This window comes from Schistocerca cancellata, chromosome 10 (genome assembly GCF_023864275.1).
Source record: "Schistocerca cancellata isolate TAMUIC-IGC-003103 chromosome 10, iqSchCanc2.1, whole genome shotgun sequence".
NCBI classification, from domain to species: Eukaryota; Metazoa; Arthropoda; class Insecta; order Orthoptera; family Acrididae; genus Schistocerca; species Schistocerca cancellata.
In genome coordinates this window covers 141,746,968-142,025,168 of record NC_064635.1, presented here as the reverse complement: position 1 = coordinate 142,025,168, position 278,201 = coordinate 141,746,968, and the positions used below count along the sequence as shown (strand labels likewise).

Sequence of the window (278,201 nt, the reverse complement as noted above, 5' to 3'; positions counted from 1 at the left end):
CAAGTGTCAAACATACAAAATTGGTAGAGACTTGGCTGCTCCTACTGCTGATTTTCCCACCCATGCTGGGAGATTTTCCCACTTGCACGTCGACATTGCTGGGCCCCTCCCCATTCTGAAGCATGGTCGGCCAATTTATTAGTTGGCCAGAGGCTGTACCCGTTCAGGATATTTTTGCAGCATCTATTACTCGCATTTTGATACCTGTATCGTTCGCCGGTTTTGGTATTCCACAGGTCATTACGTCAGATAGGGGACGCCAACCTGAATGCCAGTTACTCACAGAACTATTGCATATTTGTGGTGGCGAGGACATTTGTACTATGAGCTGCCATCCCTCCAGTAGTGGGATGGTAGAGGGTTTGCTTTGGACCTTAAAGACAGTGTTGGCATTCCGTCCAGAATCTAGGGTTTTGTCATTGCCTTTAGTTTTATTGGGATTACGTACTAGTATTAAGGAGGACATCCAGTGCTCCTATGTAAGGTTTATGGTGACCTGCTCATTTTTCTCGCCATCCAAATTTTCTCCGTGGCAGTCTGGGGAGTTTGATTTCTTAAACAAACTACAAAAGCGTGTGCAAAGCCTGGTTTCCAGAAACCTCACTAGAAGTGGGACCAAACTTGTTTTCGTACATAATGACTTGAAGACACGCCACTATTTTTGGTTACGTGGTGACTGTAAGACTTCTCCGTACCCATTACTAGTCTGGGTCTTTCACGGTCCAAAAGCGTGACGACAAGGTATTTACGATTGACAGGAATGGTAAACAAGATGTGTTCTCGATCGATCGCTTAAAGTTCCGATAGCAACTTATGAACTGTTCCATGTTAAACAATGACGGGAGTAGTGCCCTTCAAAGTCCTTCAAACGTAAGTCTACTACAGGTTATCCAAATTCGGTCACGTAAAAATGTTGTACGTCAGTACCCAGAAGTACCAGGGGCTCCTGATTCTACAAAGATTTCTAGAAACTTGTAATTTTCATTCCGCATTCTGTTCCTATGTATGCTGTTGGACGAGCCACAGCTTCTGCTACAATTTGGAGGGGGGTGGGGGTGGGGGTGGGGTGGGAGGGGTGGCTACTAATGTGGCGGAATCGATTTGAATCAGATTATGAACGTAGAACAGCATATGGTACCTATGTATAAAGATTGAGTTATTTGGGATATTGTTTCGTAATATATGCTACTTTGTGTTCTGAAGAAGGTAAGTACAAAACAGAAGGAAGTTGAGTATATTTATTAGTGTTTACTCAGTGGTATTAGATACCTACAATAACGCAGGTAAAGTGTGTGGATAGAAAATGCACAGATGTTTGCACGCTGTTCTACACCGCCACAGGGCAAACTGATTCTTAGTCATTCTGTACAGCAGCTGTAGCATTGTTCGGGGAAAGGCAACTCGCCCACTAGGAACGCTGCTCGCTTCTTGGTTTACTGACAGACTATCTCTTTCCCCGGCATTTCCTTTCCAGGTCTCTTATGTGAGTGGACAAAATAACTTCGCTGAACTCGTGTCTATATAGTGAACTTATTTTCACTTTATTAGATTGTTACCTACCTAAAGTTGATATGTGAGCGTTTATGTAAAATACAATGTTCAGAGAAATGGCTCTGAGCACTATGCTTCTTAACTTCTGAGGTCATCAGTCCAATGTTCAGAGAAAAACAGAACACCTTGAACGACTACAGATGGGACGTTCACTACAGATGGGACGTTCACATTCAAAGGACATGTACATGAGTATCTTCTGCAGAAGTGATCAGGATTTGTACCATGACGGCCTGCGGATTCACGGTGAACATCGACATCACAGTGCAATACACCCTACCGTAAAATGTCCCTGCGGCTCCTGTTGTCGCAATAAAGTGAAGGTAACGGATCAGTATCACTTGAATATAAGTGCAGGATGCCTCGTAGACGTATGTACGAACCGTACCGTAACTTTTTACATGTATTTGGCAACTTATGTCTATTCCTGGGTTTAAGTCCTGTTTATAATGGTATAAATTGTTGAAGTTTTTTATTAATGAATTGATCCTGCTCAAGTTCTTTAAATTACTGTGAGCATTGTTATTCACTTTTGACAAGGTTTTTTATTTGTAATCATAATAATTGTTGTTAGACAATTAAGTGTATTCCATGACATGACAAATGAAGAAATATGTGGGTCCACCTCCATGGGTTTTCTTTAAATTATCCCATCCTTGTTGTGAGATATCAGGATAGGAAACATTCCATTGGTACTTTTAAAATCATTGGCGAAACGGCTGATCACGTTGGTTTGTAGAATGTACGAGTCTGGCGATATACCGTCTGACTTTTGGAGACATGCCATTCACACAATTCTGAGGATTTGCAACAGCCAGCAAGTGCGAGAATTATCACGGAATCAGCTTAACAGCTCATACATCAAAGTTGCTGACAAGAATAATACATAGTAGAATAGAAAAGAAAGCTGGGGTTGTTTTAGATGACGATCATTTCGGCTTTACGAAAGGTAAAGGCACCAGAGAGGTAATTCTGACACTGTGGTTGATAATGAAAGCAAAACTAAAAGAAATTGAGACACGTTCATAGGATCTGTCGACCTGGAGAAAGCCTTCAACAATGTAAAATGTCGAAAATTCTGAGCAAAATAGGGGTGAGCCATAGGGAAAGACGAGTAATATACAACATGGACAAGAGTCAAGAGAGAACAATAATAATAGAAGATGTAGAACAAAGTGCTCTGATAAACAAAGGAGTAAGGCAGGGATGTAGTCTTTCGCCCCTACTGTTCAATCCATATAAGGAAGAAGCAATGACAGAAATAAAAGAAAGGTTCAAGAGTGGAACTAAAAGTCAAGGTGGATGGATATCAATGATAAGATTCACGGATAACATTGCTGTCCTTAGTTAAAGTGAAGATGAATTACAGGATGTGTTGAATGGAATGAAGACTGCTGAATACAGTGTATGGATTGAGAGTAGATTGAGAAACGTGAGAGTAATGCGATATAGCAGAAGTGAGAAAAGCGAGAAACTTAACATCATAACTGGTGATCTCGAAGTAGATAAAGTTAAGGAATTCTGCTACCTAGGTAGCAAAATAACCAATGATGGGCGAAACAAGGAGGACATAAAAAGCAGGCTAGCATTCCTGGCCAAGATAAGTCTACTAGTATCAGACACATGCCTCAATTTGAGGAAGAAATTTCTGAGAATGTACTTTGGATCACAGCATTGTATGGTGGTGAAACATGGACTGCGGGAAAACGGAACATATTAGAATCGAGGCATTTGAGTTGTGGTGCTACAAAAGAATATGGAAAATTACTTGGACTTATAACGTAAGGAGTGAAGAGGTTCTCCAGAGAAATAGTGAAGAAAGAAATATATGGAAAACACTGACAAGATGAAGGGATAGGATGTTGGGACATCTGCTAAGACATCACGGAATAACTTCCATGGTACTCGAGTAACCTGTAGGTGGTCAGAACTGTAGAGAAAGACAGAGATTGGAATTCGTCCAGCAAATAATCGAGGACATAGTTTGCAAGTGGTACTCTGAGATGAAGAGTGTGGCACAGAACAGGAATTCTTGGCAGGCACATCAGTCAAAAGACTGATGACTCAAACAACAGCGTTGTAAGGGCTGCATGAGCCGATGAGCACCGCTAGAGACTGCTTGAGATACAAAGAGGTGGGGTGGTCAGGGTGAATGTGAGGAGGGAACGGACCGAGAGTGTTGGTGAGGGGGAGATGCATGAGGCAAGGAGAAGGTGCAGACAGCTCGTTGGTAGGTGGAAAAGGCAGAGGGTAAGGCAGAGGTGGAAAGAGAAAGAGGGAGTAGAATATGATCAGAAGGAGGGGTAGAACGACATGATCAGAAAGAGGAGTTGGAGAAAATGGACAAGGAGGAGGAAGAGAAGGAGGAGGAGAAAATGAAGGGATAGAAAGAGTGAGGAGGAGGAGATAAATAGATAGGGGTGCGAGGATAGATGGGTAAAGCCATCAGGAAAAGGCTAGTTAGTCAATAATGGCATGCTACACATGAAACAGCTGGAAGGCACTACAGTGCTTGCGTATGAAACAACGAAAAGAGTATCAAACGAATTTTGAAGATAAATTCAAGAAAATGTTTTGAAAGACATTTTAATTTTCACCGACGTATTCTTGAAACATAAGCAGATATGTACAGGCGCGAGATGTCTATACGCAGATCCATAAAGTATTCATTGAATTGTAAATTTCTTTTACTGTAGCTATAAATTATTTGTGAATACACTATATCATGGACGTTACAAGCACTGTTGCACACTCAGTTTAATATTTGGTGCTGTCAATGTTATTGTTTACTACAGTACATAAAACGTACTTTATATGTATGTTTAAGTACAGACATTATTATTTAGTGCTTTGAGCCAAATTTAAAGTAAGTCACCACACTGGAAGTAGAATATGTACTTTACGTAACGTCATGTAAGTTTTCCATATTATCTCAGTTTGTATCTTTTACAGTGTATATTCTGACGATGCTCTTGTTCATTTGAAATGAATCAGTAAACAAAAATTCTACGTGCGACTTTGACTGTTCCCAAGAAGTTACCTTTTTTCTTAAAAACTAAAATATATTAAAATCAAACAATTTATAAATGTTCAGAATGTAACTATATGAACAAATTAATTTGCAATGTGAATGTAAACTGACTCGTTCCACGTCATTATGATCTATCATGTAAAATGATCCATGGAACGTGTAGCTAACTAACTAACCGTGAACTGGGATGTTTAGGAACGTAGATCCAGAAAGGTGAGCATAAACGGTTACAAGTTTGTTTCACCTCTTGGAAGCCATTACGGAGATGCTAAAATGTAAATGTCGTGTGACTAGGGCCTGCCATCGGGTAAACAGTTCGCCAGGTGCAAGTCTTTGGATTTGACGCCATTTCGGCGACTTCCGCGTCGATGGGGATGAAACTATTATGATTAGGACAACACAACACCCAGTCCCTGAGCGGAGAAAATCTCCGACCCAGCCGGGAATCGAACCTGGGCTCTTAGGATTGACATGCTGTCGCACTGACCACTTAGCTACCGGGGACGGACGCAGAGATGCTGGAAAACTTGAACTGACATACGCTTGAAGGTAAAAGCAGAACTGTTCCTTGGAAGTCTACCCACATGACGAGGAAAGAGACTCACGAAGAGTGGACGCTGATGACAGTTCCAGACATGGAATGCTGAAGACATAGGTGGTTTTCGGCGCACACTCTTAGGGATGTGACCAGTGTCTGTCAGCAGAGAGCTGCAAGAGTGTGTGATGCAGAATGTGGTCAGCGCCATGCAGTTGTTATTCGCAGCGCACAGTTTTAATGCGCGCCGACGCGAGCCAGAGCAAGCTAACTAGCCTTCCGCAACCACTGGACAGCAAAAAAGTCTCACCTAGCGCGCAGTCTCCAAGCGAGAGAGCGGCGCGTGTTCCAGGAATTCCCAGGAGGTGGAATAAAAAACGTTTATCAGTTTTTGGTGCGCTTTCTGCATTTTATTGATTACTCGAAGTTTATAATGATTGGACCCAAATGAAGATTAAGCATCTTTCGTAAAATACATGAGACAATTTATTTAAGACTACATAACAAGTCTGAAATCATACCTTCTGAGAATTTTTAAAACTATTTTGGGAGTGATAAGAATATTTCAATTATTTACACAAGAACATCCTTTAGGATTCGTTGAAGCTTTGAAATAACAATTGAACAGTTCTTCTGAAGTGTTAATGGCAAACCGACGCCCAAACTGAATGTAATTTAACACGGATTGTTAAGCAGCTTTTTCACTTGACTGGAAACGTAACGAACTTTACTAATCAGAAATCCTAAAGGGGAAAGATCATGTGCTCACGTACGAAAGTTAACGTAAAATTTTACCAACAAGCGGAGTTACATAATAACGGCGGTGTCATAAATACAGCAACATAAGAATTAATACAAACCACCTTAGCCGCCCAGGCGGGAGTACACTACCACGTCTGTCGCGCGGGCACTGACCTCTAGGCCAAGAGTGGGAGCAGAAGATCAAAATCAGTTAGAGACTTCGATTGCATTATTGGATGTGGGTTCAGCTTTGGAAAGATCGATGGGACAAAGTCTTCAGGTGAGTGAGCTAAGAACGCAACGAATAATTAGCATTCCCTTCCCCAGGAACAGTAAACGACTCGCGAGGAACTCCAGAAAGAGGTCAGGACAAACCGGTGAGAAAATTCAGCACGTGAGAAGAGAATTAGCAGAAAGTGCTAGAAAATTTACGTACGTTTGCTCACACTGCTTTTAATTTTAAACAAGCACACCCCAGAACGAAAGCAGTACTATTCTGTCAACTACTTTGCATTTTAACCTTCCCCGCGAAAAGGAAGTAGGTTACACAACAGCGCTCGGTTTCACAGTTTAAGATTCACAAACACAGCAGTAAAATCAATATCCACAGCACTAAAGTCTTACACGCAAAATAATCATCAATTTTGATACGACAGGGACTTGTAGGTTAACGGTCAGGTAGGCACTGGAATCATGATCTATGTTTAATAGAATACATATGGGTGGATACTGGCATCATGATCTATCTGTCGTTAATAGAATACATCAGGCTGGAAACTAGTACCGGTAAACCGGCAACAGTTGCAATAGAGCGATGCTGAGCTCACTACAGAACTCGGTCGTATTTCGGCTACCGACAGTACGACTAACGACCATCATGACTCTGGTGGGAACGGAAACTGCGGACCTGCGAACTAACCATCCAATTAACATTAGAACAGCGGAAGGGGTCAAAATGGCCCCTGTCTTACGATTTTCGTTCATTGTCATATCCAATGTATTTACTTCGTTAATGAAATTATATGAACTTTTCTCATTTTTCCACCTATTTCTGAAGATCTTTTAGTATTTACAAAATATTTTAATTTTCTTCACCATTTCATTCAGTATACCTAGAACGGCGGAAGGGGTCAATTTGACACCACTGTAATATCTCTTCCAAATATAAGTAAAATATCTAACAATAGAGTGGCAACACTGATCAGTAACACAGAGCAGTTGCTCCTCATTGTTGCAACTTGGAACGTGTACATTCCAGTCCGCCACCGCATATTGTGTCACTCAGGCAGTCTTTGTCCTTAAAACATGTTTTCGAACATGTACCATCAGTGTGGACTTTCTGATGAAGAAGTGTCTCATCTCTCAGAGAATTCCGAAGTTGAATCGGAAATTGACTTCACTAATGAAGATGATGATTATGTACCTGACACAAGTGAAGATGAAGACGTGAACGAGGGGCGATTAGTGGAAGAGGATTCAGATTCTGATATACGGCAATCAACACCTCTTTCACCAGGGACAGTTGGAAGCGTCTACTAAGATGATTGCAAGGGATGGAACCGTGTGGGAGATTGGAAATTATTCATCTTCTGGAAGTTGGTCAGCTGTGAATGTTCTGAAGGAGAGAGGAGGTCCCACTGCTAATGCTTGCCAAAGAGTAGACAGCTCTGTCCATCACTGCCTTCTGTCTTATTCTTGATGAAGCAATGCTGCATCTCATGAAGAAATACACAGAGTCAAATGCTCGAAAAGTACTAGAAAACAGTGACTGTACAGTGTCACATGAAGAACTGGAGATACTGATAGCCATAATCTATGTTCAGGGTGTATTGCGCACAAAAGGTATGTCTGTAGATGATCTCAGATTCTCAGATTTCTCCGTTTTGATGAAAAATCAACCTGGGCTGAACGCCTGGTAGCCAAAAAATTCGCTCTTTTACCTGAAATTTGGGGAAAGTTCTTTGAAAACATTATTCGCACTTACTGCCGTGGAGAAAATATAACCATTGACGAGCCACTGTTACCATCATGTCGAACAAACCAGACAAATGTGGTCCTACATTTTGGTTGACTGTTGATGAAATGACATAGTATATATGTAATACTTTCCCATATCGCGGAAAGAGGATATACATAGAGAGAAACAACTACTTGGAGAGGACGACGTTCTGCATCTCGTGGAACCATTTGTAAATCAAGGAAGGAATGTGACTACAGACTCTTCAGCTTGCTAAAAAACTCAAAGAAGAGAAATCTTCAATAGTTGGAACAATGAACAAGATCTGTGAATAAATCCCCAATGAAATAAGCAAGTTGAATGCTGAAATACGCTCCACCAGGATACTGCACGACAGTGGCAACACATACTGCGCCTTGACTCTTTACCAAGGAGAGAAGAATAAAAATGTCACTCTTCTGAGTACGCTGCATGCTGAAGTAGCAATAAGCAAGGAAGGAAAGAAAAAAATCCTGAAACTGTAACGTTCTACAATGCTGTAAAGTATGGGGTGGACGTGGTTGATCAAATGACCAGTAAATAAACAACGAAGGTTGCATGTAGGAGATGGCCAATGCATGTCTTCTACATCATATTTGGCATGGCAGCAATAAATGCATGGGGCATCTTAAACATAGTAACGATCAAGAAAATGGAAAGGAGGAGGTTGATACATCCATTGGTAGATGAACTCAAGGCAACGAAAGAGCAAGAACATCAGGCAAAACAAGAGGATATGGGTCTGAAATCACCTAGAATGCGGGAGAAGTGCCAAATCAGCCTCTGAAAAGGCAACAAGACCAGCGAAAACTGTGTAAAGTGCCACAAAGCCGAGTGCGGAAAATGTATGGGTAAAATAGAAATCACCTGTGCTAAGTGCGTCTATCAACTTCAAATGACTTGAGTGAAAAGTAATACAGAGCTGTTTGTAAAACACATGTGAGAGTAAAATGGACCAAATATACTAAATGTGTCTACAAGGTTGTATGAACAGTTAATACACTGAAATCTATAGTTAAGAAACTTGTTAGATGTAGCAACAATAAATTTGAACGATACATTGTTGTTAAAATAAATTAGTAATTATTATTTATAATTGTAAATAATTGTTGTGATTACTAGAAGTAAAGTATGAATTAACAAATACTAAAAAAGTACTTGTTTAAGTCAAATAAGAAAATATTTTATTTGGGGTCAAAATGACCCCTTTTCGCCGTTTCAGGAACGTCGGAAACTCCGCCGCTCTAGTGTTAACCAGTACCGGTCACCACTTAAATGCAGAGCAGAAACGGAGCCGTAGTTCGAATATTACGACACAAAGTGTGTTCTCAGCTGGTTCTCAGTCATTGTTGAAGACAGGTAATCTGTGTGGCGGCAGCAGGAACGTCAGCAGACGTATCTCCAACAGGCCACACCTCCAACAGCCGATCCTACTGCAGACAGACCAGAGTCTCAAGTGGTGTCACGACCTTGATACGACGCGTCTCGCGCAACCGCAACGCCTTCTAATAGACCGGGCAGCCTCGGGAGCCAGAAGGCGTCACAGCAACTCTTCAGTCCGCAACCGCGTCGCCTCGCGCTGTGTTGTCAAATCGCCCTCCACCTACACTTGCAACTCGCTAATCGTTCCGCACACCAGAATCTACCCCTCAAAGATGTGATACGGTTTATCGATAGGTCGTGGCGCATCTACTGTCGTAGGACAATCGCAAGATATTGAAGAAAGACTGGTACAAATTTTCGGCTAGCTGTAATGGGTTTAAGCTCTTGTTTGAGGTGGACAAGTCCGAGATAATCGCCCGTAACAATAAGAGACCCCTTACTGCGCAATTATAATGTCATCTGAGAACCTCAACGTTTTAATTTCTTCTCTCCCAACGTTAATCCCCTTTCCTAATCTCACTTGGATTTAAGCAGGGAGTGCTCACTGTGTTAGCTCCCCACGTTTCTATATGCAATTTAGCCCAAATTTACCTCCCACTCTATCAAAATTCTTTGTATTACCAAAACTAGGTATCCACAAACTATTATACAACTTAAACTCGTATGCTAACCTTTGACTAAGCAGAACCTGATTTGAACTGAACTGCAACTGTCTGTATATTGTTGTGACTTGGCAAGACAGCCAAGCCACTATGATTGGTAGCCGAAAGGCACGCGTTAAGCTCACACAGGCTGGTGTGAGGTCTGGAACAGGTAAAGTAATTATACTTTAACAAAAAAGGTCGTAGCTGTTAGAATACTTAACTTAAATCCATAATTGGTGAACATCGGTCTGACGGTATATGCATCACAAGATAAATAGCAAATGATAATGGCGCCTTGCTAGGTCGTAGCAAATGACGTAGCTGAAGGCTATGCTAACTATCGTCTCGGCGAATGAGAGCGTAATTTGTCAGTGAACCATCGCTAGCAAAGTCGGCTGTACAACTGGGGCGAGTGCTAGGAAGTGTCTCTAGACCTGCCGTGTGGCGGCGCTCGGTCTGCAATCACTGACAGTGGCGACACGCGGGTCCGTCGTATACTAGCGGATCGCGGCCGATTTAAAGGCTACCACCTAGCAAGTGTGGTGTCTGGCGGTGACACCACATATATAACTTGTCTTTATATTAAATGCGCAATTGAAGTAAAACAGTTATCACGCACTGTTGTAGACTTCTCGGAAGCACAACAGCAAACAGCAAGCAGGCAATGGCTATCATCGATTTCTGTTTTCAAAATAAAATATCTAAACAATATTCAAACTGTTTCATATCATATAGTGCAAAGTGGTATTGTGTACTGATAAACGTTTCTTAAACTATGGCGCGAGGAGGGTAATTACTCCCATGATTGATATAGGAAGACACTGATTTTAGAATCAAGTGTGTATTCAAAAAGGCAGAGTAAAACTTCGTGTAATCTTCATACACAACATTACTCTGGACAATACTATGCTTGACAAAGTGAACAATACTTTAAAATATTCTGTACATGGTTGGATCTGCTAAATATGACGTCTGAACCGTTTTAATTTTCACAACACTGTCATGTACCATTCTACGAATCTTATAAGGTCTCTTACATACAAGTAAGAACTAATGACTAAGATGCTTGCTTTTAAAAGATAAAGGATGAGATTGAACCGAATTATGTGTCCATCCTGTAGCTTTCTGATGTTAACCTGTCCTCACTGAAATTTCTTACATCTTTTTGCGGCTTTCTTCATCTTGTTCAGCGCTATATCTACCGCTTCATTATGATGTAATTTTCTCGAGCCTGGAAGTATTAGTGAAATCCAAAGTTTCGGCAGTGGCGTGTTTTGTGTAATCCACAGTACTGTTTGCTGGCGGCTCGCGAGTTATTGTCTTGTATTGCTTCCTCATCATTGATTAACTCGTGGATCTGGTGACCTGAATTCAATTATTTCAATCTGCTACATTGGGCTTACACTTCCAGAATTTTCCCACTACAGATTATAATATTGTTTACAGTGACTGTGTTGGTTTTGACTGTGTTGGTTGCTATTTGTATAACTGTTGTTGTGCCATGTACTTAGCGGATTTGATCCAACTTATTTTAGCCCATCGGAATTTGCATGATTACTATCTGGTTTAGAGTACTGTCTGTGATTATTTTGAATGTTACAGTAATTATGATTGTGCCTGTTCTCATTACTCTAGTTCCTTTGATTTTTGTTGTTATGCCCATAGAGTTCCAGAAGTTGCTTCTATCACAATAATCATTACTGAAATGCGGGAATTGCTCGTCATATGGACGATGTCGGTTATTCCATCTCTAATTGTTTTGGTGCTCGTGTTTGTTGTTCGAGATCCCGTAGTTTTTGTTCACACGCGGTACAAAATCATTTTGCGTGTCATAGTTTCTCTTGTGATTATCAGTATATTTTCTCGTTAGGCTGTTGTCACTGTCCAGTTCCAGTTCCTGAGGTAATGCTTGAAAAGCTTCTAAATCGACTTTACATCTGCCGGCCAAAATTACGTGTCTCAAATGTGTAGGTAACTTTGTTAAACAAATGTGGTTTAGCTCTGACGGACTGCACACGTCTGATAAGTACTGACTTGTGCGTACCATGTCTTCAAAGTATTTTGCTGGGCTAGAGAAGTCAGACTGATCAAAGTTCCGTAACACTGAAACGCTATGTTCTACTTGATCTTGTGTGGCCCTCCCATCAGTAGGCTGACAAAAATCCTCGATAGGAATCATTTACGCTTTGTCAACCTCTCGCTATTGAGTGCATTCTTGCTGCAGGTTCATTTTCTGAACAACCGCAGAGAAATTCTAATTTCTGTTCAAGAATCCAGTTTGGTGGTAAAGAATACAGGAACTGACCAATCAGAGCCTAAGGGTGAATTTCGTTAGTGTAATTCCTGAAAACTTCTTATTTATGTACTGTCAAAAAGTGTTGTAATCAGAGGTACCATTTTTGTGTGAACCAGACTGTTCTCTGTTGCATCACCTAAACGCCATATACCTTTATCTGCATGGTCACAAAAGTTTTCTGAATATGAATACAAACGGTCGAATTCGTCCAGTTCGGCTTCGCAGTTAAGATTTCTTTCAACATGCTCCACGTTTTCATTTATAATGTTCCTGTACCGCTTATTTTCCCGATTAATTTCCCCCTAAATGTCTTTAAAATTTGTTAATGACTGTTCTTCTGCTGTGTCTGGAAATCTTACTGACTTTGAGCCATTTCAGTCTCTATCTTCACTGGTTGACATATTTGCCGTTTTCGATATAAGGGCATCAACTCTTTCTGTAATTGTGCTTATCTGTCCTTTTTGTTCTTTAGAATTTAATTTCTAACTTTTTTGTACATGGCTGCACGTTCAGAGACCGTGAATAGCTACAATTAAATGAAAACAGCCCTCGGTCACTAATTTTTAACGAACTAACCGGGTTTCGACACTGCTAGGAGTGTCTTCCTCAGAATTTAAACCGGAGAACGCTCTATAACATGGTCACAGAATTATGACTAAGAACGTATGATACAAATTATAAGCACGGAATTATCGTGGAAGACTGGCAGTACTTATATGTCATTTATAAAATAATAAATACGCCAATAATGGAATGTAGTCAAATTAAGTCGGGTGATGCTGAGGGAATTAGATTAGGAAATGAGACACTTAAAGTGGCAAAGGAGTTTTGCTATTTAGGGAGTAAAATAACCGATGATGGTCGAAGTAGAGAGGATATAAAATGTAGACTGGCAATGGCAAGGAAAGCGTTTCTCCAGAAGAGAAATTTGTTAACATCGAATTTAGATTTAGGTGTCAGGAAGTCGTTTCTGAAAGTATTTGTATGGAGTGTAGCCATGTATGGAAGTGAGACATGGACGATAACTAGTTTGGACAAGAAGAGAATAGAAGCTTTCGAAATGTGGTGCTACAGAAGAATGCTGAAGATAAGGTGGGTAGATCACGTAACTAATGAGGAGGTATTGAATAGGATTGGGGAGAAGAGAAGTTTGTGGCACAACTTGACTAGAAGAAGGGATCGGTTGGTAGGACATGTTCTGAGGCATCGAGGGATCACAAATTTAGCATTGGAGGGCAGCGTGGAGGGTAAAAATCGTAGAGGGAGACCAAGAGATGAATACACTAAGCAGATTCAGAAGGATGTAGGTTGCAGTCGGTACTGGGAGATGAAGAAGCTTGCACAGGATAGAGTAGCATGGAGAGTTGCATCAAACCAGTCTCAGGACTGAAGACCACAACAATAACAACAACAAAATACGCCAAAAGGGCATTAGTGACAAAGATATTTAGATAAAAGATAACTGTGATGGCGAGCCACTAAGACTGCTCGTTACTTGCGTGGTGCAGGTTGTAAACGGACTGAGGTGCCCGTGTTAACAAATGCGGCCAGGGGAACATGGCACTGCAACTAGCGCGCCATCTAGTAGCCGTAGATACAATTAGGCTACTTCACTTTGAAATACAGGCAGAAATGATTATAAATAAACAGTTATTGGTACATAATGGAGAGCAATGTTTGTTTGATAATAGCATACAACATAACATTTTGTCTACATCAAAGCTTATAACAGTAAGATAAAGCATGATAACATTATTATGAAAATGTAGATAGGACTGAATGACAACTTTTAGAAAGCAAAATTGACGTAAAATACAGCCAAGAAACGTTTGATAATTAGAAAACATAGGACTACCTTAGAAAGAAAAGAACATTTCGGCAACCTGCACAAGGAGACCCGAAGTCAGATATCGAGTAACGGCTTTATAACGTCGAAAAAAATTTTTGTTACGTAGCTGTAGCTGTTCGTTAAGGATGAGGCTATCCTTTCGAGCTACATGCTTGAAAATCTCTAATTCTTCTAGAATGTCTAGTCTACGTCGTTTCTTTTCGATGTGCAACATGTTGCTTTCGCAGATGGCTTTAGGTGAATGACCTGTAATTAGAATATGGTCGGCAAAAGATGAATTTTGGGGGCTAGTGCCACTTTTTCTTAGCAAGTGTTCTTTATATCTGGTAGTGAAAGCACGTCCAGTTTGTCGTATATATTCATGAGAAAATCTCTTTCACTATCGAATTTGAAAATGTCGTCCGTCAATTAAACTTCCTTGACTTGACGCTTACCATAGACACAAATAAAATTTCTTTCAGCAGTTTTCGTAGAATAACGCATACCGACCAGATTGTTCCTTCATCTTCTACTCATCCAGAATCGCACAATAAAGCCTTCTTTCATTCTGCTGTTCACCGTGCCATTTCCATCCCACTTTCTAAAGAAAAGTTCTACGACGAAATCTATTTACTTTAAACAATAACAGTTAACAATGAGTATAAACCAAACATAGTAGATGACGTCTTTAAAAAGAAAACTGCTAAAAGAATTACTACGCTAGGCACTTCTGTCATCGAGTCTAACTAAAAAAAATATTTCTCTATTCCTTTCGTGGGGCCTATCCCTTATCAGATCCAACGCATTCTTCGAAAGAAATACGATTGCAATGTTGCTTTTTCTACAAATAACAATGTGAAAAAACACATCATTCATAATTTACATTCTATTCGTTCCCCTTTAGAAAATTCTGGTGTCTACAAAATTGTCTGCGATACTTGCACCTCTTACTATATATGACAAACTGGACGTGCCTTCATTACCAGATATAAAGAACACTTGCTAAGTAAAAATGGCACTGGCCCCCAGAATTCATCTTTTGCTGACCATCTTCAAATTGCAGGTCATTCGCCTAAAGCCATCTGCGAAAGCAACATTTTGCACATCGAAAAGAAACGGCGAAGACTAGACGTTCTAGAAGAATTAGAGATTTTCAAGCATCTCTCTCGAATGGATAGCCTCGTTCTTAACGAACAGCTACAGCTACGTAACAAAAATTTTTTTCGACGTTATAAAGCCGTTACTCGATATCTGACTTCGGGTCTCCTTGTGCAGGTTGCCGAAATGTTCTTATCTTTCTAAGGTAGTCCGATGTTTTCTAATTATCAAACGTTTCTTGGCTGTATTTTACGTCAATTTTGCTTTCTAAAAGTTGTCATTCAGTCCTATCTACATTTTCATAATGATGTTATCATGTTTTATCTTACTGTTATAAGCTTTGATGTAGACAAAATGTTATGTTGTATGCTATTATCAAACAAACATTGCTCTCCATTATGTACCAATAACTGTTTATTTATAATCATTTCAGCCTATATTTCAATGTGAAGTAGCCTAATTGTATCTACGGCTACTAGATGGCGCGCTCGTTGCAGTGCCATGTTCCCCTGGCCGCATTTGTTAACGCGGGCACCTCAGTCCGTTTTGCTACCTGCATCACGCAAGTAACGAGCAGCCCTTAGTGGCTCGCCATAACTGCTTTCTTTTATCTTAAATATCTTTGTGACTAATGCCCTTTTGGCGTATTTATTATTTTATAAATGACATATAAGTACTGCCAGTCTTCCACGATAATTCCGTGCTTATAATTTGTATCATACGTTCTTAGTCATAATTCTGTGACCATGTTATAGAGCGTTCTCCGGTTTAAATTCTGAGGAAGACACTCCTAGCAGTGTCGAAACCCGGTTAGTTCGTTAAAAATTAGTGACCGAAGGCTGTTTTCTTTTTATTGTTTAATTTCAAAGTTTCCAGTTATTCGCTTATTTCTTTTACCGTTGTGTTAAGCTGTTCGTTCTGTTGTCTTATCTGTGTAGCTATTGCACTCTGAATTACAGTGTTTATTCTGGCTAACAACTCGTCTTTGTAATTACGCTAGATTGTTTGAAAATTTTATAGTTCTATTTCAAGGTTCTGCGATCTATTCTAGTTGCAAAAGTCCTAATTTTTGGTTGAAGGTATTTTTCATTTGTTCCCTTTTATATTATCAATTTAGTTTCTTCCTGTGATTTTCTATGGTTCTCCTGTGATGTTCTATTCTCCTCCTGTGATTTTCTTATCTCTTCCCTGGATGATTTACTGTTGTCTACCTGTAATTTGTGTTTCTTTAAGCATCTGACGAACTCATTGTAGAAAATTTGTTGGAATTGCGCGATGTGGTTCTACATTATTGTTCACTGAAGGTCATGTGGCGTGTGTTCATTCAAACAACATTGACGCAAAACCTGATTCTGTTGTGTCTGTTACCAGTTGTTGTAAAATTTCGCTCGATGTGCCGCAGACTGTGGCAGTTCATCTACAACAGGCTCATCCTCAGAATTAGCATGTTCATTACCCATTGCTTCTTCGGTTTCATTATCATTCGCTAAGTTGGTTAATAATTGTGGATTCGGGGAACTTCCTGCAGTCTTGTGTAAACAATTGGTGGCTGCTAATTGCACAAGATGCTTTAACCTCTAACTGCTAGTTATTCTGTAACACCCTCTGTTGTCATGCACTATGAAGCACTTTCATATTGTTTTGTGTAGTGCCAAACATGATCAAATATTACTTCTTGGAAAAACAAAGTTACTACAATGACTAACAAATAAAAAACTGTACTATTGGACACCCAAATATTCAACAATGAGTGAAATCCACACAGAACAGGCACTCTTATGCCAACTGTTCACATTACAAAGTAATCAATAATCGGAACATCACACAGAATTTCATAAAATGAACAGAAAATTTTACATGAGTTGCCTGAAAAAGAACTACATTAGTGAAATTACCGCAGTGGTATTTTCTTGCTTTCAAGAAATTTAAACCTAGCTGACTGCATATTACCAAAAGGTCCAACAAACTATAATGGCAGAAAAGGTCAACATATGTAAGTTCCCCAGTATGTGTTTCTGTATGACATTTAGACCAAATCTACCTCCCACTGTATCAAAATTTTTTGTATTACCAAAACTGTGTACCCACAAACAATTACCCAACTTAAACTCGTATGCTAACCTTTGACAAAACAGAATTTGATTTGAACTGAACTGTAACTAGTCTAATTATATCTTGTCTTTATATTAAATGCGCAACTGAAGTGAAACAATATTCTGTTCCTAATCAAAATTTTCACTTACGTCGCGTTCTGACATTGTTGTAGATTTCTCGAAAGCACAACAGCAAGCGGGCAGCGGCTAAGATCGATTTCCATATTTAAAATCAAATTTCCAAACGATATTCAAACTGTTACATACCATATGGTGCAATGTGGTAATGCGTAATGAGCAAATTTCTTAAACACTGGGGTGGGAAGAGTAATTGTTCCTATGAAATGATGTTCCAAGAAAATTTAGGATCAAGTATGTTTTGAAAAAGACAGAGTAAAACTTCGCATGATTTCGCACATAACATTGATCTGATCGATACTGTTGTTTAAGAAAGTGAACAATATAAAGATACAATATTAACAGATAATTTCTACCAAAACCTAACAGTTGAATCAGTTATTATGTTAATGCGTAACTCAGGGAACGAGGGTGGTCGTTATTTCAGCTCTAAGCGAATGAGCAAAACTAAATATCTGCCAATAATCACTTTTGCAAATTATGTGGGCAGTGCTGTAGTCTTACCTCAGACTTCTTCTATTCAAAAAAGTAACATTAGTCAGAATTTATATTCCTTTCCCCTTTCAATACATGCATCATATTCATCCTTGCTTTCCTTTAGAATAATCTTTCTTCATCTAAGAAATACAATCACATGTCAACTCAGCACTTTTAAATACGTCCATCACCAACCACACTTAAACCAAGATTGTATCAAATTGTACGGAGGCAAAAACTGTGCCACAGCAAGACCGAAGATTGTTTACAGTAACATAATTTGCTCTCTCTCTGTTGTGCACATCGATAATTTACAAAAATGACATGCCCACCTTAGGGCTGTACAGACTGAATAACTTTCCCCTCCCCAAAACTAACCAACTAGCCAACTGAATAACTTGAGGGAGAGGCTACAGCTCCGCTTTGTAGCCGCCCTGTTAAATTATTAAAAACTTAGTCAGCCCGAAAATGATACATCAGTAGCGATACAGAAGTCTTGGCTCATGTCTGAGTGGCCAAGAATTTTAGAGCTTACCAGATCATGTAATATGTCCCCGAAGTCGGCTTGGCACTGTTGTGTCCAAATCCACTGCCTGTCCTCCTTTAACAACCCTAACAAGGCGGTACTATTTAGCGTTTGATCAGGTACAAAACAGCGGAAGAAAGAAAACAAACCCATGAACGCTTTTAGCTGCCGTTTTGTGCAAGGTAGAGGAAAATTGCAATCGCCAGCAATTTTTCGGGGTCAGACTATATTCTAGCAGGTAAAATTATGTGACCTAAATATTTAATGTTTTTCCTAACAAACTTTGATTTCTTAAGATTCGCCGTTACCTCAGCTGCTGGCAATCTCCGTGCCATTCTCTCTAATAGTTTTAAAGGCTCATCCCAGGTAGATGTTTCGAATAATATGTCATTAATGTACACAGTGAGCTTGTCTAAGAGATCGGGGCCCTATTACAGAGTCAAGCGCAGTTATAAAGACTCCAGCAGTAACGTTCAACCCAAAGAGTAAAACGCAGTATTGATAGGATCTACTTGCAAAAGTAAAGGCTGTGAACTCTCTTATTTCAGGTAAAAGTGCGATCTGCCAATAAGAATCCCGGAGGTCAGCACCGGACCGATACTGCACACCATGAAACTGTTGTAATTGTTCGTGTAAATTTTTCGGCCGGGTGGTTACTGGGACAATAATTTTGTTCATTTCCTACGTGTTGAGAACTAGCCTCACTGTGTTATCTGCCTTTTTCAGCACGAGTAGCGGGCTGCAGTATGATGGTAACGAGGTCTCAATAATATTCCAAGACAACATCCATTTTATATTCTGAGCTACCGCCTCTCTTTGCGACCATGTTACGGAATATCTGTTTTTATAACACGTGTCTTGGGGTTGAATATCCATGTGATACTGAAGCGTTCTAATAACTCCGGGTCTTTCATCGAACACACGTGCGTCTCCAAACAACAAGCTTCTAAGTTCTTCTTTTCGTTGCGGAGAAATCTCTGTGCACAGTTCTATCGTATTTCTGTTTTCATCACGCTCTGCTTGTTGGCACCACTGCTCTGTCGAATCATGGCAGTGAAACGCGTTGACCTTCAAAATCTGAACGTGTATGTTTTTACAAAGCTTACCAATCCTACCTTTAACCTTTATTTAATCTGTTACACCGTTTTGACCATTGATAAACAGATGGAATTATTCAGATCCTAAATAAATTTTAGCACACTTTTCCCTCAGGACATTCACTCCGAAAATACTTCGTCTTGTCAACCCATCGACCACCTGTAAAATCGACTGGCACACGATCTTCTCAATCTGTACTTCGATCATTGTTATCACTTTAATCAGTATGGATTTACCACCTAAGGCACCTAGTATTCGACAGTTTTGTACTGGGTAGGTTGGTAAGGCCTTGTGACTGTCAATCTCTTTGGAAAGGGCTTTTGATATCCCACTAATTTTGGCACCGGTCTCCAGTCATATACTGGTCGGTACTTTACTTGATTGAACTATACCATTATCCTCCTACAAACAGGTAATTTCATCGTTTGTCAACACATAATGTATGTCGGCTTCGTCTTGGTACCTCGGTAAATTGTTATGGTGATTGCATGGATCCCCCTCCCCCCCTCCCAATTGACCGCGGCCAACATTGGAAAGCATAATATGGCCACGTTTAGTTTAACGCCACATTGTTGTCGGTTGGTGTCTCATTCCTCGTTTCGAAAAGGTTTACGGCCGGTGCGTTATTTATACGTTGCGCATCTCGGTCGTTATTTGGTCATGAGTTCACAGGCGTAATATTATTTTATGCCCGAAACTGAACCGGTTGGTTCGTTTGAGCATACTGACATTGCGTATTTGTGGGATCCGCTAAGTTGTTATTGCTGTTGTGCTGTGGTTGACACTGGTTCTAAGCGTTTCCCCACTGATTTCTACCATCCTGCCTATTCCAGTTTCGATTTCCGTTGCCAGAATAATTTCTATCGCCATTATTCCTCTTTCTTTTAAAGCTTTGGTTGTAATTAGAATTGTAGAATGCGGGTTTTGCAGCTGCGCTGCAGACGCCAGATCGACAAAAGCCGTTCTAGGCTCAGCCGCGCGCTCGGCATTGTTGACGCCGTATTCCGCTTGGTGCACCGGAGACTGATTTCCGCCACCGTTACGATAACTATTTTGGCTGTTACTGCTGTGCCTCGCGTCTTCATGAATCAAATCTATGGAATCTAAGATCCATAAGACGCACTCCAAATTGCTCTCAGGTACGTGTACAAGTTTTTCTGTAATGTTAATGTGCAGATTGGCTTTCAAAATACGTATAACATCAGTATGTGAAACTGGTTCATCCCAGAAAGGCATTTTTTTTTTTTTAGTATTTTCGCAAAGATCCAAACTTTGGATTGTATTGTTCAGGAGCGAAAACCGATTTCCTCAATCGTTCCTGTACACAACGCGACCAGTGCTTAGAAAGGAAACCATTTTCGGATTGCTCTAATGTTTGGCAAGTTTCAGACATTTCGGTCGCCCACAGCGCACCATCGCCTTGAATGTATCCGGTAACATACTGAATCTCTTGCTGTTCGGGATATGCCTTAGGCAACACATTCCTGAATGACTTGTTAAAAAAACAACAGGATGTACTGACTTGCGTTCAGAGATAAACGCCTGAATCTGCCGATATCTTATAAGACTTTCTTCGTCCAGTACAGTCGAAAAAGTTGGTTCTACTGTTGTCTGTTTCCTATCCACATTCTGGTGTCGTTGATTGCCATACCCTCGTAGTTAGGTGAATATATATTAACATTGGTACTGAGACAGTCACTATGTGCACTATTGTTTTCAAGTTCTTCCTCTTCTTCTGCGTCTCTGCGTTGAGCTTTATTGTCATGAAGTTGCCAGTCAAGTTGCTCTATGTCTGTGTGTAATTATGTAACAGATGTGTTCTGTGTAACATCCACGAGATAAATTTTAGCTACAGTGCGACGAGAGGAAATTATGCCTCTAACAATAATAAACTTTATCTATTCAACATATGAAAAAACAATGAAAACGATGATAAATATTAATTATTTATCTAATATTTTATGATGTAATTGGACATATCGATGTGTATCATACAAAGACAATGATAATTGTAAATTCCTTTTATGATCTGCGTTTGTCTTCCTTTGTTTTTACCTTTTGTTGGTTGGCTTTTGTAGGTTACGGACGCATATCAAACTGAGATTTGTTAAGTAATTGTAATTATTTGTCAATTGTTACTTGAGAATAGAGTTTATTATAATTATAAATATGAGTGAATAATTATTTGTAAATTTAATTCCTCTCTCAGTGAGCGTTATCTCTGTTAATTATTTCTTTCCGCTGCAAGGATAGCGATTTGTATCGCGATTTTATCTGTTTTCCTGAGGAAAAAATCAAATGTTTGCTTGATGAAGTCTAAATAGTGCACAATACGAAAGTAAAGTTTAATAAGCAATTCAAATACTTATCATACCTGCTCTATCGATAGAAAGTCTCTATCAATTGTCTGCCGCCATCTTAACAATTATCTCAGCGGCAAATTCAAATTACGCAACTCTGCAGACATAAATGCCGAACGTAATACAAATGTGTAAAAATAAATGTGCACCGGTGGTCCCGACCTCATTTTAATGAAAATAATTATAAATCAGATTGGTTTTTTAAAAACAGTGCTCATAGCACTATCGTTATAACAAACTTTTCTAGCTGATGTATGGAGCCGAAATTAATTAAGCACGAGTTACGGAGAATGTTGTTTCAGGTAACATATGTCGGTGTTGTGCACGGCTGATATTCGGTGGTTTTAATGATCATTTTGCTGAAGATAACTGTTTCCATCATAATCAATAGTTGTATAGAATCTGTTGTATGAACTGTGATTTAATGACACTTACACAACTTACAGACAACACTTTAACACGACGTTAACTTGGAGTTCTTTAGCAACTTGACCAAATTTTTAGCCGGGAGAAAAAATATTTAGTAATTACTCAATGTAATAAAAAAAGATTATCATTTTCATTTACAAATGAGTTAAATACCAAACCACTGAATAACACAGCGAACGATACACTGGCGCCCTGCGTGGGGACACCAAAGCACATTAATTCACTTTAATAATTGGAATTGTGATCTATTACAGGTTATGGGATACCAAAATCGAATTATTACTCATTGTATATTTACAAGGTGAATTCAAGTTCTAAGGCCTCTGATTTTTTTTTCTCCGGACTGGAAAGAGATAGAAACATGCGCATTGTTTTAAAATGAGGCCGCGTTCACTGTCAATACGTCCCAGAGATAGCAGCACCGTACGACAGATGGAATTTTACCACCAGCGGCGAGAATGAGAACTGTTTTAAATACCTAAAATGGCGACGTTTTCCGTACTTGAACAGCGTGCAATCATTCGTTTTCTGAATTTGCTTGGGGTGAAACCAATTGAAATTCATCGACAGTTGAAGGAGACATGTGGTGATGGAGTTATGGATGTGTCGAAAGTGCGTTCGTGCGTGTGACAGTTTAATGAAGGCAGAACATCGTGTGACAACAAACCGAAACAATCTCTGGCTCACACAATCCGGTCTGATGACATGATCCAGAAAGTGGAGAGAATTGTTTTGGGGGTTCGCCGAATGACTGTTGAACAGATCGCCTCCAGAGTTGGCACTTCTGTGGGTTCTGTGCACACAATCCTGCATGACGACCTGAAAATGCGAAAAGTGTCATCCAGGTGGGTGCCACAAATGCTGACAGACGACCACACGGCTGCCCGTGTGGCATGTTGCCAAGCAATGTTGACGCGCAACAACAGCATGAATGGGACTTCCTTTTCGTCGGTTGTGACAATGGATGAGACGTGGATGCCATTTTTCAATCCAGAAACAAAGCGCCAGTCAGCTCAATGGAAGCACATAGATTCACCGCCACCAAAAAAATTTTGGGTAACCGCCAGTGATGAAAAAAATAATGGTGTCCATGTTCTGGGACAGCGACGGCGCAATCCTTACCCATTGCGTTCCAAAGGGCACTACGGTAACAGGTGCATCCTACGAAAATGTTTTGAAGAACAAATTCCTTCCTGCACTGCAACAAAAACTTCTGGGAAGGGCTGTGCGTGTGCTGTTTCACCAAGAAAACGCACCCGCACATCAAGCTAACGTTACGCAACAGTTTCTTCGTGATAACAACTTTGAAGTGATTCCTCATGCTCCCTACTCACCTGACCTGGCTCCTAGTGGCTTTTGGGTTTTTCCAACAATGAAAGACACTCTCCGTGGCCGCACATTCACCAGCCGTGCTACTATTGCCTCAGCGATTTTCCAGTGGTCAAAACAGACTCCTAAAGAAGCCTTCGCCGCTGCCATGGAATCATGGCGTCAGCGTTGTGAAAAATGTGTACGTCTGCAGGGCGATTACGTCGATAAGTAAGTTTCATCGATTTCGGGTGAGTAGTTAATTAGAAAAAAAATCGGAGGCCTTAGAACTTGAATGCACCTCGTACTTGTTTCATGAGCATTGACGTCTTCCTACCAAACTGCTGTACAAATCTGTATCTGCGCTAGTACGAGACACAGGAGTAACTTCAGTTAGCAGTGCAGTCCACCACCCTCACAGAGGTAGGAGAAGTTGTTCATGTTCAGAAATTATACAGCAGCACACTATCAACAAGCGCTGTGTGTATCATTTTAAAACAAAATCAGTACCTGCAGACATAAGTAGTAATAATTGAATATTTTGGCTGCGAGAATAATATTTTTTAAGTGTTAGTTATAAGATCATTTTGTGTCAATTGATGCTTGGCAGTGATTTATATATTTGTTGTGCTATATTGGTGACAGAATGGTTAAACAAAACAAACAAAATAAACCGAATGAGCATACTGATGCAGAGATGATATCAGAGTCTCGGGTAGAACAATCTACCCATATTTATGTCGAATTATTAGCAAATTTAATTATTAATGATAATTTAGTAACTGTTGTCCAGAGTGATAGTAAAACTGAGGAGTTGCCAAAACAAACTGACACTCCTGCATTCAACCAGTTAGGAATTAATGACAACATTTCTTCTGGGCAAGGGGCAGAAGTTAGCAATGCTCAAGCTATGTCCATACAGAATATGCTAACAGCATTATTTGAAAATTTTACTATTAAAGAGCAGTAGCGTGAAAAACAACGTGAGCTTAAAGCGCAGGAGCGTGAAAGACAACGTCAACAGGAAAAGGAAAAACGTAGTCAGGAAAAGCTTATAGAAAAACAGCAACAGGAGGAAAAGGAATTTATGAAAATATAAACAATATTTTTCTCAAAAGAGATAAAGAAATTGTCCGTAGGATAAATCAAGTGTTGGTCGAGCGTGATAATGCTATTACTACACATTTTAAGCAGGAGATCGATGCAGTAAAAAGCACTATTGAACCGTTAACAAACATTCCAGTTGAGGTCAATAGTCTTCAAACTGAAGTACATAGACTAGAGAACCAATTCAAAGCTTTGGCTACCGCTGTGGACACTATGCAGGAGGACATTCCCTTGAAAATCTGAAAGCAAGTCCGAACAGATGTAGCCAGGGTGCTGAGCACTGAAAATCAAAACTTTTATAATCTGACAGTATGCAGTAATGACAACACTGGTACTGACAGGCAAAAGATCGCATATAATCTAACAGAAGGAAGACCAAATTTTAGTAATCAACCGATATTACCAGAGCAATATATAATAGTGGAATAGAATGAACTTATAATAAAGTAACCACACCACCTGCGAATGATAACAATTCCATGCACTTAACTACTTTGATGCATGAAGAAACCCTGATGAAGCATAGACAGTGTTAAATATTTAACGAAGAAAGCAAAAAAAAAAAAAAAAAAAAACATACATCCAGTAGTTTTCATTCAAAACTTCAAAAGTGTTCGTCCAAAATCATGGTCGGAAGAACTTAAAACACACTTTGTGGTTTCACGTATTTCTGGTGATACGTCGCTCTGGGCATTAAATGCAGCAGAAACTTGCAAGACTTTCCACGACTTTCAGAAGGCGTTCCTTGATCAATTCTGGTCAGCATCTACTTAAGAGCGACTCCGTAAAGTTGTTTGCAATGCAGAAATGTACAATCAGAAATCAGGTTCCTTAAGGAAGTACTTAGAAAAATACATTAACATGAGCCACTACTGGGATGAGCCGGTTGAAACGTCCCCTTAGAAAAATTTATTAATTGTTGTGCTGATAAACCTCTTACATTATATGCTTTTCAAACAGCTGAGCAAAACTGAACGTACTCAAACATTCACTAAAGTGACACACAATATTTTTAGCGCAACGCAATCTGACTTTCAAAAATCCCTACAAAAGAGTGGCCCTGACTAGCAATAACCTATACCTTTCACAAATCACTTACCTCACAAAAATCTTTGTTACTCGAACTACTGCAATACAGCGAGCGCCACTACTGCCAGCTAAATAAAAGATTCAAACTACGGAAGGCACTAACTACTGATAGGCATAGTTAGCAAATGAAAGATTTTGATAGAGAACAAAAAATGTATTTACCTCAATAGTGTTCAAAAGTCATAATGTATATAGCAGTTCATGACATCCATTCTGTGCTCAAAAATCCGCCATCTCTCTCCCCACATCCACCACTGCTGGCGGCTCACCTCCAACTGCGCAACGCTATGCGCTGTTAACATCCAGCTGCCCAACACTACAATGGCTGACAACAATGCAAACTGGCCACAGACTGCACACAGCACAGCCAGTGATTTTCATACAGAGCGCTACGTAACGTTGCCAATAAGAAAACATAAACAGACTACTTACATAGCCCCCATGCTCCCCACAAAAAATTTTACAAATTGTTTTGGGCAGTGGCCAATAATGATTTGATAAAATTTTTTCATAATTACAGTAAGAAAAATATTAAATGCACACACTTATTAATACAAAGTTGGTCGAAAGCTAAAATTTTCTCACAGTCTATAAAGACAGTCCTGATCATTCTTCATAATAGTAATTACAGTTTTTTTTCACAAAGTCTCATTAGTAAAAGAAATTGCACACAGAAGTAGTGGATTTACATGCAGTCTTGAAGAAGTAGTGTAGTAAAAGAAATTGCCCACAGAAGTAGTGGATTTCCATGCAGTCTTGAAGAAGTAGTGTTGTCCTTCCAACGGAAAGACAGTGCTGACTCTTGACATGCAGACAGGTAATGGGCCACAACTGTTTTACTGTACAACAATGAAAAACTACAACTACAAAAGAAATTCTCTCTATAATTATGCGCTAGCAATAAACAAAAGCTACACTAATTACACAAACTACAAGAAAAAAATCAGAAGATTCCAGTGAGGTATCCTGGCAGGGTCGCCATATGAAACGTCCCCTTAGAAAAATTAATTAATTGTTGTGCTGATAAACCTCTTACATTATATGCTTTTCAAACAGCTGAGCAAAACTGAACGTACTCAAACATTCACTAAAGTGACACACAATATTTTTAGCGCAACACAATCTGACTTTCAAAAATCCCTACAAAAGAATGGTCCTGACTAGCAATAACCTATACCTTTCACAAAATCATTTACCTCACAAAAATCTTCGTTACTCGAACTACTGCAATACAGCGAGCGCCACTACTGCCAGCTAAATAAAAGATACAAACTATGGAAAGCACTAACTACTGATAGGCATAGTTAGCAAAGGAAAGATTTTGATAGAGAACAAACAATGTATTTACCTCAATAGTGTTCAAAAGTCATAATGTATATAGCAGTTCATGACATCCATTCTGTACTCAAAAATCCGCCATCTCTCTCCCCACATCCATCACTGCTGGCAGCTCACCTCCAACTGCGCAACGCTATGCGCTGTTAACATCCAGCTGCCCAACACTACAATGGCTGACAACAATGCAAACTGGCCACAGACTGCACACAGCACAGCCAGTGGTTTTCATACAGAGCGCTACGTAACGTTGCCAATAAGAAAACATAAACAGCCTACTTACACAGTAACCACCAGATACTTATTGCGAGTGTTAAAAGCTATATTACACACACATATTAGAGAAAAATCATTTAATGTCACAGACACCGATCTGAACGAATTTCTGTCTGTAATTGATTCTCTGGATCTAGTGCAAGAAGACGCCAGAAAAAATTCTGAAGTGATCAGCAATACCAGTAGTCCTAATAGAAAAAATTCTTGGAATGGAAATAATGGAAATAGGGGCGAAGGCAGTCCAAAGAAAAATAAAAGTAAAGCTTATAGGAACGTAAAATACAATCATAATAATAGTAGTAGGAATCCATACAACCAAAATTTTGGTTATCCTAATAATAATAACATTAATTATCAAAAGGCCGAAGAACACCAACAACCGAATGGTAATCAGAGGCAGTACCACAATGAAAACGCAAACAATAACAATAGCAACCGAAAGAGACGGAATGACAACAGGTCAGACAGTATAGCTTCGGAAGCAAAACAAAACATTCAGAAGCCAACAAACTGATTTCGGTCCCTGTAGTCCTTCGCCAGGTGACCAAGGCAACCAATGAAGGCAATAGGTCGACGGAACAAAAAATAAACATGATACGGTATCAGGACGGCAACGGGATCGAAGATGATCTATATCAGGAACCTGCTGTCTCTGATAAGCCACAAAGGGAAAATATCCAAGCAAGTGTCACCGCAGCTTAAATGGTGTAACAACTACTATTCTGATGGACACAAGTGCGAATGTATCAGTTATGAACACGCAGTTTTTCAAGAAGGTATCGGAGATAAGAAGATTGCCGATTTTGCTGGTTGCAAATTGTAAGGTTATAGGGGCATTGGGAAAAAAGGCACAGAGTATAAAATACCAGACACAGGTGGAAGTTTCCTTGGGAAATGATCGCTTATTATGCATGTTCCTACTAATGGATAACTTGTCAGTACCGGTGCTTCTGGGTCTTGAGGTCCTTCGGGAAAGGGAAGCTGTAATTGATCTCGCCCGTGGGACATGCGCGGTTAAGTACCAACAGCGAACCATAACATTAATGCTGAATCGGGAGTTCGGTGCGAACCTTCCGCTGATGAGAAAAATGAATCTTTCTGTCAGGAAACAGAAGTTGTTAGTGTTGGATCATAAGCACCCACAGATGTGTCACAAAAATCGAAATAACGATGCACCCAGCTATATGAGTGACATCGTCACAACAATAGAATAGAAAGTACAGGAGGCAACTTGCATTAATGCTTCAGAGGCTAGACAATTAACAGAATTATTATCCGGATACCTCAAATCATAAAAGATTACCAGTATAATATGAAAGTATATCCGCACAAGACCTATTGCAGAGCATCTTACTCGGTCCCCTGGACTAAGAAAAACGAAGTGATGAAAGAAATCCGAAAAATGGTGGATTGGGGCATTATTGAAACATCTAATTCGCCATATAGCAGTCCCTATTAGCAATAAACAAAGCAGAAAAAAGTATACGCTTAGTTGTCGACGCACATCAATAAGATTATAGTGCCAGTGCGAACGAGACCTGAAAATTTAGACGAACAAATCTAGAAGCTTTTTGGCTAGAAATATGTAACCTCACTCGATTTGCGTTCTTCATTTTGGCAAATCCTCTTATCAGAAGAATCCAGGCAATATACCGCCTTTGTGTTTGGAGGTCGAAGCTAACAATTTCGTGTTCTTCCCTTTGGATTAAATATTAGTGCTGGTGTGTTCATAGCAGCGTTGGATCACGTACTAGGGCCCCAGTTATTAGATCGAGTCACAGCATATGTTGATAATCTATAGCTAGCAACAGATACCTGGGAAGAACACCTTGATTTAATATAAAATGTGCTAGACAAGTTTCTAACAAGAGGAGTAACAGTAAATTTGAAAAAAATCCAAGTTTGCTAGGGAGGAAATAAAATTCCTTGGTCATGTAATATCGCCACAAGGTATAAAACCAGACTCTAGCAAAATGGAGGCAACTGAAAATTTTCCGTACCCACGCACGAAGAAACAACTTAAAAGTTTCATTGGCTTAGCATCTGTCTTCAGAAGATTTTTAAAACAGCTCAATAGCTTAACAGTGAAGCGTTATTGAGTTTGCTAAATAAAAACGCACAATGGTGCTGGACATCGAAATGCAATGAAGACTTTGACCGTATCAAAGAGGCACTTACCAATGCACCAATTTTACATCAGCTGGATATGTCAAGGATTTCTTTATTGCAACAGATGCATCAAATTATGGGATCGGAGCATGCCTGTTTCAAACAGAAAACATCAACAACAAGCTAGAAGTCAAGATGATTGGATTTGCAAGTAGGATCCTAACCAAATGTGAACCATCCTACACCGTGACCGAACTTGAGACACTTGCCGTAGTATTTGCCTTTAAAAGATTTAGATACTATATTCACGGGAGACATATCAATGTTCTATGTGACCACCAAGCTCTGAGTTTCATGTTAACATGCAAATTACTGCACGGGCGCTTAGCTCGATGGACTCTCGCCTTGCAAGAGTATGACTTTGAAATTAGCCGTGTCCATGGACCAGATAATGTAATTGCCGACGCATTTTCTAGGCTACCACGAGGATTACCAGCGTTTGCAGCTCTAGTAGAAAGTTCTACAGAATATAAAATTCTTCTTATAAAGGACAAAGCTAATAGACAAAAATATTTAGCGTTGTGGAAAAGGGTAAAACAATGTCAAGAAAAGGATCCGGTATGGAAGAACATCAGGGACGCATTGTGTCAGCAAGATGATAGTGCTTTCCACCAATATTACCAGTTGAACAATGACATTTTATTTTACAAATCTGACAATCCTAATAGTAGATGGCGAGTGTGCATTCCATCAGACCTGCTTGATGATTTAATTTGGTTAACGCATTGGGCATGGGGGCACTTCGGCATTATTAAGTGTACTATGAAGATAAGTCAGTATTGTTATTACCCAAATTTAAAAAGAAGAGTTCAAGAACTTATCAGAACCTGTAAAATATGCCAAAAGGTCAAACCGAGCAATATTTGCAGAGATATTGAACTACACCCTATTATTGCAAAATGTTCGCGGCAGATTGCAGCCATCGACGTTCCAGGACCCCTACCAACTGCCAGAGGAGGAGTAAAATACGTGCTTGCAGTGTATGATTTATTTTCAAAATACGTGAAAATGTACCCACTTAGGGCATCGACTGCCAGTAGTATTGCAAAAAGATTGACAAACGATTACGTCAAATCTGTCGGGTGCCCATCGATTGTCATAACAGATAATGCCACGTATTTTACTGGAGAGAGGTGGTTTTCACCGAGCAGTAACCCGGTTGAAGGAACATTCAGGGAAGTCAACCGCTTCATCCGAACGTACGCCCACAATAGGCACACTATGTGGATGGAATACCTAAATAGTTTCATGGAAACGTATAATAATTAACCACATATGACAACTGGTTTCACGTCCAGTGAACTAATGAATGAACAGAAGAATGAAGTGGACGAATGGGTTAATCCAATACCGAAGATCGAAGAGGAACAATTAACATATCAGAAGAAACTAGATACAGCTCTACAGAATATAAATCGCCAAGCAGAGCTCCGCAAGGCGAAGTTTGACAAAAAACTTACTAAGACACAACAATATTGTATCGATGAGTTAGTATTGTTGAGGACGTATCCCAAGGCATCGATAATCAAGAAAAAAATAAAAAATGGCAATTACTGAATAGAGGACCATATAAAATAGCTAATGTCGCACATGAGGGGTGCTATATACTAGAGGATGTCAATACAGGAAAAAGGAAAGGACTGTATTGTCATAAAGACATAAAAAAATATTTGCAATAGGAAAACCAATTTAATGTTGGAATATACAAAGGGTCAATCAGAAGTGCAAGTGCACTACCCCATAACTGTAAATATAATGTTGATGGTAAAATAATTAGCAGTAATAATGTGATAATATTATGTATGTATTAGTTTATAAGCTTTTATGTCAAGTATTACACTGTAATGTTCTTGAGTTATTTGAACAAGGAGTAGAGAATCTCCAAAATAAATGCATTTTTACTCTAAAAGGGATCAATAACTTGATAAACACTTGAGTGTTATTGCATTAAATGTGAGGAATTTTACCTTTTTATACGTAGGACAGAAATGATTAAAATGCTTAAATAATATATTTGTTTGTGTATAAGAATGAATATAACAAAAATATTTTCGTAAGATTGAGTCATGTAGTCCCACTCACGTAGCGAGCGTTGGTGGTGTTTGAGCTGTGTGACTGAGGAAAAAAAAAAATAAACTGCTTTCACCACTAGTGAAGCGAAATCTGAATGTGTACTGATTTACGTACATGGTTTCATTACGAAGTCATTTAAAATGCTCTTATGAGCAACATTCCGGTTAGATAAACCTAACATGGACATCTGTCCCAAAATCATGGTAAATAACAATCCCAATAAAAAAATAAAAAATAGAAATGTATAAATATATGTATCTGTAATAAAAATGGAAATGTACGGTTATCTGGACAGTTCAGTAATGATCTCATGGCTAAGATAATGTAGCAGATTCTGAAAGTTTTATATTGTCTCATGTTTATATGACATTGCAAAATTTTAAATTTTGTAATTCAGTGATGGTAATATGAACTTATGTGCAAGTGTACCAGACCTCATTACTTGAAAAGTGTCATTTGCATAGAGATTTTCTGTTAAGTACTGCGGAAAACTACTGACAGCAATCAGAACAGTGAAACGTGTTCCGCGGGAACTAGTGGACGCGTGAAGAACTGTGATTTATATTGTGAATAATGATGAACAGTGATAAAAACTGTGATAACGTAACCTTGTGAACGCTCTCGGAGTATCAAAGTTAGCAGCAACGCTATGAACGTTGAGAACTGTTGACTGTATTAATAATTAACTTGAACTGATGACCTTTAGTAGTTTGATACGAAGCGTCTTCGCGTGCCAAATTTAATGTGACACACTGTACAGCCAGCCGCGCGGCGAAACAATAATGCAACATTAGCTACGCAGCGCGTCGCGAAAATATTTACATTCCGCTTAAGTAAACGAAGCACACTACGGACACTTGTATGATTAACGGTGCAGTGTTCAAAATGTGCATATTGTGATAAACTTAAATGTGAATCACTACATTGTTTTGAACAGTGTCAAAATACAGAACATACTCCAAAAACAGTGTAATTCCATCCGTGTGAATGCGAGTGAAATGGACACTAATAGACCATTCCACAGGATGAGAATAGTAATTATCTTGTCACTGATGCTTGTATTTTGACATTTCATGTACACATCTTAAACTGAGGGACGTGGGTAAGGAGAAGCAAGACCTGCTGCAGCGCGACTTGTAGCCAGCAGCAGATCCAAACGACGATGCAGCCAACGGCAGCCGACGGCAGCCGACGCCCCACCGACTCGGCCGGGGGCGGTCCAGCAGCAGCCACTACCTGTCTGCGTTCCAACGGCTCGACACGTGGGCGGTCTTACGACGTCAGTGGCAAATGTTATGACATTAACTTTCGAAATTGTTATGATAAACCACCATGAAAAAACATTCATTATCCCAGATGATTACAACAGTCATAAATTTGCATTTTCTAGCATATTTTATTACATTCCTGTCAAGCCTGACTGTTAAAAGTAGGTTTCTGTAAGTCACTGAAGTCATTTAAAGTAATCAATTCAACTATAATTTCATCATCTCTAAAACAAAATTGAAACTAAACATTTCCATCTTGAGAGTAGCAAATCTACATGGATTACATGGACTGATAAAAAAAATATACAATAGAAAAACTAATTTTTTTTCTCAGCCCAAGGGGCGTTGTAACATGCACGAGAGGAAATTATGCCTCTAATAATTATAAACAATATCTATTCAACATATAAAGAAACAGTGAAAACGATGATAAATATTAATTATTTATGTAATATTTTATGATGTAATTGGACATATCGATGTGTATCATACAAAGACAATGATAATTGTAAATTCTTTTTATGATCTGCGTTTGTGGTCCTTTGTTTTTACCTTTTGTTGGTTGGCTTTTGTAGGTTGCGGACGCATATCAAACTGAGATCTGTTAAGAAACTGTAATTATTTGTCAATTATTACTTGAAAATAGAATTTATTATAATTATAAATATGAGTGAATAATTATTTGTAACTTTAATTCCTCTCTCAGTAGGCATTATCTGTGTTACTTATTTCTTTCCGCTGCAAGGAGCGCAGCCATTGACGATAGCGATTTGTATCACGTTTTTATCTGTTTGCCTTAGAAAAAAATCAAATGTTTGCTTGATGAAGTCTAAATAGCGCACAATACGAAAGTATAGTTTCATAAGCATTTCAAATACTTATCCTACTTGCTTTAACAATAGAAAGTCTCTATCAATTGTCTGCCGCCATCTTAACAATTATCTCAGCGGCAAATTCAAATTACGCAACTCTGCAGACATAAATGCCGAACGTAATACAAATGTGTAAAAATAAATGTGCACCTGTTGTCCCGAACTCATTTTAATGAAAATAATTCCAATCAGATTGGTTCTTTAAAAACAGTGCTCATAGCACGATTGTTATAACAAACTTTTCTAGCTGATGTATGGAGCCGAAATTAATTAAGCACGAGTTACGGAGAATATTGTTTCAGGTAACATACGTCAGTGTTGTGCGCGGCTGGTAATCGGTGGTTTTAATGATCATTTTGCTGAAGATAACTGTTTCCATTATAATCAGTAGTTGTATAGAATCTGCTGTATGAACTGTGATTTAATGACACTTATACAACTTACAGACAACACTTTAACACGACGTTAACTTGGAGTTCTTTAGCAACTTGACCAAATTTTTAGCCGCGAGAAAAATTATTTAGTAATTACTGAATGTAATAAAAAAGATTATCGTTTTCATTTACGAATGAGTTAAATACCAAACTACTGAATAACACAGCGAACGCCACACTGTTCAGTGCAAACTTGTTCCATTGAGTTATTTATAGCTTTCTGTGCGGTTGATACGAATATCTTCATCCTGCAAAAATTCATCAAATTGCCGCTCCTGTGTTTCTGTTACTTCATCAACTTGAGCGACAGCTTGCTGAATTTTTACGTTAAGTATTGTTTGTTGTAAGTGTATAGCATTAAAGTTTTCAGTTACTTTTATCTGGTCAGGTACATCTTTTAGCGTTGTTTTTAATTTGTCAGTGTTCTGATTCACATTATTAATATCTTCCCCTATTACTTCACCACCCGTTCAGCTACTTCCGTTTTAACTGTGTTATCTGTGCTGTCAGTTTGTGTTGCATTTCTGTATGATACTTTACATCAGTTTCTAAACTGCTAGTCTGTGTAGTCATTTGTGTGGTTAATTGATTTGTGAACTGTGTCAACACGTCAGTTTGCGTAACTTTGAACAGGTGGAATAAGTTTGGCTCTGCTGGAACCTGCGTAAAGAAAGAGTCCGGTATGGTTTCTAGTGCAGGCGCCTGCCGCTTGCGCCACAGTACCATTAGTGCCTGCGACCGTGCTATTCTGTACATTTTCTACCTCAGGGTTTATTAAAGGCTGAGTAACCGATTTGTCGGCCGATCAACTATTCATTGTGTTAGTTTGAGACCTAAGTTTAACCATCGCTATCTGTACTCGTTAGTCAATGTGTAGCATAGTTTCACTATTGCAGTAATTCGTATCACACGTAAACAAATCACAAAAATGGTTCAAATGGCTCTGAGCACTATGGGACTTAACATCTGAGATCATCAGACTCCTAGACCGTAGAACTACTTAAACCTAACTAACCTAACGACATCACACACATCCATGCCCGAGGCAGGATTCGAACCTGCGACCGTAGCGGTCGCGCGGTTCCAGACTGAAGCGCCTAGAACCGCTCGGCCACACAGGCCGGCCATACAAATCACAGATGACGTAGCGCTGTTCGTTTAAATTAGTAAAATATCTCTCTGCTCAAACAGTAGACTGACGATCAAGAATCCCGCGCGCAACTAATAACTTTTCCGCCATCTTGTGACACATTGACGTACAAAAATATCCTAAAAAGAAGTTTTGAAAATAAAAAAAATGCGTACTACGCAGCGGGTGCAGCAAAAACGCAATTCTATCCCACATTTACGATCACCCAAAAGCGTAGTAGTGCTGTTCCTCTTCCCTTAAGTATTTTCTTTGGCCGGTCGGTATTCTTTTGAGCTGGTTTAATGTTCCAGAACTTCCTTTTTTTCAGAATTCTTAGGATAAATATTTGCCAGTTTTATGGACTGATTTCAGTAATACTAACATGTAACAGAAACAGTTAGATGTAGTCACAATAATGCTTGGGATAAATTAGTTAAGTATTTCAAGTTAAAATTAGTATTAATTTTTTCTGAAACAAAAGCGATGGTACTGGGTCGCCATTGTAACTGCCCAGTTAAATTGTGAAAAACGTAGTCAGCCGGTGTCGTAAATTTGAAATAAGAGTTACTATGAACGTCGCGTGATAAATATTTCGCGTGAAGCGACAGAGGCAAAGGTCAACTGTGGAAACTAAGCCACTGAACATTACAAGTAACGTTATTAACCAATATATCCGACTGACTAGACAAAGTAAGAGGGCACGTACTATCGCGAGTGACTGGTTCAAAATAAGAATTAAGACTGTAAGGGAAATGGGTCATAAGTGTAGTTACGTCGGTGCTCACTCAGTTGTATGCAAACTTCGTTCCATGTACTATCATTCCCCGTGGTCTGGATGAAAAGAATTGTGGTGAAAATCCATTTATTCATCTGAGAAAGAAAATAATCGAACTTCATAATTAAAAGAAAGGAAACATTGCTGGTTCTGAATTTCGCGGCAAATTTGACCTAAATATTGAATCTGACATTGGCGGCCATGAAGGGAAAGAGATGAACATATTCACGTACCTCTACTGTTGAGCAGCGCCGTCGTGAAGATCGTCCCCTCCGTCTAAATTCTGCACACAAAATTAAAATAATAATAATGTTCCAGAGTTACAGGAGCTGGGATTCATGATATCATAAATGAGAAAATCGTATTGTTTCAGAAGTTGCTTCCATTATATAGCACAATTTCACTTGAAATTAGCGAGAACTTCGTTTATACGTGTTATTACCAGGACATGAGAAAACGAAAGGTAACTATTAAGAAAACTAATAAACGAAGAGCGTAAATCTACGTTTGTTCGTCATTGTTAAATACCTTTCAAAGAATCTTTGGTATGAAAGTCGAATAATTATCTACACTCCTGGAAATTGAAATAAGAACACCGTGAATTCATTGTCCCAGAAACGGGAAACTTTATTGACACATTCCTGGGGTCAGATACATCACATGATCACACTGACAGAACCACAGGCACATAGACACAGGCAACAGAGCATGCACAATGTCGGCACTAGTACAGTGTATATCCACCTTTCGCAGCAATGCAGGCTGCTATTCTCCCATGGAAACGATCGTAGAGATGCTGGATGTAGTCCTGTGGAACGGCTTACCATGCCATTTCCACCTGGCGCCTCAGTTGGACCAGCGTTCGTGCTGGACGTGCAGACCGCGTGAGACGACGCTTCATCCAGTCCCAAACATGCTCAATGGGGGACAGATCCGGAGATCTTGCTGGCCAGGGTAGTTGACTTACACCTTCTAGAGCACGTTGGGTGGCACGGCATACATGCGGACGTGCATTGTCCTGTTGGAACAGCAAGTTCCCTTGCCGGTCTAGGAATGGTAGAACGATGGGTTCGATGACGGTTTGGATGTACCGTGCACTATTCAGTGTCCCCTCGACGATCACCAGTGGTGTACGGCCAATGTAGGAGATCGCTCCCCACACCATGATGCCGGGTGTTGGCCCTGTGTGCCTCGGTCGTATGCAGTCCTGATTGTGGCGCTCACCTGCACGGCGCCAAACACGCATACGACCATCATTGGCACCAAGGCAGAAGCGACTCTCATCGCTGAAGACGACACGTCTCCATTCGTCCCTCCATTCACGCCTGTCACGACACCACTGGAGGCGGGCTGCACGACGTTGGGGTGTGAGCGGAAGACGGCCTAACGGTGTGCGGGACCGTAGCCCAGCTTCATGGAGACGGTTGCGAATGGTCCTCGCCGATACCCCAGGAGCAACAGTGTCCCTAATTTGCTGGGAAGTGGCGGTGCGGTCCCCTACGGCACTGCGTAGGATCCTACGGTCTTGGCGTGCATCCGTGCGTCGCTGCGGTCCGGTCCCAGGTCGACGGGCACGTGCACCTTCCGCCGACCACTGGCGACAACATCGATGTACTGTGGAGACCTCACGCCCCACGTGTTGAGCAATTCGGCGGTACGTCCACCCGGCCTCCCGAATGCCCACTATACGCTCTCGCTCAAAGTCCGTCAACTGCACATACGGTTCACGTCCACGCTGTCGCGGCATGCTACCAGTGTTAAAGACTGCGATGGAGCTCCGTATGCCACGGCAAACTGGCTGACACTGACGGCGGCGGTGCACAAATGCTGCGCAGCTAGCGCCATTCGACGGCCAACACCGCGGTTCCTGGTGTGTCCGCTGTGCCGTGCGTGTGATCATTGCTTGTACAGCCCTCTCGCAGTGTCCGGAGCAAGTATGGTGGGTCTGACACACCGGTGTCAATGTGTTCTTTTTTCCATTTCCAGGAGTGTATATATTTATCAATAAGAAAGAATTATTAAGTTTCTTTACAGTCTGAAGATAAAGATATTGATGTGTTGCGTGGGCCTGCACGTAGCCAGGATGCGAACACCTTGGAAAACCTTGAGGGAATACTAGCAAGGCATGTTTATCACAGTGGAAAGCAGTATGAGGCTGTATGAATATGTGAGCTGAAAAGAGCAATACAAGAAAAGCAGGCGACAATTTCACTTCAGGAACTACAAACCCTAACAAAATCTACATCTACATCTTCATCCGTACTCCGCAAGCCACCTGACGGTGTGTGGGGGAGGCTGTACCTTGAGTACCTCTATCGTTTCTCCCTTCTATCCCAGTCTCGTATTGTTCGTGGAAAGAAGGATTGTCGGTATGCCTCTGTGTGGGCTCCAATCTCTCTGATTTTATCTTCATGGTCTCTACGCGTGATATACGTAGGAGGGAGGAATATGTTGCTTGACTCCTCGGTGAACGTATGTTCTCGAAACTTCAACAAAAGCCCGTACCCAGCTACTGAGAGTCTCTCTTGCAGAGTCTTCCACTTGAGTCTATCTATCATCTCCGTAATGCTTTCACGATTACTAAATGGTCCTGTAATGAAGCACGTTGTTCTCCGTTGGATCTTCTCTATCTCTTCTATCAACTCCGTCTGGTACGGATCCCAATCAATGCCGAAGAGAGTTTTTGAGGTAATTTGGAAGAATGGAGTTTGGAAAAAGTACTAATAATGCAATGATACAACAGGGCACTGAATGCTTTAGTATCAATTTCCACGCACGAAATGCAAATGCCTTATTTTGTTATGTTATGAAAGAAACGACGTAATTCCGTGAGGATTGTTTGTCTTATATGTATCTACTACTTTCATAATAAATCCAATGCATGTAGTCTGATCAGCCAGGACATTATGCCCCTCCGAACTACAACCTATATAAACCCGTCCAGGTGATAACAGCGTCACCTGACGAGGAATGACTGCTACTCAGTCACATGTACGGTGCATGAAGTATCACTGAGTGTGCTGTCAGTGTGTAGAATGGGGAAGCCACGCGATTTATCTGAGTTTGACCGAAGGCAGATTGTGATGGCGCGGAGGCCCAGCATGACAATTTCGCAAACAGCACGACTTGTCAGGTGTTCGAGAAGTGCTGCGGTGAGTGTCTTCAACACGTGGCGAAACCAAGGTGACATCATGTCCAGAGATCGTGGGATTGGGTGGCCACCCCTCATTACAGATATCGGACGTCATAGGCTGGCCAGACGGAAAATAGGACAGGCAACGAACTGTGGCAGAACTAACATCAGGCTTTAATGCTGGACAGAGTAGAAGTGTGTCGAACACACAGTGCAGCGAACATTCCTAACGATGTACCTCCGCATCCGATGACCCACGGATGTGCCAATATTAACAGCACGACATCGGCAGCTACATCTGAAATGAGACCCGCCCACGGTAGCTGAGTGGTCAGCGCGACAGACTGTCAATCCTAAGGGCCCGGGTTCGATTCCCGGCTGAGTCGGAGATTTTCTCCGCTCAGGGACTGGGTGTTGTGTTGTCCTGATCGTCGTCATTTCATCCCCATCGACGCGCAAGTCGCCGAAGTGGCGTCAAATCGAAAGACTTGCACCAAGCGAGCGGTCTACCCGACGGGAGGCCCTCGTCACACGCCATTATTATTATTATCTGAAATGAGCACATGGCCATCGGGACGGGACGTTGGTGCAGTAGCAGAGCGTTGCATGGCCGAATGAATCCCGATACCTTCTTCATCATGCCCGTAGGAGGGCGCGAAACCGTCGTCATCTAGTCGAACAGCTCCTTGACACCTGTACTGCAGGATGGAGGCAAGTTGGCGGCGGCTCCGTTACGGTCTGGGGAACATTCTCGTGGGCATTCATAGTATATTACACTTGCTGCAGACCATGAACCCTTCTTGACAATCATGTTCCCTGATGGCTGTGACAATTTTCAACAAGATAATGCGCCATTTCACAAGGCCATGAGTGTACTGGTGTAGTTCGAGGAACACAGTGGCGAATTCCAATTGATGGGCTGACCCCCAAACTTGCCAGGTAGAACCAGATCGAACACATCTGGCATGTTATTGAGCATGGCGTCAGAGCTCATTGCCCCCCTACCCGGAATTTACGGGAGTTGGGTAACTTGTGCATGCAAATGTGATGCCAACTCCCTCTAACGACCTACTAAGGCCTCATTGCTTCCTCCCCACGACGCGTCGTAGCTGTTATCCGTTGCATAAGGTGGACATATCGCCTCTTAGATTATAATGTTCTGGCCGATTAGTGTAGTCTGCGAGACTCCGGTCGCACTCGCACAGACCTGTTTGCTAGGATCATCACGGCCCCGGAAGCAGTGCGCCAAACACATGCAATTGTTGAGCGCATAAGGCAGTCCATGATGCGTCACAGTACACTCTGTTGTGAGCATGGCGGTCGGAATTTTTAACAGTACCTGTACGGGAACCGTTCTGCGTTTATTATGTACTGTGCTGGACGCTGGCAGAAGTGATTGAGCACTGTATGATAAAAAGGTACGAGTTTCCTCTGAGTTCTTGCATTATTCTGAGTTATGTGTTGTGCGTCATAGTTATTGCATACTACAGACGTCTTCACTGTTGTGAAGGCATTTTCGCAGAAACAAGAGAGATTGCGGCAGCAAACCAAATAAATCACAGTTACATTATTGCTCATTAATGGCGGGGGGATGGGTGGAGGAGTACGCGAAAAAGTGACCAAAATAGTGCAAAATTTTAGTTTTGGTTCTTCATTTACTACATTGGCATTGAAATTTCAACTGCTGAATATCACGTTCCAATTCCAGTCCTAAGTAATAATTAACAAAAGTTCGCATGGGGCCACGCCCCTTTGTTGTTCTATATTTCCTCATATTATTTATTCCTGTGGTGTTTTCTCGCAGTTTTATGCCGTCACAGTGTGGGGAATATTTCGGTGTTTAGCAGACCCAAAACTTCTACAAAAGTGTGTGCACTGAAAAAACAAAAATTCTAATTAAAGTTACAAGTCTCTGACAGGAAAACCATTCCCCAAGGTATTTTTTACCACAACTCCTGATGAAGTTGCAGCGTTTGATACTTGTTTAGTTTTTAACTGTGCTAATCTTGGCCGACTACGGACTCTACAGAGTCTAGGAGTTGACTCAGGGGCTTTCTACATCTACATCTACATCTACATTTATACTCCGCAAGCCACCCAACGGTGTGTGGCGGAGGGCACTTTACGTGCCACTGTCATTATCTCCCTTTCCTGTTCCAGTCGCGTATGGTTCGCGGGAAGAACGACTGTCTGAAAGCCTCTGTGCGCGCTCTAATCTCTCTAATTTTACATTCGTGATCTCCTCGGGAGGTATAAGTAGGGGGAAGCAATATATTCGATACCTCATCCAGAAACGCACCCTCTCGAAACCTGGCGAGCAAGCTACACCGCGATGCAGAGCGCCTCTCTTGCAGAGTCTGCCACTTGAGTTTGTTAAACATCTCCGTAACGCTATCACGGTTACCAAATAACCCTGTGACGAAACGCGCCGCTCTTCTTTGGATCTTCTCTATCTCCTCCGTCAACCCGATCTGGTACGGATCCCACACTGATGAGCAATACTCAAGTATAGGTCGAACGAGTGTTTTGTAAGCCACCTCCTTTGTTGATGGACTACATTTTCTAAGGACTCTCCCAATGAATCTCGACCTGGTACCCGCCTTACCAACAATTAATTTTATATGATCATTCCACTTCAAATCGTTCCGCACGCATACTCCCAGATATTTTACAGAAGTAACTGCTACCAGTGTTTGTTCCGCTATCATATAATCATACAATAAAGGATCCTTCTTTCTATGTATTCGCAATACATTACATTTGTCTATGTTAAGGGTCAGTTGCCACTCCCTGCACCAAGTGCCTATCCGCTGCAGATCTTCCTGCATTTCGCTACAATTTTCTAATGCTGCAACTTCTCTGTATACTACAGCATCATCCGCGAAAAGCCGCATGGAACTTCCGACACTATCTACTAGGTCATTTATATATATTGTGAAAAGCAATGGTCCCATAACACTCCCCTGTGGCACGCCAGAGGTTACTTTAACGTCTGTAGATGTCTCTCCATTGAGAACAACATGCTGTGTTCTGTTTGCTAAAAACTCTTCAATCCAGCCACACAGCTGGTCTGATATTCCGTAGGCTCTTATTTTGTTTATCAGGCGACAGTGCGGAACTGTATCGAACGCCTTCCGGAAGTCAAGGAAAATGGCATCTACCTGGGAGCCTGTATCTAATATTTTCTGGGTTTCATGAACAAATAATGCGAGTTGGGTTTCACACGATCGCTGTTTCCGGAATCCATGTTGATTCCTACATAGTAGATTCTGAGTTTCCAAAAACGACATGATACTCGAGCAAAAGACATGTTCTAAAATTCTACAACAGATCGACGTCAGAGAGATAGGTCTATAGTTTTGCGCATCTGCTCGACGACCCTTCTTGAAGACTGGGACTACCTGTGCTCTTTTCCAATCATTTGGAACCTTCTGTTCCTCTAGAGACTTGCGGTACACGGCTGTTAGAAGGGGGGCAAGTTCTTTCGCGTACTCTGTGTAGAATCGAATTGGTATCCCGTCAGGTCCAGTGGACTTTCCTCTGTTGAGTGATTCCAGTTGCTTTTCTATTCCTTGGACACTTATTTCGATGTCAGCCATTTTTTCGTTGGTGCGAGGATTTAGAGAAGGAACTGCAGTGCGGTCTTCCTCTGTGAAACAGCTTTGGAAAAAGGTGTTTAGTATTTCAGCTTTACGCTTGTCATCCTCTGTTTCAATGCCATCATCATCCCGGAGTGTCTGGACATGATGTTTCGAGCCACTTACTGATTTAACGTAAGACCAGAACTTCCTAGGATTTTCTGTCAAGTCGGTACCTAGTATTTTACTTTCGAATTCACTGAACGCTTCACGCATAGCCCTCCTTACGCTAACTTTGACATCGTTTAGCTTCTGTTTGTCTGAGAGGTTTTGGCTGCGTTTAAACTTGGAGTGAAGCTCTCTTTGCTTTCGCAGTAGTTTCCTAACTTTGTTGTTGTACCACGGTGGGTTTTTCCCGTCCTTTACACTGTCGACGATGAAGGAAATCGATAACAAAGGAGTTGATGCAGCTGACATTGTTGTTACTCAGTCTGAAAATAAGGTTAACCAAAGAGGACAAACAAAGAGAAGACTGGTTGAAGATGAAGAGGATAACACATATGGATTGCTCTAGTTCACCCAGATAAGGTGAGGCGTAATATGAACATTGTCAACTCCTTGATTCAGGATTCCCGAAACTTACATTTTGCCAACTGTATGTACCTTTTCCTAACAAACCAATGACATTTTAGCAGTCAAACTTGGCAAGCAATTAATCAATACTATAGTGAAATTTTCTATGGAAGAAGTTTCTATTTACTACAATACTAAGCCATTTATGGAAGAGAATGGCCCTAAGACTTGATACTGATTTTTTTCACAGAAATTTGGAGAGCTGTGAAATCTAGTAAAAGAGTATAACAATATTCTATGCCACAGATAGTTGTAATAATGGTATATCAGACTCAGTAGCAAAATACGTTAATTTCGTTCCGACAGATTTTTCAAAAAAGGTGAACTCACCTTTTTCAAAAATTACAATTCTTTATAATTAAAAACATATAATTTCAATCAACAAAAAACGTATGTGTGTATTTGTATAACATTGCTTGACAACTATACCAAATTTAGTTACACTGACTTGAAAACTTTGGACTTAATAATGTGTCTTTTAAAAAGTATTGCAACTTCACATACATGCCCCATTAACAGGCCGCTGGAGACTATGGGTGTCTTGTACCAACATACTCAGGAGATACCCCAAAACAAACCTCCGAAAGTTCGGTGGAGGAACTATAGTTCATCCCTTATGTTCCTTCTACCTTTCAGCTTTCCCTTCTTTGGTTACCACTGGCTTCCTATATGAGCTCTTGATATTCATACAGTCTCTTCTTTTTTTCTCCAAAAGCCTTTTTACTTTTCCTACCTACGGTATCTATCATTCTCCCTAGTTATGCATGCTTCTACAGTTTTGCGTTTGATATCTAGCAGCTCCTACTTAGCCATTTTGCAACTTTCTGTGAATGGGGTTGGGTTGGATTGTTTGGGGGAGGTTACCAAAAAGCGAGGTCATCGGTCTCAGCGGATTAGGGAAGGACAGGGAAGGAAGTTGGCCATGCCCTTTCGAAGGAACCGTCCCGTCATTTGCCTGGAGAGGTTTAGGGAAATCACGGAAAACCTTAATCAGGATGCCCGGACGTGGGACAAACCGTCGTTCTCCCGAATGCGAGTCCAGTGTGCTAGCCACTGCGCCACCTCGCTCGGTTTTCTGTAAATCTTATTCTTTGCACGTACATCTGTATTCCACTCTACCTGCTTCATTTCATGCATTGTGATGATTCCGTGCCTCAATCGGTAAAACCGGACTCGTTATAGGATTGCATTGTTGTCCACCTGTTGTAACCTCACCACAAAATATTGAATAAATAATAATATGAATATGATTCTAATTTTAGTGTAACCTCAGAACAAAATTGGTTCCCATTTATAACCTCCCTACAGAAATTCATTCACATTTAACTTCCACACAAAATTTGTTTCCCATTTCATGTACCCATAAAATTCTTTTCTCATTTAGTGTAAGGTCGAAACATAAAAATTCCTAAACCTCGTAATAAAAAATAAATTCAGTAACCTGGTAAATTTTGGACGACAGCAGTGCTGCGTCACGGCCCTGTAAGATCATTCTGAATAAAAAAAGGAAAAATTCTTACCTCAATAGAATTGCCGAATATATCTGCTCTTACAATAAATTTTTTCGGCACAGCTCTGTGCAATGCTGGCCGATAGATTTGTCATTTATGAAAGGAAGTAACTGATTTTTCTTTTTCAACAATCGGAATGATCATGGATTGGAGAAATTAGTAAATTGTTTAAATTGAAATGAATGCTTGTAAAAAAATTACTTTATATGACAAAGATTATTTTTAGGACATTTTTAAAACATTTGCATGGGAGTTCAGATAACATTACTAGATATGCGTGAGGCTGCTTTTTACCTTATACAATAATACTCAGGCTCTGGCATCGCTGCACCGCGACCGGCCCAGCCAACACTATACCAGACCAGAGCAGACTGCACACTAGCGCAGACTAGCAACAACTTACTGCTACAGCTACACAGTTCCTACTGCAGTCAACACTGCTCTCTGGTCAGCGATTCTCTTATACCTTGCATATCGCAGGCAGCACATGAGCAATACATCGAAATTACTTCTGCTTGGACCTCTTAAATAAAATTACATCTGCTCGGACCTCTTACATAAAATTACACCTGCTCGGACCTCTTACATAACCCCCCACTGGGGGCAAAAATTTGGCAGTGATGGTGAGTCAATTGGACTTGCCATGAGCAACAAATTTTTCTTAATTAACTAAGTTTACAGTCACAGAGTATATACATATATATAAGTGCAGAACATGAAATGAAATAGAGTGCACTTGCACTGAGTACAGAACATATCAAGAAATCACAAAATGTATACGCAATGAGTACAAAAATATTAACAAATGACATAAAGTGCACATGCACTGTATATATTTTTTACCCTTTTACTAGAACTAGGATAGGAAAGGGAAGGATTGCATCATGGTTGTAGCACAGTAGGTTGCACGTAGCTGCACTGAAAAGTCCATATCTTTCTACAGAAGCACAACACCAAGTGAGACAATCTGAAGTTCTCTTCCCTGAAGTATTAATCAGTGTAGCCAAGACACTGAAATGTCATATTATTATTCAATGTTATCATTTTGGTAGTACATTAGGTACACCAAACAGTGGGACCATAATAACATCTCCATCGTTCAAGGTGGTGGACAGCATGACGTGTCAACTCCACACTCTTGCAGAATCCACACTCTTTCACCAACGTAGAATTAGTGCAAAAACCAAGTATAGTGCTCCATGATCATGAGGATGGACGAGACAAACGGATATTGCAGTAATTTCTGGTAATTAGGTCAGAAGGTGAAGGACATTAAGTCTTATGCTAGTCATAATTGAGAATTACACTAGTCTTCAACCGATTTCAGTAATTGGTGGCACTCATTGCCTAGTTACTAAACATTTCTGTACTATGTATGAAGTATTACAGAATATTATTCATAAGTCATCTGATTACAGTGAACATTGGCACTCATTGGCCAGTTACAAACTATTTTTATGCATTATTCAAAAGTGATCATTCAAAGCAAGAGTTAATTAATGGCATACCATTTACATAATTCATCTAGTTAGAGTAATCATTGGCACTCATTGGCCAGTTACAAACCATCAGAAGTCATCATTCAAAACAGGAGCTAATGAGTGTAGCATCAAGCTACTGGTATTCATATATAATAGCATGTAAGTGAGATGAGACAAATTTAAAATATAAGAAACAGTGGCATTCATTGGCCAGTTACAAAGTATTCATATAGTTTTATAAAACATTATTCTGTATTATTCAGAAGTCATCATTCAAAATAAGAGTTAATTATTGGCATAGCATTTATGGATTACAACAAAGATATTATTTACAGAAATTATTGGCATAGCATTTATACATTTTCACAAAATATCATTCAGTATTAATCAGAACTCATCATTCAAGTCACATAGGACATATTTAAAATGTAACACACTGTAACTATTACTCAAGGTCTGTGGTTAGAAAATATCATTCAGTATTACTCAGAACTCTCATTCAAGTGACATAGGACATATTTAAAATGTAACACACTGCAACTATTACTCAAGGTCTGTGATTAGAAAACATCATTCAGTATCACTCAGAACTCTCTTAAACTGGTAGCATTATTTGGGACTGGTAATACATTTTTTTGTGCTAGCAATGCATTGCGTTGGGATCGATAAATAATTGCTGGAGCATGAAAATATTTGCTTTTGACTTATTGCTGCAAATAAGGATTAGTAATGTCATTAGTCATGAGTCAGCTGTAGCAAGGTATGAAACAAGTAGAGTATATGTGATCACATTCATGAATGACATACACAAATGGGTAAAAAATGCAACTACTAGAACAGGTTTAATGACTAACTGCTTATAGCACATTAATTTCCTGAATAGCTTCTCCTAGAGAAAATACAAAATGGATTATTGAGCCGAAAGAAGAAACACATATTATGCTGAAAAGTAGTGAACTTCGAATTAACAGGTAATGACACGTGTACTCAATATGTATGTACTCTAGCTGTCCTTTCCAAAACATTCAGTCATTATACCATGCGACATAAGACATAGTGTCAAAACGAACTGCAACAAATACTTAAATAGCTACATAGCATCTCTTACCTAATAGTAAATATATAAACTTCATCATTATTCTCATCTGCAAGGAAAAACTTCATTATTCATATTAGCATATTCTTCATATAACTATTCATCACCATTGATTATCATCTGCAAAAAAGACATTTCATTATTCATTATTCATATTGCCATTTACTTCATACAACTATTCATAGTATACAGTTTCTTATTTCTAGCATATTTTATCACTAAAACTAAGATGTGTAGTTCTGTCAGACAACCTGCATCAATCGCCTCGTATTCTGAAAGAAAAAATTAGTTAAGACATCTATCATACGATGTGTATAGTGTATTCTTGTTAATGTTTGTTAATTCTGATCCATTTACTCTTCGTGACGAGGTATTGCATCTTCTTTCGTTCATTCCGAAGGTGAAATTCCCATTTCATAGTAATCCACTGTGGTTTGTTTAATTTATTTCTTTTAAACATTATTGCTTTCTGAAAATGATGAATAAGAATTAATATCTTGCATTTAAATCATATACCCATTAAATAAAAACTAGTGTCTAGTGATATAATTAAGCATACAGCATAGCATGACAGAAAACGTATTATGTCAAAAACATAGACAGGGTTCAGGTGCAAAAATGTACACAGAGTATCATAATGTAGTAGCAAAAAAATGTAAAATAGTCACGATGTTGAGATATCATAAGGCAAAAAGTCAAAGTCAACTGGTGTTTGTTATATCTTAAAGATTTCGTAGTGCATACAAACAAAACACGAAAACAGTCATCCATACATGAAAAATGGAAAATGTGCACGGTCTGATATATAACGACAAGAAATGACTTTCTTTGTGTTCAGCTTGTATGTTGTGTAGTTGATAGAGACGAGAGTTGAAGACTTTAATGGAGAAAGAATTTGATAAAATTAATATGTCACTAGATAGAATTGCATAATTGGTCATAAAATATGTAAGTTTTTCTGAAAAAATGTGCACGGTCTGATGTGTAACGACAAGAAAAGCGACTTGCTAACCTTACCTTGCCAGGCACTTGCCAAGAAAAAATATGATAATCATCAGTAAGTAGTCACATAAATATATTTGCATCATTGGTCATATAAAAATCAGAAAATGGCATTACAGTGTGATAAATCATAAAGAATGTTCATTCAATAAGGGGTTTTGAAACGTCCCCTTAGAACAAATTATACATGACTGTGCTTAAACTGACACACAATATTTTTAGCGCAACGCAATCTGACTTTCGAAAATCCCTGCAAAAGAATGGCCCTGACTAACATTAATCTATTCTTTTCACAAATCACTTACCTCACAAAAAATCTCCGTTATTCGAACTACTGCAATACAGCGAGCGCCACTATTGCCAGCTAAATAAAAGATTCAAACTACAGAAGGCACTAACTACTGATAGGGATAGTTAGCAAATGAAAGATATTAATAGAGAACAAACAATGTATTTACCTTAATAGTCATAATATATATAGCAGTTCATGACAAATTACAAAACTCCGCCATCTCTCTCCCCACATCCACCACTGCTGGCGGCTCACCTCCAACTGTGCAACGCTACGTGCTGTTCACATCCAGCTGCCGCTGCCCAACACTACAATGGCAGACAACAATGCAAACTAGCCACAGACTGCACACAGCACAGCCAGTGATTTTCATATAGAGCGCTACGTAACTTTGCCAATAAGAAAACATAAATAGCCTAACAAAGATATCAAATGCACACACTTATTGATACAATGTTGGTCAAAAGCTAAAATTTTCTCACAGTCCATATTGTTCATCACTGTAAAATTGCAGTGTTTTACTCAAAGCCTGAGCAGTAAAAGAAAATGCACACGGAAGTAGTGGATTTCCATGGAGTCTTGAAGAAGTAGTGTTGTCCTTCCAACGGAAAGACAGTGCTGACACTTGACATGCTGACAGGTAACGGGCCACAATGGAGCAAACCCACAGCAGAGTCAGTCGAAGTTGATGAATATTGATAGGTAGGTCATTACAGAGCAGACCCACTGTAGTCCTGGTAGAGAGTATGGTATTGGTGGGCCACCAGAGGTGCAGACCCACTGCAGTCCTTGTAGAAAGTGTGGACAGGCCCACTGTAGTCCTGGTAGAGATGACCAGCAGCCATCTGTTGCGACTGTGCGGGTTCACAATCACCAGTGAAAAGTCTTGCAGTTAATATAGCAAGTCCATAAACCACCACTTGTGCACGCACAAAGTTTTTTGGAATTGTTCTTAGAACGAGCAATGCTGTTATCCAGTCCCTTGCTGAATTATCAACACATGTGCAAACACTAACAGTCCCTACTTCTCACATATTGTCCATATACTATGACCAACAGAAATGTGTGCAGTGAAATGGAACTTACAAGTTACTTAATTTGATTAACTGGTGTCAATTACAATATTACAACATGAGAATACAATTACAAAGGTACAAAATACATCATTAAAAACATAACAATACAGATAACATTTGTAGTACAGGCTTTACAACAGAATAGAAATAAACATATACATCAGTGTTACAGGAATTATGACATGAGTACAAAAATAAAAGATCAGAATCACTTTCGAAACATCAACTTCACACATGAGCATTAAAACAAAACAGAATAAATAATGTCTAAGCATATTTACGAAGTAAATAACATTATTAATGCCAATTATATTTGAGGATAACAGTATTCCTCATCATTGTGAATGTAGCTTACTATTAGAAGAAAAAAATTCTATGAAACCACACAGAGACAGGAAGAAAACAAATACACAAGGGTACACAAACACATAGTGGTATAACACAAAAGGAAAGGACAGGGTTTGTTTTACTGCAGTATTTTGCATGGAGATCTCCCTTCGTTCATCATTATTCCCAAAAAGTCCTATCTAAGCCTGCTTTCTGTATTCTGTTCACATCCTCTGTCAAAAATAGTTTTTCTCCACTGTACAGTATCCTTTTTTTGCCCAAACCATTTTCATATAGCTTCTCAATACATTTCTTCCAAGTCATCATAGTTAGTTTCTTATATAGTCTACCCCTCTTAAGCTAACTTAAATCTACTGAGCTCAGATATATATATACCAAGGGACGAGGCAATGCAGCATCACATAAAACTATTAATATAAACGGCAATGAAAAAAAACGCAGATTTGCGAAGCAAGCAGCATTAAGAAATTAGCAAAGCAATTGTAATATTACAACTAATCTAAGGCAATGTGCAGCAAACAATAAAAATAAATCATTAGTAAAACTGGCTTAACAGAATAATACAAAGTCAAATTCAATAACACTATGCCTGGCAAACAGCAGCAACTTATACCTAAACATGACATAGCTCAAGCAGAAAAAAATATTACAGTAAAAACAACAATGCAGAAAAGGCAAATGTCTATTCACATCTTAATGTCTATGTAATTAAAGTGGTGCACCACAAAAACTAATTCTACAAAAAATTACCAAGTACTCGAAAAGAAAATTATATATGCAGTTACTGTTATTAGTCCCTTCTTATTGTTCTTTCCATTCCAAAAGCTCCTTTTTCGAAGAATGTGGATCATAAAATAATTATTTAATAGATCTGTTGACAGAAAGTGTTCACATTAGCAAATGCATCTAAGTTTATTTTATAAAACTAATGCTGCAACACAGCTGGAAACCAGATATCAAATGAAATAAGCAACTACGAAAAGCAAAGCATAACAATATCATTCAATAGTCATGTGACATTTCATAAGTTAGTAGAAATTCTCTCAACTCTTGTAGAAAGACGCTTGTCATAATCAGGAGTGCAGATGTAAAAATATTTCTCGTCATTTCATTAGGCATTTCAGTAAATATCATAAATTACGAGCTCCACAGTATGCTTTCAACAAGGAAATGTCAATAGTGAGGATAATGGCCTCCCTTTTTTTTTTCTACCTGTGCTTCCGGAAAGGCACACCCTAATGGCTTGTTCTCCAGGTGTCTGACACAGCTGTGTGCCGACGACGCACGTGCAGGTGGTCACTTAACTTTCTTACGGAAATATTTACGACAGCAGTTTCCGCTACAGTGACAGTCTCATATAAAAATTTCACAGGTCGAGAATTTACGTTGCAAATGTGTAGAAACAAAATCCTATGAATATAACAGTGTCCAAAAAAATTTTCGCCGGCATTGTGATACATTCACGCATTTACACACATTTCATAACTCTTAAAGTACGATTCTTGGTTTCCAACATCCTTTTTCACAAGTCCAGAGTCCCTAACTTCTATTCATTATTCATATACATATAAACACGTAATCACATTCCTCATATATGGTAGCATCATCTTATTGACATAAACATACCTCAACAGCATAATACACAGCGTCATCATAAAAATAACATCACACCACCTCAGTCAAATCTCAAGAAAGTCGTAGCTTTCTGCAATAATTTCAAACCATAAAAAATATTCTCTGCTCATTTCAATAGTGTCATCTGCCTCAAACGTACTTTAAAAATCATGATCTCATACCAAATACATCATTCAAAGCTCTCATAGTATCACAATGGTTCCAAAAAATATGAACAGTTCACACAGTACAGACAAAATACAATTTCGTAAGTGTGAAGTAATCCAACGGTGTAATTACGTAAACATGTGTCACTGACATAGTAAAAAACATGTTTACCTCTCAGTTAAATGATCAGATAGCTGTGTAATTTATGTTTTAGAGAAATATGGTACCGATGTGTAAAGTTGTATAAGCAAATACCATATTAGCTAGGGTTCCTTGTGCTTGCCAAACACATGGTACACAAAGTAAGCATGTACCCCCCTGAGGATTAATGTAATTATACTCTCAGGTGTTACAGATTACAGCAATGGAATGAAATGTATCACGGAAAACTTTCTTTGTAATTCAAAAATCTTTAAAAATAAATGTTTTAAGTACAAAATTAATCACTGAAATGCGTGTCCTGTAGCGCTAAATGTGCATTTTGTTGTAAGATAATCTCTGTGGAAGTGTCGTAGTTATTTTCCTCCGAAAGCTAAGTTCTGCAGAAACCAATGTACTTACCTCATGATAAACAAAAGTGAAATGCCTTGTGTATAGATATCGTAGTTATTACCCTTATTGTTGTGATGAAGAAAGAACTGTGCTGTAACATATTGTTGTGCTACAGAAAAGCCTGTCTCCTTGTAGCTATACCACAAAAGTTACTACTAAAACATGTTTTACTTTACAGAAGAATTCAGAAAAACTGTGCAGATATAAAACAGATACACCGCAAAAGCAACAATGTAAATTATGTCACACATTAGTAGTGTCGTAATATAACTGTGTAACTGCCAAAGAAACCAAATACTAAGTCATTTTTAATCTGACAGAAGGTACTTTAAATCCCAAATGTATTTTCAAGTAAACCAAAATGTTGCATTAAAAATCTCATTAGCAGTACTGGTAAATGTTCTAATCGTGCAACTAACAAGCAAGAATGTACACACTCAATTACACTGTGTAGTCTGTTCGCAATAACAATGCATTTGTAATTTCTGTTTAAATAAGTTCTCTTGGATCTTGACTGGATATTTAACTTCAAACATTGTTGCATGGTAACAGTTTCTAAAGCATACTAGTAACGTGAAGTGAAACGTTTTATGGCAAAGACAAACTTAAAAAGCGGATTATCTTTCAATAAAGGGTTTTACATGTGAAATGTCGTGTAAACCTTTACTCTTCCTAGTACGCAGAGTTTCAACTTCAACGCATTAATCATGTGGTATACGTCGGATTCTGTAAGGTCCATTGTAAACTAGAAAGAATTTGTGACTCAAGTGTTTCTTCTTATGTGACAATGAATGAGCTTTAATGAGAACTTTCTGACCAATATACAATTTCTTTGCATTTGCGTTACTGTGTAGTTTTCTCCTTTTGTCTGCTGCAGATTTTATATTTTTAAGAGCCAAATCAATTATGTCTTTGTGTCGAAGTTTACGTGTATTCGGGAAAGGTACAAGCTCTCTGATTCTGTTCGGAGGTTCTACATTCTTCAGTACAAGAGTAGGTGGTAAAGCAGTGGAATCATGAGGCATTTCATTCAGCACGTTTTGAAATAAGTGTAAATATCTGTCCCAATGCTGATGCTTTCTGTGACAATAAAGTCTGCAAAGCTTATTTATTTCTGTCATAATCCGTTCGGAGGGGTTACAATGTGGTGAGTACAATGAAATAAAAACAGGTTTGATTTTATGATTCCGAAGCATGCGTGACCAAATAGCAGATCTGAATTGCGGTCCGTTATCTGAAATGACTTTACTAACGTGTCCAGCTTCACGTAAGAAATTTTTAACAAAGGCGTTGGATACAGACCGTCCAGTGGCTTTACGTAACGGAGTGAAAGAAACAAATTTTGAAGTAAGTTCAACAGCGACTAGAACGTACGAAAATCCATTCGATGTTCTGACAAGGGGTCCCAAGAGATCAACAGCAGCAAATTCTTTTAATTTAGAAGGAATAATAGGAAACAATGGAGCACGATGTAAGATAGTAGATGGTTTCGCCTTTTGACAAAGTTTACAAATAGACAAGACTCCTCGAATTCTCTTTTCCATATTGTTAAAATAACAAGTCGTTCGAAGAATATGATAACATTTTCGTGGACCAAAATGTGCGTAGCTGAAATGAATGTACCAAATGAGCTTATTAACAAAATCGTCTGGAATGCAAAGTACCCATAGCTTGTCATCAACAGTGCAGCGTTTGAAGAGTATGTTGTTTCTAACCAGGTAATAATGCCGAATCTGAGTGTGTGTCTTTTCATGTCATTTACTTTTGATGTCTTTCCAAATCGGATCTTTATCTTGTTCATGAGCAATGTCCTTTAAAGCTGTGGTGATGAAGTTTTCAAAGGCGACTTTCTGAATGTAAAGAATACTGAAATTTTTATCGAGGTTGCGTTCTGTGTTACTTTTCTCAAGCCCAGCCGGTGCGCGTGAAAGCGCGTCCACAACAATGTTCTCCTTGCCGGGAATGTAGACTATTGTAAAGTGGAATTTAATTTTGAAGACATAAGAAATCGTAATGCACGATGATCACTGTATACTTTTACGTGCTTACCAGAAAGAAAGAAACGGAATTTGTTAAATGCCCAAACGATAGCTAAAGCTTCTAATTCAGTAACGGAATAATTCTTTTCAGATTTTGTTAGCACTCGGCTAGCAAAAGCAATGGTTTTCTGAACAGTAATGTCATCTTCTATGGCTTCTTGAAATAAATGGGCACCAAGACCGGCTTTGGAAGAATCCGTGCTAAGGCAGAAATCTTGTGACAGATCTGGATGAGCTAGTATTGGCGCGTGAAGTAACGCTTCTTTCAAAGAATTGAATTCCAACTGTGCTTGTTCGTCCCAGTTCCAAATAGTATTTTTTCCAGTGAGAGAACAAAGTTTTGGTGTAACAAGAATTTGCATATTCAGAAAACGACGGTAAACATTTACGAGACCTAGAAAACTGCGGACTTGTTTTTTTTTGTGGATGGAACTGGAATGGCTCTGATTGCTTCTAACTTTTCAGGATCCGGCTGAATGCCTTTAGAAGAAATAATATGTCCCAAAAACTTCACCTTTGTCCTACCGAATTCAGACTTTTCCAAGTTAACTGTAATTCCAGATTCTGCAAAAATACGTAACAAACTGTTGAGGATGCGATTATGTTGTTGCCATGAAGCTTCTACTATTAGAATATCGTCCACATATAAGGTGATGTGACGTTTTAAGAACTCAGGTAATATGGAATTTAACCCGCGAATGAATGCTGCTGAAGAAATGTTCAAACCAAAAGGAAGTTTCCGAAACTGATAACAAACGCCGAAACAAAGGAAAGCTGTGTATTTTCTACATTCTGGATGAAGTTCGATCTGATAAAAGCTGGATCTGAGATCAATGGAAGACAACACTTTTACACCATTAAAATTTTGAAGTAGTTCTTCCATCGTCTGCGACCTGTCTGTTTCAGGAATGATGGTTGTATTGATTTGTCTCGAATCTAAAACAAGCCTGATCGATCCATTTTTCTTCTCAACAACATGTAATGGGTTGTTGTATGAGCTTACTGCAGGCTCAATAATGCCCTCATTGAGCATAGATTGTATTTCTGTTCTAACATGGTCCCTATAATGCGCCGGAATTACGTATGGTCTAACACAAAATTTAGTATGTTCACGAACACGAAATTGGCATTGAAATCCCTTGATTGTTCCTGTTTTGTGAGTAAAAACTGTTGAATGTGCTTGTAAAATCTCAAAAAGGTCCTGCCTATCAGTGTCATTACAATTCTCAATTGTTTGAATTTTATTCTGAATTAACTCATTAATTTCAAATATGCCGTCGATGTCATCCCTGTCAGTACTTGCAGAGTGATTGTTAGTGTCTAGTTCCGTAGAAAATTCCGAACTGTTGTCTAACAGAACGTAAAGCCGATTAATTTCCTCATCATGGTTTGAGAGCCAGTCTTCAAATTTCAAAGCTATTGACTTACCTTCTTTCTCTAAACTTATTTCAGCATCGTGAAAGCTTAAGACTGCTTTGTATTCATTCAAAAAGTCTACTCCCAGTATAATTTCCGTCGACAATAATGAAACAATAAGGAAGTTCATAGAGAAGCTGTGGCTTTGAGAAAAGAATTCTAAGTTGGTTTGTTGGTGTACATCTACACTTTTTCCAAAGATTGCAACTTGTAATTTAATCTTACGTAACGGAAGTGTGGGACAAATGTTCGATTTGTTGCATTTGCTAAAAGCTGTTTCACTAATTACTGAAATGGGACTGCCAGAGTCAAGTACTGCCGTAAATTTTACGTCATTTACTGTAATGTGAATCACAGGATATGCAATGTTGTTATGTTTTACGTCGTGTTCCTGGAGTAAGATGTCTCTAATGTCTTCCATTCTTACGTAATTACTAGCTACGGCAGCTGTGTCGCCAGTTTCATAAGTACGTTTTGTGGCTGCCAGCGGTGTGAGTCATTGCCTATTGTCTCTTTGTTGGCGCGCGTCGTTATTGGGATTTGGAGACCTAACTTCTACAAATTCACTGTGACGAGAATCCCGCCAGTTCTGATGCAGTTCAGGTCTGTCGTTACGATCATATCGTCTGTCGTCATGTCGGTAGATTCCATAGTTTCTTTCTTGTCGGTCACGTGGTGGAGAATTTCTCCCTGAGTCGTAACTGCGCGCTGGACTGTTGCGTCTAAAGTTATTCTGTCTCCCTTGATAATAATGGTTTTGGTTCCCATATTGTCTGTTTCTCTGATTGTCTCTGTGATAGTCATTACTGCAGAGAGGTGATCTTTCCCTGTAATTATTATTGCTCTGCCAACGATTGTCATACGGGTGGTGTCTGTTTTGGTCACGATTTGTGTTGTGAGAATAGCTTTGTCGTGTCCAGTTATTATTTCTTTCATCGCGGAATTGCGACGGATGTGACCTGTAGTTGTTGTGTTCCTGTTTTCGTGTTACGCGATTGTCAGTGTCAATTTCTAGTTCTTGTAACAGTCCCTGAAAAGCTTCAATGTCGTCTTTGCAACGTCCTGCCAAAATAATATGCCGTAAATGTTCAGGTAATATGATTAAGCAAATGCGGATGAGTTCTGAGGGGCTGTATGGGTGTGACAGGTACTGATTCTTGTGCAACATGTCTTCAAAATATTTGACAAGACTGGAAAATTCAGATTGTTCAAAGTGTTTCATCATCATGATGCTATGTTTTACTCGGTCTTGTGTAGCTTGTGACCAATATGCTGAGAGGAATGCATGGTAAAATTCTCTTTCACTGTGACAATCGTGAATGACCGATCGCATTCTTACAGCTGGTTCATTCTCCAAGTAGCCACACATAAATTCTAACCTGTGCTCCAATGACCAGTTGGGAGGAGAACAATGAGAGAATTGATGGAGCCACGCTTGTGGATGAATGTCGTTGGCAGAATTCTTAAATGTTTTGAATTTACGTGTAGTTATGAACAGCTTATAGTCAAAGTCATCGTGTCGGCGAGTAGCATATCGGTCATTGTTACGTCGTGTCGGCGGTTCCATCTCAAAATTCGGTCCACCTTGCCAATTCCTTTCATAATTACCGAAATGCCCTGTGTTATTATTTTGTGGCTTTTCCGTATTTCTAAGTTCCTCTTCCCTTGTTGGAGCGCGAGTGTCCTCTGAAATATGTAATTCTTGTATCACCTGCGTCAACTGATCTTGTATTTCACGGATTTCTCATTTGTACTGTGTATTGATTTGATTTTGATTTTGTTTGAATTTTCTTATTTGTTCATACTCTTCTGTGTCAGTGAAGGCTACGGGTCTTGTGTCATTCAGATCATCATCTACCTTTGTAGATAAGTTAGTGACCTGATCCGAAAGTTCGGCTACTTTCTCCGATAGTGAACACATTTCCTCAGTGTGTTTTTCTGAACCAAGTTTCAGAGTGTCCATTTGTGTTGAAATCGAATCTACTGTGTCCTTTAAGTTTTCCTGAGTTTTTGCAAGTTGCGTAACCGAATCGGTAGATGCAACTGAGTCAATTTTAGCCCACAAGGTCTCATGATTTTCATGAACAATGGTTTGCAGTTCTTTTATGGCTGCTTCGTGATTCTGTAATGCATTTTCATGCCGCAAAAAAATAGGTTGAAAATGCTCACAAATTTGTGTTTTTACGTCATTACAGACTTTTTGACATTTCGATTCAATGTTATGTAACTCAGTAGTTAAATCTTCACGTGTTTGTTCAAGCGTGGTGTGAAGATTTTGTTCCATTGCGTCTAACTGTTGCTGTGTTTGTCTCTGGTGTTGTACCATTGTGTCTAACTTTTGAAGCTTTTGCTGTGTTTGTCTCTGATTTTGTTCCATTTGTTTCTGATTTTGTTCAAATGTTGTGTCTAACTTTTGTAGCCTTTGGCCCATTTGTTGCATTAACTGTAATAACAGTGCACTGGTGTCTGAAACATGTTCCTCAGTGCTATTCGGCAACGCATTTGAACCGGCAATATTGGCAGTTTGAATAGCAGAAAATGTGTCTTGACTTATTTGAGAAAAGGGTGAGGACGCAAAACCTGAATCTACAGTATTTGCAAGATTGTGTCCTGTCATTTCGGATTCCTGAGGCGAGCTGTTGCCGACCGATCGATCGATAATGCTTCCCTGTTCACTAATTATTTCACTGCCTACGCCATTGTTTGCCGCCCGCTCCATTTCCCTATGCACAATTACCAAATTACTATGTTGAACATTAGTTAATTCATTACATGGTGGCGCTAACACACTACTTTCGTCTTCACTGTCATTTCTCAGTTTACTTTGGAGCCTAGTGTTAAGTTTTTCACACGCTATTATTGTCACAATATTTTACACGATAACACAGAAAAGCACAATTTGAAGAGCAAAAATAGGAGAACACATTAACATAGAACTGAAAATAATATCTAGTTAATTGCAGCTGCGAAATACTTGGTGCAAATCTACATGCATGCCACAACTGTTTTACTGTACAACAATGAAAGACTGCAACTACAAAGGAGATTCTCTCTACAATTACGCAATAGCAATAAACAAAATCTACACTAATTACACAAACTACAAGAAAAAATCAGAAGATTCCAGTGAGTTATCCTAGGCTAAGGGTCGACATATGAAACGTCCCCTTAGAACAAATTATACATGACTGTGCTTAAACTGACACACAATATTTTTAGCGCAACGCAATCTGACTTTCGAAAATCCCTGCAAAAGAATGGCCCTGACTAACATTAATCTATACTTTTCACAAATCACTTACCTCACCAAAAATCTCCGTTACTCGAACTACTGCAATACAGCGAGCGCCACTATTGCCAGCTAAATAAAAGATTCAAACTACAGAAGGCACTAACTACCAATAGGGATAGTTAGCAAATGAAAGATATTAATAGAGAATAAACACTGTATTTACCTTAATATCATCATATATATAGCAGTTCATGACAAATTACAAAACTCCGCCATCTCTCTCCCCACATCCACCACTGCTGGCGGCTCACCTCCAACTGCGCAACGCTACGCGCTGTTCACATCCAGCTGCCGCTGCCCAACACTACAATGGCAGACAACAATGCAGACTAGCCACAGACTGCACACAGCACAGCCAGTGATTTTCATATAGAGCGCTACGTAACTTTGCCAATAAGAAAACATAAACAGCCTACTTACAGTTTAATATTGGACACATGGTGATTGCCTTTACTTTTTCTGGTTCTCAGAGTTTCGACGTGAACTACATTGGGGTGAGAAATGCTGCGAATTCGATATGGACCTGCGTATAGAAGCTCAAATTTACTACATCTATTCTTTCCTCTGTTGGATAAATAGTGTGTGCGTACTAATATCTTCTGTCACAGCGTGTACATACCTGTTTTTGCTGTCTTCTCCGGCGCTCTGCGGCATGTTTGATGTTGTTGAGTGCAATGTCAATTATTTCATGGTGTCGTAGTCGACGAGATGTAGGAAAGGATACTAATTCTTTAATTTTGTTAGGTGGTTCAACATTTTTCATTACAACAGTCGGAGATAGCATAGTAGATTCATTTGGGATGGAATTAATTATATCCTGGAATGAGAGTATGTTTGTGTCCCAATCAATATGTCTTTTATGGCAGTATATTCTACATAGTTTACCAATTTCTTTCATTAGTCGTTCACAAGGGTTCGAAGAAGCATGATACTTGGATATATATATCGGAGAAGTGTTTCTTCCTCGTAACATACGTGTCCATATAGCAGATTGAAACTGTGGTCTATTGTCGGAAATTACTTTTAACACATGCCCTACATGGAATAAAAAAGTTTTACAAATGCTTTCGAAACAGATTTAGCAGTAGCTTTGCGTAACGGAGTGAAGGTAATAAATTTCGAAGTGAGTTCAACTGCGACAAAGATGTAGCAAAAACCTCTATTAGTTCTGGGAATCGGACCAAAAATGTCTACAGCGGCCATGTGTCTCGATTTAACAGGTACAATGGGATGTCATGGAGGAATATGTGAAGTTGTATCTGCCTTAGCTTTCTGGCAGATTTTACATGACGCTAAAACTCGTCGTATACGTTTCTCCATATCGGCAAAATAACAGATTTGTCTCAGTATAAGAAAACATTTTCTGGCTCCATAATGTGCGTAACTTAAATGAGTATACCAAATTAATTTGTTAACCAGTTCGTCAGGAATGCATAATAACCAATTGTTGCTGTCAGGGTGAGAGCTGCGAAACAGAATGTTAATGCGTACAGTGTAATGGTTTCTGATGGTAGCATTATTCCTATCTTGCCAAAGGTGTTTTATTTTTATTTCTTTCCATACGTTGTCTTTACTCTGCTCTTGTACTATGTCTCGTAATGACGCCGAAATGAAATTTTCAAATGCAACTTGAATATACATGACGCTGAAATTTGCTTTGCAGAAGTTGGTTGCGATGTCTTGCTGATTGTTGCTGAGAGAACGGGATAGTGCGTCTGCTACAACGTTTCGTGTGCCGGGAATGTGAATAATTGTAAAATTAAATTCCTGTAAATAAAGTTTCCATCTACTTAACCTGTCGTGTGTAAATTTTGCGGAAAATAAAAACTGGATAGCTCTATGATCTGTGTAAACGGTGGTGTGTCTTCCATAAAGAAAATGCCGAAATCTCGTAAATGCCCATACAACACATAATGTTTCAAGTTCTGTGACAGAATAATTGTGTTCAGCAGGTGGCAGAATGCGACTCGCAAAGGCAATGTTTTTAATTACTGTAGAACCATCTTCTTCAATTTCCTGAAAAATGTGTACGCCTAAAGCGGTATTAGAACTGTCGGTGGCAATGGAAAAATTTCTAGTAAGTTCTGGGTGTGATAAAAGAGGTGCGTTCAACAAAGCATGTTTCAGATTGACAAATTCAGACGATTGGTTTTTCATGTAAAAGTGTGTCTCAGATGTCGTCAAAAGTAATAACATTTTCGTGAACAAGATTCTGTGTGTTAAAAGTATTGCTTACGTTTCTGGAAGACGCAACCTGTACTGTATCTAGTCAAATTCTTTCTGACGTGCTATTATTTGCGGGAGGATGCTGTGGCATTTCAAATATTTCTACTGTTCTGTTATTTCTTCCTGACGTATTACGTTGGGAATGATATCTACTGTCTGGTTCATTCATAATAATCTGTTGTTGTGGATGATTTTGTTGCTGGTAAGACCGACTGTTATTAAACGTACGCTGAAAATTGTGCTCATTACTTTTACGTCTGTCATGATAGTCATTTCTATACGGTGCATTGCGATACGAGTTGAAATGGTGTGTTTTCTGTACGCAGTGATTTCCTTGTTGCTGTGCGTTACTATTTGGTGTGGCCGACACTATACGTGTAGGCGGCGAAACATTAAAGCTTGGTTGTCCTTGCAGACTACATTGTTGGTTAGGTATGCTAACCGGCTGGTTTTGTTGCTGTTGTAGGGAAAAGCCTCTATTGTTACCAAAACGTGGTTGCTGATAATTTTGACGATTGCTCAAAATGTTGTACATACTGATGATTACAATTTTGTCTGTTATTAAAATTACGCCGATAGTTGTCATTTCGGGAGTGTCTAAAGAAAAACCGTCACTTTCGGTAAAATTTTTCGTATCAGGTTTTCTTTACTCATCCTTAATCCTAGATAGATCGATAGTTGAAGAGCTGTTCTGATAGATATGAAGGATAGTAGAAGAGAAGTCAGCAGTGCAGAAAACTAAAGATGAAACAGCACTACTACGGCCCGGGGCCCTGTGCACGCTACGGCACATATTCATCAAAGTGTAATGAATCCCCTGAGGTCACTTACGCGCTGCAAATAAATTTTAATTTCTGCGTTACACGCAATGCCGGTAAAAATTCAAAAGCAAATTGTTGTATCCAGTCCAATTCTAGTTTCTGCATTACAGGCCAAGCTGATGAAAATACAAAAGCAAATTGTCGTATCCAGTCAAAAGGATGTATTTGTGTTCTGTTATTTTTAAATACCTTAGATTTTTTTACGGATAAAAATTGCTTATAATCAACGTTATCGTCTCTGAATGTGTGAACTGGTTCAGGATTGTATGATAATCCGTTTGTCTGTGTCTGCCGGGAATCCAAGTCACGTACACTCTGTAAATGGCCTAATTTATATTGGCTGTGTGAGTCTGACAAAATTTCGGAAAGTGGCGTATGCTGTGATGTGTTAAAGGCTTAAATATTTTTCATCTCCGTCACTTCGTGCTGTAAAGATGACAATTTTTTACGTAATGTATTATTAGACGAACCTATCTCACAGATCGTCTGCTGTAAATTTTGGAATTCGGGTGTTTGATTAAACGAAACTGGTGACGTATCGTCTGATTTGGTGTCATTATTACTTTCGATAACATCAATACGACTGGCCAATTCATCATATTTTTCAGTCAGTACTTTTACCTGATCATCGTTTTTAGTATCGCAAGCATTAATTTGTTTTTGTATTTTACGTGCGGTTTTGTTCTAATTTTTAACGTCTGCTTTGATGGCATCGGGATCCTGTATTAGTTCCAACTTTTCAAGTCTGTTGGTCATTGTCTGAAAGTCTACTGTGTGTGTGTCTGTTTTTGTTTTAAGATCAGAGATTTCATCATGTAATTCGGTGTTCAACTGTATGATAGTATTAATTTCGTCTGATACTGTAGCAATATTGTTGTCTACGTATGTTTTTGCTTTCGTAAACAATTTACGCTTATCTTCCTGTCTCTGTGCAGTAATTGTTTCCATGACTTGTTGCTTTACTTTATTCTGTTCCTGTATAAATTTACGGTAACGCGTTTCACTGTTTTGTAGGTGGTGATTAAAACGTTCGTCAATTTGGCTGTTCTGTTGGTCAAATTTCGCGTCTACTTTTGCATCCAGTGTGCGTGAAAGTTCTGCTGACATTAATTTAAACTCGTCGCGTAACTGTGTTGCGTTTTCAGAGCATTGTTTAGCGACTGCACTAATTTCATCTGTAAGTAATTTCGTTGTAGCTGCTTGCGTATTCCTTAATTCTTGAGCCACAGATCTAATTTCTTCACTACTGCTCCTAGCACAAGCCTTAATTTCCTCACGTAATTGTCCTTTAGTATCATGACATTGCACGGCAACGGCTGTAATCTGTTCACTAAGTTGTTTGTTCTGTTCATTTAGGTTGTCGTCTTTTTCATTCAACTGTTTAAGATTTTCATTCAACTGTTTGGAATTGTTATCTTGTTTTTCATTATGTTCATTAATTTGTTGTTTGAGATTTTCATTAAGTTGTAGCATTAATCCTATAACTCGATCCATGCAAAAATTAGCTATTGTATTCTCTGTGCTGTGCGATGATGTATCTGTATGTGCATTTGTCACGTTTTGTGTAACCATTAGGTCATTCTCTGATTCACAAAAAGGTTTGCCAATCGCATGTGCACTGTTGGTCACTACACCGGAATCAAATAAATCTGACGTGTTTTGTGAATATTGTTCACCTTCGTTAGAAACAATTATCTGTTCACTACGCAAATTTTGCAAATTAGGCGTGTCAAACTGGGCAGCGTTCATTGTATCAGAACGTGCCGCGTCATCAATTGTCGTTAAATTAACAGAGGACACAACTGAATTTGTTTGCTCATCATTAGCATTAAAATCATTATTAGTGGTCGGTATGCACTGATTGTCTGTAAATGGAGGATTATCGCTATTACACTGAGTGTTGCAAGTATTATCGGTCAAATTAATCGAGTCAGCTTTTTCACTCATTACACATCGCGATGTACTGTTTTTCGCGGCATTTTTTTACAAATCAAAGTTAAGCACAAAAAGAAACAAAGACAAAGCAAAAATGGAGCAAATACAGTTACAACAAAGAGCAATAAATTGTCGATGATCTGTGTAAGAAAGAGTGAAAAAATTAGTAAATGCGTTGCGCCAGATGCAAACTACATTTAAGTAAATAAGAGCAGATATATGACTACTTCTCAGAGATTCACAAAGAAATACGATCCTGGCCGGTTGTCGCCAAGTGTAACCTCCTCACAAAATATTGAATAAATAATAATATGAATATGATTCTAATTTTAGTGTAACCTCAGAACAAAATTGGTTCCCATTTATAACCTCCCTACAGAAATTCATTCAAATTTTTACCTCCACACAAAATTTGTTTCCCATTTAATGTACCCACAAAATTCTTTTCTCATTTAGTGTAAGGTCGAAACATAAAAATTCCTAAACCTCGTAATAAAAAATAAATTCAGTAACCTGGTAAATTTTGGACGACAGCAGTGCTGCGTCATGGCCCTGTAAGATCATTCTGAATAAAAAAGGAAAAATTCTTACCTCAATAGAATTGCCGAATATATCTGCTCTTACAATAAATTTTTTCGGCACAGCTCTGTGCAATGCTGGCCGATAGATTTGTCATTTATGAAAGGAAGCAACTGATTTTTCTTTTTCAACAATCGGAATGATCATGGATTGGAGAAATTAGTAAATTGTTTAAATTGAAATGAATGCTTGTAAAAAAATTACTTTATATGACAAAGATTATTATTAGGACATTTTTAAAACATTTGCATGGGAGTTCAGATAACATTACTAGATATGCGCGAGGCTGCTTTTTACCTTATACAATAATACTCAGGCTCCGGCATCTCTGCACCGCGACCGGCCCAGCCAACACTATACCAGACCAGAGCAGACTGCACACTAGCGCAGACTAGCAACAACTTACTGCTACAGCTACACAGTTCCTACTGCAGTCAACACTGCTCTCTGGTCAGCGATTCTCTTATACCTTTACATCTGCTCGGACCTCTTACATAAAATTACATCTGCTCGGACCTCTTACACTGTCTGTCCGACCGTTGAAAACCCTTTTTCTCAGGAAAGGACAGACGTATCAAGTTGAAGTTTATGCAGGTACTAAGGCATACGGTCGCTCAGTGGTGTAAAAGGGGAAGCTTCTAAGTGAATGAAGTGAAAATTTATGGCCGTGTGAGTCACAATTTTTTAAACTCGCAGACCCACTGATCAAAACATATAGGTTACTTTCCGTTGGCCTAGAATCATGAAATTTGGCAAGAAGCAACGCCTCACAGCACAAATAAAAGAAAAAATACAAAAACTTTAAAGTTATAATTGTATCAATGTCGATAATAGGAAAAAATGGTCGAGATTCTCACATACTGGAATGTGTGGACTTCCTGTATACGCAATTTTGTTTGTGCGGAACCTTTAGTACGCAAGTCCTAGTTGCACTTGGCCACATTTACTTGTCTTTCCGCCACTTGATTTCAGTATCTCCTGTGTTATCCATGGATTTCTTAATATTACCCCGAAATTCTTATAGGATGTGTAGTGTCCAAGAAGTTTGCCACTGTCCTCAAGACCTGTTCACATACGTATTACGGTGAACCGTTCGAGTAAACAAGACGTTATAAAAAACTTAACACACCACTGATTTTGTCTCTCGTGTATTAGTACAATGTTTCACATGTTGTGACGTGGTCGGAGGTTAAAACAGTGATCCAGGAAATATACAATGAATTTCTTTTATTTTCGCCAATGATCACTAAACTTTTGGTCGTTGCTCCAGCAATGAGCATCTTCACATCTGCAGAAAAATACGGGAAATGAAATACAACAAGTGAACAGATTATTTCTCAGAAGCCGGCCGCGCTGGCCGAACGTTTCTAGGCGCTTCAGTCCGAAACCGCGCGACTGCTTCGGTCGCAGGTTCGAATCCTGCCTCGGGCATGGATGTGTGTGATGTCCTTAGGTTAGTTAGGTTTAAGTAGTTCTAAGTTCTAGGGGATTGATGACCTCACACGTTAAGTCCCATAGTGCTCAGAGCCATTTGAACCACTTTTTTTAACTTCTCAGAACAATATTTTATGTGTATTTTTGTTAAGATGTCGCTTTGCCTTTATTATATTAGGACATGCCATGAAACAGGTACACTTCGTCATATTTTAAGCTCTTATTTTCGTACCCATGAAAGTAATAATTTTTCATTATGGCTTATTCTATTGTTCTAAGATATTATCAGTTCACTAGCTTCAATTCGTTTCCCATGCTTTGCTGCAGATCTGAAGATGGTCTTCACTGACAGAAATCGGTAGTCTAAGGACCAAAAGTTTTGTGATCACTGGAGGAAATTAAAGAAATTCATCGTTGTACACAGTGCATGTACCGGGGGTAACGTAATTCGTCCACTTGCTGGAGATGACAGCAACACAAGGCTAATGCTCACAGAGCATTCGGTATACCATCTTCAATTGAAGGTCTGTGTGAGAAAATTGTACAAGAACGTAAATGCTTCCGTAGTATACGTTCCACTCACACAAGTTCACTACGAACTACTGGGATTCAGTATCTCGTTGTACGAGTATCTTTATCAAACTCAGTATTCTGACGTCGCTCTTCCCATGAATTAATAAGAGTAGATCGGTCGTCAGGTAGTACAACAGAACCTACTGAATCCATGGTAGCTCTGATACATTGACAAAATAAAAGTCCCTGACAGGTACGAATGGATACGTGATCTGGGGCTTCCGTACAAATGTAATTAATTATGTATATGGGCAGTCCGTCTATAGGTCTTGATGAGTGAGTTTGCGATTATCAAAATATGTTATCTTCGTGGCTGTATCTCTTGATTGCACTCACCTAGAAGCTTAAATTGTTACATCGTCAAGGGAACGCACACCTTAGTATTTGCCATAAATGTCAACCTGATGCCTCTTCATTGCTGAGAAAGCAGGGTATTAAGATATGGACAACAAATGGCAAAAGATATATTTCTATGTGATATAATTACAAATTAACAATTTTCGGATTTTTTCCTTTACTCGTTCTGTGACACCTTGGTTCTTGCCAAACTTCATGATTCTAGGTCAACGGAAAGTACGGTCCAATCACAAGGTTGACATACAAATTTACATTCTGGGTGCGAGGGATAGCCACGAGAGTGGTCACGCTGCCATAGGAAATCGTAACTCTAGGTGTTGGTCCACTGTGCCTAGAACGCAGGTAGGTTGGTTGCAGAGGTTGGTCGCAGACTCTCAATTGGTCACATTCTAACAAATAGACGGCTAAAAATGACACCAAGGCAGAATAATCTTTCATAAGAAATCACAACAGACTGCTACCCTGTCCTCCAATCAACTCTCGCTTGCCGCCACTGAAGTCGCAAATGGTGGTGGTCGGGGATTAGTGGACTGCACATAACACGGCACCTGGCTCGGAGCTGTCCTTGACGTAAACGATCTGTAACAGTTCGTTGCCCACTGTGGTGCCAACTGCAGTTCCAATTGCTGCTGCAAATGCAGTACTATGCTTCAGAGCCATAAGCCAAATGCCAAATACGACGGTCTTCCCTCTGGGTAGTGTCATGCGGCCGTTCGGAGCTCTGTTTTCTTGTGACCGTACATTCCCGTGACCACCGCTGCCAGCAATCATGTACAGTGGCTACATTCCTGCTAAGTCCTTGTTCATTTTCCTAGAAGGAACGTCCAGTTTCTCGTAGCTTTATTACACGGCCTCGTTCAAACTTAGTGACGTGCTGACAATGGCCCCTTTGTCACCTTAATGGCACTCTTGACCAACATCAACTTAGGATGTCCAATCTCGGAGGTAACTATCCCTCAAGACTGTGAAAAAGTGTATTTAAAACAAACCTGATTTGAATTCTCATAGTGGCGCTTCTAGCGTTACTCTTACGTGACCGGTGCGAAATCTGGATATAACTTTTAGGTGTAGAAACACACTTACCAAATTTCGTTTATGTCGCACAACTCTTTCTTGGTGGTGCGAATTTTTTTTCCGACACTGCATTTCGATGACTTCTCTGTACAGCCATGGATAACAGTTCACAAGGACGTAGCCAAAGGGGAATGTGCTCCGGAGCTCAATCCTCCTAGCCCTAATCACCAAAACGAAATTACGTATGACGAAGATGTGATGTAGTGAAATAGAACGATACGAGGGCGACCAGAGGGTTTCCACTTGAAGGCATTGCTGCAGCGTGTATGCGACGTAGCGCTACTCCGGAATGCGTTTATAAGCACTGACATTTGGGCAAAGTATTAGGGTTGTGGAAACGTGAACCATGGCGACGTTATTGTGAAATACGTCCAAACAGGACCTACGTGCTATTATCCTTCTCTTGGCTGCCGGAGCACAGACACCGGTAGGCATCCATCAGAGAACAAAGAATGTGTACTGTGCAGTATGCCCGTCGAATACTACTGTACGTTGGGGTGCTGCTGCTTCACGGTAGCGCACGCCCCTGTACCACAAATGTCGTAACGGACAAATTACTCCAACTCTCGTGGGAGACACTCGAACACCCGCCCTGTAGTCCCGATCTTTCCCCATGCTTTTATCACGCCTTTGGTCTCTAAAAAAGTACTTGAGGGGTCGACGGTTCCTGTCGGATACGCAGCAGGCGGTTGTGCACATGTTCACGCAGCAGGACACGGCGGTTCACCAAATAGGTATTTCAAACTGGTGCGTCGGTGGCATCACTGCACCAATGCCTGAGCGGCATACCAGTTCTGGACTGTAGGGCCTTCGAACAGGAACTTGTTGATCACCTCTTATAATTTGCTCTCAGTCATTGACGGAAAAGGGGATATGCACTATTGATAGCCAACAAGACCATCGATATATTTAAACTATCGATATCTCGATGGCACTATCGCTTTCCCTACTGCATGCAAGTACAATACTTTGTTGGTCTTACTTAGGTTCAGTTGCTATTTTTTTTAATAATTTCAGATCTTACTTTTAGTTGAATTTAATGTAAGTGCTGCCGTTTATTGTTTTTGTGTTGTGTGCTGTTCTGATAATTTCCAACTTTGTATAGATTTGTAACAAGAAAGACGGGCAAAAAACGACTGTGATTCATCCACTCATTTTATACTAGGTTAAAGATATGTATGCACTTCTATAATAGCTTAATTACCAACCTATATCAGTTTAATGTTAGCACTGGAGTCGTTGTAACTCTTCAATCTTACCCGGCGGATGTGTTGTAAATATTCTTCACGGGTTTGCCGCCGGATCATGCTGTGCAAATTCCACAATATTTTCTCGGAGCAACTGTCTGACATCTTCAGGTGGTTCAACCTTGCCGATGTCCGGGAACGACTGCCACTAGCATGGTTGAACCACCTGAAGATGTTGGACAGTTGCTACGAGTAAATATTGTGGAATTTGCACAGTGTGATCCGGCGACAAAGCCATGAAGAATATTTACTGCATCCCCCCCCCCCTCCCCCACATCCCCCTATCATCCAAATTTTATTTATGCTCTTGTAATACTATAATAACTGAAGCCAAGAATTCCCTGAACTATTAAATCTTAAAATAGGCATGCATTCATCCACTATAAATGACGAAACATGCACAATTAAAGGAAAAATATGCAATGTCAGAATTCCACCTTTTCTTGTGAAAACTATATACAACAACCAGTTTTTCCCAATTATCCACCGGCTGGAATAGCTCTGCGTCTTGAAACACTGAGTTAGCAGTCCCTTGATTCCGGAGATGAGATAGTTCGACTGCATGCGCCGGGAACCTTGAACATGGTTTTCTGTGGTTACTAATTTTCAGTTAAGGCAAATTCTGGTATTGGTCCCTTACTATAGGCCACAGTTAGTTCCTTTCAAATTCCTTTCTCCTGAAAGATTCCAGTTCCTTAAAGACGCAACCCCTCTGTTTAAATGAAAAGAGCTTTGTTGCAGGTGATCCAAACATCTCATTGGAAGCTCCAGCCATTAAAAGCCGCATTTACACTGGAAGGCGGCTAGCAGTCGACATTTCGTACTATGTATTTGTGCATAAAGATGCCTCACTTGTGGAACGGCGATGTATCCTGTTTTGAAGTTTTACAGCAAGAAGGATATTCTATTGCGGAATGTCTTATTCTCGATATCCTCGGAAAAGTGAGTCCAACCGTCACAACTATAACATATTTGTAAAGAAACGTTATATAAATGACAATGCATGTGGTAGATCGTAGAAGAGCTTATTAGCATCAAAGACTGTGTAACTAATGGTTCAAATGGCTCTGAACACTATGGCACTTAACTTCTGAGGTCATCAGTCGCCTAGAACTTAGAACTACTTAAACCTAACTAACCTAAGGACATCATACACATCCATGCCCGATGCAGGATTCGAACCTGCGACCGTAGCGGTCGCTCGGTACAACAATTAGTTTATGGTCAACTTACGCTAACTATTCAGCGTGTTGTCGGAATATTTTATTTCGAAGTAAATTTTCAATTTGTGTTATGAGAAACACAGGTAAACCTGAAAACATGGATTCCAGAAATGACAGTACTTCTGAAAATAGCGTCGATGGCGGTAACAGTATTACAGATCCAACGGTAACAGAATCCGATACTCAAAATGTGGAGGCAGAAGCTAATACGCAGGCAAAAGCAATAGAAAGTGAGGAGCAAATACCTCCTCCCGTCGTAGATCCCATTTCTATGTTACTCAATAAAACTGCTCAGGTGATTAACGCACGCGATGAAACGCTTGCTTCAAGCATAAACAACACCCTTTCTAAAAGGGATAAACAGTTGGCTTTGCAAATCTCTACGCATGTCAATACTACTCTTGCTGAAAGAGATGTAGCGCTAACGTCTCAAATAATACCTTGGCTGAAGATGAAAAACAGTTGGTCACTCATATTTCCACTCAGGTAAATGAGGAATTAGAGAAAAAATTAAACACTGGCTTAGGAACAATAGCTTTCGAAATAACCAGCCTAAAGGAGGGATATAAGGATTTACCAGAAACCAACTATCAAAGAGGTGGAAACAATACAATCAGCACAGAAGATACGATGCGTGAATTAACACAACGTACCCATAGAAACAGCTATGTATGTGATTTTTCCCTTTCATGTATAGTCACGAAATTTGGAAAAAAGGATGGCTTCACAGTACAACCACAGGAAAATAATCAGAAAAATTCTTAATATGTGCTTATGTTATACGAAATGATTATTTCTTTTCTTATTTGTTATCGATTTCCAAATTGAAATTAAAACATTCTCGAAAGTCTTGGAATCCCTGGGACCGATGTCTTACCAAAGTCAATGTCGATAACAGGCAAAAATCACTGAAATTCACGATTCCTGGTGAAATGTTGCTTTTTGAATAATAAATAGAATGTTTTCCAGTCGTTTAATTAAGGCTAAAACACATTAAGAATAAATTTCCTCTGTGTAAATAAATCTGTACAGTAAGGAGAAAAGGTCACTTTTTCCTTTTTTTTCTTTTTTTGTTTTTTTGCTGTTCCGATGAATAAGGTACCAGAGAAATATTTATGTGTGGAAACTGTAAAGCAAGTTGAAGGCAGTCATCGTAATTTGTTTTTGGATTATATAAAAGCAGGAGCTGTCAGCTCTCTCTTTCTCTCGTTTGTTTTCGAGGGCTGCTTCACAAAATATAAGAGTCGCTCTCTTATAACTTTTCATTAAATAATTACGCTAATTTAATAGCCGTGTTTGAATTACGTATCAACTTTATTTTTCCATTAGTTCCACATCTCAAATCATTATGCTGTATTTTGGAGCTTTTTCAGGCTGCAGCGAAGGAGAGTTGCCAACGAATTGTTTGGTGGCCACGGCCGAACGCTACTATTGTTCAATCAGCTATTACTTTATCAAACTTTGATTTCAGCGTCCCTGACATCTCTTTTACCGGTCTTTAAAATGCTGAAAATTAAGTGATGAGGAGATACTGAAACGAAGAGGGAAAAAAGTAAATTTATGTCACAACCTCACTAAAAATCTTAAAGCATCAAAGGACTGTCAGTTACGTAACCGAGGGAAGTATCAACAGTAAAAACTGTAGAGGGAGACCACAGATAGATTACAGTAAGTTGTAATAGATAGGTTGAGAGGAAGAGGCTTGGTTTGGACAGAACAGCCTAGAGAGTTGCAGCTGAAATCCTCAACAAGAATAACAGGTCAACAAGAATAACAGGTCAAAGCCCAGTATTGCATCTTCACCGTCAGACATCACACTGACCACTCCAGATAGCACCAACCAATAAATGAATGGTTTATGCATGAGTTATTCTCAACAAAAGCATTAGATTAAATGTTTTTATACCCCTGATGTAGCCTCCTACTAAATTTCCGGTGCCTATACCAACTCCACTTTCATGGAAGTGATAGTAATATCAAAATATATGTGTACTGAATACCAGGTAAGCTTCATGACTGTTTTGAAGAATTCCTAGGAAATTGTTCATTACAATAGGTGTCATTACATGATTAAAATTAGTGCTAAAACAAATCTTCATACAATCTGATATACAAAATCAGAATTAAATCGATCTTTTATGCAACTAATTAACTGTGAAATAATCTCAGTCGCGACAACCGCATTCCTGTAGAAACAACCTGAGTCGACGTATTTTCTTTTTCATTCTTATGTGCACGTCCTGTGTCCTTATTTCCGTTTTTTGTCTTCCTTCCTTAAGGTGTGTGGTCATGTGTGAATGATTTGACTGTAGTAGCAGACGAACCAGAGAAATGGTGGGTTTCTTAATCTTCTGCCAACCTAAACGGTGTCAGTGGAAGGCACAGAGCAGGAACAGGAGGGTTTGGCCAAAGATGTGTAAAGCTAAACGTTTTCGTAGCAGAGGTTGGTCATGGGCCTCTCCCACCACCAGACTGCTCAGGGAGAGTTCTGCGCGATGGTTGGTCCGAAAAAAAATGGTTCAAATGGCTCTGAGTACTATGCGACTTAACATCTATGGTCATCAGTCCCCTAGAACTTAGAACTACTTAAACCTAACTAACCCAAGGACATCACACAACACCCAATCATCACGAGGCAGAGAAAATCCCTGACCCCTCCGGGAATCGAACCCAGGAACCCGGGCGTGGGAAGCGAGAACGCTACCGCACGACCACGAGCTGCGGACATGGTTGGTCCGGGGACTGTGTTTAAAAACAGGTAAGCGACTAGACGTTGCCTCAGAGCGGCTACAGCGAACACGGGATAAAAGGTATTTGAAAATGGTATTTATTTCTAAAACTCAGCAGATTGTCTCGTAGGTATTTTTGCAATGATCACTTAGGTACCGGTTGTAGTTTTTAGTTCAATTAATCGGGTCCAGAATAATGTGATTTCCGTTAGGCGCTACCATGCGGTCTATAGTCTCATCCCCAACCATAAAGGTTACAGTTTTCCTTCTTATTTTTATTTGTGGTGAACATTTTTAAACTGTATCGAGTGTGCATTTTTGCAAGATGAGTCGATTTGTTTCCAAGCGCTTCATGCTAAAAAATATGCTGCCAACAAATGCTGCTCGATGCCAGCCACGAAGTGTATACAATTCTTCTGACTAAAAATGCTGTCGAAATTCGCCTACCCGTGTGGATTTAGTGCATGTCAATGTCTGTGTTTTAAAATAGAGCAGTGACCACGTGCTCGCCAGATCTTCCGATCCCCACAGGACTATGTAGAGTAAAGGCAATGCGACTTCTATTCCTCAAGTGAGAAATGTAATGAACGTTTGTCCATCTGTTAAATACAAAAAGAGTACTGTTAAAAATGCAAGAGATTAATCCAAAATAAAGATTACGTCATTTGAAGCCAATTTCCGCTACCACTAATTTGTTTCTCAACATACTCGAAAAGAGTGTCATATTAATAGCATTTGATGAATACACTCCCCAAATCTAAGGTTCTTGGCACAAGATTAGTTCACAGCACGTACTTTTCTCTGTCTGCCCCCCGAAATATTGTTACGTCATCCATTGCGACCTTATAACATACGTAGGTGAAAAGATACATGCGGAAAAAATAAATTCAGTCGGTATAAAGATTGTTCTGAAAACTTAGGTGGGCCTAAACGTTAATCAAATAACGGGCAAAATAATCAGACAAGGTTACGTCGCCAAAAAATAAGAATGTGCCAAGATGTTCTACCACAGCAGGCTGGAACAAAAAGAATAAAATAAATTCCTGCTAGCCAAAATAAGGAACCCCATCATAGCCTGCCAATATAGATTCAATAATATTCAATACAGGTTTGTTGCATGTGGTCGACACTGTATCAGGATATTCCGAATTCCAGTAACCTTCTACTAAAGTAGCCAGATCTTAGATGCTTACGATGTACTAATCTAACTTTTCTTTCAACCACGTCTATTTCTGTTCGTGCCCAGCGTTGATGAGATACGGCGTTTTTCTTGTTGTTTGTGTTTATTGTTCAATTTTGGAAGGGTCATAGTTTAGGTAATTTCAAATTGTTAGTTGTATTGTTATTCAGTGTCTGAGGGAACGTCTGGTCGCTTACCTGTCTTCAAACAAACTCCCCATCCCCAGAGTAACCGTCGCGCAGAACTCTCCCCGAGCAACCCGAGGTGGTGGGAGAGGCCCATGACCAACCTCTGCTAGGAAACGTTTAGCCTTACACATCTTTGGCCAAACCCTCCTGTTCCTGCTCTCTGCCTTCCACCGTTTAGGTTGGCAGAAGATTAAGAAACCCACCACATCTCTGGTTCGTCTGCTACTACAGTCAAATCACTCACACATGACCACACACTTTAAGGAAGGGAGACAAAAACCGGAAATAAGGACACAGGACGTGCACATAAGAATGAAAAAGAAAATGCGTCGACTCAGATTGTTTCTACAGGAATGCGGTTGTCGGGTCTGAGATTATTTCACAGTTAATTAGTTGCATAAAAGATCGATTTAATTCTGATTTTGTATATCAGATAGTATGAAGATTTGTTTTAGCACTAATTTTAATCATGTAATGACACCTATTGTAACGAACAATTTCCTAAGAATTCTTCAAAACAGTCACGAAGCTTATCTGGTATTCAGTACACATATATTTTGATATTACAATCACTTCCATGAAAGTGGAGTTCGATACAGGCACAGGAAATGTAGTAGGACGCTACATCAGGGGTATAAAAGCATTTAATTTAATGCTTTTTCTTGAGAATAACTTATGCATAAACCATTCATTTATTGGTTGGTGCTATCTGGAGCGGTCAGTGTGATGTCTGACGATGAAGATGCAATACTGGGCTTTGACCTGTTATTCTTGTTGAGGATTGCAGTTGCAACTCTCTAGGCTGTTATGTCCAAACCAAGCCTCTTCCTCTCAACTTATCTATTACAACTTACTGTATTCTATCTGTGGTTTCCCTCTACAGTTTTTACCGTTGATACTTCCCTCAATTACGTAACTGACAGTCCTTTGATGCTTCAAGATTTGTTATAACAACTGGTTCCTGTTTTCAGTGACGTGACATAAATTTACTTTTTTCCCTCTTCGTTTCAGTATCTCCTCATCACTTAATTTTCAGCATTATTCTGTGGTAACTCATTTTAAAACATCCCTTCTGTTCTTGTGTGAACTGTTTAGTACCCTTGTTTTGCTTTCGTACAAGATCATACTCCATAACAACACATTCAGAATCGACCATCTGGTACTGAAATTGAAATTCGTTGTTAAAAATTACTCATATGCAGAAAACATTTTCATATTAATGGCAATCTGCATATATCTCTTTACTTTAGTTACCGTCATATACTTTACTGCCAAAACAATTATACTTAACTCATTCTTTTAGTGTGCACTTCTCAAATCTAATCTCGTCAGTTACGGTTTGTTCCCACCGGGTTATGGGCATTACTAGGGTACGAGCGCGAAATGTTGCGAAAATATAAGGTGTAGAATTCTTTACACAGGAAACTTTCGGAAGTTAACTGCTGGCGAGTGGCACTCAGAGAACGAACCGGAAACGCGAGTGGATGCAGACTCGAACTCACCAGTAGAGAAGGGGGATCCGCTCTTGAACTGATTCATATAGTTGAATCTTTAAAAGGAGTGAACAATTAGTGATTCAGAAAAAAAGAACGGTAGCTGCCCATGGCAGAGAGAGAGAGAGAGAGAGAGAGAGAGAGAGAGGGAGAGAGAGAGACGGAGCATATCAGCAGCGCCTCTGCTGGTCACAGCACAGTGCACGCCACACAACACAGCCAGCGCCGGCCTCTGCCCTGTTTTTTGTGTTTCACATATACCATGCCGTCTCTGTGCGTCGTCTGCCGCGTGCAGTGTCTGGCGCAGCTTAACTTCGCATCGCACTCTGTCGGTGATCGTTTCAGTCGCACGTCCTGCCCTCTGGGCAGTTGATGCGAGCAACAGGACAGAGAGCCACCTAGCGGATAACATAGGAACTACTTGCAACAACCTGCTCGCAAGGGAACGGACGATTTGTCTCGGAGCGGGTGAGTGGTGGCCGTTCACCGCTCCTCCCACTCTCGGAACTCGCCCGCTCAATGCTCACCCCACCGTTCTCGACTCTAGCCAGAGCGTTGAGCAAAGCAACTCAGGTGTCACTCTGGTCTCTGCGGTCTTAGCTCATGCAGTAATACAGCTCGCGGCTCGACCTGCTCGACTCAGTGCTTCTGCATCGGAGTTCGTCTCTACTGGATATTGTTCTTTGTAGTAATACCGCTATGTATATTACATTATTATGTTATGTTTACATCATTTGTTTTTATTTTATTTTTATTTGTTTAAACTGATCAGATTAGGTTCCTGACGACTCCTCTTAGTATAGGATTTTTATTACGGACACTCGAATTTACACTTTAATTACGAGCGAACCGATAAATGTATCGCAAAATGTGATACACCAATATTTTCCTTGTTTTATTCTGCGTAAGGCTATATGCAGCACTTTCGTTTTACAGTCAAATTTATATTTTTTTTTCTTATTCTGGTACGGATTTTGCGGTTTTAAGCGTCTTCGGAAGGAAGCGTTCACTTTAAAAATATATGGCTTGCGATGTATTTGTATGAGGTTAATGAAATTTTAATACATTATAGCCAAATATATTGTTAATGTAAATCTCAAGTTACAACATTTTCCGATCACCCAAAAAACCACGATAGTGCAAAATAAATCAATAATCAAAAACTTTGTCATATCGTGGAAATTCCAATAAACAATACAAAATTCTTACTCATTATCTGTGTTACTTCAAAATAGGATCAAATAAGATCAAAATACAGGTATAGTATTGGAATAAACCAAGTTTAAAGGGCAATGTGCCTTCCATTTATTTTCTATTGTAAATGAGTGGTGAGTCATGAAAAAGAGCTAATTCATTTCAGGGAGTGAACAGTTCTGATCTGATCTCTGAAAAGAACAGTTTTGCCCATCTCTACTCACCAGGCGACAGGGCGAGCGCCGCACAAAGGGCGGCCCATGCCGGACCGTTACAGCCGGTGCGCGATCCGCAAGGTCAGCCGCAGCATGGAGATCACGAGCACACAGCAGCGTCTGAAAGTAGTGAAGAGACTCGACACATCTCTGCATCCGCTCCCACTACGCCAGACGAAATGTTTGCAGCACTTTTCAAACTGGTGCAAGAACAAAGTAGGAAAACTGATGAACAGAGTAGGAAAATTGATGAAGAGAGTAGGAAAACTGAGGAACAATCGGAAAAGTTAAATCGAAAACTTCAAACTTCCTGGCACATTAAAACTGTGTGCTGGACCGAGACTCGAACTCAGAAGGTAGGAGACGAGATAATGACAGAAGTAAAGCTGTGGGGGCGGGCCGTGAGTCGTGCTTGGGTAGCTCAGTCGGTAGAGCACTTGCCCACGAAAGGCAAAGGTCCAGAGTTCGAGTCTCCATCCGGCACACAGTTTTAATCTGCCAGGAAGTTTCATATCAACGCACACCCCGCTGCAGAGTGAAAATCTCATTCTGGAAACATCCCCCAGGCTGTGGCTAAGCCATGTCTCCGCAATATCCTTTCTTTCAGGAGTGCTAGTTCTGCAGGTTTCGCAGGAGAGCTTCTGTAAAGTTTGGAAGGTAGGTGACGAGATACTGGCAGGAGTAAAGCTGTGGGGGCGGGCCGTGAGTCGTGCTTGGGTATCTCAGTCGGTAGAGCACTTCCCCGCGAAAGGCAAGGTCCCGAGTTCGAGTCTCGGTCCGGCACACAGTTTTAATCTGCCAGGAAGTTTCATATCAGCGCACACTCCGCTGAAGAGTGAAAATCTCATTCTCGAAAACTTGTCAGTGTAGATGAGGACGTAAGAAGGTTAAATAAACGTTTTGACGCACAGGAACAGAAATTACAAGGGCAGACACTTAAGTTAGAACAACTAGTAACACGCGTAGGTACGTTAGCGACAGAAAGTAAAAAGAGCAACGAAGATGTGCAGACCGAAATTCGCCAGATACGTAAATATTAGGACACAGTCACAGGGCGTGTCGATAATCTGATCGATGACATTGAGAACAATTTATGGGACCGTTCGGAACTAGCACTAGACACCGACAAAGAGAAAGAGGCAGTACAGCGTGCATGCGAGGAACAGCAGGAGACACTAAACAGTGTCTGCCAACAGGTCACCTGCCTGAAGGCTGCGTTACAAGCCCAGGCAGGAGACATGGAAAAGGTGAACAAAAGATTGGATGCGTTAACATTGGCGGTCGAAAACTCTCGACAAGATCAGAGCGATTCTAGTGGAAGAATCCCTAAGACAATGCGCGACAGCGGAGAGGTTCGGTCGTTGTTACAGTTCAAATACGCACAAACTGAAATAAATTGGCACAACCGCGATACGCTCCGTGAGCTTTTGCGAACAAACGAGAACCACAATTTTGGACGGCAGTATAGCAGTGACAAAGATAGCCAGAACAGGGAACAGGATGAACTGAGACAGATAGAAATGCGCCTGCAGAATCTGAGGAGGTCAGACGACGTGATAGGTTCGAGTGGCAGGACCACTATCATATCTCCAGACGAGGAGGACTCCAGGAAGAATTTTACATCTGCAGTGATGTATTCAGTGTATCCAGATCCTACCAATCTGCAACATCCGCGCATTTGGATTTCCCAGTTCGATGGAGCCTTACCCATATCATGGTGAGAAGAACTGAGAATAAAGTTTGTATACAACCTCCTCCGTGATGAGGCGGGGGCTAGATTGCAGCCGCTGATGCAACAATTCAATTCATATTCGGAGTTTCGCGTGGCCATCATTAGAGAATTTTGGTCAGAGACAGAAAAAGAGAGAACAGAGTTTGGAATATGAATGTTTGCTGACTACAATGAGTGCGACCACCCAGACCCAGCCGCGTACTTCCGATATTTGACAAGGCGAAATCAGAACCTAGACTCACCGTATTTGCCTGTGGAATTAATCAGAGTCTGTCTCACCAAATTGCCACAATAGCTTAGAAGGGAGATCACAATAGCAGGAAGAGGTTTGCATGATATAGTTTCATTCCAACACCTCTTACAATGACTTGGCCAGGCGAAGTGTGCAAAACAATTCAAGCACCCCAAGGAATAGAATAGAAAGCGCGCCGCCACGTAACGAAAACCAACGAAATTGGCCTCAAAACTCTGAACTCTGGACCACAGCGAAACTATGATCAACGAAATTGGCCGCAAAACTCCGGGCAGTGGGGAAACAATGATCGATTTGATCGAAATCGCTGGATAGGTTATTATAGAAACAGACAGTATGATAACCATAGGGGGCACAACGGGCACCGTGGACCCCCTGAAAGCAATCGCGAACGGGTGCAAATAGTAGAAATGCGACACCCAGATCCACGCCACAATGACAATGACCACAGTGATGACGGGACTCCCCCAACAATGACGGGATCACAGAGCAAAGGGTATTAATGAGCATAAACTGCTGTCGAACGAAGTGGGAATCTTCTTCATTGATTTTGACAAAATTCGAGAAGAATTACTGGAAGAAGGTGATGTGGTCATATCAGAAAAATGTCCTATTGTAAACATAGCAATTAATGGGCAGATAACACCTTCTGTGCTAGACTCGAGTAGTGAGGAATCAGTAATTAGAGAGGATGTACTAAGTCGCTGTAGTACGACTTGTACATGGTCAACTTCATCGCTACACAAGACGAACGTCTGACGCGCAGTAAACAGTAAGGGCGTGGAAGTGTGGGAGCAAGTGCAAGTGGAATTCACATGCCAATTACATTCATTCACTAAAATGTTTCTGATAATGCCCTTCCTCGCAATTGAAGTAATTCTGGGACGTGATTTTCTGATCGCATAACAAGTAGTGCTCGATTTTAAAGAGGGCTGCATCTTGTTAAATCTAGCAGATCAAACAGTGCAAATTAATTTTGTTAACGGGACCCACTCAGAACACGCATCCGAACTGTTTGCCGTTCGATGGGAGACGGGCAAATGCGTTAGAAGCAAAGGGTCGCACCCACACCTCAGCAACAAATACATCCCTCGGACAAAAGTTTTGATACTTCGGTTAGAGAGAAAACAATATAAGTGACGTCGGAACATGACAGAAGCGAGCTGCAGAGGATTCTGCATCGGCATGTAGCGACATTTTCGGAATCCACAGGGACAATAAAGGACTTTGTCTATCAGTTTCGCTTGAAGCCCCACCAGCCGTTTTCGTCCTTCCATATGCCATACCATACTTACAGAGCAAGAGTAGAAGAAGAAATTCAAGCGATGCTGGCTCAGCGGTCAGCAAGTACAATAGTCCACTACACTGTGTGGGGAAGAAAGACTGGTCCAACGGGCTCGTCCCCGATTCGAGGCAGATAAACACGGTCATCGAACCGGAGACGGACCGCCCTGAAACTCTGGACGAGCTCTTGCAGCGTTTCCACGGTGTGACTGTGCACACTTCCGTTGACCTCCACCATAGTTTCTGGCAGGTTACTCTTTGCTCTGACTTGCAGAAAGTACACGGCCTTCTTGTATTATGGCAGGTGCTTTCAGTTCCGTAAGCTACCCTTTGGGCTGAATGTCTCATTGGCAGCTTTTAAACGGGCGCTGGATACAGTTTTACCAGCGCCCTATATGAAGACGACGTGCTCATTGCTGCGAAGTCATGGACTGAGCATAACAAAGTACTCGACAGTCATCTTGCGGCGTTTGGAAACAAAGGCGTCACAATAAACATATACAAATCTGAATTTGGAGAGCGGGAATTGAAATTTCTAGGACACATTATATCGTCGGAAGGGATACGACCCGACCCAGACAAACTGCGCGCGCTTCAGGAATTCTCGATACCTAAAACAAAGCGTTAATTACGAAATTTTTTTGGGGTAATTAATTTTTACAAGAGATTCGTAGACATGCCATGCAGGACAACACCCCATCTCTATTGTTTGACAGGCAAGATGACGGTGTGGAGTTAGAATGAGGAGGCGCAGCATGAATTCCACGAACTGAAGAAGGCGCTTTTTGCTGGGCCCTTCCTCGCACATCCCGACCTCACGAAGGAATTCTGTCTGTCGAGCCTTGGATCCCGGGTAGGAATAGGAGTTACGCCCTATTAAGAGGTCGAACAGGAAGGGATGGTTATCGAAAAGTACGGTACTAAAGAAAAATCAAAGGAATTACACAGTCACAGTACTGGAGGCGTTAGCGATTGTATGGGGTTTCACAAAATTCCGATACTATTTGTTCGGTCGAAGGACGAACATGTACACTAATCATAAAGTCCCCCAGTTCCTGATGACAGCAATTCTGAACCACGGAAGACTTAGATGGTGGGCTGTTTATATGCAACAACTTGAATTCAAAATACACTATGTTCCCGGCCCACAAAACATTATAGCCGATGCCTTATCACGTAATCCAGTAGGGCTCGAGGAAGCAGTTGACGTTGAACAAAAGGAGGGGCTTTTCGAATTGCTTTACATGTCAAAAGACCCGTTTGAGAACTTTGTTACTACAACACTGAGTGCAATAGCAAGAGAACAAGATAAAGATCCCACTTGGTCTCTTCTAAAGGAAGAACTGAAGGAAGGACATACCTCACTGACGAAATATAACACTCTTAAGAAAGATGTGCCGAGAATACAAACTGGCACCTGTGCACAGCTGACGAGCTTATTAATAAGTTAACCTGGCATTTCCACCGAGGCTGTGGACACTTCAGTGCCCAAAAATGTTGTAAGAAATGACAAGAATCTGTATATATCAGCAACATGGCAAGACGGATTAGGCAGGTACTTAGCACCTGCAAGATCTGAAAAAAGGCGAAACCACAGACCACTTCATTCACAGTACCACTATACCCTATAATTCCACAAAGGTTAAAGGAGTTAGCAGCGACTGGTCCCTTTGGTCGCCTGCCGAATACTAAACGTGTACCGATACGTTTTAGTGGTAGTTGAACTCATTTCAAAACACATCAGTTCTCTCAGCTAGGGATCGCGGCAGCAAAAACTGTCGGCGAACCTTATGTGCGAGATTTTCTCACTGTGGTCGAACATATTAACAAAGTAACTTCCGATAGCAGGCCACAATTTTGGTCCAGATAGTGGACATCACTCCTACGTAGGTGAGGGATTACAACTATTTTTGTATCAAAATATAGTGCTCACGCAAATCCTGCAGTACAGGCCATTAAAGAACTGGGGATGCTCTGTAGGATTTATTGCCATAAAAGACACAGAAATCACGTTGTTTACCTTCAGCAATTCCAAGATGTACTCAACACTATAGTATTGGGGCAAGGCGAGTTCAGAATCAAATCAGTACACATACAAAAGAGAAATACGGGAAGTACAAGATCAGTTGACACAGGTAATACAAGAATTACATATTTAAGAGGAGACTCGCACTCCAACGTGGGAAGAGGGACGTATAAATATGGAAAAGCCACAAAATAATAACTTGGGGCATTTCGAAAATTATGAAAGAAATTGGCATGGTGCACCGAATTTTGAGGTGGAACTGCCGACACTACGTAACAATGACCGATATGCGACTCGCCAACACGAAGACTTTGACTATAAGCTGTTCATTACTACAAGTAAATTCAAAACATTTAAGAATCCCGGCAACAACATTCATCCATAAGCATGGCTTCATCAATTTTCTCATTGTTTTTCTCTCAAATGGTCATTAGAGCACAGACTGGAATTTTTGTGTGGCTACTTAGAGAATGAAGCAGCTGTAAGAAGGCGATTGGTCATTCGCGATTGTCACAATGAAGGAGAATTTTATCATGCCTTCCTCTCAGCATATTGGTCACAAGCTACTCGAGTCTGAGTAAAACATAGCATCGTAATGATGAAACACTTTGAAAAATCTGAATTCTCCAGTCTTGTCAAATATTTTGAAGACATGTTGCACAAGAATCAGTACCTGTCAAACCCATACAACCCCTCAGAACTCACCCACACACATTGCAAGGTGTTACGTAAGATTAAATTACAAGGTTTAATCTTTGGAAAAAGTGTAGATGTATGCCAACAAACTAACATAAAATTCTATTGTCAAAACCACAGTTTCTCTATGAAATTTCTTATTGTTCCATTATTGTCGACAGATATTATATTGGGAGTATACTTTTTGAATGAATACGAAGCTATCTCCAACTTTCACGATGCTGAAATGAGTTTAGAGGAAGAAGGTAAGTCAATAGCTTTGAAATTTGAAGATTGGCTCTCAAACCATGATGAGGAAATTATTCGGCTTTACCTCTTTTTAGACAACAGTTTGGAACTTTCGACGCAACTTGACACTAACAATCACTCTGCAAGTATTGACAGAGATGATATCGATGGCATATTTGACACTAATGAGATAACTCAGGATAAAATTCAAACAATTGAGACTGGTAATGTCGCTGATAGGCAGAACCTTTTCGTGATTTTACAAGCACATTACACAGCTTTTACTCACAAAACAGAACAATGAAGGGATTTCAATACCAATTTCATGCTCATGAGCATACTAAATTTTGTGTTAGACCATACGTAATTCTGGCATATTATAAGGAACATGTTACAACAGAAATACAATCTATGCTTGACGATGGCATTGTTGAGCCTGCAGTAAGTTCATACAACAATCCATTACATGTTGTTGAGAAGAAAAATGGATCTATCACCCTTGTCTTATATTCAAGACAAATCAGTACTATCATCATTCCTGAAACAGAGATATTGCAAACATTGGAAGAACTTCTTCGAAAAAATTAACAATAAAAATCAAATTTTTGGTGTGGAATCATGTTACAGAATAATATAATAGAGTACAATTAAAATGAATTCCAAGTGTAGAACATTCAGAAATATTATTATCATTGGAAAACAATAAAAATTATGTCTTTAGCTGATGTAAATTCAATAAATTTAAAAATAGTCCAGAAATTAAAGCCTTAAACTGGTTTTATAAGAATGAAACAACTAGAGGTAACTATTCAAATAAATGTAAAAAAATGCATCCCAGATATAACAAAAACAAAAAATAATTATTTATAAATGGGACTCTATAATGTGTTGGAAGTATTAAAAAATTATAATGTAAAATATATTTGAAAAGAAACATCAAAAGTGTTACTTGAGAAATTTATAAAAATGTCAATTGTCATGTACACATTTTATATTGAGGATAACGATTAAAATGTTCCAAATTTTACTGGTGTTATGAGTTTAAGACATTTTTATGAGATGTACAGAATTAAATAAAGATTACTGATTTATTTTTTGTAGGAAAATATAAGTATATTTAATGTAAATATTACAAAAATTAAAATTAAAAAATTGAAAATTGTTTGACAATTTAATTCAATGTGCTCACACAGTAATGAATCTGTTCCATTTTCTAAAACATAAGTTTCATTATCATGAGGACTTAACGATTTTTTAATAATTTAAATTGAGTAAGTTTCATGTTTAAACCTTTCTGTTACATTTGCAATCACGTATTGTAGTTTACCGTTAAATAAGTAATCTTTATAATCTTACAAATGTATCTTATTTTTGCAAAACATTTCTTTAGTCTTTAGAAGATTTCTCTTCCTTATCATCTACTTTATAAGCAAACATTTTCTCCCTTAACTCAGAAACTTTTTCTTATATTTTTCCTTTCCATTCATGTTTTATTTTTCCTAATATCTCCATACACTTTGAGGTAAATTATATTTATTATATCCTGGGTATTTATTGTATCAAAACAGTCAATTATTGATTTCATGCACTCATAAAACTTCAGTTTTTTGTATTATAGCTATAACAACAGTAACTTGATAACAAAGTTCGATACTTTCTTTAGATTTTGGTTTCACCACATCATAATGAAAATCATCCATAACTTCTTTCAATATATCAGCAAATGATATTGTATTTTTAAAATTCATTGTAGCTATTATTTTATATTTTTCACCATTTGAGACTAGTTATGTATCTATTTTACACCACCTTTCCAAATGCAGCACTAATTATCAGTTCATAGAAATTATTTTCAAAATCTTTTTTTTGGCTTTCATTCTCAATTTTGTAATTAAATATCTATACTTTTTTAACCTGTCAGATCCATCACCTTCCCAAATTCAGCACTATTCATCAGTTTATAGAAATTATTTTCAAAATCTTTTCTTTTGCTTCATTCTCATTTCTGTATTTAATAGTATGTATTTTTTTAACCTCTCAGATTGCTGAAATTCAGAAACTTTGTAATTTTTTAACAGTAATTTATAGAGACAATTAGATTTCTATAATGAACAGAATAATTATATTGAGAATTTACAGTAGTTGATAACATTTCTAATTTGTTCCTGATAAAATTTTCTTCTAGCAAAACTTATAAATTTTTTGGATGTTCTGAATCTGTTTCAAAATTACAAGTTGTTTTAGAACTGTTCAACATTTTTCATCTTTTATTGTAATCAAATCCCATTTAAATCCACTACATGTTAAATACTGATGCTCAGCATAACAATATAATTTTTTTGCATCTAATTGTGACAAATAGTCTGATACCACATTTTTATCAAACTTTGTCATATACCAATTATTTGCTTTAACATATCTTTGCAACATTTGGATATAACAGCTGTTATTCCTTTTTCAATCATTAAAATCACTTCATAATCATGTAATAATTGAAATGGTTGATTAGCTATTATTAACATAGTGTCAAAAGAAAAGCAGAGGCTTTGTAATACCAAGGTAGAAATAATCATAAAATTTTATAGAACCTTTTCTAAAATTTTATCAGATATCAGCTAATTATAAAATATCGGTTTTAATATATAATTCATCATATTCTCCACGATTTTTGGTATAAAATTTGTCCTAAACTAATTGGGCATGTTTATAACCTTCTTCAGGAATAGCAGATTCATATAACTTATTGTAAAATTCTTCTTTTGCTATAAGATTTTTTCTTTAAATTTTTCCCAATTCTCCATTTGAATCATTAGGAAGAACTCCTTTTTTAATGACTAAATATATTCATACTTCTGGAAAAATACTTTGTAAATTGAATCACCTCATACATTTTTAAATTAGAAGAAAATATACCAAGGATAAAAAGCATAAATCTAAATGTATCACTGAATCTAATTATCAAATTTTTTCATTTCTTAAAACTAATATAGTCAGTTCAATTATTTAGTATAAATAACCTTCTTTTTCATCATAACAAAGTTCTTTTACAAATTAAAGAGAATAATTTTCTGGTAAATTATGTAAGTAAACTTGACTAAAACACGGATTTTTTTGTTGATTACAGATATTATGTAAAAGATTTACATATTTCCAGTCAAATGATAATGATGTTGAAGTGTTTCTTTCTTGTGTAATATTTTCAAATTTATCATGTCTACATTGTTCATTGCTTATTAGTGGTTTCATTTCTACACTTACAGAGTAACTTTTACCAGTTTTTTCAACAACTTTTCTATTTGAATTTGGTCCTCTAAGGTTCTTTGCAGGAACCATTTACATATTCAATATAATAACAAAAACCACACATTTCAGGTGTACTTCATACCAAAGCCATCATCGTTTAATTGCAATTCTATTGTATTTGTTTTCATTCCTAAGTTTGAATCAATTTTTTTATATTTCTTTGTACAACCTATTGTGAAAATAATTCTCTGTTAATAATGGATATTTTTGTATTTATTTCAATATTTTTATAATTTTTGGATTGTGTTGACAGTTATCCATCTTTAATAACAAACATTCTGAATTAGTATAAATAACAATAGGAACTTTCTGACTATACATTTTCTGGTTGTCTGGCTTTTACTGTATTATTAATTAAACAACAATTTACATATTTATCTTATTCTTTTTTATTACTGGAATATGATGAACACATATTACAAATAAATGTTGGTTTTTTCTGTTTTGAGATTTCAGGTGAAACAGGTCTAGATAAATAATTTATCCAACACTTGGGTGAAATATTTCCTTCTATAAACTATAAAAAATTAATATGTTTTTGTCTTCTTTTTAAAATTTTGTTTAATGAAAAGGATGTACGTGATATTTATTAACAAAAGAAGACCAGATTTATTAATTATGGTACGAATTTTTATAAACCATCAACCTTAATTCGAAATTCATAATCTTTAAGTTTATGGTTAATATTGAGTTCTACATTTTTATATTCCATAACTCTCTGTGGATTATTCTTTATAGGAATAATGCAGTTTTTATAACCCACAGAAGACTTTTTAATCATAATTTTTCACATTAATAGAAGCTTTTACTTCTTGACTTTTATTTTTTCTTGTAAGTTGATGTTACCTAACCTTCTTAATAGAGCACAACTTTAACACTAAATTGTATTCCATTAAATCTGTTAAATGTCCAGCTGGAACAACAAGGTTGAAAAGTATCAACCTGTAAACATTTCTTTTTTACATTATAAAATTTATTGATTATATCTTTTTCTGTAGTAAACCTATTACTTAGGGTTTGATCTCTGTATTCCCTGACATCATTATTTGTTTGTATTTTGTATTCTCAAGATCAACTGAATTTTATTTTTATCCTTTAAATAATTTTAATATTTCTTGAACCCATTTCATAATGTAGGTTTTGCCATATTTATGTATGACTTGGCTCAATTTGGTTTATATTATTTTTGGAAAATAGAGTTTGTAACTTTTCTTTAAATGCTATTCTGGATAAATAGTAATTAACTGTTGTTCTAAATATTTATTTTCAAAAATTATATCATTGTGTTCAGTATTTGAGAAAGGCAATGGATTCTCGATTTTTCTGTTTCTTATTAAGTATTTCATAGAAGGTTGATTCAGTTACGTTCATTAGTTTATAGTAGTCTTTTAATTTTCTAATATTCAAAAATCATTAAGTTCATCTATAGTGAAGTTAATTTTAAGAAATTCACAAGCTTCAATCGTGATGGATATATTAGTGAATTCTAGATTGACAAACTTATTACTTTCAATTCCTTTATATTCAGTTTAGAAATCCCTTCTTCAATAAATTGAAACATGTATCATCAACTACAGTCTAAACATAGCTATCGATGAAACCATATATAAATTTCAATTTAGGGATCAAACAGCCCACTGGTTGCAAATGACTGTTTCATACATTGAACTATATTTCGACATGTCTAAGGATATCTTTATCAGAATGAAATTATATGTGTGTGTGTGTGTATGTATATAATACAGAGAAAACAAAGTTTTCACAAAATTATTAACCAACATGACAATTTTCAAGGCACACAAAGCTCTCTTTCGTCAAATTACATTGCGAGAAAGCAGTGATCAAAGTTTTGAGCAGATATACTCAAGTCAGTATTAAAATTAAATATGTTTGCCTTACTATAGACATCACAGAGCAATTGGCCCAGTGGCTTACATTGCTGACACTCACACAAAAAAATTCTAGTAGACAGTGACATGTCCCCATTTGAGACATAGTTGGGAAACTGGCTAAAATACAGTGTCTGGCCCAAAATGTTGTAGAAAATATGAGTGCGAATCTGAAAATAGGCCTTGATAACATCAAATTAGATGCTTCTTGGCATACATCGTATTTCTGAGAAACATCCAGTTAAAAGCTGCTGTCACAGTAATTGTGATAAAAATTGATAAAAAATATTAATTTCAGAATAAAAGAGGTTTGAAAAAGTGAATGCTGTAATCATTGCTACACAGAACTAATAGGAATCTAAGGCTTTACATCTTTTGGAGAGAGTAATGTTCTGGTGCTAGATAAGTATCCAACCTTATGATATAAAAAGAAATTAACCTTGCCATTAAGAGCACTATGCATTTGCTTAAACCATTTAATTAAAAATAGCTTAGAAATATGAATCCACAGCCAGAATCTGTGCTCCCAGTTTAATGTTTATAAAATTCACCATCCAGTATGTCCATTTGTAAAGAGTATGTATAGGTTTCACCATGAAAAAAATAAAAGAATCATTTGTTTTCGAAATAATTATTGTGTCATCAACAATCAAAACCTAGCCAGTAAAATCAAAGATCTGCAGCATGATCAAAATCCTAAATTGTTATCACTAGATATTACGAATCTATATACTAACATACCTGTTCAAACAACAATCAACACCATTGAGAAAGACCTATGTACTTCTAAGAACAGTAGTAAAATACAGCAGTTTTTTTTTTCAGTGCAAAGCTATACCATCAGCCTGACAGCCTTCCAGTGAGTAATTAAATGTCTCAAATGGACACGTCACCTTCCATGGCCAATAGGTGATGCAGCTTGTGTTGTTTATACGACAGTAATTTAAGCCATTATGCTGAATATTCTGATGTTGTTCCTAGCAAGACATACACTCCAAAGGCTTGAACGTGATTAACTATAATTTTTGACTTGACCATATCTGCTCAAAACTTTGACCATTGCTTTCTCGGCTGGCCGCAGTGGTCTAGCGGTTCTAGGCGCTCAGTCCGGTGGTGGTGGTGGTAGTGTGTTGGGGCTTATGGGCGCTCAACATCGAGGTCATCAGCGCCCTGACACACATTAAAAGGAACGAATCTGGACAGACCTAAGAAAACTAAAGCAAACACTCAAAGAAAGCAGGAACAGAAGGAAAATGCTACATAAGAAAGTAAAACCTAAGGAAAGGGGAAACATAGCAACAAGAATGTCACAGGAAATTGTTATTGGCTGGCCACTTACATAAAATATGGGCGAGCTTGTCACACAGTGAGCAAATTAAAATCCTCTCCCTAAAATCTTTGTAAAAACATTTGACAGGGCACAGAACTTTAAAACTTTAACCACATTCGTCCGAGTGTTGCCTAAAAGAGATGGCAGGTCCGCTGGCAAGTCAGCCGCAACCCGCTGGTCAGAAAATAAAACGCAATCCAATAAAACGTGGCGCACAGTGACCTGGACGCCGGAAGCACCACACATTGGAGGGTCCTCTCGCCGAAGAAGGAAGCCATGCGTCATAGGGCTGTGGCCTATTCGAAGCCGAGTGAGGAGAACCTCGTCCCGTCGATGTGGCTGAAAGGAAGTACACCACACACACGTTGTGGGCTTTACTATACGGAGCTTATTGTCAGTCACTTCCAGCCACTCATCCTCCCACCGATGCATGACCCGTGTGCTCAACAGTGAGGTGAGTGCGTGCAAGGGGATAGCACACTGAACTACTTGTGGGGCGAGACACGCCTTCTTGGCTGCGAGATCTGCCCTTTCTTTCCCAGCAATGCCGACATGCCCCGGAACCCAGCAGAAAGCTACAACCTTCCCCAGTCGCTGTAGTCGGAAGAGGGCATCCTGGATGGTCTGGAAAATTTTGTCTGCCGGATACAAACGTTGCAATGAGTGAAGGGCACTGAGTGAATCGGAACAGACAAGAAATTTAGGAGAGGAAGAATGTCTCGTGTGCTCCAGTGCCCGCAAGATCGCAAACAATTCTGCATCAAAGACAGTAAAAATCTGAGGCAGTCGGACCTTGAGGACACGATATGGAAAAACAACTGAGCAACCAACGGAGTCCCCTTGTTTCGACCCATCCGTAAAACCAGCTACACAGTCGTGGTGCTCAGATAAAATGGCAGAAAATGCTGCATTAAAAACGGTGGCAGGAGTGCAATCTCTCGTGCACTGCAATAAATCTAAAATCACTCTGGGCCTCTTCAGTAACCAGGGCGGTAGGCGGTTAAAACCTTGGATTTGGAGTTGTACAGACTCCACACCGAGGGACTCTAGTACACGTTGCACACGGATCCCAAACGGCAACGTAGCCCGGGGACGGCGGGAAAAAAGGCGGTCCAGAGGTGGATGGGCAACAAGACGGTGAGCAGGCGAGCTGGGAGCTGCAAGAAACTTACAAGCCTGGCGCACCAGCAGGAGCTGCCGCCGGATGGTAAGTGGCGGTTCGCCAGACTCAGCACAGAGGCTGGGTATGGGACTGGTCCAAAAAGCACCTGTGGCCAGTCGAATCCCAGCATGGTGGACAGCGTCAAGGATCCGCAAATAAGATGGCCTCGCTGACCCACATACTGTGCAGCCATAGTCCAGCCGTGAACGCACAAAAGCTCCATAAAACTGAAGGAGGCGCGCCCTGTCCGCGCCCCAAGACTTGTGGCTGAGGCACTTGAGAATGTTCAGTGCCTTCAGCGTTCTGGCTTTCAAGTCACGTAGGTGTGGCAGCCATGACAACCTGGAGTCAAAAATTAGGCCCAGAAACCACACTGTGTCTCTAAAATGTAGGACAGTATTGTAGCGGGACTTTGAATTTCGCCACGCTACACTCGTTCCCTCAGGTAAAAAATATCCCGTCGCAGCGGCATGAGCGCTCGATGGCAGAGAAACTACTAATATTGTATTGAATGACGTAAGAATGAATGATCAGTATGAACGAGTTAATATTTAAGTTAATATAAGAAGGTAAGTTACTGTGAAGTAGTTGATGGAGACAGATTATTTGAGGAAAATATTAGTGGAGTTTTATGAGAATGGAAGTGCCAAATTGCCCCACGTATGTGATATACTAATGTTTGATGAGGAATATGTTTAATGTTTAAGAATATATATATATATATATATATATATATATATATATATATATATATATATATATATATTATGATGAATATGTGAGTAAGGAATGAGTGAGAATGTTTTGGTAATATTGTGCTACATAGGGAAGTGAGTAAACAGTCTACATCTTTAAGATTACATAAGAATTTCAGGTTGAAAGAAAACATTTGTGCTGAGTTAGAACACGTGAGTACAAGACGTTAAATGTGAATCTATTTTCAGTGCTCTTGAAAATGAACGAATGCAAGAAAAGCAGAGTGAACATAATGATGATTTCAGCTGTGGAAAGAAGTGTAATAAGAATGTAACTTGGAAACACATTAGCCTTAATTTATTTCAGAAGTGTAACTTAGTAACCTTTCGTTAAGTCTTGTTAAGCCATTGTGTGGAAGAAAACATTTATATTTCGTGTTCAGACAGGAGAATGATATTTTAAGGAACTGAAGGTGAAATATAGTTTTTACACAGCCCTCATCTGAATACATTTGTATAAATTTTTTTTTACGAAAGTGAAACTAGTGCCATGTTAGCCTTTATTATACTTACACACAACAGAAAACCATGAGGAGACAAAAGATAGGAGACTTATTAAGGCCGTTTTGCGATTCGTACAACACCTCCACTTAAGCGAACAGATGACAAAATTACACCTATGTTGAAGACATTTGACTTTTCAGGCTAAGCAAGGTAAGTGCAAAGGAGCAGTGACCATCCGTGCAGCCGACATCGAGCAACGGACACTGAGAAAGAGACATTTTACTGTCAATTATAATACTATGTTCTTTATTTATGATTTATAGAAAGAGATGATATATATATATACCACATACATGATGTTTAACCTTCACTAAAGTAGAAGAAAGTTCATGTTTAAACTCTTGAGAGGAAATTTGATATGTTATCATATAATACACATTATGAGAGAGACAATCTCTGAGATACATTTTCCATTTGTATAGACAGTATCCACAAGTAGTGGAGATATTGAGGAAGTACTGAGCAGATATGCGATTCACTCATGCAAGGATTTGTTAAGGTATAATACACTAAGTCATATGAACAATCACAACACAAACAGAGAATCTGTCATGATGTTACACTACACAGACCTGATGTAAGGACACTTAAATTTACCCATGATTTGGTAAATTGTAAGCACCTCCTTTCACACACCCCTTGAAGGTGATGAAACATTATAACGTATTGTGTACTCTTTTCATGTATTAGCTGTAGGATTTGGCAGTTTTTAGGTAGTGAATAGTTTCTTCCAGTCTATCTTTCTTTCTTTCTCCATTATCCTACCACCTCCTGCAGCTGGGTATTGTTTGTTTATGGAATGTAAGAATATATTGCGTGACAGTAAACTTTCAGGTATGAATAAAAAGACATGAATATTGATGGCATTACAAGCCTGGTCAACCACTAGCCAAGATATGGAATCAAAAGAAAGAAAGAAATAATAAGTGAAGGAAAGCCCGTGCTTTTAAACATTAAGTCTTATATCCCTTGGCACGCCCAAACCTGAATAAAAAATTAATACCCCAATAAAAGAAAGCCAATGGGACTTAGTATAATTTTTTTAGTGTAAATATTTCACATGCATATTCTTGTAAATTTATATGTATTTGTATGTGTGTTAAAACTTTGCATATTGTCAACACATTCTGAAATGTGACCACGAAGTGTAAGCTTTCATAATTAACGATGTAAACATGCTGGGACACAGTGAACTTTGTTAAAATGGAAATATGGCAAAAAAGTGTTGCAAACTGTGTTAAACAGTGAACGTTATAAACGACGAATTTTGTGTTGTTTGTGAAACTTATGGTGCATAAACCAAATAACTGTTTGTAAATCGATATAAACTGCAATTTACTTCGACGATAATGAGGATTTTCACACTACAAATGAACGTTTGTTGGCAAGTGTAAACAATGTGGTGAAACACTTATCTTTGCGAACATCGACGCCGTTGTTCCTGGCCGGCCTTCAGATGCTTTGGAGACAATAAACTCAGCACCTGTCGTAGGCGATGTGAAGGCTAAAAAACTACATCGACCATATATGCCCCGGGAACATAGTCATGAAAACGAACAAGGACCTGGAGTGTTGTGTCATAACAGAAGACATGGACATCGCTTCAGATCACGCACACGCTCAATCTTATGGTGTCCCCGGGCTTAACACGCGATTTATGCTGGTATAACGACTTGTAATGAACACTATGTGAAAGTGAATACTGTTCAAGACTGTCATAACACAGCGATTTTGAAACTGCCGCACGCGAAATTCAGTGATGCTACTGCGCGTGCGCAAAGACTACGTGCTGCCAGAGATGCATTGGGAAACCAACGCTGGGAGCACACAACATTAACTGCGCTGGCGAGCAGCTTTTTTAAACAAACTGTATGTAAATATATATATATATAAATTGTGTACAAAGGATCCAAACTGTAATAATTGTATTTAGTATATAGGTTTAGAAAGTAAGTGTTGGGAAAGATTATCCCCTATGGATGCACGTAGCCTTTCCAATGAAAATATGCATGTATTGACTTTTAGGTTTGCTAGCCTGCCACGCTAAATGTTTTAGCGTGACAGTCGAGGGGCCGATGTAGCGGGACTTTGAATTTCGCCGCGCTACACTCGTTCCCTCAGATAAAAAATATCCCGTCGCAGCGGTATGAGCGCTCGATGGCAGAGAAACTACTAATATTGTAGCTTTTTTTTGTTTTCTATCCGTTTTCGATTGTCTCTTGATAGCCGAAGCTTAAGGCAGACGTGATCTGATGAAGACGTAAAAAAAAAATTATTAGCTAGTCTTGATCTGATTTTAATGTGTAGACATATTGTGGAAGTTGTTAAGAAATTCGGAGGATGGAAGTAGCAAAGTAAATTAAATTGCATACAGTATCAAGATGATTTTAATTGATATAAATTAGTGATACCTGGATTATTGCAAAATTTCGGAGCAGACTTTTCACGCAGAATTGAAGGAGATTTTTGAAGGCCTGGACGCCGCACGAAAGAAGACAAGTTAACCTGGTAAAGGATGATTTATCTACGCCACTTCCCCCTGTCAGTTACATTTTGTTATTCTCTGTTTTCTTTTCAAAAATTTTTGTAGTGGAAATTGGTTTAACTTTTGCTCAAAAACGCCACAAGGACCACCCCTAACAATAGCTTTTCTGTAATACGAAGTCCGATTTGCTTTTCATTCTTTCCCTTTTTCCACGGTCATTAACGATTAAAAAAAAAACCATTTTCACTTACGATTTCTTCCCACATTTTCAACCTCTTTTTTTCTTTTTCTTTTTCTTTTATTCTCTCTTTTCTTTTTTTATTAACCACTACAGTATTCCCCACATGCAAGGCAGGCAAAGTAAAAGATGACGAGAACGATTAAAGTGAACACAAACACACTTATCGGCAGAAAACCGAAAACCCGTCTTTGCAGCCCACTCCTCTAACCGCCGCACTGTTAGCTGCAACTGACGGCTCACGGTTGCAACACTGGAGGAGGAACAGAAAACAGCAAAGTCGTCCACAAATAAGGAGCACTGTACTGGACTCCTCACTGTAGACGTTATACTGTTGATGGCTATGGCAAGGAGGGTAACGCTTGAAACACTGCCCTGGGGGACACCGTTCTCTTGCTCAAAGCGATCAGACAGTGTGTTACCAACGCGGGTCCGAAAAAACCGCTGAGACAGGAAAGACCGAATGAAAATGGGGAGGTGGCTACGAAAGTCCCATTGTTGCATTTGTGCAAGAATACAGTGTCTCCAAGTAGTTTCATATGCCTTACTGATATCAAAGAAGATACCGATACAGTGATGCTGACGGAGAAAAGCCTGCTGAATAGCCGTCTCTAGGAGGGTCAGGTTGTCGACCGTGGACCGAAATTTTCGGAATCCACACTGAAAGCGGCTAAGGAGCTGTCTGGTCTCTAACAGCCAGACCAGACGCCGGTTAACCATCCGTTCCAGGGTCTTTCCGACACAGCTTGTCAAGGCGATACTACGATAACTACCGGGACATGTGCGGTCCTTTCCAGGTTTGAGGAGAGGGATGAGGATTGCCTCCCTCCACGAGGTGGGGAACACTCCTGTCTGCCATATGAGATTAAAACATTCGAGGAGGATTTCCTTTGACGCCGCTGGCAGATGTCGAAGCATGGAGTACCGGATGCGGTCGTAACCTTGTGCAGTGTCAGAAGTCTCAGTAAGTGCCGATTCCAGTTCCCACATGGAGAAAGGGGAATTGTAGGCCTCAGAACTGTTCGACCGAAAGTCCAAGGTCGCTCTTTCGACAGTCGCACGGTAGCGACGAAACGCTCGATCCTGATTTGCAGTGGCAGTACTTTGTGCAAAATGCTCTGCCAGCGTCTGAGCAATGGCTCTGGGTGTTGTTTGGGGGCATCCCTGGTTCAGGACAGCAGCTATTGGTAAACGGCTATGTTTACCGGAAACCCTCCGGATGGCTTCCCATACTCTTGTGGAACAAGTGGAACGACTGATGGAGTCCAGGAACTCCTGCCGTGACCTTTTCTTGCTCTCTTTACTGACTCGGCGTGCCCTGGCTCTCGCGATTCGAAAGGCGGTAAGATTGACCGCTGTTGGGCGGCATTTAAATCGGTGAAGAGCCGCACGCCTGTCCCGGATGGCTGAACGGCACTCTTTTGTCCACCAAGGCACAAGGCGCCGCTTAAGAGTGCCAGAAGACTGTGGTATGGACAGGTCAGCAGCATGATGGACCACAAGCGTGATGTGATCCACCCATTCCTGTACGTTATTGTGGCGGTCAAAGACTGCCAACCGAGTGAACAGTGGCCAATTAGCCCTGCCAATCATCCACGATGGTGGCCGCTGCTCCAGCAATACACCATCCAGGAGATGAATGCAGATAGAGAAGTGATCGCTGGAATGAAGGTCGTCAATGACCTCCCAGTGAACAGAGTCGGTGAGGGTTGGAGAGCAGAAAGATAGTCAATGGCTGAGAATGACCCTGTAGCAGTAGAGAAATGAGTCGGAGTACCTGTGTTGAGGATGCACAACACTTGAGATGCTAGGAGGCTCTCCAAAATTCGACCTCGAGCGCAAAGAGAAGTGGAGCCCCACAGGACATGATGGGCATTGAAGTCTCCCAGGAGGAGAAATGGGCGGGGGAGTTGGTCGATAAGATCTGTGAGAGCGTCTAAGGTCATTGCATCCAGAGGGGGTAAATAAAGGGAGCAAACGGTAAGCCTCCGAGGTGAATGAATTTCATCTGCAACTGCTTGCAGGTCAGTATCCAGGGGGAGAGCAGATGAGTGGTAGTCATTATTGACAAACACAGCGACTCCGCCTTTGGCCCTTTCTCCAGTCGGGTCATCTTTGCGATATGACGTATAGCCCCTTAGTACAGGAGCATCAGATGGTTTTAAATGCGTTTCCTGTAAACGCAAGCACAGGGGGCGTTGCCGTGCTAGGAGGTTCAGTTCCTCCACATGTGCCCGGAATCCATTCATGTTCCACTGTATAATGGGAGTCATCTATCAGGGTGGGAGTACCTTCATCCTCACTTTCTGTCGGAGAGGAGAGCCCATAACAGGTGGAGGCTCAGTTTTGGGGCGAGATGATTGCCCCAGTCTGACATCAACCACCATCGCCTCAGAAGAGGAGTCGAGAGAGACGTCAGAGAGACTGACATCCACATCAGGAGACTGTATACTGCAGTCTCCTTTAGTGGGCGAGTCTTCACCTTTGTCTTTGGCTTCGATGTTCTGGCCTGAGGTGGCATTGGAGCCAAAACCTCAGAAGCAGTAGAGGGTGTAGCAGCGCTGGGCAGTGCACGAGACTGGACCCGGGAAGGGGCAGGAAGTTCCATGATGTCAGCTACCACGGCCTGGTCAGAAGGCCGGGGGGGGGGGGGGGGGGGGAGCAGCAGGCTTCACAGGAACGGCAGCAGCACACGTACATTGACAAGCGCAGTTGCTAGTGCTAACAGTAGCAACCTCCGTTTGTGTAGCGGCATCGGTTTTCAAGACTGGTTGTCTGAGAACGGAAGAAAAGGAAGCAGCGAACGTGGGCAGCTGCACGGACTTGTAAATTTTCTTCGCCTCACCATACAGTTTTGTAGTTTTGTAGTTTTGTAGTTTTTAGTTCCTGGATCTTCCGTTCCTCAAGGAAAACTCTGCATTCCCTACTCCATACAGGGTGATCCCCAGAGCAGTTGACACACTTGGGAGGAGAGGAGCAACCAACTCCCTCATGGGCGGCTTTACCACAATTCCCGCAAGTGGCTTCCCCTTTACAGCCGAGAGTAGTGTGTCCAAAGTGTTGGCATTTAAAACACCGCATGGGGTTGGGGTAATAAGGCCGTACACTGAGACGTAGGAAACCTGCCTTCACATGCTCTGGCAATTTGGTGCTGTTAAATGTAAGGATAAATGAGTCAGTCTTTATGAGAGCACCATCCACCAGTTTCATAATGTGTTGCACGTCGACAATTCCTTCCCGGGACCATTCAGCCTTCAGTTCGTCTTGGGGAATGTCAATGAGATCTCTGCAAGTCACAACACCCTTGCTGTAGTTCAAGGTGTTGTGAAATTCAGTCTCTATCGCAAACTCCCCAAGAAATTGTGCCTTCTGAAGGTTCTGGACTTGCTGGAAGCTAGATGTTTCAACCAACAAGGTGCCATTTCGCAAGCGCTTTACAGATTTTAATGTGCCAGCAATACCTTCTAAGCTCTTCTGTATATAAAATGACGAAACTTTTTCAAAACTCCCATCTTTTAATTATGAAAAACACATTCTGCGAATCAGTATGCATTCTGTTACTACTACCTGAATCAGGAGGACTGGCTACACGAGCCCTCTTGTTGGATTGGGTGTTAGAACCCACCAGCGGTCCACCCTTTCCGCTGGCAGGAGAAGAATAAAAGTTCGAGGGTTCCATCTCGTCCCACGAGCAGCTAGGGAACTAGAAGTCCACCTAGACAGAGCCCCGCGTGCCTAGGTAAGCCTTATACAACTGGGGTGCGGCAGGTGCCCCAGAAGTTGCCCGCTTGCGACTGTTCCACCCCAACAGCCATGCATCTTATAGGCGCGCAGCACACCGTAAGATTGAGGGGTTTTTATAGAGGTTTACCTTCCTCGCAATCCAGGCGGTCAAGCCAAGATTACCATTCCCCGCACCACACAACATTCCACCGCCGCGCAGGTTCGAATCCTGCCTCGGGCATGGATGTGTGTGATGTCCTTAGGTTAGTTAGGTTTAAGTAGTTCTAAGTTCTAGGGGACTGATGACCACAGATGTTAAGTCCCATAGTGCTCAGAGCCATTTGAATCATTGCTTTCTCACAATGTAATTTTTGGTAAGTAACCTTTGTATGCCATGGCAATTGCCATCTTGGTTAATTATTTTTTCAACATTTATTTTCTATATATTATTTTATACTGTTTCTTAAAATTTCATTGTGATGAAGATGTACTTAGATGTATGACAATGTGGTGTCAGATGTAGTCGCCCCCATTCCAGAATTTACAGGAATTAAGTGACATATGTGTGCAGTTGTGGTGTTAACTCCATCCAGCGACCTACCAAGCCCTGACTCCTTCCATGCCGTGACGCTTCGTCTCTGTTATCTATGCCAAAACTGGACATACCGGTTATTAGGTCGTTGGTCATAATGTCCTGGCTGATCATTGTACATACAAATGCCCTTTGATAGACTCTGTGTTATGTACTCACCCATAAGTTCACAAAAGACAGAAAAATACTACCATATTCAAACATGCAGCTGTAAAATTATCTAATTCGTAGGAAGATAATGACGTAAGTGGCATGTAAGCTCACATAACTGAAGCTAAATTACATATCAATCCATACATGTTACAACATAGACACGCCCAATGAACTAGCATTGCTCATGTGAAATACAATTTCAAACCATCCTATGTAACATATAATTATACAAATACAGCTTGAGTCTGCAACCAGATTCCTTGACAGTGCAGCATCAGCGTCCACATCTCAGTGTCACTGTGGCTGGCAGAAGACAAGGCCGTGAGTTTTTGTGCAGTCCGGCACGCTGGCGCAGTGAACTCATGTATCCACACCAAGCCATATGATTGGCTTGCAGTCTCCATCCACGACAGTGGCAGCAAGGAAACAGAGGGAGATAGCACCGACAAGAGCTAACACGATGTGTTATACCAAGAACTGTAAAGCTGTAATTTTTCTGATGGTATACATAGATATTACAGCTATGCTGTGCTAATTGTAAGTTTTATGAATTGAAACAGTAGTAATATGTTAAGTTTTTAACTTGTGTTTGAAAAATTTAAGCTAGTGACTGAACAACATTCTCAATGTCAGTATTTGTGTCAATGGCAAGTTTTATGTTGTCACGTCCTAGGTAGGAAAAGTTTTTATGTGTTAAATGCAACTAACAACTGAACAACCATATACATATGATATCTATTTATGTTAAGTTTTATATTCACATAATCAAATATTGGTAAAGTTTCAATGGTCGTAATAGAAGTAGCAAATTAATATGAACACGAAATAAGTCTGTCTCAATTTAAAGTCTGCACTCTTGATAAATGAACTGTAAGTGTAAGCATAGTTAACTTAAACGAAAATTTCATCAATGAACTCTTGCATGTTTAAGACATAAATATTTAATCATTATTAACTTTGTACAATATCTCATCTTAAAACTAACTTTAAACTCTAGAGTTATAATTTTGTCAAATCTTTGTATATTCATTTTTCAATAAGTATTTATGGCTGCAAATCAATACTCAGATAGAGGGCGTAGTGGTCCACCTCCACGTTGGTGGGGCATGGGCAGCGACACTCGGAGTATGGTCGTAGCACTCTGTGTGTCGACTAAGAGACCAGCCCATAGGCTAGAGAGGTCCGATCTTATGGATAAAGATGGCGGGTTATTACAAAGAGTAGCGGCAGTGAAATAAAAGGTCTCCATCCAGATATAAGTATACTCTGACAAAAGGAAACATAAGCTATAGGTTCTTTGATTCATACAAGTGCTTAGCAGCATGTATACGAATACATGACTTGAAAGTCGTTTACAGCAGACGGCTTTCAAGCTACAGGAAAACACGAATAAGACACAATATGTACCAGAACGGAAGGGAATCAATAAGACTGTAATACCGAGAACGAAGTGTTCGGACCAAAAGGGTGTAAGAAATGGATACAGTCTTTCGCCCTTACTGTTCAGTGACACATCGAAGAAGCAATGACGGAAATAAAATAAAACATTCATGAGTGGGATTAAAATTCGTGGTGAAAGGATATCAGTGAAAAAATTCGCAGATGACCTAACTCTCCCTATTGAAAGTTAAGAAGAATTACAGGATCTATTTAATGGGTTGAACAGTCTAATGAGTTCAGAATATGGGTACAAAATAAACTGAAGAGACATAAAAGTAATCAGGAGTAAGGGAAATGAGATTAGCAATAATCTTAAGATCAGAAGTGGTGACCACCAAGTAAATGAAGTCAAGGAAGGCTGCTAGCTGGGAAGCAAAGGAGCAAATGACCGACAAGCAAGGAGGACAGAAGAGTCTGTCTTGCAATGGCAAGTAGGTCATTGTTGATTAAACAGATCTTAATTTTAGGCCGAAACATTTGAGAACATACATTTGGAGCACAGGTTTCCGTGGCAGTAAATAAAAGACCGTAGAAAAACTTGAAAAAATAAGAGTTAAAGCATTATAAATGTGTTACCATAGAAGGGATTAGAAAATTAAGTGAACCACTAACGTAAGGAGTGAAGAGATTCTCTGTAGAATCGCCAAAAAAAGGAACATATTGGAAAAAGTGACATAATGATACAATATCAGGAACAACTTCCATGATACTAGAGAGTTCGGCAAAAGGTGGAAACTGTAGGGGAATACAAAGTTTGCTATACATCCAACAAATAATTAAGGGTGCAGATGCTACTTTCAGATGAAGAGGTTGGCCCAAGAGAGGAATCTGTGGGAGTTCGTAGCAAACCAGTATGAAGACTGATGACTAAAAAAAAGTCGTGTATATATACGTGCGTGTGTGTAAAATAAACATATCAACAAAAAATAAAATAACATAAAAGTAAATGATTCAGATATCATTAGAAAATTGTGTAGAGCATTTAGAGCCTTTGAAGATGGTCATACAAATATCACAATGAGGAACAATAACATGGTGCAGAGAAATCGGGATGACAGACGCTACACGTTTCATCATTGTCTCATACCATTCCTCAGTTTCGAACGGAACATGATTTTAAGCCGCATTGTCACCGCTGACGAATCATGGTTACGCATATTGCAATGGAATCAAAATAACAGCGCTTTAAATGGAGGTATTCGATATCCCCCAAGGAACTGAAGTTGCGACAGACAACTTTAATCAGAAATGCAGTGGTTTTTGGAAGAGACAGTGTTTTTTTTTAGTCATTAGACTTTCTAAGGCTGCTAGCTTTTCGTCAGAGAGTCTTCTGCAATCTACATCCTCGATTTTTGCTGGATCTATTTCCATCTGTCTTGCTCTCCAGCTTTTACGCTCTACACAGGTCAACCAGAACATTATGACCCCTTACATAATAGGCAGTATGTCCACCTTCGGCACGGATAACAGCAGGATCGCGTCGTGACGTGGAAGCAATGAGGCCTTGGTAGGTCGCTGGAATGGGTGGGCGCCACAAGTGCACTCAGAAGTCACCAAATTCCTGTAAATGTCGTGGAGGGGTGTGATGAGCTCTGACGCCACGTTAGATCACGTCTCAGATGTGTTCGATTGGGTTCAGATCTGGCGAGTTGGGGGGGCCATTACATCAATTGCAAATCGCCATTGTGCTGCTCGAACCACTTCATCATACTCCACATCTTGTGACATGGCGCATTATCTTGCTGAAAAATCTGCCGTCGTCATGAGGGTGTGTACGCGATCTGCAACCAGTGTACGATACTCTTTGGCCGTCATAATGCCTTGCAGGATATCCACTGAACTCAATTATGCCCAGGTGAGTGTTCTGCAGAGCATACGGGAGCCATCGCCACCTTGTCTCCATCCCACAGTGTGGGTGCCAAGGTGATCTAGAAGAAGATGGATTCGCACCCTCATGTCGGCTGGTTTCATTTCCACTGCTTCTCATTTCTTTTGTCTATTTCCGATCTACTTTGAGTCCACGTTCTTTACTCATTAAACCATTCATTTCGTTCAAACTGATCCTGCAACTGTTCTACACTTTCAGTAAGGACAGGAATGTCATCAGCGAATCTTATCATTGATATCATTTCACCTTCAATTTTATTCCCACTTTTGAATCTTTGTTTTATTTCCAACATTGCTGCTTCGATGTACATATTGAACAATAGGAGCAAGAGGCTAAACCCCTGTCTCACATTCTTTTTAATTTGAGAACTTCGTTCTTGGTCTTACAGTCATAACATTCTCTGTAAGTCCTTGTAGATATAGTATACTCCTCGTCTTTCCCTACAGCATACCCTGACTTTTCTTAAGATATCAAACGTCTAGCACCATTTTACATTATCTAACTCTTTTTCCAGGTCGATAAATCCTATGTATATGTACTAATTTTTCTTTAGTCTTGCTTTCGCTATCAACTGCAACTTCAGAACTGCTCTGGTGCCTTTACCTATCCTAAAGGCAAACTGATCGTCATCTAACAGGTTCTCATTTTTCCCCCATTCTTCTGTATATTATTCTTGTCAGCAACTTGGATGTGTGAGCTGTTAAGCTGATCGTCCAATAGTTCTAGCTCTTGTGAGCTCTTACTATCTTTGGGAATGAGTGGATGATGTTTTTCCGAAACTCTGATGGTATATCGTCAATCCCACACGTTCTACACTCCAATGCGAACAATCATTGTGTTGCTGCTTCCCTCACACGATTTTAGAAATTCCTGTGGAATTTTAATTAGTGTTTTGTTAATCGATTCTTTTCCCTGTGGTAGCACAGTCAACACAGACATCTGTTGTGAAGTCTTACAGAAAATGCACCTTGCCATCCAAACAAATGGTGAGGCATGCTCACAAAAATGGTCATTAGTGATAAGCGGGTATGTTTTGCACGCTTGGCATGTTTTAAATGCATAATATTTTTATGAATTAAATTATTTGGAGTATATAATAAGAAAGTTTGTATAAGATAATGTGATATAATATAATTAATTTGTAAAAAAGGATTCTGCATGAAAGTCACGCCAAGTGCGCTCTCAAATTCTTCCCACAATATCATATCTCCCATTTTATCTTCATCTACATCCTCTTCCATCTCCATAATATTGCTGTCAAGTACATCATCCTTGTAGAGAGCACATATATACACCTGCTTTCCCTTCTTTGCTTAGGACTAGTTTATCAACCGAGTTCTTGGTTTTCATGCAGGTGGTTCTTTTTTCTCCAAAGGTCTCTCTAATTTTCCTGTAGACAGTATCTATCTTACCCCTAGTGATATAGGCTACTACATTCTTACATTTGTTCTCTAGCCATCCATGTTAGCCATTTTGCGCTTCCTGTCGATCTCATTTTTGAGACATTTGTACTCCATTTCACCTACTTCATTTACTGCATATTTATAGTTCCTCCTTTCATCAATTACATTCACCTGTCTCTGAAACTGCTGCCTTCACTATTTATTCTCTCAAAACTACCCATTTTTCTTCTACTGTATTTCTTTCCCTCATTATTGTCAATCGTTCCATAATGCTCTCTCTGAAACTCTCTTCAACCTCTCGTTCTTTCAGTTTGTCCAGATCCCATCTCATTAAATTCCCATCTATTTGCAGTTTCTTCAGTTTTACTCTGTAGTTCATTACCAATAAATTGTAGTCAGAGTCCACATCTACCCCTGAAAATGTCTTACAATTTAAAACCTGGTTCCTAAATCTCTGTATCACCATTATATAATCTATCTGAAACCTTCTAATGTCTGGAGGCCTCTTCCATGTATACAACATTCTTTCCTGATTTTTAAGCCAAGTGTTAGCTAGACTAAATTATGCTCTGCGCAAAATTCTACCAGGTGGCTGCCTCTTTCATTCCTTACTCCAGTCCATGGTCACCTACTATTTTACCTTCTCTTCCTTTTACTACTATCGAATTGCAGTCTCCCACTACAGAGAGTGATTCCATATGCTGAAACCTTGCAGAGGCCAAAATTCTGGATGGTGTGTGGCTGATAGAGATTGCACTGCTTTCCAGGTTCTCACAGCAACAATTTGCGGAAAAAGCGGAAGCAGTGCAGCAAAATGTTGAGGAAGATCTGCAGGAGTGTGGTATGTGGTTATATGTCCTGGGATCCAGCAGAGGCCCTTGGCTTTTGTTAAGATCAATGCAATCCTTTTAATTAAATATCTCTTTATTGACTGCAAACAACATTACAACTCTGAACAAAAATTTTTATAGGCAGCCAGCATTCATCTCTAAACCACCTAAGTACTACCTACAAAAATTGAACATAGAAAAACAGAAAAATCAAAATGTTCGCAAGTTAGCAGAGCTTTGCAAAGCCAAGAAGACAAACATGTCGTCGACCATCCTTCACTGTATGCACGATCTTGGAAGCAGTTAGGACTAAAGTTACTGGAGCGCCCAATAAACAGTAAGTTATTACAGGTCCCAATGTATTTAGATTATTATTTTGATTTTAATGTTATTGTATGTTCAGTTTCTGGAGGTGGATTACGGTGATAGATGTAGCTGTGCAACAGGAAGGTAAAGCGTCTCAGGATAATGGCCTGGAAGATCTTAATTTTCAGCAATGACGAGGGTGGCCAAATGGGCTGGAACCATGCTGAGGCTTGCTGGAGACCATCCTCCTCTTGACGGTGTGTTCACTGACAGAGTGAGTGTTGTCATTGTCAGGAGCTTTATGACAGGAATGAAAACTGTCTCAGGACATTGGTCAATATGATGATCAGTAATGTTGAGAGCGGTCCTATGCCTTAGGGCCATCCACGGGCACGCACGACACTCTGACTGGCTTGATGGGGCTTAGGCTGAAGGAGAGCGCACTGTCCTCCAGGTCCTCGCGTCGGCCACATGGCAGGAAACGGAAGCGCCTCAGTATGTCAGCCAGGTAGACTTTGAGTTGCAGGCGGCCGTACTGAGAGCCCACGCAGTTGCGCGCGCCCAACCCAAATGGCAGGTAGCTGCAAGCATGTTCCTTGCCGACACGGTCCTCCAAGAAGCGCGAAGGGTCGAACCGCTGTGGGTCCTGGAAGAACTGCGGCAGGCGGTGTGTGAGGAAGGGTAGCACAAAAAGCAGGGTACCCTTAGGAACTGACACCCGCTCTGCAGAGCCTCCAGACAGCCAGATGTCTTCTGTGGCCACCCGAGGAAGCATCGGGACGGTTGGGAACAATCGCAGTGTCTCCTGTGGGTCACACCAGAAGAGAGTGAAGATACACTGACCGAAAAAAGTCGCAACACCAGAAAAATAATTAATGTAGGGTAATGAAACTTCAGGAATACATTTATTGGTCTAGTTAACACGTTTAAATGATTAACATTGCAAGATAACAGCTTAATCTAAGCGCGAGATAACCCATTGCGAATGTGAAATGTTGATATGTTAATAATAGACTTAATGATCTGTAGCGTGATGGAGAGCACATTGTCCTCTGAGACCGCCAGAATGTTGAATGCAAGTATGCAAACGTGCACGCATTGTATTACAGACGCCACATCTTTATTTTTGGGATGGAGTTTCGTGCTTGAGCAGTTGGTCCGTCAATACAGGAACGGTTAATACAGGTTGTGGATAATGCTGAATACATTGTCCAATGATATATGTGTTCGATCGCAGACATATATTGTGAGTGAGCAGACCAAGGCAACATGCCGACATTACGTAGAGAATGCTGGATTACAACAGCGATATGAAGGTGAGTGTTATCCAGTTGGAAAACGCCTCTTGGAATGCTTCTCATGAATGGCAGCACAACAGGTTAAATTATAAGAATGACACGCACATTTGGAGTCAGGGTGCGCAGGATAACCTCGAGAGTGCTCCTGCTGTCGTACGAAAACGCACTGCAGACCATAACTCCAAGTATAGGTCCAGTGTGTCTAACACACTGACAGACTGGCTGCAGACCCTCAACTAACCTCCTTCTAACCAATACACGGCCATCAATGGCATCGAAGCAGAACCAGCTTTCAGCAGAAAACGCCGCTAGACCTCCAGTATGCTGTTCAATGAACTCTCACTTGTAACCAGTGGAATGCGTTCTACAGGGCGTCTGGGTCAGAGCTGTCCTTGAAGTAGAAGATTTCTAATAGTTTGTTGTGACAAACTGGTGTCAATTGCTTTTCAAGTTGCTGTTTGCTGATGCAGTATGATACGACAGAGCCGTACGCCGAACATGATGGCCTTTCCTCTCAACAGTGCAACATGGCCTTCCGGAGGCCCGTCTTCTTGCGACAGTACGTTCTCGTGACGACCTCTGCTAGTAATCACGTACAGTGGCTACATTCACGCCCAGCGTTTAAGCAATATCGCAGAAGGAATAGCGACCTTCTCGTAGCCTATTACTCGACCACAATCATAGTCAGTGAGCTGTTGACAATGCCATCTTTGGCATATTTGAGCAGCATCATCTCACCGCGTCCAGTCTTAACGGTAACTAGCTCTCACGACCCTTTCAGCGTTTATTTAAAGTGAACCTTAGTTGCAGCCTCATAGTGACGGTACTGGTGCCACACTGATGCGAGTGGAGCATGATTTTAATAGACATCATGTTTCAGATGTAGAGACACGCCTACCAACTTTCGTTTATGTCGCATAACTCCTTCTTCGAGCTGCAACTTTTTTCCATCATTGTAGAGTATCACGTCTTACACCGTGTTCCCACCATCAGATAGACAGGTAAGGAAAGTCCTTAATTTTGGATGGAATACATGTCTTAACTACAAGTGCGTTACATACGAGTCTATAGTTAGTCGCTAGATTACGTCGTGCAATTACGACGATGTTCCGTTGGCACAAATGCCCCGGCGCTGCCGACCACTGGGCAAAAGCTTACTATTGCAGTTGCTGAGACGATTGCCTGTGAGCAGTGCGATGCGATGGGGGAGGGGTGGGGGTGCACTGTCCTTCCCCTCTATCCCTGCTCACTTCTGCCACAGAGCTACTCATGGTTTTTGTTGTTGGCCATCCGAATCAGTTCCCTCCTAGTACAATTCTGTGCCACGCTGTGTGTGTGTGATTGCCAGTCTCCTTTTGTCTTTTGTTTACAACATCAGTGCCAAAGCGGGAAATTCTTGTGAAACACGTATTCAGACATTATGTCTCGTTAATAAACATGAAAAAATCAGGAAACACATGCCACCAACGATACTTTAAATAAAAAATAACAATAAACGCATTTCAGGAATTTCACAAAAGGTGTCAGTAGTAACAGTCCATACGTATGGCAGATACTGAAACCAATGTCACATAAATGATGGATATCATCAATGTTATTCCTGATGAGTCAATCCGCTGAGAAACTGTGATAATTTCGTATACTTACATTACTCGAATCTCATCAACTGTTTCGAGAAAACGTTGTCGACGATGTCACCGAAAACCGTGAAGAGGAAGTTCAGCCAGTTGTGAAATCAGCTCAACCATCAAAGGGTTCGTAACTCCAAACCTCCTAATACCGATGGTGTTAGGCCACTTCAACACTAAAATCTTCCATTCTTAGCAGTCGTTTACCTTACCTCCATCTACAACTCCTGTCTAGATTGCATTATTCTCCTACAGCCTGGAAGACAGCCAAAGTCATCACCCCTCCGAAACGAAACAAAAATCCCCTCTTTCCACAAAACCACAGACCCATATATCTTTTAAGCTTTCTTAGTAAAATCGTGGAACGCATAATTATCACATTATTGAAAACCTTCCTCAACGACAGGCAAATCATCATCCCCCTAACAATCTGACTTTGGTGCGGGGCATGGCACAACTACCCAGAGCAACTGGATGGTCAAGGAAATCTGCAAGGTCATGGTAAAAGGGCACAGCATGGGAGTTGCCTTCTTGGGTATCGAGAAGGCCTTCGACCATGTTTAGCACCAGGGCTTACTACACGAACTTACTGCAATCAAGTATCTGCTCCACATAATCAATTCTGGCATCTTTCTTAAGCAATATAAATTTTTTTATTAGCTTAGACAAGTGCAAAAGCAACATAAAATCATAGATGCAGGAATACCCCAGGGTTCTGTCCTGGGTCCCATACCACATGGTGTCTGTATTAACGACATCCTCAAACAAGGCAAAAGTCATTTGCACTCTTTGCAGATGATACAGTTGTCTATGCCAGTCACGCAAACACCAATTACATCGTGATGCACCTGCAGCGGCACCTTGAGCAAATTACTTAATCGTGCAATTTCTAGAGGATCAAAATTAATCTCCAAAGAAAGCTGCATAATGTTCACAACCAGGATTAGAGCACCCAGTCATCAGCTGTCTCTAGAGAAGCGAGATTTCCCATGGTGTGAATCGGTAAAATATTGACAACAAACTACTTTGGAGTTACACATTACTGATGGATGTAATTGGGGTTTTGGGCAGGTTTTATCAGTTCCTGAACTGTACGGCTGTGAGGTCTGGGGTACGGCTGCTGATACTCATCTGTGCAAACTACAAGTGCTTTAAAATCATTACAGATGAACCCAAGTTCGTTCCACATACACAGATACACAAAGGCACAAACATGCCATCCATCACATCTATCGTCCAAAAACACATGCAATGACTCTAAAACAGAATAGGCACATCATGATGTCATCTCATCTCATCATTAGGTACAGACCCAAATCACACTAACTATAAAGCATCCTAAGAATGAAGTACTAAACGCAAAATTTGGGATACACAAAACAAAAGAAACATTTAACAAAAGCCTCATTCTCAACCTTTACTTTAGACAGAATGTGCTATATACAGACATACTACCAGTCAGACGGTGAACCCATTGTATGGCACTGACTTCATATTTTTTGTTTCAGGATGTATGTCGTCATCTGTTGTTACACAGGGGAAACTACACGAAATAGCATATTTAACACTCTCATGTAGGCAAGAAAAGGAAATTGCTATCTGTTCAAAGTCACCCAATATTATAATGATTCTGTGCTAGGGTATTAATTTTATCCTCCGTTACAAAACCTTACGCTGATAATGCTAAGCAGAAAAGGCAGTGATAGTTAACACAAACAAATAGGCATTCTGAACTGACATAGTATTCTAAAGACTGACTACCATTAGCCCAGGTAAGTTCCTAAATGCTCTATGTACTTCTAACTACTTCTGTTCCAACAAGTCACATTGTCACACTGGAGCAAAATTCTGAGTGACTGCAATTCCATCATATTTTATTGCGTGGGGGCAATGATGATCAATTGACAAAGTGACTGGTATTACACCCTAGAAGGTATTAGGTACGGCAGTGATGGTCAGCTGCCAAGGTGACTGTTATCACCTTGCATATGCATGTATCTTTGCTTTTCGAAATATGACATACTGGAAGATTGCATCAGTGTACATATGCAGATGTCAGCAAGTCTAATCATGATATCAATTAAACAAGTTCAGTCTTGTTCTGGAAAGTTGTGAGTTTTTTCAAGATGGAAGAGTCACGAATGTCGCTCACTAAGATTAAGCTCATTCTGTACACATGACATCATGCATTTCCTGGTATCCAATGAGGGCTCGGTAGTGTCTTGAACACTCTGCTGGGAATGTCATACCCAGTGTAAGCATTAAACCTCACTGCAGCAAGTTACTTCTGAATTTTTATTGCAATTGTGGTGAGCTGAGATGACTGATGGCTGTGGTAAGCCTCCATGCACAATAAGCGAGGAATTCATCATAAGCGACAGAGAGAGAGACATGATTTGCAGGACATACATTTCTTGAAGTGCAAAGCCTCTTTATGCATGCATGACAACTCTCACTTTGAGCTGGCAATACTGCATTCCTCGTACATTACTCGACCTGTCTGTACTGACATTGTTCGTAAATCATACTGTAGAGACTGTTGAGACTTATCAAAGTCAAGACTTGTTCCCACAGTGCAGCGGGAGTCAGCTATAAGAGGTGTGGGCTAGTTGGAACACTTGTATCCCTTTCAATCCCTCAGTAATATATTGCAATGTTTCTGCCTCATTAAAGACAGAAAGAGAGTGAGGGGAAATGTACTTTTATGCACAAATCAAGAGATGAAACTTACTGATTATGATGAGATAGATGTGTCAATATTGTACAGAACTGTTCAGCAGCGGAATCAGCAAGCGGTGTGCGAGCGTGTGTGTGTGTGTGTGTGTGTGTGTGTGTGTGTGTGTGTGTGTGTGTGTGTGTGTGGATGTTGGAGTAATTTAGATGAAGAATTACTGCAAGATACATTATTTATGTAATTTTTTGGACAAATACGTTTGGACATGGTACAAAAATTCTGTTAGTGCTGACACTTTTGAGAACAGCCAAGATGCCTACTTTGGGTGCATAGTGCCATTCCATTTTAATGCCCTCTGACGTACTACACACTAATTGGCTGCTTCACTTTAATAGTATTCTGGTATTAGCTGGAAAGGGGAGGGGAATAACAGAGGAGGAGGGAAACGAAGTGGTGTGTCACGTGCTTGATAATGACAGTTTGATTTGTCATGAGAGAGAGAGGAGATGGGCATTGTTGTCATCGTCTTGGAATTTTGAATTGCCAGCCAATGTCAGCGACTGCAGTGCCCAGCAGTACTGTGACTATAGCACCGACAAGTGGCGGAAACTTGACCTGTGGCCTGGAGTCTCATAGATATAGTACTCCTTGTGGTGTGCGTACTGTAAGACCTTCGGCACACACACCATCAGATTGTTTGACTTGTCGCTGTAACGAAGTAGGCGAGTGTCAGCAATATGTCTCGTGGTCTTATCATGGCGTGTTTATCTTCTGCCGTTAGGTCAGACGATAGAAATGCCACTTGCATGCTTAGAGCAGCAGATTGACGGTGACCAACTTTAAACAGAACTTGATTAATTTTCACAAACATTTATTAAAATAATAAAAATCATAGACATTACGTAAATTGATTCTGGATGCTGTTTACAATTGACAATCTGTAGTTACTTTGGTCTTGGTACGTTAATCTTATTCTCAAATATCTCTGATACTTGACAAAGTGTCTAAACATTTCTCTTCATGGCTATGTACAGGAATATGATAATCGTATTAGGCGCAGTATGAAACTTGACTACAGACTAATGCAGACTAATGCAGACTGACTAATCGGAGGTCTGTACACTCGTTATAATACCTCGAGCGTTCAGGTATCACTGCACGAGTATGATCCACGAGGAGAAAAGGTTCTACGTTAGCAGCAATCTCATTGGCTGCGTTACATATTAATACGCAGATCGGCGGAAGCAGAATTTGGTCTGTCTCTAAGACAGCGCCATCTCGTAGTGCGGAGATGGACGAGCGCTGCGCCTGCACTGTTGGACTTAGCGAGGCGCCCTCTAATGGGAAAGTTGTGTACGCGCTGACTACGCGGAACTATGAACACAACACTTCTCATACTGCAATTTTCAGTTCATCGAACTACAAGATTGGCTTCGGACCTCAGTTACTTTTCTGTTCCAAAGAAGGTTATCGTCACTCAGCCTGTTTGAGTGAAAACCATGATTCATTGAAGTTAAATAAAATTTATCTATCCAGTTAAAAGTCCTTAAAAAGTTGCCTATAAGTAACGTTAATTGTCATTAGATATTTTGGTGCAGTGTTATATGTTTCTAGAAGATTTCAACGGGAGAGCGTTGTGGAACCATTGTAGTTCGTTGCACACATGTAAACGATTTTTTAGATAGTGTTGGAAGCCCCATGACGTTGTGGATGATGGTGCTCTATATAGAAAAGTCGCTATGCTAGAAAACTGTAGCGAACAGCAAGAAGACCTGCAGAGGATCGAACAGTGCAAGGACATGAGATTCCCCCCACATGAACCATGGACCTTGCCATTGGTGGGGAGACTTGCGTGCTTTAGCGATAGAGGTAACCATAAGGTAGGTGTATCTACACTCCTGGAAATGGAAAAAAGAACACATTGACACCGGTGTGTCAGACCCACCATACTTGCTCCGGACACTGCGAGAGGGCTGTACAAGCAATGATCACACGCACGGCACAGCGGACACACCAGGAACCGCGGTGTTGGCCGTCGAATGGCGCTACCTGCGCAGCATTTGTGCACCGCCGCCGTCAGTGTCAGCCAGTTTGCCGTGGCATACGGAGCTCCATCGCAGTCTTTAACACTGGTAGCATGCCGCGACAGCGTGGACGTGAACCGTATGTGCAGTTGACGGACTTTGAGCGAAGGCGTATAGTGGGCATGCGGGAGGCCGGGTGGACGTACCGCCGAATTGCTCAACACGTGGAGCGTGAGGTCTCCACAGTACATCGATGTTGTCGCCAGTGGTCGGCGGAAGGTGCACGTGCCCGTCGACCTGGGACCGGACCGCAGCGACGCACGGATGCACGCCAAGACCGTAGGATCCTACGCAGTGCCGTAGGGGACCGCACCGCCACTTCCCAGCAAGTTAGGGACACTGTTGCTCCTGGGGTATCGGCGAGGACCATTCGCAACCGTCTCCATGAAGCTGGGCTACGGTCCCGCACACCGTTAGGCCGTCTTCCGCTCACGCCCCAACATCGTGCAGCCCGCCTCCAGTGGTGTCGCGACAGGCGTGAATGGAGGGACGAATGGAGACGTGTCGTCTTCAGCGATGACAGTCGCTTCTGCCTTGGTGCCAATGATGGTCGTATGCGTGTTTGGCGCCGTGCAGGTGAGCGCCACAATCAGGACTGCATACGACCGAGGCACACAGGGCCAACACCCGGCATCATGGTGTGGGGAGCGATCTCCTACACTGGCCGTACACCACTGGTGATCGTCGAGGGCACACTGAATAGTGCACGGTACATCCAAACCGTCATCGAACCCATCGTTCTACCATTCCTAGACCGGCAAGGGAACTTGCTGTTCCAACAGGACAATGCACGTCCGCATATATCCCGTGCCACCCAACGTGCCCTAGAAGGTGTAAGTCAACTACCCTGGCCAGCAAGATCTCCGGATCTGTCCCCCATTGAGCATGTTTGGGACTGGATGAAGCGTCGTCTCACGCGGTCTGCACGTCCAGCACGAACGCTGGTCCAACTGAGGCGCCAGGTGGAAATGGCATGGCAAGCCGTTCCACAGGACTACATCCAGCATCTCTACGATCGTCTCCATGGGAGAATAGCAGCCTGCATTGCTGCGAAAGGTGGATATACACTGTACTAGTGCCGACATTGTGCATGCTCTGTTGCCTGTGTCTATGTGCCTGTGGTTCTGTCAGTGTGATCATGCGATGTATGTGACCCCAGGAATGTGCCAATAAAGTTTCCCCTTCCTGGGACAATGAATTCACGGTGTTCCTATTTCAATTTCCAGGAGTGTACAATGGAGGAGTATCTGTTGAGATGCCAGACAAATGTGTGGTTCCTGAGGGGGGCAGCAGCCTATTCAGTAGTTGCGGGGGCAACTGGATGATTGACTGATCTGGTCTTGAAAGATCAACCAAAACGGCGTTGCTGTGCTGGTACTGCGAAAGGCTGAAAGCAAGCAGAAACTTTAGCCGTCGTTTTTCCAGAGGGCATGCAACTTCACTGTATAATTAAATGATGATAGAATCTTCTTGGGTAAAATATTTTGGAGGTAAAATAGTACGCCATTCAGATCTCAAGGCGGGGACTACTCAGGAGGATGTCGTTATGAGGAGAAACAAAACGGCCGTTCTGCCGATCAGAACGTGACATGCCAGATCCCTTAATTGGGCAGGTAGATTAGAAAATTTAAGAAGATAAATGGATAGGTTAAAGTTAGATATAGTGGGAACAGAGAAGTTCGGTGGCAAGAATAATAAGACTTCTGGTCAGGTGAATATAGGGTTATACACAGTACTAAGTGTGGATAATGTAGGAGCAGGTATAATAATTAATAAAAATATAGGAATTCAGATAAGCTACTATGAACAGTATAGTGAACGCATTATTGTAGCCAAGATAGACCCGAAGCCTACACCTACTGAGACATGCATGGCTCGTGTTAATGCCATGTGTTGTTTGTCATCTTATACACTCCTGGAAATTGAAATAAGAACACCGTGAATTCATTGTCCCAGGAAGGGGAAACTTTATTGACACATTCCTGGGGTCAGATACATCACATGATCACACTGACAGAACCACAGGCACATAGACACAGGCAACAGAGCATGCACAATGTCGGCACTAGTACAGTGTATATCCACCTTTCGCAGCAATGCAGGCTGCTATTCTCCCATGGAGACGATCGTAGAGATGCTGGATGTAGTCCTGTGGAACGGCCTGCCATGCCATTTCCACCTGGCGCCTCAGTTGGACCAGCGTTCGTGCTGGACGTGCAGACCGCGTGAGACGACGCTTCATCCAGTCCCAAACATGCTCAATGGGGGACAGATCCGGAGATCTTGCTGGCCAGGGTAGTTGACTTACACCTTCTAGAGCACGTTGGGTGGCACGGGATACATGCGGATGTGCATTGTCCTGTTGGAACAGCAAGTTCCCTTGCCGGTCTAGGAATGGTAGAACGATGGGTTCGGGACGGTTTGGATGTACCGTGCACTATTCAGTGTCCCCTCGACGATCACCAGTGGTGTACGGCCAGTGTAGGAGATCACTCCCCACACCATGATGCCGGGTGTTGGTCCTGTGTGCCTCGGTCGTATGCAGTCCTGATTGTGGCGCTCACCTGCACGGCGCCAAACACGCATACGACCATCATTGGCACCAAGGCAGAAGCGACTGTCATCGCTGAAGACGACACGTCTCCATTCGTCCCTCCATTCACGCCTGTCGCGACACCACTGGAGGCGGGCTGCACGATGTTGGGGCGTGAGCGGAAGACGGCCTAACGGTGTGCGGGACCGTAGCCCAGCTTCATGGAGACGGTTGCGAATGGTCCTCGCCGATACACCAGGAGCAATAGTGTCCCTAATTTGCTGGAAAGTGGCGGTGCGGTCCCCTACGGCACTGCGTAGGATCCTACGGTCTTGGCGGGCATCCGTGCGTCGCTGCGGTCCGGTCCCAGGTCGACGGGCACGTGCACCTTCCGCCGACCACTGGCGACAACATCGATGTACTGTGGAGACCTCACGCCCCACGTGTTGAGCAATTCGGCGGTACGTCCACCCGGCCTCCCGCATGCCCACTATACGCCCTCGCTCAAAGTCCGTCAACTGCACATACGGTTCACGTCCACGCTGTCGCGGCATGCTACCAGTGTTAAAGACTGCGATGGAGCTCCGTATGCCACGGCAAACTGGCTGACACTGACGGCGGCGGTGCACAAATGCTGCGCAGCTAGCGCCATTCGACGGCCAACACCGCGGTTCCTGGTGTGTCCACTGTGCCGTGCGTGTGATCATTGCTTGTACAGCCCTCTCGCAGTGTCCGGAGCAAGTATGGTGGGTCTGACACACCGGTGTCAATGTGTTCTTTTTTCCATTTCCAGGAGTGTATTACCGTACTGACGCCTCGTTTTCTTATTCCATTTACTGGCGTCGGTAATTTCCTGCCTCCCTTGCCCGAGAGTGGCAGCAGCAGCGCGTATCGATAAGTGCACTGTCGTATCATCTCTGGAACGACCGATAGCATTTCCGGGTCTTCGTGTGTCCGGAAGTGAGTTGGAGACGGACCACGAGTGCAGTCGGGACGCAGCAGCAGTGGAGTCGGGGACGGAGCGCTGGTGAGGCGCCGACAGCCAGTGCTCGCCGACAGCTGGCGACACACATGGACTGTCTGCCGGAGGGAGATTGGAGCGGGACGACCGTAGGTTGGTCGTTCGGTTGGTTGTCTCATCGGCCGACGTGTATTTGGTCCTTTCACCGTTTCCGAGGCTGGCAGTTTTGACTTAATCTAGTCACGGCTGTTCACCTTGTGTCGTTTGGATTTCGTTTTGGCTGTTGGGACATTTCCACGAGCAACAACGTGTGTTTTCAAATTGGGAAATTTTAGCCACTCTCCGGTGGAGTTTAACTGTACTTGGTTATTTTGAATTAAACTGCACCAGCGGAGTCTTCTGCATTGTGGCCGTTAACGTTCTGGTTACCTGCCCTGGCCGTTGACGTAAATTCAGGCAGTGTATTTTTCACATTGTGTTGTCGCTGTCCAGCTCAATGTATAACTGGTTGTGGGCGTCAATACCTTCTATGTTGTTCCACTGAACCCCGTGTTGTGTGCTGGTCGGCTGGAGCGGAAGTTATCTTGTCGGTAGGTCTGTTGACTGTCTGTCAGTTGGGCTATCGTCGGATCGAGAATGGTTGGGCCGACTGCCTGTTTCACCTAAGCGAGCGCTAGTTTTTGAATTCGAGTCCGACCCGCGGAAACGTCTGAGCGCCGTTGAGTGTACTGCCTTTTCTTATTTTTTCTTCTTGTTTGTATTGTATGGCATGTAGCAGATTTTTAAATTAAGGTTGTTTGCCCTTAAGGCGTAAAATTGTTTGGCCTTTGTAGGTTCAAATGGCTCTGAGCACTATGGGGCTTAACATCTGTGGTCATCAGTCCCCTTGTTTGGCCTTCAGCCTAGTTTAAAGATCCGTTTTAAGGTAAGGCCTTTGACCTTTTAAGAACCTATTTTGGTTTGGGTCTTAAGTGATGGGCCTTCTGCCGATTTTTAAATTAAAGTGGTTTTGCTCTTAAGGTGTGAGATTTTTTGGGCCTTCAGCCTAATTAAAGAACTGTTTTAAGATAAGGCCTTTTGCCTTTAAAAAATTTAATTTTGGTTTGAGTCTTAAGAGATGGGCCTTCAGCCAACTTTAAAAAAAATTAAAGTTGTTTTGCTCTTAAGGTGTGAGATTGTTTGGGCCTTCTGCCAAATTGAAAGAACTGATTTAAGATGAGGCCTTTTGCCTTTTAAATTTCTGATTTTGGTTTGAGTCTTAAGTTATTGGCTTTCAGCCAGTTTTAAATGAAAGTGGTCTTGACGTTAAGTCATGAGATTGTATAGCGCATTCAACTGGTAATTAAGTTCAAAAAATTAATTTTGTGTTTTTTTTTTTTTTTAAATTTTCCTGGCTCTTGTAATGTTTGATGAAATAAATAAAGTTGTATGTTTGAACGTAGCTGACAGCCGCTAATTCTGGCCCTTTTCCACAATATAAACTACCTGTCGTGGGCTGTGGGTTTAGCGTCTCACCTATAAACTATAAACCAGATGTGGACCGACCACAATTTATTGGTTATGAACTGTAGATTAAAAGTGAAGAAGCTGCCAAAAGGTAGGAATTAGCGGAGATGGGACCTGCATAAACTGAAAGAACTAGAGGTCGTAGAGCATCAGGGAACGATTGACAAGAACAGGGAAAAGAAATACAGTACAAGAAGAATGGGTAGCTTTGAGAGATGAAGACAACAGAGCATCAAGTAGATAAAAAGACGAAGGGTAGTAGAAACCATTGAGTAACAGAAGAGATATTGGATTTCATTGAAGAAACGAGAAATTATAAAAATGCAGTAAACGGAGTAGGCGAAAAGGAATACTCAAAAATGAGATCGACAGAAAGTGCAAAATGGCTGAGCAGGGATGACTAGAGGGCAAATGTAAGGATGTAGAAGCTTATTTCACTAGAGTAAGATGGATACTGCCCACAGGAAAATTAAGGAGACCTTTGGAGGAAAAAGAACTATTTGTATGAATATCAAGAGCTCAGACGGAAAACCAGTCCTAAACAAAAACTTGAAATCGGAAAGGTGGAAGGAATATATGGAGCGTCTATACAAAGGTGATGTACTCGAGGTCAATATTGTGGAAATGGAAGAGGACGTAGATGAAAATGAAATGGAAGATACAATGCAGTGTGAAGAATTTGACAGCCCACTGAAAGATCTAAGTCGAAACAAGGGCCTAGGAATAGACGACATTCCTTCAGAACTGCTGATAGCCTTGGGAGAGCCAGCCATGACAAAACTCTTCCATCTGGTGACCAAGATGAATGAGAGAAGCGAAATATCCTAAGACTTTAAGAATGATATAATAATTTCTACCCCAAAGAAAGCAACTATTGGCAGGAGTGAAAATTACCGAACTATCAGTTTAAAGAGTCATAGTTGCAAAATACTAATACGAATTCTTCACAGACGAATGGAAAAACTGGTAGAAGCCGACCTTGGGGAAGATCAGTTTCGATTCCGTATAAGTGTTCTAACACGTGAGGCAATACTGACCCTACGGCTTATCTTAGAACACAGGTTAAGGAAAGGCAAATCTACGTTTCTAGAATTTGTAGACTTAGAGAAAGCTTTTGACAGTGATGACTGGACACTCTTTGAAATTAGTAGGTGGCAGGAGCAGAGGAGCAAAAGGCTATCTACAATTTGTACAGAAACCAGATGGCAGTTATAAGAATCGAGGGGCATGGAAGCAGTGATTGAGAAGGGAGTCAGACAGGGTTGTAGCCTATCTCTGATGTTATTCAATCTGTATATTGAGCAAGCAGCAAGGGAAACAAAAGTATTTGTATGGAGTGTAGACATGTATGGAAATGAAACACAGGCGATAAATAGTTTAGATAAGGCGAGATTAGAATTTTTAGAAATGTGGTGCTACAGAAATATGGTGAAGATTAAATGGGTAGGTCAGGTAACTAATAAGATGGAACTGAATACATCTGAAGAGAAACGAATTTTGTGTGCAAAACTTGACTACAAGAAGAGATGGGTTGGTAGGACACATTCAGTAGCATCAAGGGATCACCAGTTTAGTACTGGAGGGAAGTGTGGAGGGTAAAAACCGTAGAGGGAGACCAAGAGGTGAACAGACTGAGCTGAGTCAGAAGGATGTAGATTGCAGTAGTTACACGGGAATGGAGAGGCCTGCACAGGATAGGGTAGCATGGCGAGCTCCAGTAAATCAGACTCTGGAATGAAGCTCACAGCAACAACGCATGAGTGTCAGAAGGCGGGAGATACTACAGCTCAGGCAACGCCATGTACTACCACTTCCAGATGGTGTGCTATACTGTTCGGTAGCATTCTTTAATGAACTGAAACCTGGTTGGTAGGTACTCAGAGAGCGCACAAGATAAGGCTACGATCGTGGATGGGGCCGCAAACAGCTACTGAGAGTTGCACAAGAAAACGCACAACTTCATTATTCTTTGAAAGCAATTATTTACACATTGCCTTAAAAGATCACAATTAGACAATATATCTGAAGGCCTAGTTAAAGAAAACTTGAGACGCTTTCTGGGCTGAAGGCCCAAAACCACAATGAAACAAGAACAGCTGAAGGCCTGGCTTAGAAATCAAAAGCAATTAAAAATAGAAGGTAAAATTAAAAGAAAACATGCAATTGAAAACAGTTAGCGACTGAAGGCCTACACTACACTACTGAAGGACATCTATAATTAAAACACACTAATAAAGAATTTTTTCGAACCAAGAAGTTTCTTTTCAAACTTACAACAGAACGGCCAAAGGCCTAACTAAAGAAATATTAATTTATTGCCTGGCTAAAGGTCAAAAAGAACACATAAACAACTAACGGCTTAGGACCAGGATTACAAACAATTTCAGATAGAACAAATTTGAAGGAAAAAATATTTTTAAAATAAAATCAATCTTCAAAATTTTAATTTAACACGGCTGAAGGCCTTTATGTCAAATTTAAAAATAACTGAATTAACAGATGGCCAAAGGCCTCTCACAAAACTTCAAACTGAAAAGAAAATCACAATCTAAAACAAACAGAACAAGTGGTGCTCAGAAGTGTTTCAAGGGTCGGCCTGAGAAGGTAGCTCAAACATAAGGTGAGGTGAGACTGGCAGCCAAGAGCTGAAGTTAAATAATCGGATGGCAAACCAAATTAGGGATGGCCCAAGGACCTCCCAACAATTTAACCAGTTCTCTTCCGTCCGACCAACGGCACAGCGATGGAAAATATCGGCCGAGGACGAAGATACGAACAGCACTACATCTTTAGAAATTGACGTCTAAAAACAGCCACGGGAACAATAAGCACTCTAAGCATAATATGAAGCAAACAACTTAAAAGGCTGTCGAACTACACGCCGTGCCAGACAGCACCAACACGACGAGGAAGGCACACTGCCGAAAAACTAAGCTAACGACTGGTGCTGGTAACTGGGGCGTTAACGGCCACAGGACAGAAAATACCGCTGGTGCACCCCACTGGCAAGTAACAGCTAATTTCATAGTTAATCACAAAATAGGAAGATGGCTCCAAGATTTCTCCAGCTCCAGCACATCACACGTTGCTGCTAGCCCAGATGGCCCAGGGAGCAACAACCCACAAATGAACGAAGAGATGTCACAATAGTTGAGGTTTCATAACAGGTTAACTGATCACTCAACTTCAGCGTCCAGGTCGCTCTCGGAGCTAGCACCTCACGATCCGACAGCGCGTGCACGCTGCCAGCGGCCCCGGCCTGGCCTCGAGCTGTGGACACTTCCTGGCTGCTCCGTCCCAACCGACTGACCACCACACACACTACTTGGAAATACTAGTGGTCACACCAAAGATAGTACGGCAGTATTAGTGTCGATACGCAATGCTGCTGCCACTCATGGAGGCAAGCTAGCAACTTCGTTACACCAGTAAGTAAAGAAGTAACAAGACGGCACTCGATGTGACAAAATGCCAAAGAACAAACGGCATGAACTCGAGTCACACACCGCTCATGAACAAAATACGATTGTAGAGAATAACAGGCGCTCTTTCTCATTATCTAAAAAATTACTAGCAAACAGAACACAGTATGTTATTCTCAACAGAGAGAAACCTAGAGACGTGAAAGAAACTTCTGGCTCGCCACAAGAGCGCATTATAAAACCGGTACTGTTTGCAGCACATATAAACGATTTTGTAGATAGTGTTGGAACCTCATGACGTTGTGGATGCTGCTGCTTTATATAGAGACGTCACTATACTAGAAAACTCTAGCGAACAGCAAGAAGATGTGCAAAGGGTTGACATTTGGTGCAAGGATTGACAGCAGACAGTCAACCCTAGGCATATATATAAAAACAGAAAAAAATACAATATTTCATTAAATAGTTGGGAGGATGCATATGGAGCAATTTAGAGTGCAACGAATAGATAAGACTTGTTAGGGGAGAGTCAGATGCCAAACTCAGATTCACTGAAAGAACCCTAGGAACTGTAACCTACACATGAACATAATAGGTTAGGCTGATACTCAGCTGGGCTAATATGCCCAGGAAGGTCCTCCAACAACAAAAAGTTCACTGAACTCTCTAAAACATGGTCCACATGTAGGACCACAGGGACATTCTTTCATAGCCCGCCTTCTGAGAGCAGTCTTGGGAAACAGTAGCTTAAGTGCGTGATAGGTGGATGTCGCTACATAGCACTACCGTCACTACTATCACCATCAACATCACCACCAGCATCAATGACACCACCATCACCACTATCACCACCACCAACAACAGCACCACAACACACAGAAATACAAGTGCATGCTCTAAAGGCAATCTTTATGACTGTAACCTTGGTACGCAGTAGATTGTGGGTGACTGCTCATGTAGGTGCTGTTATCCAATACAACCACCAGCACCACCCTCACCATTACCACTAACAACAAGAACAACCTAAACTGTAATGGAAAAGATGCAGTCTTCACATGGAACCTTGGTGATTTCCTATTATACACACTATTACAGCAATCTCGGCACACGGAAGTTCGTGATAGAATCCTCACTTAGAAGTTGTTATCCATTACAACTAACATGCCCTACAACAACAACCCAAATTGTAGTTCAAAATTTGTGGTCATCATACGGATTGTTGTCAGTAGCCTTGAAGTTTGCCTGGTGCCTGCTCTTGTTGGACACAGTAGATATTAACAGACATTTTAGTTTGCTGGTGCTTTACTGTCCAGCATCAACACCACAACAAAAATCGAAACAGGTCCTGCTATACAAGTAATATTTGTATTAGTCTACAGTCACACTTTTAATTTCGGCTACTGGCTACTGGTTTCCTTACACAGTACCTCCCCTGGGCATTCTCTGGGGTACAGTCATCAGCATCACTTTCCAAGTGTATATGCTGAGGTGAACGAAAGTCACAGGATATCTCCCAACATCGTGCTGGTCCTCCTTTCACCCATTGTAGTGCAGCTACTCGACTTGTCACATGAACTCAAAAGGCTGTTGGAAGTCCCCTGCAAAAATAATGAGGCATGCTGCCTCTATAGCCATTCATAATTGCGAAGACGTAGTCAGTGCAGGATTTTCAGCATGAACTTTCAATTATGTTCCAGTAATGTTCGACAGGATTCCTTTTGGGTGATCTGGGTAACAAAATCATTCAGTTGAAGTGTTCAGGATGTTCGTCAAACCAATTATCAAAAATTGTGATCTGGTGAAACGGCGCATTGTCATGCATAAAAATTCCATCATTGTTTGGGGACAAGTAGCCATTCATAGCCATTTCCAGTCAATTATCGATTCCGTTGGAGCAGTGGAGCCAGTTCATTAGATGTTAACACAGCCAACACCATTCAGGAGCCACCACCATCTTGCACAGTGTCATGTTGACAACCTGGGTCCATTACTTCGTGGGATCTATGCCACACTCTTACCAACTGAAATCGGGAATCATCTAACAAGGCCACTGTTTTGCTGTAGTCTTGGGTCCAACTTATAATAATACTAGCCCAGGAGAGGCATTCCAGGCAATGACATGCTGCCAGTAAAGGCACGTGCGTCGGTCGTCTGCTGCCACAGCCCGTTAACGCCAAGTTTCGCCCGACTTTCTTAGAGGATGCATTCATCGTACGTCCCATATTGATTTTTGCGGTTATTTCACACATCATTGCTCGTCTGTTAGCACTGACTATGCAAACGTCGCCGCTTTCGGTTGTTGAGTGAAGGCTGTTGGGCACTGTTTTGTCTGTGGTGAGAGCTAATGCCTGAAATTTGGTATTCTCAGCACACTCCTGACACTGTGGATCTCATGATATAGAATTCCCTAACGACTTCCGAAATGGAATGTCCATTGCGTCTAACTCCCGTCAAAGTCTGTTAATTTCCGTCGGGTGTACGTGATACTACTATTGTTTGTATGTGTACATGTAGATAAATTATCAGTTTTGTCACCCCATTGTATCGCAGTATTTGATGCATCTGACTGGGCTGACTGCATGCCAGGGAGTGGCCTGAGGATGATACATTTTATGGAAACTTGTAGCCAGTCGGCAAAATTAAAAATTGCTGTTCTAGACTGAAACATACGAGGGTTATTCCAAAAGTAAGGTCCGATTGATTGCCAAATTGAAACCACAGTGAACATCGGAAATGTTTTACTTGTAACAATTAGCTACACCTTTCAGCTACTTCTCTACGTAGTCGCCGTTCTGACTTAGACTTTTGTCATAGCGTTGTACCAACTTTTCAATAGCCTCATCATAGAAGGCAGCCGCCAGTGCTTTCCGCCAATTCTCCACGCTGGCCTACACCTCGTTGTCTGTGTCAAAATGTTGTCTTCAAAGACAGCGGTTCATGTGACCAGAGATGAAACTCAGGGGGAGACAATTGCGGACTGTATTGTGGGTAATCTAACATTTCCATTTGAAAACGATGCAGGAGCATCTTCATTGCCCCTGCAGAATGCGGCTGAGAATTGTCGTGAAGACGAAACAGCACGACAGTTATGTAATGTTGGCTGCATAGCTTCAGGCGAAATTTCTCACCAGGCCCTCGTACTTGGCGGCAGACACTATTTTCTAGACATCTTTACGCACTCACTGCGAGCTCAGAAATGAGAAGAGCGACGTGATGCTAACTGGGGTTATACTAGAGACACTACCCAACACATCTGTGCAAAGCTTTATCGGATTTTCATAGTCGTTTCCATTTCGCGACCGATCGGACCTTACTTTTGGAATAACCCTCGTATATTATTTCTAAAGTGTACTGGCCGGTTTTCCAACCGCTAGTACGTATAGAATATGGGGTTCTACTACGTTGGTCGACATATGGAAAAGTGGCATATGTTGCGACCACACGGGCAGCCAGTGGACAGTGGCTCACCTTGATGATGCTTTCCAGCACCCTGAGTCTGCCTAGGTCTGCAAGGCTGGGGGCCCGCAGGTAGTCGTCACCCTCGCCGAAGACGTCCTTCAGCTCCTGGTGGGCTGCATCCTGCCACTCAGGGTGGAGGGCCAGCAGTGGCAGAACATAGCTGACAGTCACAGCCGTCGTCTCCGTGCCGGCCATCAGCAGATTCTTGAACTGTGAGGCATTTGAATTAGATTAGCTTGTTGGAGTGTTCATTCTGTAGGCCAACAGGAAGAAATGTTCATGAGGGTGGGAAATCCTGAACACATTATTAGCCGAAAGCTACCGCACACAGGAACAGAGGAATATTGTCAGATGATCGAACAGTCCACGGGTACACTGCCAGTTCATAATGTTCTACTGGTACAGCGTATCGGCGCTCAGACACATCGCCGTCGTCAGGTGCGGTGGCTACTTGAGCTCCTCGAGAGCCAACCAGCATCCCCTGCCGCCGCCGCAGCTCCGTCTGCAGTCGCGGAGGCGCTAGCGTCGGCGTCAGTGGCAGCGTAGATGTAAGTTCTCTGTCCGCCCCGGTCGCCAGATCGTTTTGTTTGGCGAGTCTTCTTAATTAAACTCATTGCTTCCTAAGATTATACCCCCAATCTTGGTTGATGAGGTCGCCCCTGGTGTGAATTTCTATGGCCTCAGTCCCAGTACTTGGAAGTCTGTGCCAACATCCTGCTATGTTGATACTCCTCGCATGAATCTCGAACGAACAGTGCTCTGCGGCCGCTGACTAGTTGGGATACATTAGGCGAATGTGCCTGTGGTGTTCTCGGCAAGTATCTCCGACATTGTACACCCGTGTACTGTTAGACCAAAAAATATCCTGGGACAAACTGAACAGTCGCAATAAATCAGATGTTCAAAATTTATTTGCAAGCTATGAGTCTGGAACTGCTAATGTACAAGTGTTGTTCATTAAATAACCTTCGAAATTTTTTTTACAGCTTTTAACATATCGGGTTCATCTGTAAGCTCATAGCATTTCTCCGTAGGTTTAATAAACACAACAGATACACATAACCGAGACTTTAATCATCAATAATATATTCTCCTTCTGCCATCCCTCCACTGAACTCAAACAGAAGAATATGTCCCAAGTGTTCCGATTTTTCCACTTGGCACTCCATTTTTTACCATACACAGCCCCATTCACTACCTCCAAATGACAAAATGACAATATGTAAACCCCGACAGCAACAGTCAGTACAAATAAAAAATTACATTCGATAAATAAACCCACAGCAACCGGAATAACAACGTATAATATAGAAGAAGATACTTTACACGGTTCAAATTTGATGTTCCGTTTCTGCACGTGTGCGACGTGGTGAATCAGGCAGATCCCATCATTCGCGCAGACTGGCGCATCATAACTCGACAATACGCTGTACGGCTGTCAGTGAGAATTACCTAAGTATGTGCGCAGAGAATGAGACTCTTGGATATTCAAAGTTCTCCTCCATAAATGCTCACAAGAAACCACAAGATAAAAAATGCCTCTTCATCTGAATTATTGGAGCAGTCTGAGGGCAATGGAAGAGGCCTTCCTGTCATGGATCATTACAGATTATGCAACTTCGGTGCATCTCGTCTAGCCAGAAACGAATATGCAGTCACTATAGTGGCATCTAGTGCATACACGAAAGAAGACAAAATCAACCCAGCTCCTTCTGCTGACAAAAATCATGACACTCTTCTTGGAGAGTGTTGATGTCATTCACGTGGATGTGCTGGCAAAGCATCAACTATCAAACCTAAAAAACACAAAGTTCGATAACTGTCTTTCAGGTGAAAATATTAATTGAAGAGAATAAATATTTTCCTCAAAGTTTTAAAGTGTATATTATGTGAAAAATCCCCCCCCCCCCAGTCCTCCTTGTGTTACTATGCTTAATTCAGAAGTCTGTGAGGAGACACTAAAAAACTCAAGATCGGTTTTTAGGTCTGACAGGAATCCAAAGTAAACTTATTCCAATACTATAGTGCATACCCATATCCGAGTGTAATAAACTGTGAACATATGCCCAAATACTTTTTGTCTTGTACACCATCTAGCTCAGAGTTATTGCCGTGGGACTTCCCTCTCTCTCAGCCACTTAGGAATTCTCTACAAGTGATACACTTTGAAGATGGTAGGAGCGTAATTCACGCAGTGGAATCATGAGTTTGAGCACAAGGCAATGCCCTCTCTTAACAAATATTCCCTATCAAATACTCCTCTATTAAGTGTACTCCAATATCGACACTAGCACTGGTCCTCAGTAAGTTGATGCATCTCAGCTTCATTGTTAGATCTGATTGGGGCATTAGGCAGACTGTGTAAGAGGTTTGCCAGACGAATTTCTACACCCACTCCCGGACCACCCGCACTGTTTCTAGCAGCCCTGACGTTGCTTGGTCGGTAATCATTCCGGCGCTGGTCATGACTACCGTTCCCTGGTATGCCATAGTTACGCGTAAATCGCTGCTCATTTCCATATCTCTCTACCTCTCCGGGGTGTCTCCGACTCCCTCTTGGCGACCGGTGTCCATTAGCATCGTTCGCTCTACCCGAGTTCCGCGAATTGTAGCGACGCACCCAACTATCGCTCACTCTGTGACTCCCGGGTGACCCGTTGCGCCGTGAGTGCATTCTGCCTCTACGGCTGCGGCTCCGCTCTCGCGGCCACTGCTCGTAGGCGCTCCAGCCATAATAATAGGCGTTGCCGTTCGCATCACACACAAGCTCTAGGAGAAGGCTATGGCAACCCTCTATGTCTTCCTTACACCGTCCTTCAACGATAACACGCTGCAATTGCATGCAATTGTGTGCAATTGACCTCATACATGCCGTTGGCTCACCTTCGAGGCAACTGCACATTTTTTCAATTTTGTGCGCACTTGGCCACGTCGGAGGAAGAAGGAATTCGAGTTGTTGCAACCAGGCCTGCGGGTGAATTTCCGTGGCCGAATTACAGAACACTTCAGACTTCCTCACCATCAAAAAGTGTTTGCAATCAAATTCATGATTTCCACTCCTTGGCGAACGTTCCTACGTTCCTGAAGGGACCCGTGTCGTTCCCACCTTGTATGGGAACCATGATCGTAACGATAATGAAACTCGCCGTCGTTACCGGAATCACTGTCGGAGTAATTACCCTTGTGCTCATAATGTTTTAGCTTCATGGACCGTTACACGTTTAATGTGTAATTCTATATGGGCCATGTGCCCACACAGCACTTGGGTAACCCCGTCTTTTTGCGTATTTATCTCACACTGTCCGTGTTGAAATTTCATTAGCGACCGGATTTCATCTGTGTCTGCTAATGACGATGTAATCGTCTCCTAATTACAGTCAGAGTTGCCTGCTATTGTGACCGAGATTTTGGATGTCTCTTCCAGCATATTTTGGGGGGCCATGTCCTGCTGTAATTGCATTCCCTCTTGACCTCGCTCGCAGACCGTTAGCCACTGAACATGGGTTTCTACCTGGGACCTGATGTAGTCATGGCATTTAAAAGCAGCACTTCCTGTTCCGGACACAAGAGCTGCGTGGTCACTCTGGTATTGTTCCTCTAACGTGTGGAGATTCCCAGCGACCCTTTTTTTGTGCTCCACAACACGCTTGGTAATGACCAGCTACCCCTCCTCTAAAGCGCTAATGCATTGGTCCATCTCCAGTCTGTCTCCGACACCCTGTACTATATCGTTACTTAATTTTGTAATAACTTCCTCGATATGCCTCTTATTCCCTTCTGCTTGACTTTTATTACCCTCTACTAACTGTTGTAGGATAGCCTGTAACGAATTTACAATTACCAATTGGTTCGAATTTACTAAAATGGGCTCAGAACGGACAACGCTCGGACCTGCGTGTCCTTGTTTTCCTCCTGGGCGGCCTCCACGTTTTAAATTCGTCCCTGTTCAGCATTATTGTCTGCCCAGTTCTCCCGACTGCGGCTCCCTGAATGAGTACATATCTCCATCGTAGACTTAGTTACTCTGTGTTCAAAACAAAACAAAATTTAGAAATCGTTTACCTAATTTTGATATAGAAAAACTTGTTAAGGAATTAAAAATTAATTACTTTAGAGGTGTTTTTATGATTTATGAATTACCTAAACAATCAAACAATAATGAATGTGGAATTGTAAATTTAGATACATCTAATCATCCTTTTACTCACTGAATTTATTACAAAAATTAAGATACAATATTTGTTTTTGATTTATTTTGCAGGATATATACCAAAACAACTAGTTAAGTATTTGGTACAAATGATCTGTACTACAGTGTCGAGAGAATACAAAAATTCAATGAATCAATTTGTGGACATCTGTGTTTGTTTCTTTTAAAACCATTATTAGATAATTATAAATTTAATTATATTTTGAATCAAATAAATGGATATGTTTGGAGATAAGGTGAAGTGTAAATGACAGAGAATTAATAGTCAGACCAATTTAGAAAACATAAAAATTGAATTAGCAGTAAAAATTGATCCAAAAATTGAGAGTTTAATTAAACAATTCCATAAAGAATTACATGCCATTTTGAAAGCAATTGAAGTATATATTTATTCTAAAGGTACATGAATAGCAGATTTGAAGGACCCAGGAAATGGTTATGACGTAGCTAGAGAGTATTCTAACGCAACTCGGTAAATATGACAACCTAAACAATCATCAACCTAAACAACTTACTGAAAAATTAATTAACATAAAATGTTCTACCCCTCCATGAACCATAGACCTTGGCATTGGTGGGGAGGATTGCGTGCCTCAGCGACGCAGATATTGTTCCTGAAGAGGGCAGCAGGCTTTTCAGTAGTTGTAGGGGAAACAGTCTGGATGATTGACTGATGTGGCCTTGTAACATTAACCAAAACAGCCTTGCTGTGCTGGTACTGCAAACGGCTGAAAGCAAGGTGAAACTACGGCCATAATTTTTCCCGGGGGCATGCAGCTTTACTGTATGGATAAATGATGATGGCGTCCTCTTGGGTAAAATATTCCGGAGGTAAAATAGTACCCCATTCGGATCTCTGGGCAGGGACTACTCAGGAGGCCGTCGTTATCAGGAGAAAGAAAACTGGCGTTCTACGGATCGGAGCGTGGAATGTCAGATCCCTTAATCGGGCAGACAGATTAGAAAATTTAAAAAGGGAAATGGATAGGTTAAAGTTAGATATAGTGGGAATCAGCGAAGTTCGGTGGCAGGAGGAACAAGACTTTTGGTCAGGTGAATACAGGGTTATAAATACAACATCAAATAGGGGTAATGCAAGAGTAGGTTTAATAATGAATAAAAAAAATAGGGGTTCGGGTAAGCTACTACAAACAACATAGTGAACACATTATTGTGGCCAAGATAGACACGAAGCCCATGGCTGTGGCAGTAGTACTAGTCTATATGCCAATTAGCTCTGCAGATGACGAAGAAATTGAAGAAATGTATGATGAGATAAAAGAAATTATTCAGATACTGAAGGGAGACGAAAATTTAATAGTCATGGGTGACTGGAATTCGATAGTAGGAAAAGGAAGAGAAGTAAACGTAGTAGGTGAATATGGATTGGGGCTACGAAATGAAAGAGGAAGCCGCCTGGTAGAATTTCGCACAGAGCACAACTTAATCATAGCTAACACTTGGTTCAAGAACCACAAAAGGAGGTTCTATACATGGAAGAAGCCTGGAGACACTGACAGGTTTCAGATAGATTATATGATGGTAAGACAGAGATTTAGGAACCAGGTTTTAAATTGTAAGTCATTTCCAGGGGCAGATGCGGACTCTGACCACAATCTATTGGTTATGAACTGTAGATTAAAACTGAAGAAACTGCAAAAAGGCGGGAATTTGTGGAGATGAGACCTGGCTAAACTGAAAGAACCAGAGGTTGTAGAGAGTTTCAGGAAGAGCATTAAGGAACAATTGACAAGAATAGGGGAAAGAAATACAGTAGAAGAAGAATGGATGGCTTTGAGGGATGAAGTGGTGAAGGCAGCAGAGGATCAAGTAGGTAAAAAGACGAGGGCTAGTAGAAATCCTTAGGTGACAGAAGAAATACTGAATTTAATTGGTGGCAGGAGAAAATATAAAAATGCAGTAAATGAAGGAGGTAAGAAGGAACACAAACATCTCAAAAATGAGATCGACAATAAGTGGAAAATGGCTAAGCAGGGATGGGTAGAGAACAAATGTAAGGATGTAGAGGCTTGCCTCACTAGGGGTAATATAGATACTGCCTACAGGAAAATTAAAGAGACCTTTTGAGGAAAGAGAACCACTTGTACGAATATCAATGACTCAGATGGAAACCCAGTTGGAAACCCAGTACTAAGCAAAGAAGGGAAAGCAGAAAGGTAGAAGGAGTATATAGAGGGGCTATAGAAGGGCGATGTTCTTGAGGACAATGTTATGGAAATACATTATTACCAAAAATCTCAAAATGTACCCTCTTATTTACTTCAAACGTTCACATGGTACTGTGATAAACATTCAGAAACATGTAAACTATATATATATTGCGTTAATACAAGTATGCATCTAACCTAGGGGACCACGTCTATCCCTACATGTAGTTTGTTTTTCGTTGGTACGATGGTGTCTACCAGAAGAAAAATGAAGATGAAGATGAAATGGGAGATATGATACTGCGTGAAGAATTTGATAGAGCACTGAAAGACCTAAGTCGAATCAAGGCCCCGGGAGTAGACAACATTCCATTAGAACTACTGACAGCCGTGGGAGAGCCAGTCCTGACAAAACTTTACCATCTGGTGAGCAAAATGTATGAGACAGCCGAAATACCTTCAGACTTTAAGAAGAATATAATAATTCCAATTCCAAAGAAAGCAGGCGTTGACAGATGTGAAAATTACCGAACTATCAGTTTAATAAGTCACGGCTGCAAAATACTAACGCGAAATCTGCACAGATGAATGGAAAAACTGGTAGAAGCCGACCTCGGGGAAGATCAGCTTGGATTCCGTAGATATATGGGAACACGTGAGGCAATACAGACCCTACGACTTATCTTAGAAGCTAGATTAAGAAAAGGCAAACCTACGTTTCTAGCATTTGTAGAGAAAGCTTTTGACAATGTTGACTGGAATACTCTCTTTCAAATTCTGAAGGTGGCAGGGGTAAAATACAGGGAGCGAAAGGCTATTTACAATTTGTATAGAAACCAGATGGCAGTTATAAGAGTCGAGGGGTATGAAAGGGAAGCAGGGGTTGGGAAGGGAGTGGGAAAGGGTTGTAGCCTATCCCTGATGCTATTCAAATTGTGTATTGAGCAAGCGATAAAGGAAACATAACAAAAGTTCGGAATAGGTATTAAAATCCATGGAGAAGAAATAAAAACATTTAGGTTCGCCGATGACATTGTAATTCCGTCAGAGACAGCAAAGGACTTGGAAGAGCTGTTGAACGGAATGGAGAGTGTCTTGAAGGAAGGATATAAGATGAACATCAACAAAAGCAAAACGAGGATAATGGAATGTAATCGAATTAAGTCGGGCGAGGCTGAGGGAAGTAGATTAGGAAAAGAGACACTTAAAGTAGTAAAGGAGTTTTGCTATTTGGGGAGCAAAGTAACTGATGATGGTCGAAGTAGAGAGGATATAAAATGTAGACTGGCAAGGGCAAGGAAAGCGTTTCTGAAGAAGAGAAATTTGTTAACATCGAGTATAGATTTAAATGTCAGGAAGACGTTTCTGAAAGTATTTGTATGGAGTGTAGCTATGTATGGAAGTGAAACATGGACGATAAATAGTTTGGACAAGAAGTGAAAAGAGGCCTTTAAAATGAGATGCTATAGAAGAATGCTGAAGATTAGATGGGTAGATCACGTAACTAATGAGGAAGTATTGAATAGCATTTGGGGCGAAGGGGAGTTTGTGGCACAACTTGACAAGAAGAAGGGATCGGTTGGTAGGACATGTTCTGAGGCATCAAGGGATCACCAGTTTAATATTGGAGGGCAGCGTGGAGGGTGAAAATCGTAGAGGGAGACCAAGAGATGAATACACTAAACAGATTCAGAAGGATGTAGGCTGCAGTACGTATTGGGATATGTAGAAGCCTGCACAGGATAGAGTAGCATGGAGAGCTGCATCAAACCAGTTTCACGACTGAAAATCACAACAACAAGCAGTAGGTCAAGAAAAATTGAAGTTGGTCATGAATTATCTTAAAATAAATTTTCACAAAGGTTATCTGGTTGTAATAGTTGAAGACCTGAACAAGATAAAGCATTTTGTATTACAAAGTATGAAAGTACAACTTACAAATTAGTGAAACATATGCTTAATGTTTATTTTGGTGTACACAGAGTAGATGAAAAAGTAAACAAGCTTCGATGCATGAGGTGTTAAGCTTATAGTGCGATAATTCTCGCACTTATCAGCTCTTGCCGTCTTCGGAATTGTGTGGATGATGCTTTTCCGAAAGTCAGATGGTATGTCGCCATACTCATATATTCTACACACCAACATGAATAGTCGTTTTGTTGCCACTTCCCGCAATGCTTTTAGAAGCTCTGATGGAATGTTATCTATCCCTTCTGCCTTATTTGACCATAAGTCCTCCAAAGCTCTTTTAAATTCCGATTCTAATACTGGATCCCCTAAATCGACTCCTGTTTCTTCTTCTATCACATCAGACAAATCTTCACCCTCATAGAGGCTTTCAATGTATTCTTTCGACCTATCTGCTCTCTCCTCTGCATTTAACAGTGGAATTCCCGTTGCACTCTTAATGTTATTACCGTTGCTTTTAATGTCACCAAAGGTTGTTTTGACTTTCCTGTATGCTGAGTCTGTCCTTCCGACAATCATATCTTTTTCGATGTCTTCACATTTCTCCTGCAGCCATTTCATCTTAGCTTCCCTGCACATCTTATTTATTTCATTCCTCAGCGACTTGTATTTCTGTATTCCTTATTTTCCCTGAACATGTTTGTACTTCCTCCTTTCATCAATCAACTGAAGTATTTCTTCTGTTACCCATGGTTTCTTCGCAGCTACCTTCTTTGTACCTATATTTTCCTTCTCAACTTCTGTGATGGCCCTTTTTAGAGATGTCCATTCCTCTTCAACCGTACTGCCTACTGCGCTATTCCTTATTGCTGTATCTATAGCGTTAGAGAACTTCAAATGTATCTCGTCATTCCTTAGTACTTTCATATCCCACTTCTTTGCGTATTGATTCTTCCTGACTAATGTCTTGAACTTTAGCCTACTCTTCATCACTACTATATTGTGATCAGAGTCTATATCTGCTTCTGGGTACGCCTTACAGTCCAGTATCTGATTTCGGAATCTCTGTGTGACCATGGTGTAATCTAATTGAAATCTTCCCGCATCTCCCGGCCTTTTCCAAGTATACCTCCTCCTCTTGTGATTCTTGAACAGGGTATTCGCTAATATTTGCTAAAACTTGTTACATAACTCAATTAGTCTTTCACCTCTTTCATTGCTTGTTACAAGCCCATATTCTCCTGTAACCTTTTCTTCTACTCCTTCCCCTACAACTGCATTCCAGTCGCCCATGACTATTAGTTTTTCGTCCCCTTTTACGTACTGGATTACCCTTTCAGTATCCTCATACACTTTCTCTATCTGTTCATCTTCAGCTTGCGACGTCGGCGTGTATACCTGAACTATCGTTGTCGGTGTTGGTCTGCTGTGGATTCTGATTAGAACAACCCGGTCACTGAACTGTTCACAGTAACACACCCTCTACCCTACCTTCCTATTCATAACGAATCCTACACCTGTTATACCATTTTCTGCTGCTGTTGATATTACCCGATACTCATTTGACCAGAAATCCTTGTCTTCCTTCCACTTCACTTCACTGACCCCTACTATATCTAGATTGAGCCTTAGCATTTCCATTTTCAGATTTTCTAGTTTCCCTACCACGTTCAAGCTTCTGACATTCCCACGCTCCGACTCGTAGAACGTTATCCTTTCGATGATTATTCAGTCTTTTTCTCATGGTAACCTACCCCTTGGCAGTCCCCTCCCGGAGATCCGAATGGGGGACTAATCCGGAATATTTTGCCAATGGAGACATCATCATGACACTTCTTCAATTACAGGCCACATGTCCTGTGAATACACGTTACGTGTCTTTAATGCAGTGGTTTCCATTGCCTTCTGCATCCTCATGTCGTTAATCATTGCTCATTCTTCCACCTTTAGGGGCAATTTCCCACCCCTAGGAGAAGAGAGTGTCCTGAACCTCTATCCCCTCCGCCCTCTTTGACAAGGTCGTTGGCAGAATGAGGCTGACTTCTTATACCGGAAGTCTTCGGCCGCCAATGCTGATTACTTATCAAAATTTAGGCAGTGGCGGGGATCGAACCCGGGACCAAAGACGTTTTAATTATGAATCAAAGACGCTACCCCTAGACCACGGGTACATTAAAACTTCCAATTACGGTGTGTGAATGTCATTATTCACAGAAAAATAAAAAGGTTCGTCAACATGATCGTTACACTGGAAAATTTATAAATCAATTATGTAATAACTGCAATTTACAACTGAGACATCCTAGTTTTGTAAAAATTTATTTATCTAATTTATCAGAATAAGATTTACATCTGTTTGTGAAAGAACTTGGTTATGATGAAAAAGACATAGCTTTATACCAAATAATGATGACAGCTTTGGTACGAGTGCAAAAAGGTTGAAAATGAGGTTTATTAATACATTTAAATTTATGAATTTGTCATTTGTCAAACTTTCAAAAACATTGGATAAGGACCAAATGATAAATATTAAAAAGATTTTCTTAGAAGAGTTATTCAATCTAGTGACCATCAAAGGATTATATTCGTATGATTACATGGATTCTTGGAGAAAATTTGAAGAGGCACTCTTACCAGCAAATGAGGTATTTTATAATAAAGTGGAAGACATTGAAATAAGTGATGGTGATTATGAAGATGCAAAAATAGTTTTGGAAAAATTTAATATTAAAATATTGTTGAACACCATGATCTATATCATAAAACTGATGTTTTGTTATTGGCTGATGTATTTGAAAAGTTTTGAAAAACTTGTATTAAAGTTTCCTAAAGTGTTTAGATCCATCCGGTATTACACAGCACCAGGTTTATCTTGGGTTGCAGTGTTGAAAATAACTAAAAACCACCCTGATTTATTAAATGATTATGATGTGATTTCTGAGGGACAATGACTGTTAGCATCAAAAGTTCTCGGTTTACTTGCCATGTCAAATGTGGATAAAATCCCAAGCTTTCGATGACTACTTCCGTCATCTTCATGAGGGGTAAGAAATTTGGCACAGCAAGTAAACTGAGAACTTTTTATGCAAGGATTCCGTCAAGAAGGACTTCATAGTCATTATGACTGCGTCCATGACATACCCTAAGTGGGGCTGAAGGACAGTCACTTCAAGGCAAATATCTAAAGCCAAGAAACAGAGGCAGCCATATAATCTCAAAGATCTTCTGGCTAAAATAAGTCTGTCACAAGACATAGAGTCACGCAGTTGTTCTCAGGATATGTCAAATCAACATTAAAGACATAAGTAAATCTAGTGCCCAAATCTTACAGAAGATTATATCAAAATATAACAATCATGTTGTTGTTGTTCAGGAACCTTGTGCCAAAAATGAAGAGCAAACGAATCAGAGAGGAAAAACTCACTTTGAATTACTAGGAGCTATATACCACTGAGCTTGCGGAATGAAAACAAACACACGATCGTCAATGAAAAATGCGCATTATTGCTCTCTATCTGATCTCAGTGACATTCACAAACTTATAGTAAAAATAGGAGAACTGCCAGAAATTAATGTATACAAACCCCTGGCTGCCTCTTGGCCTCTACAGGTCATCCTGGTATCACAACAACCCACCATATACCTTGCAGTTTATATATAAGTTCCTTGAAAGAATTATATGCAGTCGGTTTAGTCCAGTAATCTTTCAGAACCTTCCTCTTGAGCAAGCTTGATTCCATCATGGACAGAGCTACACTGATCAAGTCTTATCATTAACAACATTTATTGAAGTAGGATGCCAAATGAAGCAGAAAAAGTCAGTTGCTTTCCTCAATGTAAGTGCAGCATATGATACAGTTTGGAGGAATGAACTCCTTTATAAATTATTGCAACTTGTCCCATGCAAACAGACCATGAAAGTAACTGAAACATGTTGATGGCAATGATACTTCTTGCAACTACAGAAAAAGACGCTAGCTATTGAATAATATGTTGCCACAGGGATCTGGCCCTGCTCCTCTCTTATATATATATATATATATATATATATATATATATATATATATATATATATGTGTGTGTGTGTGTGTGTGTGTGTGTGTGTGTATGATATCACTTCAAGTTGGGCTAGCAGATGACTGGGCAATAGATATACAAATACAAATCACACAAAACTTTTAAAAGAACTGAAGAAATCCTAACTTATGATTTATGTATCTGAAGCCACTATTTCCGCAAATGGAGGTTCCAACCAAACTGAAATAAAACAAAAGTTTCATATTCTGTCCAAAAGATTGGCACACAATGCCCTCAATGTCAATTTTGAAGGAGACATACTTCATCATAATATGCACCCAAAGTACCTTGGCGTCACATTAGATAGGACACTTTCTTTTAAGGATCACTGGCCAAACCCAGAAACATTACTCTCCATAAACTCTGCAGCTCCAGTTGGGGATCGTTAGAAGACAGTCTCCAGGTATCAGCAGTTGGTTTGGTATATCCAACAGCAGAGTACTGTGCACCTGTCTGCCTTAATAGTCCTTAGTAAAAGAGATTGATGTACAACATAATGAGATCATGAGCGTTGTTAGTGGGTCAATAGGATCTACCCCAACATACTGAATACCTATCTTGAGCCACATTCCACCTTCTGATATCAGACAGAAGAATGTGGTGAGGAATGACAGTTGCTCGTGTTGCATTAACATGTCATGAATGTGTGTACATGGGTCATTTAGAAGATTTCCTCACAGCGACGAGTGCTGTTATAAAATACGTAAAAGACCATGATGTCTAACTAATGCTGTTCTTATTTGTGATATTTTGTGCTGGAGAGCTGCGCTTAAATGTTAACATGTAGTTATTTGTAATCTTTATGTATGTATTGCCACATGATAAATAAACAAATAATGGTTGAAAACCAACCCGCTTCTTCAACGTTATTCCAGCAGTGCTGTGTTTGACTCTGCGAGCTATGTGAACAGTTTCAGGGTAATTACTCCAGGCGAGCAGTGAGCAGAGAGGCTTCAGCGTAGATGTAAAAAGCTTTCTGGGCAGCAGCGAGGTGTGATATGTCTGAGGTACCAGCAGCAAGGCTGCCCTTATATAGAGATAGGTGTGAATCAAGAAATGAGAGCCTCCAAATCGCAATTTCTTATGAGTGGGATCGAAGAACTTGAGGTATGGAAACTCGAGATTTCACGATTTGCTCCTTGCACAATCTTAACATCCACAATCCATTCCATATCTAACGATTCATATTTTTGTTACTATTATTGTAATGTAATAGATGAAACAATCACTGACCAGCAGTAAGAGAGAGTAATTATTTGTGAGTAGGTTTGTGTAATCATTGTTAAAAGAGAGAAGCTGTCTGGTAATTAATTTATAGTAAATATACGAGACGACAGGCTGCAAAGAATTATAAAAGAACGCATTTCTATATTTGTCTTAAGCAATGTGACAGTGTTCAGAGTAGGTGCACTCTTTGCATCATCTCCAATCAATGCTACAGCCGAAGACGTGATTACATGGACTGTATATGAGCTAGAAGTTTCACACGGGCATTCTAAGTGAAAATGTACTCCTCAGCCACACTTCACTAATGTTTTGTCCACTCGTGAGTCATGTACAGCTCTGTCCCTTACTCAAAATATATCGTTCGGTCGTAGGTCTGTCCACTGATAACACTGACCTTTACTGCAGCGAGGGTCACAATGATTTTAACAGTCTGTTGACGTACTGGCAATGCGTATTTTTGAAGGATGCCATAATACTTGTCATCGCTTGCCACTGTGAAATGTGTACCAAGGCTTATTACAAGCCACATGAAAATATTTCCACACAACCGAAACAGGATATAAGGCACTCTCATGCACCTCAGACTGACACCAACCTTTGTGTCAGGCTGTCTGGGGGCTCTGTCCTCGAATGCTACCCAATAAGAGGCCATAAAAGGCATTATGTCCCTGTATGGGCATGCTCTGGAAAAACGAATTTCACATGATCGTCAATGCACCCAGTCTTGCATGAGTTTATACCACATTCTGCGATATTACGTTTTCCATATACTTCGTTAGTATGCCTTCCGATGATTGTCTCACAATGAACTAAGGTCATATCTGAAATCTTTTAGATAGCAAAAGGCCAATTAGCTATAAATATTACACATTTAATCAAGGAGAGACACGTAGTCAGCATTTCAGTTGGAGGTGTCCACATGTATGGACTATATGGGTGTCGAGAATCTTCCAGAACTTTCTGAGTAGTTATGATTCTGGTCTAAAGAATTGTTAAGATGCAGTAAATCAACGAAGACACCCCTCAGGCAAGTGGATGGACTCATGCTTTTGACTTGGATGGGAGTTGAATAAAATATAGTGCAGTAGAAAATTCAACATAACAGGGAACTGTGACATTTTAGAAATGTGTTAGAGGTATTTAAAACTGTGTCAGATGCGAAAGTAAGGAACGACGAAAGAAGCTGCAGGTTATGCCTCAGTGTAACGTTGACAGGGTGACGAAATTGGTGGTGAAGGTATCAGCAACAGGTGCCGGCAGACACTGCAGAGGTCTTCCAGGCGGCTGAGCCTATCATACTTCAGGTATTTAAGTGTGCACACTCTCTAATAGCCAAAGTTCAAAGGACAAACTGTTCCTACCATTCACATTTACTTCACAGGTTTAGTTTAAGTTCTATTCTGAAACGACGAGTAATGTGATTAGGAATAGAGCTTGGTCCCACCTGAACAATTAAGTATGTCGATGTTATGTGCAGGATGTGTGTCGTTAACTTCCTCACTATGATTTTATTGCTGATGACGAACTTATCATGGCAGAGAGCGCCGTGTGTGGTTAGTATTACCCTCATGCCGTCAAACTGTTCAGTGAACCATTTTCTGGGACACTCAGAAAATGGCACAGAAAATATCTCTTAAAGAGTGTTATTAGTGTGAGTAAGTTTAGGCTCTTGCTTTATATCAAGATAAAATTTCCATAAGCTCCAAATCTAAACCTAGAACGGTTAGGGAAGGCATGTTCTGATTGTGTGGTTTTCCATGTTGGTTCTTTTCGATATGGTATCGTAATACCATTTTTCAAGAAAAATTTGTCAGTGAATACCCAGAGTAAATTGTTTTATTACATATTTGATTTTGTTCTCGTCAGTGGCTTAACAGTTTGTGTCACAGATTTAAATTCTCTGCATCATTTTGATGTAATGAAAATGCCAGAAGAGAAAGCCAGCAGTCTGGATGTTGCAAGGAATTGATCAATAGCTCATTTTTGTTATGTTTTGTACTTGACGATGCACACAAACAACTGGAGCACTCAATATGTACAAATACTCGAAGTACAAAGCGCACTAAGATAGCCAGATTACATGATACAGACTTTTTTCGTTTTATAGTAATTATATTGTTCTAAATTGTAGAAGGATAGTTAAAATTAATAAATGTTATTTCTACTATTGTTATTTCTATAATTTAGCGTGGCTAATCATTTCAAAACATTTGTAAAGTAGATTATGTCCTATGTCTGACTTTCTATGACTCTAAAAAGCCGATAGGCAAACAACACCTCAGTTTACTGTAAAGTTAGTGTCTTTGTTCTTTATTACCAAAAATGTTTTGGTGTGCGTTAATAATTCGAGTCTGATCTGTGCTGTTGTAAACTGATTGCTGGAATTTGTTGTAGAGTCTGTTCTGATATGTCAGAAGTGATGTGGTTGAAGTTGTTGCATATTCCTAAACACTTTTAATGTGAATATTTTGTACTAAAAATAATTTAAATAATATGAATATATCAACAGAAGCATACTAAGAGAATCGGAAATAGTCGAACCTTGTTCATACTTCATGGACGCAAAGTACTCATACAATGAGCCATATTTCTCAGTGAGACACATTTTCAGTGAGGAGTCACAAGAAACAGATAAGAAAAATATAATATATCATAACACTATCTACGTTCTCAGTGATTTATTAGCTGCACTTTAGTAAGGTTTCAATAGCTAAAAAAGTGAATTTCATTAGATATGCTTGAAATTCGAACAATTTAAATGGTTTTTCGTAGTAATAGAGGAGAGGGTCATCACAGAGTGTTCCTGTAACAGGGTAAGCAGGTAAATCTACAAGAAGACTACCATCTACATTAAAATTGAGTTGAAGCGCTGCCTGCATGAGCTGGTTCTTCAGCCTAACCTCAAGTACCAACAGGACAGAATGCGAAAAACAGGAAGTGTTCAGTATTCATTACCACGACTAATCTTCTGGCCAAAACTGAAGGTTTTGACCCATCTCACAGAGAGTATACCATGTTAATGCCAACAATTCAGAACTAGTATGCTAACAATACAACTATTAACTACGTTGTAGTTGTGGAAAAGATTTTCCATTTAGCAATATCTTCTTTCTTAAACATGCATCTTTGGTTTGAGAACTTTTGTGAATGAGCGAGGTGGCGCAGTGGTTAGACACTGGTCTCGCATTCGGGAGGACGACGGTTCAATCCCGCGTCCGGCCATCCTGATTTAGGTTTTCCGTGATTTCCCTAAATCACTCCAGGCAAATGCCAGGATGGTTCCTCTGAAAGGGCACGGCCGACTTCCTTCCCCATCCTTCCCTAATCCGATGAGACCGATGACCACGCTGTCTGGTCTCCTTCCCCAAACCAACCAACCAACCAACCAACTTTTGTGATTATGTATTTTGGATATGCATGAAGACTGCATGTTTACTGATTGCTTTTTTTCTATTTTCGTAATTACATTTTGTTGAAGAAACAGCTAGTTGTTTAGTTGCTCATACATATTTAGATCATTTAAAAGTTGTATCAAATACGTCTTGCTGGCTGAGATAGGAAACCACTTTTTGAAAAATTATCTCTTTCATGAAAACAGTATCATTGTCTTATGTAGGCCTGGATGAAGTATTGCTAATGCATTAGTTTGGATTTTAATTTGCGCATTCTACATGATAAACATTTGTTCATATGCAACTAAATGACACTGAAACAAATGATAGCTGTGTGAAATCATAGATATCGTATTAACGTGCATAAACTGGGCAAATGTCAAGCACTGGAAGGACGTGAACTTTTGTGAGCTATGCTTCGTAATATTTTCAGTAATGTAGAAGAACTGACAACCAACAAGTACTAGAGGGTACTCTTTTTCTGTACCTTCCAGTAAATAAACATTTTATAATCAGTAACAAGTTACAGATAATTTAATGTGTACTAAGGTAAACACCTATGTTCACAAAAGAAAGAGTCTTTCTGCCTTTATGTTGGTTGTTCTTATCCTAAGTGTTTCATTAATAAGGTCTTTGTTGCTAGATCAAAGTGAAAATGTCTCATGGTGCAGGAAAGGTGTTGGTGAAAGCATGAAGATGGTTTCCTATATAGACTGTAACAAATTACAATTTATTAATTGAATGTATGAGTAAAATAATTGTGAGCAACATAAAAAGAAATGTTTTTTACTTTAAAAACAAACTATCATACATTGTCAAATGGTTCAAATGGCTCTGAGCACTATGGGACTTAACATCTGAGGTCATCAGCCCCCTAGAACTTAGAACTACTTAAACCTAACTAACCTAAGGACATCACACACATCCATGCCCGAGGCAGGATTCGAACCTGCGACCGTAGCGGTCACGTGGTTCCAAACTGAAGCGCTTAGAACCGCACGACCACATTGGCCGGCTCATACATTGTCAAGCAGAGAAATTTTCAACCTGCCCATTTAGTTTGAAAGAGCATATTTTTTGTATATGAAAAATGGAGAAGAATGGCAAGATGAAGGGCTATCAGGGAGAAGAGTAGGGATGAAAAGAAGGATGCAGCAAATGATTAGAACAACAAACAGAAAAGGGCTAGGAGAGGGGAATGAAAGATAAGACGAAAAACCAGGAGAAGTGTAAAGATACAGGGAGAGGGAATGTGGATGATGACATCAAGGTATAAATGTTATAGAATAAGAACAGCAGGACAAGATGAAGAAAAGAGACAAAAAATAAGTGGGAGAAGAAAGTATAATAAAATGGGTAACAGACAGTAGAGAAATATAACTATGGGAATGAAGGGAAAGAGGCGTATGAAAAAAGTGAGAAAGGGAAGAAACAGAGAATAAGAGGAAAGAGACTGTGGGTAAAGGACGAAAATGAAGCAAAAAAGGATGAGAAAAAACTCGAGGAAGGCAGTATTGTTTGAAAGCTGACTGAAAGAAAATACAGAAAGAGAGATAAATAAAGATGGTACTCAACCAAAGATTAAAAAGAATGGGAAGAAGAAACAAAGGAGCAAATGAGGGACACAGGATGGAAAAAGAAGTGAAAGAAGGAGAAGGATCAATATGAGGAAGAAGCTGAGGGGATTAAGGTAGAGGTGGGTGGACAAGGTGGAGGAAAATTTGGATGAAATGTCTGAGGAAATATGAGCAGAAGTAGGAGCTGAAGAACTGGCATGAGACAATGAAAGATGAAGAGAAAGAGGAGGAGTTGGAGGAAGTGGTGGAGAGAAAAGGAAGAAGAACAGGAAATATGAGTTGGATAACGTGATGGAAGAGAAAGAGTAATGTGGATGAGGGAAAGGGAATGAAAAAGGAGTAGGATCTCAGATGTGGGGAAAGTACACTAGACTCTCGCTAATCCGATCCTCAGTAATCCAGCCTCTCTGTAGTCTGGCACACATCCCAAAACACGTGCACAATGAATTATCGTGCGCAACAATACTTAAACAATGCTTTATATACTGTATTTGAAATTGTAGCTTTCTTTACAGCTCGGAATCATGTCTTCTAAAATGAAACAAGTTACGCTAGACCTCAAGCAGAAACTCGTGATTTTAGATAAGTTAAAGCGAGGTTCTTCGCAGAAAGGGATTGCTGCTGAGTTCAGTGTTGGACGAGCAACTATTTTTGACATCAAAAAGAAAGAAGATGTTATTCGACAGTACTTATCAATGGATAGTGAGTTGGAAAAACGGATGGTAATGCGAAAGAGTGAGAATGAAGATGTGGACGTAGCTGTTTATAGATGGTTCATACAACAACGTTGTAAAGGAATTCCAGTCAGTCGCCGGATTATAAAGTAAAAAGCAGCTGCATTTAACAAATAACTTGGAGGTAGTAACTTGTTTGCAGCGGGTGAAGGTTGGCTATGAAAATGGAAAAAAACGACATGGCATTCGGCAGCTGGCAGTCATCAGGGAAAGTCGCTCGGCTAACGTTAAGGTTGCTGTTGAGTTTGTAAGCAATATACGGAAGATAACAGAGGAAGCAGATTTAGCTGCTGATGCCTTGTATCACGCTGATGAAACAGGACTCCTTTACAAGATGCTTCCTTCAAAAACATAGCTGCCAAGAACGAGAAGGAAGCTCGTGGTTACAAGCAACAGAAACAGCAAGCAACATTAATGGCTTGTAATGCAAATGGAAGTCATAAACTACCGCTTATGGTGACTAGAAAATCCCAGTATTCACGTTGTTTTCAACACACTTACATAAATACTCTACCAGTGACGTACTGCGCTCAGAAAAAAGCGTGGATGGACAGACAAATATTCTCTCGGTGGTCCCATGAAACATTTGTCAGAAAAGAGCTAAAGAAGAAAAACTTCCACTGATAGTTACCCTTAAAACCGACAACGCTCCCAGTCATCCTTCAGATGTTTCTCTAAAGTCCGATGGTACACATGTACAAGAACTCTTTCTCCCAATCACTGTGACAGCACTAATTCGGCCCATGGACCAGGGAATTTTGGAATCAATTAAACGTCATTATCGACATTCACTTCTCGTCTCCTTGCTGAATGAAAGTGGAAACGACTCTATAGAGACTACGCAGAAGTCGTGGAAGGCAATTAACACACGTGATGTTGTTTTCCAACCAGCTGAAGCATGGGATAAGGTGGAGAGCGCTACCGTAATGAAGATCTGGAGAAAATTGTGCCCATCAATTGATGAGGAGTTGGATCCAGTAGTGAGTGACAGCGATGAGCCAGTCAGTTCGGAATTATTAATTACTTTGTACACTGACATATTCCACGACATTCCAGGAGGAGACAAAATTCATGCTGAAAATGTTACTAAGTGACTGAACGAGGAAAATTGTGATACAAACCAAACTTTAACAGATGAAGAAATAATCAAAAGCGTGCAAGAAAGTAATGATGAAAGTGATGAAAAAGAGAGCACAGCAGGAGAGCGCATGAAGATTTCTCACAGCGCTGATGCTGAAGCTGCCGAGGTCTTCCTGGAGTACATTATGAAACAACCAGATACATGCAATACCGATGTAATGTTTGTAAAGCGGTTGCGTGATAAAACATGATACCGTCGCGTATCGTCATTGCGACAGTTAAAAATTAGGGACATGTTTCATAGTGAGTGATACGACTGTATAATTATGTACAGTGTACACTCAAGGACTAAGTATTCTTTCAAAATTAATGTATTTTTGGATTTAATAAAGTATATCCTCTATGTTTTAAAACTGTATCCTTCGGTTTAATAAAATACAGTCACTATATCGTCTATGTTTTCAAAAAAATAAAAAACAAAATAAATGAACAAAATAAATTTCAGACACTCAATAATACGGCACTTCCGCTAATCCGGCACCCATATGTGCCAGGAATGGCCGGATTAGCGAGAGTCTAGTGTAATGGGGAATAAAGTAGTGGATGATGACCAGGAGGAAGAAGAATTGGATGAAGTGGTGGAGCAAGAATGAAAGCAAAGTAGAAATGATGCAGTGATGAGTGTAACGTGAGAGAGGAAGAAGAGAAGTGCAAATGAGGAGAAGGAGGTGGAAGTATAGAAGGAGAAACTGAAGAAACAGAAGGAAAGAAGTGGGAAAAATAGGGAGAAAGAAGAAAAAAAAAGAGGAATGGCGATGAAGAGGCGGAGGAAACTACAGACATGGGTGAAGTAGAAAGGGGCAATGTAGTATAGAATTAGCTGGAAGAGGAAAACAATCAGAATCTGGAGGACAGATCTCTGCCTCAGGCTGTAACTCACTTCGCCCTGAACCTCGTCGAGTGGTATCGCAGTCTGCCCGCCTGGCTTGATCAGAGCTTCCAGCAGGCGCTGCCGTGTCTTGGTAGGTCCGTCCTCTGTGGCTGCCGACCTGATGGCGATGCACTTCAGCGCCCGGTTGTGCAGCATTTTCGCGGACCTGAGCAGACCACGTCCTTTGGAGGTCAGCTGCAGTAGGAACTTGCTCTGCATCCATGGCCGGAATATCATCTTCTGCAAAAACAATGTGGCTCTCGTCAATGCTGGTCTCCATATGCGGGGGACCGGTGCCACGTGGGGGGGGGGGGGGGAGGGCGTGAGGGGGGTGGGTGGACAGTAGGCCATCAAACACTGGTCTCTGTTAATCAAAGCAATTCGCACAAATTACAGGTACTGGTGAAACTGCTTATGTAACACCAAGTATATAAGAGTGAAAATTTAATTCATAGTAAAAATTGAAAAATTGATTTAACTTATAAACTACTACATATCTGTTCCTGGCTGCTCCTATCGGTTAGTGGTGGTCGCTATTGCGAGCGCCAATGTCAGTAATCCAGCTTCCGGGAAACAGATAGTTTTCTCCAGCCTGGAGATGACGGATCAGCCTTTCCTTTATCTAGCTAACAGTGACTTCACTGGCCCACTCCTCCTGTTTGCAGAGGCGAATGATTCCCGAAGGAACGCCAATTTTTTCCAGCACGCTTTTGGAAAAGAAACTTCTCAGAGGACTGACAGAAACAAGCACCTTTCGGTAAGTACTATAAGCATTACCAGGACATAGCTGAACGCAGTGCCTTACTGATGAGGCAAAACTCTTATGAGCACCTGCTTAGTACCTTGTTTATCCCTCTTTGAAAATAAAAACATTTCTGATTCTGTGTATCATGGATACGACAGTTAGTTGACAGGTTTGTAGAAGTATCTGACATTAGATTTCTACGCATAAGTCATAGACTTCTCGTAAAAACCGAGCCGCTGATATGGATACGCCGTAATTGCACATGATAGTAATCAAGGTGAGTTCAATAGGATTTACATCAGGTGAATTTCGTCGCCGAGACATCAATGTGGGTTCACTGTAATGGTCCTCAAACCACTGTAGCAGGATTCTAGTTCGAGACACGGACAATTATACTGCTGTAAGATGACATCGCCTTCGTCGAAGACATCAAATATGAAGGAATGCAGGTAGTTTGCAGCTGTCAGTGTGTCTTCCATTACTATCACAAGTCAAATTCAAGAACAAAAGAATATCTCCCATAGCATAATACTGCTCCCACTATCCTGCGTAAGCGGCGCGCTGCATGTTTCGAGCCGCCGCTCCCTTCGATGACGGCTTTTTTGGAGATGACCCTCAAACCTAGTGTAGAAAGAATGTGATTCACCCAGAGAGCCGACACGTGTCCATTGATCGACGGTCGAAGTCTGATGGTCCCCAGCTCACTGCAATCATAGTTGACGATGTCATTTGGTCAACACGTGAACCCGTAGGTGTGGTCTGCTGCGGAGCTCCTCGTTCAACAATGTATGATAAGCGGTGTGCTTCGAAACACTTGTGCGTGCACCAGTTTTGTTCTCTTTCGGCAGACGTTCTACAGTTCACCATCTATCCTATATTATGTAGTAGAAAACTCTCCGAACCCCACGTTCTTTGAAGAGTCGCGTAGGTCCAACCATTTAGCGTCCAGTGGTAGTTTCACTGTCCTACGTCTTTCCATAGATCCTCACGGTTGTAGCACGTGAACATTCGACCAACTTCGCCGTTTTTGAGGTACTAGTTCACAGGATTTGCGTAATACTAATCTGCCGTTTATCATTTCGCGTATATCAATGGTTTTCCCGATTTGCAGCCCATATCTTCGCTAGCGTGATCCCCTGTCGGTGTGTGCTCCACTTCCGTACTTCTGTTAGCGCATCACGCCACTAGGTGGCACCGAATGTTGCGGTGGGAAGTGGTCAGATTGTTTTGGCTTATCAGTGTATATTCTGCTGTGGAAAGTGATTAATACAAAGGTCGGCATATTAAAATACACTCCTGGAAATGGAAAAAAGAACACATTGACACCGGTGTGTCAGACCCACCATACTTGCTCCGGACACTGCGAGAGGGCTGTACAAGCAATGATCACACGCACGGCACAGCGGACACACCAGGAACCGCGGTGTTGGCCGTCGAATGGCGCTAGCTGCGCAGCATTTGTGCACCGCCGCCGTCAGTGTCAGCCAGTTTGCCGTGGCATACGGAGCTCCATCGCAGTCTTTAACACTGGTAGCATGCCGCGACAGCGTGGACGTGAACCGTATGTGCAGTTGACGGACTTTGAGCGAGGGCGTATAGTGGGCATGCGGGAGGCCGGGTGGACGTACCGCCGAATTGCTCAACACGTGGGGCGTGAGGTCTCCACAGTACATCGATGTTGTCGCCAGTGGTCGGCGGAAGGTGCACGTGCCCGTCGACCTGGGACCGGACCGCAGCGACGCACGGATGCACGCCAAGACCGTAGGATCCTACGCAGTGCCGTAGGGGACCGCACCGCCACTTCCCAGCAAATTAGGGACACTGTTGCTCCTGGGGTATCGGCGAGGACCATTCGCAACCGTCTCCATGAAGCTGGGCTACGGTCCCGCACACCGTTAGGCCGTCTTCCGCTCACGCCCCAACATCGTGCAGCCCGCCTCCAGTGGTGTCGCGACAGGCGTGAATGGAGGGACGAATGGAGACGTGTCGTCTTCAGCGATGAGAGTCGCTTCTGCCTTGGTGCCAATGATGGTCGTATGCGTGTTTGGCGCCGTGCAGGTGAGCGCCACAATCAGGACTGCATACGACCGAGGCACACAGGGCCAACACCCGGCATCATGGTGTGGGGAGCGATCTCCTACACTGGCCGTACACCACTGGTGATCGTCGAGGGGACACTGAATAGTGCACGGTACATCCAAACCGTCATCGAACCCATCGTTCTACCATTCCTAGACCGGCAAGGGAACTTGCTGTTACAACTGGACAATGCACGTCCGCATGTATCCCGTGCCACCCAACGTGCTCTAGAAGGTGTAAGTCAACTACCCTGGCCAGCAAGATCTCCGGATCTGTCCCCCATTGAGCATGTTTGGGACTGGATGAAGCGTCGTCTCACGCGGTCTGCACGTCCAGCACGAACGCTGGTCCAACTGAGGCGCCAGGTGGAATTGGCATGGCAAGCCGTTCCACAGGACTACATCCAGCATCTCTACGATCGTCTCCATGGGAGAATAGCAGCCTACATTGCTGCGAAAGGTGGGTATACACTGTACTAGTGCCGACATTGTGCATGCTCTGTTGCCTGTGTCTATGTGCCTGTGTTTCTGTCAGTGTGATCATGTGATGTATCTGACCCCAGGTATGTGTCAATAAAGTTTCCCCTTCCTGGGACAATGAATTCACGGTGTTCTTATTTCAATTTCCAGGAGTGTAATTTCGTGCAGCAATGTTACTTGCTGACAAAGTACGACTGTCTGCTTGAAGCTCTTGCAAAGCTAGCTCGAAAGTCGTAGGCCCTATGAGGCAGAGCTGTGGTTAAAAATTGCAGGGTGTATGAAGACGGGAGTGAGCGGTTATCATCAGTGTAGTGGTTTTCCGCTTTTTGTAAGAAACAGAGCGAGGTAATAAGTTAGCATTTGATAGATAGAGCTTTCATATTGGAACGTGTAGAAAACAGCAAGGCAGACTTGGTGAGGTCTTTAGAAGACAGTAAATTCAGTTTGCTCCAGTGGAAACTTGTAGCGTTTTAGAGTGTGCAGTTCTCTCTTATAACCATAGATTGTCATTCTAAGGACAATGACTGAAAAAAATCCCACCAGCAGAAAAATAGTTAATGTACAATTATTAAATTTTGGGAATACGTCAGTCCAGGAAACGTATTTAAGTAATTAACACTGCAAAAGACTTGGCGATACAGTTTACGAAAACGTCTGCAAGGCATCATGCACGTCTACTCAAGCCGCACTTTTCCAGGCACATATTAGCAAGTAGGTGGTGCTGCACACCGATATCGATGTTGACCTTGAACCGGTGGGCCGACATGGTTCAAATGCAAATCATTTGTGCAGAATATTTTAATACACATGTCCTGTGAATATTAAAGTCGTCGCTCAAGTCTTTCGTTCTCTGTTCTTTATGAACATAAGTGTAGTTTATTTGGAGAAAAATAGTATGCTCATCTGCTCAGATCAACAAAACATAATTAACACTCAAAATGACTGATCGGCTGAAGGCCTTTGTTTGTCAACTCGAACTTCGTCGAGTTTTCCACAAATTAATATTTACAATCCAGAATGAGATTTTCCCTCTGCAGCGGAGTGTGCGCTGATATGAAACTTCCTGGCAGATTAAAACTGTGTGCCGGACCGAGTCTCGAACTCGCGACCTTTGCTTTTCGCAGGCAAGTGCTCTACCAACTGAGCTATCCAAGCACGACCCACGCCCCCTCCTCACAGCTTTACTTCTGCTAGTACCTCGTCTCCTACCTTCCAAACTTTACAGAAGCTCCTTTCTTTCAGGAGTACTAGTTCTGCTAGGTTCGCAGTTCTGTAAGGTCTGGAACGTAGGAAAAGAGGTACTGGCAGAAGGAAAGCTGTGAGGACGGGGCGTGAGTCGTGATTCGGTAGCCCAGTTGGTAGAGCACTTGCCCGCGAAAGGCAAAGGTCCCGAGTTCCAGTCTCGGTCCGGCACACAGTTTTAATCTGCCAGGAAGTTTAATATTTACAATGTTGTTCTACTCCATTGGACACTAAGTTCCACAAGAGTTTACTTTGCGGTCCTGCACAGTGATATAGATCACTGGAAAAACAAAATACAGTCAATGATCCACCAAAGTTCGTCAACTAGTTATAGCATGCAAACACAGAGACTGGACCGCCGGCGAAGCTGCAGAGGCCGGGTGGTGTCCGTCGAGGAAGCAGTTGGTGGATGGAGGGCAGCGGCGTCGCAGTGGAGCGGATGACTGTGTGTAGCTCTTGCTCGACGTGAACTGTCCCTGTACAGCTGTGTGCGGGTCTAAATACTGTCTCGCGGCAGCATATTGCAGGCGCTATTTTAGGTCACGTGGGTCGCAGATGCAAAGAGGTTCCCCCTTCTCCAGTTCGCGACTCCTTGTGGCGCTGCTAAGGTCACCCAGTGGAACGGCTGCAAAACTGTTTCCTGGTGCAGAGCGGTTGTGCCAAATGGTCGCCGACTGTCAGTGTCTCCAGTCCCGTAATGCCCTAGGAATTCCTCATAGTCCTTCTCAAACATGCACCTAAGCGCATCAGCTAATTGATAGCCTAAACACTTAATGTGCTCCACAGGGAAACGAAATGCGTCCATCGCAATGTGCCACTGTCCCGATTTTTCTGGGATGTGTCAGGACCGTACTTAGGGCCCGATTGTCGGTCTGAAGAGTAAGTTGGCGGGCTCTAAATAGAATTTAAAATTTTCGAGGGGGAACGTCATCGCCAGGGCATTCCATTCGTCGACTGAGTACGTTAGCTCAGCTGTGGAAAGGGCCCTCGAGGCATACGATACAGCCGACGATTCACAGCTTTCTCTCCCAAAAGGAGATCAGCAACTCCAGAATTCAGTTTGGATCAATAAGGGGCACTCGAAATTTTGAATGGACAAGACTGGTGGACTACTAACGACGTCAGAGGCGAACTGGATCGCCGACTCTCTCCCCACTGGAAAATTTCTCCCTCCTTACGTGATTTGTTCAACGAGCCGATCTATTGGACAAAATTAGCCACGAACTTCCTAAAGAGTTTTGCCATGCTGACGAAATGGGTGACTCCCTTCTTATTCCTTGGAGAGGAAAATTTATGCAAGTTGCGTGTTCTTTGCAGAACGAATACCATAATGTGATGCCACATAAAGGAAATTTGTTTGCCATCAAGACTGATCTCGGTTGGCTTAATAGTCAAACCGGCCTCATGGAGGTGGATCAGGACCTGTTTCAGATGTTGGATTTCTCTTTGAAGATCGAGTTGTTTGCAGCAACATCATCCGAAAAATTGTATGTGATTTTGAACTTTAGATCATACAATACCACATCTGAAACTCACTACAACAAGGCTGCCCCTGCGGATAACTCTATTAAAATCATAGAGATTTTATATGGTGCAAAATGCGGCTACATTATTTGCAATATTTGGTGAGGGGACTTGACAATACACCTGGATTTTATCCAAGACAGTGGACCAGCGTTTCCCCCACAAACCAAGCAATACAGTTGTGTCAGTCTGGTAGCGGCACTGACTCTCAAATAACCTTATCATTATGTACTGTGTAGTTCAGTACTAGACGATAACTAGCCCACCTGTCTTCTGAGACTAAAACATCGTCGAGGCGTATGGGGAGGTAGATGATGTTGCAGTGGCACTACAGAGCTTGTTATCCATGACTTACCACAAGGCTTTCGTCGTGGTGGCTGAAAGCCTGTACTGGCGTTTTCAGACAGCAATATCGCCAGTCAACCATATTTTATATTTATCCTTATTCGTGACCCCCAATTTGCCGAGTGGGACATCAAGAAATCGGTCGAGCACCTGTAACTGTTAACTAGCTTAAGTATGCCCCAAGTGACTTACCTCATACACCATTAATTGAGCCACAGCACAGTTGATCCCCTGAACCGACTGACAAGAACACAAGAGAAATTTCCATTATATTTCGGGCATGTACTTCCAGCCAAATACTTCTTATTCAACTGGTATTTCGGCCGCGTATCGTCCGGCCATCCTCAGAGTCGCAAGACTGACGGCAATGTGCCAAACGCGGGTTGTATCCACCACTGTGGCGGTAGTGCTCATGCGTGTCAAAGAGGTTGATCGGTGGGAGAAACGTCAACTTACGCAGACGCCACCCGTTGTTCAGACATTCGATTCGCTTGTCGATGTACATTCGGCGGTAGGACCACCTTGAAGACTCCTCTGCAATTTAATTACTCTAAGAACCGGATCCCTTGCCCATGCAAATTAAAACCATTAGCTCAGTTCCCAAGAACCCTTCCTACAAACCGAAGTCTAGCGTTCACCTTACCTACATACGACCTTACGAGACTGTTGCACATCATATCGCTTTCGAAAGGCATGTCTAGATATTTAGTTGCGTGACCATGTCAAGCAGGGCACATTATTCGAACATTACTGAATTTCTTTCCCTACTCGTCTGCATTAACTAAGACTTACCCACAGGAAGTCCTGCTGTATCCTCCTACAGTCACATAAAAGACGACGTTTGCTCACACAGGCACATAAAGACGAGTACAGCAAAGTCCACTGGGCTGCGAGAATATGCGGCTGGTTTCCTGGTCACTCCCCCAACGCTACTACATCCCGAGTAGTCCACAAAATCACCAAAAATGAAACCCATAGAAAATCTGTGGCAAAGGCTGGAGTAGCAGGTGAAATGCTGACTTCAGCATCAACGCAATTTCGAACTACCAGATGGAGTCCTCATTGGGTGGCTTAACCTGGAGGTGACATGCCTGCCCGAACTTGTGGAGTGACCGAATCCAGGCGCTCATCAAGTTCATAAGCGGAATTACATGCAATTAAATGACGGTTGTATTGATATCTCTAGCAGTAACTAATATTTTGTCCGATGAGATTACACACTGAGGTGGCAAAAGTCTAGTATTATATTTGGCCTCCCTTCAATCGCCGTGGCGCAGCAGCTCGACGTGGCTGGTACTCAACGAAATATTGAGCCATTCTGCCGCTTTAGCTGTCCATAACTGCGCAAGAGTTGCCAGGGCAGAATTCCATGAACGAACTGGCCTCTCGATGATGTCCCGTAAATGATCGATGGGATTCATGCTTGGTGATGAGGGTTGCCGGACGTATCATTTCAACTGACCAGAATGTTCTTCAGGCCAGTCTCGAACTACTGTGGCTCAGTGCTATGGCACATTGTCATCCATAAAAATTCCATTGCTGTTTTCGAACGTGAAGTCTACAAACGGCTGAAAATGGACTCCAAGTAGCAGAAGATTAACATTTCGAGTCGATAATCGCTTCAGTTGGACAAGAGGACCCATTCTATTCCATGTAAGCACAGCCCATACCATTATGGAGCGACCACCAGTCGCCTTGTCGACAAATTGCGTCAATGGCTTTATGGGGTCTGCGCCACACTCGAGCCCTGCTATCAGCTCTACCCAACTCAGATCGGTACTAATCTGACCAGGCCACGATTTTTCAGTCATCTACAATCCATCCGCAAAGGTCATGAAGCCAGAAGAGGCACTGCAGGCGATGTTGTGCCATTAGCAATGGCGCTCGTGTCGATTATCTGCTGCCGTACCACTTAACACAAAAGTTCGCCGCAGTGTCCTAAAGCATACCTTCGCCGTACGTCCCACGTCGTAGATTAATGCGGTTATTTCATGCGATCTTGCTTGTCTGCTAACACTGGCAACTCTACGCAAACGCCGCTGCTCTCGGCCGTCTGACACTGTGTTGCCTACAGTGAGAGGTGATGCCCAAAATCTGGCATTCTCGGCACACTCTTGACACTGCTGATCTCGGAATATTGAATTCCCTAACGATTTCCGAAGTGGAATGTCCCATACGTGTAGCTCCAACTACCACTCAACATTCAGAGTATGGTAATTCCCATCGTGCGGCCATAATCACATGACTCACCAAAGTGCAAATGACAGCCCTACCAACATACTTTGAGAAGACAGTTACTCAGTTGTCATATAGATGTGGCAGCCCATGCAGTAGGTCGTGAGTGGACGATGGTATTTACTAATGCAGAAAAACCGACATGTTCATCATCTATGAATAGTGTAGGAAGAATGCAGTTCGTTCTTGTATGGTGTATGCAGCAAGATATCCCAATAGACGTAAATCATCTCGGTAGTTATTTATCAACCTCTTCAACCAGTTACATGAAGGAGGTAGACAACGTAACTGGAGGAAACAAGAGATGGAAGAAGAGGGGGAAATTAATGTTCTTGCTGCTGTTGCAGTTAAACTGCACATAAGTGTCAGTAACGTGTCCTAAGTAACATACCTACCACATCAGTTTCCATCAGGAGCTACACGGAGACGATTATGATGTGGTGTCACCGCCAGACACCACACTTGCTAGGTGGTAGCCTTTAAATCGGCCGCGGTCCGTTAGTATCCGTCGGACCCGCGTGTCGCCACTATCAGTGATTGCAGACCGAGCGCCGCCACACGGCAGGTCTAGTCTAGAGAGACTCACTAGCACTCGCCCCAGTTGTACAGCCGACTTTGCTAGCGATGGTTCACTGTCTACATACGCTCTCATTTGCAGAGACGACAGTTTAGCATAGCCTTCAGCTACGTCATTTGCTACGACCTAGCTTTTGTGGCGGCGTTCGTAGCGACAAACAAGTCGCTGTAGAAACGGCTTACGAAGTCACCGCCACACTTTTAATAGCGGGCCGACCGGTCCGCTGGAACAGTGAACAGAAAGATGAAAACCCAAACACTCTGATTAAATAAAAGTCGGTACTTATCTTTATTAATGAAGATACAGAAACACAGTAGTGAACTCCGTGTCTACAGAAATCTGTCTAGTTCGAGTCGGAGCGGCTAGGTCAGCGTCGGCTGACGACAAACAACAACTCTGCTGCGATGAACACACAACTGACTAGCAAGTACACAAATCGGTGGCGAGTATACAACTGAGCGGTGAATACAGAACTGTCCTAGCGCTCGCGACTCCAGCGCTTAAGAAGCCAGAAGCCAGCGGTGGCGCGCGCAGACTTGCGGCGATTTCCTGTATCGCTGGCGCTGCTTATGCGGACGGCGTCCGGACTTTGATGCTGCCAACCTTTTGGCAGCGGGCTCGGTTGGCATGACTGGCTAGGATATAACACTAGCAAGGTGTCATAATCAGTTATTATAATCTGAACAGATAATATTGTGAGTCATGTACCGTCAAGAGCGACGTTCATCATTAATGGATTAAAGTTAAATATCAAACTAATTATGTCCGCTTTCTGAATTCTCATTCCTTGCCATGTTCCAGACCTGACGTCAGTATAGTTCTTCCCTCTTCGCGCCAGCCTGCGTGAGCTAAAACGCGTGTATTTCGGCCTCCACCAGTAACACAGTGTTGGCTCTTCTGCCAACACAACATATGGGAATCGTGTTTAGCTTCTGTACATGGGAATTAAGACAGGGCACTCCTAATTACGTTGAAGCCACATTTACCAATCATGACCAGGTAAACCACCGAAGCATTCACTATTGGTCTATTGTTAATACCCATTAGCTTTGTCATGTTTGTTTCCTGTGACGAGCAAAACGTTCTCAAAAGCGGAATTCTACGTGCCCTTCCGATAGAGCGGTCCTAAATTAGTCTAACGCGATATTCGATATGTATTAACATGAACGGTACAACACGAAGAACAAACCCGTATTCCCGCACTGACAACACCATGCTAGCTGCTAACGCCGAACAGCGCTGCTCAGTCGCCACTGGAGTACAAGTTTGTTCTTGTGTTTTACTGTCCCTGTTAATACATATCGATAACACAAACATCACATTAAACCAACTTGGGACCGGTCTGCACAGACTGATTTATTTCATCACATGCAAACTCTTATGTTGCTTGTATACTAAGTGGTCAGTTACAAGTGTTAATCCCAATAGCGCTATAATCACCGCAGAATGGATATGCCTGCTGTTTATACTTAAGCTATAACAGTTTTACAGGGTTGGTGGCATTGTGCTGTTTATTCTAATACAGTTTAATCAATCTAGATGTTGTGTAATGTTGTCTGCAGTACGCTTTGGTGAAAATATTTGCTGTTTGAGCAAATGTGTGTTTCGGTACTGCTGTGTGTGTTGGTGTTCAATTTGAAACTCCTGTCTTATGTGCTCCATGTGTATTGCAGTGTTCTGTCATAGGGCTGTATCTGTCTGTATTCATCATCTAATGCCCTTGAGACATCATCATCGATTATATTTACCATCTCCCACTCGCCTTTACTTCTTTACATTGCAGCCCGAAATCGAATGGTTATGTCTCTAAGGAAGGTTTCAAAAAAATGGCTCTGAGCACTATGGGACTCAACATCTTAGGTCATAAGTCCCCTAGAACTTAGAACTACTTCAACATAACTAACCTAAGGACATCACACACACCCATGCCCGAGGCAGGATTCGAACCTGCGACCGTAGCAGTCCGGCGGTTCCGGACTGCAGCGCCAGAACCGCTAGACCACCGCGGCCGGCAAGGAAGGTTTCAAGCACCACGCACAGTGTTTCCACTGATGTGATGTTGAAAACTCCTCATACAATTACCAAGATACTTCTCTGCCCTCGCCACATGATGTTCCTATTTGTCACCAGATATACTCGGTGGGACCACGCACTGGCTGCAAAACAGACCACAGACTCAAGTATCGCACAATGTTAAGTTCCCCTAAAGTGTATTACATTGAGTTTGGCCAGCTTGTGCATGATTATGGCAGCCCTATCAGTCGTTGTTCTGATTTTTTCGTCAAAGGATAGTCGTTCGTCGAGTTGTACACCAAGATATCGTATTTTTCGTTGTCTGTGCATGCTAATGTCGTGTAGTTTTATGGTCGGATTACTTTGTAGTGTTCCTTTGAGTAGTATATAAACTGTTTTGTGTAAAGCCATTTATAGTTTATTATGTTTGGCACTGGCTGATGCTTGTGCCTAGCTGTGTTGACCAGTGTTTGAGTTGCGCTCTTGAGTCCGCCCTGTTGGCACTGGTCCGCAGCTCGTGGTCGTGCGGTAGCGTCCTCGCTTCCCACGCCCGGGTTCCCGGGTTCGATTCCCGGCGGCGTCAGGGATTTTCTCTGCCTCGTGATGACTGGGTGTTGTGTGCTGTCCTTAGGTTAGTTAGGTTTAAGTAGTTCTAAGTTCTAGGGGACTGATGACCATAGATGTTAAGTCCCATAGTGCTCAGAGCCATTTGAACCATTTTTTTGTTGACACTGCTGTACCCATCCAATTAATGTAGGAGGGGTTAAAGGCGATATCCCAAAAGATGGGGCACAGATTAACCCTTGTGGGCCACCTTTGGTGATTCTTTTAACCACTTCCTGACTTCCCGTGTACCATTCAACCACCCTGTTTCTACAGTACTCCGAGAGGATACGGTAGATGAGGTACCTGCATCTGACTCTCACAAACTATGCAGGCAACCAGTGATTATATAAGGCGCCCGAAATGTCTATAGGAATGGCAGCTGCGTATTTGTTTTCTATGTTATGAACAGCGGTTAGTGCCTTGTTTGGTGCGCCAGATACAGATTTTACCGCCCTGAAAGCGAATTCATGCGGACTAAGGCCAAGCAGATCCTTGTGCTATTGCAAGCAAATTGTTCCTGGTCCTTGGCCAAGGTGTTAATTATGCGTATAGGTTTTTACGTTTTTTGGATCTGAGGCATTCTTGTTCTCTAATTTTTTAATTATTACGACATTTGCTGTTTTCCAGACCGTAGGTACAACCAACCCGTAGCGTTCCGGCAGGTATGGAACAGTCTGTGGGACGACAATTTTCAGTGTCTCTGAGTGGATACCATCTGGCACGGCGGCTTTTCTGTTCTCTGGTTTGGGAATCACAACCGCAGTCTCCTCACATGCAAAGGGAATAATGACGATACCATTCTCATAGCAAGAATTCATTAACGTTCACTGTGCGGTATGACTCTGTTCATCTGACCGTTGCTCGTCATCGGGAAGGAGTTTGTTTAGCAGGAACTGTACGTAGGGGGAAGGCCTCAATCATCTGTCATAGTTTCACCCAGTCAGCCTCATGAAATATCAATCGCTGATGTCTGTCCTGTGTAGATGTGTGTATCTGTATGTCCATGTTCATGATGATAGCGCAGCACTGTGGTCGCTGTGAGTAGCGTTATCCACGACCTCCCTCCCCATTATAAGTGGCAGTACATTGCAATTGTTGTGTCAATCCTGCTGCTGGTTCCCCATGGCGCGATGTAGGTGGTTGGCTAATTCGGACTGTTGACGATGTAGAGGTTGTGTTCATTTAGCACCTCATCGACTTGGTGCCCCTAGTCTTCCGTTGTGTCAGAGCGCTGTATCGTCGACCTAGCATTTATGTCTAAAGCTATTAGCAATTTTCTGTTATTGGTGTATTCGACACCGTCTTTGATGTAACGTAGATACGGTTCAATGTCGTGCGAGTACTACGCGTATAACGACGCAATAATACACTTCTTGACTTCGTGCACTATTTCCACTGTTGCGAGGTGTTGGATACATAAACGAACTATCTGTGTAACTGTAAAGTTTCGATTTGTGACAACGATAGCAACGCATTGGATGTACCTGTTACGAAGGTCTGTTTGTGGTCAAAACCTACTAGTTTGCTATTCTTGGTGGAGGGTTCCTGCAAGCAGACCACGTCCTTGTGCGCTTCATCTACCGGTTTCAATGACTCCATACTAACTAGTATCTGGTTCCAGAATGAGATTTTCATTCTGCAGCGGAGTGAGCGCTGATATGAAACTTCCTGGCAGATTAAAACTGTGTGCTCGACCGAGACTCGAACTCGCGACCTTTGCCTTTCGCGGGCAAGTGCTCTACCAACTGAGCTACCGAAGCACGACTCACGCCCGGCCTCACAGCTTTACTTCTCTCAGTATCTCGTCTCCTACCTTCCAAACTTTACAGAAGCTCTCCTGCGAACCTTGCAGAACTAGCACTCCTGAAAGAAAGGATACTGCGGAGACATGGCTTAGCCACAGCCTGGGGGATGTTTCCAGAATGAGATTTTCACTCTGCAGCGGAGTGTGCGCTGATATGAAACTTCCTGGCAGATTAAAACTGTGTGCCCGACCGAGACTCGAACTCGGGACCTTTGCCTTTCGCGGGCAAGTGCTCTACCATCTGAGCTACCGAAGCACGACTCACGCCCGCTCTCACAGCTTTACTTCTCCCAGTATCTCGTCTCCTACCTTCCAAACTTTACAGAAGCTCTCCTGCGAACCTGGTTGTTTGCATTCAAATGTAAGAGTTTCATCGATGTCGGGTATATCAAGACATTTAGATCTCTCTTCACTGAGACGTGGGACTTAGGGAAGGCAGGAAAGGTGTGGACAGGGCCTAATCAGTCCCCATTCGTTGCACAGAAAACACATACTCTTCATTAAAAAGAAACCTCTCAACAATCATTTTTAAAAGAATTTATTACACTGGCGGCTGAAAGCCCTATTAGAAGATCTGCAAGTTAGTGTGTGTGTTGGGGTTTATGGGCGCTCAACATCGAGGTCATCAGCGCCTGCAAGTTATTGTCGGAATAAGGCCACAAGCAATGTTACACACAATCAACGGCTGGGGCTGATTAAGAAGGATGAAAGTTATTCGTCGTCTGAAGGCCAGAAGCAATTTAAAAAATACACAACTGCTGAAGGAATGAATTACCAATAAGGTGGACAATTACACGTTAAAAATACCCCAAACCCTTTTAAAAAAAATGGTTCAAATGGCTCTGAGCACTATGGGACTTAACTTCTGTGGTCATCAGTCCCCTAGAACTTAGAACTACTTAAACCTAACTAACCTAAGGACATCACACACGTCCATGCCCGAGGCAGGATTCGAACCTGCGACCGTAGCAGTCCCGCGGTTCCGGACTGCGCGCCTAGAACCACTAGACCACCGCGGCCGGCTAAACCCTTTTAACCATCTTGATAACTGTAAGAAGTTATAATGATGTCTGAAAGCCTTATCAAGACAGAACTGGAACTATTTGTCGGCTGAAAGCCACAAGCAATGTTACAAACAATTAACAGCTGAAGGCCAACAGCAATTTCAGAATACACAACAGCTGAAGATCTCAATTACAAGTGAGCAAGGCAGTTACACATCAACAAATATCAAGAATTTTCTTCTTAACAATCAAAATGGTAACAATCTATAGTAACGGTTGAAGGCAAATTCTTTATCAGCTGAAGGCAACAAACAATGTTACACACAATCAACAGCTGAAGACCTGATTAAGGATGTTGAAAATTATTCGTGGGCTGAAGGCCAGAAGCAATTTCAGAATACACAAGGGCTGGTGGCCTGAATTAGCAATAAGGTGGACAATTACACTTCAAAAATTTAAAACCCTTTCTGATAATCTTAAAAACTTGTAACAAGCTATAGTGACGGCTAAAGGCCTCACTAAAACACAATTGAAAATTATTTGTCGGCTGAAGGCCACAAGCAATGTTACAAACAATTATCGGCTGAAGGCCTGATTAAGATTGGGGTCTGAAGGCCACAAGCAATGTTAGAAACAATTAATGACTGAAAGCGGGAATTACAAGAGGAGAAGGCAATAACATGTTAAAACATAAGAGTAAATTTTAAACAATTATGAGCACTTGTCGAAATAAGACAGATTGATCCACAGACAGTGCCCCTTGGATCGACTACAGCTGTGTAAGCGGTGGGACACGCAGCCAAGAGTAGGACTCACGTAACACGATGGAAACTCACATGAGGGGTAGCGTAAACGCTGACCGACCCACTAACCAATCCGCCTAACGTCTGATCACCAGTACAGCGATGGAGTATTTTTAGGCAAGGGCGAAGAGATGGACTGCACCACGTCTTCAGAAACACACACAAGGCCGAAGGAAACATTAGAACGAACGTATACCTCCCAAAACATATCCACAGTACAACTCAAGGCGCTGTCGAACTACACGCCATGTCGGACAGCATCAACACGCCGAGGAAAAGTACACTGCCGGGAAAGTACGCCAACCTCCAGGTCAGGTAACTGGAGCGTTAGCGGCCACAAGGCAGAAAATACCGCTGGTTGCACTTCAGTAATTAGAACAATACTGAATCCAAACTAACATCAACGAGTAGAAGGCAGCTAATATAGTCTGTCTGTAAACTGAAGAGCGAGCAGCGCTTTTGGTGGGGGAAGTGGCATTTCCCGGAAGAACGCTGCCACCGGACTACAGGGGCACCCAAAATGTGTCGCCCGTTACCTGTGTAGCGGTGCAGATCGGCGTGCAGTGATATACGTCATTTCTATTCGTGGGATTTTAGTTGCTAGTGTCAGTTAACTTTGTATACTTACTGATATACTTCGATATCCGGAATTGATGGATAATCATCTAGCATTGTAAGAAAATGTGCAGAATACGAAGAAGATATTTGCGGAGTAACAAGCGTTCGATCGTCTCTAATGTTAGTACAGCGTATGTTAAAGAGGCGACGCAAAAAGAACTGTTAGCTAATATGACTACTCCCAACCAAACGGCTGTAATTTAGGCAAACGTCAGCCTCGCCCAATAGGACGCATAAAGAAGAAACGCGGAAATAAGCCGCATGGTTTACTGGAATCGCCAGGAAGGAAATTAATAATTTTGTGAGGAAACCCATCCTTATAGACAGTTTCAAAATCACGTAAAACCTTTGATGCTGATGGAACACTAAATCTCTGTCTCGGTCACTATTCGCCCGATTCCAAGACATACTGTTTAAGACATGTGCACAATAGCTATCGTAAACACTTCGAAACACATACCCCGATTCTGGACTTCCAAGCAGAAAGCTTGACATACGAGGTGCGCTTACATATTAACTTTTATTTTTTGGTAAGAACTTTATTTGTCAGTCTTCAGCAATGTTATACTCTTCAAAATATTCCACATTACATACTACACACTTATGCCAGTGCTTTTTCCAATTCCCGAAACACTTTAGGAACTGTTTCTTCGGGATAGTTTATAGGTCTTCTAACTGCATATTTTTAATCTCATCCATACTTGTTAAAACTGCTGCCCTTTAAGACCCACTTTGAAATGTTTATACCACTTGTATGCCCTTGGTTTACTCATAACAAGTTCACCAAAAGCAATATTCAATATTTCTAAAAATTTCATACATTTTATTCCATTCTTACAACAAAATTTGATACAGATTATCTGATCTATTTTTATACAAAACAAATAATCGTTGATGCTACCAAAACACATGTAATCTTTTTGACAACTGACGACAGAGTAAATAGCCAATATGCATAACATTGTACACATACTTTAGAGACATGTTCACGAAGACAGTGACAAAAAAGTAGTGCAAATCGGACTAACACATAAAATTATAAATTTCTGCTTACTTTTTTAACACTCTTCATGTTGCAAGAATTGTTAAGTTTCAACACAGTCCTTCAATGAAAACTTCTACCTTTCAGTAGAAACACAAAGTAAGAACAAGCCATAAATTCTACAGATTTATTGAATTATGTGCGGTTCGTTTTACGAATAGCAGTGGAGGAACATATAGCATATTCACATGAACAGGGATTCGGTTCTATGCTTGTAGTAGAATCCTGACTTCAGTTCTTATGTTAATATTATTTACTCTATTGTTGTATTTCGAAAGAAGCTATCGTCTTTTGTATTCGTTATGGTCTTAATGCATTTGTCTGAAAATAAACGCAGCCGAGACGTATCTGTGTACGGCGTCGCCACAGATTTAAAGCGCGCGCCGCGGCAGGGCCGGTACTACGTTGTGAAACAGCCTGTAGAAGCGCCTTGTGACGTAGCTGGGTTGGCAGAGTGGGGACTCGCTCGCTCGCTCTTCAGTTTACAGACAGACTATAGCTTCCGCCAACCAAACAGGCACCACTTGTTTCGGTTGGTCTGGGAGCAGCAACACACAAACAACAGTGAGACCTCGAGCAGTGGAGGTTTCAGTACTGGACGTGGTTCACTCAACGTCAGACGCCCTGGGTGCTGTCGCCGGCTGCAGCCCCTCGGTCCGACAGTGCCTGCACGCCGCGAGCAGTCCCAGCCAGCCTGCCCTCGCGCTGCGCTGTGGACCTCCGCGCTGCTCTGTCCGAAGCCGAGCTGCCGGACACACACGACGACCTGGAATACTGGCTGTGGCGCCGAAGATAGTACCACAGGACTGGCTATCGATAACCACTGCTGCTGCCACTCGCGGACTAACAATACTAGCAACTCAGTGGCACCATTAACACAAGAAGGAATGAAGACACCACTACGGCTATTACACGACATCAAGTTATGAACGGCAAGAACGCCAGCCGCACGCGGCTCATTCACTGTAATCGAATTATACTCGTCCGTGGGCCCTCGTAAAGTCTTTGCATACATATTCTAGAGTGAACTTTTCTCCCCTTCTCGTGCAGATTTTGTATAGTAACGCAGTTAGTTGTTTAATGTCTGTCGGTATATTGTCTGATTTCAGCTAAATACTTTCAGCCTGCTCGGTCGTTGCATAGGAGATTGTGGCACCTTCTGAGTTTCCAATGCTAATCAAAAGTTGCAATGCTGTTTGGAAGGCGTCTCTGTTTTCTATTCTCGAAAGACGTATATTTTCTTCCAAATTCTAAATTTCGTCTGTTCCCCATGTTCCGTGTTCTTTTTCTGGGTCTGATCATTCTTTTGCAGTCTGCTAGGGCTGGATTGGATTGGATTGTTTGGGGGAAGAGACCAAACAGCGAGGTCATCGGTCTCATCGGATTAGGGGAGGATGGGGAAGGAAGTCGGCCGTGCCCTTTCAAAGGAACCATCCCAGCATTGGCCTGGAGCTATTTAGGGAAATCACGGAAAACCTAAATCAAGATGGCCGGATGCGGGATTGAACCGTCGTCCTCCCGAATGCTGCTAGGGCTGTGATTGTGTTATGGGTAGCTGTATTTCGTGTTTTGTGTTGCACTCTTGTTTACGTTCGAGCTTTGTAGCTGAAGTTGTGTTGGGTTGTCTGTCTGTATTCCTCTGGAATCTTCGCTTCCAAGCAGTTTACGTGTTGTGATATTGTGCGCTGTATTATTTGTGTTTGACAACCATCCTGAGATGAACGTCACTGGTTTGATGTGGTCTTGATATTTTTGCGTTGTATACCCTGTTGTGTTTCAGTGTGTCACGTTTGTGTTGTCTGACGGTGCTTGTTCAAATGTCTGTGTTTCGTGTGTATCGCTGAGGCTCTGCAAGTTTCGTGAGCTGTGTAGTTGTTGGTGTACATGTCGTCATCTACATCTACATCTACATCTATACTCCGCGAGCCACCTTACGGTGTGTGGCGGAGGGTACTTATTGTACCACTATCTGATCCCCCCTTCCCTGTTCCATTCACGAATTGTGCGTGGGAAGATCGACTGCTTGTAAGTCTCCGTATTTGCTCTAATTTCTCGGATCTTTTCGTTGTGATCATTACGCGAGATATATGTGGGCGGTAGTAATATGTTGCCCATCTCTTCCCGGAATGTGCTCTCTCGTAATTTCGATAATAAACCTCTCCGTATTGCGTAACGCCTTTCTTGAAGTGTCCGCCACTGGAGCTTGTTCAGCATCTCCGTAACGCTCTCGCGCTGACTAAATGTCCCCATGACGAATCGCGCTGCTTTTCGCTGGATCATGTCTATCTCTTCTATTAATCCAACCTGGTAAGGGTCCCATACTGATGAGCAATACTCAAGAATCGGACGAACAAGCGTTTTGTAAGCTACTTCTTTCGTCGATGAGTCACATTTTCTTAGAATTCTTCCTATGAATCTCAACCTGGCGCCTGCTTTTCCCACTATTTGTTTTATGTGATCATTCCACTTCAGATCGCTCCGGATAGTAACTCCTAAGTATTTTACGGTCGTTACCGCTTCCAATGATTTACCACCTATGGCATAATCGTACTGGAATGGATTTCTGCCCCTATGTATGCGCATTATATTACATTTATCTACGTTTAGGGAAAGCTGCCAGCTGTCGCACCATGCATTAATCCTCTGCAGGTCTTCCTGGAGTACGTACGAGTCTTCTGATGTTGCTACTTTCTTGTAGACAACCGTGTCATCTGCAAATAGCCTCACGGAGCTACCGATGTTGTCAACTAAGTCATTTATGTATATTGTAAACAATAAAGGTCCTATCACGCTTCCTTGCGGTACTCCCGAAATTACCTCTACATCTGCAGATTTTGAACCGTTAAGAATGACATGTTGTGTTCTTTCTTCTAGGAAATCCTGAATCCAATCACAAACCTGGTCCGATATTCCGTAAGCTCGTATTTTTTTCATTAAACGTAAGTGCGGAACCGTATCAAATGCCTTCCTGAAGTCCAGGAATACGGCATCAATCTGCTCGCCAGTGTCTACGGCACTGTGAATTTCTTGGGCAAATAGGGCGAGCTGAGTTTCACATGATCTCTGTTTGCGGAATCCATGTTGGTTATGATGAAGGGGATTTGTTTTATCTAAGAACGTCATAATACGAGAACACAAAACATGTTCCATTATTCTACAACAGATTGACGTAAGCGAAATAGGCCTATAATTATTCGCATCTGATTTATGACCCTTCATTAATTTCGTATTGTTCTTGTTTGTCATATCTACGCTTTCCACTACCATTACAAACTAATTCTAGTTCCAGTTCTTCTGTTCTTAAGAATGAGGATATCTGCGGGGTACCTCATTGGTACATTTCACGTTTTAGGTGCCTTGCTACCCCATAGTCCATGGCACCTTGCATTCACAGTAGGTCGATGTGTTCGTTGTCTGTCATGTCGCTGAACCGCGTCGTTGGCAACCAATGACGGTAGGATTTCATTGTCATAGAACGTCTCCTGGAGGAAGCCCATTTGTTGCCGCCATGCCATGCGCGCGCCCTAGTAACTGGAGGGTTATGTTTCCGGCGATGAATGTCTTCGTACGCGCTGTCAAGATACGTGGAATGGAGGTCCTCTTGGCATGATGTGGTCTTAGTAAGCACAGTTTTGATATATCGTGGCCTGTGTTAGAGATCAGTTTTTCATGTAACTGTTTGTGTGTAGGGTTTCAGGATCGCGTGCTTTGTTGGAAGTGCGGTTTCTGTACACACATGGTACGCTATCAACCGCCTTATCAGTGCAGTCGGTATGAATGTGTCCAAGTTGGGAGCACTTGCAGTGCCCGCATCTCGTGGTCGTGCGGTAGCGTTCTCGGTTCCCACGCCCGGGTTCCCGGGTTCGATTCCCGGCGGGGTCAGGGATTTTCTCTGCCTCGTGATGGCTGGGTGTTGTGTGCTGTCCTTAGGTTAGTTAGGTTTAAGTAGTTCTAAGTTCTAGGGGACTGATGACCATAGATGTTAAGTCCCATAGTGCTCAGAGCCATCTGAACCATTTGAACCAGCACTTGCAGTGGACTGCACCGTCTAGCCCACGGCACTTAACTGGGTGCCCTGAGTCATAGCAGGTGTACCAGTTCTGGACTCATGTGTTTATTCTAATCGCCCACAAATCGATGAATACCCGTTCTCTTTGCTTAACGAAGAAGTGGGCTGAAGCACCATCATGTAAGAGCCACACAACCCTTCGAACCATCAATAAAATGATTCAAATGGCTCTGAGCACTATGCGACTTAACTTCTTAGGTCATCAGTCGCCTAGAACTTAGAACTAATTAAACCTAACTAACCTAAGGACGTCACACACATCCATGCCCGAGGCAGGATTCGAACCTGCGACCGTAGCGGCCGCTCGGCTCCAGACTGTAGCGCCTAGAACCTCACGGCCACTCAGGCCGGCCGAACCGTCAATAGCACTTCTTTCAGCAGGTGAGACAAAGTCACCCGCGGGAAACGCCGATAGTTGCGTCCTGTTAGGGGACGTGGAAAGAAGACTGGTCTCAAAATATGGTCGCCAGTTATCCCAGCCCACACATTACAGCTGCACCGATGCTGATGACTCGCTGTCACCATACCATGGAGGCGGTGCATACTATCCCACAGGTGAAAATTATGAATGTCGAACGTACCACTCCATGTAAAGCTGGCCTCGTCTGTGAATAGGATGGATGACAAAAGTTTTAGATTCGTGGTTGCCTGATCAAGAAACCAGTGAGAAAACTGCTCCAAATGTGGAAATCTGTCGCTATTAAACCCTGCACACGCTGTAAGAATCGAGGGTAGTAACATTTGTCGTGGAGACTGTGCCACAGTACCCTGTACAGGAGGACCCATTACCTGCTATTGACGCGGAAGTTGCCTCCCACAGTGTTAAACACATTTCCCCCCAAAGTCAGGTGGCCGGACATTTCGGTTACTTCCTTCATGAATTCCTGTTTCCTGAAATGATGCTGTCTCAGACAAACGTCGAAACACTGTTCCAAGCGTTGAATACGGTGACTGTTATCGGCGGGGGTAATTTTTCCGATACAACCTTGTTGCCCACCGCCCGTTGCCATTTGCCTTTATGTAAATAAACACCACGTCAAGCAAGCTTTCGATTCGAATACTGAACCATATGTACAATGCTTTATCACACCCTGTACAAGATGAGTCAGCAAGAGAAGTGAATCGGATACAACATTAGCCATTACTATGGAAGGAGAGGGCACTACGGAATGATGTATGATGAACAATACTACCCTATAAAACAGAACGATCCGTACTGTAACTGTGGCTGGATGGTCCCGCGCGAGGTAGATCACATTCTCTATAACAGTTTATGATTGAATAAAATGTCTCCAACATGGAAATCATGCAATTCCGGATATAAGTTCATTAGATCTTTTTTCTTCCGTACCCTCCCATCGATTAGTCTCTAGAATTTGTGCACTGTGGGAAAAATTGTCCTGTAGTATGAGTACATAAAATTCCGCTTTAAAGGTCGTTTTGTTTTGTATAGGGAAACAAAGCTTCGCTGGAGACCCCTGAAGATATCTGTATGACCGATTAACACGCTCCATGCGATACAATGTACTGTATTTCCTACGATACAAATCACAAGGTGGTTCAAGAGGTACATAAAGAGCTTCGACAGCAGACAGATCCGTTCTTGGAATGCGAGTCGGTAAACTCACTATTTCAATCCATCTTACCTGCACAATGCTCACACCATAGCTCACTGAAGCAGAGACCTCCTCCTCTGGAAAGGTGTCTGCTATGAAAAGTTCAGGGTTCATGCCGATGACAGTGCTGAAGAAGTTGCGGATGGCTGCCAACAACACTGGAGGGTGAACCTCAGTGGCTGCACCTCTGGTCCTGGCGAACCGCTCGCACACGAAGAGACCGCCATCGTGGAAAGCATCCAGAAATCCCTGCAGAATCTGTAACACCAGCAGTTGTCTATCCCATAGCATGCACTGCAAACTGCAAGGAAATAGGAATTGTGTACCACAGTGTGCTACCTTGCGTCCTTTGTACTTTCTAATATACACTTCCAGAAAAAATAGATTATTACAGTCTTTTAGAGGTTTCTAATTCACGCAAGGTTTATTGTTGCAACAGTGCATACGCAGCATACGAAAGGACTGCAATTAAAGATAAATAGAACAAGCAGTTATGAGGTACCACATATTGACCTATACTGAAACACCGAATCAGTATGTGGTGTAGCTGCCACGAGCCCCGATGCAGTCACTGACTCCGGCATCCAGCCGACAGTACAGATGGCCAGTTCCGTCCTGAGATACGTTACGCTTGCTCGGCCTGCTCACTTAGCTGTGAAACAGTTGTTAGCTGACCCATCACGCAAGTCACCTCTCGTCCCATCATATCCCACACATGCCTCATTCGAGAAACGTCCAAGGATATTGCTCTCCAGAGAAGTTCCTGCACATTTTACAGAGCACATTGCAGTTCATGGGCAGTATGTGGGGAAGGACTATCCTGCTGGGACAACGCATCACCTTTGTATTGCAAAAATAGCAAAACACCATTAGTAACAATATTATGCACACACCGAGCGCTGGTTAGCATCCTATAGCGATTCACAATCAAAAGTGAAAGAGGTTGTAGCTGATCACATCCCAGACCATAAGGCCGGCAGTGGGACCAGTGTGTCTGGGACGAATGCATTCTCAGAGGCAGCGCTCACCAGGTGCACATCGTAGCGCAAGCGACCATCATTTGCATGCAGACACAATCTGTTTTCATTGCTGAAGGCCACTGCGCGTCATTCCATCTCGAATGCGATTCTCTGACGCCACCAGTCAAGCCGTGCACTTCCGTGCTGTCGCGTGAGAGGAAGAGATGCTGGAGGTGTGTGTGCCTGTGGTCTCACTGCCAATAACCGACTTGACATGGTTCATATTACCATCGTTTAGCCCCCAAGCCCTCTTATCTGTGCTGTGGTAGCTGTACAATGTGTTACTACTGTTCTTACAGTACAATGATCATGGTGGACGTCTGTGCTACATGGATGTCAAGAACATCATCTGCAGTGCGATTATGATCATATGACAACTGACACCAAAATCGCTGCACAACCTTAGAAGCAAAGGATCATCCCGAAACTCGAAAGACCACAATTTTTCAAGCACGCTCAGTTGGCTGTGCAAACACGAGTGCATCTCTGTGGCATGGGTGCCTGCTTGTATCACACTTTTGCACCACAGATATGCATAACAGAGTCACCAATAATGTATTTTCCTATATTACTTACAAGAGCCTACAAACGTTGGGGTAACTTTTCTATTCCGCGACTGTGGAAAGCACTTGGTTTTGAGGTGAAGAACATGTCAAGCCATGTTCGCAGCGCATTTTCATCCTGAAAAGTCCTTGAAGCATATTTGATAAAGAACGAAAAATCCCAGAGCGCAACATCAGGTGAATAGGATGAGTAAGGATTGACTTCCCTGCCCAGCTCCTGCACAGTGTTTTTCTGTCTGTCTACAAGGATGCGGGCAGACGTTGTTATGGAGTACCATCACTTCACGCAGTCTTCTTGGTTGACGTTCTTGGATTACGTCTGTAAGACGCCTCAGTTGTTGACAGTGAATGTCAGCAGTGATGGTTACACATCGCCAAAGCAATTCGTGGTACACCACACAGTTGCTGTTCCATCAGGTGCACAACAACATTTTTTTTTTTTTTTTTTTGTGGATGCATGCAGATCATTGTATGGGGAGTTTCTAATTTGTTTGGGCTCAGCCATTCATGTCTTTTCTTTATTTTAGCATTATCCCCAGTACCAATAAATGACAGGAATGCTCACTGTTGTTCACAAGCCAATTGACGACAAGCAAGCAAAAATGCACAAATGGTCAATTGCTTATTTTTGTGATGCTGCCTAAGAGCAAGCAGTAATCATATACTCAGTTTCTGAACCTTCGCCATTGCATGCAAATATGGCACGATGGCGGACTGATCAAAGTTCATGACTTTTTCCACTTCTCGCATACACTGATGTGGATTAATACGTTTAAACGAACTTTATAAAGCCCCAAAGATCTTCCTAAACGTGGAGAGTCACTAACGTCAAAACGATATTACTTAAAACGAGAAAACCATTATCTTGTCGTCGTCTGTCCAATGGTATTTTTCCCCATACACCCTGAAAATATTTCTGGGTTCCTCCCTAGCTGTCACCCCTCTATTGAAATTAAACAAAAATAATAAGTCGTAAATGTTCCTAATCCTCTGTTCATCCAATCACTACCTCCAAACGACAAAATGATCACATGTAAACTCAAAAAGCGACAGTGAACTACAGATAAAAAATGACAATCGAAAAATAAGCCCATAGCAATTGGAATACCAAAATTAAAAACAAAAACTCTTACGAACTTAAGCCCCAACCTAGTATTTTTCATCTCGACCAGAGTGACTATGTTTTTGTAGTAAGAAATATAACTTGTTTATTTTGGATTCCTAGCTTACGTGTTATGCTTATAATATGATGAATATGACAATAACAGTATAGTTGAAGGGTATCAGTCCTCTGAAATATGATCTTGAGATTTTGATCTTAAACAATCTTCAATCTCTGTAGGGTGTGAATAAAAGTTTCTTCACGAGCTCCGATTTTTTTCATTTCTGTCTTGTGTATTTTGCCTATCCTTGCAAATCCTTACAAATAACGGAAGATTACTAGCTCCAACAACGAAAGTTAGACTGGTTCACCACCGAGCTGCCTGTGGGCTTCCTGTGAACCCGTTAGGTCTTCCAGCTGCTTACCTAGGCTGGTTAACTTACCTCAGAGTGGAACGTCGGGTTTATGAGTTTTCGGTGCACCTTCCACCGGCTGGCATCGATGGTGACTAACCCGTCGCCGAGAAACATCCGCATGGCATTGGTGCAGATGGTGCCACGGTCTACCAGCTTTGACGTCAGCAGTATGTGCTGCACATCGTCTGGATGCGCCACCAATACCAGCAACATTGGGCCCACATAAAGCCTGCCACAGGACATCAAGCGCACTCACATGTTCATTTGTTCACATGGCAGACAAAATAGCTGTACATATATAACAACTACAACGAGTGTGACACAGCAGTTCAGGAACACGACAATACACCAGTGAGAAGATCTACAGGACTGTATAAGATGTGTACAATGCACTAAGAATTCATTATGATATAACTTCTTCAAATTCTGTAATAAAAGTTCCTAAACAACTTGGCACCGAGTCAAGGACGGAATGCCTCTGTTCTTGGAGATCTCAATAAATAATTCATGTGTCTTTGACCACAAACGTTCATTAGCAGCAATGGAGGTTGGGAATGAGCAAGTGCTACCAAACAAGCTACATCTACATCTATATGGATATTGTCTGTTAGTGTGTATGGGGCGAGCTTTGCTTTAAACTTCCGTTTCCTAAATCTTCACGATTCAAATTAAGTTCTTCTGAAGTCGCACACACAGGTACTTGATAGTGTTCTTACAAGAACTGCCTTACACTTTCCACGTTTTCATCGGTACGTGCTGTACACGGGCGAACAGCTCTGGAATCGTCTTGTAGTGAATCTTTGCCTTCACTAAACCTTTTGTGCCACTCGAAATCATGACTTCTGGAACGTGCCACGCGTGCATATGCTTGCTGAATCATTGTTCACGTTTCACTAGGGGTTTTCCCGAGCTTAAAGTATAACTTAATGTTCATTCTTTGCTCATAATCAGCATCCATTGTGTCACCGTAACTAATACGTCAATAACGCAAACAGTGCGTTGCTAATCACAGCCCTGTCAGTTCGTTAGTTTTCGGAGAAACATGGCCAAGGTCATCTCAAAGATGCACACATATCAGGAAATATAAAAACAGCATTTCTTTCTTTCTAGTACTGCAAACGCACAAATAAAATATCTCTCCTGGAAATTTTCTGACAATGGAGCATGTGGCGTTAAATATCCATGTGGATTATTCTGACAATAATCCAAGATATTGCCATTTGTTATTGGTCATGTAAGATTTTTCACACGCTATATGAAGATGCATAGGAATAGTTCTGATTTGAGTCGCCATGCACCGTTGGCTGTAGTTGCGTGCGTGGATGCTAAATGAGACAAGTTACATCAGCTGTCTTGTTCTCGCTGAGAAAACCAAAAGGTGACAGTCGCAGGCAGGATAGCGTAGCGTGTGGATGTAGCTGTGTCATGACTGCCGATGGTAATATTTTTTTAGTACTGAATCTGTGCATATTCGAGTGAAAATTAGTGTGGCGGAGTTATATGTGTCATACAGTTATCTCCAGATATTGCGCGGTTTGGAAAGCATGGTTATCGAACATTAGTGTAAGACGGAATTTGCAGCCAACTTAGTAATAAGTTAATTCTATCTCAAAGGAGACGCAAAGGCCCGGACAATTATCGTTGTGCACTCTCCAACTACAGCACTGTAGCATCTACAATAAAACACTCTATATATGCAATGATGCAGGTTTTTTTTCTTTATTGTTATTTTCAAACCTGGGTACAGGTAGGCCAGCAGCAGCAAGCTACGCCGCTCTTTGGAATCAGAGAAACACACAAGAGATAAATGAAGACATCGAGAGAAAAAACATTGTGGACACAGAAACGGAGACAACCACTTTTTAAAATACATGGAGCCGTTCACGGGCGTACAGTCCAAGATAAAATTTGTTCAGACACTTTGACAGAGACGAATATTGTCACACGGGATAGATCTCCGGCGCGCGAATGTTCACTAACCGTGTACGAGTGTGGGGACCTGCCAAGAAATGAGGAGGGGGGGTGGGAGAGGGAGAGGAAGAGGGGAGAGCAGATGCCAAGGGCAGGGGAGATAGGGGGAAGGGAGGAAGGGTGAGGGGAAGCCCGGGGGAAGAGGGGAGGAGGGAGGAGATGGGGGAAAAGGAAAGAGAAGGGAAGGGAAGGGAGGGAGGGTGTTGAAAGGAAAGGACACAGGAAGTGGGGGGAGGATCAAAGTTGGTAGGAGGGGTAGATGGAGGGGAGGAGGACATCATCAGGGAGGGGAAGCCACCTTGGGAGAGGGTAAGGAGGGTGGAGAGATCGAGACCGGGTGGGACGTGGGAATGCAGGCGCAGCAGCAGGTGGGGGTGGGAGAGGATGGGGGAGACTAGCGGGTGAGGAGGATCGAGTTTGCGTGAGGTGTAGAGGATCTGTATCCTTTCAAGGAAAAGGAGGAGGTGGGGGAAGGGGAGGAGATCGTACAGGATCCGCGTGGGGGAGGGTAGACGGATGCGATAGGCGAGGCGGAGAGCATGGCGTTCAAGGATTTGGAGGTATTTATAAAAGGTAGGGGGGGGGGGGCGGAGATCCAAGCCGGATGGGCGTAACGAAGGATAGGGCGGATGAGGGATTTATAGGTGTGGAGTATGGTGGAGGGGTCCAGACCCCACGTACGGCCGGAAAGGAGCTTGAGGAGACGGAGTCGGGAGCGTGCCTTGGCTTGGATTGTCCGGAGATTGGGAGTCCAGGAGAGGCGACGGTCGAGGGTGACGTCAAGGTACTTAAGGGTGGGAGTAAGGGCGATAGGACGGCCATAGATGATGAGATAGAAATCAAGGAGGCGGAAGGAAGGGGTGGTTTTGCCTACAATGGTTGCCTGGGTTTTGGTATGTTGCAGTTTTTTTTTTTTTTTGTTTATTGGGTTTCGATTCCCCCTAAGGGGGCGGGCTGGCAGCAGCTTATTACGCCGCTCTTCAGCCTACAGAAGTTGTTTTAAAAAGATGTAGATAATAAAAAATAATAACAGTTCGCGATAAAATCGGTGACTTAAAGGTAAAAATGGCAGAAAATTCTGGAGCATAAAACATAAAACACAGGGTCGATGAAGCTAATAGAACACACAGGAAGCAGAAAAACAACAGACAGACAATTAAAAAAAAAACACGGCGACAGTCTGGGTTCTGTTCGCAAGAGATATAAAAAGCACACCCAGCGACAGCATGGTTTCCATTCGCAACACTGTGGAAGGACGCACAACACTGAACACTCACTTAAACACTGCGCTAAAAGTTGGCACAAAGACAACATACCACACCCGACAGCAGGTGGGGGGAAACTGGTCAGATGACGGGAAAAAGGGGGGAGGAAGGAGAGGAAAAGTGAAGGGGGAGGGGGGAAAGGAGCCAATGGAAGAGGAGGACCCATAAGAGGGGTGGGGGGTGCTGAGCAGACGGGCCAGGGAGTGGGGAAGGCAGAGGAGGGGAGTACAAAAGGACTCGGGGGGGGGGGAGAAAGGAGATGAGAGGCGGGCAGAAATCACAGGATGGAAGGGGGGAGGAAGAGGGAGCCCAGGGAAAGGACGGAGGAAAGGAGGGGGGGTTGAGGATCAGAGTTGATAGGAAGGATAAATGGAGGGAAAGAGGGCATCATCTGGGAGGGGGAGCTGATGGAAGCCACCTTGGGAAAGGAGATGTAGGGTGTAGAGATGGAGGGTAGGGGGGACACAACGGTGATGACGTGGCAGGGGGCGGGGATGGGAGAGGAGAGGAGCAATCAGGGGGTGAGGGGGTTCAAGACGGCGGGAGGTGTAGAGGATGCGGATATGTTCGAGGAATAGGAGCAGATGGGGGAAAGGAATGAGATCATAGAGGATCCGCGTGGGGGATGGGAGGCGTATACGGAAGGCGAGGCGGAGTGCATGATGCTCAAGGATTTGGAGGGACTTATAGAATTTGGGGGGGGGGGGCAGATATCCAGGCAGGACTGGCATAACAGAGGATGGGACGGATTAAGGATTTGTAGGTGTGGAGGATGGTAGAGGGGTGCAACCCCCATGTCCAGCCAGAGAGGAGTTTGAGGAGTCGGAGGCGGTTGTGGGCTTTGGATTGGATGGAGCGGAGATGAGGTATCCAGGTGAGGTGACGGTCAATGGTGAGGCCAAGGTAGGTGAGGGTGGGGGTGAGACGGACAGGACGTGCGCAGACAGTAAGGGAGAAATCCAGGAGCCGGAAGAAGCGAGTGGAACGACCTACGATGATTGCCTGGGTCTTGGAAGGATTGAGTTTCAGGAGCCATTGGTTACACCATGCAGCAAAAAGGTCAAGGTGATTCTGGAGAAGGCGTTGGGACCGTTGGAGGGTAGGAGCGAGGGCGAGGAATGTGGTGTCATCAGCATATTGCAAGAGGTGTACTGGAGGGGGGGGGGGTTGGGGCATATCTGCCGTGTACAGGAGGTAGAGGAGAGGGGAGAGAACAGAGCCCTGGGGCACACCGGCAGAGGGGTAGAAGGTGTGGGAATTTTCATGATGGATGGTAACATAGGAGGGGCGGTGGGAGAGGAAGGAGGCCACCAGACGGATGTAGTTGATAGGAAGGGCATAGGTTTGGAGTTTAAACAGGAGACCAGGATGCCAGACACGGTCGTAGGCCTTTTCGAGGTCAAGTGAGACAAAAATGGCGGAGCGACGGGAGTTAAGCTGGAGGGAGAGGAGATGAGTGAGGTGGAGGAGTTGGTCATCAGCAGAGAAGGAAGGTCGAAAGCCACATTGGGTGTTTGGGAGGAGGTGGTTTTGGTGGAGGTGGAGATGGATGCGCCGGGAAAGGATGGATTCCAAGAGCTTGCTGAACACCGATGTGAGACAGATAGGACGATAGGAAGAGGCATCAGATGGAGGCTTATTGGGTTTGGAGAACATCAGGATACGGGAGGTTTTCCACAGGTCGGGATAGAAGCCAGTGACAAGGATGACATTGTAGAGGGTGGCAAGGAGGGAAAGGAAGGAGGTGGCGATAGGTAACGCAGTCGTGGCCGGGAGCAATGTTGCGTTTAGTGCAGAGTGTGAGGCTGATGTCCTGTGTAGTGATGGGATTGTTAAGTGCAGATGGTGGGATGTGGCCCAAGTACTGGAAGCTAGGAGCAAGGGGAGGAACAGAGGTATTCGTACGGTCCATGACATCAGGGAAGAGGGAATAATCAAAGTGGGGATCATCGGGGATGGAAAAAACATCAGAGAGGTGGGAGGCAAAGTGGTTGGGGCCGGACAGGGAGGTGCTTGAGGTGGCCTATAGCAACTCCACCACGTGCCAGAGGGTACGGGTTATCGGTGCGATGTAGGCTGTAAGGGGCAGTGGAGACGGAGATACGGGGTTGAAGGAAGGTTTCATTTAGGACAAAGGCATCCACGCGGTGCTGACGTAGGGTGTGGAGGAAGAGGAGTTTGTGGGTGGGCAGGGAGCGAATGTTGTGGTACAGGATACGGTACGGTTGTTGTACCATGGGAGTGGAGAGTTAGATGAGGGTGGTGAGGGGGGTGAAGGTGAAGTGGGCCTGGTTGTGGGAGTATGTGGCATAGGTGGTAAGATGGAAGATGGAGCGGGCAGCGAGGGCGATTTGGGAAAGAGTGTGTGAGCGCTGGAAGGGGTGGATGTTTTGGAGCACAATGGTGGTGAAACGGATGATGTCCTCAGCAGTAGGGGGAGGGCGGAGCGAGTTGTTGGGGTGGATGGGATCATCAACAGGACGGACAGGGACGACGAGCTCAGGGGTTACTGGTGGAGGTTTTGCTTTACACTTCGAGGAGTAGGTAGGATGTGGTTCATTGCAAGTGTTGCAGGAGGGGGGAGAGGTGAGGTTGGGGCAATGCTTGAGGAAGTGTGAAGCTTTGCAGTGGGGACAAGTAGGGGGGTTCTTGCAGGCAGAGGTAACGTGGTCGTTGTAGGTGAGACAGCGTTGGCAGCGGTAGGATTGGACTGGGGAACGGGAGGGGTCCACCTTATGGCGCTGATTGTAGATGAGGGCTCCCTCGGTGAGGAGGCGGTCAATGGAGGAAGAGGATTCAGTGAATATCCGCATGAGAAAAGTCGGCCCGGCATCATTGAAGATGCGATGGGCCGAGCGGATTTCAATGTTGGGCCGGGAGTTGAGTTCCGCCAACACCTCAGCCTCCGTGTTCACGGGGCTAAGCTTCGTGATCACAGCGGTGAAGGTTGGCGGACGTCGGGGAGGTTCAGGCTGATGGGGAGAGGACGAGGTGTGGTAGGGGGTGAGGGTTGCACGTTGGCCAAATTGGATACGGGGGATGCGAGAGAGGAGGTCGGTGTGGAAGGAAGCATTGGGGGACTTTATGAGGACCGAGTCCTTGCGAGGAATCAGTTGGAGATGGGAGCATTGGGGTAGTATTTCCGGATGGCGAGGGTGAGGGAGCGGGCATCAAGGAATTGAGGGTCAGGATTGGAGAGGACAAAGGTGTGGGTGGCAGGCGTGGCGGGGCGGGGGTCGGGGCCGCGTTCATGGGAGTGGGTGGGTCACGGGGATTGGGGTTTTTTTTGGAGGAGACGTCGGGGGAAGGGTCAGCATTCGGGCGCTTTGAAGGTTTCGTGGTCACCACTGGGTGGGGAGGAGGCAGGGGGACGGGTTGCAGGGGGAGATGGCGGGGGGCAGGACCACCCTGAGCAGCGGATGACGCAGACGGTGGGGGCGTGGGTGTCACTGAGACTGTGGAACGTCGAGCGGAGATCCGTGCTGTTCTTGGAGCCTGTCGGAGGTGGTGCGGGGAGTGGCGGAAAGTCAGTAGCTGTTGATGGGGCGACAGTGATAGGGGAGGAGGAGTTGGGGGTGGTTACAGCCGAAAGCGGCGCAGGGGTGGGGTGGACAGGGAGAGAAGGAAGGGCGATATTTTACAACTGTTTAAGTGTTGTTTGACGACCACATACTTCAAGTGGGATGAACAGTCTTATGAGCAAACGGATGGCGTGGCTATTGGAAGCCCCCTAAGTCCCGTAATTGAAAACTTCTTTATGGAGAAATTCGAAGAACAGGCCTTAGGTACTGCCAGCAAAAAACCAAATGTATGGTTCCGATACGTGGATGACACGTTTGTGCTGTGGAGACATGGTAGGGAGGAACTAAGCCGGTTCCACGAACATCTAAACAGCATAAACTCGAGAATTCAGTTTACAATGGAGGAGAAGGTAGACGGCAAATTACATTTCCTCGATGTGCTTGTTTTTAGAAACGAAAATGGTAGTTTGGGCCACTCAGTATACCGCAAACCCACGCACACGGACCGTTATTTGCACCGGGATTCGAACCACCACCCACAACAGAAGCGGGGAGTTATCAAGACGTTAGCGGACAGAGCTAGAAATATTTGTGAACCTGAGTTGCTCGTCGCTGAGATGGAACATCTCCACAATGCACTAATGAAGAACGGATATTCGTCCGCCGAAATAAAACGTGCGTTGAGGCAGCCACGCAGAAATCACACTGACGTAGAGGCTACTGCAAAATCAAAGGTTTTCATGCCGTTTGTTAGAAATGTAACGGAAAGAATAGGGAGGATCTTGACGAAGCGGAATATTACCGTAATTTATAAGCCCACGAGGAAGATACAGGAATACCTTAAACCTGCCAAGGACGCTCGCAAACCTTTGGAAAAAGCTGGAGTGTATAGGATCCCATGCAGCTGTGGTGATGTTTATGTGGGTACAACTAAAAGAACTGTTCCTAAACGTTTGGAAGAGCACAAGGGAAATTGTAGAAGAGGAGAAACGGAACGATCAGCTGTTGCGGAGCATGCTTTTCAGCCAGGGAACCACAATATTCGTTTCGAGAAGACGCAAGTACTAGCGGCCATAAACGGATACTACGAAAGGCTCTACGGGGAGGCAATCGAAATCGCTAAACACCCAAATAATTTCAACCGAAAGGAGAAGGGCGTGAAATAAAACGGTATATGGATGCCGGTGCTAAAGAAGATGTGTACCACCCGTCCACTACTGGGTGATGGCAACGGCGATCGACGGCGACGGACAGCGGCCAATTGCACTGACGTTTTCAAAACACGTGACGTCACACCGCGGCGCGGGAGCGCGCGGACACGGAATTTAGCGGCAGTCAGTAGCGAGCCAGTGGGTGTGTTGGACCTTCCATTGAGCTACGGACCCCCTTCAAGATGTCTCCCGCAGTCGGAGACGAAACGTTGGGAATTGAGACAAAATTCATCAACCGACCACGGCATAACAGCCCGGATAATTATAATGGACATGAAACCATGTATTGCCGAATATAAGTTCATGAGACCTTTTTTGTTCCGCATCCTGTCAGTAGTCAATTCCTGGAATTTGTATACGGTAAACAGATTATCCTGTACGCATTTGTATATTATTTCAGCCCGTGCAAAAAAAAAACAGAACCATCGATATATTTGGAGTGAATATGATATAAGAACTTTCTCAAATGCTATAGATGCATGCGATAGACATTTTATCGTGAAAATTTGCGGCTCTCGAGATAAAAAAATAAAATACCGTAGGAGATGTGAAGCTGTTCCGCCTCTGTAACGAAAAAGTCGTCGCTGCTGAATTTGCGTTGTGTTGGACCGTGTGCAAAATTCCAGAGGCAAAGTTGTTAATAAAACTATGAAATTAGTTTTGCTAACATCTGAGACATCAGTATTGTATCGTGTCAGGTAAGAACGCATTTTATTTACGACAAACTCCGAGCGCGAGAGTGCTGATTTGGTGGCGCCAGTATTTCAGTTACGACGGCTCGCCTCAATAAGATCGAGAACATTCCCCACACTACACAAAAGTAAACGTAGGTACAGCCATTACTTGCGCTGAAGTCTAGTAAAATATGTTTTTGATTTTGTGAAAGCCATACTTTATCGACGTATAGGCCTACTACAAGATAACTGTCCTCTGCATAGAGTAAATGATTTTTACACAAATCTTCGTTCTTGCTGCTGCAATCACTCTTCATTCCATTAAAATTTTTATTCTGGTTCATGAAGCTCTGCAACGTGTGAATGGAGGATATTGCCAAACCGTCGATACTCTCACGTCAATGCGAACAATCAGACTGTCAATATATGGACAGTTTGACAATATTATTATTACTGAACGTGTGAGGGCCCATTCAGTGCAGATGGAAAAGAGAGCTTCAGATCTGTGCGTATTTATCTGAAATTTAGTAGCTTCATCGCTAACTTAAATTTTACTGATCGCATTGCTAACTTATTTGCTGATATTGATCATGAGAGTAATTTCTCTTATTCTCCAGTAATTTAATTTTCATTAATTCGCAACTGCAACTTAATGGTGGTAGCCATTGGGTTACATGGTAAATATCACAGCATGAATCCTTCTGGTGTCCAAGCAGCACACTGATAAACAAAACTCGTTTCAATAAAAGTTAAATGGGTTCTCAAAGACTACAATTACATTGGTCTTTCTGAGTTGGCGAACGCGAAACTTCGTAGAATTAGTATTTTTTACAAAAGGTCTGTAGTGCGGTAAGATTATACCCGCCTACAGCCCATTCGCAAGTAAGATGAGTATAAAACTACAAGATACACAGTGAAGTGATTATCATTTTGTTGTGCGCCGAAGTTATTGAATATAAAGCCCTGTTATCTTTTCCGAGATTTGGAGAGACGTCCAAAATTAGATTGCGGAAATCAATGTGTGACGTACTATCAGTTAGGACAGTGTGGCGAAATTTGTTGTTATTGGGCAATGGTAGAGATGACGGGCACGAATTCCTTTGCTAACGGCACGACATGGCCTTGTGATCACATCGCCTGGAGCCTAGATGCCTGGAAAACCGTTGCTCGGTATTACGAGTTCCGATCTCCGTTGGTCGCACGGTTCAAGTGCGGTGCAGACCCCTCGACGCCGTGGACCCAAGTTCTCAACAAAGCACTCTGCAGGGCGGCGGTGGCTCCAGAATGGTGTGAGCTGGGTTTACGCGGAATGGACTGCGTCCTCTGATTCGGCTACTTGGAGACAATTTGTAGCCATTCATGGACTTCATGTACCCAAACAACGTTGAACCTCTTATGGAAATAGTGGATCATGTCACTGGGCCACAATCGTCCGTGATTCGAAGATCATTCTGGACAGTTCGAGTAAGTGACATTATTCCCATCGAACAATCATGGGTCATAGTCGAGAGGGCAGCTCGTGCGCAAAATCCTGCATCCGCAAAACACTTTCAATTATTGACCGCTATACAGGCAGCGTGGCTCAATATTTCTTCCAACGACTTCTAGAGTCCATGCCATGTCGAGTAGGTGCACTACGTCAAGCAAAAGGAGACTACACGTCATTAGGAGGTAGTCCATGACATTTTTCACCTCATTGTATATCGTCATGCTGAGTATGCTGGAGAGACTGCCATCTTCCAAGACGGCAACAGCCAAGGGATGGCGACTTCCACTGTCACAACTGGTTTCCGGGCCTATAGGTTTTCCTTCACGCCAGATTCACGTGATGTTAAAACCGTTCAACATAATCGATTTCTGAAAAATCTCTTTTTAGTCTTCATTCTTATTATTTTCTGTAACAAACGTAGAAATAAAAAAAAATTAAAAATGTTGACTCTCTCAGTTTCAAGATGCACGCAATCACGTATTTAATTAAATACAGAAGTGAAAGAAATCTCAGTTCGTTTACCTTTCGATGCTTTTCTCGAAAATTGCCTAAATACGGTAAAAAATTCACCAGCATTCCCCTACTGATTCTAATTTTTGAAACTGTTCAAAAATAATGTTCTAATGGGTTATCATACCACTGTTGTAGCATTACGAATAATCACAGCTAATTGGTAAAAAGTGACGTTAGAGAAGTCTGTTTTTCGTGTTAATTTGTCCGATTTTAAGGGCTTCAAGCAGATAAAGGCATTTTATGCAGACACAGACATCAGATTACCTACTTTCAATTTTCGTTGTTTAATATGAATTAATTGTTGTTTTTCTTCTTCTTTTTCTTGTGCCTTTGTCCGGCATTTACGCATGGTCGGCATGGTTACCGTCGAATTTGGCAGGGTTAATTTTAAGGGGTGGCCCCATGTTCTTCCTGTCGCCCCCCCGGTGGATGAGATGATGATGATGATGATGATGATGAAGACAACACAACACCCAGTCCCTAAGTGCAGAAAATCTCTGACCCAGCCGGGGATCAAACCCGGGCCCCTATGCATGGCATTCCATCACGCTGACCTCTCAGCTATCGAAGTTGACACGAATCAATTGTTGTTAATTTTTTAATTTATTACTGTTCCCTTAACTTCCTCCCTCGTTTTCATTATTTCATAGAAACGGCATACAAATATTTAATGTTTCGAAGCAAATGGAGCACTGCACTTCATTCCTATGTCACTTTGTAGAAATGTTTCCCAACTAGTGTCGGTTCCAGTCTGCAGTACAACTGTTGTCCCACGTCGACAGCGAGAAACTGCCGTGTAGACCAGGTGGGGGACAAGTTCTGCACACTACACGCACACGTGGATCATAAGCCGCGCTACACGAGAGCAGGGACTCGTCTCAACAGTGCTGTACCAGTTCTTGTGCTAAATTCTTGTTTCGTAAATAAAACATCCTTTTCCTGCTGCTAGTTACTCCATTTATCCCATACACGTTTCGCCTTCTCCTGTTCTAAGATATCAACAGTGGGATCTATAATGATAGTTTTGTTAGTTTTAGATTATTAAACAGTTCGCTTCGCGATTTCTTTGTGAAAATAGTAATTACTTACGATTTTCTGATCTGCGTTTCCTCACATCTGGTCTGATGGAGGTGCTTTTTTTTTTGTCGTTGATTCTAATTCTTTTCGTGTCATAAAAACTTCCTAACCCTGCAAGAAAATTACCACATACGAAAAAAAAAGCAGAGGGGAAAATCCTGTTGAATGACCAAGTACATATGCCAAGCCGTTCATTATTTAAACTAATAGAAAAAATAATAGAATATTCGCAAAAAGATTTAATATCATAATAACGTTCACTACAGTAATAATAATAGAACCCAACATTTTTAAACTCACCCATCGATGAACCCCTCCACAGAATATTAAAACGAAATGTCAAATCAGCTGTCACCAAAAGCATGCACAGACCTTCCAAGCGTAACTGCCGTGGAGAAAAATCAGCATGGTGCTTGTTGTATTCAACAAAGATGCAATTTCTGTATTTCATCGTCAATGTGAAGGTCCAAGGGTTACAGAAAATCTGCCGCTGTCCATCGGAAACTACTACGTGACACCCAGGAATGAATCAAAGCATAGACCGTTTGAAGCGTTACTACCCTTGACAGAAATCAGCATGGTTCCTGTTGTATGCAATCCCGATGCTATTTCTGTGTTCCATCATCAATGTGAAGGTCCATGGGTTACAGTTTACCTGCAGCTGTCCATCGGAAACTACTACTGGACACTCAAGAGAGATACCAAGCAAAGAACGTTTGAAACGTTACACGCCTGGACAGAAGTCGGAATGGTGACTGCTGAATTCAATCCCGAATCAATTTCTGTGTTTCATCGTCAGTGTGAAGAAGCACGGGCTACAGTATGCCTGCTTCAGACCATCGCAAACTACTACTGGATTCCCAGGAACGGATCAAAGCACAGACCGTTTGAAGCGATAATCCCTTGGACAGATATCAGAATAATGACTGTTGTATTCAATCCCCATGCTATTTCTGTGTTTCTCCGTAAATGTGAAAGTCCACGGATTACAGTAAATCTCCAGCTGTCCATCGGAAACAACTACTGGTCTACCAGGAATCGATCAAAGCACAGACCGTTTGAAACGTTATTCTCCTGGACACAGGTCGGTATGGTAACTTCTGTATTCAATCCTGATGCAATATCTGTGATTCAGCGTCAATGTTATGGCCCATGGGATAACCTGCAGTTGTGCATCGGAAACAACTACTGGACTCCCAGGGAAGATTCCAAACAGATACCGTTCCACCGTGGACTTGGCCGTTGGTGGGGAGGCTAGCGTGCCTAAACGATTCAGATAGCCGTACCGTAGGTGCAACCACAACTGAGGGGTATGTGTTGAGAGGGCAGACAAACGTGTGGTTCCTGAAGACTGGCAGCAGCTTTTTCAGTAGTTGCAGGGGCAGCAGTCTGGATGATTGACTGATCTGACCTTGTAACACTAACCAAAATGGCCTTGCTGTTCTGGTACTGTGGACGGCTAAAAGCAAGGGGAAACTACAGCCGTAATTTTTCTCGAGGGCATGCAGCTTTACTGTATGATTAAATGATGATGGCGCCCTCTTGGGTAAAATATTCCGGAGGTAAAATAGTCCCCCATTCGGATTTCCGGGCGGGGACTACTCAAGAGGACGTCATTATCAGGAGAAAGAAAACTGGCGTTCTACAGACCGGAGCGTGGAATGTCATATCCCTTAATCGGCAGGTAGGTCAGACAATTTAAAAAGGGAAATGGATAGGTTAAAGTTAGATATAGTAGGAATTAGTGAAGTTCGGTGGCAGGAGGAACACAGGTGAATACAGGGTTATAAATACAAAATCAAATAGGGGTAATGCAGGAGTAGGTTTAATAATGAATAAAAAAATAGGAGTACGGGTAAGCTACTACAAACAGCATAGTTAACGCATTATTGTGGCCAAGATAGACACGAAGCCCATGGCTGTGGCAGTAGTACAAGTCTATATGCCAATTAGCTCTGCAGATGACGAAGAAATTGAAGAAATGTATGATGAGATAAAAGAAATTATTCAGGTAGCGAAGGGAGACGAAAATTTAATAGTCATGGGTGACTGGAATTCGAGAGTAGGAAAAGGGAGAGAAGGAAACATAGTAGGTGAATATGGATTGGGGCTAAGAAATGAAAGAGGAAGCCGCCTGGTAGAACTATGCGCAGAGCATAACTTAATCATAGCTAACACTTGGTTCAAGAATCATGGCAGAAGGTTGTATACATGGAAGAACCCTGGTAAAAGGTATCTGATAGATTATGTAATGGTAAGACAAAGATTTTGAAACCAGTTTTTAAATTGTAAGACATTTCCAAGGGCAGATGTGGACTCTGACCATAATCTATTGGTTATGAACTGTAGATTAAAACTGAAGAAACTGCAAAAAGGTGGGAATTTAAGGAGATGGGACCTGGATAAACTGAAAGAACCAGAGGTTCTACAGAGTATCAGAGAGAGCATAAGGAAACAATTGACAGGAATAGGGGAAAGAAATACAGTAGAAGAAGAATGGATGTCTCTGAGGGATGAAGTGGTGAAGGCAGCAGAGGATCAAGTAGGTAAAAAGAAGGGCTAGTACAAACCCTTGGCTAACAGAAGAAATATTGAATTAAATTGATGAAAGGAGAAAATATAGAAATGCAGTAAATGAAGCAGGCAAAAAGGAATAGAATCGTCTCAAAAATGAGATCGACAGGAAGTGCAAAATGGCTAAGCAGGGATGGCTAAAGGACAAATGTAAGGATGTAGAGGCTTATTTCACTAGGGGTAACATAGATACTGCCTACAGGAAAATTAAGAAACCTTTGGAGAAAGGAGAACCACTTGCATGAATGTCAAGAGCTTTGATGGAAACCCAGTTCTAAGCAAAGAAGGGAAAGCAGAAAGGTGGAAGGAGTATATAGAGGGTCTATACAAGGGCGATGTACTTGAGGACAATATTATGGAAATGGAAGAGGATGTAGATGAAGATGAACTGGGAGATATGATACTGCGTGAAGAGTTTGACGTAGCACTGGAAGACCTGAGTCTTAATAAGGCCCCCGGAGTAGACAACATTCCATTAGAACTACTGACAGTCTTGGGAGAGCCAGTTCTGACAAACCTCTACCTTCTGGTGAGCAAGATGTACGAGACAGGCGAAATACCCTCAGACTTCAACTAGAATATAATAATTCCAATCCCAAAGAAATCAGGTGTTGACAGATGTGAAAATTACCGAACTATCAGTTTAATAAGTCACAGCTGCAAAATACACTCCTGGAAATGGAAAAAAGAACACATTGACACCGGTGTGTCAGACCCACCATACTTGCTCCGGACACTGCGAGAGGGCTGTACAAGCAATGATCACACGCACGGCACAGCGGACACACCAGGAGCCGCGGTGTTGGCCGTCGAATGGCGCTAGCTGCGCAGCATTTGTGCACCGCCGCCGTCAGTGTCAGCCAGTTTGCCGTGGCATACGGAGCTCCATCGCAGTCTTTAACACTGGTAGCATGCCGCGACAGCGTGGACGTGAACCGTATGTGCAGTTGACGGACTTTGAGCGAGGGCATATAGTGGGCATGCGGGAGGCCGGGTGGACGTACCGCCGAATTGCTCAACACGTGGGGCGTGAGGTCTCCACAGTACATCGATGTTGTCGCCAGTGGTCGGCGGAAGGTGCACGTGCCTGTCGACCTGGGACCAGACCGCAGCGACGCACGGATGCACGCCAAGACCGTAGGATCCTACGCAGTGCCGTAGGGGACCGCACCGCCACTTCCCAGCAAATTAGGGACACTGTTGCTCCTGGGGTATCGGCGAGGACAATTCGCAACCGTCTCCATGAAGCTGGGCTACGGTCCCGCACACCGTTAGGCCGTCTTCCGCTCACGCCCCAACATCGTGCAGCCCGCCTCCAGTGGTGTCGCGACAGGCGTGAATGGAGGGACGAATGGAGACGTGTCGTCTTCAGCGATGAGAGTCGCTTTTGCCTTGGTGCCAATGATGGTCGTATGCATGTTTGGCGCCGTGCAGGTGAGCGCCACAATTAGGACTGCATACGACCGAGGCACACAGGGCCAACACCCGGCATCATGGTGTGGGGAGCGATCTCCTACACTGGCCGTACACCACTGGTGATCGTCGAGGGGACACTGAATAGTGCACGGTACATCCAAACCGTCATCGAACCCATCGTTCTACCATTCCTAGACCGGCAAGGGAACTTGCTGTTCCAACAGGACAATGCACGTCCGCATGTATCCCGTGCCACCCAACGTGCTCTAGAAGGTGTAAGTCAACTACCCTGGCCAGCAAGATCTCCGGATCTGTCCCCCATTGAGCATGTTTGGGATTGGATGAAGCGTCGTCTCACGCGGTCTGCACGTCCAGCACGAACGCTGGTCCAACTGAGGCGCCAGGTGGAAATGGCATGGCAAGCCGTTCCACAGCACTACATCCAGCATCTCTACGATCGTCTCCATGGGAGAATAGCAGTATGCATTGCTGCGAAAGTTGGATATACACTGTACTAGTGCCGACATTGTGCATGCTCTGTTGCCTGTGTCTATGTGCCTGTGGTTCTGTCAGTGTGATCATGTGATGTATCTGACCCCAGGAATGTGTCAATAAAGTTTCCCCTTCCTGGGACAATGAATTCACGGTGTTCTTATTTCAATTTCCAGGAGTGTACTAACGCGAATTCTTTACAGACGATTGGAAAAACCGATAGAAGCCGACCTCGGGGAAGATCAGTTTGGATTCAGTAGAAATGTTGGAACACGTGAGGCAATACTGACCCTACGACTTATCTTAGAAGAAAGATTAAAGAAAGGCAAACCTACTTTTCTAGCATTTGTAGACTTAGAGAAAGCTTTTGACAATGTTGATTGGAATACTCTTTTTCAAATTCTGAAGGTGGCTATGGTAAAATACAGGGAGCGAAAGGCCATTTATAAATTGTACAGAAAGCAGATGGCAGTTATAAGAGTCGAGGGGTATGAAAGGGAATCAGGGGTTGGGAAGGGAGTGGGACAGGGTTGTAGCCTCTCCCCGATGCTATTCAATCTGTATATTGAGCAATCAATAAAGGAAAAAAAGAAAAGTTCCGAGTAGGTATTAAAATCCATGGAGAAGAAATAAAAACTGTGAGGTTCGCCGATGACATTGTAATGCCGTCAGAGAAGCAAAGGACTTGGAAGAGCAGTTGAACGGAATGGACAGTGTCTTCAAAGAAGGATATAAGATGAACATCAACAAAAGCAAAACGAGGATAATGGAATGTAGTCGAATTAAGTCGGGTGATGCTGAGGGAATTAGATTAGGAAATGAGACACATAAAGTAGCAAAGGAGTTTAGCTATTTGGGTGGCAAAATAACTGATGACGGTCGATGTAGAGAGGATATAAACTGTAGACTGGCAATGGCGAGAAAAGCGTTTCTGAGGAAGAAAAATTTGTTAACATCGAATATAGATTTAAGTGTCAGGAAGTCGTTTCTGAAAGTATTTGTATGGAGTGCAGCCACGTATGGAAGTGAAACGTGGACGATAAATGGTTTAGAGAAGAAGAGAATAGAAGCTTTAGAAATGTGGTGCTACAGAAGAATGCTGAAGATTTGATGGGTAGATCACATAACTAATGAGGAGGTATTGAATAGAATTGGGGCGAAGAGGAGCATGTGGCACAACTTGCCTAGATGAAGGGATCGGTTGGTAGGACACGTTCTGGGACATCGAGGGATCACCAATTTAGTATTGGCAGGCAGCGTGCAGGGTAAAAATCGTAGAGGGAGACCAAGAGAAGAATACACTAAGCAGATTCAGAAGGGTGTAGAATACAGTAGGTACTGGGAGATGAAGAAGCTTGCACAGGATAGAGAAGCATGGAGGGCTGCATCGAACCAGTCTCAGGAATAAAGACCACAATAACATCAACAACCGTTGAAATGTTATTCGCCTGGACAGAAGTCGGTACGGTGCGTGCTGTATTCACTCCCGACGGAATGTAAGTGTTTCATCGTCAATGTGAAGTTCCACAGTTTACAGCATACCTGCAGCTCTATATCAGAACCTACTACTGGACTCCCAGGAACGGATCCAAACACAGACTGGAAAAAAATCAGCATGGTGCCAATTCTAATCAATCCCGATGCAATTTCTGTATTTCATCGTCAAGGAGAATGTACGAGGGTTATAGTAATCCACCAGGTGTGCATCGGAAGCAACTACTGGACTCCCGGGAATGGATCAAATCACAGACCGTTTGAAACGTTACTGCCGATTACAGAATTCAGCATGGCGCCTGTTGATTCAATCCCGATGCAATTTCTGTGTTTCATCGTGAATATGAAGGTCCTAGGGTTACAGTAAACATGCAGCTGTGCATCGGAAACAACTACTAGACTCCCAGGAATGATTCCAACAGATATTGTTTGAAAAGTTCTACGAATGGACAGAGATCATTATGGTGCCTGCTGTATTAAATCCTGATGCCATTTCTTTGTTTCATCGTCAATGTGAAGGTCCACGGATTACAGGAAATGTGCAGCTTTCCATCGGAAACTACGTCTGGACTACCAGGAATGGATCAAAGCGCAGACCGTTTGAATCAATACTTCCCTGGACAGTCAGCATAGCGCCTTTTGTATTCAATCACGATGCTATTCATGTGTTTCATCGTCAATGTGAAGATCCAAGCGCTACAGTATTTCCGCAGTTGTGCATCAGAAACTACTTCTGGACTCGTAGGAATGGATCAAATCACAGACTTTCTGAAGCGTTACTCTCTCGACACAAATGAGCGTGGTGCCTGCTGTATTCAATCCTGATGCAAATCCTGTGTTTAATCGCCAATGTGAATGTCCCAGGGTTACAGTACACCAGCAGCTGCCTATCGGAAATTACTACTGGTCTCTCAGTAATGGATCAAGGCATATACCGTTTGAAGCGTTACTCCCCTTAACCGAAATCAGAATGGTGGCTGCTGTATTCAATCGCGATGCTATATCTGTGTTTCATCGTCAATGTTGAGGTCCAAGGGTTACAGTAAACCTGCAGTTGTGCATCAGAAACATCTACTGGAATCACTGCTGGAAAGACTGCAAGCAGAGACCGTTTGAAACGTTTTCGCCTGCACTGAAGTCGGTATGGTACCTGTTTTATTCAATCCGTACGCAATTAGTGGTTCAATCGTCAATGTGAAAGTCCATGGGTTACAGATAACCTGCAGCTACTCATAAAAAACTACTACTGGACTCCAGGAATGGCTCCAAGCAAAGACCGTTTGAAGCGTTACTCCAGTGCAGAGAAATCAGCATAGTGCCTATTGTATTCAATCCGGTAACAATTTCTGTGTTTCATCATGTGAAGGTCCAAGAGTTACGGTAAACCTACAGTCGTGTATTGAAAGCAATTACTGGACTCTCAGGAAAGATTGCAAGCAGAGATCGTTTGAAGCGTTACTCCCCTGGATAGAAATCAGCATGACGACTGTTGTATTCAATCCCGATCCAATATCTGTGTTCCATTGTCAACGGGAAGGTCCTAGCTTTACAGTAAACCTGCAGTTGTGCATCGAAAACAACTACTGGACACCCAGGAAAGACACCAGGCTTAGATTGTTTGAAACGTTACTCGGCTGGATAGAAGTACATATGTTGCCTGCTGTACTTAATCCCGACACAATTTTTGTGTTTCATAGTCAATGTGAAGGCCCAAGGGTTACGGTAAACCTGCAGCTGTCCATCAGAAACTACAACTGGAATCCCCCAAGAATGATCAAAGTAAGAGACTGTTACAAGCGTTACTCCCATATACAGAAATCAACATGGTGCCTGTTGTATTCAGTCACGATGGAATTTCTGTGTTTCATTGTCAATATGAAGGTACAAGCGTTACAGTAAACCTGAAGTTGGGCAACTGAAACAACTACTGGACTCCCAGGAATGGATCAAAAACAGGCCCTTTGATTCGTTACTTCCCTGGACAGAAATCTGCATAGTGCGTGTTGTATTCAGTCCCGATTCCATTTCTCTGCTTCATCGTCTATGTGAAGGCCCAAGGGTTACAGTAAACCTGCAGTTGTGGATCGGCAACAACTACTGGACTCTCAGGAATGGTTCCAAGCGCGGACCGTTTCAAGCGTTCTACCATCGGACAAAATTCAGCATGGTGCCTGTTGTATTCAATCTCGATGTCATTTCTGTGTTTCATCGTCAACGGGAAGGTCCTAGGGTTACAGTAAACCTGCATCTGTGTATCGGAAGCAATTACTTAACTCCGAGGAAAGAATCGAACTACACTCCTGGAAATGGAAAAAAGAACACATTGACACCGGTGTGTCAGACCCACCATACTTGCTCCGGACACTGCGAGAGGGCTGTACAAGCAATGATCACACGCACGGCACAGCGGACACACCAGGAACCGCGGTGTTGGCCGTCGAATGGCGCTAGCTGCGCAGCATTTGTGCACCGCCGCCGTCAGTGTCAGCCAGTTTGCCGTGGCATACGGAGCTCCATCGCAGTCTTTAACACTGGTAGCATGCCGCGACAGCGTGGACGTGAACCGTATGTGCAGTTGACGGACTTTGAGCGAGGGCGTATAGTGGGCATGCGGGAGGCCGGGTGGACGTACCGCCGAATTGCTCAATACGTGGGGCGTGAGGTCTCCACAGTACATCGATGTTGTCGCCAGTGGTCGGCGGAAGGTGCACGTGCCCGTCGACCTGGGACCGGACCGCAGCGACGCACGGATGCACGCCAAGACCGTAGGATCCTACGCAGTGCCGTAGGGGACCGCACCGCCACTTCCCAGCAAATTAGGGACACTGTTGCTCCTGCGGTATCGGCGAGGACCATTCGCAACCGTCTCCATGAAGCTGGGCTACGGTCCCGCACACCGTTAGGCCGTCTTCCGCTCACGCCCCAACATCGTGCAGCCGGCCTCCAGTGGTGTCGCGACAGGCGTGAATGGAGGGACGAATGGAGACGTGTCGTCTTCAGTGATGAGAGTCGCTTCTGCCTTGGTGCCAATGATGGTCGTATGCGTGTTTGGCGCCGTGCAGGTGAGCGCCACAATCAGGACTGCATACGACCGAGGCACACAGGGCCAACACCCGGCATCATGGTGTGGGGAGCGATCTCCTACACTGGCCGTACACCACTGGTGACCGTCGAGGGGACACTGAATAGTGCACGGTACATCCAAACCGTCATCGAACCCATCGTTCTACCATTCCTAGACCGGCAAGGGAACTTGCTGTTCCAACAGGACAATGCACGTCCGCATGTATCCCGTGCCACCCAACGTGCTCTAGAAGGTGTAAGTCAACTACCCTGGCCAGCAAGATCTCCGGATCTGTCCCCCATTGAGCATGTTTGGGATTGGATGAAGCGTCGTCTCACGCGGTCTGCACGTCCAGCACGAACGCTGGTCCAACTGAGGCGCCAGGTGGAAATGGCGTGGCAAGCCGTTCCACAGGACTACATCCAGGATCTCTACGATCGTCTCCATGGGAGAATAGCAGCCTGCATTGCTGCGAAAGGTGGATATACACTGTACTAGTGCCGACATTGTGCATGCTCTGTTGCCTGTGTCTATGTGCCTGTGGTTCTGTCAGTGTGATCATGTGATGTATCTGACCCCAGGAATGTGTCAATAAAGTTTCCCCTTCCTGGGACAATGAATTCACGGTGTTCTTATTTCAATTTCCAGGAGTGTAGATACCGTTTGAAAACTTGCTGTCCTGGACAGAAGTCGGTATGGTCCCTGCTGAACTCAATCCATACGCAAATTCTGTGTTTCATCGTCAATGTGAAGGTCCACGGTTTACAGTAAACCAGCAGCTGTCCATCGGAAACTACTCTTGGACTCCCAGGAACGGTTCCAACCAGAAACCGTTTCAAGCGTTATTCCCCTGGACAGTAACCAGCATTGTGCCTGTTGTTTTCAATGCCGATGCAATTTCCGTGTTTCATCGTCAATGTGAAGTCCATGGGTTAAAGTAAACCTGTAGTTTCCATTGTAATCTACGTCTGGACTGCCAGTAATGGATCAAAGCACAAACCGTTTGAAGCATTACTGCCCTGGACAGATTAAGCATAGCGCCTGTTGTATTCAATCCCGATGCTATTTCTGTGTTTCATCGTCAATGTGAAGGTCATATGGATACAGTAAACCTGGACAGAAATCTGTATGGTTCCATTTGTATTCCATCGCGATGCAATTTCTGTGTTCCATCTTCAATGTGAACGCCCAAGGGTTACAGCAAACCTGCAGTTGTGCATCAGAAACAACTACTGGACTCTCAGGAATGGTCCCAAGCACGGACCGTATCAAGCGTTACTCCCGTGGACAGAAATGAGCATGGTGACTGTTGTATTCAATCCCGCGCTATATCTGTGATTCATTTTCAATGTGGATTCCCAAGATTTACAGTAAACCTGCCGCTGTCCATCGGAAACAACTTCAGGAATCCCAGGAGTGGATCACAGCACAGCCCGTTTGAAGCGTTACTGCCCGGGACAGAAATGAACATGGTGACTCTTGAAATCAACCCCGATACAATTTCTGTGTTTCATCGTCAATGAGAAGGTCCAAGGCTTACAATAAACCTGCAGTTGTCCATCGGAAGCAACTACTGGACTCCGAGGAATCTTTCCAAGCACAGACAGCTTCAAGCGTAACTCCCCTGCACAAAAATCAGCATGCTGCCTGTTGCATTCAATCACGACGAAATTTCTGTGTTTCATTGTCACTGTGAAGACCTAAGGATTACGGTAAACCTGCGATTGTGCATCGGAAACAACTACTGGACTCCCAGGAAAAATGCCAAGCAGAGACCGTTATAAACGTTACTCGCCTAGACATAAGTCGGCATGGTGCCTGATGTATTCAATCCCGGTGCAATGTGTGTGTTTCATCGTCAACGTGAAGGTCCTGGGGTTACACTAAACCTGCAGCTGTCCATCGGAAACTACTGCTGGACTCCCAGGAATGGATCAAAGCACAGACCGTTTGAAGCGTTACTCCCCTGGACACAAATCATCATGGTGCCTGTTCTATTCAATCCCGATCCGATTTCTTTGTTTCGTACTCAATGTGAAGCTCCAAGGGGTACACTAAACCTACAGCTGTCCATCGTAAACTACTTCTGGGCTCCCAAGAATGCTTCCAATCACAGGCGGTTTGTAGGGTTACTTCCCTGGACAGAAACCAGCATAGTGCCTGTTGTATTCAATCCCGATGCAATTTCTCTGTTTCATCGTCAATATGAAGGTCGAAGGGTTACAGTAAACCTACAGTTGTACAACGGATACAACTACTGGATTCCAAGGAAGGATTCCAAGCAAATACCGTTCGAAACGTTACTCGCCTGGACACATGTCGGTATGGATTCAACTGTATTCAATCCCGTGCAATTTACGTGTATCATCGTCAATGTGAAGGCCCAAGTTATACAGTAAACCTGTAGCTGTCCATCGGAAACTACCATTCGACTCCCAGGAATGGATCAAAGTACAGACCGTTAGAAGCGATACTCTCCTAGACAGAAATCAGCATGGTGCCTGTTGTATTCAATCCCGATGCAATTTATGTGTTTCATCGTAAATGTGAAAGTCCATGGGTTACAGTAAACCTGAGGTTGTGCAACGGAAACAACTACTGGATTCCCAGGAAGGATTCCAAGCAGATACCGTTTGAAAAGTTACTCGACTGGACAGAAGTCGGTATGGTGCCTGCTATATTCAATCCCGACGCAATGTCATTGTTTCATCGTCAATGTGAAGGTCCAATGATTATAGTAAACCAGCAGCTGCTTAACGGAAATTACTACTGGTCTCCCAGGTATGGATCAAAACACAGACCATTTGAAGCGTTACTCCCCCGGGCAGAAGGTTCCTGTTGTATTGAATACCGATGAAATTTCAGGTTTCATCATCAATATGAAGGCCCAAGGGTTACAGTAAACCTGCAGTTGTTCATCGGAAACAGCTATTGGACTCCCAGGAATGGTTCCAAGCGTTACAGACCGTTTGAAGCGTTCGCCCACTGGACAGAATGCAGAATGGTGCTTCTTGTATTCAATCCCGATCCAGTTTCTGTGTTCTTCGTCAAAGAGAAGCTACAAGGGTTAATGTAAACCAGCAACATTCCATTGGAATCTACCACTTGACTCCCAGGAATGGATCAAAGGTGAGACCAATTGAAGCATTACTCCCATGGACATAAATCAGGAGGGTGCCTTTTGTATTCTATCCCGATGCAATTTCTGTGTTTCATCGTCAATGTGACTGTCAAGAGTAACAGTAATCCTGCAGTTGTGCATCGGAAACAACTACTGGACTCCCACGAAAGATTCCAAGCAGAGATTGTTTGAAACGTTATACGAATTGACAGGAGTCATTATGGTGCTTGCTGTATTCAACCCCGATGCAATTTCTGTGGTGCATCGTCAATGTGAAGGTCCAAGGGTTACAGTAAACCTGCAGTAGTGCACCTAAAATAATAACTTGACTCCCAGGAAAGGTTCCAAGCAGATACAGTTCCAAACGTTACACGCCTCGACAGAAGTCGGTATGGTGCCCGCTGTATTCAATCCCGACGCAATTTCTGTGTTTCATCGTTAATGTGAAGGCCCAATTGCTACAGTAAACCTAGATGTTGTGCATCGGAAACAGCTACTGGACTCACAGGAATAGTTCCAAACACATATCGTTTCACGCGTTTCTCCCCTGGATATAAATCAGCATAGTGCCTGTTGCATTAAATCCCGACGCAGTTTCGGTGTTTCATCGTCAATGTGAAATCCAAGTGCTACAGTAAACCTTCAGTTGTGCATCGGAAACAACTACTGGACCCCCAGCAAATATTCCAAGCACGTACTGTTTGAAACGTTACTCGCCTAAACAGAAGTCAGTATGGTCACTGCTGTATTCAATCCCCATGCAATTTCTGTGTTTCATCGTCAATGTGAAGGTCCATGGTTTACAGTAAACCGACAGCTTTCCAACGGAACTTTCGTCTGGACTTCCAGGACTGGATCAAATCACAGACCGTTGGAGGCATTACTTCCCTGGACAGAAATCAGCTTAAAGCTCGTTGTATTCAATCCCGATGCTATTTCTATGTTTCATCGTCAATGTGATGGGCCAAGGGTTACAGTAAAACAGGAGTTGTGCAAGGAAACAACTACCGTACTCCCAGGAACGATATCAAGAAGAGACCGTTTGGATCGTTACTCGGCTGGATGATGTCGGTATGGTGCCTGCGGTATTCAATCATGACGCAATTTCTGTGTTTCATCGTCAATGTGAAGGTCCACTGGTTAAGGTATACCTGCAACTTTCCATCCGAGACTACTACTAGATTCCGAGGAATGGAACAAACACTCACTGTTTGTAGCGTTACTGTCCTGGGTAGAAATCTATATGATGCCTGTTGTATTCAATCCCGATAGAATTTCTGTGTTTCATCGTCAATGTGAAATTCAAGTGTTACAGGAAACCGGCAGTTGTGCATCGCAAACAACTACTCGACTCCCAGCAAAGATTCCAAGCAGGTACCGTTTGAAACGTTATTTGCCTGGACAGCAGTCGGTATTGTTCCAGCTGTATTCAATGCCGACGCAATTTCTGTAATTCATCGTCAATGTGAAAGTCCACTGATTACAGTAAACCGGCAGCTGCTTTACGGAAATTACTAGTGGACTCCCAGGAATGGACCAAATCACAGACCGTTTGAAGCGTTGCTCCCCTGGACAGAAATCTGCATGGTTCCTGTAGTATTCAATCCCGATACAATTTCTGTGTTCCATCATCAATAAGAAGGCCCAAGGGGTACAGTAAACTTGCAGTTGTGCATCGCAAACAACTACTCGACTCCCAGGAATGGCTCCAAGTGGAGACCGTTTGAAGCGTTACTCCCCTGCGCAGAAATCAGTAAGCAGCTTGTTGTATTGAATCCCGATGAAATCTGTTTCATCGTCAACGTGAAGGTGTTAGGGTTACAGTAGAAATGCAGTTATTCAGCGAAATCAACTACTGTACTACCAGGATAGATTCAAAGCTGATACCGTTTGAAACGTTACTATCATGGACATAAATTAGCATGGTGTCTGTTGAATTCAATCTCGATGCAATTACTGTGTTTCATCGTCAATGTGAAGGTCCACGGGTTAAAGTAAACCCTCAACTTTCGATCAGAAAAAGCCACTGGACTCCCAGGAATAGATAAAGACACAATCGTTTGAAGCGTTACTACCCTGGACAGAAATCAGCATGATCCCTGTTGTATTCACTCCTGATGCCATTTCTATGTTTCATCGTCAATGGCCAGGGCCAAGGGTTAGAGTAAACCTGCAGTTATTTATCGGAAACAACTAATGGAATCCCAGGAAAGATTCAAAACAGACTCTGGTTGAGACGTTACACGTCTGGAGAGAAGTCGGTATGGTTCCAGCTGTGTTCAATCCCGACACAATTTCTGTGTGTCATCGTCAATGTGAAGGTCCTCAGTTTACAGTAAACCAGCAGCGGGCCATCAGAAACTACTATTGGACTCCCATTAATGGATCGAAGCACATCCCGTTTGAAGCGTTAATCCCCTGGACAGAAATGAGCATAGTGCCTGTTGTGTTCAATCCCAATGCCATTTCTGTGTTTCATTGTCAATTTGAAGGTCCGTGAGTACAGTAATCCTGAAGTTGTGCATCGGAAACAACTACTGGACTCCCACGAATGTTTCAGAGAAAATACCAATTGAAACGTCACTCGGCTGGATAGAAATCGGTGTGGTGCTTACACTATTCAATCCCGACGCAATTTCGGGTTTCATCATCAGTGTGAATGCCCTATGGTTACAATAAAGCTGCAGTTGTTCATCGGAACAACTATTGGACTCCCAGGAATGGTTCCAAGCAGATGCTGTCTGAAGCGTTACTCCCCTGGACAGAATTCAGCAATGTGAATATTATTTTCAATCCCGTTGCAAATTCTGTGTTTCATCATCAACGTGAAGGTCCACGGTTTACAGTAAACCTGCAGCTGTCCACCGTAAACTACTACTGGACCCCCAGGAATGGATCAAAGCATGGACCGTTTAAAACGTTAATGTCCTGCACACAAATCAGCATGATGCCTGTTGTATTCAATCCCGATACAGTTTCTCTGTTTCATCGTCAATGTGAAGGACCAAGTTTACCGTAAACATGCAGTTGTGCTTCGGAAACAAATACTTGACTCCCAAAGAAGATTCCAAACAGATACCGGTTGAAACGTTACCCGCCTGGACAGAAGTCGGTGTGATTCCAGCTACGTAATTTCTCTGTTTCATCGTCAGTGTGAAGGTGCACGCTTTACAGCAAACCAGCAGCTGTCCATCAGAAACTACTACTGGACTCCCATTAATGGATCGAAGTACATCCCGTTTAAATCGTTAATGACCTGGACAAAAATTAGCATAGTGCCTGAAGTATTCAATTCCGATGCAATATCTGTGTTTCATCGTCAATGTCAAGGCCCAAGTGTTACAGTAAACTTGCAGTGTTCCATCGGAAACTACTACTGGAATACAACGAATGGATCAAAGCACAGATCGTTTCAAGCGCTACTCCGCTGGACAGAAACCAGCATCTTGCCTGTTGTATTCAGATCCCGATGCAATTTCTGTGTTTCATCGTTAACGTGAAGGTCCTAGAGTTAAAGTAAACCTGCAGTTGTGCATCTAAATCAACCACGGGACCCCCAGCAAAGTTTCCAAGCAGGTACCGTTTGAAACATTACTAGCGTAGACAGAAGTTGGTATGATGACTGCAGTATTCAATCCCGACGAAGTTCCTGTGTTTCATTGTCAAGGTGAAGACCCAAGGGTTACAGTAAACCTGCAGCTGTCCATCGGAAACTACTACTCGAATCCTAAAAATTGATCAAATGCACAGACCGAGTCAAGCGTTACTCTCCTGGAGAGAAATCAGCATGGTGCCTGTTGTATACAATCCCGATGCAATTTCTGTGTGTCATCGTCCTTGTGAAGGTCCTAGGGTTGCAATAAACCTGCAGTTGTGTATCGAAAACAACTACTGGAGTCCCAGGAAAGTTTCAAAGAACAGAGCGATTGAAATGTTACACGCCTGGACAGAAATCGGTATGATGCCCACTGTATTCATTCGCGATGCAATTTCTGTGTTTCATCGTCAATGTGAAGGTCCAATTATTGCAGTAAACCAGCAGCTGCTTATTGAAAAATACTAATGGACTCCTGGAATGGATAAAAACACAGACAATTTGAAGCGTTACTCCCCTGGGCAGAAGGTTCCTGTTGTATTGAATACCGATGAAATTTCGGGTTTCATCATCAATATGAAGGCCCAAGGGTTACAGTAAACCTGCAGTTGTTCATCGGAAACAACTATTAGACTCCCAGGAATGGTTCCAAGCGTTACTCCCTTGGACAGAAATCAGGATGGTGACAATTGTATTCAATCCCGATGCAATTGCTGTTTTCATCGTCATTGTGAAGGTCCTAGAGTTACAGTAACCCGCCGTTCTGCATCGGAAAGGATTACTGAACTCCCAGGAAAGATTCCAAGCAGATACCGTTTGAAACGTTGCTCGCCTGGATACAAGTCGGTATGGTGCCTGCTGTATTCAGTCACGACCCAATTTCTGTGTTTCATCGTCAATATGAATGTCCATGGGTTATAGAAAACCTGAGGTTGGTTACGGAAACAGCTACTGGATTCTTAGGAAAGTTTCCAAGCAGATACTGTTTGAAACGTTACTCGCTTGGACAGAAATCGACATGGTGTCTGTTGTATTCAATCCCGACGCAATTTTGTGTTTCATCGTCAACGTGAAGGTCCTAGGGCTACAGTAAACCTGCAGTTGTGTATCGAAACAACTACTGGAGTCCCAGGAAAGTTTCCAAGAAATAGACCGATTGAAACATTACTCGGCTGGACAGGAGTCGGTATGGTTCCAGCTGTATTCAATCGCGACACATTTTCTGTGTTTCATCGTCAACGTGAAGGTCCACGGGTTGAAAAATCCTGCAGCTTTCCATCGGAAACTACTACTGGACTCCCATGAATGAATCAAAGCACAGACAATTTAAACCTGTGCCCCCATGAACAGAAATGGGCATGGTGCCTTTTGTATTCAATCCCGATGTATTTTTTGTGTTTCATCGTCATTGTGAAGGCACAAGGGTTACAGTAAACTTGCAGTTATGCATCGGAAACAACTACTGGAGTCCCAGGAATGTTTCCATGAACAGACCGATTGAAACCTTACTCTGCTTGATAGAAATCGGTATGGTGCCTGTCGTATTCAATCCCGATGCAATATCTATGTTTCTTCGTCAATGTGAAGGCCCAAGGGTTACAGTACACCAGCAGCTGCTTACCGTAATTTACTACTGGACTCCCAAGAATGGATCAAAGCACAGATCGTTTGAAGCGTTACTCCCCTGGACAGAAATCATCATGGTTCCTGCTGTACTCAATCCCGATGCAATTACTGTGTTTCATCATCAATGTGAAGGCCTAAGGGTTACAGTAAACCTGCAGCTGTCCATCGTAAACTACTACTGGAATCGCCGCGAATGGATCAAGGCATAGAACGTTTGAAGCAATGCCCCCCCTGGACAGAAATCAGCATGTTGCCTCTTGTATTCAATCCTGATGCAATTTCTGTGTTTTATCGTCAATGTGAAGGTCCATGGGTTACAGTAAACCTGCAGCTGTCCTTCGGAAGCTACTACTAGGCTTCCACGAATGGATCAAAGCACAGACCGCTTCAAGTGTTACACCCCTGGAAGAAATTAGCATAGTGCCTGTTGTATTCACTCCCGACGCAATTTCTGTGTTTCATCGTCAATGTGAAATCCAAGTGCTACAGTAAACCTTCAGTTGTGCATCGGAAACAACTACTGGACTCCCAGCAAATATTCCAAGCACGTACCGTTTGAAACGTTACTCGCCTAAACAGAAGTCATTATGGTGCGTGCTTTATTCAATCACTATGCAATTTCTCTTTTTCATCGTCAATTTGAAGGTCCACGGGTTAAAGTAAACCTGCAGCTTTCCATCGGAAAAAACGTCTGGATTTCCAGGAATGGATCAACGCACAGACCGTTTGAAGCATTACTCCCCTGGACAGAAATCAGCATAGCGCCTGTTGTATTCAATCCCGATGCTATTTCTGGGTATCATCGTCAATGTGAAGGTCCAAGGGTTACAGTAAACCTGGCGTTGTGCATCGGAAACAACTACTGGACTCACAGGAAACATTCCAAGAAGAGACCGTTTGAAACCTTCTTGGCTGGATAGAGGTCGGTATGGTGCCCGCTGTATTCAATCCCGGCGCAATTTCTGTGTTTCATCGTCAATGTGAAGGTCCACGGCTTAAAGTAAACCTGCAACTTTCCATCGGAAACCACTACTGTACTCCCAGGAATGGATCAAAGCACATACCGTTTGAAGCGTTACTCCCCTGGACAGAAATCAGTATGGTGCCTGTTGTATTCAATCCCGATGCAATTTCTGTGTTTCACCGTCAACGTGAATGTCCTATGGTTACAGTAAACGTGCAGTTGTGCATCGAAAACAACTACAGGACTCCAAGGAAAGATTCCAAGCAGATACCGTTTGAAACGTTACTCGCGTGGACAGAAGTCAGTATGGTGCCTGATGTATTTAATCACTATGGAATTTCTCTTTTTCATCGTCAATGTGAAGGTCCACGGGTTAAAGTAAACCTGCAGCTTTCTATCGGAAACAACTACTGGACTCCGAGGAAGGATACGACTCTTCAAGTGGGCAGCTGAACCAACGAATGGTAGTCATACATAAGATATCTGCAACTATTTGTAACAACAGGTTAAACGTTGCAGCTAACATCCTCACAATTACTTATCTCTGTGGGACCTAATCATCAGTGATGTCAGACACATGCGATTAAAGAGCTTGTATTGACAGATGGTGCAGTGTACTGCAAGCCTGGACACATGTGAGTAGATTGTATTGGTGACATAGGGGCAGTTTTATCAAATAGCGGCATTTTATATACAAATAACTGATAAAAATAAAAAGCTTTATTTTTTAGACAAAACAGATGGCAATTTCATGCATGTAAAACTACATCTTGATCTATAAATTACCGCAAAAACTCAATTTATCCACTCATCCCACCCATGAGCGCAAATTGACAGGTAGCTGTAATTATATTTTCATCTCCACTCTAAATATAAATTATATAAATTTAATAATGTGGTTGAAATTATACTTTCAATTGCCTTCGCAGTATAAATAATACAGGTTTAGAAAATATTTTGTACGAAATATTAACAGAGTGAATTCTATATAGTGAAATTCATTATCATTATTTTTTAGTTTCTTCATATCGTTTTATTTTACTTTAATATCACCTTCTTCAAAGAACTGTAAATCTCAATAATTATAAATTTTCTATCGAGTTCTTTACAAATTGATCCCCCATATCCAGTTTTTAAAAATTCACAACCAGTTACCTGATTCAATTCATTTGATTTAAAAAAATATTAGAACTGCTTGCATTATTGAGCTTCTTCAATCGAGTATCAATTTATATAGAATAAAGTTAATAATATTATAATTTTCACCCAAAATGTATGCTGAGCATGATACATTACATTTTCCTTTCCATACATGACAATGTAGGCAATTGTACCTTTGGCAATTTTATCGTTTAAAGTGGCAACTAATTTCATTGTTGGTTTCTGTGTGGCTATAACATTTATTTTCCTAGACATATTTATAACAAAAATAATATAATTTCCAATAAAACTGAGTGGATATACGTACACATCACTATTAAATTGAGTTACTCTCTTAAAATCTAGGGAAGCGTTATATGTTTTCACGTAATCATTTGGTGGATATAGGTTCCACATTGTTTGAGGAAAAACTTCGTTTCTTCTATTCTCTATGTAGATATTCTGCAAATTATTATGATATAATAAAGAATAATCAATTAGCAGATTACTTTTATGATTAGTTTGAAACATAACAAATATAAAATAAGCATATTAAATTCTGGAGAATTATAATAATTTGTAACATGTAGCTCAAAATTTCTTTTTCCATCTAATCGAGCTACTTCAACTGTATGTTACTCAGAGAAAGAAATTAGCATTTTTGGATTTTTTACTCATTCTTCTTCTACTTCTAGTGAATATTCTCATTCATAATTTACGACTGGAACACAAATTTCTATAAATACTGATACAATCTTACCTCCTTTTGGAATAGTACCCTTTTTTTTAACTCCAGCATTTTTATCATCCCATCTTAGAATAGCATCTCCAGCACTTTCAAGTAAAAAAATGACTGTTAAATTTCCTTCCAACATCACTTCTTAATAATCTCTGGAAAAACCCACACAAATCTAGTGGGAAAAGTACTTCATTTTTCTTACATTTTATCTTTCCATTATTAAGGATACTACCTCCCATGGCCCACTCATGAGCTAGAGTGGAAGTCAATCGATAGATGAAGATGGTTGCTCCATTCTAGACCAAATATTTTTCCTTTCTTTATGGAGGTAACATCAAACAGCTTTGTCATGTAGTTATCAATCAATTTTTATTGGATTTTCAATCATATGTTGGATTATGTGTATCATTAGTAATAATAATACTGAAGTTGATATACAGTTCAACATGGTTAAGATGAACCCAACCATCACCAATATTTATATTAACTTCTGTGTTCTAGTTGGGGAGATTGAGATTATTTTAGTCTTGTCATTCACAGGAAGTTAATAAAACTGGTAACTCTCGATTTTGTTCCTCTTTTAGTAAGGAACAGTTTCACTGAATTTCTAAAACAACTGTTGCAGTAACACCAATAAAGTCAATCAAATGATCATTCTCATAAGTTAGAGTAATTTCTTAATCTTGAGGTATCAAAAATTGCAATTTATACAGGATAATGTGGTTCATGAATTATTAGTCGAGAAAATTCAGTATTAGGATTGAAAGAAGCAATAATATTAGTTACTCGTTGAAAATATTCATTACAAACATTGCATCAGGTAGATTAAAATTTATGTTGATTAATTCTAACAGAATAATGTTAGGAAGATCATTATAAACAGTCATTTCCTCAGCTTTAACAATTTAATCACTAAATCCAAGCACACTTCCGATACTATCTATTATCTACATGAGTAATTTTATGTTGTACTGGTACTCAGTAGTTAGTCTGTTTATAATTCCAAGTGCTTTAATGTTTATATTAGGCTTTCTGGAATGAATAAATTTTTATAAGTTTTTCAAATTATATTAACATGCAGGACTCTCTATAATTTCTCTGTCACAATACAGTTCATTATTTTTCGATGTTAAAAAAGCTGAATAAGGGCCCACCCGTGCAACATTAATAAGCTGTTTCATATAGGTACTGTCAGTCTTTTTTTGAGAGCAGGTAACTCACCACTCAATTGTAATACTGTACTCCTTTATTAATAAATATTTTATTTAACTAAATGAAACCTGTTTGGGAACAAAAAATTAAGAATTCCAGGAAAGAAACCAAAATGTAAACATGGTAAGCTTTTATGAAATACTCGATGTGCAGTAATTGGACAAAGTTGTTGTGGGAAAGCTACATTAATTATTGCTAACTATATTCTAGCTCCAGAATGGTTGAAATGAAAAAAATTAATCATTTGTCCATTAATTCTAAAAGTTTGGATCAACCAATATATAGAGAATTTATAAAAACCTGTAAATAAAATTGAAAATAAGCATAATGAGAACATTGAAACTTTTAGTGAAATTATGCCCCTAGACTCTTCACACTAGGTAAAACATTTATGAATAAAGTTACAAAAAGCTTCTCACCAACTGGCCACCAAGAACTTTTTACCTAGTGTGAGGAAGCAAGTGGGACCAGTAAGAATTGGCAGTAGCATTACCTACTAAGAATGGCTAGTAGACAAGAAGCTTTCATTATGATCTCTTAATAGTTAGTGTTTATAATCTAGTGAAATGAGTAAGTGTTGCTAGTAACATTTTCCATCAAGAGTGGCTAGTGGATGAGAACCTTTTTGGAGCTTGGTTTACAAATTTTTTACCTAGTGTGAAGAAGCTAGTGAGACCAGTAAGAATTGGCGGCAACATTACCCACTAAGTATTGCTAGTAGACAAGAAACTTTCTCTATGATCTCTCATAGATTTATTACTTAATGTTAAAATGCTAGTGAGATGAGCAAGGGTTGCTTGTAACATTACCCACCATGAGTGGCCAGCAAGTGAGAAGCTCTTAGCAGCTTCTTTCATAATTTTTTACCTAGTGTCAAGGAGCAAGTGAGACCAGTAAGAATTGGCAGTAGCATTACCTACTAAGAATGGCTAGTAGAGAAGAAACTTTCTTACGTTTGTTTACTTTTTCATCTACTCTGTGTACAAAATGGTTCAAATGGCTCTGAGCACTATGGGACTCAACTGCTGTGGTCATAAGTCCCCTAGAACTTAGAACTACTTAAACCTAACTAACCTAAGGACATCACACACATCCATGCCCGAGGCAGGATACGAAACTGCGCCATAGCGGTCGTGCAGTTCCTGACTGTAGCGCCTTTAATCGCTCGGCCACTCCGCCCGGCTACTCTGTGTACACCAACATAAACATTAAGCACATGTTTCACTAATTTGTAAGCTGTACTTTCATACTTTGTAATACAAAATGTATTATCTTGTTCAGGTCTTCCACTATTACAATCAGATAACCTTTGTGAAAATTTATTTTAAGATAATTCATGACCAACTTTAATTTTTCTTGGCCTACTACTTGTTTTTGTTGTGATCTTCAGTCCTGAGACTGGTTTGATGCAGCTCTCCATGCTACTCTATCCTGTGCAAGCTTCTTCATCTCCCAGTACCTACTGCAGCCTACATCCTTCTGAATCTGCTTAGTGTATTCATCTCTTGGTCTCCCTCTACGATTTTCACCCTCCATGCTGCCCTCCAATACTAAATTAGATGTGGCAAATAATTAATTTGTTCTTTCTTTATCTCTACTGCATCAGAAAGTATACTTCTCAGCTGTAAGCATTCTTTTCCTTTTGCTTGTATTTCTATCATTTATTGGTAAATAATTTTTTGAGATTTTTTGAACTATTGTAATAGAATTCAGGTAATTGAATAAATTATTTTCTAAAGATATGTATTATTTTTTACTTGTTTACATTGTTTTGTTTTGAATGACATTACCGAATTTTTAAAACTTTCAACAGCAAATAAAATCACTTTCTTTTAAACAAGATTATTAGTTCATGATAACTGCATTTCGTTTTCTATAAATTCGTATTATAGAGCCAAATAATGTTCACATATTGTTTCTTTACACGATATTTCGTTGTCTCTAAGAAAATTAATATAAAACTTTTTCATTTGTTTAAAATTTCTATTGGGATAAATGGATCCATCTAGAATTCCATATAATAATAATAAAAGTTCATTCGCCATAAGAACATTTTTATCTTCAAACGATGGAAACCAAATGTCTTTAACCCAGTTTTCTAAATTCAGCCGACAACTGTTGTTGTTAATAAATTGAAATTCATTCATAATAGAAGGTTTGGGTTACTTTGGGGGAGGAGACCAGGCAGCAAGGTTATCAGTCTCATCGGATTAGAGAAGGACAGGGAAAGAAGTTAGAGGTGCCCTTTCGAAGGAGCCATCCTAACATTTGCCTCGAGCGATTTAGGGAAATCACGGAAAACCTAAATCAGGATGGCCAGACGTGGGATTGAAGCATTGTCCTCCCGAATGTGAGTCCAGTGTGCTAGTCGCTGTGCCACCTCACTCAGTCATAATAGATGTTGTATTTAAGGTACTTGCTACTTGACATAGAGTAAAGACTGCTACAACGTCACTGACTCCATAGAATAAAAATATATCAGATACAAATACTTAGCTATATTTCACTAATTTCCTTAAGACTGTGTCACTATAGATCAGATTTTCTTTTTCATGAAATGTGTATTGTATTAAAAACTCATAAATGAAATAAAAATTACATAGTAGAAATACTACTCATAGAAAGAAATTTCGTAGTGTAAAAATTTTACCTATACATTTTATAGTATGCAGCAATATGAAATAACATTCATTTATTAATATGAATTTTGTTTTTGAATGTGAAAATGAAGCTAATCCTTCAAGTACTCAATTTGTAGGCCATGAAGTTGGATCCATTTTCTTAATCTTCTAATTTCTCATGTGTGAAAATCATATTTGATCCTCTTATAAAAGATCCTGCTAAATCATACTTTTATGGTATTGGAAGTAATTATTCTGTTGTTTTGCACAATATTCATTGTATTTCTTAAATCATCTCAGATTCTCTTTGTGAGTCATTTTTACATATTTGTTTTATATTTTCCCAGATTCTTTCTCAGAACATTTCCTCATTTTTGTTTCGTCAATAACATAATGATACTTTTCTAATTTATATATTTTAGAATCCTCCTTACCAATTGTAACAACTTACGAATTTCCATTGTATTTAATATATAATAATTTATATTACACTGATGAAAGTTATCTCAATAAATGGAAGTGATTATATGTAAGAAGTGTAAAATTTGTGAATGGGGGAAGTCAATTGATAACTTTCACTCACATGGTTATACAAAGGATAAACGTTCACATATGTGTAAGTAATGTATTAGAAACTATCAAACAAATACATCTGTTCAAGAGTTTCAGTGTGTGTGGAAAAAATATTATATCTGAATATTGTAAAAAAAACGTTTACAATAAATTTCATGTGAGGAGAATTCTAAAACATTGTTATCCTTGGAAAATGATGATTGTGATAGTTCAACAAAAATGTATAGGTTCTCAAGAAATTAAAGGTATTAATTGTTTTTACTTAAATTCTCGAAAGGACAAGCTCTCAAATGAATGAATGTTATGTCAAATACAAGATAAGCTGAAAAAAGGTATGTAAATGAGGAAAAGATGTAATTAAAAGTGATCACAAAAAACATTTATGTACAAAGAACCAAAAAGTGAAAACGAAAGTTATATTTCAAAAGCCTAATGTTCTGTGTCTCTAATAGATGGAGGAATTGACAGTTGCCCAACTCCATGATTATTGTAGAAGGAATAATTTGCAGTGATATTATATAGTTAGAAAAGCTGATTTAATTACATTTATTATTGATTATTTTAATATTCAAAAAATCTTGGAAACGATTACGATTTCATAAAATCGGAGGTGATGACGAAATTTTTCAAAATATAGAACCTAAACCACTGAAAGAAATATATCCTTTTTGTAATAATGTATTTGAGAGGAAAGAGACTGAAAAACAATTAGAGATCATATAGTTGATACAGCATTTAAAAACAGATTGCATACTATAACTTTGGAAAATAATATACATTCAGTTGAGCCTGGTCATTTCTTAAATGCGGAAGAACCAAAAATTATGAATATAGTTACAGGAAATTTAGAATAATTTAATGGTTTGAAAGTAAATATATATTTATTTTGTGAGTACAGATTGCAGAAAATGATAAAGTTCAGAAATTTGGACAACAAACACAAACCTATACTTTCATTACAGAGAAAGTATGGGGATCAGAATGGACTTTAAAAATAATTATTTGGGCTTCAATTAGAAGTTAACAGATATGTTCCATTGAAAGGATCATCTTGCGTCGAAGTACGAGAAAAATAAACGAAAAATAAGCTCCTATTAATGTAAAGAAGTAGTGATGAAAAATGTTTTATCTGGTGTATAAAATCTGCATTATATCTTGTAAATAAATATCCACAAAAGGTTACTAAATATTGTAATATATTGACCTTCATCTTGTTCAGAAATCAGGAAATTTTGAATTTCCTCTGGTGGTTGATAACATTCCAAAAACTGAGAGTAGAATTAATGGTATTTATTAATGTTTATTTATCTGATGAACAGTATCAAGTGTATCTATTAAAAATTAGAAAACTTAAGAAAGAAAACATGTAAATTTTTTATATTTTAGAAACAATGGAAACCAACATTATTGTTGGATTAAAGGTTTTTTCTTCATTCTTTTTCGCTGATATCTCAAAACATAAAGAATCCAAATTTATCTGTAATACATGTTTATTCCACTTCATTAGTCAAGAGAAATTAGATTGCCATACACAAAATTACTCAGTAACAAACCATTAAAAGTTTAATTACCACTGAAAGTGTCATTTGTAAGTTTTGAAAAACATATATAAACAGAAAGTCCCATTTGTTATTTATGAAGGTTTCGAGAGTATATTGAAAAGATCGACCACTGTCAACCAAATCCAGAAAATTCATATTAAACGAAATTTCAAAATGTACTGACTTGGTTATTATATCAAATACATTAATGGATATTATAAATATAGTGTTGTATACACAGAACTAAATTGTTGTAAAAAAGTTATTGACTATATAAAAAAGAGGTTGAAGAAATTGGAAGAAAATATGATGAAATTGAAGAAAATTGAAGAAATGAGACCATTATCACTTGAAGAACAATGAAGTCATGTATACTGAAAACTTGTACATTGCATGGATGTCACTATACAAGAAATAATAAAAAAGTTCCTTATCATGATCACTTAACTGAAATATATATATATATATATATATATATATATATATATATCCATTATGTAATAATTATAATTTACACTTAAAACATCCCAGTTTGGTACAAATTTATTTACATAATTTATCAGGATATGATTCTCATTTGTTTGTGAAAGAACTTGCTTATGATAATAAGATCATAGATCTAATACAAAGCAATGAGGATACATACATTATTATTAATAGTATTATTATGTGAAATTAGACCCTGTTGGCTCACATAAAGCTGCTTGATTTTTTTTCTGTTTTTTCCACATTGCTCTAATTTTTTCTCAATGGTCTCTCTTCCTTTACTCTTTCCTTTTTTTCCAGCTTTCTTTGGAGCTTCGATCACTGACATAACTTCCCATCTGTCAGCTTTCTGCTTAATTACCTCTCTGTCCTAAATATCTCATTGGAATTTAGAATCGATGCCTCTGCTATATATTTCCTTCGTCCCTTCTGTCAGTCTCTTCATCGGTGTAGGAGGCGGGTAATATTATAGGTAAACACTCACGGCTTCTGTACCGACGAAGCAACGCACGTGTGATGTGCCTTAAGGGCGTATGTCAGGATACTTCCAGTGGCATATGGCCATTCACTGCAACCCCTGCCTCTTGCCAGTCGTATCGGCCCTACGATCCACTGCCAACCAGAGGCAGAGGACGAGAGAGTGGATCTGCATTTGCGCAACTGCTTGTCCACTTTGAATGCCTTCCAGCGCAGATGACTCTGGCAAAGTTTCAATGGACTATGAGCTTTGAAAGTCCTGCGGCGATGGAGTACTGATAGTGAGGCAAGGGTTTGGTATGCCTGAACCTTAGTTGGTGCTCTGCACATTAGGCGGTCAGACGGTGATGGTCGTTCTGGTACTCGTGAGAGACGGGAGGACTGGTTCGGCAGCTCGTCAGACGACGAAGCAGCCCTATTTAGGATTGCTCTGCTTTCTGTAATCCAGGGAGGGGCCTAGAAAAGGTGGCCTAAACATAGCCCGTCTCAACCCAGCACAAGTGGCAAACTGCGGTCACTTGTTCATTAACATATGCGGTCGAAAAAATAATAAAATAAACAGTTACCTTAAATATCTAATGATTGGAGTCTGGAACGTCCGTACTTTACAGGATAACAACCATAATCAGTGCTCAGAGAGAAAGACAGGACTTATCGCAAGGGAATTGGCTAGATATAACATCGACATTACCGCCATAAGTGAAACACATCTTAGTGACTCTGGACAGTTATGTGAACCGCTCGGAGGTTATACCTACTACTGGAGTGGAAAATCATCCACTGAAAGGGCGGAAAGTGGGGTAGGCTTTGCCATACGCAATAAATTGGCACACTCCCAAAAGGTATCAGTTACAGAATAATAACACTCAGACTTCACCTGGCATCCAAGAAAAATCTTCACTTCATCAATGTATACGCACCTACATTGCCATCTCCGGATGAAGAGAAGAACAAGTTCTACCAAGACCTCCGACACGTCCTTAGGGATATTCCTTCTGCAGATAAACTTCTGTTACTTGCTGATTTTAATGCTCGTGTTGGGAATGATTTCAATGCTTGGAATGGAGTCCTCGGTCGCCATGGGATTGGAAAATGCAACTCGAATGGTTTGGATCTTCTAACTCTACGTGCAGAGTTTGAACTCTGTCTGACAAATACATATTTTCATCTGCCTGAAAAATATAAAACGGCATGGATGCATCCGCGATCTAAACACTGGCACCTTCTGGATTATGTGATAATACAGAAAAAAGATCTTAGTGACGTACTGGTCACACGTGCAATGAGAGGCGCTCAGGGATGGACAGACCATCGACTTGTGAGGTCCATATTAAAGATAACTTTGAATGCACCACGCCGAGCTTCACACAAAATACCAACAAAATTGTCCTGCAAAATCTTGGCCAATGATCAGACTATGAGAGCAAAACTGGATGAAAAATTTGGTGTCGATGGCCTTTTGATATCTGAATCTGCCCCTGTGGATGAACAGTGGAGTGCATACGCTAGCAGAAGTCTTGGGAAAGCCTCAGAGGAAGCACCAGGACTGGTTTGACGACTCAGATCCAGAGATCAGAAAGCTAATTAATGATTTCAGAAACTCTCTTCGCACCCATGATGATAACAAGCGTAGAGCAGCGCATTACAATCTGAAAGTGAAGGTACGTGCTCTCAAAGACAGTTGGTGGGCAAATAAAGCAAATTAAATACAGTTATATGCCGACACACACCAAACGGGCAGATTCTTTGAGTCCCTGAAAACTATCTTTGGTCCAAGAGTTGAGAAGATAGCACCAGTCTGTAACAAAGTTAAAAGTTGTCGGCTGACGCAAGAGAGTGACTTCCTGTCTCGGTGGGCGGAACATTTTAATGACGTTCTTAATCCCGACCATCAAACAACCGATATTCCATACATAGAAGCACTTGAAGACCTGCCAGTTGAGGAACAACTTGCGGATGCCCCTTCCTACGATGAATTCATTTCAGCACTGGCTAAGCTGATAAATGACAAAACAGCAGGATTAGATAACTTGCCATCAGAGCTATATAAATATGGGGGGGCCAAACATCAAGAAACCATTGTTTGCTCTGATCTTAAGGATTTGGGAGTATGAAATGATTCCACAAGACTGGAAAGCTTGTATTTCCAAGATCTATAAAGGCAAACGTGACATATCAGACTGCAGCTCCCACAGGGGCATTTCTCTTCTCTCAGCAGCGGGAAAAGTCCTTGCCCACATAATTAACACCCGGTTAACACACTTTGCAGAAAAACTGCTACCAGAGACCCAGTGTGGCTTTCGCCCAAACAGAGGCACAGTGGATGCCATATTTGTGTCAAACAAATGCAAGAGAAAAGCTTAGAGCAACATCGGCCTTTGTTCATGTGCTTTGTAGACCTGGAACAAGCTTTTGATCGTGTCCCACAGGAAGCTCTCTGGATCATACTAAAGAAAACTGGGTGCCCTGACAAAATTGTCAGTTTGATTCGGCAGTTTCATGAAAACTTGATGGCAAAAATCCGCCATGAGGACAAGCTCTCAGAACAGTTTCCCGTGACATGTGGTGTAAAACAAGTCTGTGTTCTGGCTCCCACACTCTTCTCACTTTACTTCGCAGTTGTTATGAGAGACGCGACCAAAGCCTGTAGTAATCAAATTAGTCTCGACACAAGGACAGACAAAAGTGTCTTCAACATCTCTCGCCTCAGAACAAAAAGTCGCGTAACCAAACTATCCATCTTAGAAATTCTCTACGCGGATGATGTATGCATGATGGCTAATTCCTGCGAAACTCTTCAGACTTACATAAATCTGCTAAATGCCTCCTGCAGAAGATTTGGCTTAGCCATTAGCATCACTAAGACGCAAGTTCTCAAACAGCCACTTAGAGGTCTTAATGCAGATGACTCCAGTATTGAGATAAATAACAAACCCTTGCAAAATGTGTCAAATTTCAAATACCTGGGAAGCCAAATTAGAAGTGACAACAGCCTGACAACGGAAATCGCAGCGCGTATAGTCAGCGCAGCCTCAGCCTTCGGTAAGCTTAATGACCGAGTATGGAAATCACATGATCTCAAACTACAAACAAAAATTGCAGTCCACAAAGCAGTAGTATTATCCATCTTACTCTAGGCCTCGGAAACCTGGTGCTGTTACAAAGCTGACATTAAGAAGCTAGATAAATTTCATTTTCGATGTCTGAGATCAATTCTGCGCATCAAATGTGAAGACCGTGTCCCAAACACGGAGATTTTGCGCCGCGTGAAACTGGCTGGTATTGAAGCTTTAATAACGAAACATCAACTGAGATGGTGTGGTCACATAGTACGCATGGGTGACTGTAGGCTACCTAAAGCGGTGTTCTACTCGCAGCTCTCGTGCGGGAAGAGGAGGAAAGGTGGTCAACACCCGCGATATAAAGACACCATTAAACGCCACCTTGCAGCCTGTGGCATTCCAAGCAACCGTTGGGAGGAGCTAGCATTGCGCCGATCGGAGTGGCGATCAACTGTACATAAGAGCATCGAACAATTCGAGCAAAAGCGTCTAATGGACCTGGATGCTAAAAGAGAGCTCCGAAAATCTCAGCTCAAGCCTGTCTACACGTATACCTACAACTCTGTTGGTCAACTTCACTGTGCTTCATGCAACAGGATATTCAAAGCGAAATTCGGATTCGCGAGCCACATCCGAGCCTACCACATCAAGGACAGAGAAGACTGACGGAGTCGCTGTCGCCGGATACGGCGAGGAGGACATCATCATCATCATATTTATCTTTGCTGCAGATGCTATGGACTCTTTTATAGACGTTCCTATTAACATGGTTGTTTTTTGTCTACCCTTGTGTTATATTCGTTCTCTGGATGTTAATGAAAGCATTTATGTTCACTTCCAAATTGTAACTATGTGTTTATTTCAAGTTCAATAACAACAGGTTATGGGCTGAGACACAGTCACTCAGCGATCTGAAGTGATTAAAAACTACGTTTTTTTCGTCACATTAAGACGCCGATACAGAACACCGATTTCATGAGTCCAGTCAGTGCTAATTCGTTGCCATTAATTGAATAACTAAAAGGAAGAGAAAATTACAATACATGGCAATTTGCAATGAAAATTTATTTACAGCACGAACAACTGTGGCAGTGTATAACAGGCGAGATCTAAGATGAAGTTAAGATATGCTCTGTAAGGGCCAAAATATTCTTATCAGTTGATACTGCTATTTATGTGCATCTCCAGAACACGTCTTCTGCAAAAGAAGTGTGGGTTGAATTAAAACTAAGTTATGAGGATTCGGGACTTTATGGATGAATAGGCTAGTTGAGAACGCTTTTATAACACGATTAGAGAACTGTTCGTCTATGGAAGAATATGTGTCGAGAATAATTCTAACGTCAAAAAAATTGAATGATCTTAACTTTGAAGTTAAATACGAGTGGGTAGGATGTATCTTGTTAGCTCGGCTGCCTAATGAGTACAAACCAAGGATAATGGGTTCAGAGAACTCCAACACGCCAATAATGGGCAATTCCATTAAAAACAAATTACTACAGGAAGTAAAGGATGAAGCGAGAGGCAACTCGATGTTAATGATGTGGCTCTCCAGGCGAATAAAAAAGACAAGCGAATCAGCTCACACGACAATCGCAGAGGTCCAAGATGTTACAACTACAACAAATATGGACACATAGCGACAGATTCTCGCAGTAAAAACAAGGCAACCGAAAAATCAGTAATTAAAGAAACCAGTTACAAGACGTTCTTCATGATGCCACCGTCAACTAAAACTATACACAATGACTGGTTTGTGGATTCTGGTGCATCAGCTCACATGTCACACCATCCATGTGATTTAAATTTCCTGGCGTCATTTCCCAGTTTACAAGTGGTCGTGGCCAACAACCAAAATTTACCCGTTAAAGGGAGAGGTTGCACGCATAATAAATCTGTGGCAGGCAGAGAGAAAATAAATATTAAGGTGACGGATGTACTTTATGTTCCTCAGCTGGGTACAAATTTACTTTCTGTGAGCAAAATAGTGCAACAGGTCACTCAGTTATTTTCGACAATAGAGGCTGTCACATTCGAGATACAGAGAAGAAATTCATAGCTACAGTATCGTTAATCAACGGAATATATTGGCTGGACCAACCAAGTGATCGTAGTGCAGAAACAAAATACGCATCCTTGTCTATCGATGCGAATTTATGACACAGAAGATGCGACAGAAGAATTACGAAAGGGTTTGGCTAATTGCATCAAATATAACGGATCCGTCGACACTCCGTGCGTTACGTGCCTATAAGATAAGGAAACTATATTTTCCTTTCCTCACTCCACTTCTAGAGCTAAAAGGATTTTGGAGTTAGTACATTCAGATATGTGTGGTCCAATGCAAACCACATCGATTGGTGGAGCTAAATAACTAACTGTGACTGATGATTTCTCTGGAAAGATTTTGTATTCTGTCAGCTGTAAATACCAAGTACCTGACATTATACGCAATTTTAAAAAGTTCATAGAGAATTACAGTCGAAAGGCTTTGTATCTTGCTAACCGATAATCGAAAAGAATATGTAAATGAAACAGTGGCGAAATTTTTAAGGGAAGAAGAAGTTAAACATGAAACCACTGTTCCCTACAGTCCAGAACAAAATGGTGTGGCGGAAAGGTACAATAGAACAATCGTGGAAAAGGCAAGATGTATGTTACTTGAAACGAAATTGCCTATGAATTTTTCTGGGGCAGTACTGACAAAAGCTTTGAACAACCTAATGCCAGAGGAAGCTTTCTCAGGGAAGAAACCTGACCTCCAGCATCTAAGATTATTCGGTAGTAAGGCATTTGTCCACATACCAAAAACCATTAGGCGAAAATGGGACAAGAAATGTGTTCAGTGTTTACTCTTTGGATACTGTGAAGACAGCAAGGCACACCAGTTATTCCATTCGGTTCAACAAGGAATCATTAAATTCAGGTATGTGATATTTAAAGAAGAAATAATTCAAGAGAATAATAACAACCCAGGGACAAGTGATCTTTGGTGGAAACAAATCAGATTTCTATTCTATTCACAAATAAGGAGGAGAACATTACGATTGAAGATGGCTCAAGGGACAACGGATCCGATAACAGCATTTCAGAAGAAACGGGCTTAGTCGAAATAGAAGAAGAATCAGAACCGCCTCAACAAGCGCTCAGAAGATCTTCCAGAATACCCATACCGAAGAAGATGGATGATTATGTGACCTATTGTACTAAAGAAGATTCACAAGAATCAGAGCCACAACTTTGGAAGTAGCTTTACAATCCAGGGGTTCAGAGAACCGGTTTCAAGCAATAGAAGAAGAACTGAAGTCACATGCGGAAAATAAAACTTTGGAGTCAGCTATCCTGTCTCAAGGCAAAAAAGCGATTGATGCTAGGTGGGTCTTTAAGATCAAAAGAGACTAACAAGGGCAGATAATTCTCCATGAAGCTCGACTTGTAGTTAAGGGATGATCAAGTTAAAGGTTTAGACTATGAAGAAACATACTCACCACGATACGATACAATTCACTCAGATATTTGTTTAGTCTAGCTGTTAAATACGACTCGGACATTGATCATTGTGATGTGGTGACATCTTTTTTGCAAGGTGATTTAAAAGAAGAGATTTGACTACACGACAAGAACAGTGAAATGTGAAGATATTAAGAGACTCAAGGAAGCAGTGTATGGACTTAAAGAGGGAAGTCGCTATTGGAATGTCAAACTGGACAAAGTTCTACGAAGTTTAAAATTCAGCAGGTCCATCACTGATCCATGTGATTATCACAGAAACCAAGAAAGTGATATATTAATTGTAGCTGTTTACGTAGATGACATGCTGGTATTTTGTAACAATATGCAACAGGGAATTGCATTTAAAGAACAACTAAAGGAACAACTTAAATTAAAGGACCTTGGAGAAGTATCCAATTGTCTAGGGATCCGTGTGACAAGAGATCATAAGCTTGGACTTTTATGGTTGGATCAGTTTCATTACATAAATCAGATTTTACGAAAGTATAACATGGAAGACTGTAATCCAGTATCCACTCCGCTTGACAATAACCAAGTATTAATTCATAAAATGAGCCCAAAAACAGGGAGAGAAAGAGCAGCCATGAAGAAAGTCAATTTAAAGAAGCCATAGGTATCTTAATGTATGCACAATTAGATACTAGACCAGATCTAGCGTACGCAATTGGAGTTGTGAGTCGGTTTAATAATAACGCTGGAACATCCCACTGACAAGTTGTAAAGCGAATCCTAAGGTACATAAAGGGAACTAATGACTTCAAGCTACAATTTTCCATAGAAGATCATGACATCACAGGTTACACTGATGCTGACTGGTCTGGGGACATAGGGGATAGTAAATCAACCAATGGTTTTTAATTTGTGTCAAAAGGCGCAGCAATTAATGGAATAGTAAACAACAACCAACAGTAACTCTCTCGACGACTGAAGCAGAATATATGGATTTAACTTCTGCGTGTCAGGAAGCACTTTGGCTGAAACATCAAAATATAGATATCCCCTTTCCCATAAGAGCCACTGCCAAGAACCAGACATCAGCAACCAATTGAAGAATTTGGACTCCGACAATGAAGAACTGAGAGACATCCCTCTAGTGGGGGTGTTGGAATTTAGAATCGATGCCTCTGGTACATATTTATCTTTGTAGCAGTTGCTACTGACATTTTAAGGACGTTTCTACTAACGTGGTGATGTTTTGCCTACCCTTGTGTTACATTCGTTCTGTGCATGTTAATAAAAACATGTATATTCACTTTCAGACTGTAACTGCGTGATTATTTCAAGTTCAACATCATAACAACATATCTGAATAATTTATCTGTTTTTTTTTGTAGGCCTTTTTGACCTCTTGTATCCAGGCTATAGTTTTAAGTCCTTCTATGTATTTAAGAATATTTTGCATTTTGCATCTGCTGCAAGGCTGGTCAATTTCTCAGTTGTTTGACGAGATTGGGGTCTACAGTCTACCTTCTGTTTTCTTTGGCCCCAGTACCTTTCTCATAATTCTTTATTCTTTCTTTAGTAAATTTTCAAGATCACCTTTTATGTGGACTGTCAGGGGTTCACTGGCATAAAGCCTTCAGGTTTTAGTACTGTGTTATATTGCCGAATTTTAGTGTTTTTGGACATGCATTTTTAATGCACTCCTTGTAGGATCTTACATAAGCTCTCTTCTGTTTTTGGAGGCGAACATTTTGTGCTGTTTTCTCTCACACTGTAGATTCAATGACTTCACCTAAGTGTTTAAAATATGGGACTCTATTGATATGACCATATTTTGAAGTCAGATTTTGGGTGTCAGTTTTTGTGGAGATGAACTCAGACTTTAGGATAGATATTTATAGACCAAATTTCTCTGCACATTCTCCAAAGGTTTCAACCTGTTTGATAGCTGTTGTCTCATCATATACTAGTAAGGCTAAGCCGTCAAGAAAAGCTAGGCATGAAAGTCTTATGTCATCCTTGACTCACCCCATCTGTATAGGTTTCCAGCAGTTCTTATACTTCAGCTCCTTTTCCCATTTGCGGACGACCTTCTCCAGCACAAGAAGAGACAGACCATCACCTTGTCAGACACCACTTTTGATCAGGGTGGGCTTGGATATTCCACCCATGAATTTCACCTTGGCGGTAGTATCAGTCAATGTTTCTTTGATGAGGGCAAGTGTTTTTGGATCTAACCCTTGTTCTTCAAGGATATCAAAAGTGTTTGTCAGTCAACTGAGTCATATGCGTTTCTAAAGTAAACAAATGTGTAAATTATTGGGCTATTTATGGCTGCTTTGTATTTCTCCACGGTCTTTAGTTTGAAAATTTGTTGTGTGCAGGATCTACTGGAGCAGCAACCACCTTGGTATTCGCGAACTTTGTCTTCAGATGTTCTTGTGCTCTTTGTACAAGAGAGTCTGATAGAACTTTCTATGTGATCTGAAGTAGGGATATGCCTCCATAATTATGTACTTCACATTTGACTCCCTTTTTGTGTAATGGATGATTAAGCCCACATTTCCCTTCCTGGTGTAAGTTTTCTGTCTCCCAAATGTCTACAATGATATAACACTCAGAGAATTGCACTTAGAGTTTTCAGTAGCTCAGCAATAATCCCATCTTCACCAGATGTCCTATTGTTTTTTAATTTTGATAATGTGTTTGTGAATTTCTTCTTGTGTTAGTGGGGATGATTCAGGGTACATGTAAATAGGTCTTTCCTTAGGGAATCTCGAAGGTGGTTCTGGACGATTAAGAAGCGTTGAAAAATAATGTGCCAGCTGCTTACAGTTTTCCAGGTTAATGTGTGCAAGTTTTGCATCATGTACAGCACACAAAACGAGAAATCTGATGGAAAATTTGCACTGACTAACCAGGGAAATACATACATTAGTTTTGGAAACAAGACAGAAACATTGAAGATGAGATTTATTGACACATTTATGTTCGTGGCTTGTTCACTTGATAAACTTTCATCGATCTGAAGAGAGTTTAAAAGAAGAACATCAGAAAATTTTGATTGGAAGAGCTATTCAATCTAGTGACCAGAAAAGATGTACATCCATATACTGGCGCTTGTGGGCTGAGGATGACACAGCGGCCATTTGGTACCATTGGGCACTCATGGCCTGTTTAGGTGGAGTTTTATATTACATCTTATGACTTCTTCTTGGTAAATTTACGTGGATTCTTGGAAAAAATTTGAAGAAGAGCAGCTTCCATCAAAAGAAGATTTTTACAGTTAACTGAAATAGTGTGACATAACTACATCATGTACAATTAGTATGGAGAAATATATTAACGACCTTGGTGAATATCATGATATGTATCCAAAACCGATGTTTTGTTATTGGTTGATGTATTTGAGAATTTTAGAAAACCATATATTACAGCTAGCGCCAATGGCATTGCTGCAGTGATAACACCAGTTCCCATCAGATCATCGCAGTTAAGCGCTGTTAAGCTGGGCTTGCACTTGGATAGGTGACCATCCAGTCTGCCGAGCGCTGTTGGCAAACGGGGTGCACTCAGCCCTTGTGAGGCAAACTGCAGAGCGACTTGGTTGAGAAGTAGCGGGTCTGGTCTTGTAAACTGACATATGGCTGAGAGAGCAATGTGCTGACCACATGCACCGCCACATCAGCATGTAATGACGCTTGTGGGCTGAGGATGACACAGGAGCCATTTGGTACCATTGGGCCCTCATGGCCTGTTTAGGTGGATTTTATATTACATCTTATGACTTAGATCCTTCTTGGTAAATTTACTGCAGCTGGTTTATCATGAGGTGCACAGTTGAAAATGACTAAACAACCACTTGATTTATTATACAATCATGATATGATTTTAATGGTAGAAAAATGAATAAGGAGTGGTGTTGTAAAACATGTGTTGAAGCATTACTAATAAATAACTATATATATATATATATATATATATATATATATATATATATATATATATATATATATATATATATATATAAGATTTTGTTGATAAAAAGACATCAAATTATTTAGCATATTTAGATGCACATAACCTACATGGTTATGCTATGAGTCAGTATTTGCCACATTCTGAATTTGAATGGGATGAGCAAAATAATTCTGATTGTATGAAAACAAGTGAAACATCAGACACTGCTAAAATTGGATATAGATTTGAAGTAGATCTCGAATATAAAAAAGATTTACATGATTTGCATAAAGATTTACCATTCGCTCTTAATAATAACATTTTCCAGGAACATACAAAAGTAAGTTTTTGAATGCTCTGAATGATAAAAATATTTATATAGTTCACTACAGAAGTCTTAAACAATACTTGTATATAGGAATGAAGCTAAGAAAAAGTTTTAAAATTTAAACAATCTGATTGGTTGAAGAAATATATAGATTAGAATGCTTAAATGGGAATGCAATCGAAGAATGATTTTGAAAAATATTACTACAAGGTAATGAATAATTCAGTATTTGGTAAGACAGTGGAAAATAAAAGAAACAGGATGGATGTAAAATTACTTCCAGATGGTGAAAACTGTGATAAACTAATATCTAAACCAAATTTTAGAGGAAGAACTATATTTAATGAAAAATTGTTGCTATTCATATGATTACAAGAAAAATCAAATTTAATATGCTAGTCTACATTGGCATGTGCTACTTGATGTACCTAAAACTTATGTAGGATTTACACTATGGTGCAATGAAACAAAAATACGGAGAAAGTACTGAACTGTGTTACCAAGACACAGAGAGTTACATTTAAAATATAGAGATTAAAGATTTGTATGAAAGCATGAACTCAGTGACTGATTACTTAGATACGAGTGATTATCCAACAGATGATATTTATGGTATTCCACAAGTAAACAAAAAAGAGTTAGGAGACATGAGAGAGGAATGTAATGGAAAAATAATGGAAGAATTCTACACTTTGAGACCATAAGGTATGCTTATAAGATTGGCGATAAAATAGAGAAAAACCTAAAGATGTTAAGATATGTGTTGTTAAAAACAGAATGAGTTTAGTAGCATATAAAGATTGTTTATTTAACGATATAGAACAAGATAGAACGATGCACATGATTCGAAGTGAAAAACATGTAATCTATGCATTGAGTCCTCATGATGATAAAAGGTATGTGTTGAAAAATAAAATAAACCGATTACCATATGGTCATTATTCATTTTTATCATGCATATAGTTTACAAATTCATAATCATCATCTACTTTAGAAAACAAAGACCTTAATTGAGGTGCGTTATATGTGATTTCTGCTATCTTCTCCACAGTATAAACCCCAGTAGAATTTTTGTTGCTGTTTTCTGAGACCACTTACAACACACAAAATTTAATAAGAATAATATAAATAAATTTTTTCCATACAAGTGGAGACCCTGGATATTGAAAAAGTTCTTCTATCTCCTGTAACATAAACATAAAATCCATAACACAATTACGACACCAATAGAGTGAATTTATTATTTAATTTTTATTGTACCCGCTGTTTTCTAAATATCTATTTACTGGGTGAGAAACTTCTAATAATGATGAATAGCTTTTAATATAATTTTGTAATATTTTTGGTAAATTATTTATTGGCAAATTACAATTCGCAAGTTGTTTGGCAGTCATAAAAAGAGAAAATATGCGTTTTCTATTTCTTCCCATATTTCTATAAGGCTTCCTTTATAACTAAAAAATCTTATTTTGTATTCGTCTTCCCTATAAATTTGCTTTAATACATCAATACAGTCAGTACAGTCCTGTCTTCTCAAATGTTCTATGATTAAAGATGGTTTAAAATTTTTTTGGAAATATTATATTCAACTTGTCTCCTTCTTGGATTGTTATTTCTCTCAACAAGAACGTCAAATTTAAATTGGTACCACACATTACTCATATTTTCATGATTAAAAATTTATAAACTTATTAAATTTTAATCGAAGTAAATGGATACTCTACCAAAGAAGCTTAATAATAGAAGGAATTCCAATTTGTTTAAACACATTATTGAGCTAGAAATTAATGAATTGTTTTGTGTTGCAGATGGTGTATATTTAAAAACTAGACATGGGGAAAAAATTTGTATGGAATTTTATAAAAATTTATGACCATTTTATCAAACAGATATAATAAATTAATTACAGATTGGAATATTCTGTTTTTTGAAGACGGAAGTATTAAACTGAGATGTAAAGGATTGAAGAAACTTAATAATAATAAGTTTCAGGATCTGGAATTTTTACTCATAATGTGGCTTTACTTCGAAAGTAACTGAATGCACAATTCCATCTACCTATCAATTTGCCCTCTTGGTTGGGATGAGTGTGTAAATTGAGCTTTTGCAGTTATTTATACATGAAAATGTCGTTTTACATACCCATAATTACGTTCTGTTTTGTCTAAAAAATGGACATTTGATTTTTACGGTTATTTGTATACAAAATGCCCCTATTTGTAAAACTGCGTCCATTTCCCCAGTAGATATCTACTCAGAAGGGCACAGTCGCCATAAAATGGCCTATTAAGCGTACTTGATCACATAGCTCTCTTTTTGAAGGGATCATCGAACCTTTAGGACTGTGCCTTAAGTTTTTAATAGAAGTGATGTATCAGAACAGAAACTTGAGGGCTACTCCGCTTTGCATCACTTCGAGACAAGAGGACAACCTTCAGTTTCAGTTCTCAAGTATCAAAAGAACAATTGTTCACTTAATTAATACTGTAAAGCCTCGAGTTATGCAGAAGTATCGTATCGTCCAAAATTGTGTTACTTATTTCCAGAGGTTAGACGTCAGATTTCAGTCCGTACATTTTGTTGTGTCCGACCACTCACCCACCAGATGCCATAAGCTTACCTTGTCAAGTCCCCATACTGCCGGTGGAGTTCGAACATCTTACGGAGGGTCAACGGCAGGTGGAGCAAGTCCAGAATGTTTCCAATGATGGGCAGCGTAGGCGGCCCTGGAGCGTCGATGTGGGGCTTGGTGGCCCACTTCCACCACAGCACCGCCACCAAGCCGGCACAGCACGACACCACCAACTGCACCATCAGCCATGGCCACCACGCCATAGGTCAACAGGCAGTGGGTTCCCAATAACCGACCTGCAGTCAGAACACAGCTGGTCACATATTCTCGTGTTTCTCAGTACTGTGTACATTAACGTTCAGAAATAATAGCCAGCATCAAATGATTCGTCAACACCATTGGCGTTTTAAAAGTATTACGTTCATATAAGGAACAGTCAAAATGTTTGTGTTATAAAACATAGTCCACAATTGGTGTACCAGTGAGACAAACTTGCCATGGTCATTGAGGCAATCATCCAGGCGATGCACCAAGATGAGAATATCCATTAAGTAAAACACTGTGTTCTGGTGCGTGAATACGTGTACAGCCTCTCACGACAGGAATCGGCCACCCTTAAAGTCCGTTTCCAAACGACTGAAGGTGCGATAGTCACGCGGTGTGTGTTCAGGGCTGCAGGGCGCGTGCTCGACTGCCTCCCACTTTAGTTGGCAGGATGGGTCTGGCCTCCCAGGCCGACAGGCGTCCTGAGCGGAGCCGCGACCAGCATGGCACGTGGAGCACCAATCCACAGTGGTGGATTTCGACAGATATGCTGCCCCATACATATTCTTAATCCTCTGACGAATGTCTACTTGTGTTTGTTCCTCCACAATCAAGAAAAGAATAACAGCACGTTGGCCCTGCTTACAAGCACTTGGTAATAACGTCGCCAACTCTTTCTTTTCTGCATTTACTGCAGACTCATCTGAAAAAGACACGAATGCTGCGCTGATCTCTTGGCTACTTATCGGTGCTTAAATATCCGCATCGCTACGTTGCATATGTGCTGCGGAAACGTTTTGATCGCCCCTTATAAACAGTGCACGAAATGAAAAACATTGTTGCGAATAAAATGTCAATTAACTCTTCGAAAGGAGGTAAATTAAATAAAATTTTATTATAGAGAGGCATAAATAATAATTTACATAATTTGAATTTGATTCACTTGTAACACTTCAGTTTTATTAGTGTTATATGTTTTCTACAGGTAGTTTGTAAAAATTCACCTTAACAACAACAAAAAAATGTTGTTGTTGTGGTCTTCAGTCCGAAGACTGGTTTGATGCAGCTCCCCATGCGACTCTATCCTGTGCAAGCCTCTTCATCTCTGAGTAACTACCACAACCTACATCCTTCTGAATCTACATACTTTATTCACATCCTTGTCTCCTTATACGACTTTTACACGCTACACTTCCCTCCAGTACTAAATTGGTGATCCCTTTATGCCCCAGAACATGTGCTACAAACCGATCCCTTCTTCTAGTCAAGTTGTGCGACAAATTTCTCTTCTCCCCAGTTCTGTTCAATACTTCAATACCTCCTCAACAGTTATGTGATATACTTATCTAATCTTCAGCATTCATCTGTGGCACCACATTTCGAATGCTTATATTCAATTCTTGTCTAAACTATTTATCGTCCATGATTCACTTCCGTACATGGCTACACTCCATACAAATACTTTCGGAAAACACCTCCTGACTCGTAAACCTATACTCGATGTTAACAAATTTCACTTCTTCATAAACGCTTTCCTTGCCACTGCCATTCTGCATTTTGTATCCTCTCGGACGATCACCAGTTATTTTGCTCCCCAAATAGCAAAACTCATCTATAACATTAAGTGTCTCATTTTCTAATCTAATTCCCTTAGCATCACTTTATTTAACTACATTCCATTACCATCGCCTTGCTTTTGTTGATGTTCATCTTATATGTTCCTTTCAAGACACCATTCCATTCAACTACTCTTCTCAGTCCTTTGCTGTCTCTGATAGAATTTCAATGTCACTGGCAAACCTCTAAGTTTTTCTTCTTCTTCCTGGACTTTTATTCCAGATTTTTCTTTTGTTTCCTTTACTGCTTGCTCAATATACAGATTGAATAACATCAGGGATAGGCTGCTGTTCTTTCTCACTCCCATCTCAACCACTACTTCCCTTTTCTGACCCTCTGTGCTTATAACTGCCATCTGGTTCTGTACAAACTGTTAATAGCCTTTTGTTCCCCGCATTTTAGCCCTGCTACCTTTAGAAGTTCAAATAGAATGATCCAATCAACATTCTCAGAAGCTTTGTGTAAGTCTACAAATGCTATAAGTGTAGGTTTCCCTTTCCTTCACCTGCCTTCAAAGAGAAGTATTGCCTCCCATGTTCCTACATTTGTCCGAAATCCAAGCTGATGTTCCCTGAGGTCAGCTTCTGCCAGTTTTTCCATTTTTCTGTAAAGGATTCGTGTTAGTATTTTACAGCTGTGACTTATTAAAAGAGCCGGCAGCTGTGGCCGAGTGATTCTATGGGCTTCAGTCCGGAACCGCACTGCTGCTACGGTCGCAGGTTCGAATCCTGCCTCGGGTATGGATGTGTTAGTTAAGTGTAAGTAGTTCTAAGTCTAGGGGTCTTGTGACCTCAGTCCCATAGTGCTTAGAGCCATTTATTAAATTGATAGTTCGGTAATTTTCACATCTGTCAGCACCTGCTTTCAGGATTATTATATTCTTCTTGAAGTCTGAGGTGTATCGCCTGTCTTATACACCTTGCTTACCATATGGAAGATTTTTGTCATGGTAGACTCTCCCAAGACTATTCAGTAGCTCTAACGGAATGTTGTCTACCCCTGGGGCCTTGTTTCGCTGTAAGTATTTCACTGATTTGTCAAATTCTCCACGCATTATCGTATTTACGTTCTCATCTTCCTCTATATCCTCTTCCATTTCCATAATATTGCCCTCAAGTACATCTCCCTTGTATGGACCCTCTATATATTCCTTCCATGTTTCTGCTTTCCCTTCTTTGCTTACGACTGGTTTTAGATCTGAGCTCTTGATATTCATACAGGTGGTTCTCTTTTCTCTAAAGGTCTCTTTAATTTTCCTGTAGGCGGTATCTTTCTTACCCCTAGTGATATACGCTTCTACATACTTACATACCTCATCTAGCCATTCCCACTTAGCCATTTTGCAATTCCTGTCCATCTCATTTTTTAGACGTTTGTATTCGGCCACTTCATTTATTACTTTTTTTATATTTTCTTCTTTCATCTATTTCTCGCCATCCGCGAGCCATGCATATACACAGTCGCACAGAAAACAGAGCAAATGCTCTCCGAATGTGGAGGTGACTGGACACAGATGAGAATAGTTCTACATTGCGGCTGCCGATCAGTGGAGGCAGTTGTGCTACATTTACAAGCAATTTTAGAACACATAACGAGAGGTTATGTCTTGATCGCATGGATCGATCCGACATAAAATCGATGGAATTGCGAAAAATGACGAGGGAATAAGTATGAATTGACCGAATATACACCGAAATGCGGTGAAATTGAGGAAGTACTTGCGTATCTTCTGGTTCGCGCCGAACAATTTGTTCATGGGAACAAGTATGCGGCAACAAGAGGAATCCAAGAAAACGTCGACACCAAAACGAAAGGAATCAGGGAGCCAATCAATTTCTTTTTCTGTCGAAGCAGCATTATACTGTATGTCTATTGAGGTACCAGTGATACACGCTAGTTGACTACTGCATATGATGCTTTCAAGGAAGACAGAGAACATTCACCTCTAAACTAACTTGCTTCTGCATTAAAGGATAGCAGAGTGGACGAGGTGATAGATTGAGTTGGAGCTGTAACGAGGTACGATTTAATGGTTGACTGATGCATTCTAGAGGAGGAGAAGTTGCTGCATGTCAATTTTTCCATTGTTTGATCCTTCTACTCGTATACAGCCACGTGTTCTGTATGTGGTTTAAAGCACTGTCTACTTGCGATCGTCAACGGTAAACCTGTCAGTCATCAAAGGAGTTCCATCTCATGTGTGATGAAACTTGACACATTCCGCTAAAAGAACTTTGATTTATGAGATGTACTCCATCCCCCCTGTCGCATCTTGGGTGTAAAATCGAGAATTCGGCATCGAAATTAAGTTAGCGCTAGGTACTTGTGAGGCGCTGCAATCCCCGCATACACATTTGCCTGAAAGATGTGCTGTTTACAGATTTAGTGACGGAATGAATGGTAATTTTTACATGTTGGACGCTGCTGCAATGCATTTATCTGTTTCCTTGTAGGAGGTATCGCCCACTACTAACGATCATTTTATGTAGGCTTGATGCAGGAATCGTATAATTTCTGAACCGTGATCGGATGTGAACGGTGGAGGCTATACGTCTCCAGAAAGCTATATTGTGCTCGTATCACGCAGAGAAAATGTTTTACGGAAGTAGGTTTTTCTTTTTATGGTTTGATAACATAGTTTATCGTAGAAAACCGGAAGAAGGATGTATCTCATGCGCTTGAAATATATTTCTAAAATGGAATATTAACACCGCTACCTTCCACACGACTGATAGGCTGGAAACTCTGGCGATCTAACATTATAGACCGTTTTAAGTGCATAACGTTGTAGTCTTGCGTGTGTTTATGTTCTCTCTTACCAATACCTTCCAGGTACCGATCCTAGCCTCTAGAACAATACTTTCAAGTTGATAGCCTGGTTGATTTACGTAAAACTGCGTCGAAATCCATCCGTCTGGAGCTCCATCGCGCTTCAAAATTATTCGTTTCTTGTTCTTCTTAAGTGTCCGCTACTACATCACGGCACTTTGAAATCTGTTACTGTTCCATTCATTCACGAGACGTGGAGTATACCGGTCTTCTTCTGGTCTGTTGAAGATTAATTTGAATGATAATAGTAAAATGCCACAACGAGGGAACACCAACTATGATAAACTTTATAAGTTGCGTCCTTTCCTAGAAAGAATTTCACATAACTTTCAGAAAGCACTTAATCCAGATGAATGAATGGCAGTGGACGAATCTACGATTAAATTTAAAGGAAGATCTTCTATAAAACAGTACTTGCCAAAGAAGCCTATCAAGAGAAGCTACAAGGTGTGGGTACTAGCAGACAAATCTGGCTATGCAAGGAAATTGGTTATTTAAACAAGAAAGATAATGCTGTGGAAAAGAAATTGGGAGAAAGAGTTGTAAAAGACCTGACTGAAAATATTAAAGGTAAGGATCACAAAGTTTACTTTGATAATTACTTCAGTAGGCCAGATCTCCTTCCAGATTTGAAAGAAAACTAAATACATGCTTGTGGTACAGTGAATCGAAGTAGAAAATCTTTACCTGTGTTGAAAAGTGACAAGGAAATGAAAAGGGATGACTATGATTGGGCTAGTAGCAATACAGGCCTAAGTGTGATGAAGTGGAAAGATAAGAGATTCGTCCATCTGCTTTCAAATTTCCATGATCCAACTCAAACAACAGAGGTTACAAGAAAGGAAAAAGATGGAAATGAAATAAAAGATTTTTGCCCCATTGCTCTCTCCGATTACAATGCCAACATGAATTGTGTAGATAAATTTGACCAGGTGAAGGGCGTATATGAAACTGACAGAAAGACCAGAAAGTGGTGGCACAGAATATTTTCGTACTTTATTGATGTCACTGTGGTGAATGCTTTCATCATCCCTAAAGAAATGAAGTTGCCCAAGATGACTCTGAAGGACTTCAGAAGAGAAATCGCAAGGGATTTAGTGGCACGGTAGATTCAAGAGGTAAAAAGCAAAGTCTGAACAGCCATCTCCAGTTCAACAAGAAGAAACCCAATGTTCCAAAATCTGTGCGTCTTGAAAGCTCATCCCATCAGCCAGAAAGATCTACAAAAAGGAGATGTGCAGCATGTAGTTCCAAGAAACAACAAGTTCGCACCGACTGGATGTGTAGTGAGTGTAAGCTTCCTCTATGCATAGAGAAAAGAAAGACATGCTTCCAAGACTATCATGCATCTTGATGTACAGTGGTACAAAAAATGAACCGCATCCCTTGTGACCAACAAAATTGTAAAAATTGAATTTTGTGTACAATGGTAATAATTATGTTCATTCTATTATAAATATGTTGCTTGTATGAATTTTTGACAATAAAAGTAAGTCATGTACTTCTAGAGCTATTTTTTGGTCAAATTAGTTGTACGTGAAAGAGTTAAATAAAGACGTGCATGATTTCGACAGTTGACGATTAGCAACCATGTTTGCAGAATCTTTTAGATGAATTATTATTTTGATGATTTACGAGTTGTTTGTCTCTCTGGACGTAAGTGTATTGAATTATTTACGAGTGGTTTGCATATCTGTAGGCTGTCCATTGCGTTATTTTTGTAGTTTCCAATTAGCAAGCACAAGTGTAGAGCATTATACATGAGTTACGGAGGAGTAGTTTGCAGGTCTGTATGCTGTGTGGCATGTCAGAGCCTGTGCTCTGTATCACTCTGATAAATATACTCCATCCCTAAATAAATTGTTCCCACCAACGCCTAGGAAGAGGTGGCAGATGGGTGACACAGGTTAGTGGAGGTGTGTTTTGTTTGCCGCAATTTTCTTAGGTTGCTAGAGAAACCCCGAGTGATCTTTCTTTACCGCCAAAATTCAAACTTGGCGTCAGTTCCTAGGAGGAGGTGGCACTCTGGTGACTTAGGTTAGTGGAGGTAGCCCAAGTGATGTATCTTTTCTTAACTTAGTAGAGGTGTTATACACTGTTCCATTAAGTTTCGGGTGTGCAGCCGCAAGAAATCTCCTTCTTCTTCTAATATTTCGGCTGTATAGCGTTGAGCCATCTTCAGAGTGAGCTACGGCTCACTCTGAAGTTGGCTGAACGTTATACAGCCGAAATATTAGAAGAAGAAGGAGATTTCATGCGGCTGTACACCCGAAACTTAATGGAACAGTCTTTGCGCCGCCAAAACCTGAAGATTCACGTGTGATACATTGTCCTGTTGGAATTTGAACTCCCCACCATTTTTCTGGGGGAGGGGGAAGGAGGGAACGGGGGTTAGGTTAGTGGAGGTTGCCCAATTGACCTATAATCTCACCAAAATTCAACTTCCCGTCAAAATGCGCCATATTGAATGACATCACAGTCGCCATCTTGGATAACAGTACTTTGTGCCAGAAAATACACCGTCCCAATACTATCGTCTGCACGCTTGTGTCTTCTTAGCATCGACAGTAAAAGAGTGAACAATCCTGGTTTCGAAGAAAAAGTGATTGAGTTGTTCAGAAAAAATACAAGTAGTTTTCAGTTTTCTTCCACAGATAAATATTACTGTCAGATCCATAAAGTAACGTATGCTTTTTAATCAATACTAATATAAAGTCTTACGAGGTTTACATTTTTAGTTTGGTTGCTTTATATAGTATAAGGACCCTCCTACTCCATTTGTGTTGCTAAATATCTCCTGGTGTCAATGAAGCAGTTAAAAAAACTTGTTATGTTTTATGGAGTCTGACTACCGAGGCCTAGTATTTTTGCAACAGGAGAAAGTTTTTAACCAAGGATGAACTGGAATTTTCTATGGTCAGTTAGAAGTCGCAATTCGCCTACCAATATTGAAGACTGGCGGTCCATTTGGCATCGCACTGGCTGCACTAATGGGAAGTATCTACAGTTGGAAGAGTTGTCTGGCCTGCTGATAAATTTGTTGATGCACCGCTGCGTAGGGTTGTGTGTAAGTTCAGAGTCCGGAACCGCGCTGCTACTATGGTCGAAGGTTCGAATCCTGCCTCGGGCACGGATGTGTGTGGTGTCCTTAGGTTAGTAGGTTTAAGTAGTTCTACCTCTAGGGGACTAATGACCTCAGATGTTAAGTCCCATAGTGCTTAGAACCATTTGAACCATTTTTAAATTCACAGAACAACGATAGGTAAAGAATACTATTGCTTTCATGTACTGAAACGTTTTATGCAATGCACGCTAGGAATGTTCTCAAGAAACACGAATCCTATCCTTTCCATACATTAAGTATGGCATATGACAATTTAATTAATATGATTCGAACGAACGTAAATATTGCATGCAATTAGTGGCTGTATGTGTGTGTGATCGAATACGTCTTTTAATTTTTGGCACATCTTACATCGGAGACTGGCAGAATTGATCGTATCTGAAGGCCATAAATAAAATGAAACACAAAAGAAAAAACATAACAGGATTTGTAATAAAATCGAGATTTGCGACTACCTAATATCAAACCACGAGTTCTGCTTCTGAAAAGACCGTCAGGGAACCAGCAGTGTGATTGTGGACAACGATAAGACTGCTGTAATAGGCTGTTTAAAGTGGATGACCTCCAACTGTAGAGTAAAGATTTATCACAAATATATGGGTGAAATCACAAGAACAAGTGTGAATAAAGGTAGGGGTAATCACTTTATAAATTTTAGAAAGTGTCCAGACATGCGACCATGAGAAACTTTTAAATCCTTCTTTGGCTAAACAACATGATATTGCCAGACTAGAGGCTACAATGTATAACTACAGAATTGATTGTGTGTTTGACCCTGTGTAAAAGTGTTATAGACTTTTTTAACCCTTCCACAGAGTACTTAGATGTGGTCCACTGTACTCTGCGCCAATCACAGCCATGTAGTGTCAGCTAACTACTAACTTACAGGATAGCTGCTGTGTGGTGTTTATCAACGTTGTGCAGCTTGTCCACTGGGATAATAAGAATACCCAAAAACTGACTGATGTGCAAGTAAGTCTGCCCGACTCTCAAGACCAAGAAGTGCTTATAGGTTATGCGGCCAGCATACAGTTTTAATTATCCACCTGTAAATTACGTAGAGACGCTTAAAACTGACTCCAACATAGACAATATAAGTATTACAGCGCTATATTACAGCAGCAGAAACATATTTGTGTAAATTGTCTCAATCCAGGACATTGTTCTCCACAATACCGTCGGATTTGGATATCGTCGAATTGAGATTTATTCCTACAAATAGTATTATACAAGTCTTAAGAAATACAACCAATTCATCAAACGGTCTTAAATAATTTCCCATTAAAGAAATTACTCTCTTCTGTTGTGTGAATGTACTAAGTGAACGAAAAAGAGAACTGGAAACAGAAGAAGTCGAAGATAAAAAACGAAGACTGGAATACTAGGCAAAAGCGATAGCAACTGCTCCTGGAAAAGGAAGAAGCCACTGCGGATGTACAGACGAGACTAACAATTTTACTTTACACAAAAAAATTCAAATGGCTCTGAGCACTATGGGACTCAACATCTTAGGTCATAAGTCCCCTAGAACTTAGAACTACTTAAACCTAACTAACCTAAGGACATCACACACACCCATGCCCGAGGCAGGATTCGAACCTGCGACCGTAGCAGCCCCGCGGTTCCGGACTGCAGCGCCAGAACCGCTAGACCACCGCGGCCGGCCTACTTTACACACCCAGTATGGAAAAGGCTGGATGTAAGTGAAGAATATAAGCTGTCGGCATGTTCTATAAATAACTGTGGTAAAAGACCGTATGTCGGCGTACTGGCTGAAAATGCCGACATCGAGAATGTTTACCACATGAAAGCAGAGACGAATATCATCTGGATCTGCTTAAAAATGATGGTTACATTGTTTCTGAATCTTGGGGACTCAGTTTTGTGCACTTAGTAACAGAACAAGCATTTGCAGAGTTTCAACTCATGGAGTAACATCATTCAATGGCAATTAGTTTGCAAAAATTCTAAAGTTAAAGTTCTTTACGGAAATTCCGAAAGAATGTCAAGCTGATGGTCTGTCAACATGTACCCAGAAAGATGTGGAGTGTTTAAATAACTGTGTAATGCCCGAAATAAGAGGGAACATTAAAATTCCCCGATGCACTCAGCTATAGGAACTGCGAGAAGGAACAGAACTAACTGTTGAAGCATAAAGGAGATAATTTTCAGGAAAAAAAACTAGGTATGTATTAGAAACGGTGAATAAACCTTCTTTTTACTTGTCAAATTACTGACTGGAGAATGAAATAGATGGTTCAGATGTAGACGGAAACAACAACTTAAAATTTATGTTGGATATCACTAAAACTACACAAAATAAATATAATGAAATAGTTGTTTCTGTATGAATGTATATTCAAAAATTAATAAAAGTTTTTGTACAGGAATATTTGCTTTCGTATTCTCAACTCAGTCAAACGATCTAAGATTATCTCTTCCTATTTCGCAACCCCACAATGAATGAACCAGAGCAGCTCGCCTTAGTGTATAGGGCTCACCTGGTTGACGTTTGAAACGAGTTTCGTTCCCCTTTCCGATTACGGGTGCGTGTATATGTTCACCTTGCTGTGTGCTCTTGCCCACAGTACTACTCGGAAATGACGGGAAAGTATCCCACAGCTGGTTGCGGAAGTATTGCCTCCTACCGACCTACAAGTATGTAGCTGCTGAGGAACTTGTAACAAACGCGTGGTAACAAGGTGTAGGACATCAGAATACAACTGAAATGTTGGAAGGTCTATGGACACTGCTACAACTGTCGGAAAATACCCCAAGGCTCTAATTAAACATCAAAATCGTCATTGAATACTCGTAAACAGCAGATCATAACGCTACTCATGCGCTGGGAATTGAGAAATATCATTGTAATAGCATAATTACCTGAAAAATTGATTCCAAAAGATCTCACCAGGAGAGAGCGGAGGCAGCTGCTGTTGCGTTCGGCTCGTTTTGCAGCTACTGAATAACTGACTCTTACCTCCCTCCCTACCTCCCCTCCTTCCTCCCGCATGTCTCCCGCAGCTAGAGGTACCAGTTTTACAGGTGTGATCAAGCCTGTCCTTAAAATCACGAAAAAGAGAACTAAGTGAAACCCTCTATAAATCCATAACGAGTGATTACATAAGCACCCGGCTGTGAGATCGTAGCAGTTGCAACATCGGAAATGGCTGCAAATAGTCAGTTTGCACTGTCTTGTCAGATTAATTGTGTAACAATTTACAAGAGTCAAATAGATCTCTTAAGACATTAACCACCTCCTTATGAAGATTGTTCTTCATTTTTTTTTTTTTTTTTTTTTTTTGTCATCAGTCTACTGACTGGTTTGATGCGGCCCGCCACGAATTCCTTTTCTGTGCTAACCTCTTCATCTCAGAGTAGCACTTGCAACCTACGTCCTCAATTATTTGTTTGACGTATTCCAATCTGTCTTCCTCTACAGTTTTTGCCCTCTACAGCTCCCTCTAGCACCATGGAAGTCATTCCCTCATGTCTTAGCAGATATCCTATCATCCTGTCCCTTCTCCTTATCAGTGTTTTCCACATATTCCTTTCCTCTCCGATTCTGCGTAGAACCTCCTCATTCCTTACCTTATCAGTCCACCTAATTTTCAACATTCGTCTATAGCACCACATCTCAAATGCTTCGATTCTCTTCTGTTCCGGTTTTCCCACAGTCCATGTTTCACTACCATACAATGCTATACTCCAGACGTACATCCTCAAAAATTTCTTCCTCAAATTAAGGCTGGTATTTGATATTAGTAGACTTCTCTTGGCCAGAAATGCCTTTTTTGCCATAGCGAGTCTGCTTTTGATGTCCTCCGTGCTCCGTCCGTCATTGGTTATTTTACTGCCTAGGTAGCAGAATTCCTTAACTTCATTGACTTCGTGACCATCAATCCTGATGTTAAGTTTCTCGCTGTTCTCATTTCTACTACTTCTCATTACCTTCGTCTTTCTCCGATTTACTCTCAAACCATACTGTGTACTCATTAGACTGTTCATTCCGTTCAGCAGATCATTTAATTCTTCTTCACTTTCACTCAGGATAGCAATGTCATCAGCGAATCGTATCATTGATATCCTTTCACCTTTTATTTTAATTCCACTCCTGAATCTTTCTTTTATTTCCATCATTGCTTCCTCGATGTACAGATTGAAGAGTAGGGGCGAAAGGCTACAGCCTTGTCTTACTCCCTTCTTAATACGAGCACTTCGTTCTTGATCGTCCACTCATATTATTCCCTCTTGGTTGTTGTACATATTGTATATGACCCGTCTCTCACTACAGCTTACCCCTACTTTTTTCAGAATCTCGAACAGCTTGCACCGCTTTATATTATCGAACGCTTTTTCCAGGTCGACAAATCCTATGAAAGTGTCTTGATTTTTCTTTAGCCTTGCTTCCATTATTAGCCGTAACGTCAGAATTGCCTCTCTCGTCCCTTTACTTTTCCTAAAGCCAAACTGATCGTCACCTAGCGCATTCTCAATTTTCTTTTCCATTCTTCTGTATATTATTCTTGTAAGCAGCTTCGATGCATGAGCTGTTAAGCTGATTGTGCGATAATTCTCGCACTTGTCAGCTCTTGCCGTCTTCGGAATTGTGTGGATGATGCTTTTCCGAAAATCAGATGGTATATCGCCAGACTCATATATTCTACACACCAACGTGAATAGTCGTTTTATTGCCACTTCCCCCAATGATTTTAGAAATTCTGATGGAGTGTTATCTATCCCTTCTGCCTTATTTGACCGTAAGTCCTCCAAAGCTCTTTTAAATTCCGATTCTAATACTGGATTCTGCAGTCATTTCATCTTAGCTTCCCTGCACTTCCTATTTATTTCATTCCTCAGCGACTTGTATTTCTGTATTCCTGATTTTCCCGGAACGTGTTTGTACTTCCTCCTTTTATCAATCAACTGAAGTATTTCTTCTGTTACCCATGGTTTCTTCCCAGCTACCTTCTTTGTACCTATGTTTTCCTTCCCAACTTCTGTGATGGCCCTTTTTAGAGATCTCCATTCCTCTTCAACTGTACTGCCTACTGCGCTATTCCTCATTGCTGTATCTATAGCGTAAGAGAACTTCAAACGTATCTCGTCATTCCTTAGTACTTCCGTATCCCTCTTCTTTGCGTATTGATTTTTCCTGACTAATGTCTTGAACTTCAGCCTACTCTTCATCACTACTATATTGTGATCTAAGTCTATATCTGCTCCTGGGTACGCCTTACAATCCAGTATCTGATTTCGGACCATGATGTAATCTAATTGAAATCTTCCCGTATCTCCCGGCCTTTTCCAAGTATACCTCCTCCTCTTGTGATTCTTGAACAGGGTATTCGCTATTACTAGCTGAAACTTGTTACAGAACTCAATTATCCTTTCTCCTCTTTCATTCCTTGTCCCAAGCCCATATTCTCCTGTAACCTTTTCTTCTACTCCTTCTCCTACAACTGCATTCCAGACGCCCATGACTATTAGATTTTCGTCCCCCTTTACATACTGCATTACCGTTTCAATATCCTCATACACTTCCTGTATCTGTTCATCTTCAGCTTGCGACGTCGGCATGTATACCTGAACTATCGTTGTCGGTGTTGGCCTGCTGTCGATTCTGATTAGAACAACCTGGTCACTGAACTGTTCACAGTAACACACCCTCTGCCCTACCTTCCTATTCATAACGAATCCTACACCTGTTATACCATTTTCTGCAGCTGTTGATATTACCCGATACTCATCTGACCAGAAATCCTTGTCTTCCTTCCACTTCACTTAGCTGACCCCTACTATATCTAGATTGAGCCTTTGCATTTCCCTTTTCAGATTTTCTAGTTTTCCTACCATCTTCAAGTTTCTGACATTCCACGCCCCGACTCGTAGAAGGTTATCCTTTCGTTGATTATTCAATCTTTTTCTCATGGTAACCTCCCCCTTGGCAGTCCCCTGCCGGAGATCCGAATGGAAGACTATTCCGGAATCTTTTGCCAATGAAGAGATCATCATGACACTTCTTCAAATACAGACCACATGTCCTGTGGATACACGTTACGTGTCTTTAATGGAGTGGTTTCCATTGCCTTCTGCATCCTCATGTCGTTGACCATTGCTGATTCTTCCGCCTTTAGGGGCAATTTCCCACGCCTAGGACAAGAGAGTGCCCTGAACCTCTATCCGCTCCTCCGCCCTCTTTGACGAGGCCGTTGGCAGAATGAGGCTGACTTCTTATACCGGAAGTCTTCGGCCGCCAATGCTGATTATTTATCAAAATTTAGGCAGTGGCGGGGATCGAACACGTTTTGATTATAAATCAAAGACGCTACCCCTAGACCTAACACATATCAGAGCTCGAACGGAAAGATTTAGCTGTTCCTTCTTCCCACACGCCAGTTGAGAGTGGAATGGTAGAGGAGTAGTATGATAATGGTTCGATGAACACACTGCCAGGCACTTAAATGTGAATTGCAGAGTAACCATGTAGATGTAGATGTAGATATATATCCCCAATATAATTTATCTAGAAATTCCTGAATTTGATTTTCAGACATATTTTTTGGCATGTTATAACACCCCAGTATATTCTGCCTTTAAATATTCCATAAAATCTTCAGATAAATTTCTTTTTCATAAAATATTCTTATAATATTTTATAAATTTGTTAGATAAGATCTCGTTTTTGATATAATATTCAAATCCAATTTGTCTTGAAATTCTCTGAAGAAATTTTTAGAAACTTTAGATTGTTGTATATTTCCCCAATTTAATCTGCCTTGAAATTTTCTCATGAAATAAATGATTAAGTTACAATATTATATTATCTTCCAAATTAATTTATCTTGCAGTTCTCTCAGATTTTCAGATAATGATTGATCAATTGATATAAGGTTCCAGTCTAATTTATCCTTAAATTCTCTCACAACATCTACAGGTAATACAAGATGTCAAGTTATGATTTTCCAATCGGATTCACCAAATGATTCATTATTTTTAATATACATAACAATTTTATATTTATATATTTTATAGTTGTTGAATACAGTTTATATAATTTATTAACATTTATATTTTTAAAATTATAATTATTCAATGCATCAAGTTTTCCCTTTCCCATTTTAGAAATTCATTACTTCCTAATACTTTTGCTGTAACTTTCAATTTGTATATAGTATTCTTTATCGCTTCACTGTTGTCGTAGCGCATTTCTTCATTATAATAGTTATTAATAAGTGTTTCCTCAGTTCTGAGTAACGTTTTGTCCTAATTGTTATGCTACATCTTCCAATTCATTGAATTTTAGACTATTTAGACTTGCCATTTATTAAAAAATTTTGTTTAGAGTTGTAAAAAGAATATGTAAACTTTTAATCATCTCCAATTATATAGATTTATAAAATTGTGGGGTCGAGTTAACGACCTGTGGAATGTTGAATCAAGTGTGTTGATTCCAACTTTTATCACTTTTCCTGTATGGAATTTCAGGAGCTATATATTTGGCAACTGAAAATATAAAACAAATGAAACAAGATTATATTGATTGATGATGTTTTTTTATTTTTTCAGTATGGGTTCCATGTAATAAGTATTTACTGCTTGACTATTTTAAACAAATTATATTTTATACATCATTAAACATGTATTTGAGGGCCTATGGGCATAGACCATTCAGACACTAGACAAATGAAAAAGATTATATCGATTACTAATGAAACTTTGTGCTTTATTCGTTATGGTCTGGTCTCGGACGACAGGCCATGAAAAATTATGAAAGTAATATTTTTCTCAAAGATATCCAGTTATCTCTGTGAAAATTTTAGACTTTTTCGATATGTTATTTCAGAGTAGGGGAATCTGACGACTGAAAAATATTTGAAACATATAGAATTAACATCATATTTCTATGTCGAAATCCAGAAATTAAAAGTTTTATCCAATTAAGCAATAACAGTCTTGTATTATTTTCATATGTTGTTGTCGTGATCAATTATTTTACTGCTAAAAACTTTAGACAAATGAAAATTTATACCCTATTTATGAATATTTTCAAGTGTGTAAATAGTTAGATGCTTGTTATAATATTATGGGGCATCATGTAATGGTATTATTGGCCTTCAGAGTGGAAAGTTAAAAACTAATTGTTGTTGTTGCGGTCTTCATTTCTGAGACTTGTTTGATGCATCCTATGCAAGCTTCTTCATCTCCCAGTACCTACTGCAACCTACATCCTTCTCAATCTGTTTAGTGTATTCGTCTTTTGGTCTCCCTCTATGAATTTCACCCTCCGCGCTGCCCTCCAATACTAAATTGGTGATCCCTTGATGCCTCAGAACATGTCCTACCAAATGATCCTTTCTTCTAGTCAAGTTGTGCCACAAACTCCCCATCTCCCCAATCCTATTCAATACCTCCTCATTAATTATGTGATCTACCCATCTAATCTTCAGCATTCTTATGCACAACATTTCAAAAGCTTCTATTCTCTTCTTGTCCAAACTATTTATCGTCCATGTTTCACTTCCATAGATGGCTACACTCCACATAAATACTTTTAGAAACGACTTCCTGATACTTAAATCTATACTCGATGTTAACAAATTTTTCTTCTTCAGAAACGCTTTCCTGGACATTGCCAGTCTACATTTTGTATCCTCTCTACTTCGACCATGATCAGTTATTTTGCTCCGCATTAGCCTTCATTCAAGACACTGTCCATTCCGTTCAGCTGCTCTTTCTGGTCCTTTGCTGTCATCGGCGAACCTCAAAGTTTTAATTTCTTCTCCATGGATTTTAATTCTTACACCCTTTTTCTTTTGTTTCATTAATTAATCAAGTCTAATTTCATTTTGTCCTTGAAAAATAACACCAAATAACTTACATAATAATGTCAGCAATCTAATATTATGACCACTGAAATAAGTATGAGAAAAGACATAATTTCTATTGCAAAATCTAATAAAATTTATTTCTTAATTAAAGGCAGCAATTCCAATACTTCTAATGCAGTTGTCACTACTTTAGAAACATACATGGATGTAATGGAATTTATTAACAAATTAATTATCAACTCATTTTAGGGGCTTGGTATAAAAATATTTGGCTTCCATTGTTTGAAGAGAAGAGTGTTTTGATTAAAAATAACATTTTATCTTTTCTGTATGATATTACAGATGTGGAAAAATCCATTGCCTATATTTCTGCACTAATTTAATGAGAATAAAGGAAACAAAATGATACTAATCCATCAGCTCTATAACATTTATATATTCAAACAAAATTAAAACTTTAAGACAAAATAATCATGTTCAAAAGACATGGATTTTCTTAACAGTTGATGATTTTGAAGACTCAGTAATGATGTTTTGCACAAAATAGTGCAAACAGATAGAAAATATTGTCGATTTAAAGAAAAAAGTACTTTGATTATTTATGACATATAGCATCTGTTAGAAAAGAAAAATCTAAACAAACTAGCTATAGAATTTCAAAATCAATTAAAAATCACACATGAAGAAAATAAAATGGTAGAACTGTTCAATATGAATATGAAAATATTAATTGAAAAGGTTAGCCAAAAAAGTAAAAATGTTTACACATAGCTACCTCAAAAATGTATTTTTAATCGATAATTTTAAAATAGGAGTAAGAGACGATTTGTCTATTAGGAGCTCTAATTTTAGTTCTTCACACAACAAACAAGATAAATTTTACATATGTTAACATGATAAAGTGTATGATGTAAATAAAGCAGAGAAACAGATCTGTGAATTAGATGATGATTTTAGAGATAAGGGGTACGAGGCAATCTTTGTTTTACTGTACACACCGCTACTTGAGATTCTTAAATTAATGGTTATAAATATAAATGAGCCATTTGATTATATTAACAATTTAACTAGAAATCGATTAACAGACATATTCATGACTGATTCAATTAGGCCTACACCTAAGGAAATAGGAGTATATGAGGAGGAATAATGAGATGATTGACAATATGATTGTATCGTTGAAAGCCATTTAAGTCTAACAAGGAAGAGATAGAGTATGAGCTGGTCATGTTACTAATATAAATGTATGGAATTGTTTTCTCTGCATGCTTTGGCGTCAGTCACCCCTCTCTCCCAAACCACCAGTCGGTCGTTCTGACAAATTACAACCCCTGAGCTTGGGGACTTGTAACGTCTTACGCTTGTTTACACGGAAATTAGAAGATCTTAAGCCATTTTCAATTGTCAAACGCTTTTTATACTTCGACAAATGCTATGGAGATAACTTGTTTTTTATAAAGTTTTGCTTCCATTATCAATCACTACATCAGAAGGGGCTCCAGGTTTGTTTTCATCGGCAACTTGAGTGTATGAGCTGTTAAGCTGATTGTGTTGTAGTTCCCACATTTGCCTGGCCCTGCCATTTTCCACATTGTATGGCTGCTGTTTGTTCGAAACTCTTGTGGTGTATCCCCAGTCTCTGAGATTCTACATACCAACCTAAGTTCTTGTTTTGCTGCCGCATCTCCAATGATTTTAGAAATTCTGAAGAAATTTTATCTATTCCTTCTACCATAGCACTTCAAGCAGCAGTAAACTCCAGGACAATTGGTCTTGAAGCCGTCATTGTGTTCCACATCTCTTGCGTCGTAGGAAGGTGCTGGATATTGCACTGGTTGATGCCTGACAGTTTTAAGTCACTTTGTGGACAATCCGAAGGATGGGTAGTCTGGCAGCTGCTTCCAGTCGTCGACACTATGGCGCTAAGTTATAAACTTCAAGAAGGCTGTACACTCTAATGAGAACGGAAGTGGACAACATGAGCCAGAGTTTATGGGTCCAATGCGTTGTTATTCATTAATTTTGAAGAACGTTACTATTTGAAACATGAAGAATTCCATTACATTCAATAAATAATGCGCCACAGTTTTTTCAGAGAACTTTTTGATTCTTAAGCGTTAGAATTTGGTTCAAATGGTTCAAAGGCTCTGAGCACTATGGGACTTAACGTCTGAGCTCATCGGTCCCCTAGAACCTAGAACTACTTAAACCTAACTAACCTAAGGACATCACACACGCCCATGCCCGAGGCAGGACTCGAACCTGCGACCGTAGCTGTCGCGCGGTTCCAGACTGTAAGACCTACAACCGCTCGGCCACCCCGGCCAGCTAGAAATTGGTGACACTGTACTTTTTATACAGAGTCTCCATCATGTCCTATGCTCTTACGTCAATGATTGTAACAGCGTGCATTCCCTGTCGGTGAAAGCTCTCATCTTATGCTCATATGTATGTTCCTACTACATGAATTACGTTCTGACCACGTGCAAAGTATATCTCATGTACAGAACTCCTAAGTGGTCAAAGCAGAGGAAAATCCGACTGTACAAACTCTGTGCTATAGGGTCTATAAGACAATGACGCCGAAATTTATTTGGGGATGTGTTCACAGGGTGACACTTGGATATGGGCGTGCATTATCGTGTTGGAATGAGATTTCGTTAAGGTTCCTGTCAGACCTAAAACGTCGTAAACGAATCTTTAGTGTCTTCATACAGACTTCTAAATTAATCATAGTACCACAAAGAGGAGAAGGGGGGAATTGTCACCATCCTTTGTAAATATTTTAATGTACTCACATATTACACATTTTGAAACTTTGAAGAAAATATTTATTCCTTTCAATGAATATTCCTCCCTGATCATATATTGTTTTAATTTTTGAATTAAACTTAATCCAAAAGCTGAAATGTAATTAATATGTAGCAGTAGGTGTGACTTTTCACAACAAATGTCATTGTCTACATTTTCAGGTCTGGACCTCAGTTAGATAACAATATCTGTGTGTTGTCAGTAAAAGTGAACAACAATTGAGAAAAATCTGCAATTTTTTGCACTAGTTCTAGTAGTAGTGGTAATAATCATACTAGTATACGAACTGAAAATACTGAAATATCAGATTGGTGCATAAATTGGTATTATTATTCCATAAGTTTAATAAAAACAACACATTCGCTAACTGAGACTTTAGTCATCAATAACATATTCTCCTTAGCTATTTACCACAGGTTAATAGTGGAATGAAACTGGAATAAGTGCAATTTTTAGTGTGGGTTGCCTACATCAGGGCAAGCATACATTGAGAGCAAACCTACTATTCTCTTTTGATTGACAGGTCCTTAACCTATTGTTCTGCTAAGTGGATTATGACTCCCTGGGGATAGATAATCCATCCCAGAAATCCCATCACTCCCCTTTCCCTCTTCTCCTCCCCCACCCCTCTGCGAAGTCCCCTCACCAACACAAGTACTGGTTTGATATCACATTAATTGTGTAATTAATTAAATGGATCAATTATCAACCAGTCCTCCTCTGGGAAATCTCCAAATCTTTCCTTTCCTCTCCCCCACCTCGAAACTGGCGGGAAGAAGACAGCTGACTGGCTATTTGATTAAAAATTGAATGCAGTGTATGGAATATTTTTTAAATAATTTCAGGTAGACAATGCAATGTGTGGAATATTGTTTATTTAAACACAATGTTTGTGACATAGTTTACGTATTTATTTAAGGAATTTGTAAGGAAACTGAATGCAGTGCATGGAATGCTGTTTATTTAAACAGTTTATAGCTGACAAGGCAGTATGGAATTGCGACGCTTTTTTTATTCCGATCGCACAAGTCATTCTGTGAACATAATGCACCAAATATAATTGCACTGTTAAATATCTTTCAGTCACGAAGCACTAGCCGTCTGCCATCCACCAGCCCACACACGGCACTGTCTCACACCACCGCAGCAGTCGCCGGACGGCGCTAATCCCCTGAACAAAAGCTTCAGGTGGTGGCAAGCCTCTGCTATTGATACCTGGGAAACCACGTCTGCTGTCTGTCAAATGGCCACATCCTCTCACATGCCACTCCTGGGCCTGCACGCTACGTCAGTCGCGGTCGGACCGAACAGCAAACAAAGCAGTATTTAACTGGTAAACCCACCAGCCCACACACGGCACTGACTCACACCACCGCAGCAGTCGCCAGACGGCTCTAATCCCCTGAACAAAAGCTTCAGGTGGTGGCAAGCCTCTGCTATTGATACCTCGGAAACCACGTCTGCTGTCTGTCAAATGGCCACATCCTCTCACATGCCACTCCTGGGCCTGCACGCTAAGTCAGTCGCGGTCGGACCGAACAGCAAACAAAGCAGTATTTAACTGGTAAACCACCAGCTGTGTATGTCTTAAAAATATTTCCTCACTGTACCAGATTGATTGACTAATTAATTAAATTCATACCTTTTGTGTGGGACAGTTTTTCCTTGTATCCTACTGGTGGATACTAGGATTGGGATTTTTGGCGGGATTCGATCCTGAAACCACCTGGTTTCCAAACCCTACTGTATTTTTCCCCTTGCCTGCTATTGGTGGATACTGGGGCAGTTGGGTCATTTGTTAGGAAGCCTATTACACGGGAACAAACTGAAATTTTCAAATATCAGCTAAGTAACATGCTGTGTCCATAAAGAATTTTCGGGAGGGGTTGGACTGATGTGTGCTCGCAATATAACTACCAGAAACTGCAGTGGACTGACCCGACAGCCAATCCACTATGACTTGTAGCCGAATAGCACGCGTTTAAGCTCATGCAGACTGGCGTGAGGTCTGGAACAGATTAAAGGAGTTGAGTCTAATAAATAAAGTAAGGAGTTGATGTAATACTTAACTTTAATCCATAATTGGAGAACATCGGTCTTGTTGATACATTATATAATCTCAATATAAACTGATCATGGCGCATTGCTAGGTCGTAGCAAATGACGTAGCTGAAGGCTATGCTAACTATCGTCTCGGCAAATGAGAGCGTATTTGTCAGTGTAGCTTCGCTAGCAAAGTCGTCTGTACAACTGGGGCGAGTGCTAGGAAGTCTCTCTAGACCTTTCGTGTGGCGGCGCTCGGTCTGCAATCACTGACAGTGGCGACACGCGGGTCCGTCGTATACTAGCGGACCGCGGCCGATTTAAAGGCTACCACCTAGCAAGTGTGGTTTCTGGCGGTGACACCACAGAAACAATAAATTGATCAATCGGGAATTTGATGTTGCGATTGGGTATTTGCAGCACTATATAACCCCATTGGTTCTATCAGCTACACGGGGACAATAAAAGAGCAGGAAGAGGAGCAGGACGACAAGAAGGAGAAGGATGGTTCTACTCTGTGATAGGATAGAGACAACAACAACAAATACCGCTGCAAGAGGGAGCTGGGTTTACTTTGTCTCCTTTCGTGAATGCATGGGGTGCCACTACAGTGACTGCATATTCATTTCTGGCTCAATTCGAAGCTCCGAGAGAGGCCTCTCCTTTCCCCTCAGACTGATCCAATAATACAGTGGTTTCTTGTGGAGCAGAACTTCGAACATCCAAGAGTCTCAGTCATTGGACACACACTTAGACTATGTTCACTGATGGTCGCACTGCCTATTGTCGAGTTGTAATGCGCCAGTCTGCACCAGTAATGGCATCTTCCTGATACACTATGTCGCATGTCGGTTGCTATGGGTTTATTTATCGAATGTAATTTTTTATTTGTGGTTCACTGTTCCTGTTTGACTTTATATATTATTATTTTGTCATTTGGAGATAGTGAGTGGGGCTGTGGACACTAAAAAATGGAGTGCCAAGTGGAGAAATCGGAACATTTGCGACATATTCTTCTGTTTGAGTTCAGTGGAGGGATGACAGAAGTAGAGGTGTATGGCGTGTATGGTGATAATGCCATTGGAGAACACGGCATGAAAACAGTTTTCTCGTTTTAAGGAGGATCGTTTTGATATTAGTGGCCCTCCACGTTCAGGAACACCTTCAGGGTTTGATGAAGATTGTCTAAACGTGTTAGTTCACAATGACCCACTTCTATGTACTCTAGAACTGCCAGATGTGATGGACTGCAATCATTCCACTAGTGAGCGATATTTGTGTGCAGAGGGGGAGGTTCAAAACTTGAATGAATAGGTACCGCATGTTTTAAGCCAAAACTCACAACCGAGCGAGGTAGCGCAGTGGTTAGACACTGGACTCGCATTCGGGAGGACGACGGTTCAATCCCGCGTCCGGCCATCCTGATTTAGGTTTTCCGTGATTTCCCTAAATCGCTCCAGGCAAATGCCGGGATGGTTCCTTTCAAAGGGCACGGCCGACTTCCTTCCCCGTCCTTCCCTAATCTGATGAGACCGATGACCTCGCTGTCTGGTCTCCTTCCCCAAAACAACCCAACCCCAACCAAAACTCACAAAAATCAGTGAGTTGCCGAATGTGCACCTCTGCTTGCTCGTCACCAACTGTTTTGTGACCAACACCGACCACTCCTATGCTGTATCGTTACTGGAGGCGGGAAACGGTGTCTTTATGTTTACACAACTAAAATCCCGGAATGATTGAGTCCAAAATAAAAGCAGCTAGTCCCTATACAAAGACCTGTATACATCTATGAAACATAATGTTATGTGTCTGGTGGAACAGAAGACGGTGTGATCTACTAAGACTTACTTTCCCGAGGTGTAACCATCCCTGCTGACATTTATTGTCAATAACTGGGATGTCTTCCAGATGCAGTACAAGAAGACTGTGTGAAGTGAAGCTACTCCACGATAACTCCACACCCTCCCACCACATCATGCTAAACTGACAAAAAAAACACTATGCGGTAGTTGGGTTGGGAAGTCATTGAGCAGCCACCAGATTCATCTGATCTTGTGGCCTCAGAATTTCACCTTTTCAGCTCTCTGTCGTACAACCTTCAAGGAACGAGCATCGCAGATAAAATTGCGCTCCGAAGAAGCCTCGCCAAGATGTTCGCCTCAAAACCGTCTGATTTTGTACAGTCGCAGAATAGAAAAGTTATCCCATCATTGACGGACTGTTAGAAATAGTGAACGAGAATGTATTATTGATGACTGGAGTCTCTGTTATGTGTGTATGTTGTGTTTACTAAACTTATGGAGAAACGATACGAGCTTATGGACCAACCCGATATGTTAACAGCTGCAAAAAAATTTCAAGGGTTTTTATTGAACAACATTCGTACAATAGCAGTTCAAACTCTTAGTTTGCAAATGAAACTTAAACATATGATTTATTGTCATTCTTCAGTTTCTTGTAACGTATTTGTTGGTCTAACAGTCCACTGGTGTACACGGCCGAAGATCCTTGTCGAGAACACCACAGGTAAACTCGACTAATCCCAACCAATCAGCGGTCGCAGAGCACAGTTCGTCCGAGAATCATTCGATGGAGTACGAACGTTTCAGGATCTCGGCACAGACTTGCAAGTACTGGGACGGGGGCCACAGAAATTCGCACGAGGGACGATATCATCAACTGAGATTGCGATGATAGTCTTAGGAAGGCTTAGGAACCAGCACTAATTAAGAAGGCTCTCGGCGTACAAAACGATCTGGCAACCAGGGCGGACAGAGAACGTACATCAACGCTACCACCAACGCCGACGCTAGCGCTCCGCGAACTCGGACGAAGCCGGCCGCGGCGGCAGGGGATACTGGTCGGCAGCGCGCCCTCAGGAGCTCAGGTCGTCAGCGCACCTGACGAAGGCGAGGTGTCTGAGCGCCGACGTGCTGTGCCCGTAGAACGCTATGAGCTGGCAGTACACCCGTGGACTGTTCGATCGTCTGACTTATTTTACAATATTCCTCTGTCTCTGTGCGTGGGTAGCTTTAGGCTAATATTGTTTTCTGGATTTCCCACATTCTCCAACATTTCTTGATGTGGGCCTATAGAATAAACAGAACATACAAGCTAACCTAATTGAAATGCCCAACAGCTCGTGAATCTGCTGATAGCCGGCACAGAGGCGATATCCGTAGCTGTCAGCTATGTTCTGGCACTACTAGCCCTCCACCCTGAGTGGCAGGATGCAGCCCACCAGGAGCTGAAGGACGTCTTCGGCGAGGGTGACGACTACCTGCGGGCCCCCAGCCTTGCAGACCTAGGCAGACTCGGGGTGCTGGAGAGCATCATCAAGGTGAGCCACTGTCCTCTGGCTGCCCGTGTGGTCGCAAGGCGTGCTACTTTTCCATTTGTCGACCAACGTAGTAGGACCCCATATTCTATACGTACTGGCTGTTGGAAAATCGGCCAGTACACTTTAGATATAATATATGTTTTAGTCTACTACAGCAATTTTTAGTTTTCCCCACTAGCTACCAGTTTCCATAAAATGTGTCTTTCTTGAGCCATATCCTGGCATGCAATCAGACCGCTCGCTTCCAAAGTAGAGCCATCAAATACTGCTATACACTGACATGACAAAATTGATTATTTATCGATATTTACACATACACACGGCTGTAGTATCACGTACGTACGACGGAAATTAACAGGCTTTGAACACAGAATGGTAGTTGGATGTAGATGCGAGGAACATTCCATTTCGGAAGTTCTTAGGGAATTCAATAATGCAAGGCCCACAGAGAGCCTGCAGAGAATACCAAATTTCAGGCATAACCTCTCACAACAGATAAAAGAGTGCCCAACCACTTTCACTTAACGACCTATAGCAGCGACGTTTGCATAGAGTTTTCAGCTCTAACAGGCAAGCAACACTGTGTGAATTACCGCAAAAATTAGTGTGGGATGTAGATGAATGTATCTTCTACGACAGTCTGACGAAACTTTGCGTTAATGGACTACGGCAGCAGACGACCGACGCGAGTGCCTTTACTAACGGCATGTCATTACCTGCAGTGCCTCTCTTGTGCTTGTACCATTATCAGTTGGATCCCAGACTACAAGAAAACAGCAACCTTGTCAGATCAGTGCAGATTTCAGTTAGTAAGAGTGTGGCATAGATCCCACGAAGTAATGGACCCAAGTTGTCAACATGGTACTGTGCAAGATGGTAGTGGCTCCTTAACGGTATGGTCAACTGAGTCCATAACTGATTGGAAATGGTTTTGGGTTTGTACTTGTTCCCAAACAATGATGGAACTTTTATGCATGACAATGCGGCATTTTACCAGATTACAATCCTTCATGATTGGTTTGAAGAATAGGTTGGGCCTCTCCATCTCTGTGTAAGTACTGCAACCTACATACTTCTGAATCGGCTTCATGTATTCACCTCTTGGTCTACACGCTTCCCTCCAGTACTAAACTGGTGACCACTTGATGCCTGAGAATGTGTCCTACCAACCGATCCCTTCTTCTAGTCAAGTTGGGCCTTAAAATCGTTTCTCCCCAGTCCTATTCAGTACCACCTCATTAATTATCCATCTAATCCTGAGCATTTTTCTGTAACACCACATTTCGAAAACTTCTATTCTCGTCTTGTCTAAACTATTGTTTCACTTCCATACATGGCTGCACTCCATACAAATACTTTTGCTTGCCCAATATACAGACTGAATAACATCAGAGATAGGCTACAGTCCTTCTCACTTGCTTCTCAATCACTGCTCTCCTTTAGTGACCCTCGACTCTTATAGCTGCCATCTGGTTTCTGTACAAATTTTAGATAGCCTTTTCCTCCCTGTATTTTACTCCCACCACGTTCATAATTTCAAAGAGAGTGTTCCAGTCAACATTGTCAAAAGCTTTCTCTATGTCTACTAAAGCTAGAAACGTAGATTTGCCTTTCCTTAATCTATGTTCTAAGTTGAGCGGCTGGATCAGTATTGCTTCATATGTTCCACCATTCATATGGGTTCCAAACTGACCTTCCCAGAGGTCGTCTCCTACCAGTTTTTCCATTCGTCTGTGAAGAACTCGTGTTAGTATTTCGCAGCCTTGACGTACTAAACTGATAGTTCGGTTATTTTCGCACCTCTCCACACCTGCTTTGTTTGGGATTGGAATTGTTATATTCTTCTTAAAGTCTCAGGATATTTCGTCTGTCTCATTTATCTTGTTCACCAGGATATCAGTAGTTCTAAAGGAATGTTGTCTAGTCCCAGGGCCTTGTTTTGACTAAGGTCTTTCAGTGGGCTGTCAAATTCTTCACATTCTATCGTATTTTACATTTCATTTTCATCTATGTCCTCTTCCATTTCCTCAAGAACATTGCCTTTGTATGGACCCTCTATATACTCTTTCCACATTTCTGCCATCCCCTCTTCGCTTAGGACTGGTTTTCTATGTGAGCTGTTGATATTAATACGGGTGGTTCTCTTTTCACCAAAAGTCTCTTCAATATTTCTGTAGGCAGTATACATCTTACCCCTGGTGAAATATGCTTCTATATTCTTACAGATTGAAACTGAACAAACTGCAAAAAGGTGGGAATTTAAGGAGATGGGACCTGTATAAACTGAAAGAACCAGAGGTTGTAGAGAGTTTCAGGAAGAGCATAAGGGAACAATTGACAGGAATGGGGGAAAGAAATACAGTAGAAGAAGAATGGGTAGCTTTGAGGGATGAAGTAGTGAAGGCAGCAGAGGATCAAGTAGGTAAAAAGACGAGGGCTAATAGAAATCCTTGGATAACAGAAGAAATATTGAATTTAATTGATGAAAGGAGAAAATATAAAAATGCAGTAAATGAAGCAGGCAAAAAGGAATACAAACGTCTCAAAAATGATATCGACAGGAAGTGCAAAATGGCTAAGCAGGGATGGCTAGAGGACAAATGTAAGGATGTAGAGGCTTGTCTCACTAGGGGTAAGATAGATACGGCCTACAGGAAAATTAAAGAGACCTTTGGAGAGAAGAGAACCACTTGTATGAATATCAAGAGCTCAGATGGCAAACCAGTTCTAAGCAAAGAAGGGAAGGCAGAAAGGTGGAAGGAGTATATAGAGGGTTTATGCAAGGGCGATGTACATGAGGACAATATTATGGAAATGGAAGAGGATGTAGATGAAGACGAAATGGGAGATAAGATACTGCGTGAAGAGTTTGACAGAGCACTGAAAGACCTGAATCGAAACAAGGCCCCGGGAGTAGACAACATTCCATTTGAACTACTGATGGCCTCGGGAGAGCCAGTCATGACAAAACTCTACCATCTGGTGAGCACGATGTATGAGACAGGCGAAATACCCTCAGACTTCAAGAAGAATATAATAATTCCAATCCCAAAGAAAGCAGGTGTTGACAGATGTAGAAATTACCAAACTATCAGTTTAATAAGTCACAGCTGCAAAATACTAACGCGAATTCTTTACAGACGAATGGAAAAACTGGTAGAAGCCGACCTCGGGGAAGATCAGTTTGGATTCCGTAGAAATGTTGGAACACGTGAGGCAATACTGACCTTACAACTTATCTTAGAAGAAAGATTAAGAAAAGGCAAACCTACGTTTCTAGCATTTGTAGACTTAGAGAAAGCTTTTGACAATGTTAACTGGAATACTCTCTTTCAAATTCTGAAGGTGGCAGGGGTAAAATACAGGGAGCGAAAGGCTATTTACAGTTTGTACAGAAACCAGATGGCAGTTATAAGAGTCGAGGGGCATGAAAGAGAAGCAGTGGTTGGTAAGGGAGTGAGACAGGGTTGTAGCCTCTCCCCGATGTTATTCAATCTGTATATTGAGCAAGCAGTAAAGGAAACAAAAGAAAAATTCGGAGTAGGTATTAAAATTCATGGAGAAGAAGTAAAAACTTTGAGGTTTGCCGATGACATTGTAATTCTGTCAGAGACAGCAAAGGACTTGGAAGAGCAGTTGAACGGAATGGACAGTGTCTTGAAAGGAGGATATAAGATGAACATCAACAAAAGCAAAACGAGGATAATGGAATGTAGTCAAATTAAGTCGGGTGATGCTGAGGGAATTAGATTAGGAAATGAGACACTTAAAGTAGTAAAGGAGTTTTGCTATTTAGGGAGTAAAATAACCGATGATGGCCGAAGTAGACTGGATATAAAATGTAGACTGGCAATGGCAAGGAAAGCGTTTCTCAAGAAGAGAAATTTGTTAACATCGAGTATAGATTTAAGTGTCAGGAAGTCGTTTCTGAAAGTATTTGTATGGAGTGTAGCCATGTATGGAAGTGAAACATGGACGATAACTAGTTTGGACAAGAAGAGAATAGAAGCTTTCGAAATGTGGTGCTACAGAAGAATGCTGGAGATAAGGTGGGTAGACCACGTAACTAATGAGGAGGTATTGAATAGGATTGGGGAGAAGAGAAGTTTGTGGCACAACTTGACTAGAAGAAGGGATCGGTTGGTAGGACATGTTTTGAGGCATCAAGGGATTACAAATTTAGCATTGGAGGGCAGTGTGGAGGGTAAAAATCGTAGAGGGAGACCAAGAGATAAATACACTAAGCAGATTCAGAAGGATGTAGGTTGCAGTAGATACTGGGAGATGAAGAAGCTTGCACAGGATAGAGTAGCATGGAGAGCTGCATCAAACCAGTCTCAGGACTGAAGACCACAACAACAACAACATTCTTACATTTGCCCTCAAGCCGCCCATGCTTAGTCATTTTGCACATCGTCTCGATTTTATTTTTGGGTATTCGTTTACTGCAATTTTATATTTTCTCGTTTCATCAATGAAATTCAGTATATCTACTGTATCATGCAAGCTGTTAAAGGTTGACTGGGGCAGTGGTAACTATTTTGCTGATGCTGAAATCGCTTAGGAGATGGCCAGTGTCATGCAGTTGGGTAAGTGTGGGAGGTCTGTCTGTACAGTTTGTTGTGGTTCTCGTCGGCAGGCTGCGGGCTAACTGAGACGGTACAGAGGCGTCCTGTGTGGTGGGCGCAGTGGTGGGAGTGGAAGGGGGGGGGCAGTGGTTGGGGTAGGAGCGGGGCTGCAGCAGCAGGCTGCTCTGCAGTCGCCACTTTCTGTTTCTCATTTCTGCTTCCCAGCAGAGGAAAATTTCTCGAGTTGAGAGCGGGGGCTGCTTTGGGGCTGGCTTAATCTCTCGGTCTCTGTTTAGACTTTAGGGATTTTGATGTTTCGATCCAAGATGGGTATTTTCTGTAACTGTCTGTGTGAGATCCTTTACAGTTTACACTCTGCTGTAACTTTCAGACATAGCTTGGTGAAGTAGTTGCCTTTGCATTTTAGACAGACGTGGTTTGTGTTGCAGTTGCATGATAAATGGTTTAACCTTTGGCATCTGTAGCACTGGGTGTGTCTACCTCTCTCTCTGTATGATACAGTAGGTGCGTGTTTATTTAGACATCTGAGAAATTGTCGGCCTTCAGGACTTCTGCGATGAATACAAGTGTTTGACCCTTTTTATCTTGTCTTGCCTTTTTCCACTATCTCAGGTTCGTGCATCCTTTAATTTATGTTGGATGTCTGCTTCCTTTGCCATTGGGGTGGGGGAGGGGAGTTTTTCGATCACCACTTTAAGGATTTTATGAGGCTCAAGGTCGTAAGTGTGGTGGTGGTGATGTTTTGGTTTGTGGGGCGCTCAACTGCGTGGTTATCAGCGCCCGTGCAATTTCCCAACCTTTGCGCAGTCCAATTTCGCCACTTTCCTGGATGATGATGAAATGATGAGGACAACACAAACACCCAGTCATCTCGAGGCAGGTGAAAATCCCTGACCCCGCCGGGAATCGAACCCGGGACCCAGTGCTCGGGTCGTAGGTGTGGTGTTGCATGCCTATGTTTTCCATGATTTTGAGAACAAATCGAAAGTCCTCATGGTTGTACAGCTGGTACTTCACTGTGTCGCCTTCGTAGATGGAGACTACTTTCCATTTCAAGGTCAGCCTAATGTCTGAGAAAATTTAGACATCGCTTGGTCTGATACCTCATTATTGCGATTTGCTTTTTGCTTTGTGCTGACGCTGAAGGGGGGGGGGGCATTGGCAGCATCGAGTACGAGTCCCGTTGTGCTCATGGAATAATCCATGAGGATATCCTCTGCGTCAGGAATGGTCATAGTCTTTGGTAGCCATTCTCTTTGAACCACTCGCAGATGATTCGCCTGGTTCAGCCCAGTGCTTGATATTTTGCGGTTCTGTGTGTGTGTTGTTTACTCACGACTGTACCACTGTGGTAGCCCAGAAGGCTGCCACAGCTCGGTGGGGTGGAAAACTGATCAGGAGCAGGCTGCTTAGACGTCAGGCAGGGGGAAAGTCCACCAGACACCACGCTGCGAATGTCATACACCGCTTGGTTAACGCGGCAGTGTAGCTGGCAGAGCCGCGCACTGCACCACATTTAAAAGCCCGAGCCAGGCTGCAGCGGGCTGCTCCTGTTGCCTGCACCGCCGGTTGTTGCGCTGAGCTGTACCAGCTGATGAAGTTTTTGCACAAAGACTAGGTCTAGTATGCAATACTAAAGTATTTTACACTTTTCTGTTAATATAAAAGTTTTCATTGTAGAACTGTCTGGCTCAACCCGTCCTCGCAATTCGATGAGTAGGACCCATCAGCTTTTCAATTGACATAATTTTGAAATCAGGAACCACAGAAGGAAAGAATTACTTTCAATGTGAAGTTTGTTTCTGGATTTATTTTTTATATACATGTAAGAAGGGAAAGCCTTTTTGCACAGGTATGCATACGAGACAGGTAATAAACTTGTTACTGCTCATATTTTAAAGCATTATAAATTCCGTCTTTAAGCTTAACCAGAAACTTATTGGTAATAAAGATTTATCTTATGTAACTTAGTCACTGGAAGTTTCAAGTAGCTGCTCGTTTCAGTTTACACTCCATGTGGACTCCAAAGCTATTGTCTTTTCCAAGCGATTACGAAGGCTGTTGTTGTTACTAGATAGAGCAGGGAAACAGTGTTTGAAATTTTACAAAGTCCCTTAAAATGCTCCTTAATTTTATTCTTGACTTTTTCGTCCAAAGTAAGACGAATTTCTCGCAGGAAATCGGGAATGGTATCGAAGTCCTCAGTTTCATTGGGATTAAGACAGATTTCCCAAACTGCAAGGCTTCTGATGAAGGATTAATCTGGTCTTGTTCTTTACATAGGTTTGTGTTTGAGTAGTTTGAACTGTTGACTTTTTATCAAAATTTCTTCAAATGAACTACAGTTGTAAGGCAGACATTTCCTAGGGAAGCGTGTATCTGATCAGAAAAAGATAACTGTCATACCCTATGACAACAGTTCTGCAGTGATATAACCATCTTAAACCTGTGTTAGTCAATAAAAACTATTATATATTTTGGTACACCAGTGTTAGTCAATAAAAAAGTTTTAAATACTCCGGTTAACATTAAAAAAATTTGCTAATTAGTAGCATTACCTTTAATAAAATTAACTGCTTTCGCAGCATCGTAGGGTACCGCGATTTTTCACGTGCTCTTAATAATAAGTTGTTTAATAATTAGAAGCAACAGTGGTGATTTAAATAACGATATTGTTGCTTGTGTTACAGCCATCAGTTATTTTAATGTAAGACTAGAGAAGAAGTAATGTGTCGGTAAATAACATGCGAAGTAAAAAACTGCCTGCAATCGGGCTATGGAGGTTTCATTTCGCGTCCGCAAAAGTGTGACGGCTGGCGGGCGCGCGACTTGGCGAGCAGTGGAGCCACAGGGGTTCTAGCTCCGGAAGTGGCACCGCTACGAGCGACTGGCTCGGCAGGCACCAGTGCTTCTCTGCCAGATGACCTCTGACATGACAGAGCGAGCTGAGGGTCATCCAGCTGACTGCTGACCGGGAAGCGCGAGTCGAGCTCGCCCCGCAGTCGAGGCTGCAGTCCCGGGTTGGCAGTGTAGGCTTGGTACACCCCTTTGGTAGCCAGTGCAGGTTACCAGGCAGTGCAACGAGATCTGCCTCAGATATTACCCTACTCTCGGACGATACAGAGGGGGTGCTCTGCAGTCCGATGTCATGTACGTGAAAACAGGAGAATTTTGCGCGATAGCCTCATGAACAGCGAAGTTAACACGATTATTTCTCTTTACAGCATGCTCGTAAATGAGTGCACATGCAAACTGACTAACCTAGTAGCGAGGGGGCGCTATCTTTGACCCAGACCGGAATTTTCCGAACGAAGGCAGTGACACAAGGCAGTGTCCAGAGTATGAGAGTTCACAAAGGATGGAGTCACCGTTCGGAATGCGCCGTGCAGGAGTCAATACAATGTTTGATTGACTTTTATACCAGACGAGCTTTTTGCGGATTTAGGTGTGGGAATAATATTGTTTATGTCGGTAATTCCGATCAACAAGTGCACTTTAAGCTGTAGCTTAGATCAGCAGTACTAGTCATGTCTTTTTTGTGCTGTTACAGAACCTATTTTTTTCATAAATTTCATGTCTGGTACTAATACACAGTACAAAGATCGAACTATGCAGTCTAACAATCTATTATTTATTTCAGTAGTGCCAACAAGCAAGCAGTGCGTGATTCAGTAAGTAATAAAAACAGTTTAGATAAGGTAATATTAAATTTTAAGGTCCATTGTTCTTGCAGAGTATGGTGCAACAATCGAACATTGGCTGTTTGCAATTGAGTTTTATCGGTAGTTTGAAAAATGAAACTAATAAGTATTTTTTAAAAATCTTATAGAATAATAAATCAATTCAGTAGTGTCTCAGTTGTTTTGTGTTCAAAATCTTCCATATTTTGAGAAATAATACAATTTTATTTTTCTTACTAATTTTGTTTGCAATCAGAGATCATTACTGGTTGTCAGGGCTCAATTCAAAGCTGAACTCACCACAGAAGACAATGGTATTGCAGTCAAGGAGATTCCAGGTCCAAGATTTGTCTGCAGATGCCATAGACAGCTGTGAGACACCAACCTGACTGCCGCCTGCCATGCAGACCGATAACCAGGAGTGACAGTCAGGAGTGCCACTCCTTTTCGTAACAGGACTCCTTGGGTTGTCATTCATGGCAGCCTTAATGCACAGCAGTGCGTCAACGGTATTCTATGCCCTCTTCTGTTGCTCTTTATGGCGACTCCTTTGGGGCTTACACATCAGGAGATAACGTCTGTCTGCACACGACGAGTTTATACTGCACATCGTCTTGCTTATCAAACCCTACCTCCACCAGCAAGATCGCCAGGTCTGTCCCCAGTAGAAAACGTTCGGAACATTATGAACAGTGCCCCCAAACCATCTAGGCATTTTGACGATCTAACGAACCAATTGGACAGAATTTGGCACGATATCCCTATCAAGACATCCAACAACTCTGTCAACCAATGCCAAGCCGATTAACTGTTTCGCACTTGGGCTGGTTCAAAAATGGTTCAAATGGCTCTGAGCACTATGGGACTCAACATCTTAGGTCATAAGTCCCCTAGAACTTAGAACTACTTAAACCTAACTAACCTAAGGACATCACACACACCCATGCCCGAGGCAGCATTCGAACCTGCTACCGGAGCAGTCCCGCGGTTCCGGACTGCAGCACTAGAACCGCACGGCCACCGCGGCCGGCCCAGGGCTGGTGTTGGATCAACATGCTATTGACTTGTTCAGTTGTGGACCGCTAATCCAATTTTTCGGAAATTGTAATCATTTGTTAGTCGTGGCATGTACATCACAATTATCGATTTCTGTCCTATTACAATAATTTCTTTGTTGTGCATCATTTTATTTTGTCTTAGAGTGTAATTACGTATTAATATAAGCGACCTGAATGAGTGTGTGTCTGTGTGTGTGTGTGTGTGTGTGTGTGTGTGTGTGTGTGTGTGTGTGTGCATGTGCGTTTCTACTCGATAAATTATAAATAATTTCACACTTGGCACAAACATTATACTTTCGAGATATGTAGTTTCTGTCTCCATGTTGTTGCACCCTCATCTCTGTCGTGTTCCACCACCTCCTTCTTTGCTTATGTTGGAATGAATGTGAACAATCTGAATAAAAAAGCACTCCGTCTTCAGGCCACGAGTGGCCTACCGGGACCATCCGACCGCCTTGTCATCCTCAGTGGAGGATGCAGATAGGAGGGGCGTGGGGTCAGCACACCGCTCTTCTGGTCGTTGTGATGGTTTTCTTTGACAGGAGCCGCTGCTATTCGGTCGAGTAGCTCCTCAATTGGCATCACGAGGCTGAGTGCACCCCGGAAAATGGCAACAGCGCAAGGGCGGCCTGGATGGTCACCCATCCAAGTGCCGACCACGCCCGACAGCGCTTAACCGGTGTATCCGCTGCGGCAAGGACATTGCCCCGAACAATCTGAATAAGTAGTTTTAATATGTAGTTCATTCATTTATTACAAAAATGCGAAGTTTAAGTGATGGCCCACAAAAAATGTCATCAAAATACCTTCTTTCTTCCTACCTAAAACCGTGGTTCATCATGTCGTTTGCTTCTTGGTTGCGTTGTATGTGCGTTTCTTGCGTCACATATTGATTAGATTTTGATGATATTTCTTAGTTTCTTGTAGTACATGCAGTCGGTGAATATCTTAAACACTGCAGTATTCCTCAAAAGTCCAATTTCACTTAATCTTTTAGAGAAAATGCAAATAAAAATCAGTGCTATGCTGGTAATAACACCGATTATATTTTCTATTGTACAATATGATACATTAATTCGTTCGCCCCGCGCCCCCCTGAACTGCTACTTGCTTTGGTGGAACATTACTTAAGAACTTGTAAAACCACTGGGTAACGACAGTTTGTTCTATGAACCACCAATAACATTTCCTCAGTGTCATATGTCGACATCCTTTATTTATTTCAAGCGTGTAGTTAACATTGTAACACTTTAAAAGCATCCTAGAACAATTCAGGCTTAGAAAAAACTTAATAAGAGGCAAATAACATACAGATACTTGACACAACCGCTGCGTACTTTGTACTGCTCATGATTTTTTGCAGACATTTCAGATTCCTAATGAACAGTGTGAAACCTGAAAGCATCATAGACTTATTTAAATGTGGAAAATAACTAAGATGAGGCTCCGTTATGCTTTGTACAGAAATCGAACTTTACTCATTCACTACTGCTACTTCGCCTATAATTTCATGATACACACATTCAGTGTGTATGTGTGTGTGTGTGTTTATGTGTTCCTTAATATATTTAACTGTGGAAATACTACAAGATACAGCATTTACGTAATTTTTTGGATAAATACATTTGAACACGACGCAAAAATTTAGCTCGTTCAGATACTTTTCAGCTCAACCGATATGTCTGCTATGGTGCTACACCACGATTTTATTTTAATTTTAAAATAATACGCTGTGCTTGACTGTGTCGTTTTGAAACTATGCTGATATTGACTGGAGAGGGGAGGCAACGTGATGGATGGGTGAAGCATGTCACATGATAGGTAAAGGAGACTGGCTTGTCACGTGGGTGCTGTCGTCTTCGATTTTTGAATTTCAAACTTCGATGAACTATATTATTAATTCTTAAGAATTCGAAACCTATATGTGCATGATAGTAGCAGAGAGCGTACGACGCATTCTGTAGGCCTTCCATTTCTTGCGTTTCCTATGAAGTAACAGCCACAAATGTTTTGTTCTCAGTAACATTAGTTGGAATATTACTATTGACTGACCTTAAGACGCAACCTCTAAGAACTAGGTAACCTAGTAGCAATTTGTGTCATTCATGCTTAGCTCCATTAGTCCCTAGATTTCTCCAAAACTATCAGTGCACAGACACACACGTACACACACACAGGTATGCATTTTACAGCAACAAGCGACCTTTCGTTCATGTTACTTCTCTTTGCCTCAGCTGCCTACTTCTCAGCAGTAACGATATGGTAATTAATATTGTGACACTTGGCATAAACATTGCGTTTTTTATATTCATGAAGTATTTTGAAGATCAAAAGTTCAGGAAATGTAATGAGATAATGAGATAGCAAAATGGAAATTCTTTGCTTGTGTATATTAGATATAAAAATTCTTTCTATCATTTTCTGTTTGCATGTTGCAATAACACGTTAACATAAATCACGAATTTTGGATCACAAATTGTAGAAGTTTATATGTGCTAGTATCCCTTTGCTTCCAGAATATTGTGATTTAAGAAGAACGTGATTTACGTTTTCTCTATAATGCTTTATCATAGGTTTTTATCAATTCAGTTATCATAAAATTACTATTTAGAGGTATAACAAAATATTTAGGTAATGTTACGTGAATATCATGCCTTTTGTACCTTACTATACTGAACAAAATAATAAAGAGAACTGTTTACTGTGTTATTCCATTATTGAAATATTTATCATCATCTGGTCACTTCTCTTTCTCACATATCATAGAAAGGTTATTTGGATAACATGCTACGACAAAAATCAGAATAGGCCTATATCAATGTGACTGTTTCTCGACATCATAACTAGTTCCTTTTTTGAACACCAGTGAGCAGCAAAGAGTAGGATTTCACTTGTATCCCTTCGCCACAATAATTTTAGATGCCTTACTATGCTCTAGTTGCACTTATCTCATTTTTATGGGAAATGTCACTTTTTATGGGAAATGTCACGTGTACCTACTTGTTTCTGACATCCTGATATACTCATAGTGATCGTTTCTTACGAACATTCCAAAAAAGTATTCTGTTTTCAATATAATAATATCTTATCATTATTTGTTATTTGTGCATCATTACTTTGAAATCATAAATCAAAATTTTAAAAGGGCATCGTGACACTCACAACCATGCACCGCCCGATTTTCTTGCGGAAGCAAGCGAAACACCATCTCTTAGGCTAGGAGTACCTACATTACGCAATAACGTGATATATAAAGCAAAAAAGTAGGAAATCATTTAAGATAAGAGATAAAACTACAACCATACACATTATACAGGTATCTCAAAAAGAATGACATGGTTTTAAAATTCCATGTTTATTGACAATATCACAATACAAAGATGGGATGAATTTCAAAATAATCACAAAATCTTAAAGTTTCACCTATCCTGTAACAAATGCTCTATGTACCCACCAGCAGCAGCACCAACAATATCTAGAGGGACCCTGAGCCACTGTTCCATATTCTTGGCCTCAAGGTGCCAAACATGACCCCATGACATTTGCTTGTGGGGATATGTGACGTAAAGTGTCGTGACAAAGAAGAAGTAATGCACAGAATAACATCTACCACAACTTCTGTAAAAAACAGATACATTAAGTAAAGCAGTTGTGGTCAATAGGATGTACAGTCGAATGAAGTCCGGCTTCTGTATGGCCACCTGGCACAATTGAGAGGAAAGGCCATCGTGTTCAGCGTATGGGTCTGGCGTGTCATACTGCATCTGCAAACGGCAATTTGAACAGCAGCTGACACCATATTGTCACAGCGAGCTGATAGGAATCTTCTACTTCAAGGACAGCTCCGACCCATACGCCCTGTAGAATACCTTCCACTGACCACAAACCACCGTCATTTTCCGACTTCAATGGTGTCAAGTGAGAGGAGCTTCAGGGGCAGCTCCGACCCAAACGCCCTGTAGAACGCTTTCCACTAGCCATCACCCACCATCATTATTCGATTTCAATGGTTCAAATGGTTCAAATGGCTCTGAGCACTATGCGACTTAACTTCTGAGGTCATCAGTCGCCTAGAACTCAGGACTAATTAAACCTAACCTAACGACATCGAACCTGCGACCGTAGCTGTCCCGCGGTTCGGGACTGAGAGCCTAGAACCGTTAGACCACCGCGGCCGGCTCGATTTCAATGATTTCAAGCCAAAGTTCGCTGGACAGCGTGCTAGAGGTCTGCTGTGTTTTCTGATGAGAACTGGTTCTGTGTCGGTGCCAGTGATGGTCGTGTATTGGTTAGAAGGAGGCTAGTTAAGGGCCAGCAACCAACCTATCAGTGTGATAGGCTCACTGAACGTATACTTGGAGTTATGGTCTGAAGTGCATTTTCATTCAGCAGCAGGAGCATTCACAAGTTTATCCCACGCAACCTGACTCCAAATATGTGCGTCAGTCTGATGATTCGACCTGTTGTGCTGCCATTCATTAACAGCATTCCAAGAGGCGTTTTCCAACAGCAAAATACTCGCCCTTATACAGCTGTTGTAACCAAGTATGCTCTACGGAATGTCTACATGTTGCCTTGGCCTATTCATTCACGAGATGTGTCTGCAATCGAGCACATACATGACAACATCCTACAAAGTCATGACGGTATCCACAACCAGCATTAACAGTTCCTGTGAGTATGTAGACATTCCCAGCTTATTAGTAAATCAGATTCTTGTCGGGTTTCCAGCCAGATCAAACTGTCATCTGAAGACAATACTTCAGCGGTCCACCTGGCCGCCATCATCTGGTACCTGTATTGACTGACCAAGTGCATCAAGCATGAACCTCCATCCCAAAAATTAAAATTTGGCACCTGTAACATAATGAGTGCACATTTGCATTCTTGCATTGAACATTCTGGTGGTCTCACAGGACAATGTGCTCTCCATCACGCTACAGACCATTAAGTCTATTATTAATATATCAGCATTTCACATTTGCCATGAATCATCTTGCGCTTAGATTAACCTGTGATCTTGCAATGTTAATCACTTAAACATGTTAACTAGACAAGTGTATTCCCTAAATTTCATTACCGTACATTAATAATTTTTTTGTGTTGCGGCTTTTTTTTATCAGTGTACCTTAACTGTCTTCTGGTGTGACCTACAGGAGACACTGCGACTGTTCCCAGTAGTCCCAATACTCCCTAGAGTGGCCACAGAGGAGCTCTGGCTGTCTGGAGGGTCTGCAGGGCGGGTGTTGGTTCCCAAAGGTACCCTGCTTCTAGTGATGCCATTCCTCACACATCGCCTGCCGCAGTTCTTCCCAGACCCACAGCGGTTCGACCCATCGCGCTTCTTGGAGGACCGTGTTGGCAAAGAGCATGCGTGCTGTTACCTGCCATTTGGATTGGGCGCGCGCAACTGTGTGGGCTCCCAGTACGGCCGCCTGCAGCTCAAAGTCTACCTGGCAGACATACTGAGGCGCTTCCACTTCCTGCCATGTAGCCGACGGGAGGACCTGGAGGACAGTGCGCTCTCCTTCAGCCTAAACCCCATCAAGCCAATCAGAGTGTCGTGCATGCCTCTGGATGGCCCTAGGGCATAGGACCACTCTCAAGATTGCTGATCGTCATATTGGACGGTGTCCTAAGATGGTTTTCATTCTGGCTCAAAGCTCCTGAGAATGTCAACACTCACTCTGTCAGTGAACACACTGTCAAGTCGAGGATGGTCTCCCGCAAGCTTCTGCATGGTTCTGCATGGTTCGACGCTGAAATATAAGATCGACCAGGCCATTATCCTGAGACACTTCACCTTCCTGCTGCACAGCCACTGGGATGATTCAGAGGACAATGCGCTCTCCATCAGGCTACAGACCATTAAGTCTAGATAGCTTAATGGTCTGTAGCTTCATCGATATCTTTCATGTTATTTTACGTCTGTCTATAAATGTTCTAAAACTCCTAAATCTGCAACCCTACCTACAACCACCACCATAGTCATGCACCTCCAGCAACTGAACTTATATGAACATTAAAATCAAAATTACACTCTAAATCCCGTGGGACCTCTAATAACTTGTTGTTTATTTGGCGTTCCAGTAACTTTCGTCGTACCCGCTACCAAGGTCATGTATACAGGGAAGTATCGTCGATGAGATGTTCGTCTGCTTGGCTTTGCAAAGGTCTGCTAACTTGCAAACATTTTGATGTTTCTGTTCTTGTAGTTCAGTTTTTGGAGGTAGTATTTAGATGGTTGTAGAGAGAGTTGTTGGCAGCCTATAAAATTTTTTGTTCGGAGATATAATGTTGTATTATGGCCAATAAACAGATATTTAATTGAAAGGATTGCATTGATCTTAACAAATGCCAAGGGCCTCTACTAGATCCCAGGAAGTATGACCGCACAAAACACTCCTGGATCTGTAGGTCTTCCTCAAGACTGCGCTGATTCCGCTTTTTCCACAAATTTTTGCTGTGAGAACTTGGAAAGCAATGCAATCTCTATCAGCTACATAGCATCCAGATTTTTAGTCCCTTTACGTGCCTCTGCAGGCTTCTGGTACATAGAAACACTCTCAATAGTACTGAAGGCATTGCTGGCAAATATTCCAAAGTGGTTCTGATATCTCCTGTGAACCTTTGTACAGGTGCAGCACTTAAGGACTAATCTTCACATTGCTGAAGCCGAATGACATTCTAGCCAATATACTGAGGTGTCTTTGCTTGCTGCTGCACAGATCCTGGGAGGAACTTGAGAACAATGACCTCACCACCAGCCTACATACCACTCAGCTGATCAGTCTCGTGCATGCCTCTGCAGGGTCATGGCACTGCTGACGATGAGCCAACATCCTAAGGTCACTGGGAGTAATTGGAGAACAGTCCACTGTCGACCACCCTACATATCATCAAGCTGAAAAGGGTTTTTTCGTGACTGTTGATGACCTCAGCACACAGGACCACCCTCCAGACTGCTGAAACTGAAGGCGTCCTAAGTGAACACCGTGAGCTTGTTTCTGCACAGCTCAGGTGTTGGATGACGTTGGAGGACAAGTCCTCCTGTTCCGTATCCCAAGGTTTTCCTACTTTCTCCCATATAGCTGCTGAGAGGACCCGGATAACAAGCTCTCCACAATCTAACATACCATCCAGCTGATCAGAGTTTCCATCGTGCCTGCACGATGTCCCAGTGCATGGCATCACCACCCACACTACTCGAGGTAGTAGCTCTAATATCCTGAGGTTTCCTCACTTCGTTCCACATACTGTGTGTTTATGATTAAAGTGCAGCTACTCATGGAAGGTCCAGTGTGTGCTACTGTTATCATATGGCAGCGAAACATTGTAAATATGCCTACGAGTTAATCAAATGGTTCAAATGGCTCCGAGCACTATGGGACTTAATATCTGAGGTCATCAGTCCCCTAGAACTAAGAACTACTTAAACCTAACTAACCTAAGGACATCACACACATCCATGCCCGAGGCAGGATTCGAATCTGCGACCATAGTGGTCATGCGGTTGCAGACTGTAGCGCCTAGAACCGCTCGACTACACCGGCTGCCTAACGAGCTAATGCTGAACCAATTTACGCTGGAGAACAAATTAGTTTCGATAGTGGACGCCAGGTGCAACTCTGGCGCTGTACAGTGTTTGAACGGCGGTATGACATCCACGCTGCCATTTGAGAAGCCATAACATGAGTGAACATTGTGGCTATGGAGAAGAGAGACTGTGCACTATTAGTGAAAGTGTTTTATTGGAATGGCAGTAATTACAGTACTCCATCGAGAGAGTATTGCTGAATGAAATGACTGGGGAGAGATTCGATGTCATGGGTGAGCTTGGTGTGGCACGTGGAAGAGAAAAGCGCCCTATCCCAATGGAAGGTTTTGATGAGGTTGCTGTTCCTGTAACTGACCATGCAGCATGTGCCCTGGGTAGTGCTAGCGTTCATACTGTGTCACGAGATTTATCTATCCCATGGTCAACAATATGGAAAGTTTTGCGATCTGTTTGACATTGGTACCTGTACAAGATACAGATGGTGAAGCAACTGAAACGTCGTGATCTGTAGCAATGTTTTCAATTTGCTATTCAGTTTCGGCATTGATCGAAGTTGGCATGTGTCCAGGCAATATTCTATGGAGTCGTGAGACACATTTACACTACAAGGTACAGTGAATACAAGTTATTGTGCCAAAGACGTTAATGTGGAGTAATGAATGTTATTTTTCCTTCTGGCATTATAATCGTGCACATCTTTTTCTTTTAAAGTGCAGTTTATTGTTTACAACAAACTTCATGAAAGAATAAATATACTGCGAATCAGTGGTCAGAATGTCCAACTCCTCACAAAAATGGCAGAAAGGTTGTCGTGGGTGAGCACCACATGTTACTCTTACAGCTCGTTTTTGGGTAATGAAGACTTTCTTTCTTAAAGACCAGGTACCACAGAACATTGTCTCACATGACACTATTGACCTAAAATATGCCAAATATGTCAGCATACTGATTTGTCTCTCTCAAAGATTTGCAGCAATTCTAAGTGCAAATGTGTTTTACCCGTTCCCAAATGTGCTTTTTGTAGTTCAAATTCTCATCAACATTATCACTTAAGAGTTTGTTTAGCCACATTAACTGTTTACTTACTACATCTTACACTTATCATTGGTGTAGCACCCATAGACGTGCAGAAATGAATATATTGTGACTTTCTTAAAATTGAGGGTGAAACCATTCACAGAAAACCAGTCAATGATACTTTTGATAATATGTTTTACTATTTATTCGGTTTCTATATGCATGCTTCGATTCATTACAATACCAATGTTATGTGCAAAAAGAAGTAACTCTGATTCTTGTATGTGTGGCTGTTTTTCAAGGAGTTCGTTGCAGGATGTCCGAGTGGCCATGTACGTAGAAAACAATATTCCATTTGAGTCCATAGACGTATCACAGCACTGCACTGAACAGATATTTGAATGTTGCACAGGGGCAACTGAATTTAATGAAACTAGACATCTAATTTGTGTTGTTTATAGGTTCCCTAACACTGACTTGAAGTCATTTCTGCTAAAGCTAGAGATGGTTCTTGATTCACTTTATAAGAAGTATCAGATATTAGTTATATGTATGACTTCAGTATTAATCCCGTTTGTGGTTGCCTAAGAAAAAGGATGTTGGTAGATCTCCTAAATACATGTGATCTGATGCAGGCTGTGTTTTTTCCAACTAGTGTGCAGGGAACAATAGCACAGCCATAGACAATATTCTTCTTCATTCTTCATTACTAGAGGGGCATTCTGTTAGTAAAAGGATAAATGGTCTTTCAGACCATGATGCCAAATTTTAACACTAGCAGGCTTTTGTACTCAAACATATGTCACATATAATTACAAACCATGTAGGAATGATCATCCAGGGCTACAGAGAGTTTTTTAGAGCTTGTCAAAGAACAAGAGTGGCAGGATGATTATAGTGCTGGTAACATAGATGACAACTGTAATGTTTTCCTTGACACATTTCTCATGCTCTTTGGGAGTTGCCCTCGATTAGAATGTTCTGAATGGGGTAAAAGGCAGTAAAAGGCAGCCTGGGTGGCTGACAAGTGGAATGAGGATATCATGTAGAGCAATGTGGGAATGATACCAAAATGTAAGAAGCAGTCATAATCAAGCTATAGTAGCCTGTTACAAACGGAATTGGAAGATGTTTAAAAATGTTAGTAGGAAGGCAAAGAGAATGTGATGCCCAAATAGAAAAGCTAAATCACAGGATAAAATTAAAACCACATGGTGAATTATGAAGGAAGTGTCCGGACAGCAGCAGAAGGTCGACAATATAAAGTGAGTTCGTAGTATAAATATTTCTGTTATTCATAAATCAGATATATGTACAGCACTTAACAATCATTTTCTGAGCACTGCTGGGGAACTAAATAAAAATTTTGTTTCTACAGAGAGTCATATAACTCTTTTGGAAAATGCCTTTCCAAGACTGATGTCTGAAATACTTCTTTAGATACTTATAGGGGGGAGATTGAGTCAATAATTAAATCACTGAAGACTAAGGACTCTCATGAATATGATGGAGTGCCTAGTAGAATATTAAACTAATGTGCTGCACATGTTAGACCTGCACTTAGCAACATCTGTAATTTTTCCTTGAGGAATGGTCAGTTTCCTGAACGATAAAAGTACTCAGTAGTAAAGCCACTTTATAAAAAGGGAGAAAGGGATAATGTAGACAATTTTAGACGTATTTCTATGCCATCAGTGCTTGTAAACGTTATGGAAAAGGCTGTGTATGTAAAGATAATTGATCATTTTAATCACATAATTTGCTATAAGATGTACAGTTCGACTTTAGAAGTCGTTTAAATACGGAAAGTGCTATGTTCTCCATTCTCTACGATGTACTGGATGGGTTAAAAAAGGTTTCGAACGCTAGTCATATTTTTTGATATAGCTAAGGTGTTTGAATGTGTTGATCACAAAATATTTCTCCAGAAGTGAGACCATTATGGCATACAGGGAGTAGCTCACAATTGGTTCACCTCTTACTTTAACAAGACAGTAAAAGGTCACATTATTCACAGTGTTAAGAATGGCTATGATTTGGGGTCTGAGTGGGGTACAGTCAAATGGGGGGAAGGGTGGCCCAGGGATCAGTGTTGAGGCCACTCCCATTACTTATTCAAACAATGATATGCCCTCTAGTATTACATGTAACTCCCAAATATTTCTGTTTGCTGATGTCACTAGCTTGGTAGTAAAGGCTGTTGTGCACAACATTGGCTCGGTTTAAGTCAGTGAAGTTCATGACATAAGTTCATGGTTTTTAGAAAATAAACTAACGCTAAATCACAGTAAGACTCAGTTTTTGCGGTTTCTCACACATATTCCAACAATACACGACGTTTCAATTTCACAGAATAGGCATATGATTAGTGAAACTGATCGGTTCAAATTTCTAGGTGTGCAGATAGATAGTAAACTGACATAGAAAGTCCAGGTTCAGGATCTTGTTCAAAGACTTAATGCTGCCACTTTTACTGTTCGAACGGTATCTGGAGCAAGTGGTCGTTTGACGAGAAAATTAGTCTACTTTGTTTAATTTTATTCACTTATGTCTTATGGTACTATATTTTGGGGTAACTATTCCCATGCTAAAAGGATATTCTGGGCTCAGAAATGGGTGGTTTGGGCAATAAGTGGTGTAAGTTTGCTAACCTTTTGTCGACCCCTGTTCACTAGACTGGGTATTTTGACATTGGCTTCTTAATATACAGGGTGTTACAAAAAGGAACGGCCCAACTTTCAGGAAACATTCCTCACACACAAAGAAAGAAAATATGCTATGTGGACATGTGTCCGCAAACTCTTACTTTCCATGTTAGAGCTCATTTCATTACTTCTCTTCAAATCACATTAATCATGGAATGGAAACACACAGCAATAGAGCGTACCAGCGTGACTTCAAACACTTTGTTACAGGAAATGTTCAAAATGTCCTCCGTTAGCGAGGATACATGCATCCACCCTCCGTCGCATGGAATCCCTGATGCACTGATGGAGCCCTGGACAATGGCGTATTGTATCGCAGGCGTCCACAATACGAGCACGAAGAGTCTCTACATTTGGTACCGGGGTTGTGTAGAGAAGAGCTTTAAAATGCTCCCATAAATGAAAGTCAAGAGGGTTGAGGTCAGGAAAGCGTGGAGGCCATGGAATTGGTCCGCCTCTACCAATCCATCGGTCACCGAATCTGTTGTTGAGAAGCGTACGAACACTTCGACTGAAATGTTCAGGAGCTCCATCGTGCATGAACCACATGTTGTGTCGTACTTGTAAAGGCACATGTTCTAGCAGCACAGGCAGAGTATCCCGTATGAAATCATGATAACGTGCTCCATTGAGTGTAGGTGGAAGAAACTAAAATGAGGTCTAACATGGAAATTAAGCGTTTCCGGACACATGTCCACATAACATCTTTTCTTTATTTGTGTGTGAGGAATGTTTCCTGAAAGTTTGGCCGTACCTTTTTGTAACACCCTGTATATTTTCTTTACTGTCGTTTGATGTTAACAACACTAGCTTATTGCCAAGAATAAGCAGCTTTCACTCAGTTAATACTTGGCAGAAATCCAACCTGCATTTGGATCGGAATTCCTTAACTCTTCTGCAGAAAAGTGAGCGGTATACTGCTCATCCATTTTCATTAAACTACCACAGGAATTCAAAAATCTTAGCAGCAACGCACGCGCCCTCAAATCTGTACTGAAGAGTTTACTCGTGGGTCACTACTTCTACTCTGTTGAGGAGTTCACCTACATCTACATTTACATACATCCTCCGCAATCCACCATACGGTGCGTGGCGGAAGGTACCCCTTACCACAACTAACATCTTCTCTCCCTGTTCCGCTCCCAAACAGAACGAGGGAAAAATGGCTGCCTATATGCATCTGTACGAGCCCTAACCTCTCTTGTCTTATCTTTGTGGTCTTTCCGCGAAATTTAAGTGGGCGGCAGTAAAATTGTACTGCTGGTTCTCTAAATTTTCTCAGTAGCGATTCACGAAAAGAACGCCTCCTTTCCTCTAGAGACTCCCACCCGAGTTCCTGAAGCATTTCCGTAACACTCGCGTGATGATCAAACCTACCAGTAACAAATCTAGCAGCCCGCCTCTGAATTGCTTCTGCGTCCTCCCTCAATCCGACCTGATAGGGATCCCAAACGCTCGAGCAGTACTCAAGAATAGGTCGTATTAGTGTTTTATAAGCGGTCTCCTTTACAGATGAACCACATCTTCCCAAAATTCTACCAATGAACCGAAGACGACTATCTGCCTTCCCCACAACTGCCATTACATGCTTGTCCCACTTCATATCGCTCTGCAATGTTACGCCCAAATATTTAATCCACGTGACTGTCAAGCGCTACATTACTAATGGAGTATTCAAACATTACAGGATTCTTTTTCCTATTCATCTGCACTAATTTACATTCATCTATATTTAGAGTTAGCTACCATTCTTTACACCAATCACAAATCCTGTCCAAGTCATCTTGTATCCTCCTACAGTCACTCAACGACGACACCTTCCCGTACACCACAGCATCATCAGCAAACAGCCGCACACTGCTATCCACCCTATCCAAAAGATCATTTAAGTAGACAGAAAACAACAGCGGACCTACTACACTTCCCTGGGGCACTCCAGATGATACCCTCACCTCCGATGAACACTCACCATCGAGGACGACGTACTGAGTTCTATTACTTAAGAAGTCTTCGAGCCACTCACATACTTGGGAACCGATCACATACGCTCGTAACTTAGTTAGGAGTCTGCAGTGGGGCATCGACTCAAACGCTTTCCGGAAGTCAAGGAATATGGCATCCGTCTGATACCCTTCATCCATCGTTCGCAAGATATCATGTGAAAAAAGGGCGAGTTGCGTTTCGCAGGAGTGATGCTTTCTAAAGCCGTGCTGATGCATGGACAGCAACTTCTCTGTCTCAAGGAAATTCATTATATTCGAACTGAGAATATGTTCGAGAATCCTGCAACAAACCGATGTTAAAGATATTGGTCTGTAATTTTGAGGATCCGTCCTTCTACCCTTCTTATGTACAGGCGTCACCTGCGCTTTTTTCCAGTCGCTTGGGACTTTACCTTGGGTAAGAGATTCGGGATAAATGCAAGCTAAGTAAGGAGCCAATGGAGTAGAGTACTCTCTGTAAAACCGAATTGGAATACAATCAGGACCTGGCGATTTATTTATTTTCAACCCATTGAGCTGCTTCACAACCCCAGGGATGTCTACCACTATGTCCTCCATACGGGAATCTGTACGAGACTCAAACGGCGGTATGTTTGTACGATCCTCCTGTGTGAAAGATTTCTCAAAAGCTAAATTTAAAATTTCAGCTTTCGTTTTGCTGTCGTCCGTTGCCAGTCCAGACTGATCAGTGAGTGACTGGATAGAAGCCATCGACCCGCTTACCGATTTTACGTAAGACCAGAATTTCCTTGGGTTTTCAGCAAGATCTTTTGCTAAGGTATGACGGTGGTAGTGGTTTAATGCTTCGCGCATCGCTCTTTTTACAGCAACACGAATCTCTACTAACTTTTGCCTGTCCTCATTCTCCCGATCTTTCTTGTATCGCGAGTGCAACTGCCTTTGCTTCCTAAGCATTCTCCGAATTGCGCTGTTAAACCACGATGGGTCTTTTCCGTCCGTAACCCACTTTTCGGCACATACTTGTCCAATGCGTGGTTTACAATGTGTTTAAAATTGGCCCATAATTCTTCCACGTCCATCGTACCGGAAGTAAATGAAGGCGATTCATTTACTAAGTGGAATGCTAACTACTGCTTATCTGCTCTTTCTAGTAAGAATACTCTCTTAGCTCTCTTGACCGACTTTTTAACTTTCGTAACCATAGTCGTAATGACATCATGATCACTAATCCCTGTCTCAACACTGATACCGTGGATGAGGTCTGGTCTGTTCATGGCTACCAGATATAAAATACTTCCATTACGCGTTGGCTCTCGATTTAGCTGCTCAAGACTGTTTTCGGATAATATGTTCAAAAGTAATTCACACGATGGCTTTTCTGTACCACCTGTAATGAATCCATAGACATCCCAGTCAATACTAGGTAGGTTGAAGTCGCCTCCGACTAATATAGCATGATCCGGGTACGTCTGCGATACAGAATGTAGACTCCCTCTGAATAATTCTAGAACTGTCACGGTGGAACCTGATGGCCGGTAATAACACCCCACAATTAACTTTATTGCCCTTAGCCCTGTTAAACGTGTCCAGATAACTTCACAGTCACATTCTACTTCGACCTCAGTAGACACAATATTTTTGTCAATTGCAATGAAGACCACCTCCTACGGTGTCTAATCTGTCTTTCCGATACACGTTCCAACCCTCACTAAATAGTTCAGAGCTTCTTATCTCAGGGTTCAGCCAAGTCTCAGTCCCGAGAATAATTTGCGCGCCACACGCTTCCTAGAGGGCAGTAAATTCAGGAACTTTATTCCGAACACTCTGAAAATTTACTGCTAATATCTTGATAGCTGAAGTGTCTTTACACTGAGCGCGTCCTGATTTCCCTGCCTGCACGCCGACCGGTGAGTGTTCATCAGGACACCTCGCACTCCTGCCTAGCCTAAAAAAAACCCATGTGCACGCCACAAGTACTCTGCTACCCGAGTATCCGCTTCCTTTGTGTAGTGCACCCCTGACCTATCTAGGGGCGTCCTACAATTCCCCACCCAACAGCGCAAGTCTAGAAATCTGCAGCCAAGACCGTCACAGAGTGGACGAAGCCTCTAGTTGAGACCCTCCACTCGGCTCCAAACCAAAGGACCCCGATCCAATGTGGGAACGATGCTGCAAATAGAGAGCTCTGCTTGCACCCCACGTGCGAGGCCAGCGGTCTTCACGGAATCCGCCAGCCGCCTGTACGAACTGAGGATCGCCTCAGAACCCAAGCGACAGGCATCATTGGTGCCGACGTGAGCAACTACTTGCAGACGACTGCACCCCGTACGCTCGACGGCCGCAGGCAAGGCCGCCTCCACATCTTGTATGAGGCTCCCCGGCAGACAAACCGAGTGCACGTTGGATTTAGTGAAAAATTGCTCACTGCATTTACTGAAACTTATGACTTGACGTTTTTGTGTTCATAAACATTTTATTTTTATCTGTTATTACTTTTATGTCGTAATTGCATGTACTGACACGTTCCATGACCTTGGAGATTTGCTCTTCAATGCGATTCTACGGGACTTAACGTGTAAATAAATAAATATGTGAGGAATAATAGAGGACCTTAGATTTTTCCCAAGTCATTGTTCCCAGACGACAATGATTGACTTACTAAGTACAAGTCTTTGCTTTGGTTTGGCTGGATATGACATTACCCATTGGTTGGCTATACAAAGGATCCCACAAAACATAAATTTGTTTAGGGAAATACTGAGTCACACTGTCAAATTCCGTAGATAGGTCGCAGAAAATAATATCCGACGATGTTTCATTATTTGTTGCTTGTACTACCAATTGCTTGTAGTGGATTACCCATAAACTATCCCCCCATGAGCCATGGACCTTGTCGTTGGTGGGGAGACTTCCGCGCCTCAGCGATACAGATAGCCGTACCGTAGGTGCAACCACGATGGAGGGGTATCTGTTGAGAGGCCAGACAAACGTGTGGTTCCTGAAGAGGGGCAGCAGTCTTCTCAATAGTTGCAGGGGCAACAGTCTGGACGATTGACTGTTCTGGCGCTATAACACTAACTATAACGGCCTTGCTGTGCTGGTACTGCGAACGGCTGAAAGCAAGGGGAAACTACAGCCATAATTTTTCCCGAGGGCATGCGGCTTTGCTGTATGATTCTTACTGAACTATCAGTTTCATAAGCCACGGCTGCAAAATACTTACACAAATTCTTTACAGACGAATGGAAAAACTCGTAGAGGCCGACCTCGGGGAAGATCAGTTTGGATTCCGTAGAAATGTTGGAACACGTCAGGCAATACTGATCCTACGACTTATCTTAGAAAATAGATTAAGGAAAGGCAAACCTATGTTTCTAGAATTTGCAGACTTAGACAAAGCTTTTGACAATGTTGACTGGAATACTCTCTTTCAAATTCTGAAGGTGGCAGGGGTAAAATACAGGGAGCGAAAGGCTATTTACAATTTGTACAGAAACCAGATGGCAGTTATAAGAGTCGAGGGGCATGAAAGGGATGCAGTGGCTGCGAAGGGAGTGAGACAGCGTTGTAGCCTGTCCCCGATGTTATTCAATCTGTATATTGAGCAAGCAGTAAAAGAAACGAAAGAAAAATTCGGAGTAGGAATTAAAATGCATGGAGAAGAAATAAAAACGTTGAGGTTCGCCGATGACATTGTAATTCAGTCAGAGGCAGCAAAGGACCTGGAAGAGCAGCTGAATGGAATGGACAGTGTCTTGAAAGGAGGATATAAGATGAACATCAGCAAAAGCAAAACGAGGATAATGGAATGTAGTCCAATTAAATCGGGTGGTGCTGCGGGAATTAGCTTAGGAAATGAGTCTCTTAAAGTAGTAAAAGAGTTTTGCTATTTGGGGAGAAAATAACTGATGAAGGATATAAAATGCAGACTGGCAATGGCAAGGAAAACGTTTCTGAAGAAGAGAAATTTGTTAACTTCGAGTACAGATTTAAGTGTCAGGAAGTCGTTTCTAAAAGTATTTGTATGGAGTGTAGCCATGTACGCTGCAGTCTGGAACCGCAAGACCGCTACTGTCGCAGGTTCGAATCCTGCCTTGGGCATGGATGTTTGTGATGTCCTTAGGTTAGTTAGGTTTAACTAGTTCTAAGTTCTAGGGGACTAATGACCTCAGCAGTTGAGTCCCATAGTGCTCAGAGCGATTTGAACCATTTTTTTGTAGCCATGTAAGGAAGTGAAACGTGGACTATAAATAGTTTAGACAAGTAGAGAATAGAAGCTTTAGAAATGTGGTGCTGCAGAAGATTAGATGGGTAGATCACATAACTAATGAGGAGGTATTCAATAGAATTTCAGAATAGAGAAATTTGTGGTACAACTTGACTAGAAGAAGGGATCGGTTGGTAGGGCATATTCTGAGGCATCAAGAGATCACCAATTTAGTGTTGGAGGGCAGCATGGAGGGTAAAAATCGTAGAGGGAGACCAAGAGATGAATACACTAAACATATTCAGAAGAAAGTAGATTTCAGTAACTACTGGGAGATGAAGAAGCTTGCACACGATAGAGTAGCTGCAACAAACCAGTCTCTGAACTGAAGACCACAACAAGAACAACATCCTCATATACTTCCTGTATCTCTCCATTCTCTGCCTACGAGGTCGGCATATATATCTGGGCTATTGTTGTTGGCGTTGGTTTCTGTTCTCAAGAGAATCTACAGTAGACCAACACCAACACGATAGATGCTGACGTCGTAAGCACAGGAGAAGATATAGCGAAAGTAGATGAGGATACTAAACGGGTAATTCAGTAGGTAAATGGAAATGAAAATCCAATAGTCATGGGGGAATGAAATGAAACTGTAAGGGAGGGAGTAGAAGGAAAGGTTACGAGAGAAGTAATCAGTGAACAAAGAAGTGGGGTATGGACACACTAAAGAATGAAGAACTACGATTGAAGTGCACTGAGCCTCTAGACACTGCGATACTGAATAATTCAGTAGAACTTAGTTGAAGACGAATGGGCATCTCTAAAAAGTTTGATCACAGAAGTTGGAAAGAAAACCGTAGGCACAAAGAAGGTAACTGTGAAGAAACGATGGGTAGCAGAAGAAATACTTCAGTTGATCGATGAAAGACGAAAATACAAAACTGTTCACGGAAATTCAGGTACACTGAAATACAAGTCACGTAGGAATGAAATAAGGACGAACAGCTGGGAAACTAAGGCAAAATAGCTACATGAGAAATGTTAATAAATGGAAAAAGAAATGACTGTTGGAAGGACTGACTCAGCATATACAAAAGTCAAAACAACTTTCGGCAAAATTAAAAGGAAGTGTGGAGGAGGAGGTGGAGAAAATTAGTGTTTAACGTCCCGTCGACAACTAGGTCATTAGAGACGGAGCACAAGCTCGAATTAGGGAAGGATGGGGAAGGAAATCGGTCGTGCCTTTTCAAAGGAACCATCCCGGCATTTGCCTGAAGTGATCTAGGGAAATCACGGGAAACCTAAATCAGGATGGTCGGAGGCGGGATTGAACCGTCGTCCTCCAGAATGCGAATCCAGTGTGCTAACCGCAGGAAGCGTGGTAATATGAAGAGTGCAAAGGGAATCTCACTGTTCAATGCAGAGGAGAGAGTGGATATATGTCAAGACTATGCTGAAGGCCTCTGCGAGTGTAAAGACTTGTCACTCAGCTTAAACAGCTCACGCACCCAATTTGCTGACATAAATCATATACTGGGGAATGGATAAATAAACTGAGGATCAGTTAGACGTCGACCAG

The 278,201-nt window shown here is 41.4% G+C and overlaps 1 protein-coding gene across 2 annotated transcripts; it reads right to left on the bottom strand.

Annotated features, from left to right (window-relative positions):
* Positions 1 to 105,748: 105,748 nt before the first annotated feature.
* On the bottom strand, positions 105,749 to 235,790 carry LOC126106604 (cytochrome P450 4c21-like). Of its 2 annotated transcripts, XM_049912946.1 has the most exons (7): positions 235,700 to 235,790; positions 225,031 to 225,278; positions 172,776 to 172,977; positions 169,679 to 169,906; positions 146,857 to 147,087; positions 125,553 to 125,753; positions 105,749 to 106,783 (listed from the first exon to the last, which is right to left on the bottom strand). In XM_049912946.1, the coding sequence occupies exons 2-7, from the start codon at positions 225,243 to 225,245 to the stop codon at positions 106,346 to 106,348; spliced, it is 1,515 nt and encodes a 504-aa protein (XP_049768903.1). In that variant the 5' UTR covers positions 225,246 to 225,278; positions 235,700 to 235,790; the 3' UTR covers positions 105,749 to 106,345. The 2 variants fall into 2 exon arrangements, with proteins under 2 accessions (XP_049768903.1, XP_049768904.1); XM_049912947.1 differs by lacking the exon at positions 125,553 to 125,753.
* Between the last annotated feature and the right edge of the window lie 42,411 nt (positions 235,791 to 278,201).

Excerpts from the sequence above, each read along its gene's own strand:
- LOC126106604 (XM_049912946.1), bottom strand. The coding sequence starts at position 225,245 with ATGGCGTGGTGGCCATGGCTGATGGTGCAGTTGGTGGTGTCGTGCTGT. Across the intron at positions 147,088-169,678 it reads ATGGTGTGAGCATTGTGCAG|AAGATGATATTCCGGCCATG; the intron begins GTAAGATGGATT and ends TTGTTTTTGCAG. Across the intron at positions 106,784-125,552 it reads TGCTGGAAAGCATCATCAAG|GAGACACTGCGATTGTTCCC; the intron begins GTGAGCCACTGT and ends TGTGACCCACAG.